The sequence below is a fragment of the Triturus cristatus genome, chromosome 2_2 (genome assembly GCF_964204655.1).
Source record: "Triturus cristatus chromosome 2_2, aTriCri1.1, whole genome shotgun sequence".
Classification (NCBI taxonomy): domain Eukaryota; kingdom Metazoa; phylum Chordata; class Amphibia; order Caudata; family Salamandridae; genus Triturus; species Triturus cristatus.
Window position 1 is genome coordinate 45013330 of NC_140582.1, and position 288358 is coordinate 45301687.

The 288358-nt window shown below is 44.0% G+C and overlaps 1 long non-coding RNA gene across 1 annotated transcript; it reads right to left on the reverse strand.

The window, feature by feature from the left end:
• Positions 1-26641: 26641 nt before the first annotated feature.
• LOC146861808 (uncharacterized) lies at positions 26642-172189 on the reverse strand. Its single transcript, XR_014978342.1, has 3 exons — positions 170097-172189; positions 108961-109036; positions 26642-26797 (listed from the first exon to the last, which is right to left on the reverse strand). It is a non-coding gene; the product is annotated as an uncharacterized LOC146861808 (long non-coding RNA).
• Between the last annotated feature and the right edge of the window lie 116169 nt (positions 172190-288358).

Below are 288358 nucleotides of genomic sequence, written 5' to 3' on the forward strand. Positions count from 1 at the left end.
AAAAAAAAAATACAATACAAAAAAGACCAAAAAAACAGTTCTTTTCAGAACTCACTTCACTTCTCCAAGAAGAGCTATATTCCTAATATACTGTGTTGTAATTTTATTGAATGAATGTGTAGTGTATACATGAATGATTGAAATGATTGAAATGACTGAGTGAAGAGGAGGAAAGGACAGACAGAATGAGTGAGAAAAGAAAAGTATGATCAGTCATGAAAGGGAAGTGAAAGACTGACTGCAACAAAAGGACTAAGGGTAGAGGATACAGGTAAGGAGAGTGAATGAGTAAGGGAATGGCAGTGAGTAATGGAGAGTGATGGAGGGGGAGTGAGAAAAGGGAAGTAAGGGACGGAGATTGGAAAAGGGAGTAACAGATGAAGCGGATGAAGTACAGCAGGGTAAAGGGATTGAAAGTAAGAGAAGTGGAGTGATGGTGAGATAAGGGGTATGAGGATTAGAAAAGGGGGTAAGGGAAAGTGACAGATGGGGAGTGAGGGGATGGAGGGATTTAGGAAACTGGAGTGAGAGAAAGGGAGTCAGGATTTCAATGAGCAAAGGAGAGTGAGGGAGAGTGAAGGAAAGAATGCGAAAAGATGAAGGGGTGTGAGATACAGACAGGAGGAAGTGAAGTAGGAGAATAGGCGTGACTATGAGTAAAGGATAGTGACAGTTAGGGAAGGTGAGGGAAGGAGAATGACGGAGAAGGTTAAAAAATTAATATAGATGGAAAATCAGTGATGGTAGAAACAGAGATGTTAAGGAATTTAAGGGTAAGACAGACAAAGGGAGAGAGACAGAAACAGAGACAGAGAGCAAGGAACTGAGAAGGAGTAAGGCAGTTAGAATGACTGAGACATATGGAGACAGGGAGAGAAACATGGTTGAAAAAATAGTGATGGAGGCAGTAAACCTAGGGGAGTAGTAGAGAAGGAGTGAGGGAGTTACGAAAGAGCAGTAAAGGAAGAAGAGAGAGGGAAGGGGAATGAGAAAAGCAGAATGAGGAGAAGTGAAGAAAAGGGAGCATGAAAGTGAAGGGGTGAGAAATACAGATATTTTAAACTTACCTGACCAACAAAATAACTTAATTAGAAATAAATGTTTTTTTTAATTACAAGAAAAATGGATTCAATTTCCTAAATTTTCTTTCTAGATCTGAAAAAAAAGAAAAAAAGTAGTAATATTTAACAATACATTTCAGAATACAGTACACATATCTTCATATTTAACAAAGTAATTGTTTGCCCTTTTTTGCTGTTTTCAGAATATATTGAATTTCACTGAAAATAGTGATATCAATTGCATTCATCACTTAATAGCGGGCAAAAAAATAAACAATCTGAAAGATTGTTTAAAAAAGCCCTGAATCTATCCTCAGTAAAACATACCTTGATAGAAATGTAACATATATATTAAAAATATCTTCTAAGAACAATAACTATTTGCAATAAATAACTTCTGTAAATCTTGTTGCTTAAGCACATACACCAAAATAATATCTGTCAAAGAAGTCCACAATAGAACCATTTACCTTTCCATGAGGCCAAATGGTAATTTTTAAATCCTTTTTAGGTGAAATATCCAATGGTAATCCTATAAAATCGAAATATTGGTTTCTTCAGATGCTGCAATTTGTATCTAAAATTTTGGTTTTAGAAAAATTAAGTAGGAATTTGGTAATTCTGCAGGCAAACGTTGCTTGAAAATCAATTGAGAATCATTACACAGTGTCCAGCCTTTTTCACATTTTTGATAAACTGTGTAATGACCAGAAGTTATAGAAGGTCCATCATGGAAAATTATTGCAACTGCAACTAAAGTCTTTCCTGATATTGATAATTGATTTCCTACAAACTTCTTTATTAAAGTCTCCAATTTTGTTCCATCAGCTCTACAACGTTGCATCATTAAAATTATATACTGTCCATATTTCTTTAAAAATAACGTTGATAACATTTCTGATTTACATTGAGAACATTCCATGTTGTGATTTACATCTTTAACTAATTTACTAAAAGTCACTGATTTACTCTCTGGTAATGTTAAATGTATGAACCTTTCAGAATCAACATTAGTGCTGCATGTGTTCATACAGTTTTCACAACAATGTTCCCATTTATAAGAGAGACCAAACATATTTTCTATTTCTACCCCTTCATCTTCCAGTACCATAAGCATATACATTAAGAATTCCTGTGCATCTTGCTGGACATTTTGTGTAAACTGTGTACATCCAGAACATACATCTAAAAGATTTCTAACATCAGAAGCACTTTCTATTTTAGTTTTATTATTACTCAACTTCTCATAAAGGAAACTCAGCAGAGAACAAAATCTTTTTTCATGATTTAGTATTATCTGCTCTTGCAAACTTTCAAGATAAAATACAACATTTAGCACTACATTAGAATAACAGTTGACACCAGAGCTATTTTCAAAATGACAACCAACAACCTCTTCAACATTGTCCTTTTTCATTTTGCTTGCAATCACATCACTCTCCTTTTGTTTTCTCTTCTGTACATCCTCATTACAGATATTCTCAATTCTCCTTTTCCGACAAACAACACGTTTTTCAAACACAGGATACTGACCTAAATGAGGAGCATAGCTTCTTCCTAATCTATTATACTCTTTTACACAATTTGCATCAGCACTAACTTTTGAGTCATCAAAGTCTATCATGAATAAACCAGATAATTTTTTCACTCGTGACAAAGCAACATATGCCATACCTTCTTTAAACACACTAGATCCAATGTTTACAGAAGCACTATCTACAGTTAATCCTTGAGATTTGTGAATCGTTACAGCATATGCTAGAGAAAACGGAAACTGCTTCCAACGTACATATAAGTCTTTCACAAGCAAAAAACGAACTGAACAACGACTAATGTCTTTAACCTCTTCAATCTGATCAAATTTTATTTTTAAAAATTCAATTCCATATTTTTTCTGGTAATTAACAAAACCCACAACTTTTCCCATAGCTCAATTCACTAAACCTTTTTCTACATTCAAATTACGTCTTAAAATTACTCGACAGTTTATACATAGATAAAGATTCTTTTCTAAACCAGCTGTTTTCGATATGTTTTTCTCTAGAGAATCCAATTTAGTTTTCAATTTGCCTGTCAATATAATAGCTATTCCTTCATGCTGTATTTTATCCACGGCTTCCATTTTCATAATCTCTTCATTTTCCAATTTCAAAAGTTCTTCATTGAATATAGAGCATTCATGTAGTGTTGGCATTAACCCTTTCCGTGCTCATGACGGAACCACTCCGTCACGAGCCACGGGTGGCGTGTGCTCATGACGGAGTGGTTCCGTCATGCTGCGGTCGCTGGCGGCCGCTCCGCCCACGCGGCGCTAATTCCCCGCCTGTGCGGGCGATTAGCGCAATGGGCGGAGATGTGACGGAACCACTCCGTCATGAGCACAGCTCACCCGTGACTCGTGACGGAGTGGTTCCGTCATGAGCACAGCGGCACCGCAACTGCCCCCAAACCCCCCCAGCGCCGCGGCGGAATTCCTGCCGCGGCGAACGGGTTAAGCAGATTACAGTATTTTTTTCTGCAATTTCCTTGTATATTTTCTCTGGAACTAATTGTTCTGTTGGAAACAAATTACATAGCAATCGACTCTGTAAAGCTTTTCTGCCATGTTCTGTGAGTAGTCCAATTCTGATATCATTGAGAATACTTGCATAATCATCATCATTTGCTTGCCGCATATTGGTAATGAGTTCTTTGTACTCAAAGTATGACCAAATATTCACATTACCTATACTTCCTAATGACTTTTTCGTGTCTTCATGTGCAAGAGTATTAAATACTGGTTGTCCTTTTACTGGAGTGAGCTGCAGTAGATCCCCAAAAACTATAACAAGTTTTCCTCCAAATAACACGTCATAGTCTGTCTTTAGAATTTGCTGCATTCTTAAATGCACAAAGGCAAGCATTAAGTTTGATACCATGCTTACCTCATCAATAATGAGAACTTTCATTTTTTTCAAAACTCTTAAAACTTCAAAACATGCTTCTCCTGTTAGCTTGTGGTATTCTATTTTGTTCTCATGCTCTACTGGTAACATTAGAAAACGATGTAAGGTAATTCCTTTTATGTTATATGCTGCTAACCCAGTTGGAGCAGTAACAACACAAGACAAAGTTGAATCCGTTTTTTTCTGTAGGTAGCTTCTAATTACTTTAATTAAGAAACTTTTTCCAGTTCCAGCTTGTCCACTCACATACATTCTGATTGGTTCAAATTATGTGCATGAGCACTCTTTATTTTCATGTAGTAATCCATGATCAATTTGTTTTGTGACTTCTTCACAAATTTGTTGTTGTTCATCATTCAGTTGTTGTTCCAAATTTGGTAAGTCTATTAAATCTTCCTGAGCTTGATTCATAGCTGTTTCCACTTCAGTCATGGCTATTGCAGCTTCATTTTCTACGATTGGTTGTCCTAGGGGATCTTGACTGAGCGTACCAGAACTTTGACTGTCTTGAGAACTGTCTCTAGCTTCTTCAGCTGCAATTGTAGCTTCTTGTTCAATTTCATCATTTAACATTTGTAAGTAATTTGTGAAAGTACAGCATTCTATGCTATCTTTACATGCATTAAAGGAATCTTCATAGCTCTGAAAATCTCCAAGTAATTCATCCTCTGAACGCCATGGTTTAAACAGCTATAAAAGTGCTAAGTAGTAAAATTCCTTTTTGTCAGAAGTGTCGTAACTCAGCTTCCTGTGATTAATCATACTTCCTTTTGTTTGTTTCACCAAACATCCTTCCTCACCAATGACTTTATATTTTCCATTGTTGATGTCTTCTGTGGCATTCCGTGTAAAAATGTAGTTCTGCAGCACTTCATAGAGACACATGTTCTCAAGATGATGACTTCTGTTTGGGTAATATGTGTCCAACATATTTGTTTTCAAAATGTCTGTACTTTCTGGTTCGTTCTCTGCTAAATATTCAATTTCTCGAATAGATTTCAGTACCCGATTTCGCATTCCTGCAAGGCCTAAACTTACCCAAATTATTCTTCTGGATTTGGAGTACAGACTTGCAGATGATAACCTATCTGAGCATTCGTATGACCCAATTTCTCGATGCGATAACATCTTTAAACTGAAACTGTATAACTTTTTACTGACAGTCTTCTCGTGAGAAATCTCTTCCCACATTTCTTTCAATTCCGTTTTCTCAGATTTAGTGATGTAAGATGTGACATACCGAGCAACAGCAATAGAATTGTCAGCTACATTCTGAATATCCATGTTAGCATTCCACATGGATAAAATGACTGGGTTGTAGTCATTTACATATTTTGACTCTTCTTTTCTTCTTAGGGTGTAGGTATTTTTCAGAGATTTTCTTGTAATGGCATGTCGCACAGCTGACATTAAACTGTTTACTCTTCCTTTTGAAAGAACAGGTCGTGGAAATCCAAATCGACATTTTGTGTAGAATTTATCTTTACTCTTGTACTTTCGTCGACAGTATTTTCCACACCGATGACTTTGGAAACGTAAAACTTGCTCTTTTAAGTTTTTTTCTTCTGTGCTTTTAGGTATAGCACATGTTGCATATTCTTCAATGAAAGATAAAACTGCATCATCAGAATCTGTTCCAAATTTTGGGGCATCCTTGATCCACAACAGCATATGAATATGAGGAGCACTTCTTGCTTGGTACTCTTTTCTCCAAAAGAAATCCACAACTTCTCCAAGAGGTGGATTTTTTTTATTGCAGATGAAGGATATCATAGCCTCAAATCTATGATTGAAATATCTGCAAACATTAACCGGATCCAATGAGCACAATTCTCCTGCTGTCTTGTATTGGATGTTTTCAATATTTGAATTTGCCTCTCGAAGAAAATCCAGTAAATCATCCCAAGCGTACTCAGCATAGCTTAGCGTTAGGAACCATGTAGGAGTTCCTAAATTCCGTAACATACATTTCAATTCTCCATGGCGTCAGTACCCATATTCATTAGTTCCACGCTGACAAGCCATCAGATTAATCAATTGAGATTTCAAATGATCATCTCGCTGTTGCACTTTGTTCATAAAATCCTTTGCAGACACATTATGTAGATGTACTCCAGTTTTTAAAATGTGATTTACTGCATAAGATAGTGCAGACAAGTCACTTTCAAATAAAAGATGGAACAAATAAGGAATACTTTGACGAAATCTTGGATCTTCTGCATATAATCTTGTAGTCCGATACTCAGAAGCAGGAATCTGTACTGGACGTTCATCATATCGTCCACCTTTTCCTGTAGGAAACAGCTGGGGAAAACAACGAGCTTCCAAACTCTCCTCCCATACACTCACGGGAGTTCCTTTTGCTTTTTTCATCTGAAACAGATCAATAGTGTTTCCCATAACTTCTTTAGAATGAAGAGGATGTATGCTGAAATGTTCATAAATTTCTTCTTCTTTTGACTTATCCACTTTTTCAATTTGCCCAGTTGGTATTCCTGTGTCTACTAGTAAAACTTCTTCATCTTCATCCATATAAATTGATTCATAGTACTTATTATTTCTTTTCAAATATAAATTTCCTCTTTGTACTTTTCGTACATCTACTAGCTCCTGCCAAATTTTCTTATTCTTTGTAGGTACACCATTAACCAGAAAAACTAATGGTTCAGTTTCCAAACTATCTGCATCAATTGTTTCAATATTTTGTTTCAAATCTAATGGCAAATAGACTTCCTTTTAAACCTCTTTGTAAATCTGAAGGAGGTAATTTACCTGTTTTGGGCTCCATACGAACTATAGTCTGAAACGGATGGACACATTGAATGAGTATAGACTCATACGTATTTAAATCACTAAGTTCTGCAGGAATATCAACCAATTCTAAATTATTATGTACAGCTCTAGCTGCCATTTTATTTTCTTCTAACTTGTTATAACAGTATTTACAAATACGCTGATCTCAACCAAATCAAAACAATTTTCCAGAAACAAATATGTAGCAAAATCCTTCCACTCATAATTATTTTCTTTTTCACTTTTTTTATAGAAATCAACATTCCTTGTTTGAGTTTTATAATGGCTTCTCCGGCAACAAATACAAGTAATATTTGGTCTTTCATTAGAGATGATAGTAAATTTTGTCATTTGATCTTCAAAATTTTTACTAACAGTGGGTTCTACATTCTCTTCCACATTTTCTTCAATAACTGTGTCATTTCCTGCACTTTCTTGTTCTGGACCAAAGTAACAAAACTGAATATCATCAGTAACCTTCTCTACATCTGATACAGATCCACGCAACAGAGCACTATTCAACTTATTTAACTTTAGTGCTGGACTTTTAGCAAAATACAATCTTCTCACAAACTTTCTCATTTCAGTATGATGTACTGCCTGCATTCTAAAATGGTGAAACACACTTTGACAAACTTTCCTAGAAAGACAAGCCAGAGAAGGGCCTTGCAAACCAGTATTCTTTCTCACTCTGCATGGATCTAGTCTTTGAAGCACCTTAATCTTCTGTTTAACACTTTTTTACTATATTCTCTTAGAAAGTCATGTAATTTATCAATAGATTCTTGTCGTAGAGTACAAATACTACTACAATTCCAAGTGTACACTGGGGCTTTAGGATGTTTCCCCATAACCTCATCAGCTAACACTTCTTCCTCATTTCTTGGAACCATTTTCTCCTTTTCCATTACACAACCATCTTTAAGTTCATAACTTCGACCACTGGTGTCAACTGCATGCAGCAAACTATTACTTTGAAGATAACTCTCTTCATTAAAAAATGGTTCAGTACTTGAGCTATGCTTCCATTCTCCTAAGAACACATTACAAAAGGTATTTTTTTTCATTACTCTTTTCCTTTTGCTTTTTGACTTCATTACATTGACTATTTTATCTAATGTACGGATCCTGTTCAAAATTAAAATGAACAGTTTTCTTTTTAATTCCAAAGCCTTTGCAACAATTGATTCAATATGTTTCTTTTTTTTTATAAAATATTACTTTCTTCCTATATTTTTACACATTCTTTAGCAAATTGAACACCACTCTTCTCTGAAACATTTTTTTACGAATGTTTTGAAATTCTGTTTTTCTTTTTAAGTCATTCTTTCTTGCTTCTAATTGTACATTAGCATTTAGTAATTTCTTTCTATTTTCTTCTTGAAACACTATTTGTAGTGGATATACTTTCTTCATTTTTTCTATGTTAGAGGATATTTTTTTAAAAATCCTTAGTCTGCTTACCAGAAGACTTTTTCTTTTTTCCAACATGAGGTTCTTCAACTAATTTCTGTTGTCCAGTTGTCTTCAAATATAGATGATTTTGCTGTTCTTTTCTCTTTCTTGATTTTATAGGCATGTTTAATTTATTTCTGTGTTGTTCAGCAATACCTAAAGGAAACTAAAAAAAAATACCTTTATGTATTTTAAGTATATTACTATATTTTTTTTGAGCTTTTCAAATCCTATTATATGAGCTGCCCCTATCCTACGAGTGCAAGTCTTACAGAACAAGAGCAACACGAATTAAATCTCTGACAACATTTCCTGTGTGCAGACAGACTCATGGTGTGATTCTAGGCAGAAAACGATATTTGATTGGCAATTTCAAAGCACATTTACTACTGTGATAGAGCAAGTGATAATTACAGTAACAGCCTGACAGATTTTCCTTATAGTTTAGAGAGGCAGAAAAGAGCACATGTCCTAACAGCTACTTGAGACCATGAGCATGTGGAACCTGGGTGAGTGATTAGACTAGAGCAAAGGAAATGAGCCTTGGTGATGTTGAATGTGTTAGCGTTACACACTGCTATCTGAAATAGCACACAGTGCTGAATAGTAAACATGGGAGTGCAGGAGAAAAAGCTGCCAGTATGCTAAGAGTGTGTTTCTGGAGAATGTGTATTGTCAGGTGCAAGAGAGATCTGCATGGACGCTTACACAACTGCATGAAGACTACGGAGATGTATGTAAGATCACCTGTGGTAAGGGTTAATTGGGCTTATGAACATGTAGGAACTACCTCCCCCATTGCAGGAGTGGAAGGAAAATCTACCCTGTTGTTTTCAAATGTGTTACTATTTGCCTCTCATCTGTGAGATAGTGATTTGTGCTGAATGCTAACCATCACAGCTCAAGAAAACAAGCTGCCCCTTTCCTATGAGTGCACGTCTTACAGAACAAGAGCAACACAAATTAAATCTCTGACAACAATTCCTGTGTGCACACAGACTCATGGTGTGATTCTAGACAGAAAACGATATTTGATTGGCAATTTCAAAGCACATTTACTACTGTGGTAGAACAAGTGATAATTACTGTAACAGCCTGACACATTTTCCTTATAGTTTAGAGAGGCAGAAAAGAGCACATGTCCTAACAGCTACTTGAGACCACGAGCATGTGGAACGTGGGTGAGTGATTAGACTAGAGCAAAGGAAATGAGCCTTGGTGATGTTGAATGTGTTAGCGTTACACACTGCTATCGGAAATACCACACAGTGCTGAATAGTAAGCATGGGAGTGCAGGAGAAGCAGCTGCCTGTGTGCTAAGAGTGTGTTTCTGGAGACTGTGTATTGTCAGGTGCAAGAGAGATCTGCATGGACGCTTGCAAAACTGCATGAAGACTGCAGAGATGTATTTAAGATCACCTGTGGTAAGGGTTAATTGGAGTTTTGAACATGTAGGAACTACCTCACTCATTGCAGGAGTGGAAAGAAAATCTACCCTGTTGTTTTCAAATGTGTTAGCATTTGTCTCTCATCTGTGAGATAGTGATTTGTGCTGTATGCTAACCATCAAAGTTCAAGAAAACAAGCTGCCCCTTTCCTACGAGTGCAAGTCTTACAGAACAAAAGCAACACAAATTAAATCTCTCACAACAATTCCTGTGTGCACACAGACTCATGGTGTGATTCTAGGCAGAAAACGATATTTGATTGGCAATTTCAAAGCACATTTACTACTGTGGTAGAGCAAGTGATAATTACTGTAACAGCCAGACACATTTTCCTTATAGTTTAGAGAGGCAGAAAAGAGCACATGTCCTAACAGCTACTTGAGACCATGAGCATGTGGAACCTGGGTGAGTGATTAGACTAGAGCAAAGGAAATGAGCCTTGGTGATGTTGAATGTGTTAGTGTTAAACACAGCTATCTGAAATACCGCACAGTGCTGAATAGAAAGCATGGGAGTGCAGGAGAAGCAGCTGCCTGTGTGCTAAGAGTGTGTTTCTGGAGACTGTGTATTGTCAGGTGCAAGGGAGATCTGCATGGACGCTTGCAAAACTGCATGAAGACTGCAGAGATGTATGTAGGATCACCTGTGGTAAGGGTTAATTGGAGTTTTGAACATGTAGTAACTACCTCACCCATTGCAGGAGTGGAAGGAAAATCTACCCTGTTGTTTTCAAATGTGTTAGCATTTGTCTCTCATCTGTGAGATAGTGATTTGTGCTGAATGCTAACCATCACAGTTCAAGAAAACAAGCTGCCCCTTTCCTTTAAGTGCAAGTCTTACAGAACAAGAGCAACACAAATTAAATCTCTGACAACAATTCCTGTGTGCACACAGACTCATGGCGTGATTCTAGGCAGAAAACGATATTTGATTGTCAATTTCAAAGCACATTTACTACTGTGGTAGAGCAAGTGATAATTACTGTAACAGCCTGACACATTTTCCTTATAGTTTAGAGAGGCAGAAAAGAGCACATGTCCTAACAGCTACTTGAGACCATGAGCATGTTGAACCTAGGTGAGTGATTAGACTAGAGCAAAGGAAATGAGCCTTGGTGATGTTGAATGTTTTAGTGTTACACACTGCTATCTGAAATACCACAGAGTGCTGAATAGTAAGCATGGGAATGGTGGAGAAACAGCTGCCTGTGTGCTAAGAGTGTGTTTCTGGAGACTGTGTATTGTCAAGTGCAAGAGAGATCTGCATGGACGCTTACACAACTGCATGAAGACTGCAGAGATGTATGAAAGATCACCTGTGGTAAGGGTTAAATGGAGTTTTGAACATGTAGGAACTACCTCACCCATTGCAGGAGTGGAAGGAAAATCTACCCTGTTGTTTTCAAATGTATTACCATTTACCTCTCATCTGTAAGATAGTGATTTGTGCTGAGTGCTAACCATCACAGTTCAAGAAAACAAGCTGCCCCTTTCCTTTGCGTGCAAGTCTTACAGAACAAGAGCAACACAAATTAAATCTCTGACAACAATTTCTGTGTGCACACAGACTCATGGTGTGATTCTAGGCAGAAAACAATATTTGATTGGCAATTTCAAAGCACATTTACTACTGTGGTAGAACAAGTGATAATTACTGTAACAGCCTGACACATTTTCCTTATAGTTTAGAGAGGCAGAAAAGAGCATATGTCCTAACAGCTACTTGAGACCACGAGCATGTGGAACCTGGGTGAGTGATTAGACTAGAGCAAAGGAAATTAGCCTTGGTGATGTTGAATGTGTCGCGTTACACACTGCTATCTGAAATACCACACAGTGCTGAATAGTAAGCATGGGAGTGAAAGAGAAGCAGCTGGCTGTGTGCTAAGAGTGTGTTTCTGGAGACTGTGTATTGTCAGGAGCAAGAGAGATCCGCATGGACGCTTGCACAACTGCATGAAGACTGCAGAGATGTATGTAAGATCACCTGTGGTAAGGGTTAATTGGGCTTATGAACATGTAGGAACTACCTCACCCATTGCAGGAGTGGAAGGAAAATCTACCCTGTTGTTTTCACATGTGTTAGCATTTGCCTCTCATCTGTGAGATGGTGATGTGTGCTGTATGCTAACCATCACAGTTCAAGAAAACAAGCTGCCCCTTTCCTACGAGTGCAAGTCTTACAGAACAAGAGCAACACAAATTAAATCTCTGACAACAATTCCTGTGTGCACACAGACTCATGGTGTGATTCTAGGCAGAAAACGATATTTGAATGGCAATTTCAAAGCACATTTACTACTGTGATAGAGCAAGTGATAATTACAGTAACAGCCTGACAGATTTTCCTTATAGTTTAGAGAGGCAGAAAAGAGCACATGTCCTAACAGCTACTTTAGACCATGAGCATGTGGAACCTGGGTGAGTGATTAGACTAGAGCAAAGGAAATGAGCCTTGGTGATGTTGAATGTGTTAGCGTTACACACTGCTATCTTAAATACCACACAGTGCTGAATAGTAAGCATGGGAGTGCAGGAGAAGCAGCTGGCTGTGTGCTAAGAGTGTGTTTCTGGAGACTGTGTATTGTCAGGTGCAAGAGAGATCTGCATGGACGCTTGCACAACTGCATGAAGACTGCAGAGATGTATGTAAGATCACCTGTGGTAAGGGTTAATTGGGCTTATGAACATGTAGGAACTACCTCACCCATTGCAGGAGTGGAAGGAAAATCTACCCTGTTGTTTTCTCATGTGTTAGCATTTGCCTCTCATCTGTGAGATGGTGATGTGTGCTGTATGCTAACCATCACAGTTCAAGAAAACAAGCTGCCCCTTTCCTACGAGTGCAAGTCTTACAGAACAAGAGCAACACAAATTAAATCTCTGACAACAATTCCTGTGTGCACACAGACTCATGGTGTGATTCTAGGCAGAAAACGATATTTGATTGGCAATTTCAAAGCACATTTACTACTGTGATAGAGCAAGTGATAATTACAGTAACAGCCTGACAGATTTTCCTTATAGTTTAGAGAGGCAGAAAAGAGCACATGTCCTAACAGCTACTTGAGACCATGAGCATGTGGAACCTGGGTGAGTGATTAGACTAGAGCAAAGGAAATGAGCCTTGGTGATGTTGAATGTGTTAGCGTTACACACTGCTATCATAAATACCACTCAGTGCTGAATAGTAAGCATGGGAGTGCAGGAGAAGCAGCTGGCTGTGTGCTAAGAGTGTGTTTCTGGAGACTGTGTATTGTCAGGTGCAAGAGAGATCTGCATGGACGCTTGCACAACTGCATGCAGACTGCAGAGATGTATGTAAGATCACCTGTGGTAAGGGTTAATTGTAGTTTTGAACATGTAGGAACTACCTCACCCATTGCAGGAGTGGAAGGAAAATCTACCCTGTTGTTTTCAAATGTGTTACCATTTACCTCTCATCTGTGAGATAGTGATTTGTTCTGAATGCTAACCATCACAGTTCAAGAAAACAAGCTCCCCCTTTCCTACGAGTGCAAGTCTTACAGAACAAGAGCAACACAAATTAAATCTCTGACAACAATTCCTGTGTGCACACAGACTCATGGTGTGATTCTAGGCAGAAAACGATATTTGATTGGCAATTTCAAAGCACATTTACTACTGTGGTAGAGCAAGTGATAATTACTGTAACATCCTGACACATTTTCCTTATACTTTAGAGAGGCAGAAAAGAGCACATGTCCTAACAGCTACTTGAGACCATGAGCATGTGGAACCTGGGTGAGTGATTAGACTAGATCAAAGGAAATTAGCCTTGGTGATGTTGAATGTGTTAGCGTTACACACTGCTATCTGAAATACCACACAGTGCTGAATAGTAAGCATGGGAGTGCAGGAGAAGCAGCTGGCTGTGTGCTAAGAGTGTGTTTCTGGAGACTGTGTGTTGTCAGGTGCAAGAGAGATCTGCATGGACGCTTGCACAACTGCATGAAGACTGCTGAGATGTATGTAAGATCACCTGTGGTAAGGGTTAATTGGAGTTTTGAACATGTAGGAACTACCTCACCCATTGCAGGAGTGGAAGGAAAATCTACCCTGTTGTTTTCAATTATGTTAGCATTTGCCTCTCATCTATGAGATAGTGATTTCTGCTGAATGCTAACCATCACAGTTCAAGAAAACAAGCTGCCCCTTTTCTACGAGTGCAAGTCTTACAGAACAAGAGCAACACAAATTAAATCTCTGACAACAATTCCTGTGTGCACACAGACTCATGATGTTATTCTAGGCACAAAACAGTATTCCTGGGTGATACTATTACACCTTAACTTATGGTGAAGACATACTCCATAATATCTTACAAGTTCAAGGCAGTTAAATATCTTCCAAAACATAAAATGTAAAACACAACTTTAAAAGAAGAAACACATTTCTATTATTTATATCAAAATACACCACATACATCCCCTCTCAAATTCATAACTCACCTTTAAAAGTAGTTAGTTGAGAAAGAAATGTGCCACTCACACAGCAGATTATCAGAGCCAGAATCTCTGAGCTGTACTCCTCTCACCAAAACCACTAAATGGCAAAATTTCCCTCTCTTTTTTCACACATATACATGTTAACTTCAAATCACATTGCTTCCCACATTTTTTTTTAAATGGAAACACACATTTCTATTGGTTGCAAATTTCAACCCTTTCCAAATGATTCCTACCCCCAACATGACTTCTGCCTGCTACCATAGCAACAGATCATGGAACACTGGTGTGAGCAGAGAGGTCAGAAGTTCAGCACACATTGTTTCTAATCCAAAGAGCAAGAGTGCTTGACATTTTTTAAACCTAACAGCATATCCAAAGTAATCTTCTGTGGGAACACATATTTCTGAACCAATACAAAACATGCTTTTAAAAATGTAAACATACAGTCTTGTTTTTAGTTTTGAATGGTCTGAAACAGCCAATGAGCTCTTTTTATTAAAAAAAAGTATGTAAGCCTCCATTTTACAACTATCTTTCTTTTCATATTGCCATTCTACTGAAAGACACCTTCTGAGTGCATCCAGAACTCCTTGAAAGATGTTCACAGTGTAGATTGAAGGTCATAGCTATGTCTACTGGAGTGAAAAGTATGCAGAAAAAAGAGGTATTGTGAAAGACCTTGCTTTGCCAAATGTAGACATTAAATGGAGAGGGTTAAAGTGGCACCAATTAATGCCTTTGGTGAAATCCTTTCTACATCTCCCACAGCCTGACCTTATAATTGTGCACTGTGGTGGAAATGACCTAGGCACTTTAACTGGGGTAGGTCTGAAATTGCTTGTTAAGGACACCTTTGTGCAATTGATGTCACTTTTTCCACAAATTACCTTTGTATATTCTAATATATGTCAAAGGCAAAAGTGGAACTGGTCCAACCAAAATTGTCCGCAGTTTGAGAAATAAAAAAGCACGTCAATAAGTCTGTTTCTGCTTTCCTCAGAGACTATGGTATGGGTTCTATATACCACAACAACTTGCGTTACAACATGCAAGGCATTTATAGAGGAGACGGTGTTCATTTCACAGATGAAGGGAACAGAGTCTTCCTCTTGAACTTTAGACTCTGCATCGGTACTACTTGTAGGTACAAAAAAACACTCAATGAACACAACGGCTCTTTTTAGAGCCAACCAACATCTAAACACTTAAACTTGATTTTTAATTCTATTTTTTGTATGAATTTTTTTTTTTGGGGTCTTAGGGATCTTTCATGGTCCCCCTGCGAAGGCCTAGGGGGTCAGGGACTCTCTACCCTGCCCCCTATTCACGTTCTCCACTTGTGTTTTTAGCTCTCTTCTGCCTCTAAAACTCAAAATGGCGGCTGGGTGGTGCGCGCACCGTGCGCGCACCCCGCAATTTTTTGAAAAAAAAATAAAATGTTTTTTTCACCCTTCGGGGTCCTTCAGGGGCCCCCGACAAAGACTAGTGGGTCAGGAACTCTCTACCCTGCCCCCTTTTCACGTTCTCCACCTTTCTTTTTCACTGCCACACACAAAATGGCGTCCGACACTTCCTGATTTCTACCGACTCGAATGTTGACTGACATCTAACCACCAATCAGAATTACGCTCGCGCACAGCACCGTGCGCGCACGGTGCGCGCATATAGATATTTATGTACTTTTACCTGCAATTTTCTCAGGAACTAGTGAACAGATTGACACCATATATGCAAAAGGCACATGCCTGACCTGAGGACTACCTCTTTGCCAAATTTCAAGTAATTCTGTTCAGCCGTTCGGGCTGTACCTTCGACTAAAGGTCCTATGGGAAAACGCATGGGGAAAACGTGTTTTGGGACCCCCTTTTTTTCTCAGCCCCCGCTTTACGAATCACCCCCAGACTTTCAGGGTAGGAGCTGAGCAGAGCGCCCCATTAGTTTTGAAAATTTCACGAAGATAAGTCAACCTGTGTCAAAGTTATTCAAAATAGAATTTTCAGATTTCCTATGGGATCTCGGTCCTAACTATGACTATCTACTGCCGACCGCCAGTAGATAATGTGTATATATATATATATATATATATATATATATATATATATATATATTGAAAATAAAAAGATTGTGGGTTACAGGTCAATTGCCCGGCGCTTAAAACAGTCTCAGACACTGGTCCCCACCAGTGTAGTACAGTATATTGAACACAGATTCTTCTGAGATCAATGTAAGTCTAACATTCAAAAACAGTAACAGATGATAGGTCTTCTTATTCATTTGTTTTTATTCTTGTTCCATCAGAAGTCAAAGTTCACAAAAATAACACACAAAGTGCCAACACGTGTTTCGCGCCAACTGCGCTTCTTCAGGGTTGTCACATAAACAGAAAATAGTATACTTTAGAACTCATAAGGACATACTTTTTCATTTACAAACTACATACATTTTGAAAAAAATCAATATTCAAATAAAGAGAAACTCCATCATTGTATTATTCATATATACATACTTGTTTGTATACAAATTACACATACATTGTATAGATCAATATATTCAAATTAAATTGAAGAGGAACTCCATCATTATACATTATAACAGTACCCCGTAACTCAATACAGAAAGGAGTTGAAAAAAGGAGTGAAAAGAGAAAGAAAGAGAAAAGTGATAATTGGGTAATTCAGTAATTCAGGGGATTCATGGAGGACTGGCCTAAGCTCGAAATTTTGTAAATGTGAGTATTTAATGGCTATGTCATCTAATAATCGGTTTAATGTACGAAAAAATTGTACCTTTTAATTCCTTATGTAATCTCTGTTAGAGTGGCTCCAATGTTGTTCCAAATTATATCAGGCTCCTATTTTAAAACCAGTTCCTAAGGGATAAATCTATTATTTAATATAATGTTCAATGACTTGTCTGATTAGACCCACGTTTATTTATACCAAACTAAAATAAAATAATCTCACCTTATTTATGTTCAAATTCCACTAATCAATATTAGTCAATTGGAATCCGGTCAAATTGAAGATTTATATATTTAGCGCTCCATGATAAGATCTAAAAAACAAATTTAGAGCAAACTTTTAGATCACCCTGGACTTGCAGATATAATTCCTGTATTACAAAAGTAATACCAAGCTGTCTACTGGGTTCCACTCTACTATCAATGTTCACTACAAACCATCTATGCACAATTAATACGGCGTTATGATCGCAGTGTTCATCTAGATAGAACAATACTGCAAATAATGAAGATAGTACTGAAAGTAGATCACCACAGGTCAAATACCTTTCTATTTACTATCAGATAAGTTCTGAGAGTAGCAAGCAAAAGTACAGCTTCATCTAAGCAAGCAATATTTAAATCCCCACAGTTAGACTCAAATGTGGGTACGCATGGATTCCTTCTTACCGCTCAGTCGATTAGCATCCAGAACTCGATCCGTCTGTTCAGCAAGTGAACCAAACGGTGTTACCCTACTTCGATTTATACTCCTCCTCTAATTGGTAGATAGGAAAAACGGCGGGAAAATATTTAAAGTGCCACCTCACTTCAATACATTATCAGGATTGCCGGTAAACACGTAAAATAATTTTAATTGTGAAACATTTATCAGTCGAACCCATATATGCCTCATTTTTATCAATACAAAATAAATGGTAACATAATATTTTTGAGAAAAATAAAATAATATAAAACAATACCTAGCATCTAAAATATATATATATATATATACACACTGAAAAAACTGTAGGTTTCAGGGGCGTTATAGTTAGTTGGACATATCACTGGTACAAAACCTGTGAAATTCCCCCATTATAGTTAGTTCAGCTAACTATAACTCGCGTGACCGCAATGCACCGCTGATGATGTCACATATTAAATCACTCATGACATGGTCAGTGACATCAATCATGACATCACTGATGACATCTCAAATGACAACACTGATGACATCACTGGTGACATCATCCACTGAATGTGTGCTTTTCTGAAAATTAAATATGTTTTATATATGTATATCTCAAGGTCGATGGAAGAATAAATGGGCATATACGTGTCTAAATGGATGATGTTTTTTGTAAAATTTGATTGTATAACTGACTGATTAAGTGTATCTTAGTGAATACATGGGTTAGTGAGTAATGTTTAAATATGTAAATATCTGTATCAGTCTCTCACTTTGCGTATAAGTGGCTGCATGGGTTGGTGAGTAGCTACATGAGTGTCTATATAGGTTATTAGTTGTTTTTTTGAGTATCAGTATGAGTGTCTGAGTGTCTGTATGGTTCATGGGGGTATTACGTAGCGCATAGATGCATGAATGAGTGACTCACTGTTTGTATGTGTTGAAGACAGCATGTGTGCAGGACTGTATGGGTGGATGAGTGTGTGTATGGGTGTGTTAGTGAGTAAATGACTGTCTCAATTGTGTCTTTATGAGTAACTACGTATGTTTTAAACTAGTATATGTGGGTATTGTTGTATATAAGTGAGTATATGTGAGAGTGAGAGATTGGAAGTGTTCCCTTATTAATTAGTATATGTTTCTATAAGTGATTGCTTAAGAGAGTAAGTATGTGTAAGTTTCTGTAGAAGTAAGTGTGGTGGTGTGTGTACAACTGTATATGCAAATAAAAGGATGTTTTATACTTTGTTTGCATGTGTGACTATGTGTGTGAGTAACTCTATGGATGAGTGTCGGTGTGTAACAGGATGTATAGGTGTATGAGTACATATGATGAGTGACTACATGTATGAGTGACTGTATAGGACTATTGCTGAATGAGTAGATGTGTGTGTAGATCTTGGAATTACTGAATAGGTGTGTTGTAATTGGTATTGGTGTGTCCATTGTTTTGAAAATGTTAGTTTCTATTTTTGAGTGTGTGTATCAAAGGTTATATTAGGGTGAGAGGAGGTCTGCCACTCTAGCACAAGGATGATGTCATCAGTGATGTAATTTGAGATGTCATCACTGATGTCATGAGTGATGTCACTGACCATGCCATGAGTGATGTAATATGTGATGTCATCAGCAGTGCATTGTGGGCACATGAGTTATAGTTAGCTGAATTAACTATAATGGGGTAATTTTTATGGTTTTGTACGAGTGAAATGTCCAGCTAACTATAACGCCCCTGAAACCTATGGTTTTTTCAGTGAATTTCAAAGGTTGTTTAAATGCTAATTTGTAACTATAACGTGCCTGAAACCGATGTTTTTTTAAGTGAATTTCTAAGGCTTTTTAAATGCTAGTATCTAACTATGCCTACAGAGGTAGGACATGTGAAGAAAGAAGAAAAAACGCACAGAATCAATCAATCAATCAATCAATCCATCAAAGCATTTGTATAGCGCGCTACTCACCCGGAGGGTCTCAAGGCGCTTGGGGGGGGGGGGTCCGCTACTGCTCGAACAGACAGGTCTTGAGTTGCTTCCTGAAGGAGAGGTGGTCTTGGGTCAGGTGGAGGTGGATGGGGAGGGAGTTCCACGTCTTGGCTGTCAGGTAGGAGAAGGATCTTCCTCCCGTTGTGGCTCTTCGGATGCGGGGAACGGCAGCGAGGGCATGGCTGGTCGATCGTAGCTGGCAGGCGGTCGTTGAGGTATCTGGGGCCTTGGTTGTGGAGAGCTTTTTGTGCATGGGTGAGGAGTTGGAATGTGATTCTCTTGCTGATGGGGAGCCAGTGCAGGTCTCTTAGGTGATCGGAGATGTGGCTGTGTCGGGGGATGTCCAGGATGAGTCGTGCTGAGGCGTTCTGAATGCGCTGGAGTCTTTTCTGAAGTTTTCCTGTGGTTACGGCGTAGAGGGAGTTGCCGTAGTCCAGTCGGCTGGTGACGAGCGCCTGGGTGACCGTCTTCCTGGTTTCGGTGGGGATCCACCGGAAGATCTTCCGTAGCATGCGTAGGATGTTGAAGCATGATGAGGAGACGGCGTTGACTTGTCTGGTCATCGAGAGGGAGGAGTCCAGGATGACGCCCAGGTTGCGTGCGTGATCCGTTGGTTTGGGTGCGCTGCCCAGGGCAGGAGGCCACCAGGAGTCGTCCCAGGCGGCGGGCGATGATCCCAGGATGAGGACTTTCGTCTTATCTGAGTTCAGTTTCAGGCGGCTGTTCATCATCCACTCGGCTACGTCTTTCATCCCTTCGTGTAGGTTGGTTCTGGCGGTTGCGGGGTCGTTGGTGAGGGAGAGGATCAGCTGGGTGTCGTCGGCGTAGGAGATGATGTTGAGGTTGTGTTGGCGTGCGATGGCCGCGAGGGGGCTCATGTAGATGTTGAACAGAGTGGGGCTGAGCGATGATCCTTGTGGTACGCCGCAGATGACTTTGGTGGCTTCTGATCTGAACGGGGGGAGGCGTACTCTCTGGGTTATTCCAGCGAGGAAGGAGATGATCCACTCCAGTGCCTTCTCATGGATTCCGATGTTGCTGAGGCGCTGCACTAGGGTGCGGTGGCAGACCGTGTTGAACGCTGCGGAGAGGTCCAGGAGGATGAGTGCCGCTGTTTCCCCGTTGTCGAGCAGGGCTCGGATGTTGTCGGTGGCTGCGATGAGGGCGATCTCGGTGCTGTGGTTGGCTCTGAAACCGGACTGCGAGTGGTCGAGGGATCCATTCGTCTCGAGGAAGGTGGCCAGCTGTTTGTTGACGGTCTTTTCGATGACTTTGGCCGGAAAAGGAAGGAGCGAGATGGGGCGGTAGTTTTTGAGGTCGGTGGGGTCCGCTGATGGTTTCTTCAGTAGGGCACTGAGTTCGGCGTGCTTCCAGCTCTCTGGGAAGGTGGCGGTGTCGAAGGAGGCGTTGATGATGTCCCGGAGATGGGGTGCGATGATGGAGTTGGCCTTGTTGAAGACGTGGTGAGGGCAGGGGTCGGTTGGTGATCCGGAGTGCATGGAGTTCATCGTGGGGATGGTGTCTTCGGTGTTGATCGGGGTCCAGGCGCGGAGGGTGGTGGTGGGGGGCATTGGTGCGGTCGTAGGGTGCGTTGGCTGTGTGCAGAAACTGATGTGTATATCTGCGATCTTGCTGTGGAAGAGCGAGGCGAGCGAGTTGCAGAGGTCTTGCGATGGGGTGATGTCGTTGTTTCCGGTGCTAGGGTTCGAGAGCTCTTTGACGATGTTGAAGAGTTCCCTGCTGTTGTGGGCGTTGTTCCTTGAATGCGGTTTTCTTGGTGGTGTGGATCAGTTGGTGGTGTTTTCGGGTGGTCATGTTGTCTGTTGTCGGGTCTCTGCGCCAGGCTTTCTCGAGGGCTCGGCAGTTCTTCTTAGAGCTCTTGAGTTCGTCGGTGAACCAGGATGCTTTTCTTGTTGCCGGGTCTGACGGGGGGGGTCTTCAGTGGAGCGAGGTCGTCTGCACAGTTGCTGATCCACCTTGTGAGGTTGTTGGCGGCTTGGTTGGGGTTCGCTGAGCTGGCGGGAGGGTTCTGGCTCCGGGATGTGGTGAGCTGGTCGGTGGTGATTTTGTTCCAGCTTCTGCGGGGAACCTGTGGTGGTGGAGCGTGGTCCTTCTGAAGCTGAAGTGGATGCAGCTGTGGTCTGTCCAGTGGAGTCCGGTGGCGTGGCTGAAGGAGATGTCCTTGCTGGAGGAGAAGACGGGGTCAAGCGTGTGGCCGGCGTAGTGGGTGGGGGTGGTCACCAGTTGCTTGTGTCCGAGGTTGTCCAGCAGGGTGGTGGTGTTGTGGTCGTTGTTGTTCTCCAGATGGAAGTTGAGGTCACCTAGGAGGATGTAGTCAGCAGAGGGGAGGGCGTGCGGGCTGATGAAGTCGGCGATGTCTTCGCTGAATTGTGTGCGTGGTCCCGGGTGTCTGTAGATGAGGGTGCCTCTGAGGGTGGTCTTGGGGTCGGTGTGTATCTGGAAGTGCAGATGTTCGGCGGTTGTGAGGGTGTCGTCGGAGTTGGTCGTGATGCGGATGGTGTTCTTGTGGATGATGGCGATGCCTCCTCCTGTCTGGTTGACACGGTCCCTCCGGGTGATCTTGTATCCGTCCGGGATGGCGATGTCGGGCGCTGAGGAGGCGTTCATCCAAGTTTCCGTGAGGAAGGCGACGTCTGGAGATGTGGAGTTGAGGAGGTTCCAGAGTTCTACGGCGTGTCTGTGGACGGAGCGGGTGTTGAGCAGGATGCAGAAAAAAGCAAAAGAAATGCAGAAAGAAGCAACAGAAGTCCTCAAAGACGAAGAAAGGTGCAGGAAGAAGTAAGACATGTGCAGAAAGAACCAACAGAGGAGCAGAAAGAGGCCTTATTACAAAATCATCCTGTGCCCACAACTTTTTCAGATGGGTACTGGTGTTAACTGACTCTGACTAACCAGGCCTAGAGCCAGTGATATCCTAAAAGACACTTAGAATACAGTGAAAACATCTACGTACACTAGGGAACACTATGCGTTGGGGTACCCCTGTGATTAACATGACCTCCTCTGTAAGCCCCAGTACTTAATATGGCAGAGGGATTAAAACTAGCTTTTAAAATGCGCCACGGGGTGCGTTTGCACACCAGTAAAGGGAGGGTGGAGCCTGAGGTGACATGTGTGCAAACACACCCTGTGGGTGTTTTAAGTTGGGATAAAGTCCCCTTGAATCCTGAGGGTCCCTAGGGTCCAACTACCCACTAGGTACCTACAGTAAGCGCCACTGAGCTGCGTTGCAGAGAGGTGTAAAAAGGGGCACGGCGTAGACCACCTCTCTGTAACACAGCGCAGTGGCGCTTACTTGATGCACGTGGTGGGCTAGTTGGTCCCCAGGAGCCCTCAGGATTAAAGGGCATTATTTCCCCAACATAAAACGCATCACAGAGCATGTTTGCACACGTCACCTCAGGCCCCGTCCCCTCCCTTCCCCACTGTGTAAACGTCCCCTTGAATCCTGAGGGTCCCTAGGGTGCATGTAGCCCACTATGTACCTCCAGTAAGCGCCACTGAGGTGCGTTGCAGAGAGGTGTAAAAAGGGCATGGCCTCTGAACACCTCCCTGCAACGCAGCTCCCTGGCGCATACTGGAGGTACCTGGTAGGCTAGTTGGCCTCCAGGGACCCTCAGTATTCAAGGGGAATTAATTCCCCAACTTAACAATTCACCAGGGGGCGCGTTTGCAAAGTGATGAAGGAAGGGGGCAGGGCCTGAGGTGACATGTGTGCAACACACCCAGTGGCGCTTTTTAAGTTGGTGAATTAATTCCTCTTTCTCTGCTCTCGCTTCCAAAAACCAAAGCACAGTTTGCTATGGCAAGGCGAGAGCTGCAAGGCTCCCGCCCTGCCATAGCAAACAGCAGTGTCCCAGGAGTGGGCACCCCAGGACACTGCAGAAGCCGGCCCTGGGGGGTGGCGGTCTCCAGGGCCATCACAGGGCTCCAGGAGGGGGGTCACGCGGCCTCCCTCCCAACATTGTTAAACCCCCGTGGAGGTGGTGGTCCCCGGGGCTTGGGGTCCGTAATGGACCCCCAAATTTGCATATTTGGAGCCCCGGGAAGGTGGCGGTCCCCGGGGGTGTGGGGGGTTTTGAGCCCCACCACACAGATAGTTTATTTTTTTTCTGAACAAGCCCCCGGGGAGGCGGTCCCTGGGGCTGCGGGGATGCCATGTGCCCCCGCCAATATTTTACAAAAGCCCTGGGGGGTGGCTGTCCCTGGGGCTTGGGGGGGCCTTTGAGCCCCACAACTCATTTATTTTACAAGCCCCAGGGGTGGTGGTCCCCGGGGCTTGGGGGACTTGGATGCCCCCCAATGTTAAAAATCAAAGCCCCGGGGGTGGCAGTTCCTGGGGTTGTGGGGAGCCGCGTGCCCCCCACAAGTCTTTGAGCAAAGCCACGCAGTCCCCGGGGCAGTGGTGGGGGATTCTCCACACATCCTCCGCGCATCCCGCGATTTAAAAAAAAAAAGCAGGCCTAGGGGGTCAGGGTGTTTCTACCCTGCCCCCTTTTCGTGTTTTGCGTGTTTGTTTTTCTCTTTTCTTCTGCCTCGGTTCTTGTACCTCGGTTCTACCAGGCACAAGATGGCTGCCAACACCTCCTGGTTTGGAGTGTTGACTGATAATTAGCATGAAGCTTGTGATCGGGAGGGTGCGCGGAACCCCCGTGCCTCTGGATATCACTATCTTTATTTCTTAATTTCTCAAAAACTACTTAACGGATATACACCATTTTTTAAAAGGTTGCTTTCTGAGCCAAGCAGTACCTTTCTGCCAAATTTGGTGTAATTCCGTTTCACAGTTTTTGCTATAACCGTGTCTAAAGTTTCCTATGGGAGAATGATTTTTTGACCACTATTTTTTGAATTTCTCAGGAACTACTAAACGGATTTACACCATTAAAAAAAAGGGGGTGCTTTCTGAACCAAGGGTACCTTTTTGCAAAGGTTGCTGTAATTCCGTTCAGCAGTTCAGGCTGTAGTCGTGTCTAAATTTTCCTATGGGAAATAACATGGGGAAAATGCGTTTTGGGACCTCCCTTCTTTCTTGGCCCCTGCTTGATGAATCACCCCCAAACTTTCAGGATAGGAGCTGACCAGAACGGGCCATTAGTTTTGAAAATGTCGCGAAGATTCGTGAACCGGTGCCAAAGTTATTGGGAATAGAATGTTCCGATTTTCCTATGGATAATAGGCCCTAACTATAACTAACTACTGGCGACCGCCAGTAGGTAATACATATATATATATAGATATATATATATTCACTGAAAAAACCATAGGTTTCACACATGTTATAGTTAGCGGAAATTTTACTGATAAAAAACCAATGAAATTCCCCCGTTATAGTTAGTGCAGGCAACTATAACTCACGCAACCGCAATCCTCTGCTGATGCTAATACTGTATTTAAACACTTATTTGCCCATGTCTTCTTCCATACATTTTTAGCTATACATATATTACAAATATTTTTTTTTCATAAAGACACATATGTCATCAGCAGAAGATTGCGGTCGCGTGAGTTATAGTTGCCTGCACTAACTATAACGGGGGAATTTCATTGGTTTTTTATCAGTAAAATTTCCGCTAACTATAACATGTGTGAAACCTATGGTTTTTTCAGTGAATTTGCAAGGTTTTTTAAATGCTAATTCCTAACTATAACGTGTGTGAAACCTATGGTTTTTTCAGTGAATTTGTACGGTTTTTTAAATGCTAAGTTACTTTACGCCATTCGTGGCGTGCGCGCCCACTTTACGCTAGATGGGCCATGTACTTACTTGTAGGTACCAAAAAACAAACAATAAACACAAGGGCTCTTTTTAGAGCCACCTTATATCTAAACACTTAAATGCGTTTTTTTTTTAATTTGTTTTATTAAGTTTTTTTCCGGGTGCGCGCTGGGTGCGCGCTGGGTGCGCGCACTCGGCGATATTTTTTAACAAAATATTAATCTTTTTTTTTGCCCTACAAGGTCCTACTTTGACCCCCTTACAATGCCTACTGGGTCTATTTCTACCCACTCTGCCCCCTTTTCAAGTTCTCCCCCTTTGTTTATCACCCCCTCTTTATGCGATAGACAAAATGGCGGCCGCCGCTTCCTGATTTCCACCGATTCGAATGTTTACTAAGATCTAACAACCAATCAGAATTGCGCTCGCGCACGGCGAGGTGCGCGCACCCAGCGCGCACGGAGCGCGCTTAGATATATATATATTGATTTAAAGGCTATTTTCTCAGAATCTACTGAACAGATTTACATCAAACCTACAAAAGGCACTTCCTTGACCTGGGGACTACCTCTCTGCCAAATTTCAAGTAACTCTGTTCAGCCGTTCGGGCTGTAGCCCTGTCTAAAGGTCCTATGGAAAAATGCATGGGGAAAACGCGTTTTGGGACCCCCCTTTTTTCTCAGCCCCCGCTTGACGAATCCCCTCGAGACTTTCAGGGTAGGAGCGGAGCGTAGCGCCCCACCTATTTTGAAAAATTCGCGAGGATTCGTCGACCGGCGCCAAAGTTATTCAAAATAGAATGTTGAGGTTTTCCTATGGAAAAGGGGTCCTAACTATAACTACCTACTGGCGACCGCCAGTAGGTAATATATATATATATATATATATTCACAAGATATATATTAAATATATTTGCCTTGCTTGGTAAAGGCTTGTGTATTAGTAAAGGATGCATGTTACAGAAGGTTGCTTCCCATAGAAGATGGAGGAGGGGGTAAATGCAAGATGAGTCAATTTCTAAGTGAATAGATGCATTAATAAACTAATGAGTAGCTGAGTACATGGATGGTAAATGATTGCATGCACTGACTGATGGGTGAGTAACTACAAAAATAGAAACATCCTAGCACTTTAGTTACAAGCCTTACCTATTGGCAATGTCAATGTGCGCTACAGTTCACAAAGAACACTCACCTTTTCTTTCTCTATCAGTTGAACTGAATTGATGCTATATTGTCAAACTAACTAACATTAAAATCCTTCCTTCAGGAAACTCACAAAGAGAGGACCATTAAATTGTCACATGTAACCCTTAGTAAAGATAATAACAATTCTGGTTGTCAGCACAAAGAACAGTGTTTAATAAATGGGCACAGCTTAGGGTATTTCAGGGCATATGATGTCCATATTGAGTTGGTAGATCTTCTCATAGGTGCTGATTTCATTTTTTTCTGAAGTTTTGCATTATATTCAGCTTCCACCACTGGCTCCTTGTCTGCAAAGAAAATATAACAGGATCATATATAAGAACCACCTAGCAGCTTTCATAACAACAAAGAAAATGTTGACATTAACGTTTTGGAAACTTTTCTAGCTTCTAATAAATTTTATGATGATTGCTAAATACATTAGAAACCAGCTGCCTAATTTCTTAGATGTTTGGCCCTTTAGACCCTTACTAGGCAGAATGAAGCCTTACACTCTTACTGGCACAGAAAGACTTGTCACTCCCCATGTAGTCCTCCTATTTACTGCAGGAGGCTTCCTCTGTGTCCAACAGAATCTACTTAATCTTTATTCCATGTCAACACAAACAATATGACATAGTACTAAAGGTATCAACAAAGGGGGAGGGACTGAGGGCGTTTAGAGGTCCGGAATACGTACCCCAGCAAAACAATTGTATTTAATAGAGTATGCAGTTCCTGAATGAAGGAGGCAGGGAAAAGGGAAGAGGCTAGGAGGGTTGGTTCCCTGGTCCAATGGTGGAGACGGGTGTCTCCCAATTCGGGAAATAGGGTCCTCACACACCCAAGGTTGGGTGTCATGCTTCATCAGAGGGCATGCTCCTCATCAGGCCAGCGTTCTGATGCTTATTGGGCACCCTATGAAGGGCTCTTTATCATAGATCTTTTTATCACAAGCCGTTTTGTGCAGTGTAAAGGGCCTAGAGGTGTAGATGCGTATGCGCACATATGTGCTGAAAGTGTGGAGGAGAGTATTGAAAGGGGGTAGCCTGTAGTGCTCAAGAAAAACAGTTTTAACCAGGCAAGCCCACTGGTTCCAGTTAAAACCAGATAGTGTCTGCCACTTCAGGATAATGTCCAACAGTGGCTATGGATTTAAGGTCAACATGTTTCCTTCCTGGTGTGTCAAAATGATCATGTGGCAATTCTTCAGGACCAATTCTCTATATTCTATCTACACTGTGGTTAATCACCGATTTTGGACCCAACAAGGGAAACCTAACAAGGAGGTACCTTAATTATGCAGACTAATCTAAAAGAAAAGAAGCAAAATGGATATTAATTAATATAGCATCATCAACTAATTTTTTGTGATAGCCGATAAAGAGCCCATCATAGGGTGCCCGTCAGGCATTGCTGTGCCAGCCTGACAAGGAGCATGCCCTATGATGAGGCATGACACCCAGACTGGGTGTGTGAGGGGCCGATCTCCACCATAGGACCAGGGAACCAACCCTCCTAGTCTCCTCCCTCTTCTCTGCTTCCTTCATTCAGGAAATGCAAACTCTATTCAATACAATAGTACTAAAGGTCCCTCCACCCTCCTGCACTTCCTTTTTTTTCTTCTTTCCAAGATGGCTCTACAAATCTCCAGCTGGACGGTGACAAGGAGCGATTGGCTTATGAAATCTAGGTGACATTTTTCATTTAAGTTAGTCTCTTTCTTCATTTTACATTTTAACTTATAGCGGGCTCTACACCAAGCGGCGGCTGGGAGATTGCTGCAGCGATACATGCATCCTGTTCAAGTGATGCAGCTGGGGCGGGGGCTGTCAAGTATGTACTGCTGTACAGGGAATGGATTTGGCTGAATCCTGTCTCCCTTCCTCACAGTGCCCACGGGATAGTGCACAGGGAAGAAGTTATGTACAGGAAATTTGGCTCTCATTCTCACTAGACAAAGATGATTTGTTAGGTTGCCTGGTATAAACCGTAAGTTGCTGCTAAGCGTGATGATTCTACAATCAAGGATGAGCAACGAGGCACGTCAGCGGTGGGTGTAGCTGCTGAGGAGATTATTTCAGTCTCTAAGACTGATCTTCAGCCGATATTTGACGCCATTGACTAAGCTTTATCACAACCTGCAGAATGCCAGCAAATCGTGTTAAGGGACAACGAGGATGACCCTGAATCCACACAGATGGGGAGAAATGTGCAGGGCGTACATTTTCAGAATATGTTTCAAAATGTCAGGGCTATGACGGGTTTTGAGCAAAAGTAGGTGTGGAATGAGGAGTTTTTTGCAAAACATAAAGCTCCAGAGGTAGGGGATATGCCAGTATATGAATTTATTGACATAGATAAAAGTAGCTTTCCGCATTTTCTGGCAAACATATATCCATTACATTAATTTTAAGAGAAGTTTCCTCAAAATCCTAAAATCAATACAGTATCAGCAAGTATGGAAAACCCCTCTTCCTTGGCATCTGAAGAAGCATCATTGTCTGATCCATTGGATAAGAAAGTAGAGGCTACGCTCAAAAGGTCATACACAGCATCCAGTTAAGCCCTATGGGCCGCCACTAATGTGGCATATTTCTCACAGACAATGCTCAAAGACTTCCAGCACATACATGAATGTGTGCAGGAACAGAAGTGGGATAATGGCAAATATGGAGGTTTTGGCACAATTTTTATCGGCTGTCTCCTTTGATTTCCAGTGATCTGCTATTTCTGTGGATGATTCAATTGAAGGTCATCACCATTTGTGGTTTAAATGATGGAAGTTGGAGCAAGCGCAGAAGGTGCCGATTCTTTGTTTGCCTTTCACAGGGGGCAGATGTTGTTTCTCTCAACTGGGTGAGTTAGTTAAAAAAAACTGCAGAGGAGAAAAAGGTCTTCCAATCTTTCCATCCTTTTAATGTTGAAAAATCCTTTATTCAGAAGCATTATGCGCAGGCACTATATTTAAACAACCCTTTCGAGGCTGGGCTCAAGGATGGGGAGCTGCCACAGGTGCAAAATCCCGACGCCAGTTGTTGCAGTAACAGCAATCCCATCAGCAGCATAAATGACAGTTAATTGTTTATGGTGGTCAGAAGAATCAGCCATGTTTTCCTCTATGGAAGCTCTATGTCACAGACAAATGGGTTATGCACATTGTACAACAAGGATACAAAATAGAATCTCATTCACATCCCTCAATGATACATTTCCAGTCAACCCCGGTACCAAAGGACATGTGGAAGAAAGCAGCTCCCTTGGAAGGGGTTTCAAACCTCCTTCATAAGGGTGCCATTGTGCCATTTCCTCCAGCAGAACAACATCTTTGCTTTTATTTCATACTACATCTTGTACTGAAAACAGGGGAAAGGTTTTGGCCAGTGTTGGAGCTGGAAGATCTCAACAGAAATGTTATGTTATGCTAATTTAACGTATAACATGCACAAGCCACGCCATGTGGGGTATCTCGGTGCAGCATAGGACTTAGGCAAAGTTGGATCACTTAGACCAGAAACAGCTCAGTCTTCAGATGTTTTCTGAAGTCAAGGTGATCAGTACATTTCTATATGTGTGTGGGTAGCTGGTTCCAATACAAGGGGGCAAGGTATGAGAAGGATCAACCTCCTGAATGGGATTTCCTGATCCGAGGGCCTGTAAGGAGAGATTTGTCAGTAGATCTTATGGTACTACCTGGCCGGTAAGGTGTAAGCTTCATGGAAAGATAACTTGGTCCTTTGAGATTTGTGTGTTAAACAGCAGATTTTAAAAGTTATTCTTTTGTGGACATTCTCAAGATCTCCTTCAAGATGTTAACACTTCAGCAGATAATCTCTTTTATTTCCTAAGAAGATTACTTAATGCCATTTGATTTGCAGGATGCTGGGGAGCGAAGATGGCATCTGACTAATCTGGCGCTCCGCTCACCGCTCCTTCCATGCCTCGGTATTGCGGAGCTATACCCGGACTGAGCTTTGCAGCTTGGTTTCGGTGGACCCACACCCCTCCTCCTCAAGTGGAAGCTGTTGTGGTTTTAGCCATTTAATTATCCCATTGGATTGCTACTGACGCTGCGTGGCTGCTTTAGCTGTTTGTTTGAGGCAAATTCTCTCTGACCACGGTCTTTGAGAGCTTGTGTCCCTGAGGTAATAAAGGGCCATTGGTTGAAGAATTCGAAGATGCGTGCCGTGGGTTTTCTGGCCTCTGGTGTTATGGCCGCTGTAGCAATGTCTTTTGTGGTGCTACCCGAACTCGCCAAGGAAATCTAAGCCCAAGAGGGTCCTAGCAAGGGCAAGTGGGAAACCAGGGGAAGAAAACATCCCCGCGGATGACTCATGGCACGGTGCAGTTAAAAGGTGGGTCTTTGCAGCCCTCTAATGCAAGTTTGTTTGCGCCCTTCCACGTAGTGGGCCCTCAAGGTGATGGCCCGGAGGATGTGGTTTGTAGTGAGATTACGGACTCTTTGAGCAGGACTCTGGAAGTTGCCAGGGAATAATTGTAACAGCTTTGTTCAAAAGGCAAATCCTGAGTTTCTTCCGCCCCGGAACTGGAAGTCTCTCCGAGGCAAGGGCCTTTGAGTGTGGTGCAGGATGGTCCTAAAATAACTACAGAATCTATACTCAGTATACCACAGGAATCTTTTCAGGGAGCGGAGGTGGGCAAAAAATGAATATATACACTAAAAATTTGATTACCCCTGCTGTCAGTTCCAGGCTTCTTTCTGAGGGTCGGCAGCAAGGAGGGTTTTTTCTCCTGGGATGCCTGGGGAGACATTTTTTCACTAACAGACAGGTCTGATTCTTCTAATCAAGGCAATATTTGTTTAAGTGATGATGAGGTGTCTGATATAAACAGCAGTATTTCAACTGCTGATCTGCTGCTGATACAATTAAAAAAAGCCTCACAAAGAAAGAAAAAGGAGACCAGGAGGAGGAATAGCCGGCAACTGAAATGAGACTATTCGGCCAATCAGCTTACTTATCCCGACGGAGATCATCATTATCATGACCAAGATGATGTTGGAACTCTGAATATTGGACCCTATGCTTTACCTGGTGAGCCTGAGGAACCCTCCCTCACCACCATTTTTATTCTATTACAGAAATGCAGGAGGAAACCCAAAATGAAAGCTGTTGGGCGAGAGTTGCCTCTAAAAATTGAGCAGAGATCGCAGACTGAGTAACAATGGTGGAAGGCCAGACTGAGAACCTTGAGACTGAGGTCAGCTCTCTGAAAACTCAAAGCACCTCTCAAGGGGCCCTCATGTCCAATGTCATGTCAAAGCTGGAAGATCAAGAGAATCGGCAATGGAGAAATAATTTGTGATTTCTTGGGATCCTAGACTATTCATGGTAAATCTTTTAAAAGGCGCATTCCATGATTAAATTAAATGGGACTGGGACCTGGAAATTCAACAGGCTTTACCGGTTCCCCCTAATGTTGTAGAAGCGCCCAACGAATAAAGCTGAGAGACCTAGAGCAATGCTGGTGTATTTTGGCAATTTTTTGATGAGGCAATTTGTTAATGACCAAGCTCATCCAAATACTAAGAAATCTCATGAGGGGGTATCTTTTTTTTTGTCAAACCCAATTTTGCACATGCACTGTTGAGCGAAGATGGTGCCTTCGGAAATTGTTTGCACCCTTTCAGAAAGTTGGCACTGAGGTTTACCTACAGAACCCTGCTAGACTAAAAATTGTTGTTAACGGGCAAACTGTAGCTTCATTTCTGAAATTCGAAATTTTTAAAGGATCTAAATCAGGAGGGATGTAGTAATAGTGTACCGAAGCTAAGTACCCCTAAGTACCGGCATTTTTGACAATGGGATATAATGGTGTCAGTTAAATAGAAATTAAACTGTGGCAGTTGGAAGTTATTTACTTTTTTTCTTTTCTTTTGCATGGGTAGAATGTGTGGTGGGGTAGTTGGTCAAGTGTTCATCATTCAGGCTTTGCCTTATTGCTCGGTTGTTGGGGGGGTGGGAAGGCAGAATGATTCTCGATTGCGGATTAATTTATTTTTTGCTGTTTAGAGATGAAGGGAACATGGCTGTTCTGATGTAAGGAACAGGGAAAATGTGGATTGCTATGCTGAATATCTGTGGGCTTAACGAATGCAGGGAAAGGCAAAGAGCTTCTCAGGGGCTATAACTGTTATACGCAGACTTTGCTTGTCTACAAGAAACCAACATAGGAGGGCACAGAAGGGTTGGCTTATTAATTTAGGCTACAGACTAATCGGGGGGACAACATAAGAGGTACATACTCGTGGGTTGTGATTTTAGCTGCTCATAATATGCTGCAATTCAATCAACTATGGGAGGACCCGCATGTACGATGGGTTATTGTGGGATGTTGGTCGTCACTTGGAACTACTTTTACGTTATGTTCAGTCAACGGCAGTATAATCAATGACCCTGAGGTATTTGATTGGTTATCCAATGATTTAACACATTGGTGCTTCCCAATAACATTGTGTGGAGATTTGAATATTAATTTACCCCGAGTCATGAGCCAGAGATACACAGGTAGAAAACTGCAAGTATTCCAATCCTTAGAGAACTTATGCTGGACACATGGGCTTAGGGATGTTTGGTCTAGATTAAAGCCGACACCACTTAGCAATGAGAACCAGACAGAAATGTATACATGATAAAGTTTGTGTAATTAGGGTCCCAGTACATGGATTGGTATCAGATCCAACTAAAATTCGGGTTTCCTTACAGAATTACTACCAAGAATTATACTTTGAGGGACCTGAGAAGGAGGCACACCTGATACAGGATTCAACTTTTAAATATTTAGATTCTACCCCGCTGATACAACTAACCAGGGAAGAGCAAGAGCAAGAGCTGCTTGACAGTCCTCTGTCCTGGGATGAGATCCTCCTAGCTATGTCTAGCTTACCAGATGGGAAGGCTGCTGGTGCAGATTCAATACCCAATGAATTCTATAAAATATTCTCAGATCAACTCAAGGACACTATCACAATCTTGTTCAAGCAAATTTTGAAAGGGGACGATTCCCCTAGGTCATGGGCCCTGGCTAAGCTTACAGTTTTCCCTAAGAAAAACAAACTCATTCAAGAGCTTGGTTCCTACCAGCCAATCACTTTAATTAACAGGTACTTGAAAATGTATTCAAAAGTCTTACTTAAAGTCGCTTATCTGAAGTAATCCACCGGATAGTTTCCCAATTGCAACATAGATTCACCGCTGTGAGAGGTATGATAGATCATATTAGAAGGATTTTTTCTCTTTTTTGATATTGGGCAAGTGTCAGGGGACTCTATGGCATGATCATGCTTGATGCTGAAAAAGCATTCAATATGGTCTCCAGGCATTTTCTTTGGCCTTCCATGTAAAGAAAGGGGATAGGGCCAGATTTGATCCAGGCAGTTAAAGCACTGTATGTTGACCCAGCTGCCAGCATATACATTAATGGGTAAAGGAATTTAAGAACTTGAGGGGGACACTGCAAGGCTGTCCATGTTCCCCTCTGTTATTCACGCTGTATATTGACCCCTTTATAAGGAGATTGGAAAGGAATATAATTATCCCCCCTGTTTATATGCAAGGGAATGAAACTAAAGTCTTAGCCTATGCCGATGACATCGCTCTGGTTACCCCTGATCCGGAACTGTCTATTAAAGCAGTTGAGGAAGAGGCTTGGAACTTTGGAATTATTTCAGGGTATTCTTTAAACAAGGAAAACATTAAAATTATTATCAACAAGTATAGCTCCCTGGCAGACATTAGAGTGGTTAAAAGTGCAGAGTATCTGGGTGTTACGGCTAACTTACATGAGAATATTACTGAAAAAATATGTATCTCCTCTGGCAGATAAAACTAAAAAACCATTGGGTAGGCTGAACAATTTACATCTATCCCTGTTGGGTTGATGTAATATAATCAAGATGCTATTCTTCCCTAAAAGTTTGTATTCAATGAAAGCTATCCCACAAGAATTTTATAATCAGTGATTAAAGAAATTCAATGGCATCTATTTCCAATTTCTATGGGCTTACTCGCGGCCAAGAAGATCTTTAAAATTTTCATCACTCCCTAAGGAGCCGGCGGGGTGGAGTTTTCCTAATCTTAAATTATATTACTGGGCTATCGCCCTACTACACAGCGTGGTTCTCTTACAGGAACACCCTAGCAGATATGTGTCAGGTCCTCCCTCAACCTTTCAATTGCTAATTGGTACAGGAGCTTGAGGTTGTCTATGGCGGCAGTTTGACTTTGGGTACTATAAAAAGGTGCGTTTTCAAGAATTTTCAAACTGCCTTTGAGGTTTGGACTTCAGCACATCGATTGTTGGGCTTTGGCAGATTGAATTTTATATGCACCTTCAGGGAAATAAGAATTTACCAGAGATCTTTGGAGACTCTTATATGACTACATGGTTTAATGCCAGGCTCAACAAACTATAGAGTTTTTTTTTTTGTCTTCGGGTCTTATTTCATACAATCATCTTAGATTAGATTTCGATCTTACCCAAAAGGAATTTTTCAAAGTATCTCCAAATTAGAAATATTTTACAGCGTGAGAGGAGTGGGCCTGCGGTGTTTTTTTAAAAGTGATCTTAGAGGAGAAATTGATCGCTCTGAAACCCACCGAATCGGTATCATATATAATCTATTGAAAAGTTTTATGAAAGGTGACTTAGAAAAATACACCGTAAAGTGGCAAATGAAATTAAGCATTTCGTACGCAGTTTTTCATCAAGCTTTGCAATCTGTGTTAATGTCCGCAAATCTACAGGTCCAGTTTTACAAGGCTTGCTTTTGTTGCCCTAGATCAAAATATAAAATTAATATTCTATTGTTATAACTGACAAAGAATGGTCAAAAGCATGGTAGAAAATCACCAAACCCTGAAGTAATGGGAGTTTCAAATTAATCCAATTCAACACATTGAGCTGTTCATGTATGACCCTGATAGTTACGTCATATTGTAATTGTAATTGCATTTATGTAGCCCTTACTACCCCTTATGAGGTGTTGAAGAGCTTTTCGCTGAGTAGCACTCTACTCCGGAACCCAAAAAGGATTAGTGGTGAGTTAGTATAGGAAAATATGAAATTTATTTGAGATGTGAACATGTGAATCCGTTATTTGGTTTGAAAAGGATAGTGGAGAGATAGAAGATGGGGGGGGTTGCATTTCTTTAGCACTCGGTACAACTGATGAGGCATCAAAGCACTTTTTGAGGAGTAGCAGGCTACTTCGGAACCCATACAAGATTAGTGGTGAATTAGTATAGGGAAGTATGAAATAAAATTTGAGCGGTGGACATGTGAGTCTGTTAGTTGGATAGAAAAGGATAGTGGAGGGAAAGAAGAGGGAAGGGTCTGGACAGTGTTTATTTGGAGATCATAGCAGCAGGAGCAGGTTTGGGATGAGAAGCGGGGAGAGTTAGAGGGAATGGTTTAGAAAAGTTTGTTTGAGAGATCTGAATATCAACAGAGGTTTGAGGTGATGTAAGGGAGGGATAGAGGAGAGAAGAGTCTAGAAACGGTTATTTTGGGATTTATGGTAAGAGTAGATTAGGGAAGAGTCTACTTTATACTATATCCCATACAGGATTGCTAAATGAGGGGCAAGGCCAGACTCGTCATAGCGGGCACCGGGCGTTTCCCCGTTCGGCCACTAGGGTGGGGGCCGGTTTTGCTCCCCTGGGGGCCATTTTTGTTACCGGGGGCGGCAATACCGGCCCCCTGTAACAAAATCAGACAAAACCGGCACTTGCAAACTGCTCGGCTGCACTCCCTCTCACCCCAGTAGGGCTGCATCTGAGCAGTTTGCCCGGGCCGGTTTCTGTTTCCAGTCCGGCCCTGATGAGAGGAAGGTAAAGTAACACATTGTCCATGGTGCGCTCTGTATGGGACAGATATAGTGCAGATTTTTGCTACCTGTGGCTCTCTTTCCCTCTGTGATTGAACAAATTAATAACTTTTTTAAAGAGAAGCTGTCTCTGAATGTAATCCTAACTCTCCCTTTAATATTACAGGGAATACAAAACAGTGTGGGATCAGATGAGGGAGGGGCTCTGCTTTGTATTTCATGACTATTTTCAAGCTATGTGTCACCTCATCCTGGCTGGATGTTAATCCTCCCTCTTCTCAGCAATGACTGGCTCAACTTTTAACAGTGTATAACCTGGAAAAGGCGGTTTATGCAAGAAAGGGCCATCGAGCCAGGAAGAAGGGACTGAGAATTTGGAAGCACTTGACTAAGTGGGTTAATCAATCGGCGTTATAAAAGAATTTATCAAAAATAGTTTGGGCTGTTACGGCCTGTTCTCGGTTGTAAATGTCACTTTGAGGAGTAACCTGGGACAATATTCTGGTTTGTGTGGTCTGTTACTGGAATGATCGCTGCAATATTCTACTTTTCCCCGTTACTCTAGATATATGTGGTATCTTTAATGCGATGAATAATCTTGTACTTTTATTAAATGGATGTAATTTTTGTGTTAAAATAGGATTTCAAAAGCAATTTGTTTCATTTTGAACATATTTATATGTGATTGATTCTTTCTCTGTAAAAAAGTTAATTTTGTGTGGCAGGGGGTGGGGGGAGGGTTGAGGCTGTGTGGTATCAAATTAAAACTGCAAATAAAAAAAAAATAAAAAAGGATTTGCAGGATGCTTATTTTCACATCTTGGTGCATTTTGAATGCCAACTGTTTCTTTATTTTGCGGTGGATAATGTCCATTATCAATTCACGGCTCTAACTTTTCTTTTTATCAAGAGTCTTCACAAAAGTGCTTGTTCCAATTGTGGCCTATTTTCATTTACATGGTATACATATCTATCCAAATCTTGATGACTGGTTGATTGTGGCATCGTCTCTTTCTTAGACTCACTGCAGTACCCTGGAAATATGCACAACACTGCTCTCCTTGGGGTTTATCTTGAACGTGGAAAATTTCCACCTGATACCAACTTGCAAGACATAATTCACAGGTCTTCTGTTCAACAAGGAACTGACAATGGTATTTCTCCCTAAGGTCAGAAACATGTGCCTTTAAATCATCCTTTGTCATTTGTTACAACGACTATCTGCATCACTCTTTGATTGGGTGAGGGTACATGATTTTGATGGCTTTCTGCTCAGCAGAGGCTCCGTGTCCAGATTCATCTGAAACCCTTGGGTCATTATATCCTTCACCATTGGTCTCTGGACTTTATTGACTACGACCAGTTGACATAGGTCTTGCCTCTCATAGTCCAATAACTTCAGTGGTCCCCTCCAATCTTGGATTGGGGTACACATGTTGGATACCATTCAAATGGTCCTCACAATTGATGTCAGTCAGTGGGGATGGGGTGAAACTCTGGTGAACCAGAAGGAGCAGGGCAGTTGGTCAGGCACAGAGTGAATCCATTCTTTGAATTTGAGGGAGGTGGCTATGATAGGGAGATCACTTTGCCATTTGACACTATTTAGCAGGAAAAGTGATTTTGATCAAAACTGGCAATCAGGTTGTGAATTAGTATATCAACAGGCAGGGGGCACACAGTCCCAGTTCTTAGTTCTGCTAGCGTCAGAAGTTCTGGAATGGCCAGAGAAGATCCTATTCTCTCTAAATGCAATGTACATCCTGAGGTGGTCAATGTTCAGGAAGACAGTCTAAGTCTGAATATTCCATCCTCCATAGACTTCCATCTCAGTTTGCAGGCATTTACTGTTTGTTCAAGCCAAGATGAGTCGTCCATCAGTGGATTTGTTTGCATCCCTGATCAATGCTCTTCTGCTTTATGTCTCGCATGGAGACCTATTGTTCAGAGGCTTGGGCTGGATGTCTTACAATCTCATGGCCTCAGGAAACACTCTATGCCTTCCCTCCATTTCCCTCCTCCAGAAAGATCTTTTGTGTATTTGGAGGGAATTATTGACAGTGATCCCAATTCCTCCATTCTGACTAAGATGTTTGGTTTCTGTTATTGATGGGGTTGGCCATTCTTCCTTCTTTGACTCCTCTTTACAATCTGAGCCCTCTTCACTTTCCCATCCTCTTGTTCAGGCAGATTTGCCAATTGAATCGATGATCTGGAAATCAAAAGGGTGGGGGTTGCAAAGACTAGGCTGCTCTAGCACTGTGGCAGCAGATATCCAGTCTTTGAAAAGGAAATCTACTCATCATGCTTATCCTAAGCATTGGAAGAATGTTTTCCCTTGGTGTTTAATTTTTGGATCGGGCCCAATTTCCTGTGATTCCTTTAAGAGTCTAGACTTTCTTCAAGTTTGGTTTGCTAAGGGGTTAGCTCATTCTACTTCATCATCTCCATGGGCATCCTTTAACTATAGTAGGGAGGCTTTGGGAATTTGCATTGTATTCTTACTTTGGTGTGGAAACTTCTTAAGAGTTTCAGATGGGCTTATTTACAGGCCCTTTGCATACATGTGCATCACTTTTTATGATGCTCCGGTGGTGCAGAGTGCAGACCTTGAGCAACAAGGCCATGCAAAGCCACTTTGCAAGACTTTTTATGGCCTTATAGATATTGTGCAATGTAACACAGTGCGACTCATTGTATTGCTTTACACTGCATCAGAAGGCATTCCATGGCATTGCGATGGGTATGGGTTTTGATGCATTCCAAGATTTACAAGGATCTGTAAACCTGGGAATACGTCAAAACTCTACACCACCTCAGGGCCAGAAATATCTTTAGTTCTCCTCATTTCATCCTCCTTCAATGTGTGCTGCATACTGCAGCACACATAGAAATAGGAAAACACCTCCATGGATGGTTTTTATGCAAGAGGGTGCCCCTTCGTCCACAATAAAAATCCACCCAACAAAGCAGGCACCCTTTCCCCATGATACAAATGTGCCTGTGTTGGTGCTAGGCACCAAATTGTGCATTGCCGCTGGCTGAAAGAACAGGAATGCGCCGTATCTCACAAATACGGTGCATTCCTGCCCCTTCAATTTGGAGTAGAGCAGCGCAGCAAAATGACTTGCAGCGCTGCCCTATGCCAAATCATTGTAAATGAGACCCAGAGTTCGTAAACTGGTGGTCACTCTTCCAAAACCCTCTTGGGATCTTCTCATGGTTTTGGATTCAATGAAACCCCATTTGAACCTTTAGGAGACTCTGACATTTCTTGGGTTTGGCAAACACGTCTTTCCTTATTGTCATCACTTCTCCTAAGAGAATAGGGGAACTGACTTCTCTGTTAGTCTCTTTTCCCTATTTGAAGTTTTTTCTAGATTGGGTTATTCTTAGGCCTGAACCAAAATTTCGGGCCAAAATACAGTCTGTTTTCCATTTCTTGCAGGAAATCAGTTTACCAGTCTTTGAGACAGCTGATGATGTTACTTCTCCTTTAAACATCTAGAGTGCCTTTTTGATATACCCAGTCAGAACTAATGAGTCTTGAGTTTCTCAATCTGTTTGTGTAATACTGATCAGCCTGTAAGGGTAAGAAAGTCTCAATTCCAACACATAGCCAATGGGTCAGGAAAGGGATTTCCCAAGCTTATGAGTCAGTGGGCAAGGTGGTTCTAGGACATGTAATGACTCGATCCACCAAAACAGTGGCACTTCATGAGTTCAGGCTAGGGTTGTCCCTGTAGGAAAGTGGGTTTCTGTTGCAGTAACCCCCCAACTTTTTGGCAGATTTCTGGTGCACTTTCAGTGACTATGCCCTAGGTCCCTGCCAATCAGGTACCCAGGGCCTGTGTTCTTTCCTTAAACCCGTACCATTGTTTCCACAATTTGTACAACTCTGGCCTACTTGTGAATCTATTGTAAAGGGTACCTATCGTACCAAGGGCATGGTATCCAGGGGAAGGCCTCTGATGGCTGCAGCATGTATTATGCCACCATCAGAGACTTCTCACCACCAACATGCACCACTGCCATTGCAGCCTGCTTGTTGTGGTGCAGCTAAAAGTAAAGAGTGGACATGGCACACATCCCTGGGTGCATGCCTGCCCTGCACTGGATGAGGCTTGGGTACGTCACCCTTAAGGCTAGGTGCCCTACACGTCATGTGAGGACCTATCTGCATCAGCAGACAGGTCCCTATAATATCTAAGGCCATTCTTAGCTATCATAAGTGCCCAGTAAAGCCATCCTGAGTAAATGGTTAAGAAACTGGCCATTACAAGTTTCCAAGCACCATAATGGCTTTACTGAATCATAGGATGTTTGTTATCAAACATCTAAGAATAATAAAACTTCACTAATTCCGGTGTCAGATTTATTATTCTATGTACTCAGGGGTCCCTTCTAGAGGGGACCCCTGAACCAAACCAACCACTGTTGTGTTCCTGACTGGTGAACACCAGCCTGCCACCACCAGACACATTTCTGGACCCCTGGGGTGGAAGCCTTCGCCCTCATGACCCATGTCCCGAGGGTCCATCCATCCTTAAGTAGTTCTGACATCCAAACTATTGAGGGGTGTCAACTCCAAGGTTCTGTGTCGACACCTGCAGCCTTTTCACAATGACACTCTTCCAGCATGGCCAGACCGATAAGCAAATTCTAAAATTCGAAAGGCACCCCAGAAGTTTCCAACCCTGCATCCTGGTGACTCTATCCCTTATTGTCATCACATCGAGGGACCTCTCTACTTACCTGCCCATATGATGGTTTCTCCCGAAAGACTTCCTGGACTGAGCCTGCAGTTGAAATCCAAAGACAACAACCCACATAGGATTGCATTGGGCTCCCAACACCGTCTGAGCACCCTGCAGCCAGCCACCCCTGTACCACTGGTGGTGTAGACTTAGTGCTGACTTGGGGTCCCTTTTGCCGTCACCTTAACCCCAGGAGCTTGCCTCCCAAGACCGAGTGGCCAGTCCGTAAGCCTTCCCCAACCAAGGTGCCCCCTAACCCCATTGGCTAACATTGGCACCCTGTACCTGGTCCCCTATTGCCAATGGTGAGGCACCTTGTGTGCTAACCTGAACTTTGGACCTTTGTTCTACCCCCCAAAACTCAGTTACCAAAACCATTTACTTACCTGTAAACCTAACACTTTGTGTTTCTCCAAAGGATTGTATGGTGGGGTTTTCTCTGAAAAGTGTTGTATTGATCCTGTCTTGTACTGCAACAAAAATAACTTAATCTTCAAATGTACTACAATGTCCAAACTGTGTGATTAGTTTGTTTTGTGCAAACATAGACAAGTAACTGAAATATAACTACAAAGTAACCTTAAGAATTATAAGCATTCTGAAGAGCTTACCACCAATTATCTTCACTACAAAGTAATTTGTATGCTCCTACAAAACAGCTACACACTGTATTTTGAAAAGTGGCATCATACTGAAAGTATTAATTACCTGCTACTGAGCAACTCTTGGTTCTAGTAATAAAAATAGCAAAGTAACAACTTTTCATAGAAACAATTGGCCTGGATTCAGTCTTTGAGTGTGTGACATAATTTCTTGCCTGAGTGTGTACAACAAATGCATAGCACTACCCTCTGATATTCCTGTCTGCTCAACCACACTACCACAAAAGAGAGTAAGGTATTACCTACTTTAGCGTCTGCTATACCTCTCAGAACCAATGGACTCTGTGCACACAATACCTTACTTTGTTATAGTATATGCAGAGACAGCTTTCTAAAGTCTCCCTTCAGGAAATATGATGTGCTGCAACTTGCACGAACTCCCCAACATTTCTCACTCTTTATAAATTTGACTTGTTTTCTAATGTGACCGATAATTTAGGGTTTTCTGTTAAAAAGACTGCACTGCAATGAAGGTGCAAAAAAGATTTCAGCAGCATATAACTGTGTCTATTCAAATGTTGCTTGGGTATATCCTCATGTAGTGAAGACTATAACAAGGAGGACTACGTGGGGGTAAAAATCTTTTCCTTACCAGTAATCTTTAACTATTAACTATTCTCTGCATGAGACTTTCTTCTGCCTCTGACAGACACTACTTAATCTTTCTTCTATGTCTACACAAACAGTGTGACATAGTACTAAAGGACATTCCTTCCTCTCACACTTCCTGTTAGTCAGAGGGAGTGCGTCCATTGGGGCGCTGGGGCGTTGCCCCACCTGGCCAAGTCGCACCGCACGCAAGCAAAATACTAGCAAACATTTAAATATTCGCGAGTCGCTCCGCTCAGGCAGGCATTCAATCGGCACTGAAGAGGGGAGGGGGCGGGGCTGGCTGCGGCAGCAAGGAGGGTGACTGACAGCAGCGCTTACTAAAGCGCAGCTGCAATAGTGCGCATGCTCGATTTTGGGCTGGTCATTTTTATGACCAGCCCTAACATGCGCACAACAGCCACCTCCTAAGGATCAGGAGAGAGCGAGGGGGAAGTCAGGACCCGAGAGGCCGATGGTTGCTTCATGCAGCACTCCCGGTATCTAATGGGTGGGGCATCTCCGTGCCCTAGCCAATCCTGGTGCTGCTAATGCAGTACCAGGATTGGCTGCCTGAGACACCGCGCAGCCTGAGGGCTGTTGTTCGGAAGGCGCGGTACCAGCCCAGGACAGAGCAGAACAGATGGCACCAAGCAGCCCTCAATGTGGGGCCCCGGCCCAGGATTAAACAGAGGCGTGGACCAGGTAAGTTGTGTTTTTTTATTTTAAACTCCCCGCGTGACCCCAACCCGACTCCCCCCCTGAGTATGGTGAGCCGCGACTGCCGCATCTTAAAAAAGAGATTTCACTCCTCCAGTGCATGTCACTCCGGCATCTAATATCTTTTAGGTCACTTCAGTGTGTGAGAATGTCTCATTGGAGTGTGAGAGTGTGGGTCACTGGAATGTGAGACCACGAGTTACTGCAATGAGATAGCACAGGTCATTGGAGTGTGAAAGGCAGGTTACTGGTAAGCTGGGAGACTGGGTCACTGGACTGTGCGAGCCCAGGTCACTAGAATGAAAAAGCATGGGTCATTGCAGTGAGAGGCCATGGGTCATTGGAGTATGAAAGGCAGGTCACTGGAGTGTGCAAGCCCGGGTCCCTGGAGATTGTGAGCCAAGTCACTGGAGTTTGAGAGCACGGGTCATTGGAAAGTGAGAGTAGGTCTCATTGGAGTGTGAGAGCACGGGTCACTGGAGTGTGACAGCACATCTCATTGGAGTGTAAAAGTATAGGTCACAGGAATGTGGGAGCATGGGTCACTGGATTGCGAGAGCACGTGTCACTGAGGTGTGAGAGCATTTCTCATTGGAGTGTGAAAGCGTGGGTTACTGAAATGTAAGAGCCCGGGTAACTGCAGTGAGAGAGCCCAGGTCACTGGAGTGTGAGAGCACATCTCATCGGAGTGTAAGAGCCCGGGTAACTGCAGTGAGAGACCACGGGTCATTGGAGTGTGAGAGCCCAGATCACTGCAGTGAGAAAGCATGGGTCATTGGAGTGTAAGAACATGACTCATTGGCGTGTGAGAGTATGGGTCACTGGAGTCAGAGAGCCTGGTCACTGGAGTGTGATAGTGTGGGTCACTGGAGTGAGAGAGCAGGTCTCATTGGAGTGTGAGCGCGCAAGTCATTGAAGTGAGAGACCCAGCTCACTGCAGTGAGAGAGCACGGGTCATTGGAGAAGTAGATAACCAGTGAAACCCGCTTCCACTTTTTGGCTACTTTCTGTTCATTCCTTAAGCAAATGAAAGGTTGGTTAAATACTCGATGTTTTCTTCTGGCAGGAACGTTTCCACTCGTAAAAAGTTTTCAGTCTGCAATCATTGTTGTGACAAGTTAACTATGTTCAGGAGTGCTTACCTCAAGCTGTAAAATACTTGCAAGATGCATACATATCGTAGCTTGCACTGCTGTGCATTTTTGTGTTCTTTGTGGGACAAATTACTCACTAGTTAGGAAGAGAGATCTGTGAAATAATTGCCAAAACACAAGTAAAGCAGCTTTTTAAACAAGAAAATATTCTGCCACTCAGAAATGCAGATGAAGCTTGTAGTATTTGCATTTATAATATATTTAATTTGATTTTCTTTCTGTTCTCTAATCTTCTACAAATAGATGGCCATGGAAATTCTTTATTTTCAAAGTAAGCTTTCAAACACCTCATGTGTATAAAGTAGGCTGTGTATTGTGTAACCATTGAAGTACTTGGTCTTGTGTGTGTGTCCATCATAAAAGGCACACCGTTGAGCAGCAGAAATGTAAACTGGAGGTTTTTTTTAATGACCGAGGATGTGGTAAATAAATGAGGGACTGTGTATTACAAGAGGCTGATTCTTGATGCGTGCTCGATAATTAGTAAGTCATCTCCTCCCTAGTGTAATTTTGATAGGAATTATAAAAACATTTATAGAATGAAAGCATGTTACAGCATTTGATGATTTAAATGTTCATTAGTCATTCGCAGTAATGTTTTATGCATCCCAGTTATATTCTGTGCATTCAAACCATGTACGAAACTTTCTTTGCCCTTTAAGTATTCTGCAACCCTGTCGTATGCTATGCATTCAAGATACTTACAGCGCTTTGATTCTGCACCCCTGTCATAACGTTTGTTTACAAGTCATTTACAGCGCTTTCTAGTAAAGTATTGTGTATTTCTGTCATATGCGATGCATCCAAGTCATTTATACTCCGAAGCTACAGGCCCTGCCACGCGTGATGCACCTCTGAGAAGCATACACACCGAGTGCCAGCACTGGACCTAGCTTCAAAAACATAATGATAGAAATGTTTCTGACGCTAAGCCCTACTGGCACACAGCGTGTATATTGCTCAGAGGTGCGTGGCACTGGCAGGGCCTAGCTTCAAAAACATTTCTATCTACATGTTATCTAACATCCCTTTATTAATGTAATAACTGCACTTTTACAATTGCTTTATTAACCTTCTTGCTTCTCAAATTTACTTGAAAATGTACCGTTTACCCACTCTTTTTTCAAAATTTTCTTGGGGGAGAATCCCCCTTAAGATGTCCAGGGTCGCTCACTATGCTCGCTCGCCACAGTGCACTCCAAACAGAAAGTTTACGCCCACCATTTTTAAATATCACCAGCCACCACTGCTGTTAGTGTGAAGGAAATACAATTATGTACGGAGAAGGGATGGTATGATAACAAGGAGGACTCCTAAGGATAATAGAGATTATCTGTAAGTAAAATGTTCATTACCCTTTATAACTTTATGAAACTAAACACATCTGATCGCCTTAAGGAAACAGTTACTCTAACATGCACAGAATAAATTAATCATGACGAATTCATGTTAGGTACCTATAGCATGCTTTTGGCAGGAGAGGGGTAATTAGCTGGTGCAGTCATCGTTACTTACCAGTAATTTTCATAAAATAAAGTGCATTAATATGGACGTAGCAACCTGGTAGGAAGAGGTTTTCAGAATAGCAATGAGGAAGCCTTGCATTCAGGGACGTGAACATCATCAGTAACTATGGGGAGTGAGTGTTTAATTTGTAAAATAAACAGTGCAGGTACCCCAAACTGTTCTGAAGGAGCTGCTGCACACATTCCCCAGTGGCACTTCCCGTAGTTGGCATGGGAAATGCCCAAACCTGGATTGAAGTGAACGAGTGAAGCTAATGAGTTTGCTCTTCTCATGAGACTTCTGGTTGGGTCTAATCCATTAATATTTTGAAAATGTGGGGCAGAATAGCACATTTTGTGGCCCATTCTTCACGTACATTTGCAAAAAAGCCATAGGATCTAGAAGGGTATTCATGAAATAATGCAGTACTTTTATTGTTCAGTTTGGTGGAAGCGCAATGACTGGGACATGTGACCCTCATCTTTATACTAAGCTGAACCATTTATTAAAGTATGTGAAACTAAATTGAATCACCCTCACTCTGTGGAAGAAAGAGTTTTCCATTTAAGACATCGAGCCTGATTTAGATCTTGGCAGGCATGTTGCTTCGTCACAACGGTGACGGATATCCCATCCACCAAAATATGAACATCATTAGATATTAAGGGATTTATATTTCGGAGGACAGCATGTCCGTCACCATTGGCTGGTCAGTACTAGGGAGTTCGCTGCTGTAACAGTGAAGTAATCTGCGCACTCTGAAATCCACTGGCTTGCTTGCAGGTACAGTGGGTTGGGCGCTCTACAGTTTTGAGCAGGTGTACTTCAGTGGATGGGCATTTGGGAGAGACGTTCAAAATGTGACTGCAGAAGGCATTGATAAAAGCCCTGTCTCACCGTAAAGGTCTCCACAAGTCTATTCTAATCAATGGAGAAAGTATGGCAGCACTAAGGTTTCTAAGTGCTATAAATGACAGAACATGTCCAACATGGAGAAATTGGAAAAGGGGGTTAAAACTGTGTTGATTCTGCTGGACCTCTCTGTGGCTTTTGACACTGTGCCATATGACCAAATCCTGCAGAGATTGCAGGAGTGTGGCCTGGGTGGCACGGTTCTTAAGTGGTTCTCCTCAATTTTGGAGGATAGATACCAAGAGGTTTGGTCTCCCCCTTTTTCTGGTCCCATTTCTTCCATGAAGGTGGTTGTCCCTCAGGGCTCAATTTTGAGCCCAACACTTTTCAACCTTTATATGTTTCCCCGTGCTCCCCTGGCAGAAGCTTGCGGTGTGACAATAATCTCCTATGCGGATGATATGTAACTTCTGTTCACCTGTGACAAGGGTGAGGACTTAGCAGAGGAGAAGATCAATCAATGTCTGACTGGGGTTTTCGCATGGCTCAGAGTGAACCAGCTTAAATGCAACCCAGTGAAGTCGGAGGTAATTTTCTTCAGCTCTCCATCTTTGGATGAGTGGAAACAATGGTGGCCATCAAACATGTCGCCTCCCCTCACCTCGGTTAGTATGGCTAAGAACCTGGGTGTCAAACTGGATGATACTCTGTCCATGAAAGCCCAAATTCAGTCAGTCACATGATCCTGTTTCAGCCTCCTGCGGATGCTCCAGAAGTTTCTTCCCCTCCTGCCTCTTGACCACAGGAAGACAGTTGTCCAAGCTCTTATCGTCTCAAGGCTGGACTATGTTAATGTCCTCTATCTAGGCCTCCTGGAGTACTTATTGAATAGATTACAGGTGGTCCAGAATGTGGCCAACATTGCGGTCCTCCTGTTTAAACCTAGGACTCAGATCTCTCCTCACCTGAAAGCTTTGCACTTGCTTCCCATGAGGAAAGCAATTTGCTTTAAAGCCTTGGTCTTGGCCTTTAAGGCACTACAGGGTACGTGCGCACACTATCTCAGAAGAAGAGTCACACACTATCCCCCACAGAACCTTGATGTCATCCTCATTGCAGTTGACTGTTGTCCCTTAGTTTTCCCATACCCGTATAGGAGGTCGCTCCTTCCAAGTGCAGTTCGCCCGAGTCTGGAACCTCCTGCCGGTGACACTCAGACAGATGACTGACCTACTTACTTTTAGAAAGTTGCCTAAAACCTGACACCTACCTTAAGTTTCCCCTCCTCTAGGGACAGCAGCAGTCTAATTCTGAGGTTATCTAGTGCCAGGACATTCTGTGACAGCTTTGCACTTTATATATACCCCTCATATTATATTATATCATGAAGTCAAAGTTACCAATATTAACAGAGCAGCGAATAAGCATCCATTCCAGCTCTGGTGGAATAGAAGGGTACACGGGTCGTAGTCAGAGCCTGCAGCAAGAGGACTGCTTAAGAAAAGGTGAAGAAATTGACTCCAATTAAAATTAGTGCTGAAGCCAATGGATCCCTCAAACTAAATGGATTGATGGTTATAACTACCTGATATGTTGGTATCAGATACTTCCCTTTTAAGGGACTATAAATTATTTTTTATCGAGCCATAAAGTTAAGGCTTTCCTCACCTAAGCCTAAAAAAGAAAAGATATAGTAGTACAGATAGAGAACAATACATTAAGACCAGCAAACAAGGAACTATACACAGAGGAGTATGATGGGGGAGAGAGGCCGAGCCAAGGAGAGAAAGCTGTGTGGGTGTATGCATGAGCAAGAGAGAGAGAAGAGAAAGGGGTAACTAGATATTGTCTTCTTCCTTTCCTGCCTGATGGGTCACATTATGGATCTTGAGCGTTGTGGTACCAAGACCCAGGAAAACAATATATCAAGATGTGAAAAATGGTCTATAGATAAGGGGCTGATTTTTCTAGAGAGCACGTGTTTAACTCATCTCTGCATGTCTTTTGCATAATTGCACTCCATATATATTGCATATTTGTGGATCCTCTATCAAACATGGTCAACATATATACGAATCTCAAAGTTTTATAGCAAGCAAATCGGCGTGCCTACCACACATATCTAGAGAAGTTGTGAACGATATCCAAGTAGGGTGAGTTTTGACCACAATCGACAGAGTGTGTTGGATTTTCAATTATATGTGTCACATCTTCTGTGCGGTGTTTGTCACATCCATGATTTTAATATATGAGATGCACTTGAGATTGAGCATGAACAGCAATGCGATGCATGCACTTGTGTCTCATGTTCTGAGTATCTTTAAAGCAAGATGCATTTGATGATGATGTTTTTTCTATGCTAAAGGTCATTACCAAGAGAACCTTTTTAAATAAAACCTAGTGAGGTATGTGTAATTGGGAGAAGATAGACAACTTCACCTTTTGAAATGCCAATCCCTATATAGATTAGGTGACTCTTGTACAGAAGAAAAGCTACTACCTCATTTGTATGACTAATTGAAGCTTGAAGTATTTCGACCTAACAGCTGTCTTAGATAATTATCTCTAGTAGATAGCGTCACAATTTTAAGAACAGGCAGGAAGGCTCTCTCATTAAAATTTGTTCTGCAGAGTACCCCCTGTCCTATTTTTAACATCACATCCACACCTACACACTTACTACACCAATCTAAACCTAGACTCACACACCTACACTTCACAAACGGTTTATGAAAAGACCTCCAATAAAAATGCCCCCAATGAGGATTCCCGTCCGGCATTGAGGGCCAGCCAGATGTGGAACAAAAGTCTAATGATGAAGCATGACACCTATCTAGGTGTGTGAGGACATGTGTTCCTTAAGAGTTGCGCTCCCAGCTGACTCTTTAAAACTGTAATGACCTGAGCAGATTAACACATCTTATTAGGAATTGTATACCCTTCCAACTACTATAAGTACCACACTACCAACAATTAGTCTGGTACTTATTTCATGTCGAATAAACAAGGAACTGGGAGCGTGGAGAATACTTGCCAGTCCTGGAGGGTGGAGAGGTCCTTTCTAACTTAAGAAAGGAGAGAGGGGATATGTCCTCCCGAAGTTAATACCTATAGAGTATCCCTCCTAACTTTACGGCACTGTGTGCAATGAAAGGAAGTGCTCGCCACACCTAGACTCAAGTCTACTTGGAGTGGGGGAGAAAAAAATCCTTTTTTATATATAACCCTCACACACTCTAATAGTGTCATGCTTCTTCATCGGGTTCACCCTGACTCTTCATGGTCAGGGTAGGCTCAACCATTTTTCAGGGAGCTCTCAAGAGAAAGAGACTATGGCGCGTAACCATTAGATAAAAATCCCTCAACCACTCCAAGGTATCCTTTTATTTACGGAGCAGATGGAGACAATTAAAAACAGAAATATGGAAGGGGACTATATGATTTATTGGTCCTATGACCCTTACTTGACAAACTTGTTTCAGCCCTACTCTGGCAGGCCTAAAAAGGTCCAGTCCTTCTGTCAGGGTAAATTCAACTACGGAACTCTTCCCCAATGATGCAGCTATTTGCACAATTAAATAATCATGTGTAGCATGCAATTAAAAATTGCATGTCCTTGCAGGTATATGCTTGCTGCTCTTGATACGACCTGAAGAAGACAGATCGCATATACATTTCTTAGCTGCATATTTCATGCTGTATTTTGATCATGCGCCATTGTATAGCTGTCTGAAGTGCGGCATGCCCAACGTCTCATGCACGTTTATTTTTTATAGTGATTAGTGACCGTACCATGTTTCTACTATGCAAACTTTATGTAGGCAATCAATTGCAGAACATAGCAAAGTGTGTCCTACTGCTGCATTGTCATGCACCCTCTAAGATTTGAGTGGTAAATACATATGTGATAGCATAATATACTTCATTTTAACTTTTTGCATTTCATGCCCAAGGTGTATATTGCTTTAGACATCAGCCATTCATACGCTTATGGCCCCAAGGGGGCAGGAGGTCAAATGGGTGGCCCTGTAGTCAAATTTCACAGTAGTTAAGGTAGTAAAATATAGGTAAACAGGAAACAAATCTCATTAGTGTCTGCGGCTTACTGCCCGTGGCCCTTAAAGCTAAGGCACTACCTACTTTGTCAAGGGTCCCTCCCCGCGCCTACACCTACTTGGCTCCTGCTCTTTCCAGCATGTGGCATTGTAATTGGATGGAGAGCGGGTTCTTATCTCCAAGGGCTTTGACGTCGTAGTTCAATGGAACAAAAGGACTACAAAATGCCAATGGGGTGATGGGAAAGGTAGTTTCCTCTGGGTTTTCTTGCCTTTCTCTTAAAAAATGTTTTTGGGTTGACTTAGTGATAATATTTGTAGTAGGAATATGTTTTTAAAACCACAAAATGCATTTCAAAATCTAAATTTGCAGTTTAAGTCGCATTCAGAACTAGTTATGAACATATTTTACACCCTGATTTACTTTTCTCCGTAAATGTTAAGGGTGTCGTTTTTAGTAGTACTATTCTCAACAGTACTGCTGTGAATGCTATTAAGTGAAAGGAGTCGGTCTTATTAGTAGTTTTTTTAATCATCACATCCAATTTGTACATGCAGGCATGATGGACTTGGTCTTGTATCATGCTGTCATGCTATTGATAGCTGTTGGTCTACTTATCTTGGTTTTGCAAGAGAGCTTCACGATAAAGGATGATGATACTCAAGTCTGTAACATTCACATGAAGGGTTAACGTAGACTCAGCTGGTTCCACGGAATGTTTTTGTTAAGTCCATTTTGTCAGTTTCCAATTGTTTCACCCACCTTTGAACATCTTCTAGTTTGTCTGTTTGATACCCTAAATTCAGGTTCCAGTTCTTTCAATGATGGACCATTTCATGTTGCAGTCAGTATGTGTCTTCTCCAAGTAATGTACAGTTAGCCTGGTTGATGCTTTTTTGCATCTGAGTGTGCTCCTGTGCTTGCCTATTTGGATCTTGACCTTTCTCGTTGTCATCTCTATGTAGTAGAGACCAGAGTGGCAGGTGATGACATATATCACATTACTGCTATTTCGGTTTCTATGGAATCTTTTTTCCCAAAGTGTAGGGAGACCCAGATCAATCTGTTTGGTTTGTGTCATAAGGTGGAAGACTGAATAGTTACCACAAGGGAAATGCCCTAAAGCATGAGGAAAATACCAAAGGCTGGTCTGTCATTCTGATGAATGTTTCCATGTATTGCTGTTTACTAATCTGTCCCTTATACTCCGGTTCCATTTAAATGAGAAGAGCGGTTTCTTGAATGTCAGTTGATTTAATATTAGGATGCGCCAATGTTTCATTCAAAGATGTGTTTTATGTGCTAACGCAGATGAGGGCGTTAGCATCTTCTTTTGTGTTTGCTTCAAGAAGTGCTTCTCGAGGAATGCTGCATGCCCTTTTCTGAGCTCTATCAATAATGTTGATCCGATATTCATTTTCCTTGAGTTTTCTTGGGAGGTTAACTGCTTCTTTTTTTAAACCACGTAGATCCAAACTGTGCCATCAGATCCTAACTGATAGGTTTTTTCTAAGGGCTCGTGGATAGGTGCGATTAAAGATGAGCAGACTGTTGAGGTCTTTTTTACATAACGTAAGGTGCACTCAAAAAACAAAGTCCAGATTGATATGTATTTTTCCCAAAAATTTCTTAGTCTTCTCTTATTGTTAAAGATAGCAGACAGCCAACGCGTTTCGTTCCTTTAGCACAGGAACTTCTTCAGGGCGTATGGTTAGTTGCGTGAATATATACTCATTCCAAAATGTTTGATTCAAATTATTCACAACACAGTGTGACATGTCACACGTTCAGTAATCGAAAAAGCATCTTCAAATACGAAGGTCTTGAGAGAGTATTATTGAAATATTTAGAAAGAGTAGTCCCTCAGAATAATAAGAAGTCCTCTGTTGGACCAAAAAATCTCCGAGATCAGCATATGCCGAGCGGCATGATAACCGGCAATGAAACGACAAAGCAAGTTGAGGTCTGTTGAGTTGTATAGATGGAGCTTACTAGCTTACCCTCTGTTGCTGTGATGGTAATGTCAGGAAAATACATACTATTCCTATTTGTGATCATGGCAATGCACAGAAATGGGTTTCTTTCATTCAGCCTTATCCTAAAGGGTTCTGTAGCTTTATTGTCCCTATGCCAAATGACCAAAATATCGTCGATGTAGCGCCGCTATGAACATATCTGGTTTTGGAATGGGTTGTTCATCCTGATGCTCTCTTCCTCAAACCAACCCATATAGATGCTGGCGATCTCCCCATCGAAGTACCGTGGATTTGTAGGTAGATTTGGTCTTCGAAAATGAAGAAATTCTCCATCAGGGCAAATCTGGATTGTTCCATTATTCACCTTATTGGTGCAGACTAGGGCCATTCTTGGTTGGGCAGTATGTCAGTACTTGAACCACTGTAAAAATATATGGACTCACTATAATCGGGCGCTTTATTCTAGCTCGCTCGACGCACGTCTGACGGGCCCCACGCAGGTCATGGTGCGAGTGTGGCACGCGGCTAACTTGGCGATGGGGTGGAAGGATCGTTTGACCCGGGCGACGCCACTATACGCATCTGAGCGGCTGGGCTCCCTGTGGACCTCGAAGGGCTTTGAGAAGTGGGACATGATAGGCATCAGCAGGGTGGGCGATCTCTGGACGAGGGGGGGATTCAAAACGTTCGATGTGCTGCAGACGGAATTCCAGTTGCAGGACAGGGAGTACTTTCGATATATGCAGATCCGTCCTGCGTTGTGCTCCGTATTCCCGGACGTTGCCTCCATCCCGGAGTACTCCCCTCTGGAAGATAGAGTGCTAGATGGGCATGTACCGGACGGCACGATTTCATTGATTTACAAAAAACTCATCAATGATCGCTCGGGACTGCTGACTGGCCTTCGTGAGGCGTGGGGGGCTGATGGATTGGAGCTGGATGACGAGGACTGGGTGTCTGCGGTGGCCTCCCCGAAAGAGGTGGCCATACCGGCTCGCCTTTGCTTCGTCCAGCTCAAGATACTCCATAGGGTCTATGTTACGGGGCCGAGTCTGATGCGTATGGGCTATGCTGTGGACGGGTTGTGTAAGCGTGGGTGTGGTTCTTTGGGGACCTTTCTCCATATATTGTGGGAATGCCCGGAGGTGGCGCGATTCTGGCGTGGTGTGCACAAGGTTTTGCAGGCAGTTACGCATGTGCCGCTGCTGCCCGAGGCGAGGAGATGTCTCCTGAATGTGTGGGAGCCAACCGACTACTCAGTGCCGCAGACGTGGTGGGTGACTCTGGGATATATGGTGGCCAAGCGTGATATTGCGCAATTGTGGGGTTCCCGGAGGTCACCGACTGTCTCGGCGTGGAAGGACAACATGGATTGGTGTATGTTTCGGGAAAAGGTGGTGTATGTTGCGAGAGGTAAGCCTGGGAAATGGGTGAAAGTGTGGGGCCCCTGGAACGCCTACCATGGGGGAATCTGTACCCCGCCGCTGATGCCTGATCCGTCACCGGCCCTGTCTCCTTAGCCTGCTTGTCTTCCTGGTTCTGGGCATTGAGTTCACTTTGTCTCCGTCCCGACCTATCCCCCCCCTTGATATTCCTGTGGATCGGTAGGGTCCCCCCCAGGGGAGCACATGCTATTGTTTCCGATTGTGGGTTGCCTTGTGGACTTGTTTCTTCGTTATTTATATAAAAATGAAACCGTTGTGTGGGGTCCGGATGGTGTGGCTGCCAGCGCTTCTTTCAACTCCTGTGATCTCTCTTCTGCCGCAGCGTGTGTTCTACTTTTTGTATTATATGCTCTTTCCGTTTGCTAGCGGCCGGTCTGAAGGTTGTAGGCCCATCTTTGTATATCTTTTGGATTCTGTAATAAACGGTTTAAAAAAAAAATATATATATATGGACTCGTTCCTCTGATCACAGGTATCAAATCACACATCAAAGATACCAAACACCTACTGAATCTTTTGAAAGAAATGGAATATGATCCTTCCAAAGAGATCCTCATATGCCTCGATCTAGAGACATTATACATCCGCATTCCGAAGGAAAAGAGCCTACGGGTAATCACAGACATACTGGGCTGTCAAAGCAGTGTGTCACTTGATACGTGCACCCCTAAGGAACTCAGAAGTTAGCATGCTGCTCTAACGCGCCTCTCCCAGCTGGCCGGAATTAATGACACCGCAATTAGCGATGATGTGAAACAGCCAGCCCTTGGAGGTGAAAACTGTCTCTCCACCTGATTACGATGCCACATGCCGGGAGGTGCAGAAACCAGGTAGGTGTAGGTGTTGGGAGGGGCCATTGACAAAGTAAGTAGTGTCTCAGCTTTTAGGAACTGTGAATTACAGCACCACAGGCAGTAAGAAGAAGACACAAATGAGATTTTTTTCCTGTTTACCTTTATTTTACCACCTTAACTACTGCAGGGTTTGACTACAGAGCAACCCCTTTGACCTCCTGCCCCCATGGGGCCATAAGCTCCCAGATTGTGGGCGAGTCAATATGAGACACAAAACCGATTGTGATTTTAAAAAAAGAGTAACACCATTTGTCTGTATGCCTGTATTTGTGTATGGAAGTAAGAGTCATGCCTCCCGTATGAATGATTGATGTCTAAAGCAATATACACCTTGGGCATGAAATGCAAAAAGATAAAATGTAGCATAGCATGATATAATGTATGAATTTATCTCTTGAATCTGATGAGGTGTCTGACCAGTAGGGCACACGTTCTGGTGTTCTGTAATTGATTGCCTACATGGAGTTTTCATGGTAGAAATGTGACAAAATCACTAAACACAATAGTAAAATGTGCATTAGAAGTTGGCCATGCTACACCTCTAACAGCTACAGAGTGGCACATGATCAAAATACAGCACAAAATATGCAGATAAGAAATGTATGTGCGATCTTTCTTTTTAAGGTTGTACCAAGAGCGGCAAGTATATACACGCCAGGACATGCGATTTGTAACGGCATGCTACAAATTATTATTTCATTGTGCAAATAGCTGAAAGATTGGGAGAGAGTTCCACAGTTGAATTTACCCTGACAGAAGGGCTGGACCTTTTTAGGCCTGTAGGAGTAGGGCTGAAACAAGTATGTTGAGTAAGGGTCATAGGACCATTAAATTCTATAGTCCTCTTCCATAATTCTGTTTATAATTGTCTCCATTGGCTCCGTAAATAAAAGGATACCTTGGATAAGATGAGGGATTTTTATCTAATAACTATGACCCATAAACTCTTTCTCGTAAGAGCTCCTTGAAAAATGGTTGAGCCCACCCTGACCATAAAGCGTCAGGGTGAACCCGATGATGAAGCATGACACTAATAGAGTGGGGGAGGGTTATGTATAAAAAAAGTTTTTTTTCCTTCCCCATTCTGAGTAGAGTGGAGTCTAGGTGTGGTGAGCAAATCATCTCATTGTTCCCAGTGCCCTAAAGTTTGGATGTTTATTTCACGTCTCCAGAGCAGTGCTTGTGTGTATCCATAATTACCCTAACAGTTACCACTGGAGACATCCGCGGTGTTGGGGATGGATTCCTTACAGTGTTTAGGAAGCACCAAATTCTGTGCTTTTTCAAGCTTGGAATTTTAAAAGGATAACTAATTTTTATGTTGGACTTTGTATCCATTTCTGTTTTACTTATGGCTGCACACCAGTCGCCATTCTAGTTAATTGCAGACATGCTGTCAATGCACATGTAACACATCATTGAGTTACTAATGCAAGTGGTGCTATTAACTTTGGTTGAGCCCAACGATGCTTACCGCTTTGAAGTATTTTGTTATTGGTCGATTTTCCAGCTGTGGATGCTATCGCAAGCACATTTCATATAGATACAACTCCTTACCCTCCAGCACAATATGGAGCATATGCGCTCATGGAAAAACCTTTATCTTATTGGGAACATCAGACTTGGTTCCTAGGCACCCTTCCACATGTACCACTTACACTGTACACTCAGATCCCCTTGGTAAGGATGAGGCAACCTGGCCAGCTTTCGCTGGGTACACCCAATAACCTGACATGATGAATCTTAATCTTTTGCAAACATGAGCCTTGTACAATGCTCTAGTTACACTATATAGACGCTTGATTCAATATGTTTCGCTCACATTATTGGCTGTACCAGTGCAGCCTGGCTTGCTAGGGCAAGCTCAGTTGCCTGCAGTGCTGACTTTAATTTATGTATTTGTTCATTCTGTTATGGGCAAGGTTCCCTCTAAATGTGAAGAAATTTAATTTTGAATCACACAAAAGATCGACCAAATTGAAGCTGTATTTACCAATAGGGGACCACAAGACAAGCACAGAAGAACAAGTTACTTAGTTTCAGTAATGCTTTTTCTGGTGGATACAGTACCTGCCTGTGGAAGACGTCTAAATTACCAAGCTCTCGGGAGATGGATGAGCTGATGAAAAAGCCAGAACCCCAGGTTCAACTGTCTTGCCACCGATCTGCACACAGCAGGGGCGGACATAGGCTTTGGCCATACTTCCAATATGGGCGCCATTAAAGCCTCATTAAATGGGAGCAAAGGCTCTGCCACAGATGAAGTAGAGTGAAGAACCTCTATCAGGATGTTTGTTTAATATCCATATTGGGAAACTGCAAGTCCAAAAGATCAGCCGCCTTCCTGATAATTGAGTGGTAAGAAGAGACCTCCTGTGAAGGAAGACCCTTAGGAGAAGAGAGTTCCCACTCTTGCAATGTATCTAGCCCATTAGCTTCCTGAAACCCCTCAAACCTACAACCTCTGATTGCATCATTGGCCAGCAAGGGCTGTAGAGTCTTTAATTATGCGGACGACACGCAGCTGCTGCTGAGTGTCGACAATACAAGGACCGCACAACTTAACGCCCAGAACATCTTGAGGTACACTGTACAATGGATGACCGAAAATCTGTTGAAGATTAATCCAGATAAGACTGAGGTACTGGTGATTCCATCTACCGCCTCACCTTGGAATGACCTCTACTGGCCAGCGGAGTTAGGCCTTGCTCCAAAACCAAGTCTGAATGTAAAGAGTTTGGGGATTAAACTGGATTGTGATCTTTCAATGTCCAGTCAAATTTCTTCCGTGGTGGGAAGCTGTACAAATGTGATCCGACAACTGCGGAAGCTAGCCCCTGTCCTCTCTCAATCGATGATGCGCTCAATCGTAGCAGCAACTGTCATTTCAAGGTTAGACTATGGAAATGCTCTCTATCTTGGCCTCTCTAAAACTCTGACCAACAGACTACAGGTCGTGTTGAATGATGCTGCGCGACTTATTTTTAGACTCCCAAGGAGAACTAAGGCCTCCCCCCTGCTACATAGCCTGCATTGGCTCCCCATTAAAGAGCGAGTGGAATTTAAGAGCCTATGCACGGCTCATAAGGCAATCTATGGCCAGGCTCCAGCCTACATTGCAGATCGCTTGGATGTGTACAGTCCAGTGAGAACACTTAGATCTTCAGATTCTCAGCTACTGGTCTGCCCCCGCTACAAATTAGTAACTAAGGGAGGTAGAGCCTTTTCTGTGTTAGTCCCTCAGCTATGGAATACGCTGCCTGAGATGCTGCGCAGGGAAGGGAACCTCCTGCGGTTTAGGAAGATGCTAAAAACATTGTTGTTTAGAAGGATTCTGAGTGTTAGCTAGACCAGGGAGTGTCTTTCATGTTGTGTCTGCCAAGTCTATTGTTGTGACTAGCGATTTCGAGCGCCTAGAGACCTGCAGGTGATTGGGCGCGATATAAATCCAATATAACAATAATAAACCCATGCATGGGATCAACAATCTCCCCTTCCTCAGCCTCTTCCTGTTGCTTCTGGAATTCTTCCTCCTTCCGGAGACTCTCTGCCTCCCTTCTTGAGGTCTTCGTATGGCTCCAATGACGTTGTGCATGGGCATTGAGCAGAACCGTTTCATAGTGACATCCTCACCGATGTGGGAGAGCTATGGAGAACATTTTCCGTGGAATGCTGCGCAAGGGGTAATTCAAAAAGATGAGGAATCCACAGGCAGATGTATCCATCAGAATATTCACTATGTGCTTACCCCACAGAATGGTTGTTTGTCATAATAGGTGATTGCAACACATGGGGGACAGTCTGTGTCACTGTCTATACCATCAGTCATGGCACTCTATCAATGTCAGTTTTCCCAGACGTGTTGAAACGAATACAGAATGAACATGAGGCAGCTGGTGCTCTGGATTTGAGGATGAAGGTAATGGGAAACTTTCGCATGGTGTCCTCAATGATTCTGTCTAACATTAACTCGTTCCGTGCTCATGACGGACCCATGCCGTCATGAGCCACGGTTGCCGTGTGCTCATGACGGAGTGGTTCCGTCATGCTGCGGCCGTTGGTGGCGGAGTCGTGACGGAACCACTCCGTCATGAGCACAGCCCAACCGTGGCTCATGACGGAGTGGCTCCGTCATGAGCACCCCCCAGCTTCCCCCCTGCACCCCCCAGCGCTGCGGCGGAATTTCCGCCGCAGCGAAGGGGTTAATGGCATTGCAGCATCGCCGACCAAACGCCAGAGGCTCACAGCGGTCGCGCAAGTCGACCATGAATATAAGCAACCTGTAATTATTGCTGATGTGTGCATATCTTTAGGACTCAATAATTTAGGAACCAGACCTTCTAACCAACCTCTTGGCAAACCTAGTACTGACAAGGAAGCCAAGCAAAATGATGAGTTTGTTAAAAAAAACATGGGATAAATTCAAACAAAGACAAGGTTTGCGGAGGTTTTAAAACACTGGAGCTCTCTGAGAAGCGCTACGATTTTGGTGATCGCACTTAAATCAAGACTCCAGATGAGTATCAGGTTTTTTATGCAGATTCTCCTCATTAAACAAAAATTACAAGTTATAAAAACATCTAGTATTTACTACGAATCTTAAAAACAGTAAAAATCTAAATTGAAATGCAAAATATGATCGCATTTGTTCCTAGGGAGAGTAGATATTCCATTGCCACTTTATAATTTCTAATCCCTGCTGCAAGCAATAATTGATAAATGAACTGCTTCCTCTGGTGCGTACAAAAGCTACAGAATAAAATAAAGTGCATAGTGCTTTGGCATGAGCAACTGTCACAAGGACAGACAGGGAGTGATGCAAACCATGAGCCTTGAATAGGGAAAGCAACTAAGAAATGTACAGTTTTTAGACCCAGCCTAGTCAGCAGAAATGTCGGCCTTTCATTTAAAGCAATTTGCAGATAAAGGGCGGGTTCTCTTTGAGGCTGAGAGAAAGGCTCTGGGTGACCAGTTAAATTAGATATAAGGCCTGTCTGCTCACGGCTTTGTTAAAAAAGTGACTTAATAGTGTCAGATAATACATTTTTTAGGGTGTCAGGATTTATATCATATTCTGTGACAACCAACTTAGCAAAACTTGTTTTGACATACTTTAACCAAGGTATATCTAGGCTATTATCCAGCTTCATACAATCTGCCAATATTATCCTATAGGGGGTGGCCTCTAGATTCTTCCAGGTTTTAATCCAGAGCAACAATGGTTGTAATGCAATGTGGTCTTCCAAATACCTCGAACCTTCTTCTTTATGACAGAAAGAGACAGAGGAGCTCTGGGGCACTAAAAGAAGTCTTCTTAAAAAGATATTTTCTATTATTTGAAGTGATTGCAATTCACGTGTCCTCAAACCCCGGCCCCAAATGTTACCACTGAAAGGCATTTACTCTTGTAAATACATAAAATCTCTTTAGTTGGCTTATGACCCAATCTTTTGGCAAATTTAAAAAACGCATCAATCGACTTCTGAAATTGCATAGTTTTAATATTTAAAGCATGTTTCCTTTTTTTTGTTTTTTGACTTTTTTTATTGAATTTTCATGTTTATGTAAAACAAGACAGTCATGGCTTGCAGTACTAAAGTACAAGTACATTGGATATTGCATCTCATATTCAATGGCAGTAAAAGAAAAGAGAAAGAGAAAAAGAAAAAACATAATAAAAAAAGAAAACAAAGCAAGAAAAGGGTTTTACAAAATGTGAAGGAAAAAATACATCGAAGCAAGGTATTGCAGCATAAGAAAAAAGAGAAAAAATACACAGCAACATAGTCAGAGCTATGGTGGGGCAGGAAAAGAATAAGAAAAGGGATAAAGGGAGGAGCACATTATAGAGCCTTATCCTAACATTTCATAATACCGCCACCGGTCACAGTGGGGAAGTAAAAAAGACATTTTAAGCATAGCCACTATTTAATCCATTCCTCCACCGGAGGCCATATCTTAGAGGCAAGCTTCCGCCTCCGCCTATCCTTTATTGAATATACTGAGGATTCCATCTTATGAATGGCAAGCAGTCTAGTTCTCCAATTCACAAAAGTCGGAGCCTCGGGGGAGAGCCATTGTGAGGTTATACACAACCGAATCATAGACATTGCGATAAACAAAAACGATGAAGTGTACCATGAATTACCCGTTGTCGCTACACAGTCATAGCCCATTATCTCCATCTCAGGTGTCAAGGTACACTGAATCTTAAGCGTAGAATTGATAAAACGCTCTATGTCTGATACAAAATCAGTCAAGTTCGGACAAAAATAAAACATATGGCTTGTATTTGCTACGTATAACCCACACCTTGCACAATGGTCCCCCTTTCTGCTACCCCATTTTGCAATTCTTGCTGGCGTGTAATACGAATCGAACATCGACACATAGCTTTGGGTCCGGAGACTACCAGAAACCAAGACTTCGCTAGCAAACTCCAGGGCCGGATTAAGATCCACATCAGTCTTCCCCAATTTATCTGCCCACCTTAATCCTTGTGCACTCAAATCATCCGGTAGACTGTATAGTAGATACCGATATACCATTCCTATTCTAGCTTTCTTTTGAATACGTTCGAATAAAGCTAATTTATCAAATAATGAGGGAACTCCGTCAAGATGTTTAAACAAAGCACTTCTGACCTGAAGATATTTTAAAAAATCGTGAGTATGCAGTTGAAATTTATCCTTCAAAGATAGAAAAGATAATAGTTGGCCATCCCCCACCAAGTCTCCTATAACCCGCAAACCTTGTGCTTGCCATCTATACATTGTCTGATCTTGGAAAATAAGGGGAAAAAGAAGTCGGGATGCTTTAAATGGGGTATATACGTTGAGCTGGTAAATGGACAATTTCCGCCGAATTTTCTGCCAAATTAGGAACATAGCATTGATTACCTTAAATCTGGTCCTTTTGAAATAACTCGGCTCTAAGATTTCGACCAAAATACCCTTAGCCGCAGTACCTAAGCCGATCTCATAAATAGTAGGACGATTGCATAACGGAGCTTCAATGCTGTCACCTAGAAGCGGCACTCCCAAAGCCTGTACGATTGCAGCCCAATAATATAACACCAGATTGGGTACCGCCCACCCACCTCGATACCGAGGGAGGCACATCCACTTGGCAGCCCTACGAGAACGCCGATACCCCCACAAAAACCTATAGCAGATCCTGTCTGCCTTTGCCAGACTACTTTGCGACAGTACTAGAGGTATTGTCCTAAAGAGATATAGGAACTTTGGCAGTATAAGCATTTTAAGAACGCTGCAACAAATGAGATGATCCAACCGTTCTAATTTAGTGTTTACTGCATCTATTACCGGAAGGATATTTAAATCCGGAATAGTGTCCACTGCCGCTGTGATTCTTACCCCAAGGTACGTTGCTTCACTGACCACTGGGGCCCCCGAATGTGGCATATCTGGTGTTTGAACAATCTGGGTCTTAGCCACATTTAACTTATAACCAGACACTAGCCCAAACTGCGCAGCAGACACCTTAAGTACCCGGAGTTCAGTAGAAACATCCGATGTTAACGCAATGATATCGTCTGCATAGGCCAGGGCCCGATACTCTGTGCCCCCAACTCTTATAGGTACTATACTCCGATCCCCATCAATTTTGCTAAAAAACGGATCGATATATAAGGCAAACAGTAGGGGTGAGCACGGACACCCCTGCCGAGTGCCCCTACTAATATTAAAATAGCCGGTCTCCTGACCCTAAATACGAAGTGCTGCCTCCGGAGAGGCATACAATGCCCGAATTGCTTGGATGACTTCAGTGCTAAAACCCTTCCACCTAAGTACGGCCCACAGAAACCCCCAGGAGACCCGGTCGAACGCCTTCTCAGCGTCCAACAGGATCACCCCGAGGGGAGAGGCCGTGACCTGGGCCCAATCAAGTAGGGCAATAACACGCCGAACATGGTCTGCTGTGTCACGGCCTGGAATAAATCCATGTTGACGCAGAGAAACTAATGGAACTATTACCTCAGCTAATCTGGAGGCTAATATTTTAGAAAATATTTTAGAGTCACTATTATTAAGAGAGATTGGGCGAAAGATGACAGGCTCAACTCCGGCTTTCCTTTTTTTTTTAACAAAACAATCGTAGTCCGCCGCCATGAGTCAGGAACCATACCTTTCTGAGCAGCCCTAAAAACAATAAGGAGATCGTGCTGAATCTCTACTAGAAAAAGTCTTGTAAAACTCAAAGGGCACCGCGTCTGGGCCTCTGGCCTTGCCATTGGCCAGGGCTTTAACCGCTGGAACCACCTCCTCCCATGAGATAGGGGCTGATAATATTTCATTCTGTTCTGATGATATCTTCATAGTGTCTTGGCCCAATAGAAAGGCCTCAATCTCTGACTCTCCCTGAGCACTCTCAATATCCTCCGAATAGAGCTCTGCGTAATATTTTTGAAATACTCCATTCACTCCTTCCTGGGTATACTGAACCATACCATTTTCATCCTGAATTCTCGTGACACGGCTCTGTACACTTTTCTGATGGAGCCTCTTCGCCAGTACCCTTCCAGAATTTTCCCCATATTCAAACATCATCGTACGATATTGAAGGTACTTAACGGCCAGGTCTAGACCAAAAGACTCCAAAAGTTTAGATTTTATTATAGCGACAGCCTGCTGAGAGTGTTCTACATCGCAAGCGTTCTTAACTTTGGAGGCTAATTCTAATTCTGCTAATTTAAGCTCCTCCATACAGCCCTTCAATTGCTCTTGCCCTTGCTTCCACCGAAATGAAGAAAAACTTTTAGTCTCTCCACGCACTGCGGCCTTTAGAGCGTCCCAGACCACCTGATCGGGGGCGGTACCCCTATTGATGTCAAGAAATTTGGTTACCCATTTTCTTATATGTGCCTGGTAAGCCTCGTCAAGCAAAAGCTTCCTTTCAAAAGACCACTGCCTGGGAGGCTTCCTAATACGGGGCCAAGGACACTCAACAATTAATGAATTATGGCTTCGGCAAGCTGATCTGAGACGAGAAAATAGTCAAGCCTGACCAATTTATTATGGGGGGCTGAGTAATACGTATACCCATCATCCATTTTATTATGTCGATGCCACAAATCCGTCAACCCATGCTCTTGTGCTAAGGCCTGAAGTGCCTTGAACACTTTAGGTTTCCTACAACTATAATTACGATCGGCTGCCAAATTAAAGTCACTTAGTAAATTAATATTCAGATCCCCACAAATAAAAAGTGGATAAGGCCAAGTAGCTAATTCTACATTTAGATATTTAAGTACTTCCGGATCATCGCTATTGGAACCATAGATTGTACAGATGGTTAGCAACGTTTGGCCAACTAAAATCTCAACTATAATCCATCTGCCCATTTTGTCCTCTCGAGATTTTTTACAGACCCCTACTCCACGCTTCAAAAGAATGGCCACTCCTCTGATCATAGAGGTCTGTTTGGAACACGCTATTAAGTCGTAACCTGGCAACTTCAAACAATCACGCCTCCCCCATGGTATGTGTGTCTCCTGTATACATAATACGTCAACATACATGGTATGCACAATTTTAGAAAATAACGCTCCCAATTTTAGGATCGTTGAGACCACATATATTCCAAGAACTAAGTTTATCCTGCCCCATAGAATCTAAAAAAAAGTTTCCTCCTGAGCTGCACTTTTCCCAAATTTGCAAACGAAATAACCAACATGCAAAAACATATATCAAAAACTAAATCCATCACTACAGCATCTTTCCAGTACCAGTGTGCCCAAAACCCCTCTCGAACCCCCCTGCCATTCCCACCCCCCCAGAACAACCTTCCCCCTTAACCCACCCAACCCTTACAACACCCTTATGTGGCAACAGGACCTGAGTCCTTGTGATGGGAAGAGCTGGTTGAGCATTCTCCTCTAACTTCCCTCACCCCTCAATAGTAATAAGAGGTCGGGACTGGAGACGATTACCCTCACATATGTTCCTGACCCATGAGAAAATAAAAGATATTAATATTTCTTTCCCCCTTTAAAAAAAAAAAAAAAGACCTATAGTATAAGCCCATACTAGTCACACTTGCCTATCATCGTTCCAGCCCCCAAACCCTCATAAACCTATTGGGTTAAGACACCGCCCACAAAAAAAAAGAATCCCCCCCCCAGAGGTGAACCTTAACTATATGGTGCCCAGTATTCCTTAGCCTGAATCTCAGATAAGAAAAATGTTATCTGTCCCTGATAAATAATTTTCAATTTGGACGGGAAGAGCAAAAAGGCTTGTGCACCCTTTGCCTGGAAAAGAGATATCAGCTGTCGGAGCTGCCACCTCCGCTCTACTGTGGCAGGACAAAAGTCCGGCCGCACAAAAAAATCACAGTCTTTGCCCCTCCTCTTTCTATCAGGCCTTGCTAAGTCATATATCTTCTCCCTTGCCAGAAAGTTATTGAGGCATATCAATATTGCACGAGGTTTGTCCCCAGAGTTTCCGGGCTTTTGCCGCTGCATTAGCGGAGATCGATGGGCTCGCAGCACCTCCAGCTGCCAATCCCACATATAGGGGCAAGATGGCGGCCGAGGGTTCGACGTGTTAGCTGGCGCTTCTCCTCTGGCTTAATCACCCCTCTAAATGAGCTTTCTGAAAAGACTAAGATACCGCTTACCTTCCCAGAAATCGGTGAAAGCAGTGGCATGCTAAGGGTGATCCTCCACCTGACGCCGGAGCCCGGACCACGCAGCGACTTCTGGTGTCCTGCTGATTTGTGCTTGGCTGTGTGTTGGTACTCTGCTCCCGCTCCCGGTGTGTCTATTCACGGGAGGCATCGGCCTGGAAGTATGGCCCCGAAGGCGAAGACGGCCGCAGCGGCTGCTGCAAGGGCACGCTCTGCGGCGGCGGTTGCTGTCACTGCTTCTGGTAATAATTTCCGGGGCCCAGATCAGCGCGGGAGGTCTGCCATACGCGGCGCGGGGCAGTGGTAATGCCGCTATGGAAGGGGGCGCTACCCGCAATGGTTCTAACTTCAAAGGAGCCCACAAGGGTAAACACACAGTGCCGGCTCTCTTTAAAAATTTAACAGCAAAGATTAAGCCTTCTTCCGAGCATGGAGCAGTCGAGGTAGCCGGGGCAGCTGAACAAGCATCGGCAGAACTGCAAGCAGAGGGGCATTCATCCTCAGCTGTATCTGGCTCCCTATCGGCGGATAATTCTCTCTTAGGTCAAGAAGATTCAGTGGCTGAGCAACAGGGGTCAAATGTCAATGCTACAGATAAAATTTCAATAGGAAATGGTCATCCTTTATCTGGCTTAAACATTTCAGTGAATGGAATTATGGGTGATGTAGTTCAGAGCACTGAGAACCTTGCAAGCTCTGGGCTTTTTCTCCCTACTTCCAATGTTTTGGTCTCAAAGGCAATTAACCCTCCAACTCGTTATGTTGTTGACGGTAATGAATCCTCTAAGGAACCTGATGGTGATAAATTCTTTTCTTTGTGGGAACATACAGGCTCTTCTCTGGAGGAAGAGGATGAGCCTGATCTTGAATGGACTGATGATGGCAGTGAAGCTGGAGATTGGCGATTGAATGAGGTTCTCAGTGAGGAGCTAACTTCTCGTCACCCCGGCACGGTACGCAAAATAAATGGGCCAAGCTTTCGGGATCCTGTGAGAGAGGGTCCCTTAGCTTCGGGACTATTGCTCTGCGACAACACTTTTACCCTGCATGGTCCAGGAGGTGTCATAGTGGCTGGCTCTTCAATCTCATTTAATCAGTCTGATCTGCCGCCGGGAGAAATTACACTTGCACTAATTTACCAGACGATGATGGTGCATCGGGAGGAGGCAAGGCAGGAAAATGCCCGCACCCAGGCGGCTTGCCGAAGAGTTCAGAACTCTATTCGCAGAGTTGCCAAAACCTGTCCCGATATTGCTGCTAGAATTGGAGTGGCCGAGGAGAGGATTTCAAATATAGAGGATGCCTTAGCAGCACAGAAGTGCGTAACTGATTTAATTGGTGCTCAGAAGGATGACATTCACTGGAAATTGACTGACTTGGAAAATAGAGCCAGAAGAAATAACCTCAGGATCCTAGGGGTACCTGAGGGTCATGAAGGTGGAGATATTAGGCAATTCGTTGTTGAATTGTTTTCCGGGGCTTTCCAAGAGGTAAAGGAGTGGGATTAAAGCATGTTTCCAATTAAAATTAACATCAAATGGACCCCCAGATAAGTAAAATGCAGGACTTTCTTAATTTCTTCACCCCCCAATAAATATTATCTAATTTTTGATTTTTTCTGACCACATTTTATTATAAATGATTTAGTATGATTAACTTTTAACCCCAAATCATTCATAAAAGCAGTAAAAGAAGCAAGCTTTATTTGTAGGCCATTTGCTGTCCTAGCTATAAAGACAGCGTCGTCAGCATATGGTAGTATGGAGATTTGGCACAAGTTATATCTTGAGGTGTCCTTCCCCACCTTACATAGTTGGTCTCCCAACCCATAAATATATAGTAAAAAGAGGAATGGGGCCAGGACACAACACAGCCTAACCCCTATATCAGAGGGGAATTTTTCAGTCAAATCTCCATTTTTACTATAGCGTACTGAGGCTGAGGTATGCTCATGGAGCCCGCTAAGCAAGCTGATAATTGCTCCATCAATCCCCATTTGTAACAATATGGACCATCATTTAGTGTGATTCATTGTGTCAAAAGCACATGTTAGGTCCATAAAGGCTAGATGAACACAACCCTTTTGTGCTTTGGTATACCTTTGTACAGTTAGTGCCAGATTAATGTTTGTACTACAGTTCCAAATTCTGACCAAAATCCGAACTGATAGATCGAGAGGGCCTGATGTTCAAATGCCCAAAGTTCAAATTTGGCCAAGATTACCCTGCCCAAAGTTTTAACTGAACTATCGAGCAGGGAAATCGGACGGTAGCAGTGAGGTTGGGTTGTATCCCCCTTTTTAGAAATCTGAACTATATAGGCTTGTAGGAAGGTGGAGTCTGACTATATGGTTGCCCCCATTTTTCTCCTGGTGTTTGAATGGTTTTTGACTAGTCTGGCTGTGATCCTGCTATCCAGGACCCCAGCCTATCTGCTTCCTCTCTAAACTGATGTGAGTACTATAGGTACATACCAATTGGATACTGAGGACAACCTGTGAGCCCCTTGTAGATGGTACCCTAGGTACTCAGGCCATGGGTCCCTCAGAGGCCTACCAGGGGCTGCAGCACTTATTGTGCCACCTCTGGGACAGCCATACAAACTGACACCACCATACCACTACTGTAGTCTGGGTAAGGTGGTGCTTGCACCCCTTACAGGGATATAGGTATCCTGCATCCCACTTAAATACAACACATATATCCTCATAGGTCACCCCTAAGGCAGGCCTTGCTAATCCTACAAGGCAGGGTGCTGAGATATGTGTGAGGGGGAACCCCTACCTGAGTAGGGCCCCTCTGCAACCTTCTTTAAAAAAATTGCGAGGCTGTTTGTAGTGCAGCCATACCATATACTCTTAACCGCATTATAAGTAATCGCGATAGCCTGATAACTTGAGAGTGGCTGCACAGAACCATGTCATGTTTGGTGTCAAACATCGTGGAATCATACCCCCAATCCAGCCGTGGGAATGAGGGCATGATTCCCCCTGCTAGAAAGGTGATATGGTAAAAGCGGCAGATTTTAGACACCAATTTAAAAGAGTACATATAGTACAAAATGGATGCTACCCGCCACCCACACGATTCTGTCTGCCTGTTGCTGGGCAGAACTCCAACCACGGCAGCTGTCCCCACCTCCCCAGACAGACTATGTAGATTGGAACTGGGTGGGTGCACCTTAGGATGTCTTTCAAACTTGCACGTAGGCTTCTCTATTGCCTACTTCTGCATACACCGCCTCAAACCGGTTCAGGGGCATCCTGTCCCCTGCCCAGGTGGGAAAAACACAAAGGGGAGAGGGTGTAGACACCCTTTCCCGCCTGAACTCCCATTGGTGGGCTCTGATTTAGACACTCCCCTAATCCCTAGATAAAGGTGGGTGCAGGGTCCCCAGAGCCTCAGATTAATCTTGGACTTCAAAGACTTGAACCTTCGATGAGCTGCCGCACAGCTGAATGAAGAAATCTCCCTTGGGGTAAAGGAGTTACCCCCCTGAAATCTCCACCCCCCTGCTTGGCAGGCAGTGAAACACTGCAAGCGACCCGGTTTGAACTCCGCTGCTCCTATGGACATCAAAGACTTCTACCTACACTGAGGTGGGTTTCCAAGCATCCCAGAGGCCAGTGAGTGTGCACAGCAAAGCTCAGCACCATGGACCCCATGGGTGCTGAGATCCCCAATACCCCAGGACACCGGCCACCTCTTGCACAGCACATGACCCCAACCAGTGGGGAAGTTGTGCTTTGGCCTATCATTGAGCAAACCTCTCAGCATTACTTGTGCCAAAGGACGATGCTCCAGCCCGCTCCGGCGACCCGTGGGCTCATCTTTACGCACTCCAAATTGCCGCCTCCCACGGTCCCTTGTCTCTCAACTGGTGGGCCATAGCTGAGGTCAATCTTTACTTTAAAGGGCTCCCCTGGTTGCTCCAGGCCTGCTCTACAGTCTCTTCGCTGGAGACCTCGCTCAGACCACGTGGGTCTGCACCGTAGCTGTTTTCTGATTCTTGTGTGGGTTGCGGTTGCCAAGGCTTAGTGGATCCAATCTGGACACTAACACCGCAGCGGCCATCATCCTTTGTGGGACAGTCGCCCTCCAGAAGCTGGCCTTCCTTGAAGCCTCCTGGACCCTGTGGCTGCTGATCTAAGCTACCTGTCTTCAACCTGAAAACACCCAACATTGAAGGGCTCTTTCTCCTGAGCTCCCTGGTCACTGGCTAGTGACCCAGACTCTGTCCCCTCTGCTTCCAGGTCCTTTCCTTCAAGAACTACATCTTCAATCTGCACGACATCGACGACGCTTCACGCAAGCAGCAGTTCTTCACCTTTTTCCATTGAAAACGAGATCACGACCCGACATCGAAAACGACCTATGCAACCGGCTTCCCTGGGGCAGGTAACAGTGGTACCTCGCTACTGTCATGGGTGTGGGCCCTCCAAGAGCTTAACTCTAAGCTCCTGAACTTGAACTCCTGCTAGAAGTGTCCAGATTCTTGTAATGTCCAACCGCGACATTTCCCATAGGGTTTAATAGAGATTCCGATTGTAATTTAAACACTGCACCCGTCTCCCGTTCCCCTTCCTCACTACCTGGGTTGTTTCGTAAGGGGCCAGCGACCCTAAGTGCCCTAGGCACTGTCTGCAGAACTGTCGTGGTTCTTATACCACTTTTTAAATATATGGTTTGGTCCCCCCCTGGGGCCCTGTGATTCCAGTGCTATTTATTGTTGTTTAAATGCTTTATTGAATTGTATCTTTACCTCCAGCCTCACAAGAGACTAGTGGGATTTGTTCTTAGAATAAATACATATATTTTGAATATATACCTGTGTATACTACTCTTTCATTTGGTCATTCAATAGGTTATCCATGGTAAAACAATAAGCTTAACACTCCTTCAAGACTTAGCCTGAAGGCTGCTCTTCACAGCTACCACTAGGATAGCTTTCTTTAAAGGTTGTCTTTTAACCTATCAACTTAAGAGTCGTATTGGACTGGTGCAAGGTGTCCCCTATAACTAGTGGACAGCATATTCCAGGCCAACTTCTCACATTGGTGTGCAGCGGTTGGATTCAAGCTTGCCATTGTTTTACCAGATAACAAATAGAATTTCTAAAGTGAAAGCCACTTTGGTACTAAAGGTACATAAAAAATTCAGCTTAGAATACAATAAGTTCTACTGAACTTAGGAGTTGTGTGTAAAGGGCTTAGCACACCTTGACTACAACTCAAGAAAGGGTTCAGTAGGCCACACCTAGTGTAGGTAGATGCAACAATCCACTATACTAGAGATGTCTTCAGGATCAGGCCCTTGAAGGACCCCAAAAGGTCCCAGTCGACAGGTATGAAAATCTCACTTTTGCTGAGATTAGGGAGATGTGCACTGCTAGACATTTGAAGACAACCAAAGGTGCCAACACACAACGTCTCAGAGAAATTCTGCTCATTGCAGACTTCAGGCAGACTCTAGTGTCTGATGGGGTAGACAGGTTGGGTGGGCATCCCACAGAAGAGGACACCCAGGTGGTGGACTCTGATGAGAACCAGGAAGAGGATAATGAACTTGACCTGGAAGAAACAGACCACTCTATACATGGAGGTGGAGGCCCAAGGGGTACCCCCTCCATCCCTAATGGAAGAGTGGTGGATCCAAACAGAAGGAACAGATCCCCCTCAGAGGAGTCTGCCCATTCTGGGAGATCCAAAAGGTCCTCTGCCTCTTCTCAGAGAAGAGACTCCTCCCAAAAGAGGAAATGCAGACTGATCCAGTTTGAGCAAGCTAAGCTTCAGCTCAGGAGAGAACAGCTAGCATTAGACAGGGAGTCCCTGGAGCTTCAGAAAGCTCCAAGAAAGTGGGGTTTTGAAACCCCTGGTGGCAATAATAATACCCCTAGAGTTAGACAGAAAGCTCCTGACCATAGGAACCTGCATAAGATTGTGCCCCCCTATCAGACAGGGGATGACATCCATAAATGGATCACTGCACTTGAGAGGGCCTGTAAAGTTCAAAGGGTCCCAGTAGATCAGTGGGCAGCAATCTTATGGATCTCCTTTGCTGACAAAGGAAGAGACAAGCTCCTCTCTGTTAGAGAAGAGGATGCTGATGATTATTATATCTTGAGAAATGCTTTAATAGATGGGTTTGGTCTAACCACTGATCAATACAGGTTAAAGTTCAGAGATACACAGAAAGCACAGAATCCAGATTGGGTAGACTTTGTAGATTGTGCTACCAAGGCTCTGGAGGGTTGGTTAAATGGCATTAGAACATTGGAATGTGGAGCACTCCATTGTAGACAATGGAGTGCTCCATGCTTCTATGGGCCAGTAAAGGCCCGCAGAGCAACATTCCAATGTTTTACAGAAGCCTTTGTTTAATTTGTTAGAACATTCTGCCCTCTAGTGGCAGAATGTTCTAATAGCCTTATAGCCCTTCGTAGCAGGGCTTTACCGCTATTAAAGTCCTGCTGTTTTTGTTAAAGTCCCTCGCCTTCGGCACGGGCCTTTAACGCTGCAGCGGGCCTTTAATAGCCGGTATAGCCCGCTACGGCGGGCTATAAGGCTATATTAGAACATTGGAATGTTGGAAGCTCCATTGAAAACAATGGAGCGCTCCAGGCTTATAATGGCTGGTATAAGCCCGGAGCACCAACATTCCAATGTGTCTTTGTTCACAGCTCTGGCTGTGAACAAAGACTTCAGGGAGCCTGAGGGGATTTCAATCCCCTCGCGCTCCCTGAAGGATTTGTTTTGTTAGAACATTCTGCCCTCTAGTGGCAGAATGTTCTAATAGCCTTATAGCCCTTCGTAGCAGGGCTATACCGGCTTTTAAAGTCCCTCTGCTTCGGCTCGGGCCTTTAACGCTGCAGCGGGCCTTTAACAGCCGGTATAGCCCGCTACGGCGGGCTATAAGGCTGTAGTAAACTAAATGATTATCAAGGATTATACAATCTCATCAAGAGGGTGCAGATCCTTATTAATTGTCAAAACCAACTCTTACACCAGTACCTGGTGGACTCTGATCTGACCTCTCCCCAAGAATTGGGAAAGAAGGCAGCAAAGAATGTGAGGCATCCCTGAGAGGGTGGATGGGACCCTGAGGGCCTCACCTCCACCCCAGGAGAAATTAGGCCTGAAACAATGGATCACTCCACACAAACAGAGAGCATAGGGGGTGAGGAACAGTCCTCCCCCACCAGACTAAAGGTAAGGGTCAGCTTTCTAAGGGAACTGCCCCTGCCCCTTGTGAAGTAACTACCCCAGAAGTGGTCATGCCTGTCCTGGCCACAGCTCTGATGGCAGGGGATCCTGTCCCTCTCTACCCTGCCTCACTCAGCCCAGGGCTGCAGAGATCAGGGAGGTCAGTAGACCCTTAGTGGGCCCCTGTCCAGAGGAACTCCCTCAACAGCAGATTGGGGACACCCAGCAGAGTAGCTCTAGCCAGGTGAATATTCTTCTACAAACTAAGGGATCCCCCTTATCCCTAGGTACAGGTAACCCCAGATGGACTTTGTTGGGCACCGCGAAATCTGGGGCATAGTTGCCCCAAACCTTCCAGTGTCCTCCACAATTCCAATCAGAGGGACCCAACCCCCAGCTGTAGGCAGCCAGAGGTTGACCCTTAGGGCCAGATATGACACAGTCATGGACAGAAAGGCTTCCATGGTGACCAGTGACCTGAGGAGGTTGAGACCACCCCACATAGGGCCTCAATTCCAGACTCAGACATCCCACCAGCCTGCTTCTGTACCAAAACCCAGTACAGGTAATTCCCCTAGACTTTGGAGAAACTTTAAAACCCCTTGGTGTAGGATTTCCCAAGTGGACCATGAGACAGGGAGCAACCATGCTAGTGCAGGTTCTTCCTTATATGGCCACTCAGGAAATAAAGGCTTATCTGGACAAGGTTAGCATTATCTCCTTTCGTTTGGGGGGGTTATGTAGGAAGGTGGAATCTGACTATATGGTTTCCCCCATTTTTTTCTTGGTGTTTGAATGGTTTTTGACTAGTCTGGCTGGTATCCTGCTATCCAGGAACCCAGCCTATCTGCTTCCTCTCTAAACTGATGTGAGTACTATAGGTACATACCAATTGGGTCCTGAGGACACCCTGTGAGCCCCTTGTAGATGGTACCCTAGGTACCTAGGGCATGGGTCCCTCAGAGGCCTACCAGGGGCTGCAGCACTTATTGTGCCACCCCTGGGACAGCCATACAAACTGACACCACCAGACCACTACTGTAGTCTGTGTAAGGTGGTGCTTGCACCCCTTACAGGGATATAGGTATCCTGTATCCCACTTAAATACAACACATATATCCTCATAGGTCACCCCTAAGGCAGGCCTTGCTAATCCTACAAGGCAGGGTGCTGAGATATGTGTGAGGGGGAACCCCTACCTGAGTAGGGCCCCTTTGCAACCTTCATTAAAACTATTGCGATGTTGTAGTGCAGCCATACCATATACTCTTAACCGCATTATAAGTAATCGCGATAGCGTGATAACTTGAGAGTGGCTGCACAGAACCATGTCATGTTTGGTGTCAAACATTGTGGAATCGTACCCCCAATCCAGCCATGGGAATGAGGGCATGATCCCCTCCTGCTAGAAGGGTGATATGGTAAAAGCAGCAGATTTTAGACACCAATTTAAAAGAGCACACGTAGTACAAAATGGATGCTACCCAGTCATCGGTCACACAGTCATCTAGTGACTGTGTGTTTCTGTAAAGTTTAAATATGTTTAATATATATAGGGAAAGGCATATTGAAGAATGAGTGCGTGTATAAGTGTCTGAATAGAGGATTTAGTAGGTGCGTGACTGACTCTATAAGTGAGTGATTAAATGTATTGTGAGAAGTTGGCCTGGTATATGCTGTCCACCAGTTATAGTGGGCACCCTGTATCAGTCCAAACAATCCCTTATTGGATATAGGTTAAAGATAACCCTTATTGAAAGCTATCCTAGTGGTAGCTATGGAGAGCAGCCTTCAGGCTAAATCTTGAAGGAATGTAAAGCAGCATGTTTTACCAGTCTATAATCTCTTGAGTCACTAAATGAAAGATATCCACACCAGGTATATATATAAAATATATGTATGTATTCGTAAATACACCCTCCTAGTCTCTTTATGACACTAGAGGTCAAAACACATAAGTTACACTTCAATAATCACAGTAAAATAGCACAAATACACGTCGTCAGGCCCTAGGGGCGAGCAAAGCCATATACTAAAATAGTGGTATAAGAACCACGACTTAACTAGACACAAGGCCTAGAGCCTGTAGAATTGGTGGGACCCCAAGGAACCACCCAAAGTAGTGACACAGGGGACCCACGGGGGCCATGTGCAGTCTGTGAACACAGCCGTGAGCTCCCATTAGCTTCTATGGTGAAAGTCACGGTTAGATTTTTAAAGATTAGGCACACTTAGAAATGAGTAAGGACCAAACCCTTTTGGACATAGGAAGTTCTAGGGCTAGCACCCATGGGAGCACCGGAGTACTCATGTTACCTCCTCCAGGGAAGCCGGGTGCATAGGTGTCTTTTGGTGTCAGGTCGCGTAGGCGATTTCAATAGGAGCTGGTGAAGAAGTGCTGCTGCTTTGAAGATGTGAAGTGTCCGAAGAGATCCAAGCCTGGATCGAGGATGAGAAGAACCTGAAAGCAGAGGGGACAGAGTCAGATGCCCACCGATGTCGGGTGATTTCAGGTGAAAGACGTGAAGCTTGACACTTCAGCCACGAGGTCCAGGAAGCGTTGAGGACAACCAGGAGCTGGATTCCATCTGTCCCATAAAGGATGTCAAGTGCTGCACCGTCGGTGCCCGGACTGGATACAAAAATCCTTGGCAACAGCAACCCATGCAGAAACGAGAAAGATGCTTCGTGCAGACCAGCAAGGTCTGTGGGACTCACCACCTGGGTGGGAGTCAGGGCACATCTGGAGCAACCAGGAAACCCCAAGGAAATGCAAAGTTACCCCATCAGGGACGCACCATTCAATGGACCAGGGATCGCAAAGGGACCTCAAGGCGAAACACGAAATGGCGGCCCACGGGTCACTCGGAATGACCAGGCCAACAATCTTCAGTGGATTCAGTGCACGAGGTGGGGGCTAAAAGTTTGCCCAAGCACTACTTCAAGAGACGTCAAGAAGTCAATGCACTTGTAGAAATGCACGGTGACCAGGAGTTCTTGTTCCACGCTACTCACAAGGGCTGCTGGTCTCAGCTTTGCTGGGTACTTGGCTTTGCCTCTGAGATGTCTGGAAATCCTCTTCCTGGGCTGCAAATACTTCGGAGTCTGGAATGAGCTTCGATAATGCAGACCAGCAAATTGCTTTGTTGGTGCCTGCCAAGCAGGGGAGTCACTCCTTGACCCCAAAGGATATTTCTTCAGTCCTCTGGTCTTGAGCAGAGCATCGAAGGTCCAGGATTCAGCTTCAGATTTTCACCCAGGGTAATCAAAAGTCCTAAGGACTGGAGTCCCATACTGATACTAAGGTAGGGGGTTGGACATACTCTGGGGGACCCACCTATGGGAGGTTTTGGAAAGAGGGGTGGCTACACCCATTTCCTTTGTCCATTTTCATGCCAGAGCAGGGGCTAGAAGTCCATGAACCGGTTTGAGCTGGACTATGCACAGGGACACTGAATGCGCCCCCAGTGCAGGACTTGAAAGCACTCAGAGAGTGCTCCCACCCAGCCCCAATACACATAAGCATGTCTGGGAGGTGGTTCACCTCCCTGTGACAGGAAACCCATTGTCCAGGCCTCCCCTGCCAGAGTTTTGGTCAGCAGCAGGAGACCAGACTCGTGTCTGTGGCTGAAGCATCCATTTTGTGATGCCAGGGCTCTATTAAGTTTCTACCGGGTATACCAGTGCTGTCATGTCTCTCCCTCTAGAAGGGTGGGATCATACTCCCACACCAGTTACTGGTGTGGGGGCATAATTCCAAGTTGTTTGACACCAAACATGACATGTTTCCGTGCAGCCAGTCCAAAGTTAGCATTTACCGTTTGGTTAAAATGCACTTAAGAGTATATTGTTAGGCTGCACCACAAACAGCATCAGAGAAGGGTCTATGAACGCTGCAGATGGGCTCTGCTCATGCAGGGGCACACTCTCACATAAGAACCAAGCACTCTGCCTTCAGGATTGATAAGGCCTGCCATAGGAGTGACTTATAGGTTTATATGTGTGTATATGGTGAGATATTGTGAACCTATATCTCAGTAAGGGGTGCATGCACCACCTTACCCAGGCTGCAGTAGCAGACCTTAGGTGTCATTTTGGGTGGCTTTCCAGGGGTGGCATAATACATGCTTCAGCCCCTGGTAGGCCTCTGGGGTACCTATACCCTGATGCACAGGGTACATAGTATACCATATACTAGGGACTTACAAGGGCACCTCAGATCCAATCTGTAATGTACCTAAAGTACATGGAATCATTTTAGAGAGGAAGCAGCTAGGCTGGGGCCCTGAATAGCAGGGTCCCAGCCAGACTAAAGTCGAAAAACAGTGAAACACCAGCAATAAGTGGGGGTAAACATGTGAAGCAGATCCTACTCTCCTACACGTATCTTAATGAATGCATGGGTTAGTGACTAAACTGTGTGAATGTCTGTATCCATCTGTCTGTTGGTGTGTAAGTGGCTGCATGGGTTTGCGAATAGCTACATGAGTGTCTATATGGGTTATTGATTGGTTGTCTGAGTAACTGCATGGGTGCCTGAGTGTTTGTGTGGGTGGGGTGTATGTGACTCTGTGCATAGATGTGTGAGTGGATGATTCACTGGGTGCATGGTTTCAAGACTCCATCTGCGATGAACTGTATGGGTGGGTGAGTGTGTGTATGTGTGTGTTTGTGAGTGAGTTTATATCTTAGTGGTACATGTGTGAGTAACTACATATGTGAAAGGCAGTATATATGTATGTTGGAGTATATAAATGGCTATAAGTGAGAGTGTGTGATTGTGAGAGTGGCTGTATGGATGAGTGTGTGCTTGTATCAGTGATTGTATGAGTAATTAAGCTGGTGTGTGTATAACTGTATAGGTGAGTAAATGGCAGTGTGATTCATTATTTGACTAGGTGTGTGAGTACCTCAATGGATGAGTGGTGATGTGTGAGTATCTATATAGGTGTATGATTGCATATGAAAGTCCTGTACTGACTGACCATAAGTATGAGTGACTTTACGGGTGAGTGAGTGGATGTGTGTGTAAACCTAAGAATCAGTGAGTGGGTATGTAGTTATTGGTGTTGGAGTGTCTATGGTTTTGAGAATGGCAGTCTGTAATTTAGAGTGGGTGTATCAAAGGTTATATTAGGGTGTGAGAAGATGCATCAATTTATCACATGGATGATGTCATCACTGATGTCATCAGTGATGTCATTTGAGATGTCATCAGTGATGTCATCAGTGATGTCACTGACCATGTCATGAGTGATGTAATATGTGACGTCATCAGCATTGCATTGCGGGGACGTGAGTTATAGTTAGCTGAACTAACTATGAGGGGGGAATTTCTCTGGTTTTGTACGAGTGAAATGTCCAACTAACTATAACTTTCCATAAAACCTATGGTTTTTTCAGTGAATTTCTAAGGTTTTTTAAATGCTAATTTCTAACTATAACGTGCCTGAAACCTATGTTTTTTTTAAGTGAATTCCAAAGGTTTTTTAAATGCTAGTTTCTAACTATGCCTACAGAGTAGGGGTGGGCGGAATTTGCGTAGTCGCGCTACGCAAAGCTCCACGAAACTGTAAAAAACTCCGCGAACATGCAGAACTTCCGTGAACACGCGGAATTGCTTGTTCACGATGCTTTTGCCTGTTCGCGAACACGTATTTTGAGAACGCGAACAAACAAAAAAATTCCGCGAAGCTGCGGAACGCAGAATTTTGGGCAATTCCGCGTTCTCCGCGGAACGCGAAATTAACCAAATTCCACAAATTCCGCGAGCGGAACGAAATTTACCACCCAGGCCTACTACAGAGGTAGGACATGTGAAGAAGCAACAGAAGTCCACAAAGATGAAGAAAAGTGCAGGAAGAAGCAAGACATGTGCAGAAAGAAGCAACAGAGAAGCAGAAAGAGGCCTTGTTGCAAAATCATCCTGTGCCCACAACTTTTTCAGACGGGTACTGGTGGTAACTGACTCTGACTAACCAGGCCTAGAGCCAGTGCTATGCTAAAAGACACTTAGAATACAGTGAAAACACCTACATACACTAGAGAACACTATGCGTTGGGGTACCCCTGTGATTAGCATGACCTCCTCTGTAAGGCCCTAGTACATAATAGGGCAGGGGGATCAAAACTACCTCTAAGTCAGAGGTGCAGAAATATGCTACTTTAACTAGTAGTGGCATTTGCAGAGTGGTGGAGAAAGAGTGCTGGGCCTCCAACCAACGCTCAGGAATTTTGCTGCGTAGGATTTACAGGAGGTACCAGGAGGGATTCTTGGCCCCCTAACTGCCTCAAGACTAAATTGGACTTCATCCCCCATCCCGTAGTCTGCCACGAGTCACGTTTGCAGAGTGGTAGAGAAAGGGGGCCATGGCCTTCGAAGATGTCTTAGCAATCCCACTGTGTGGGACTCACTGGAGGAAACAAGAGGGGTAGTTGGCCCCAAGGACATCCTTGGGGGCCAACTTCCTAAGCTATTACCTCCAGGCAGTCCAACACAGCAGCACTGGTAAGTACTCGTACCAGGCCACACCCACTTTGCCCACCACTCTACAAACGCGCTCCCTGGCATGCTATTGGATGAGGAAGTCCCCTTCACTGCTGTGGGTCCTTTAGGCACCAACTAGCCTACCTTTTACTTCCAGTAAGTGGTAAGAGGAAGACAAAGGCCATGCCCCCTTTCTCCACCAGCCTGCAAACACGCCCCCTGGCACAGTGTAAGTTGGGGGATTAAGTCCTCTTGAATCTTGAGGGTCCCTGGGGTCCAACTAGCCCACCAGGTACCTCCAGTAAGCACCACAGAGCTGCATTGCAGAGAGGTGTGAAAAGGGGCGTGGCCTGGCCCACCTCTCTGCAACGCAGCGCAGTGGCACTTACTGGAGGTCTCTGGTGGGGGTGATGGCCCCCAGGGACCCTCAGCATTGAAGAGGAAATTATTCCCAAACTTAAAATGCGCCACAGGGCATGTTTGCACACATGTCACCTCAGGTCCCACCCCTCCCTTCACCACTGTGCAAATGCGCCCCATGGCACGTTTTATGTTGGGGGATTAAGTCTCCTTGAATCCTGAGGCCCCCTGGAGTCCAACTAGCCCACCAGGTACCTCCAGTAAGCGCCGCAAGGCCTGCGTTGCAGAGAGGTGGTCCAGGCCACGCCCTTTTTTACACCTCTCTGCAACGCAGCTCTGTGGTGCCTGCTGGAGGTACCTCGTGGGCTAGTTGGACCCCAGGGACCCCCAGGTTTCAAGGGGACTTTATGCCCCAACTTAAAATGCGCCACGGGGTGTATTTGCACAGTGGTGAAGGAAGGGGCGGGGCTTGAGGTGACATGTGTGCAATCTCGCCCTGTGGCACGTTTAAAGTCAGGGAATTCATTCCCTTTCAATCCTGAGGGCCCCTGTGATGTCATCAGCAGTGCAATGCGGGGGCGTGAGTTATAGTTAGCTCAATTAACTATAACGGATGAATTTTTATGGTTTTGTATGAGTGAAATGTGCAACTAACTATAACGTACCTGCAACCTATGGGGGTCCCAGAACTTGTTTTCTCAATGCATTTTCCATAGGAAATTTTAGACAAGGCTGCAAGTCAAACTGCTGAATGGAATTACGCTAAATTTGTCAGGGAGAAAGGTCTTGGTCCAGAAAGCACATGTTTGTTGAAATGGTGTACATCCATTCAGTAGTTTTTGAGAAATATCAAATTTTACAGATATTGATATCTGGGAATTCTGACATCTGATTGGCTGAGGGGTTACGTGCATGACCTTGCGGCTGATGGTTGAAACTAGAAAGTGTTGGCAGCCATTTTGTGATTCAGTCCGTCAGCTCGCATCTCTCCGTCTACAAGCCATCGGGTCCGTAGTTCTACCTCTGCGAGGCAACACAGAAAATATACCGCAGCTCTGTCTCTGCGAGATACCTCTTTCATGGTCCCTCTCCCCAAATCACAGACTTGCGGCTCGTTCCCCACATCACGGCTCACGGCTATGCCTTTAGAAGCCAGTGCATCGGCTTGCAGCTCAGCATCTGCGAGACGTCGGGCCCACATCTCTACCTCTGCGAGCCACCCCATTAGCTTGTCGGTGTGTCTCTGCTAGCAGGCCTGTCGACCTGTTATTCTCCCTCTGCGAGTCAGCCCTTCGAGTCGCAGCTCGGGCTCGCAGCAGTACGTCTGCGATCCAGCCCGTTAGCTCGTAGCTGTGTCTCTGCTAGCAGGCCTGTTGGCCCGTTGGTCTCCCTGTGAAAGTGAGACCACAGGCCTCCCTCTGTGAGCCAGTACGCTGCTGTGCTTTTATGAGCTGACGGCCCGTAGCTCTACCTCTGCGAGCCGAGCCAATGGGTCACAGCTCTTCCTCTGCGAGCCTTCCCGACGGGCTGTAGGTCTCCCTCTGCTAGCCGGACTGCAGCCGTCACTCTGCGAGCCGATATTGGGAATATAAAGCGGCTCTAAAAAGAGCCCTTGTGTTTATTAGTTGTACCTACATGTAAGTGCGGATGCACAGCTTCAGGTTATTCAGAAAAACTTGGTTTCCCTCATCTGTGAAGTGTACTCCATCACTTCTGTAGATATCAGCCATATCAAAACGTATGTTGTTGTTGTAGATCGACCCCATTCCATGGTCTCTGAGGTATTCAGACACAGCTTTGTTGACATTCTTCCTAGATTTTTCAATCTTATGCCAAAATTGGTTTAACCATTTCCACTTCTGTCTTTGGCATATATTGGAATATACAAAGACAGTTTGAGGCAAAAGTAACATCAATTGTCTAAAGCTGTCCTTGTAAGCATTTCCAAACCTACCCCAGTCAATGGGCCTAGGTCGTTACCACCACAGCGCAAAATCATGAGGTCAGGGTGTTGGAGATGCAAACAGGTTTTAACCAAAGGCAGCAAGTGGTGCCACTTCAATCCTCTCTGTGCAAACCATTTAATGTGCACATTTTGTAAACATAGGTCTAAGTCAATACGTCTCTGTTCTGCATACCTCTTGCACCAGAAAACATAGCTATGCCCTACAATCCACAGTAGCATTTTGAAGGTATGGCTGGATGATATGGATAGATGTCTGTAGCTCATGCAGTCCGTTCATAGAATAAGAGATATGTTTAAAGATGGGGAACCACTTTTTTTTAACATACAAAACGTTAACCCATTGGGAGATGAAATGCTTTGTTTCCTAAAAAGTAGGGTGCATATTAGTTTTGATGGAAAGTATCTTTGTCATTGGTTAATAAAAAAGCAGTTTATACATGAAGTAAATATTATAGGATAAAATGTGCTCAGCTCAACCACACATGCTAATTGTATTTGGAAGGTGCAGTTCGAATTTGAAGGAATGGTGAACTTTTGACCTGCACGTGCCGTTAAATGTTGGAGAAAATGTTGCAAAAAAATATCGCTAGGTTTAAAAAAATGATGTACTTTTAACCTGCACGTGTCATAGAATGTTCTAGAAAGTGCTGATACAATACGTTGAACTTTTCACCTGTATGTGTCCTTAAAAAAGTGTTTATATGGAAAGTTCAGAAATAACCAATAGAGAGAAGTTTTGCAATGCAAAAAAATCAAGGAACCATTCTGATTTGTTCTTTACATGTATTTATGTGTGGAGCAACAGGGAAATTGTGCCATTACTGGTTTCATCCTTGATGAAAGTGGTGCAGTACATGTACTGTGTGACAAAGAAAGAATTGCATCTGTTTGTGACATTTGAAATCTGCATACCAACTACGAAGGTAATCTAGAAACTGAGAAGGTGTGTTATGTGTTCTGTAGTAGTAGTTAAGTATTTGAGAGGATATTTATAACTTTTAAAGTATTTTTTATTTCTAAATAACATAGTGCTAGTAAAGTCTGGTGTTTTATTGGTTCTAAAATATGTAAAAGGTGCGACTAGTTGTTAAACAAGTACTTTATATATGTTTAGGAGTGTTTCTCAAAGAAAAGGTGTAAGTTGTCATCTGTAAAAGACTGTATGGTTTTGAAAATTTGCTGTAGCATTATTTTGGATTTGTATATCTATTCCGGCGAGATAAACAGACTGGTCGTATGTTTGCAAATTATGCTTAGTCTGGAAATAGTGGGGAAGGGGTGAGAGTAGAAAATTACATGTTATTAACTTAACAGAGATGGAACAAAAACCAGAAATGTTATGTGCACAGTTTGTGGTCTCATTTTTTACACTGAGATGTAGATTTCAATATTAGTCAAGGCTGGTGTGGTACTGCGAGGCTTTGGATTTGGGTGTAAATGTGATTATTAGTGATAGTAATTGTCAGGGTGTGTTCCTCTGTTGAATATACGCAGGCCTTTAAGTGGTGCTGGTCTTATCGGTATTGAACTCCGCCACCCCTTCAAGAAACAGCCAATTTTTTCATCCCACTTAAAGCTGTTAATATACGTATAGTAAAGGGACGATACATAAAGTTGGAATTACACCTTCATTTAATGTATCCACCTTCCACCACCATTTTGTGCCCCCAGCAGCACTGTTTATAAAAATAATCTAATACAGCTTTTGGTATTTTAAAATTAGAACTTATGGATTTATTGGCATATTCGTAGGATTTGTACTATATAGAGAATGCTGCAGTCAGTTTAATGGCATAAAACTTCACTCTATTATGTTGGAAATATTACATATGCATAGGTTGGGATGTCATTTTTTTCACTGTGAGGTAAATTTGAGTACAAGTGAAGACATTTGATATACTGCAAACCCGTTCAGAATGTGCACAGATTATATGGACAGTTAATGGGCAAAGAAAACGTGCACGTTGCTTTGTGTATATATACATGGTTTGAATCATTTGATGATACTTTAATATTTAATCTAAACACTGTTTCTGCTTTACAGTTGGGTACAGTGCACAGTGTTAGTAGTCAGTAAATGCTGGTAAAAGGGTTATTTATTGCTCGTTCTTACGAAATAAAGGTGGAGGGGGCGTTTCTTTACAAGAGATATTTTATAAATGTTTGAGAGATAAAAAAGAAATAAAAATGTTCTTATTAAATTTTCTGTGCGATTTTTCCACACTAGTAAATTAACTGTGATTATAAGTGATAAATATTGTTACGGTGTGTCTCTGTGCTGAATGTACGCATCACTTTAACCCCTTCCATGCGGGGCGGATTCCCCCGCTGTGCTGACTGCTGCTTGCGCGGGCGTGGTCATGACGGAACGGTTCCGTCATGAGCACAGCTCAACCGACGCTCATGACGGAACCGTTCCGTCATGAGCGTCGAAGGGGTTAAGTGGGCCGGGTCTTACCGGTGCTGAACACTGGTATCCCTCTTAGACACCCACAATTTTTTTCATCCCACTTAAAGCCCTCACTATACGTATTTTAAAGGAACGGTAGAATAAAAGTTTAGAAATTACACCTCCATTTATTCTCATGGGTCACCCCCATCTTGGTTTTAAAAATTTGATCATAGTGTTAAATATAATGCCCGGTAATGCGGGACAAGAGAGGGTGAAGGAGGTATTTCGGAGAGAGACAGCTGTGGTATATTCTCACTATTAGTTTGCAGAGAGATAGCTGTGGGCTGTTGATGTGGGCCTATGGAGGGTGAAGGGGTATCTGGTAGAGGGAGAGCTGTGTTATATTCGCAGTGTTGGCTAGTAGATGTATAGTTACGGACCTGATGGATTCTACAGATAAACTTGCGGGCCCGATGGCTCACAGATGAAGAGCTGCGAGTGGACCGATGGTTCGCAAAGGAAGAGCGGTGAGCTGACTGGCTGGCTCGTAGAGAGAAGGCTGCCTCTGCAAGCCAACACTGGAAATATACTGCAGTTCTACCTCTACGAGCCAGCCGTCGGCTCACAGCTCTCCCTCTGCGAGTCATCGGGCCTGCAGCTGTAACTCTCCAAGCCAACACTGAAAATATACTGCAGGTTTCCCTCTGCCTGATACTCCCTTCACTCTTCCTCACCTCACATCGGTGGTCGCAGGTATCCTTTTGCAAGCTGACGGCTCTCAAGCGAGTCGGCCCGCAGCTGTCCCTATGCAAGCCAGCCCGTAGCTCTCTCTCTGCGAGCCAGCCCGTCAGCTCGCAGCTCTGCCTGGATGAGGCCGCCCGTCGGCTTGCAGTTCTTGCTCTGTGAGCCGTCGGGTCCACAGCTGTAACTCTGCAAGCCAACACTGAAAATATACCACAGCTGTCCCTCTGCCAGATACCCCTTTCACCCTCATTTGACCCACATCACCAGCCTGTAACAGACCGCAGCTGCTGCTGTGCGATCCGGGCCGCAGCTCTCCCTCTGTGAACTGGCATGCAACTGTTCTTCTGCAAGCCAAAGGCTCCCAGTTCTCCCTCTAAAAGCCGTTGGACCCGCAGGTCCATCTCTGCAAGTCAATACTGGAAATATACCGCAGCTTTCCCTCTGCCAGATACTCCCTTCACCCTCCCTCACCCCACATTAGCGGTCGCAGATATTCTTTTGCAAGCCGAGAGGCTGCAGCTCTCCCTATGAGACTCGGTCTGTAGCAGTCCCTCTGCGAGGCAGCCCTCATCTCTTCGTCTGCAAGCGGGAAGGCAGCTGTCCCTCTAGGAGCCGGTGGCACGCAGCTCTCCCTGTACGAGCCAGGTCGTGTGGTGGCGGAGGCGATGTCTCACTCCACTGTGTGCTATTTCTATACTAGATAAAGCTCTGTTTGTTTATTTTTCAAGACAGTAGTCTCAGGGGTACAAAGTGTTGGTTGCAGTGGTAAAGCACACGTGAATGTAAATTAACGTACTTACGAGGTTTTCTGCTGGTGTTACAGCTCCGTACAGGAATGGGCTGGCACATTACCAAATTGGGAATAACACCTTACTTAATGGTTCCCCCCCTCTCCATCGCCATGTTGGTTGTTTTTGTTGCTCTCTAACAATTGATCTGCATTTGTTTATGTACATCCACAATGAAATATAAGTCTGTACGATATCTTTGCTAATATGGTGCAGTGTTATGCTTGCTAAGTTGCCGATATAAGTCTTAAACTAATAAGGGCAACGTTTACATGTGCCATTTAGTTGAAAATATTACTCTAAGTATACAGATCACAATTTTACAAAAATAGTATCTACAAAGTCATCTGTAGTGGGTTGCAGAGGAAGTGCTGTGGGATGGTGGGGTGCATGGGACGGTCGGGTGGGGCGGGGGGGCGAGGGGAAAGTAGGGTAGGGGAGTCACATAAAACGGGAAGGTGAATCTAAATAAATCAATAAATACATGCTGTATGTCCGGTGACACTACCTGCCACCCTACTGTTCCCCTATTCTGCTCTAGTACCATATAGCATTTCCTCTGCAAACTGCCAGTGGAACTTATGTAATTGTATGTGATTATTTTGACATATTGAACAGATATAACAAACAATTGAAACTTTTTTTTCTTTATCAGTAAATTATTTTGATTGGATTCAAAATTAAAAATGCCTAGAAGAACTGAGAAGAAAAGAAGAAAAAAAAGGCAATCTACTTAAAGAAAAGTGAAAAATGTGGATCACAAGTAAATGAGAGTACTACAAAAAGAGTTTCTTCTGGTAAAAACACTAGACATTTTTTTTATAAGTATTACGAACATTTAAAGAAAATAACATCACAAAAAGGAAAAAGAAGGATTCGTCAAGTAAGGAGAAGCAAACTTCGACTTCAAATTGCAAGAAACAAAATCATGATAAGGAAAGAGTATTTGTTACCCATAGACAAAAACAATTTTAAGAAATTCGTCAAAGATTTTTTCGAAATAGAGTAATTCAGAATTTAATAAAAGGATGCCGCAAATATAAAAAGAAAGTGATGCAAGTGGAAGAGAAACAGTGTGTTGAAAGCATAGTGGATACTGCTTTTAAGTTAAAACAAAAAATATTAATTTTGATTTTGAAGAGGATGAAAGTGTTGGATAAAACAATGACGATTCTGAAAGACAAAAGTAAAAAAAAAAGATGTGTAAACAGAAGCAACTTTTGTAAAATCTTCAGGGGACAATGGAAACATACATCTAATAGTGAACCTTTTTTTAATGAAGAGAGTTACTTCCAAGAAAATAGTTTACCATTTGCAGTTGATACTGGAGGTCATTGCTACGAAGTTCAGAATGGTTGTCCTGTTCCAAAAGAGGAAATGGTTGCCATTAGTGCAGAACAGATAATAGCTGAAGAAGTGCAAGGGAAACGCACACAAGCTCCTAGTATAAGTGGGGTTGTAGCGGTATTTATAGTATTCGACAGGAATCTATTGATATAATCCGAAATTTGTTACGAGAATATGCACAGGAAAGTGTAAAACAGAAGATTAGGTTGTTACAAGGACTAGATCCATGTAATGTAATCAAATATACTGAGAAACATGGGCATTCTCTGGCTTGTCTTTCAAGAAAAGTGTGTAAAAGTGTTTTTCATCACTTGAGGATGTTAGCAGTACACCATTCAGAAATGTGGAAGTTTGTAAGGCAAGTGTACTATGTAAAAAGTCCTACATTATGTTTGAGTGAACTAAATACAGCTCTTTTATGCGGTTCTTTATCAGATGTACAAACAAATTGTGAAGATATTCAGTTCCAATATTTTGGTGCAGAAGAGCAGTGTACAGAAAGTGAAAGATTGACAATACAAATGTTGAAGAAGATGGGAAAGTGATTAGCATTGATCAGTTTGACGAAAAAATTGAAAAGTTTAACATACTGTGCTCTGAAATTCCAAACTATGTTTGTGTTTGTTGTCGACGTACTAATTATAAAATTCAAACTAGGAATGTTGATTTGTATTTCAAATCTGAAAAGAAAAAAAATGATAAATGGAAGGAATTTGCAACTTACTTTTTAGTGAAAGATCAATTTGAATTAGGCAATGATCAACGTGTTTGTAAATATTGTTATAACAAATTACAAGAGAACAAAAAGCCTGCTAGAGCAGTACATATTAAGTTAGAATTAGTAGCTATTCAAGAGGAACTGGCAGATTTGAATAAATATGAGTCAGTTCTAATTCATTCTCTTCATCCATTTCAAATTATAATTCGCATGGAGCCAAAAACAGGTAAACTGCCACCAACAGACTTACAAAGAGGGCTGAAAGGAAGAGTGGTTTTTAAGAAAAATATTTAAATTGTTGGTGGAGACAAATATGAAAATGAAGCAGTAGCCATTCTAGTAAATGGAGTACCAACAAAGAGTCGAAAAATATGGCAAGAATTTGTTGATGTTAAAAAACTTCAAAAGGCTTCTTTATATCTTTTGGAGAATAATATTTTTTATAAAAATGTAAATGTGGAAGAACAGGTAATAAGTTTGGAAGATGAATCTGACATTTCAAGTGGTCAAATAGAGAAAGTGGACAAGTCAAGGAGTGAAGAGATTTATGAACATTACACAATGTGTCCTCTACATTCAAAAGAAGTACTAGAAAACAGCATTGAGTTATTTCAAATGAAAAAAGCAAAGGGAACTCCAATGAGTATGGGAGAAAAGCTTAGAAGCTCGTTGTTTTCCACAGCTGTTTCCTGCTGGAGAATGTGGACCATATGATGACCGAACTGACTGAACTGTAAGAATTCCAGCTACAGAATATCGCTCAACAAGATTATACTCTGAAGATCCTAGATTCCAGCAGTGTATTCCATATATATTTCACCTTTTATTTGAAAGTGATCTGTCTTCTCTGTACTATGCAGTAAACCACATACTGAAAACTGGAGTTCATCAATCACTTCAGCTAAATAATTTGTGGAGAAAGTTCAAGAAACAGATGAAATTTTAGAAGCACAGTTAATTAATTTGATGGCATGTCAATGAGGAACAAATGATTATTGGTATCGTCATCATGGAGAACAGAAGTGTATGTTATGGAACATAGGTACACCAACATGGTTTGTGACACTCAGCTGTGCAGAGTATGCATGGGAAGAGTTGCTTGAATTTCTACGAGAAGCAAATTCCAATATAAAGAATGTTGAAATGAAGACACTTGGAGAACTGTGTTCTTTGGATCCTGTAAATGTCTTTCATCTGCAAAAAAAAGAATCCACCTCTTGGAGAAGTTACCGATTTCTTTTAGAGAAAGGAGTACCAAGCAAGAGGTGCTCCTCATATATATATGTTATTATTGATCAAGGATGCACCTAAATTTGGAAGTGAATCAGATGAAATAGTATTGGCTTTCATTGAACAGTATGTGACATGTGAGGTTCCAAGAGAAGGAGGAGATAGAAGCTTGAGACAGCAAGTTTTACATTTCCTAAGTCACTGTTGTGGAAAGTACTGCCGACGAAAATACAGGTCTAAAGGAAAATCTTATACCAAGTGTCGGTTTGGATTTCCACGTCCAGTAATTTCTAAAGGAAGAGTAAATTCTTTTTCTTTCTGTAAGGCACACAATAACTCGCACATCTCCAAAGAATACCTACAACTTAAAAAGAACAGAACTGTCAAAGTATCTTAATGACTGCAATCCGGTTATTTTAAAAATTTGGAATGCAAACATGGACATCCAGTATGTTGCAGACAACTCAATTGCTGTGGCACACTATGGGGTCCATTAGGATGGAGGGCGGATGTTTTCCGCCGGGCGGGCAGTAACAACTGCCGGACCGGCGGCGGTCCTCCACCCACCATCAAAGCCCTGAACACCGCCGGTCCGATTAGCATTGCGGTCATGACCGCAGCGGTGTGATTTCCCACCCAACACTTTTGCGCTGGTTGCAGTCCGCCCACTTGCCTGGCGTGCGGAGCTGGATCGCTACAATTGTGGCGATCAGGGCCAAGCACCGCCGGCACGATTATGATGTCGGCGGTAGCCAGCTTTCTGCAGCGGTGGAACCGCCATGTAGAGGCATGCGGAAATGTCTCCGGGGATCCATTGCAGACCCCCAATGTGTTGGGGGGTGTGTGGGTGCACTGGGAGGTACCCATGGTACCCTCTACATGTCCCTACACCAGGTGGCAGGCACTGTGCAGTGCTTGCAACACAGTGCAGGAACATGCAGGGCATGCTTGTTTGGACATCGCGGCGGTGCTGCTGGCAGCACCACCTGCCACAATGTTAACCTCCGCTATCCGACCCCCGTGGTTGGATTTCCACTGCGGAGCATAATAATTGGACCGTCGGTTTTCACGCGATCCTGGCGGGTGGTGTTTTCCTGCTATCATTGCGGTCGGGGTGCTTTTCCGCCCGTCATCCTAATGGACCTCTAAGTAACATCATACATACCGAAATCAGAAAAAACCGAGAAGAAACAAATGTGGGAGGAAATTGCACAAGAGAAGAGCATTGGCAAAAAATTGTACAGCTTTACTTTAAAAATGCTTTCCCACAGAGAAATTTAATCCTATGAATGTTCATACTGCTTGTCCTCTACCAGTTTATATTCAAAATCACGAGGGATCGTTTGGGTAAGTTTAGGTCTTGCCTGCTCACGGAATAGAATGTTGAAATCATTAGAAGAAATTGAATACTTAACAGCAAATGAACCAGGAAGGAAGGAGTCGACATCTGGAACAGCTATATCTGTATGAAGTACTTCAACATTACAGCTTCAAAAGAAATGTTAAACAGAATTTAAAAGAAGGAAAATATGCAGTGGTTGGATGTCATGGATTTTTTAGTAAAACACACAAAAGGGAACCTTATCAACCACAAGAAACTCAGCTGTGAAACTCAAGATAAGCGAGAATTTTACTATTTAGCACTTCTCCAACTGTTCAAACCATGGCGTTGCGAAAGTGAATTACTTGGAGATTTTGACTGCTTCGAAGATTCTTTTAATGCATGTAAAGATAGCATTGCATGTTCAATTTTCCCTACATATTTGTATGATGAAGTTGAACAGAAAAAGACTATTAAAGCTGAAGTTGCTAATGAAAGTTGTCAATATAGTCAAAGTTCTGGTCCATGTAGTCAAGATCCACTTGGGCATCCAATAGTGGAAAATGAAGCAGCAATTGCTATGCATGAAGTCAAAATTGTAATGCAACAAGCACAGGAGGAGAATATTACATTGGAAAAGTTAGAACAAGTAAATATTGAACTAAAAAGAATATATGTACAAGTGAGAGAACAAATAGAACTTGGTTTGTTACATGAAAAAAAAGAATGTGTATGTTCATCATTTAAACCGATTCTGATGTATATTAGTGGTCAAGCTGGAATGGGTAAAAGTTTTTTAATTAAAGCTTTGACCTGTTATCTTCAAAAAACTACTGGTTCACATTTATCTTGTATGGTAACACCTCCAACTGGATTTGCTGAACACAATGTTAAAGGAATAACTTTGCATAGATTACTGATGTTACCAGTCGACCATGATAACAAATTAGAATATCAGAAGTTGTCTGGAGAAGCTTCCTATGAAATGTCAAGAGTGCTGAAGAAGATGAAACTTTTAATTATTGATGAGGTGAGCATGGTCTCAAACGTAATGCTTGCTTTCGTGCATTTAAGAATGGAACAGGTATTAAAAACAGATTAAAATGTTCTCTATGGAGGAAAACATTTAATTGTAATTGGAGATCTGCTACTACTAACTCCTGTAAAAGGAGAACCAGCCTTTAAAACTCTTCTGCATGAAGACAATAGGAAATCTTTGGGAAGTATTGGAAATGTGAATCTCTGGTTAAATTTTGAATATAAAGAACAAGCAAGACAAGTAAGTGATGAAGAGTATGGAAGAGTATGGAAATATTCTAAAAGATGTAAGAATTGGTGTTCTAAGGAAACATGATAAACAAGCTTTACAAAGTAGCCTAATAAAGAACTTGTTTACAACTGGAAACACACCAGCAGCAGTACTGTACAAGAACATTACAGAAAAAAGTCTATAGTTCGCCTAATGCCTACAGTGGAAGAGTGCTATACATTTATTCAAGAGCTTCTGAAATTGGAAAATCAAGAAATGGTTCACATTGAAGCTATTGATAAAATCGGGCATCAAGGAATAGCAATTCTTCTTTCAAATAAACTACAGACTAAATTGGATTCTTTGGAAAAGTCTGTATCAAAAACTTCTGGCTTAGAAAAAAATGTAGATGTATGTATAAACTGCTGAGTCATTTTGAGGCGTAACTTGAATATAGAAGTAGGTTTAGTGAATAGAACAATGTGGAAAGTTGTTGAAATTGTAAAATATCAAAACAGAAATGCAGTTTAATTTTTGAAAATTAAATTTGATCAGATTACAAAGGTAAGACAGATTGGGCGTTGTACTGTACGTTTTTTGCTGGTAAAAGACTTGCATGTTCGTAGTAAACAGTTTCCTTTCTCTTTAGCATATGCAATAACCATTCATAAATCTCAAGGTTTAAGTGTAGATAATGCTTTAGTGTATGTTGGAAGAACTGTGTTTAAAGAGGGAATGGCATATGTTGCATTATCTCGAGTTAGAACATTGTCTGGTTTGTATTTAATTGTCTTCGATGAAAACAAGGTTAGTGCTGATGTAAATTGTGTAAGCGAATATAATCGTTTAAGAGGACTTTATGCACCAACTTTAGGTGAATATCCCATTTATGAAAAACGTGTTATGTGTTCAAAATGGAAACATATTGATGAATCAAATCTGGTTGAAAAGCAGAACAAAATTCAAGAGAAAAGGAAAGATGCAAAGAAGCAGAAAATACAAGCAAGTGATGATGTTGTGGGATACCAATTAGAAAATGCTTCTGGTGTCAACTGCTATGGTAATGTTATTCTAAACGTTATATTTTATCTAGAATATCTTTATAGTGAAATTATGGAATGTCAGGAAAAAAGATTATGTTTTGCTCTTTATACTTTATTTGACCAATTAAGAACTGACAGAAGTAAGATCCATACTGCTTCTGGTATTCGCCAACTCTTGGATACATGTACTGGATCTTTAACGTTCAGCCCTAATATTCAACAAGATGCACAAGAGTTTCTGATGGTTATGCTTGTAGTATTAGAAGATTAAGGAATCCAGATTGAGAGTTTATTTAGACTCAGTTATAAATGGGATCACAATGTGAACAGTGTTCATTAACTTCCAGCACTATAGTTGACAGAGAACGATTTCTATATTTAACAATATCTGACTGCAAATCTGTACCTTTTCCAAAATTAATAAAAGAAGCAAATCATGATATGAAATGTTCTCGTTGTCAATGTAATGATACACACTTGGAAATAAAACCGAGATTGCCTTATGAATTACCCAGATCTTATTTAATATTTCTAAAACAAAAATGTTAGATACATTAATCGGCCTAGAGGGAAAATGGTAAGATGCTTTAAGGAATTCGTACTGGATAATTAAAAAAAAAAAAATTGTTGACACATTATTTGGCCTTGAGGAAAAGTGTGAATGGAAACTACAGAGTAAAAGTAAGATTTAAAAATTGGAAATAGTACTGGATTTGTTATTTGTGTTGATTTCGTATTGTGCTTGCAAGAATTAGTCATTTGTTTTTTTTTCACAATCTAATTGATTTTTTTTTTCCCAGGTGCTTATGATGATACTACACTGACATCACTGTGAATAGTAAAGTTAAGTAGAATCTGATAACGGGAGAAAAATATGTTTTCAAAATATAAAATTATGTTTTATTATTTGATAAGTAACACTGTAATTTATGAAATTCTTTACATTACACAACAGTTTTACATTTTCTTTTCTTTTATGTTGTGGAAAAGTTAGAAAAAAGAGTTCTAAAGACAAAAGCAGAATAGTAGTTTCATATTTAAAAAACCTTTGAAATTCACTGAAAATACCATAGGTTTCCGGGACGTTATGGTTAGAAATAAGCATTTAAAAAAACCTTTGAAATTCACTGAAAAAACCATAGGTTTCAGGGACATTATAGTTAGTTGGACATTTCACTCATAAAAAACTAGAGAAATTCCACCGTTATAGTTAGTTCAGCTAACTATAACTCACGTCCCCACAATGCACTGCTGATGATGTCACATATTACATCATTCATGACATGGTCAGTGACATCACTGATGATATCACTGATGACATCTTAGCTGAACTATCTATAACAGTGAAAATTCTCTGGTTTTGTATGAGTGAAATGTCCAGCTAACTATAACATCCCTGAAACCTATGGTTTTTCAGTGAATATATATATATATATATATATGTGTGGAGAGACCCATCACTGAATGGGTTACCCCATTGCACTACAATTACCAGCATACAACAAGCCTCAGGCCACCGCGAGGATCAATGCAGCACACCTGTTAACATTCTGACCTTGGGAGTGGCTACAGCACCACCTTGTGATTATAAACAGCCCCTGGTGTAAGAACTGGCGTAGAAACGAGGCACTGAGGAAAGCCTAAGCTGAAACACGTTTGCCACGGCATTTCTACATACATGCATGCCACGCGCTGTAATGAATTTTTGAAATAAAACCAGTTGTTAAATTCCTGGCGTGTCAGACTCATTGGTGTTATATATATATATATGTATATACATATACATATATTACCTACTGGCAGTCGCCAGTAGGTAGTTATAGTTAGGACCTATTATCCATAGGTAATCCACAACATTCTATTTGGAATAACTTTGGCGCCGGTTGACGAATCTTCGTGAAATTTTCAAAACTCGTGGCCCGCTCCGGTCCGCTCCTATCCTGAAAGTCTCGGGTGATTCATCAAGCGGGGGCCGAGAAAAAAGGGGGGTCCCGAAATGTGTTTTCCCCAAGCAATTTTCCATAGGGACCGTTAGTCGCAGCTACAGCCCGAACTGCTGAACGGAATTACACCAAATTTGGCAAAAAGGTAGCCCTTGGTTCACACTCGTGCCTTTTGCTTAAATGGTGTAAATACGTTCAGTAGTTCCTGAGAGAATCAAAAGTAAAATCATAGATATATCTATGGGCGCGGTGGATCCGCGCACCATACCGAGCATGAGCTGTATGCTAATTGGCTGTCAACACTCCAAACCAGGAAGTGTTGTCGGTTGTACCGAGGCACAAGAAAAGAGAAGAAAAAACATGCAGAACGCAAAAAGGGGGCAGGTTAGAAACACCCTGACCCCCTAGGCCTGCTTAGGGGGTCCCACAAGGACCCCCAGGCCCCCCCAATTTTTTTTTTTAAATCGGCAAAATCCGCGCTGGGTGCACAGATCCTGCTGATTCAAAAAAAATGAAGTGTGGGCTCCCGCGCTTCATTGAATATTAGCCCCTGGGGGGCCAAATCCCGGGGGCATGTTATAAATAAAGTTTTGGGGGGGCCCAATCCTCCCACACTGCCCAGGGGACCGCCACCCCAGGGCAAAGTATGAATAAATGCAGGGGCACACAGCCCCCCCGCAGCCCCGGGGACCGCCACCCCCCGGGGCTTAATAGTTTATTGTGGGGGGACTCTAAGGCCCCCCTGAGCACCGGGAACCACCACCCCCCGGGGCTCTACTTTATTAACATTGTGGGGGGGCACACAGCCCCCCATGCGCCCCGGGGACCACCACCTCCCAGGGGCACTAAAGATTCAAAATGAGGGGTCCGTGACGGACCCCCCAGCCCCGGGGGGCCACCACTCCCGGGGCTTTGTAAAATATGGGACGGGGGCCACGCGGCCCCCCTCCTGGAGCCTTGTTGTGGCCCTGGGGACCGCCAACCCCCAGGGCCGGCTCCTGCAGTGTCCCGGGGTGCCCACCCCAGGGACACTGTAGTTTGCTATGGCAGGGCGGGACCCTCGCGGCACCCACCCTGTCTTAGCAAACTGCTTTGGTATTTGGAAGATAGAGCAGGAAACCTGCTCTCTCTTGCAAATAGCAAAGCAAAATGCTTTTCCACAAGTGGAGCAGCATGATAGCTGCTCCCCCTGTGGAAAAGCAATGCCGGCTCCCGCAGGACGCAGGGAGCTGGCTGGGACCGTGGGGGTATTGGGGACCCCTCCATGGTTCCAAACGAGAGGCCAGGTCCCGGGGGATGGTGTCCCCGGGGCTACAAGTGGCCCGGCAGGGGGGCCATGCGCCCCTCTCCCCAATATGTAATTTTGTTTACAATAAAAAAAGGCTGGCCCCGGGGGATGGGCAAGGCAGCCCCTCTCCTGTATGCAATATATATATATTTTTTTTAAAGGGCCATGCCCGGGGGATGGGTTCCCGGGCCGATTATGGCCTTGGGAGGGGGGCCACACGGCCCCCTTCCTGAATTTTTTATTTAAAAAAAAAATAATTAGGGGGCAGACCTTGGGGGATGGGGTCCCCAGGGCCAAAATATTAGGAAAAGAAGGGGGGCTACACAGTCCCCCTTCTTAAACACAAAAAAAGAAAAAGACCGGCATTGCGCCAGAGGCCACGCCCCATTCTTGTAGCACTCTGCAAACGCGCCCCCTGGCGCATTTGCAGAGGGGCGCTTTTGCAGAGGGGGACCGAATTCCCCTTGAATACTGGGGGTCCCTGGGGCCAACTAGTCCACCAGAAACCTCGAGTATGCGCCAGGGGGCTGCGTTGCAGAGAGGTGGTCTGAGGGCACGCCCCTTTTTACACCTCTCTGCAACGCAGCCCTGTGGCACTTACTGGAGGTAGCTGGTGGGCTAGTTGCACCCCAGGGACCCTCAAGGGGAGTTAATCCCCCAACTTAAAACGCGCCACAGGGTGCGTTTGCACAGTGGTGAAGGGAGGGGTCGGGGCCTTAGTTCACATGTGTGCAAACACATCCTGTGGCGCGGTTTAAGTTGGGGAATTATTTCCTTGTCAATCCTGAGGGTCCCTGGGGGCCAACTAGCCCACCAGGTACCTCGAGTAAGCCCCAAGGAGCTGCATTGCAGAGTGTTGTAAAAAGGGGCGTGGCCTCTGAACACCTCTCTGCAACGCAGCCCCCTGGTGCATACTGGAGGTACCTGGTGAGCTAGTTGGCCCCCAGGGACCCACAGGATTGAGGAGGAATTAATTCTCTAACTTTAAATGCGCCACATGGCGTGTTTGCAGACATGTCACCTCAGAACACGCCCCCTTCCTTTACCACTGTGGCGCATTTTAAGTTGGGGAATGGATTCTCTTTCAAAACTGAAGGTCCCTGAGGGCCAAATAGCCCAACAGGTATTTCCAGTATGCGCCAGGGAGCTGCGCTGCAGACAGGTGTTCAGAGGCCACGCCCCTTTTTACACCTCTCTGCAACGCAGCTCTGTGGCGCTTACTGGATGTACCTAGTGTGCTAATTGGTCTCTAGGGACACCCAGGATTGAAAGGGAATAATTTCCCCAACTTAAAACGCGCCACAGGGCGTGTTTGCACAGTGGTGAAGGGAGGGGATGGTGTAGGAAAGTGGCTCTATATATACTGGACCGAAGTAAAATCAGCCGAACTACTAATTCCGATTTACTCACCTGTTATCAGGAGAGACCTCAGTGCAGCATCTTTGAGACCAGTACTGATCCTGAAAAGTAATTCTAACTGTACTTACCAGTAACTTGAATTTCCTTCCATAGGCTAAGATTGACTGATTTCACTTGGAAATTCTTCTAAGTGTGGAGTTTTTGAACTTTAAAATATTCACCTAAAATCATCCGAACAACAAATTCTGATTTACTGACATGTTATCAGGAGAGACCTCTGTGCTGCATCTTTGAGCCCAGTACTGATCCTGAAAAGTAATTCTAACCGTACTTACCAGTAACTTGAATTTCCTTCCATAGGCTAACATTGCCTGATTTTACTTGGAAATTCTTCTAAGTGTGGAGTTTTTGAACTTTAAAATATTCACCTAATATCATCCGAACAACGAATTCCGATTTACTCACCTGCTATCAGGAGAGAACCCAGTTCTGCATCTTTTAGTCCAGCACTGACCCTGCAAAGTAATTCTAACCATACTTACCAGTAACTTGTATTTCCTTCCATAGGAATCCATTGTTTGGTTTTCACCAGAAAAGTTTCTAAGTGTCAACTTTTAAAATACAATAATATTCCTTAAAAATCACTAGTGTAACCAAAAAGCTTTTACTCAGCTGTTTACAGGAGATGTCCCATGACTGAATCTAGAATCCAGTCCTGTGGCTAGAAAAGTAATCCATAAAGTAACTAATTGCATTTAACTAGAAATTCCCATTGAGCTCAATGTTGCATTGGGTTTGAAATTGTGTTACCCATTACAACAACTGTAACTACTGTACTTAAAAGTCCATTGCCTATTTTCAAAGTATTTAAACTAAAGTAATTCATTCTGGGAAAGTATATTTTGTAATGTAATTTATAATGTAATTATAATGTAATTTAAAAAATAAAATATCTAAAAATAAATAGTTTAAAAAAATGTAGTAAATCAGTATCAAAAAATAAATATAATAATTAATACATTTAAAAATTGTCATTTACAAAACCTTTGAAATTCACTGAAAAAACCATAGGTTTCAGACATGTTATAGTTAGGAATTAGCATTTAAAAAACCTTAGAAATTCACTTAAAAAACCATAGGTATTAGGGAAAGTTATAGTTAGTTGGACATTTCACTCGTACAAAACCATAGAAATTCCCCTGTTAAAGTTAGTTCAGTTAACTATAACTCGTGCGCCCGCAATGCACTGCTGCTGACGTCACATATTACATCACTCATGACATGGTCAGTGACATCACTCATGACATCTCAAATTACATCACTGATGACATCATACTCGTGATAGAGTGGCAGACCTCCTCTCACCCTAATATAACCTTTGATACACACACTCAAAAATAGAAACTAACATTTTCTAAACAATGGTCATGCCAATACCAGTTACAACAACCTACTCAGTAATTCTAAGATCTACATACACATCCAGTCATACACCAACAGTCCTTTATATTCACTCATACATGTACTCACTCATCATATGTACTCATACACCTATACATCCTGTTACACACTGCCACTCATCCATAGAGTTACTCACACACATAGTCACTCATGCTAATAAAGAATCAAACATCCATTTACTTGCATATACAGTTATACACACACCAGCACACTTACTTCTACATAAAGATACACATACTTACTCTTTTAAAAAATCACTTAAAGAAACACATAATTATTCATACAGGAACTCCTCCAATCTCTCACTCTCACATATACTCACTTATATACAGCAATACTCACATATACTAGTTTAAAACATATGTAGTTACTTATAAAGACACTATTGAGACACTCATTCACTCACTAACACACCCATACACACACTCATCCACCCATACAGTCCTGCACACATACTGTCTTCAACACATACAAACAGTGACGTACTCATTCATGCATCTATGCACTAGTAATACCCTCCACTGAACCATACAGACACTCAGACACTCATACTGATACTCGATAAACCAAGCAATAACCCATATAGACACTCCTGTAGCTACTCACCAACCCATGCAGTCATTTATACACAAAGTGAGAGACTGATACAGATATTTACATATTTAAACATTACTCAGTAACCCATGTATTCACTAAGATACACTTAATCAGTCCGTTATACAATCAATTTTACAAAATAGAATCATCCATTTAGACACTTATATACCCATTTATTCTTCCATCGACCTTGAGATCTACATATATAAACAATATTTAATTTTCAGAAAGACACACATTCATTGGATGATGTCATCAGTGATGTCATGAGTGATGTCACTGACCATGTCATGAGTGATGTATTATGTGACGTCATCAGCAGTGCATTGCGGGCGAATGAGTTATAGTTAGCTGAACTAACTATAACGGGGTAATTTATATGGTTTTGTACGAGTGAAATGTCCAACTAACTATAACTTTCCCTAAAACCTATGGTTTTTCAGTGAATTTCTAAAGTTTTTTAAATGCTAATTCCTAATTATAACATGTCTGAAACCTATGTTTTTTTCAGTGAATATATCTATATATATCTATATATCTATATATATATTCACTGAAAAAACCATAGGTTTCACACATGTTATAGTTAGCGGAAATTTTACTGATAAAAAACCAATGAAATTGCCCCGTTATAGTTAGTGCTGGCAACTATAACTCACGCGACCGCAATCCTCTGCTGATGCTAATACTGTATTTAGACACTTATTTGCCCATGTCTTCTTCCATACATTTTTAGCTATACATATATTACAAATATTTTTTTTTCATAAAGACACATATGTCATCAGCAGAAGATTGCGGTCGCGTGAGTTATAGTTGCCAGCACTAACTATAACGGGGCAATTTCATTGGTTTTTTATCAGTAAAATTTCCGCTAACTATAACATGTGTGAAACCTATGGTTTTTTCAGTGAATTTGCAAGGTTTTTTAAATGCTAATTCCTAACTATAACGTGTGTGAAACCTATGGTTTTTTCAGTGAATTTGTACGGTTTTTTAAATGCTAAGTTACTTTACGCCATTCGTGGCGTGCGCGCCCACTTAACGCAGTTCGTTCCGTGCGCGCACGGTGCGCTTCGCGCACCGTGCGCGCACAGTGAGCACGCGGTGCGCTTCGCGCACCGCGCACCCACTTTACGCAGTTAGTGCCGTGCCCACGTTACGCTAGATGGGCCATGTACGCACGATGCGCTTCGCGCACCGTGCGCACATGGAGGACATATTATGCGCTTCCTTGTGATAGGTAATCTGTTGAAATTTTTTTGGGAATTTCTGTGCTCTGATAAGCCATGTACAAATGGTGGCCTTCGGCCACCATTTGCACACGGGGTGGAGAAAGTGTGGATTTTTTTTTTTTATAATTTTTTACCGTACGCTTACGGTAAGCGTACGGTAAGCGTACCCCGCGAAATTGCCGAAAAAAAAATAATGCCGTTTTTGCTCTTGGGGGATGTTTGGGGACTCCCTCAACATGACTATGTGAGAGGGAGTTGTCAAAACATCCCCGTAACATGTTTTTGGCCATCATGTTTGATACATAACACTCAGTGCGAGAGACAAAATGGCGGACGCCGCTTCCTGGTTTCTGCCGATTCGAATGTTTACTAAGATCTAAGAGCCAATCAGAATCGCGCTCGCGCACGCCACCGTACGCTTACGGTAAGCGTACGGTAAGCGTACCGTAAGCGGGCTCAGATATATATATTGATTTAAAGGCTATTTTCTCAGAATCTACTGAACAGATTTACACCAAACCTACAAAAGGCACTTCCTTGACCTAGGGACTACCTCTCTGCCAAATTTCTAGTAATTCTGTTCAGCCGTTCGGGCTGTAGCTCGTTCTAAAGGTCCTATGGAAAAATGCATGGGAAAAACGCGTTTTGGGACCCCCCTTTTATCTCAGCCCCCGCTTGACGAATCCCCCCGAGACTTTCAGGGTAGGAGCGGAGCGTAGCGCCCCACCTATTTTGAGGAATTCGCGAGGATTCGTCGACCGGCGCCAAAGTTATTCAAAATAGAATGTTGAGGTTTTCCTATGGAAACGTGGTCCTAACTATAACTACCTACTGGCGACCGCCAGTAGGTAATATCTATATATCTATGTATATATATATATATCCAACAAAGAAATGCCAAGCCCGGTTTAAAAGTGCACAGGTATTTATTGCGTTTCTGCTGCAAACTTAGCCCTACGCATTTCAGCTTACGCCTTGATCACAGGTGGGTGACATCACAGTCATTAGCAAGTGCTTGTTTGCCAATAGTCATGTGACTTTCCCTCATGGCACTGCAAGTTCCAGGATGCATTGGTATAGCTTTTAGACATACACCGGCAGTCTAGTGTTAATGTTAGACCCCAATAGCCTTCAATACTGCCCTGTGCTGACATGTCCTTCTTGGAAAGCAAAGTAAGTACAATGTCTCCGGTGCACAATGTCACTGTTGCAGTGTAGTTATTTTTATATATATACTCTACTCGTCACCACTCTACTCTATGCCCTTCTATGCTACTCCAGTCTCTGCCACTCAACTATACTGTATGCCACTTTAAGCCACTCTACTCTACACCAGTTTAATAGAAGCCACTACCCTATATGCCATGCTGTAACTTTTAACCATGCTGCCCAGCAGCCACGCTGCTGTATAACATGACTGAAAGACATTGACAAAACCAAGAGCTCACACATAGGCGAGACAATTGGATTTGCCAATGCTTCTAAATTGGTGCAGTAGTACTATCAATCCACATGGTTCCACTCTTCTCCATGCCACTCTAAGTCACTTCACTCTTTGCTGCTCCACGCTATAGAACTCTTTGCAACTCTAATCTTTGCCAGTCTCTGGCACTCTACACTGTTGTATGCCACTTTATGCCTCTCCACTTTTAGCCAGTTCCATCTAAGCCACTGTCCTATATGACTTGCACTAACTTTCAACCATGCTGACCAGCAGCCATGCTGCTGTAAATCATGGCTGAAATACATTGAAAATTAGTACAGGCTACATGTACTATTTACTGCTCGCAAAACACTGGCCGCAAATTGTAACCAATATTGCAATATCACTTGCTTTCATCACCCTTTCACTGACACCTCACAGTACACAATCAGTTGCACGCAACACCAGTCATTTCTGCAGAACACCACTATGATATATGATGACAGCACCACTTACTGCATCACTCACTCACTCCATTCACTTGCCTTAGGCAGTTGCAAAAGAACTTACTTTCAGCACCAACCACTTAAACTATTACTTAAATACAGGATAACTTGCCCACACAACTATTTCACATCTCAACCACTAGCTTTACCCTTTGCCACATTATTATGGCATTTGTAGCACTTGGCCAGTTCTAAATGATTTTCACTACACGCCTTTGCAGTGGCCACTGACTGTCATTTTCCGACTTAGCAACTACACCACCACCCAGAAGAATTATTTTTATCAATTTATTGCAACCTCAAATGGAACAGCTGTGAACACCTTTTATTCAAATCACTTACCTTCATGTAGCATCCATTCACAGCTGTTCAGCAACACCAGTCAGCCACACCACACCTTAGATCAGCAACACTAGCCACAACTACATCCTTCACTCACACCAGCAATGAGCTGCAGTCACCTGCACACTGTCAAACTTGCTCCCACAATTCAGTAATCTCAGCTATATGAAACACCACTCACCTATGTAATAATTTGCACAAGACATTTATTCATGTCACACTCACAGCTACGAAAAACCCTACCCTGTGTCTCACAGCATGACCAAGCCACTCGCAACTTTTCTTTTACATTTCACATCCCAGCTTGCAATCACTCACAACTCTGCGACTTGCAACACTCATTCACAACTTCACAGCAATTGCGTTCCACACCACTCATTTCTCATCGAAGTCCTTCACAACATGACTCATAACTCATCCCCAGCATTGCTTCTCTGCCCCATATCCACTCACACAATTCCAGCAATGTTTTTCAGTAGCCATTACTCTTTCTACATTCCTGCAACCATTCACAGCACACTCCAAACCTTCTACACCACACTCACGGCACTGTTCATCCGTATTTGTAATGTGATCCAGTTTCACAATTCACCTGAAGTCACTCACAGCATCCACTCAAAACATCACTGACTGGCCAAAAAGTCTCACCTTTTCTGACATAGACCAGTTTGAACCACCACTCTCATGCACATACATGCAGCACCTCCTCAGGTTTCAGGCCTCTCTGATGTTTCATACTAAAATTACTCAAAATACCCCAGAGCCCCACAAAACATTCTTTCTTTATTCTCTCCAAGATCCGTAGCCCCTCCCACCATTTGATTAACCCACACTCAGTCAACTACGTATACAACTCAAACCCACAAGACCAATCACCCACTATAGTTACTTTCCGTTGCTAACATCCCACAGTCACACTTCCACTAAACGGCAGCACCAATGTGACCACTCACAAAACCACTTGAAGGGTTACTTACACTCAGCCACAGTATCTTGAGATGTCTCATGCATGCACAATGACTCAGTCAACAAAAATCCTGAACTGATGGTGCAAACCCCTAAACATTCAATTTAACATCTGCCATCAACAAAATTACTTGATTGGAGTGACAAAGATCAAAATGAAAAAATAAAGGTGGCAGGATTAAAATGAGTACAATAATGTTATTCATGCTTCCCTGCTGTGTATAATAACTTAACAAACCCATGCCATTAAGTTGTAATAGTAGAAGTGATGGTCATAGAAAACCTGCAATGTAGTAATCATGGGACTGGCCTGGAGCAACCTGAACATATCCTAAAGTCCTCAATGGTAAGACTTGGTAAATGTTTCTGATAAGCTGAATTGAACTCAAAGCCACATCTACCTTTTCAGGTTTAATCTTCTCTGTGCACACATAAAACAGTAAACAGCTAAAAGTATCATATACTGATCATTGAATTGCTAAGGGAATACCTGCCCATCCCTCTAGTCACAATCTGTGACAGGTCGACCAAGGACAGTGCTAGGATGAATGAGTTCTAACAAGGCAATAAGAAGGGTCTAAGCACAGCCTTCATAGACATTAATTCTGAATAGCTGCTTTTAGACAATCAGAATAGCTCCCTACGGTTGGTCCCTTCTAATTGTATGCTGTATACTCATACAGAGTAACAAAGGACAGGTCACACCTCCATAGATCAGTTTGTGAGTGTTTTTCTTCTGTTCAGAAATAAATCCACTCTTCTTTGGAGACATCCCATTAGGCAGTTGTCATGTGTTTTTGTAGCTGTGATCTGCCATGCAGAAAAAAATTAAAAAGAGGAATTCTTAACTTCCACAGTATGTCAAATAAGATTTACCCATTGCTACTCAAGATCATCTTAGAGTAATACATCTCCATACTGAAATCATCAAGCAGTAACATAACCAGATACCGTCTTGGAGTTGTACACCACCATCATGACATCATCATCATCTTGTACAGCCTCGTACTAAAGTTATTCTGGGATCATCCCTGAGTAACAGCATCATTCTGTAGTCATCACGTGATTATTCCGTAGTAATGCAGCCCCATCCTGAAATACTCCCAAGGATGATCCTGGCGTAATACAACTAAATCATAAAATCATTATGAGATCATCCTGTAGTACTAAATTATCATCATATGTTTTCCACCAAAGTAATCTGAAACCCATCCTGGAGTAATCCCGCCTAATCCTGAAATCATCATGGGATCATCCTCCAGTAGTAAATTATCATCACATGTTTTCCACTGAAGTAATCAGGAACTAATCCTGGAGTAGTTTCATTGATGATTCTATAGTCATAATTTTTAAATATTTTGCTTAAATCACATACTTTAGGATGGCTTGGGATGACTTCCCCAGACAATTACAGGAGTAGTTTAGCTGAAATCATCCGATAACTTCAGAATGACTCCAGGATGATCTTTCTTTTTGACTTGGGTAGATAACATATCCTGCCTTTGTTAACTCAATTAAAATTTGGAATAGCAGAAAAAAAGAAATGCTTCACAATTTATTAAAGAGGGCAGTGTTATAGGATTTGTATAACTCATAGTTCACAAAATCAGATTGCCTATCTCTTATTCTAAATTTTACAGCAATAACGTTTTTTTTCGGAAGCCTTATCAGGGGCTTTCTTTATTTGGATACTTTTGAAAAGGTTTTGCCTCTCAATTCAATAATAGCTTTATTCGACAGTTTTGTCATAAAAGCAGAACACATACATTACAACATATATATTAAGATAATAAATATTCTGGATCTAAAACATTTAAAAACGAATTAAACAATAAATACTGCAGAGTAAATTGATTCTGGAGAATAAAAATACATATACACTCAAATTATCCCAAACAATTCATACCATCGTTCAACCTCTCCTCGGAATTGAGAGCATTAAAATCAGTTAACCTGGAGCAACACCCTAGATCTGATGAACCAGGCCCAACCTAGAAACTTAGCCATTGCAATTGCTATTGGCTGCGAAGAATCCGTTGTGAGGATTCTTAGGGCATCATCATGCTTCCTGAAGCCTAGAAGCTTACAAATAGGTATGACCCACATGGCCCGAGGTTTTTTATACAGTGGGCAAAAAAACAACAAATGACTAACCGTTTCTTCTTTATCTGAGCATTTTGGGCAGACTTTCATAGTAACCCCAACCCAGTTGCCAGTGAATGATCTAATGGGTAGGGTACCAATCCTCATTTGGAAATATAACTTCCTGTCTAAAGGTTTCTCAATAGAGTCCCAATAATGTTCTAGTGCAGGCTTTATCTTCAGTTCAAGGAACCGGCCTGACAGGTGTTTTACTGCACCCTTCGCTCGTGTTCTTGCCATTATCATGCCCCAATACTTCTCCTTCAATATCTTCTTTGATGAAAAAGGAGCATTTTGGGAATCATCCCAAAGTTCTCTCAGACCTAGGTTCATCAACAACAACCTTATCTCCCCTAGCCATTTGATCCTATGGAAACAATCTGTGTCCATTACATCTTTTAACCCTCTTGCGTAATGTGAAAGTTCAACCGTACACCACAATCTTCGCCAATATAAAAGAGGGCGAAGTTTAGCCAGATCCCTCACTGTTTTCCTTCCCAAGTCAAACAATAATGGGCACATGGGAGTACTTTTTGGGACGCCGGTGACCTTGCGCAAAAACGAGTTTTCAGCAACAGTTATGGTAGATAGGTTCTGGAACCCCCATAGCTCCGCACCATACAGAGTGGAGCTTAGGACTTTCAAATCATAAATCTCCATCAATGGGCTAATTGGTTTGGAGAAAGAGGTGTTAAAATTAACTGCGAGAATCCCAGCCTGTTGTTTATGCTTTAGGGTAGCTATATTAATTTGTTTAGACCAGCTCATGTCTGACTGAAGCGTAACCCCCAGAAACGTGAAGGTGTCTACTCTATCAAGAGGTACATTATTCATAAATACCTTGCCCCGGAAGGATTTGTGCTCATTAAATGTCATAAATTTGGTCTTTTCTGTGTTAATTACAAGGCCCCGGGTTGAACAAAAGTCCTCAAACCTACTAAGGGCTTTTTGTAAGCCACTAGGGGTCTTGGAAACTATCAGAGTATCGTCCGCGAACATGAGGATAGGTATGTGTTCTTTCGCCAGAACAGGGGCATTGGTGGGGGTCTCCAAGAGGAAATCAGCCACCCCGTTCACGAAGAGCGAAAACAGGGTAGGCGCAAGCATGCAACCCTGGCGCACTCCCCTGTCAACGGGGAATGATTCAGTGACCTCACCCTTTGCCCCCCACCGGACCCGTGTATGATTTTCCTCATGTAGGCAGACGACCAAAGACAGCAATTCAGCAGGCATCGCCATTTCACTTAAGACACCCCACAGCCTACGTCGTGGCACCAGATCGAAGGCTGCTTTCAGATCAACGAATACAGCGTACAGGGCTCCTTTCCCCAATACGACTGTCTTCCAATAGATGTTAATAAAACGGAAGACCTGGTCGATGGTACTTGTAAGGGGGCGAAAACCTGCTTGTAGTGGGGTAAGGATTTGTTCATCATCCATCCATGACTACAGCTTTTGTAAAATCAGTCTACCCATGATCTTTTGGATGGAGTCTAAAAGACTTACTGGTCTATAGTTGGCAGGAACAGATTTGTCCCCCTTTTTAAAAACCGGTATTATCTCAGCCCCTTTCCAAGAAGCCGGGATTGGAGCCCCACAAGCAATAGCATTTGCTAAATATCTTATATACAGGCGCCATGAGGTTTTGTAATTCAAAAACACATCTCCAGGAATATTATCCATTCCGGGAGCACCACTAGGGATAATGGTATCCAGAGCCCTATCTACTTCCCCTAACGTGAACACCTCGCCAGAGAAAAAGGTTAGATCAATAGGACCCATAGAAGAAGCGTACTGGGGTTTAAAATATTCCACCCATAAGTGGTGGGCAACATTGTTCTGCGGAGGGTCCGGGATCCCCCCCCATCCCACTTAAGACTCATTTAACATAGCTCGAGTGGGGGATACATTTCCATAAAGGTCCATTTATATATTCAGCTACTGTAGTGAGGATTGGATGGCTCCTGCAGAAATACAGCAATCCTCTTTCCGCCTAATGTATGGCTTCTAGAACAAAGTACAAATGTACCTAAAATAGCTCAGTCCTGTTTGCTCTTCCAATTTTTGTTTATTTGCCCTACGGAAAGGCTAAATACTTTAAGTGTAAAGGAATTAGCAAAATGGCAAGCCAGCAAATGAACAGCTCAAAGAGCACAGAAATGGCCCATGCCTGGGACCAGACAGGTGGGAGTAAATTAGGAGCTCAGTTCAAAGTTGGGAAGGGGAAAAGAGAAATGGATATGGCCTAGGGTATGTCACAATCATCCAGGGGTGAAAAAGGATATAATAACCAGAATCAGAATAAAAATCAGTGCTCAACCAAAGATAGGGTTTTAACATTGAGAGAAGCTACATCTGAAGTCCAATCCCTCTCAAGATAGGCCAGGCCTTGGGCTTTTGTTAGGCACAAGTATGACCAGATATGACTGACATGTCATGATCCAGGAACTGACAAAATTAAAATATACTCTTTGTCCTTGCACTGACAAGTAAAACTGAACACCAACAAAGCAACAATGTCCAATAGGAATTAGAAATATAATCTGTAGTTACCGAGTATTGTAATTGAGTGTTGGCAAGACCAAATAAATCTGTATGTGATTAAAAACCCTGTATTTTTTTGTATGTGTTTATACATTTAGTGTGTTTTAGATAGCGATTACATGTTTTCTATTGCTTACCTTCACTTTTATAGAAGAAGAAATACACCTGTATTCCCTCATAATCCTTGAAGAGGGCAGCGGAAGCCCCTTCGCTATGGCGGAGGAGCCTCATCCCCAAAACTGGCAGGAAAGGAAAAATTAAACGATAATAAACACTTGCTTTATTTTTCATTTCCTGCTGAGTTTTGTGGGCAGGGTTTTGGGGATGACAGGCACTGAGGGGAGTGGTAGGTGCACTCTCTTCACTGCGTGTGACGGTTTAGCCGGCCCAAAGCAGCTGGGTTGGAGAGAGCAGGAACAGACTCGCAGTCTGTCCTAGAGCACAAAATGAGTGCGCTCAGGCCAATCCTGAAGCTGCTGTCATGCATGAGAACAGCATCAGGCTTGGCCGCAGGGCATTCTGGGAGCCAGTGCCACCTGTAGAAGAGGAGCAGAAGAGCATGAACCCCCGCCTGCCCTGTTGCTCTCCCAGCACACCGGCCGCACCTGGAAGAGAGCATTTAGGGTATGACTAGGTAAATGAAAGCACGTGTACAATATCACTCAAATATGCACACAAGTAAATGCAACAATTTTAAAAAATGAAAATGTATTTACTGGACAGTAGATATTCATCTTCTAAAGATATCTCACCTGTCATTATCATCCACACATCTACGGTTGGCTCTAAGCTTTGCCATGTATGCACGCAAGTTCTCGGCAGTGTAATCTGTAAGAGAGCAATCCGAAGAGGCAAGTATTATTCACCACATGGCTTTAAACCCCTTTATTTAACATTATGAAAGGCAAATTACAGAAAGGGGGGTATGAATATTGCAGACAAAAGTAGACCATAAACTGGAGTTGTAAAAGCCCTGACTTCAAAATATTAATCTCACGCAATTCTATGTCAGGACCGGAGGCTTCGGATTATGCCATCTCTCTTCGCTTTATTAGAAATAACAAACACACAGCAGCCAGAGAGATACGTAAATATCAGTGTAAAACCATAAAAAACTACAACTCCCTACAACCAGGGATAAGTAGAGTACATTAGTCCATCAACTATTTCCATAACATCCTGTAAAGTCCTCTGTCCACTCTCATTCCTCCTCTTTCTTCGCTGCTTCGCAGCCAGTTAAGTGCTCTTACTCTGTTTTTTATCTGTTGACACTTTGTGCCTGCTATTTGACTAAGATCTGCATGTTGGTTGCATTGCGCGCGTTTGTATTTCTCTCTTCCCTTACAGAGTCCCGACCGGCCGCGGGAACGTTCTCGCTCCTCACGCGGCCGGCTTCCCTGCTGTGCGGCTCCTCCGTATGCCGCTTGGGGCGCTCGTTCGCCTTGTAACACTCGCGTCGCGTCTCCTCAGATGAGGAGCGCGCCGCAAGCTCAACGGACGACAGAGCCTGCCCCTGCTGCCTCTCCCTTAACATCCGCATCGCGGATTGTATTTATCCCTCTTATTATTGACGCCCCGCTGGGGTCTGTATTGCGGTTCGATCCGCGGCGAACGCGCTGCTTATACAGCGTGTATGCACTATTAAACACCACGCATCTCGCGGGCGGTGTCAGTTTCATTTGGGCATATTATCCGCTTTCAGAGCACATTAACAACGTGAATTTCAATGCGTTTTGGAAGGCAGCTGCCCTGTCAGGTGAATCCTGAGGGCGTATACGCGTTGAGGGCCTGGTGCAGCCCCATTGTAACCCTCTGGGCTACCCAAATTGCGGCCTCAGGCCTGATAAAGTTATACCACCTGCTGATTGTGTGACCCCCTTGCCCTTCTCTAAAATACTTACCTTTGCTAAAGATATGGCTGGGCAATCTGAATATTATGAGGAGGAAGTCCAGGAATACTTACCTTTTAGCGATGAGTTCTTTGACGCAGTCGACGACTCAATATATCGAGTAGTTACTGAGGTAGTGGGTCCGATGGAGCAGCGTCTTTCGGATAGAATTGTGCAGGAATGCAACCGATTGGCGGCGGCTCGCGGCAGCGCGACGCCGGCCCCAGGGGATCTCGCTGAGGCGGTTCCTCCCCCCCCTAAAAAACAGCGACCGGACGGGGTGGATGCAGACGCCTTTGCGCGCCTTAAAACGGCGTTTTTAGCAAAGACGGCCCCGTGCGCCCCCATCCCAGCGGGTGACCAACCTCTAGATTTGCCAGATCCCCCTTCCCCGGCGACTGACAATGATACCCAGGGTGATACCGATGATGACACGAGTTCTTCCCGTCCTTGGCGCCCGACCCCGGCGGCCGCTTCTGAGGCGCCGGAGGAGGATGCTGATATGCTAAACCCAGATGATATAATGCATCCCCGGTCTTCCGCTTGGGTCCCAGGGGATAAGGTCGTTAGATTCCTGTCCAACCGGCTGCGTAAGCCTCTGGAGAAGGAGGCGCGGAGTTGTTTGAGGGCAGAATGTGCGCGTCCCTCCTTGCCGGACAAAATCGCGCTTACTCCAGAACTGGACTCTAAAATGGCCACCTTCTTGGCGAAATTTGTAAAAGATCCCCGTAAAGGCATTGATAGATCTTGGCGGTCCTGTCAAGATAAACTCCTCGATGCCGTCGGTCCCATGGCAAAGATATTAGACATGGCAGAGGAGGCTAAGGTGACTGGTTCAACGATTTCCCCTGAGGTGTTATCTAATTGGGCCCAGCGGGCCCTTATTTTTATGGGAAACGCAAATTGCGCCCTGTCAACGGAGCGTCGTCGTTCCTTGTTGATTAAATTGGACCCCAAACTAGGAGATTTGGCTTCTTCTGAGGCCGGGGCGGTTGCGCAGGGGGGCCTTTTTGGCGAACCCTTTGTGGAGGAATTGGGGAAGTTTGTGTCTACTTTTACTTCCTTAGACAAGGCCCAGTCTGGTATTAAGAAGGTGTTTACCCAGCGGGTTTTCCGCGGGGCCGGCCGAGGCAGGGGCCGCTCGTCCGGCCGTGGGTTCCAGCAAAACCCTCATAAGGGACAAGGCTCTGGTCGTGGTCAATACAATTCCACCGCAAATTACACCAACTTCTACCCAACGCGAGGACAGCGTTTCAGAGGTCGTGGAGGCTACAAGTCCAACTCTGGAGGCGGGAGCTCTAGCGGTAAGTGTCCTTCCCGCATGTCAAATACAGTTAGGGGGGCGACTGGCGTGCTTCAGAGAGGCTTGGGTGGCGTTAACGTCCGATGCATGGGTCCTTCAGACGATTCAGGGCTTTCATGTAGAATTTCGAGACAATCCCCGCCAGCTGGCGCGGCCAACTCCATTACAATTCAGACTTCAGGACGCACGGTTGATCGACGAAGAGGTCGCCGACTTGCTTCGCAAAGGCGCCATTTGTCGCACATCCCTGCATCCTCATGGTTTCCTCAGCAATATTTTCCTCGTGGACAAAGCCGATGGAGGTCGTCGTCCGGTAATCAATCTCAAGGAATTCAACACGTGGTTAGTGTACCGCCATTTCAAAATGGAGGGAATTCATCACTTGCGCGATCTCCTGCGCCCTTCCGACTGGTTGGCGCGTTTGGATTTGAAAGACGCCTACCTCGTGATTCCGGTGCACCCGCCCCACAGACGATTCCTACAGTTTTGTTGGGGGGGCCTGATATACGAATTCACGGCCCTTCCGTTCGGGCTTTCCTCGGCACCATGGTGTTTCACCAAGGTGCTTCATCCCGCGGTAGAGTTTCTCCGGGCACGGGGTATTCGCATGATCGTCTATCTAGACGACCTTCTTCTAATGGCTCAATCTCCCCAACTCTTGTTGGTTCAACTCCAGCAAACTGTTTCTCTTCTGCTGAACCTAGGGTTCGTTATCAACACGGCGAAATCAGTACTTCAGCCTTCGCAGTCAGTGACCTTCCTGGGCTTTGTGGTAGACTCCGTTCAGGCGACGTTGAGCCTTCCCTCTCGCAAGTTGGCAAAAATTCGGCACGAATTACGCCAGACGGTATCCAGGCCCTCCATTTCCCTCCGTCGCTTGGCCAGGATTGTGGGCCTCCTGTCATCCTCGATTCAGGCGATTTTCCCGGGCCCTTTACACTATCGGGCATTGCAACGATTAAAGGCCTACCACCTCAGACGGGGTCGGTCGTACGATCACGTGGTACCACTTTCGGCAGAAGCCAAAGAGGAAGTTCAGTGGTGGCTCACTCATATGGAGGCATGGAACGGTCGAGCGATTTTTGGCTCCGTTCCGGACTTGGTCATCGAGTCCGACGCTAGCAAACTGGGTTGGGGTGCTCGATGCGGGGATTTCTCCACCGGAGGTGTTTGGTCAGCAGACGAGCGGGCCTTTCACATCAATTGTTTGGAACTGTTGGCCGGTTCTTTCGCAGTGCGCTGCTGGACCAAGGACAGGGTGCAATCTTGTGTCCTGAAGATGGAAAACGTCTCTGCGGTCCGTTACGTCAATCGGTTGGGAGGGCCTCGTTCTCGGGCTTTGGCCAACCTAGCGAAAGACTTTTGGGGATACTGCCTGGACCATCATATATCGGTGACAGCGGAGTATCTCCCGGGCCAGCACAATCAAGTAGCGGACTGGCACTCTCGTCATCTCTACGACTCCAGCTTATGGAAGCTGGATCCTCCGGTCTTCCTATGGTTGAACGATCTCTGGGGTCCCTTCTCAGCGGACCTTTTTGCCTCCCGTTTGGACAACCAAGTGCCCAGATTCTTCAGTTGGCGACCGGATCCGATGGCTCTAGCCACGGATGCCTTCCTCCAGGACTGGAGGACGGAAACCGGTTACGCGTTTCCGCCATTCTCCATGATAATGAGAACAACGGCCCAGATCCGACGACAGTGCGCGGAGCTGACCTTGATAACCCCCCTATGGAGGTCTCAAGTTTGGTTTCCAGTTCTTCTGGAACTTTCCTGGGATTCTCCAATCCTACTCCCCCTGTATCCTCAACTTCTTCGGAACCCAGAAGGGAACCTTCATCCCCTGATTACTCAGGAGACGCTCAGACTCATGGCGTGGCGTCTTTCAGGCGCAGATGGTCGCTGCCGGGACTTTCGGGACAGGCTGAGGCCCTCCTGTCAAAGGCATGGGCAGACAGCACCACGAAACGTTATAGATCCGCGTGGTCACGATGGGTTCGTTGGTGTCTTCGACGGGATCTGGATCCCGTGGTTGCAGGAATCGTTCCCCTCTTGAATTTTTTCGCCGATTTGGCGTCGGACGGCTTGGCATATCGCTCCATTAATGCTATCAGATCGGCGATTTCTGCCGGTCACGAGCCTCTAGACGGAGCGCCTGTTGGGGAACATCCGATGGTCTGCAGACTTTTACGGGGCGTGCGCTTATCGTTACCCCCAGAACCTCGTTACTCTGTTCTTTGGGACGTCAACAGAGTCTTGAATCTGTTTCTTTCCTGGCAATCTAATCGATACCTCTCTCTGAAAGAATTGTCTTCCAAGCTTGCTATGCTTCTATGCTTGGTCTCCTGCAGACGGGTTTCCGATGTTCGCACACTAGATGTCTCGGCGCGGGTTTTCTCCCCGGAAGGGGTTGTTTTTACGATCGGACGCAGAACCAAGTCGCATTCACGTACAATAACGTACCCGGCTTTCCGGGACTCTCCCAAACTGTGGTAGATTGTTTAAAGTCATATGAAGATTTAACGCAGGAACTCCGCCCGCCGGGCGAGCGACAACTCTTGATAGCTCTCAAGAAACCACACAAAGCAGTCTCTTCTCCCACCATTGCCAGGTGGGTGCGATGGGTTATGCAAGAGGCTGGCATTGACACAAAACTATTTGGTGCCCATTCTGCCAGAGGTGCTATGGCCTCAAAGGCTTTCGCGCTAGGTGCGCGTTTGGAGGATTTAATTCGAGCAGCGGACTGGTCGTCCGACTCTACCTTCAAGAGGTTTTATTTTAAGCCAGTCCTTAATGTTGCACAATTAGTGGTAAGTAAGCTTTGAACTAGCATAATCCGAAGCCTCCGGTCCTGACATAGAATCGGAATTTGCCTAGTAACATGACGGTAAGTTCCAATTCTATTAAGGACACGGAGGCGAGGATTATCCCGCCCGGGGCACCTTTGGTGCAAACCCCCCCGTATGGCAGTAAGTACTTATTTTCTCGACCTTGATTGGCGGGACATGCTTGTTTCGTTTGATGTGTTTTCTACTGTGACCTTGCGTAATATGCACGGTTTGGTTCGCACGGTTCTCACCTCCCTGCTTGGTTTCTTTTAGGCAATGATGGATCCAAGCAAGACCAATAAGGAAATGGCGTGACTTGCGTGAAGAAAGAGGAGGAATGAGAGCGGACAGAGGACTTTACAGGATGTTATGGAAATAGTTGATGGACTAATGTACTCTACTTATCCCTGGTTGTAGGGAGTTGTAGTTTTTTATGGTTTTACACTGATATTTACGTATCTCTCTGGCTGCTGTGTGTTTGTTATTTCTAATAAAGCGAAGAGAGATGGCATAATCCTCGCCTCCGTGTCCTTAATAGAATTGGAACTTACCGTCATGTTACTAGGCAAATTCCGATTCTCTTATCCATGAATTTTCTATGCTTTAACCATATTGCTGATAGTCAACTGTGAAGGAAAAACATTCCTGGATCCTGTCTCCACTTACAAATCAGTCTCTTCACAAGCTAAATCTATTCCACAATATAACTCACTGCTCATCTTAGTGCTCACTCTCCATTCCCCAAATTCTTTAACTGAAAAAAATAGTCTTTTAACAACCAGGGGCTGTATGACATACAGAGCCCATGAGGTTTAATGGAGGTGTATGCCCATTTTCTGTGCCCCCTGGCTCACAGTAGTATTACACAAGGGGCCACAGATGTTTCTGCAAACCCTTCTGTAATACAGATAGTGCTGGAGCATATATTCGCCAGTGCTACCTAAAGGGGGCATTCTCTCATTTAAAAGCGGTTGTGGCCTCATTCAAATGAGGGAAATCCTTTGCTTCTGCACTCACGCCATATTATGGACATGAGCACAGAGGCAAAGAGGGCTTTAAAAGGTCCACAAAAAGGTGGTGCACAGTCAGTGTGCCCACTGAGTTAAGCCCTCTGGAGAGGTGTTAGGAGAACTTATAGACCTCCACCAGACAACTTCCTGCAGGCGGATGCAGTCACTCACTGCAAAAACCTGGAGGGAGGTCTCTGACCCCTTTGAAGTGCCGATGGGTTCCACCTGCACATTGAAAGACAGACTGGCTGAATGTGATGGCCCAGGGCAGCCATGATTTTCCAGCTTCCCTTGGGGCTGTGCGCTTATTGTAATAGGGTGTATTGTCCCTGTTTGTCTCTGGTGCACCTCTTTAAAGGTATACTGGGCACAAACAGGGAACTGACGACTATCCCAAAAAAAAACATCTAGGTGGTTTCAGTTTGAAGGACTCTTTCACTCGCCCCTTGACCAGGTGAGCTATTCCTTATGTGCATAATCAAAGTGGGTTAACTAATGGACTTATTAAATCAAAATATACAATTTACATCACACAGTGTTCCTCCACTACCCTAGCAAACCCCACAATTATGAGCCTTTTAAGAACAAGTGGGTTGTACAAGAATTATTTTTCCTCAGGGATCTAGTGCAGAAGAGAAAGGAAGGTAAACTCTGGAAGTCACGAAGACAAAGATCTGCAAAACAGATGTGAAAGTGTCTAACAAAATCCTGCGCTGTATCTAGATAAATTAACAGACTATTAAGTATCATTAGAATTATTTAAAATCCTATCTTTTACAGGTTCCAGAGCAAATTCTGGAACCAAAAGCCTTTCATCATCTCTGGACTAGTATACTAAATCAGAATAACTTCAAAATAGAGATGCTTTTGAAGATTTCCAAACTTTATAATCTGTTTTATGGCAAATAAAAAACTAAATATGAACAACTTTTTCTATGGGCTAGAGAATCCAGTTTCATTATTACTAATATCAAGTAACCATAACAGTAGATATTTTTTCAGTTGCAGAGTATCAATTCAAACAGTTTGGGTAACATACTCCAGAATCTTAGTGCACCTCCGCAATCTCAAAATAAACAAGCATTTGCAACACAATAGGTCTCCCCTTTTGTGAATGTTTGAGCTATTGGTACCGTAAAGGAGAATTTTTATACCTACGTGTTTTGGTTTGGAGTGTAGTGGATGTATGTGGTGTGGAGTGGAATTATGAGGGTTGTATTGGATGGGTTTATTGTGGAATTGTGTCGGGTGAAATTGTGTGGTGGAATTATGTGGCATGGGAAATAGATATGGGTGAGAGATGCACAGAATAGATAGAAAGGAGATAGTGATGAATGGGTAGTTTGTGCAGGAAGTGGTGAATGAACTTGAGACAGAGGAGCAGAAAGAGTGTGTGAGGAAAAGGGAAAGAAGGGGAGAGCAGGCCACAGATGCATAAAGAGGGAGGACCTGTGTACACAGAAGACACCCTAGGAAGAGGAGGAGAGCTTGGTTTTGAGGGATGGAAACCTTTAAAAGGCACAACAAAAAAACTGAGCTTAGTATGTGTGAGCAGACAGTATAGAGAGGGGATAGGGTGTGTGAGGGAGGGATGAGAGCGGGCAGTGGGATTGCGAGATGAGAAGATAGTGTGAGGGAGGGATACAGTGTGCACCAAGGGAGAACACGCCCAAAGAATGCGCACATTGATCAAATGCAACTTGATGAGACACCCGCAGAGAGACTAATAAGTGAATGCATAGTACAATTGGGGAGGCTGCATCAGGAGAGAGACCCCACCCACAGAGCAGAGGTTGAACCAGCTGACAGATTTCACCAGTGAAATTAGCAATATAGTTTTAAAAAAAAAAAACAATAGCAAAATCTTGCAATTCATGCCCTAGCAATTCCATGTTTGACCATATGCGGAAGTGAAAACATGTATAATCGCCAACAACTGTAATATGGCACTATGCAATCACACAAAAACAAACTACTAGGAACAATGAAGTTTGTCATTTTACACCGTAGACTTCAGCAGGAGTAAATAATTTTGAGTACATCTATATGAAGATTAGTTACTTACCTCAAATTGCATTTCTCCAGTATTGGTATCTTTCATAGATTCACATGCTTGAATAATTTCCAGTCATCAAAGTGGGACTCCACGTTACCATAGTAAAGTAGTATGTTATAGAATTATAGCCTATAATGGCAATGCAAATTAATTTTACTAGCCTGGATATGGCCTTTTTTTTAAAAGGGCCAAACTTGAAATATAACCAATCAGGCAATCGCATCCTCTAGAATACTCCAAACAGTGGTAATAAACAAACGCAATCTGAGAGAATCAAAAAGTAGCTGCACACTTCTGTATATATGTATTTATACATATGTATGTGGTGTTTGTATAGCACACGCATAGGCAAAAGGAAGCGGAGAGCTGTACATTGTCAAAGACAAACATACAGTCAATAGGAGAGGTAGCTGTGTTCTGGGAGCAAAGGTTGCATTATGGTATTGTAGTCTTTTAAGAGGTATACATTAGGTCACATAACCATTGATAATTTCATATGATAATTTCCAATGATAATCTACATTGATATATATGTGTATGGCTCTGGTAGAGAGCCTCTAGTGTGAATAACTGGATCCCAAGTACAGAAGCTCACTGCTATGACATGGCAACAACAGTTAACAACTGGCTGGACTCTCTGGGAGTCTCTCAGAGCAGGACTGGAAACCAAGGAGCATGGATTTTGGAAGAGAGAGAAGGCATAGAGAGTGGTGGGGTGGGTAGCAGGAGGCAATGCCTTATTTTTATTTGGCAGAGGAACGGGAGGCCATGTTAGACATGGCTCCCCATTACTCCTTTGTCCCTGCACAGCTGTTGAAAGTAGAGGCTGATGATTTGGAGGGCCATACTTAACATAAAATTACAGATGAGTGAAAAGTGAATTGCATGGTTGTGGTTCTGAGCAATATAATGGAAAACTCAAGCTATGCTTTTGTTGTCTAATCGATGTCACTCAGATCCCTCTGTGAGTTCACTGTTATCTACTGATAATTCTATATATTATTAACAATTTAGTAATTAATTCATAGCATCTCTAATTGATAAGGCGACATCATATAAAGCTCATTTTAAAAAAATCAATATTTTATTATTATTCATTTAAGTCATGTGTCCATTTGCTCTAATGTCAGTACAAATAGCATTGCGCAAATGTTTAGGAACAAGACAGTGAAAAAGAGATTAAGAAAAACAGACAGAATTCATTGCTATATACAAAAAACTCTGCCTGACAAATAAACCAAAAGTATCAAAATGAATTTAAAAATAACTGTCATGCCAGCTTACATTACATGATGGAGTTTTAGCATCTTTTTCTAATTATAGCTTCAGTACTGCCATCAAGGTGACAAAAATACATAGGACCATTGTCTGTACACGACGGGCCCGATTCACATAATGAACTTACGACTAAGTCCTAAACTTACTACTTTGTGGTATTCACAGAATGCACTTAATCAATCAATCAATCAAACAGTCTTTATTTCGACTTCAAGTCATAAAAGACAATTTAAAAACAAAACTCATCAATATTTACAAAAACACGTTTAAAAAAACATTTCATCATTAGACAGTTCTAATTTTTTGGACTGTACATATAGAATTCATGGTACTAATGCTAAGAGCAACATGATTTGTTTTACTGCATAAGTGGTATTCCTAATCGACCAGTTAAAAAAATAAATATCTGCTTTCCATAAAAAAACAATACTAAAAGAGTATAAAAAAATTCCATCATTATACTGGTTTACATTTAGGGCGGCTGAAGGGCTTTCAGTTTCCCGGCTCTAATTAACCACATCCATTTCAAAAATTTAGCTATGGCAATCACTATTATTTCAGAGCTATCGGATTGAAATAGTCTTAGTGCAGAGATCCCCGTCTTGATACCCTTCTGAATGCAAACTGCTCTGATCCATCTTAGGCGGGGGGCCTTATATACTGGGCAAATAAACAAGATATGTGCTATGGTTTCTCGAAATATCTTGCAGAAAGGGCACATTTGATCATTTTTATTAGATGCCCATTTGCAGGTAATCGTGTTCAATGGAAGAGTACCTACCCTGAACTGGTGATATAATTTCCTATCTTGAGGCAGTGTGATCAGATCCCAGTACTCCTCATACCTGATCGAATGTTTCAACTCCAAAAAAACCTTGGTATGTGAAGGATTTGTATGTGACTGGAATTCCACCAAAGATATATATGTCCAGTAGGCCTCTTTCAACTCCTGTTTGGTGGGGATTATTGTTCCCTGTGGATTGTCCCATAGATCCCCCATTCCTAAGGACTTTAAAAGGATTTTTACCTTTCTGAACCAGGGAATTCTTTCCCCTGTATCCATATTACGCGTCTCCAAAAGTGCCAACGCATAGTGGTTCAGTTCAGGGGTGACCCACAGTCTTCTCCAATAAGCAATTGGTCTAAATCTACAAATATTTTCTAGACTCTGACACCCCAAATCCATGCGAAGAGGTATTAATGGTGTAGATTGTGGGAGGCCTGTGATACAGCGAAGGAACCTATTATGTGCTTTTTGTAAGCCTGCTATATCAGACATCCCCCACAATTCAGCTCCATACAGCATGGAAGATCTTACTCTCGAGTCGTAGATTTTTAATACTGGGGCTATGGGTTTGGTGGCTGACAGCTTAAATTCTCTGAGCAATGCGCCTGAAAGTTGCGCATGTTTGGAGATTAGATGGGCCACATGTGGCTTCCACTGTAACCTGGAGCCCAATGTGATGCCCAGATAGTTAAAGCTGTCAGTCTGCTCTAGTAGTTCCCCATTCATAAAAACTCTGCCCTTGATAATCCGGTGCCTATGCATTGTCATAAATTTAGTTTTGGAGACATTAACAGAAAGGCCGAAATCATTGCAAAACTTTTCAAAGCAGACTATTGCCTTCTGTAACCCTTCCTGTGTTTTAGACAATAAGAGGGTGTCATCGGCAAACATCAGAAGGGGGACGGGGATGCCATTCTGTTTAGGTGGATCGGTTGTAGAGTCTTGGTAGTATTCAATAACTTTATTTATATACAATGTAAATAATGTGGGTGCCAGCACACATCCTTGCCGGACACCCCTTTCAGTTGGGAAGCTGTCGGTCACTTGGCTCTGGTTACCCCACCTAACCTGCGCGTAATTATTTTCATGTAATGTAATCAGAATTGCAAGTAATTCGGGTGGGATGCCCTGGTCACGGAGCGCTCTCCACAGCCTGTCTCTCGGTACTAAATCAAAGGCAGCCTTTAAATCAACAAAGGCTGCATACAATGTGCCTCCCCCCAGAATCACCCATTTCCAGTATATTGTGGAAAATCTAAAAACTTGGTCCACCGTGCTGGTCAGGGGTCGAAAACCAGCCTGTAAAGTGGACATAATTCCTGATTCCTCAATCCAGGTCTGTACCCTGAGAAGGACCATTCTGGCCACCACTTTTTGAATACAGGCTATTAAGCTAATTGGCCTGTAGTTTCCCGGGTCAGCTCGGTCACCCTTCTTAAAAATTGGTACGATTTCAGCTCCCCGCCATAGATCTGGCACCATGGTGCCTTTAGCCAGAGTGTTCGCCAATAATTCGATATAAGGGACCCAGACTGATCTACTATGCAAGAACACGTCTGCAGGAATTTTGTCTAGGCCCGGAGCCCTACCTTTAGGAATTAAATTGAGGGCACATTCGACATCTTTTTTGGTGAACACTAATGTAGTAACTGGCAGAAGGGGGCTAAGAGAAGCCAATACGGGTGGCGGGACATTATTCGTATTTGCAAACTGGGATTTGAAGTGCTTTACCCATTTTTCTGGTGGGACATGGTTAACCGGGGCTGGTTTTTGGTTTCCCATGCCCCACCTCACAAGATGCCAGAAGTCCGTTGAATCTCTGGACTGACTGGCTACCAATAATTCGTCCCAGTATTTAGTGTCCCAGGTTTTTTTCGCCACATTTTGCGTCTTTTTGTAGTGGATCCTTGCCACCCTTATAACTTCCCTATCGGTGGATCGCACAGCATCAACTAAGGATTTGTAAGCGAGCCTACAATTTTTATCATACCATGATGCTTGTTTTTTGTTCCCCTTACCAGGGTGCTTTTTCCTGGGAATATTAAAAAAAGAGCTAAGTTTAAGAAAAAGGGTCGAATGAGTGTGAATTACCTTACTGCAGCAGTCCTCAAAGTCCAGCTGCCCCAGCATTTCAATGGTAGCTTCATTTACCATTTCATTCATTTTATTAATCAATTCAGGCTTGCACAGACACTCTGCCCATCTAAGCCGCCGAGTATCATTAGTCAAGATGATATCGCCTATCGAATCTACATGTATTGACCCCTGCCCTTTGTATAACTGCAGCTCAAGGCTTAAAGGGTTATGGTCACTTTCAATACGTTCTATAACTATCATGTCAAGTATGTTGGACCAAAATTCAAGATTAGCCAGTATATAATCTATTCTACTGGTACACAATCCATTATTAAAAGTAGGGTTGCCCTGCTTGTCACCTCGGGTCCTGCCATTCACTGCTCTCAAACCATACTCAAGACTAAAAGTCTTGAGTTGTAGGGCGGCCTGGGTCCACCGTTTGATAGGGGCGAGGCTAAGACTGGGAATCTGCCAGCAGACATCCTCTGCCTCCGTAAGCTCCAGGTCAGTTTGATCCAGGGGCTCATAGGAGCAGTTGAAATCACCACAAATTAGCATATTAGCCCGTCCCTTCCAAATATTAACATAGTGTCCCAGTGTCGTTACAACTTCTGAAGGCTTCCCTCCTGGCTTTCCTCTGGCATATACATTAAAAATAATGAGCTCGCCAAACAGTGAAGATTTCAGCTTAACCGCCAGGATATCCCTTGAATCAATTTCAAGTTGTGAAATAATAAAACCATCATCCTGTTTAACCCAGGTAGTCAGTCCCCCCTTGGGTCTCCCTCTGTTTGTTTTCGTTGCAGGTATTGCAAAGTGGAGATACCCAGTTCTATGTTGGGGTTCTAAGGCCCAAGTTTCTTGCATGTTTACTATCATGAAATTATCAATAAAAATAGCCCAGTCACTGGAGGTCAACTTGTTTTTTAAACCAGCCACATTCCATGAAACTAGAAACTGACTCTCCACATTACAAATTGTGTCATTTGGGACAGTTACAGAAACTCCTGTGCCGTTGATATTCCACTTTTCACAGGACTTATTTCCGTTACCCTCTCCCGAATGATCAGCATAGCATAATTTATCTTGGGGGTTGCTTAGCATGGAAGAGCCTGTAGCCCCAGCATAAATCTCGTGATTATTTAGACCATAATTAAGTGTGTCATTTAAGCGGTCTCCTTGAGTAGTTAGTTTTATGCTACGAGCAAGGTTAATTGATACATTGGTAGTAACACCAGCCGGAATGAAACCTCTATCGGGTATACTTAAATCAGTGGGTGAAACCCTATCCAAAGTCTCAGCCATACCCACTGGCTCCTCCCCGGGTGGCTGTAAACTTCAATCACAAGTATCCAAACCACTAAGAATGTTAAACCGGTTAGAAACCTCCAGTGGGGTGAAAGGTACTGAGTGATCCCAGCTCCTATGTACAAGGAAACCTGGCCTAGTAGGTACCATATTCCACTCAAGGTCTTCTGACGTTATAGCTGAGTTCCTGAAATTAGACACATCGGGAAATTTAATATTAGGTAGTATGTTGGCCCTAGTCTGGTGGGAAAATACAGCAGATCGTGGATAGAAATAGGTCAGGGGACGTGGAGTAATGCAGCTACCTGGGTTGGCCCCTGGCCAGCTCAGGACATGACGTACTGCATTTCGGTCTCTAAAGTTTATCACAACCACATCCCCCCTAATATCTTTAGGTCTACCCCCCAACCATTGAAGCCGGCGTACATGAATTATTTCGCCATTAATGTTGCTAGTGATCGGCCTATGTAATGCCAGCCAATGTACTGTTTTATTCTTTAATTGGGAGAAACCTTCTATCTTATTTACTGAAAGCTCAGGAACCCCCGTTAAAATCACTACATAGGGGACAGCCTCAGGTGGGAGATCCGGTAGGGGACCCCTAGGCTGATTTCCTTGGATCTGCCTCCGGCCTCCCTCCTCAAGTCTCTGTAACCCATCTGAACAATTACCCGTGTCATTAGTGATATTGTTTTCAGGGATTGTGAGATGGGAAGTTGTAGTAACTGACGCGTTACACACAGGAACATTTGGCTGGTAGGTAATACTGTTACTCGCAGTAGGATTAGAAATCGGGACTGGCACTTTTATTAAGTTACTACCAGGGGACAGGTCGCCTAGTGACGGATTAGTGGAAACTATGTTTACGGCTAACCCGTTATCGCTTGATGGTGGACGAACTGTAACAACAGGATTTCCCCTGGATGAGTGTGCTTGGGCCTGATTGGGTTCTGATTGAGCTTTTAATTGTAAAGGACAAGACTTCCTATCAAGGTCTGCTTCAATTTTCCCTAATCGGTTCTCAATTTTTTCCAACCTTTCTACAATTGCTAAGGTATAAGAACGCAATATCAGTTCGAAAGTGTCCACAAGATTACTAGTGATTTCGATATTGGACCCATTATCTTTAGGGCAATGTTCGATGCTGTGTGCCACCTCTATATGTGCAGAGGTCGGCGCTAGTATGGGAACAGTGTCTGATCCTGGCACGTCCTTAGTAGTTACAGTAGATATAACTTTAGAACTGGAGGGGGTCGCCTTCTTCCCAAAGACGGTGTGGCTCATCCTTTGTTTTATAAGTTCCATCCCTTTACGTCTCCTCTTAGCAGGTGGTGGAAATCGCCTTACTGGTTGGACAGCTTTCTTAAGTTTCTTAGACTTATGGGAGATAGGTGACACAATATTCGAAGTTCCTGGAGAGCTGGGTAGGTCAAGTGACGATTCAATAGTAGCTGTTCCAGTAGAGGAAGTACAGGATGCTACACATTCTCTCAACAGGAAAGGTACACCTTCTGTACTTAGAGTATCATCGACAAGGACAGGTACAGGAGTACAATCATTTGCAGGGGTAGCTGTGGAATTGTGCTCAAGCAATGCCCTGCTTTTAATAATTTCAATAGAGCGTCTTTGTTCAAGCCTTCGCTCTACTAGGGAAGACTCGATTGTCCCTGTAAATGGAGTCTTGATTAGATAATTATCCAAGGTACCATTCTTTACAGTTCCCAGTCTATCAGCCATGGCAGGAAATGGACTCGGCATGCTTGTAGTCATAGTGATAAATATATCAAATGCTCGATTTGCCGCAATATAAAAGAAAGAAGAGTAATTTCAACTTACAATGGGATGTATTCCTAGTTCTCAGCGTCTATGCAGGGTGCTGTGCCGGGGCCGGTCTCGTCGGTCCACGGAGGGCCACAGAGGGCCCGCCCTTTGCCCGGGCTTAGCCCGGCGCGTCCCGTTCGCGTCCCGCGAAGCGAGTCTCCCAGTAATTTATGGCGCCTCCTGGCGTCACTACGTCGCGCCGCCGCTGAGGAAGCCGGGAAATGCAGTCCCGGGGCGGCGACGCGGAAGATGGCGTGTACTTCGTTGATCGCTTTGACTCTTGGCGGTGTCGGCGGTAATGGCGTGGCGTGGCCCAGCAGGTTTCAGGTGAGTTTTGGCAGCCCCCCCGCTCCGCTGGTCTCCCAGTAATTTATGGCGCCTCCTGGCGTCACTACGTCGCGCCGCCGCTGAGGCAGCCGGGAAATGCAGTCCCGGGGCGGCGACGCGGAAGATGGCGTGTACTTCGTTGATCGCTTTGACTCTTGGCGGTGTCGGCGGTAATGGCGTGGCGTGGCCCAGCAGGTTTCAGGTGAGTTTTGGCAGCCCCCCCGCTCCGCCGGTCTCCCAGTAATTTATGGCGCCTCCTGGCGTCACTACGTCGCGCCGCCGCTGAGGCAGCCGGGAAATGCAGTCCCGGGGCGGCGACGCGGAAGATGGCGTGTACTTCGTTGATCGCTTTGACTCTTGGCGGTGTCGGCGGTAATGGCGTGGCGTGGCCCAGCAGGTTTCAGGTGAGTTTTGGCAGCCCCCCCGCTCCGCCGGTCTCCCAGTAATTTATGGCGCCTCCTGGCGTCACTACGTCGCGCCGCCGCTGAGGCAGCCGGGAAATGCAGTCCCGGGGCGGCGACGCGGAAGATGGCGTGTACTTCGTTGATCGCTTTGACTCTTGGCGGTGTCGGCGGTAATGGCGTGGCGTGGCCCAGCAGGTTTCAGGTGAGTTTTGGCAGCCTTTCAGGTGAGTTTTGGCAGCCCTTAATACTTTTGGTATTCACAGACTGCACCTTCTACTTTTGGTATTCACAGAATGGATTTACGACTACTAACTTTATGTCTGCACTCGGGCCGGAAATTCCGGCCCGGAGGCGGAGCTTCTGGCCTGGAGGTGGAGCTTCTGGCCCGGAGGCGGAGCTTCTGGGCCGGAGGCGGAGCTTCCGGGCCGGAGGTGGGGATTCCGGCCGGTGGCAGAGATTTAGCCATGGCTGAATTCTCCACCTCCAAACCGGAAGCTCCGCCTCCGGGCCAGAAGCTCTGCCTCCGGGCCGGAAGCCCCGCCTCCGGGCCGTAAGCTGCGCCTCCGGGCCAGAATTTCCGGCCCGAGTGCGGACGTAAAGTTAGTAGTCGTAAATCAATTCTGTGAATACCAAAAGTAGTATGTGCAGTCTGTGAATACCAAAAGTAGTAAGTGTATTCTGTGGATACCACAAAGTAGTAAGTTTAGGATTTAGTCTTAAGTTAATTCTGTGAATCGGGCCCATTGTGTTTTCAAGAATTGTGCCTGTATGATCTACAACTCACATTGGATTGTAAATAACTTCAGTGATGGTCATTTACCGGAAAGTATAGTTGAGTCGAACATGGCCTACCTCTTTAGATTTCTTTATGCTTTATGAATGACCATCTAGACTATTAAACTGTGAGAAATGCCTTAACAAATGTTCGGTGAGCAGCAAAGCCTTGGGGCTGAATTGATCAAATTCTCCCGCAATGCAACACAGCAAAACAACTTGCTTCTCTGCATGACATGGAAAGAGAGCAGGAATGTGCCATATTTACTAATTTATGACATATTCCTGCTCTCTCCTGCGCTGGCCTATTGAGTACTGCCTAGCCCCAGTGCAGACGCCCTTGCACCATGGTGCATGGATGCCTGCATTACATACAGGATTGTTTTTATGCAGGAAGGGACACCTTTCTAAATGAAAAAAAATCCTAAGATGCATTTTCCTCTTTCTGCTTGTGCTACAGAATGCAGCACACATTCAAAGAAGAAATAATGAGAAGAAATAAAGATATTTCTCCTTGTTGCACAGCTGTCGGGAAGGCATATCATTTTGACTCAATCCTATGTTTACTGACCTTATTAAATCTGAGACTGTGTCAAAATACATGTTCGGATGCATTAGAATGCCCATGCTCCACCCATAGAATGCCTTCCCACCGAGAGTAACACACGGCAGTGATTAGCTTTACCTTGCGTTATTCTAGATTTACTAAGCCACAAAGCCCATAATATTCACTGTTGGGCAACGTCTCCCTCTCAATGAGCATGCCACATCTGCTTGACACAGCCTGTCCCTGACGAGGACGAAAATTGTGGGGTTGCGACAAGCAGTGGAACCTATATAATAGAGACTCTATTCTTCTGAACAAGATAGAAAAATGTAAGAAGGACCTGGCACGGTTCTCGCTCGAGAAAGTTTATCCCTATACTAAAGAGGGATATGTGGCACCAGAATTCAACAAAAAGGGCAGAAAAACTGGTTCCAATTATTCCTCTTCAGGGTCAGATACGTTTTCAAGTGATTCAAAATCTTCGAGCCTTGATGTACAGTACAATCAAGGCTTGAGCACTCATTCAAGGCCTAACCGAAGAAGAGGGAGACATGGCCCTTTTCAACAGCAAGGCTCTTGGTGGCCCCCGATACCTTGGGGTTATCCACAATATCACTCCCCTATGACACCCTTTCCTCCTCCAACACAACTTTTTGGTAACCAGGCTTTTTTAGAACAGAGCCATGGAAGAAACAGAACCCGAAACAGAGGCAGGAGAAGAGGACAACAGCTTGTCCACTGGGAAGACGAACCGCCTCCTCCGAACACACGGAGCAGGAAGGGCTTACAACAGCCGAGCATCAGCTCGAACCTGACAGTTTAGTTGTGAATTTGAGCTCACGCAATCTCACAAAAGATGAGAATGTGGTCCTGGATAGAGGTCTAGGATTTGTACCAACTAATCCTGGTGATCCCTTTCTTATGAGATGTGAATTGGTGCGTTTTTTCAGAAAGATTCGCCTACATTTCTTCTTCAAAAATATAGAAAATGGTATTGTGATGATCGATGATGTTTCCTCTAACACAGCGTTAAAATTACCTTCCAAATTCAATCCACCACATCACCTAGTAACGGAGCAAGTGCTGACGTTTGAAAAAGCTGTTATCTATGACATGAGGGCAATCTGTGATTCACAAGATAGACCCTATCACAATTTACCTGGCAATGAGAAATTGGCCTTACAGACTTTATCCAATGACACTGAAATCACAATCAAACCCGCAGACAAAGGGGGAGCGATTGTGATCCAGGATACTGTATCCTATCGTCAAGAATGTCTACGCCAATTGGGCGATTCGCGTTCTTATCGTCTCTTGAAGACAGACCCTACTCCTAGATTGACTAGAGAGATTGGGATTTTGATTGAGGAAGCTAAAACTTCCTCAGGGATGGATCACACCAAATGAGGCCGATTTTCTGTTATCCAAATACCCAATCATGCCTCAGTTTTATACATTACCTAAAATTCATAAACCACAAAGACCTCCACCTGGTCGCCCAATAATTTCAGGGATAGGGTCCCTTTTGGAGCCGTTATCCACCTTTGTCGACTTTTTTCTAAAACCAATGGTAAAATTGATGCCAACATTTTTGCAAGATACACAAGATATCTTGAGATTGTTACCAGAGACACCATTTGATATAGATTATCTCGTCTCATTTGATATAGAATCATTGTACACCTCGATTCCACAAACAGAAACTCTAGATACCATTAGAGATCTTCTAGAATCAAGAATACAGGATTTAGATACAATTACACCAGTATCATTTATTCTTGAATGTGCAAGGTTGGCTATGACTGAGAATTTTTTCAGGTTTGAAGACAATATCTATCTCCAAATCTCAGGCACTTCTATGGGCAGTATTTTTGCACCATCGTTAGCCAATTTGTATGTCCATAAGTTTGAAGAAGACCACATTTTGACCTCGAACAATCCTTTCCGCGATAAAATACTATTGTGGAAAAGATATATAGATGATATTTTTGTCATCTATAGAGGTACGGCTTCTGACATTCAAGTTTTTCATCAATGGCTGAACCATCAAAATGCCTTTCTGAAATTCACAGTAGAGTTTACAAAAGAACGTCTACCCTTTCTTGACATTTTTATATATCCTCATGTTGGATACCTTGGCAGTGAACTATACAAGAAGCCGATGGCAAGAAATTCATTGCTCACTTTCGAAAGCCAGCATTGAGAGAAAACTTGCCAGTGGGCCAGTTCCTGCGAATCAAGAGGAATTGTTCTGACCCTGTCAAGTTTCACAAACATGCTAAAAACCTATCAGTACAATTAAAACAGCGCCGCTACCCCATGCGACTGGTCAAGAAAGCATGGAAGAGAGCCTCTAATAACAATCGGGAGGCACTTCTAGAACCCCCAGTGATCAAACAACCTTTGAACAGACTGACGTTTGTGCATACTTTCAGTACCATGACGAACAGGGTACAGAAAAGTGTACGCAAACACTGGCGGATTCTAAATATAGGGCCTGATACTGTACCTAGCCCACTGTTTTCATACAAGAGAGGTTCTAACTTGAGGGATGTTTTGGTCCACACAAGGCCTAAAAATGTTACACTGACCCAAACTAATACTTTGTGGAACCTTTCTCCGGTACAAGGCCTCTTTCCTTGTGGCTCTTGTTCTGTTTGCCCTCAGACACAACATGTGAAACAGATAGACATAGGAACCCCTAGACCCTGGGTTCTGAAAAAGCATATGAACTGTAATTCCGAAAGGGTAATCTACATCATTACCTGCCCATGTTCACTGAGGTACGTTGGAATGACGGTACACAAAGTAAAGTTACGTATCAGTGAACATAAAAGCACAATTCGGTGCAAAAAACAGGCCACTCGCTTGACTAATCATTTTTTGATGCTCTATCATAAAGCTGAAGATCTGAAGTGGTCTGTACTTGAACAGCCATTTATCCCTGCTCATGTGAGTGACATTTCACAATTTTTGTTTAAAAGGGAACAGAAATGGATTTACAGACTTCAGACCGATGTACAGGGATTGAATGATGATATTCCCTGGACAGCACTTTGAATGATGATGTTCTCTAGACAGTACTCTGATTGTGTTTTACAATAAGAATACATTACATTATCGATCATGGCCATTGTAAGTCGAATGTGTCTACTGAAAAAGTGGACCACTTTTATTCTTTCAATTTGTGCCTGGCGAATTTACAGAAAATACAGAAAATACTTTTTTGTCCTTTTGTCTGGGGTTTCTTAATCTATATAGATAATCATCAGACAGTTCGTATAGGTTCCCCCAATATATATGGCCTGTCACCTCCATTAATTTTGGCTCTGAAAATACTTCTCTCTCTCCTTTTATGAAGCGAGACAATTGTCTTGTACTGAGTTGGTAATATAAGACTTTATCCTTATGGGGGCTACGTATATCACAACGTCTGGTGGCGCTGGGGTGCGGTCATGATAGATTACACTGTACCAAACTGAAATATAAACAAGCAACACGGGACTATGTTACCCATGTTGCCGATGCATGTCACGAAAGAATACGTTGCACCACATTACAATTAAACAAGCTACATGGAACTACATTACCCATGTTGCCGGGACGCACTATGTACATGCAATCAATGGATGTGTGGTTCCGCGGACATTCTATATTAAGCTATATGGGAACTACAAATCCCATGATGCCTGGTCACGTTAGAATTGCGTCATGCTTTAACGCGTTGTGCTATACCGCATTTACACAAACAACACTGGCGCACTTGCACCTCCCCGTCCTACTCTGTAATGCTCCGTGGTACCGACGGACAGGTTTGTGAATCGTCTGTGTGGATTGTTATATTCGTTTGGGTTTGGCGGCTTTAGTGTGATTTCCTGATATAACATACGAGAACCGCTACACTTACGAGATCTTATTATTAGAGGTGCGTGTCACTATTTGAACAAGTATGGCTGTATGGACCACACGATCTTCATGCAACAACGTGTTTTTTTTCACATGTTAAGATACTCCATACCACGTAGAATAGTAGTGCTAATATGGACACCAGTCTGTAGAGTCTGATTGTAGGAACTGAATGCTTCTACTACGTTCTGTACAAGGCTGTCTCAGATATAACATAGTTATGACATGGAGTTTGATGTCGATTTGGAGATCTGTTTTTTTAAATAATAGACAAGAGGTTTAATAAAGTTTTGCACCACATGTCTCTCCACATAGAGCGGGGCCACTTTTATCTGAGCAGGATGCCTGGTGAGGTGAGGCGGTCCCCTGTACTATAGACGGGTAAGCATTTGTTTCCCTCTTTTTAGAGCATTATTTAGCTGGTGACACTAACATGTATTTGTAGTGTAGCATTGGATTATTAAGTTCAAGAGTGATCAAGCAATTTGTCTATGCATGTATGGTTATCCTTACCCCTATTTTTGTTATTTTTCAGGATTATATAAAGATGCTCCCCTAACAAATCGTAAGGAGAGGTTTGAAAATCTTACAGATTTTTTGCACTGGGGTTTGATTTGTTTTCACACCATTATACAGCAGTAGCAAAGGTTCTGTTTGGTCCTGGACTTGAGCGGTTATTCTGTCAAAACTGCGTCTACACTGTTTTTAGATTTTGCCATATGGACAGACATTATTAAAAAGTTTTTTCTGTCCAATTTGACAATTTTAACATCACTTATCTTATATTTTTGGTTTTTGCACTGCTTTTATCACCACCATTTTTTGTCAGCCACACTAAGATTGGATAGATACCTCATCTCAAGATGTATAGAGAGGTATAAGTTGCCCGTACTATCTGCAGCCTTGATCAATCTGATAGCTCAGACAGGGCTATCGGATCCCAAATGATGTGGGCTGCTATTCTGGTGGCTGATGGGATTCACATTTCATGTTTAGACTACCAATATGTTTGAATTGCTTGATCCATTGTTGAGTGGACCCTAGATTTCTTTGTTGTGTTATTAGTCTTCAGAAATTAAAGGGATTAGTTTTCTAGTGGTCAATAAATATTTTCCCTTTGACCCTCCTTTGATATATTCATATATCTTGTAATATAACTGTTGTAATTAATCAATACTGTTATCTATACTGTAAGTGTGTAGTTCGTTCTCATTATCACACTTGTTGTTATCTTTGGTATGCCCCGCCCCACCCCTACATCCCCTGTAAGTGGTCCCCTCCACTGGAGTTCATTTAGAATGTTGGGGAATCTCCCCTGTCAGATGGAGAGTGGATGATCAGTAATAAACGACTTGAACTTACCAGCCTTGGAGTCTGTAGAAGTTTACTTACAACACTGGCGACGAGTTGCAGAACTGCGTGGGGGGCAGCTGATCATCTCCCCTTTGATTCTCTCCATCGAATTAATTATTATTGCTATTTTGGGAAGCAGAGGAGGTCATGACTCATCCTGTCTGAGGAAACATCCGTCGATCTACGGTCAGGCGTGCTGGTTGGTGGCTCCTCACCTGTCGAGAGACTCGGCTTTGTGCTCTGCGGTCCCTTGAGTTAGCGAACTTAAGGAGCGGATTGAATTCACTCATCATCTTTCCTTGCCCGGTTAGAGAGTGGCAATCTGAGCTTCTTCGCCCTTCTGTGACAGGCTGGTTTTGTCAGGTTCTTGATTGCCGCTGTGTCCGGAGGTGCCCACAGCGTCCCTGAGCCCTTCGCTTATTATCTCTGGGAAGCGTACAGTTTGTCTTCTCAGCACCCTGGCGAGAGGGTGATTCTGTGTGGATGACAGGATTTCCACTCGACTACTCAGCGAACAGCTAACGGAGGCCGTGGATCCCGCCAGGAGACTGAGGTTGTGTTTCTTTTACCTCAGCTTTCACCTTCCGGCGCCTCAGTCTCCCGAGAACCATCCGATTCCGTGTGGAAGGCAGAATTTCCACAAGTCTTCGTCAGTGTGCAGCAAGCGGAGGACGGGGATTTCGATTTAAAGGTTGGTCCACCCGGGAGGCTGAGGGTGTGTTCCTCTTCACCTCAGCTTTCGCCTTCCGGCGCTTCAGTCGCCCGAGAACCTTCCGACGGCATCGCCCCACCCCTGGTGTCCGGGGGTGTGTCGGGGGCGGTTCCGCCGTCTTTTGATCGGCGTTTTTTTGGAGCTCCTGCCTTCAAGAATCGGCAACGTGATTCTTTCGTCAGTGTCCACTTTCAGAGCCAGAGAGTTGTGCGAGCCCGTGGTCCTGCAGTCACGGTGAGTCGGGGAGAGGAGTTTTTGTTCCGCTTCCTTCAGTCTCCGATGCACCAAGTTTCTACGGCTGTGTGGGGGTGAGTCAGGTGTTTCTGTGGCACTTTTGAGAATCGCGCTCCGTCAAGTAAGGCTAGGTTTGCTTCCTGAACCTTGTCCTGGAGCCAGGGCTCACAGTGAGTGGCGTCGGCCCCACGCTTGGGGGGGGGAGCATTGGTGGTTTCTCACGGGCTTTCCATACCTGCATTGCGGGGGCTACTTGATTAACTCCAACTCACCGGGGATACAGCAACCAACCTTACAGTGTGTAGATTTTACTGTGTGGAGGGTTTTCTTTTGCGCGCATTTTCAAATGGGTACCCCAGGAATCAGCCAGCCACCCACATTCCTCAATGAGTGTGGGGACCCGGAGATACATTGGAAGGATTGGACAAAACTTTTTGAATCCTACCTAATCGCAATGGGGGGGGAAAGATTCTCTGCCCTCAGGAAACAACACATTCTATTGCACAATTTGGGGGTACATGGTCGCAAAGTGTATGAAACTCTACCGGAACCTGAGGTGGAGGCTGATGATGAATGTGATATCTACGATATCACTTTAATGAAGTTGGAAATACACTTTGGGGACAAGGTAAATGTAGTTCTGGAGCGTCACAAATTTTTCACCAGAGCTCAAGGGAAAAATGAGTCCATTAACAATTACATTGCAGCCTTAAGAGGTCTTACGCAACTGTGCGAGTTTGGGGACCTAAATGATTCGCTCATTAGAGATCAACTGGTCAGATGCACGAACAATAGCAGGGTACAAGAGAAACTGCTAGCTAAGAATCCCGTTTTAAGGGAGGCCATCTCAATTGCGCAATCTGTTGAGCACACAGCTAAATGTGTAAAGGAGATGAAAGTCAAGGAGGAGATTGTTGCGGTGGTACAAGCCGAGTCTGGTGAAAATAGTGTTCATAAGATTCAAGAAAAAAAAAGTAGTAAGGAGAATGCCATAGTGAGACATAATACTGAGGGGCATGTTTTAAAGTGTTTTAGATGTGGTAGCAGCAACCATTTGGCAAACAATCCTGTATGTACTGCACGAGGGGTTCTGTGTAAGAAATGTAACAGGAGGGGGCATTTGGCAAGGGTGTGTAGAGAGGGCATAAGTAACACAGTCAGTGTGGTCAGCACTCAAGAAGAGCCACAGGCTAGATATGTGTTCCAAGTCAAGGACAGTGATACAAGTACAGAGATTAACTATCCAAAGTGTATTGTGTTATTTGATAACAAACCTCTTGAAGTATTTGCTGATTCATGCTCTCCATTTACGTTGATAAATGTTAAGGATTTTGAGGGTTCGCTAAAAGGTTGTACAATGAAGTTATGCATGCCAGATATATCTCCAGAAGGTTACACTAAAGAGCCCATTCCCTTAGTGGGCATGACAAACAGCCATTTGAACTTTATGGGAAGGACCACAGTAGGTAAAGTGTATGTGGTAGAGAGCGGGGCCAACTTGCTAGGGTGGCAGCATCAGAGGGAGTTGGGGATAATTTTGGATCCCAATAACAAGAACCAAGTTCTGCAGGTCAAGGAGCTGGTTAGCAATAGGCACCTGCAAGAGACTTTTCCGAAGTTGTTCACAGATAGGCTGGGCAAATTAAGGGACTTCCAACACAAGAGTAAGGTCAGGCAAGGTGCAAACCCTGTGGTGCATAAGACACGCCCTGTCCCTTTTCGCCTCAGAGACATGCTTAAAGAAGAGCTGGACAAACTCAATGAGATGGGTGTCATCCAACCAGTGGAGGCCACAGAATGGCTCGCACCTTTGGTTCTAGCATCTAAAGGCAATGGGCAAGGCATCCGCCTTTGTGTGGATCTCCGCTCTCTTAATGACAACATATGGGTGGAAAGGTTCCCTCTCCCCAATATAAATGAAATGTTGAGTACCATGGGGAGGGCCAGTTTCTTTTCGGTCATTGACTTGTCCATGGCTTATCACCAGGTGGAACTGCACCCTGATTCTAGACCGTTAACGGCCTTCAGCTCACCGTTTGGTGTATATATGTTCAAGAGGATGCCGTTCGGCCTAGCTTCGGCGGCGTCCGTTTTTCAGAAAATAATGCAACAGGTGCTGCAGGGAGTCAGGAACACGCTCTGCTTCCAAGATGACATACTGATGTATGGGGCCACAGAGGAGGAGCATGATGACACGCTCAACAGGGTGTGTTGTAAACTCTCAGAAGCGGGGCTAACAGTGCGGTTGGACAAATGCAAGATTAAGGTTACTTCCGTTGACTATCTAGGCCACACTATATCCAGGGAAGGTTTTAGACCTAAATACAGCCTTATTCAAGCAGTTGAGGATGCCCCACACCCAACCAACAAAGAGGAGCTCAAATCGTTCCTGGGTCTGGTGGAGTATATGTCGAAATTTGTGAGGAACTTTTCAGAGTTATGTGAAGGGTTGCGGGAGCTCCTCAAGAAAAATGCAGAATTTGTGTGGGAAAGTAGACATGAGGAGATGTTTGGAAGAATAAAACAGAAAATTGTCGAGTCCCCAGCCCTTGGCACTTTTGACCCTAAAAAGAAAACCATTTTAACGACAGATGCATCCAATAAAGGACTGGGGGCCATGCTGTCACAGAAAGGAGACGGAGAAGAAACGGTCATCGCTTTTGCGTCCCGTGTGTTGACTTCATCTGAGCGTAACTACTCAGTTATTGAGAGGGAAGCATTGGCCTGTTTTTGGGCAGTGCTACATTTTAAGTTTTTTCTGTGGGGAACGAAGTTTGTAATACACACTGACCACAAACCTCTCACCTTCATGTTTTCCCCCAAACAGGCTCAGAGTGTATCGCCTCGCATAAGTAAATGGGTCCTAGGGTTAGAAAACTATTGTTTCAAGGTAGAGTACTTGCCGGGCCCGGAAAATGTCATAGCAGACTACCTTTCGAGGGCACCCGTGGAAGGAGGTCCTAATGATGAAGTGCTAGATGTTCCCATATTCCCTATCCATCTCACGTCCATTACTAATGGTGAGTGGGAAAAAGGAATGAAGGAGGACACAGCCATGGAAACGTTAAAGAATTTCATTATCAAAGGATGGCCAGAGAAAATATCGGAAGTTCCTGACAGTATCAAAGACGTTTGGGAAGTGAGGCTAGAATTGTTCATCCTCGAGGGTCGCATACACCGTGGGGATAAGATCATTCCGCCAAGGGAGATGAGAAGCAAAATAATTGACTTGGCCCACGAGGGGCATCTGGGCAGAAGCCTTACGAAGAACAAGGTCAGGAGCTGTTATTGGTTTCCGAAGATGGATTCCATGATCGAGGTAAAAGTGAAGGAGTGTATTAGCTGTGCTAGGAGTGACAAAAGTAAGATCCCCCACAGAACTCCTCTGTCACCTGTCAGTGTCCCTACGATCCCATGGACAAAGTTAGCTGTAGACATCGTAGGGCCCATGGACAAGTTAGGCCCACAGAAGCGGTTCATGTTTGTCCTGGTGGATTATACCTCCCATTGGGTCAATTTCAAGTTCACGACATCTACAACAACCAACAACCTCATCACATTTTTGAGGAACATTTTTGTATATGAAGGTATCCCTAGCACTTTGGTCACGGACAATGGGGTGCAATTCGTCTCGGAGTCTATGAAGGATTTTTTGGAGGAGCTCAATATAAGACACGAGAGAACTGCACTTTATTGTCCAAAGGCGAATGGCCTAGTGGAAAGGGTGAACAGGATGGTGAAGGAACACATCCAACTAGCTCTCACCAATGGGTTCAATGTGGAAGACTCGTTACGAGAATGGTTGTGGGCATACCATACTGCACCTAATATGGTTACAGGAATGTCTCCCTTTGTATTCCTAAGAGGGAGGGAGCCGGGTACTAAGATGCATCCCAGGTGGTTGGGCAGTGGTAAAAGTGTTGGTCATGATCTAGAACAGAGCAGAAGGAAAGTTGAAGTTCATCAACAAAAGTATAAAGCATGGTATGATGGAAAACATGGGGTGAAGGATGTGGAGTTTGAGCAAGGTACGCTCGTAAGGGTTAAGAAACCAACTCATGTAACACCAGGGGCGAGTAAGTACGGGGACTCCACGAAAGTAGAAAAGACAGGAAAAAATGTAGTGCGTCTGGAAAGCGGACAGACATGGAGTAAGGATAGATTGGTGAAGGCAACATAACCCTGAGGGGTTTGCAGCTCTGAAATGTTACAGATGTCAAGCTTGTTTTCCCCACAGAGGGAGATGTGTTGTAATTAATCAATACTGTTATCTATACTGTAAGTGTGTAGTTCGTTCTCATTATCACACTTGTTGTTATCTTTGGTATGCCCCGCCCCACCCCTACATCCCCTGTAAGTGGTCCCCTCCACTGGAGTTCATTTAGAATGTTGGGGAATCTCCCCTGTCAGATGGAGAGTGGATGATCAGTAATAAACGACTTGAACTTACCAGCCTTGGAGTCTGTAGAAGTTTACTTACAACAATAACCTATATAATGGTCCCCTCGGTGGGCCACATGACTCGGCTTCAGAGGCCTGCAGGGACAGGCCCTGTAGGTGAGCCTGAGGGTGGAGCCGCGGCATTCTTGGCGCCCCGAGGCTGGAGATTGCTGTGGGGAGGCACCGGACGAGACCCTATCTGCTGAAGAAAGCCAGGTTGGATCCCGACTGCTGCATAATGGACTGGGGCACTGTGGGTGCACTCCCGGTTAGTGGCGTGGTGAGGCTGGGCCCGTGGTTGCTCTTTGGGCTGCTCCGAACCTGCTGTGCCATGCGAGATTCCAGCCGGAAAATATTGATGTAGTAGACCATTAGAGTTCTCTAGGACCCCCCGGGTAATATTTACATCAACCGTTTGCAGGGCATTGACCTCACATATCACCGGGGACCAACCTAGTAAACAGGTGTGGTGGCGAGAACATTCTCAGGAGCACCACCATGACAGATTATTGCCAGACTCTTCAGTTTTAGAGACTATGACATCGCTCTCCGAATGGCTCAAAATAATGGTCCGCTTCAATACCGGGGTTCTCAAATTTCGCTATATGCCGACTACACCCCATTGGTCCAAGAGGAACAACACAAATTTACGGACGTTAAGCACACCCTCCAAAAGATGGGACTACAAGATGAGATGCTCTACCCTGCATCCCTCCAGGTGATAATTGATGGCTGTCATCTCATCTTTACCACCCTTGCAGAGATAGAATTTGTTTTGCAAGAAGCACCCTTCCTATGACTCTCCATCTAGCACGAGTTCGGGTGCTGTGGCTGCTGCGGACCAAGCACCAGCCTCCCCCAGAACTCGGGCTATGGTAAATTGCTTTATGCACTTTGATACTTTTTGAGTGTAGTCAACTGCGGTTTGTTGTATGTTGTGTGATGCCTCTGCAGGACCATGCTTACTGTTTTATATAGTGAGTTGCATTGTGCCATGTTATCCTTATCCTTCTACTCAATTACTCAATGACCTTTACCAATTTACAATTAGTGTTCCTTCCGGGTTTTGCTTATTCAGGCGTAGTCACAATGGTGTACACTGCTAGGTTTATGTTATTTTTCTCTTTTAGGGCTACTTGGGCTCTCCAGCCCTTATTCCGGGAAGAGTGGGAGGGGGGTTATTATTTGTTTGTTTGAATTGTCTTTTTTTCAAGCTTTGTTATTGCTGTATTACGCATCAAATCTACCCATATTAGTTCCTTTCATGTGTAATCCTGCTTCTCAATATTATGTCTTCCACCACTAGTAGAGACAGTGACATCACCCTCTTGCATGATATGGAATATTAGAGGTTTGAACTATCTCAGAAAAGTAAAGCAGGTCCTTGCTTATTTACAATGGGATGGTGTTCAGGTAGCCTTCCTTCAAGAGATGCATTTGGCTCCTGGACTAGACTGTAGGTTTGCCTCCTCCTGGGGCATGCATTGTTATTTCTCTCACTATAGTTCCTATTCGCGAGGGGTATGCATTTTGATACATAGTGGTGTTCCCTTCCAATTAATGCAGTCTATCTTGGACCCTACCGGTTAGTACTTATTTGTGATGGAGCTGTTGGTGAGTCGAACAGCGCTACTAGTTAACATATATGCAACGACGCTGACTCCCCGGACTTCTTTCCTGATTTATCTTTCCAAATTGGCAGGTATCCGATTGATACTATTATACTGGGAGGAGATCTGTTCCCTATTCGACAGCCAGAGCTTGATTCTACTGGCTCTACTTCTATTTGTAAACCCCACTCTTCACAGGCCTTTATCGACCTTCTTAATACATCTCATCTGACAGATGCGTGGCATCATAAATACTCAAGGCATCACAAATATAATTTTATTCTACCCTGCATAATGTGTGAACTCACAGTGACCATTGGTATATGACTCAGGGTGCTCTCCTGTGGCTGCATGCTATTATGCACTTCCCCCGCATGCTATTGGATCATGCTCCATTGTCACACTGCACATACCAGCCCAGGCTCCTGTGGCTCATCAGTGGCGATGACCTCTAATGCTTTATTTGACACTGTCTTTCACTCTGAAGTTAGAGAGGCCATTCTTTAATTTTTTCCATCAATGTTGGTTCTGTTGAAAACCCCTCTACTTTATGGGAGGCCTTTAAGGCCTTTGCAAGGGAGTGTGTATCTCAAAACACGTAGGGGTGCTTTGTGCTATTAGGGTTGATTTATCTAAGATTGTGGACAAGCTAAAGGCGCTGGACACTACTGACAGGGGAGTCGCACAGGACCATCAGATCAGATTCACAATAGATCTATATTAATGCTTGATTTTTATGACCTCGCCCAATGAGAAGTAGCTTTTCTGCAAAAATATGCAAGAGCACGTCAGTGTGGTAAGGATGATCACCCCATCCGAACGCTGGCCCGCTTGCTTCTCCCCCGATATCAAGCAGTCTGTGTCACTTGTTTGCGGCGACCAGATGGCGCTGATGTTACCGATGATGCCTCCATTCTAGCAAACTTTACTGACTGATATCAAACATTTTATACGTCTTTCCGTGGCGGGAAACAGCCATCACAATGTGGCTGTTTCCCAGCATGCCATTACATCGCAAGCGTTACAACAGATGCGATGTAACAATGCATAGCCATCACTACGCATGTTTTTACATCGCATACACTTTTACAACGCATGCGATGTAATGGCGATCCACCTCATTGTGAGGAAACAGACGCTCTTCCATTTCTTCACAGATGCTCTTCCGTTTCCTCACAATGCACCGTTCCTCAGCTGACGTGAAGCAGGAACCAGGAGAGAAGAACCAGAGGAGAGAGAGATAAGGGGGATTGGGCCTGGGGTGGGGGTTACTTTTTTAGGGTCTACGGTAGTGTCTGGCGGTCGTGCAGAGTAGGGTTTAAGTGTAGGGACTGGACTGGGGGTCGGGGGGTCATGCTGGGGATAGTGCTTTAGGGTTTAGGGTAGGGTTGTGGTGTTTGTGTAGTGTAGGGTAGTGTTTTAGGGTACTTTCAGAGGGTTGTGCAAGGTAGTGTTTGAGTGTAGGACTGGGGGTTTTAAAGTTTAGGGTAGTGTTGGGGGGTCGTGCTTGGTAGTGTAAATGTAGGGAGAGGACGGGGTCGCAAAAGGGGTTGTGCAGGGGTACTTCATTATGGTTTAGGGTAGGGCAGGGTAGAGTCACTTACCTTTCAAACTTTTAACATGAGTATACCTTTACCACGCATGCCTTTGCGTTGTAATGGCATGCATGGTAAAAGTTTTCGATGTAAATGCATGTCGTTGTCATTGACATTGCGTAGTAATACCCGCGTTGTAACTGCACTTGTGGTATTGGTACGCAATGTAATGAGTCCTATTTCTCCCAGGGCCCGGTGAAGAGGCTTTATCCAACTATCTGTTTAACATTGTCATTGTGTGGCTTGAGGCCAGCCAGCAGCTATTCCTTGCCACCCCAATTACAGGTGAGGACGTCTCCCAAGCCATAGGTTTTCTGGTGACTTCTATAAACCTGATAAACCCCTCAGGTCCCGCATTTATTAGACATGCACACCAAATCCCTTGACTGTGGCTCTCTCCCCTCTTCAGTACGAGATGCTGTCATAAAGGTTTTACATAAGCCCAATGAGCCTTCATTTCATTGTGGCTCGTACAGTACAATATCTCTAATAAATGTTGACACTAAAATGCTGCCAAGTTGTCAACTACCCATCTTTCTCTATTGATGGACAATAAAATTTCCTCTATGCAATCTGGCTTCACACCACACCGATCCACTTCAATTAATCATAGCACTTTATTTGGTGTTATCAACCAAATCCCCCCACTGTCCCCTCGGTTGTTGCGCTGAGAAAAGCCAAAAAGGCTCCATGCCGCGCTGACAAAACTGGGCACGCCTAACGGCTTCCGTAAGTAAATTAGTTTACTACCAAAACCCATTAGCCTGCCTACGCCTCACTGGTACACTCACAGAACCTTTCCCTTTATCGCATGATACCCGGCAGGGTTGCCCACTCTCTCTTCTCTTATTTAAAATTACCATGGACCCTTTAGTTCGCCATCTGCAAGAAAACCTCTTCATGGGGGCCTTAGATTCCCACATGGAACTCTTGTAGCTTCTCATTATGCAGACAATATCATATTGTTTATCCGCGACCCGCTGTCAATTTATCTCCGCATTTACGTGAGACACATCGATTTCGGGTTTTCTCTGGTCTACATATCAACTGGGGAAAGTCTGAGATATTTCTGCTCATGGAATCCACTGTGCCCTGCAACCTTGATTTCATGTATTGCGCATATTCTGTGAAGTATTTGGGAATTAATATATACAGGGATCACTCTGAGACTATCCATTGCAACTGTTGGCCTGCATTACCGAAACTTGATACGCAGGTAGAAAAGTGGATTAAACTCCCACTGGCTATGGCTGGGTGTATAGCAATCATTTAAATCGTTTGGCTGCCCTGCTTTCTTTATTTGTTTTAAAATATTATATTTGCCCTTATAAAGGTTTTTACTTCTTTGCGAGGGTTGCTCATTTGGCTTGTATGGTTCTAGGCCTCGCATACGCTGGGTAGTCCTTACACTCCCCTATGATCGTGAAGGGTTTGGTGTCCCTGACCTTCAGCTTTATCTTTCACATAGCCCAAGCACAACACACTTACTACTGGTGACACCAAGATGCCCGGTTGCCATTCCTTAAACCGGAAAGGGCACAACTACCGCACCTTTCACTCGCTACCATATTCTCTCAAGGGCAAGCCCGCGATTCCAATACAGTGCAGACCCTTGCTCTTACTAGCTGGGCATGGCTTAACCCTTTACGCTCCCTCAGTGGAGATGCTCTTGATTCACCACAAATTCCATTTATAAACAACCCTTGGCTTCCACTTACTTGTGAGCAAATTTTACAGCGTGCCCTTGGTGCCCATGACTTGCAGGTTGCGGGTGACTTGTTTGTAGATGGAGTACTCAAGGCCAGTTACACAATGGCCAAGGAAGGACAGTTGTCAAGTATGGACATGTCCACGTTTCATTGCTAGCATAGAACACTGTGTGCTGCACTGCCCACTTACCTGACTGCACCTAAAGATTTCCCACCTCTTGCAATAATTATTACATCCCCAGACAGTGGTCACTTGGTCTCTAAATTATATCATACTTTCCTACATCTGAAACCTTCTTGATCTGAGAGAGCCAGGGCAGCATGGGAACATGATCTGGGTGCCCCTATTTCAGAGAAAATCTGGTATTATTGGTGTATGCAGACCAAACGCGTTTCCGATATACACCGGCATGTGGTTTTGCATTACAAATACCTCCATAGAGCTTACGCAGCCGCCGATGAGCTGGCGAAATTTGATCCCACTAAATCCATAAGTGCTCGAAATGTCAGGCAGATCATGCAGATTTCTACCACCTGGTATGTACGTGTGTGATGATAGCATCCTTTTGGAAAGAGATCTTCTCCACACTGTCTCGCATGCTTGCATGACCTCTTTCTGCTAACCCTCTTGTAGCTTTATTGGGGTATGTTAAGCCACGACCACTGAGCCTATGCCATTCTACTGGTATTGCTCTGCTGATAGCCAAGTGACAACTCTCCCTACACTGGGGAGTTTGTACCCTCCCCACGGCAGAAGCCTGGCTGAAAGACTTGTCTTATTGTGATACTATTTCAGAAATGTATGCTTCCCTACAGCCGGTCACATCTAGGCCTAAAGATATTGGGAAACCATTGGGAAATTATTTGTAATCTATAGTCGATTCCACAGTTGATGAAACAACAGACTAACTGCACGCCCCCCTATTTTTTTTTTCTATTTTTTTGTTTGTTAATTATGGTACTGGTCATCTTGTTGTATTAACCCATGACCCTCTAATGTTTTCCTTTTACTTTTATTATCTATTTAAAGATATGTCCTTTTTCTTTTTTTACAGTTTTTTCTTGTTTGGTCGTATGTGTCTCTTGCTTCTCATACATATCTTTTTTTCCCTTTGCTGGGCAATTTGCTGTACCACGTATGAAAACATTATTTGATAAAATCTGCTAATAGTCTTCATTGTATGTGTTTGTTGAAAAAACGATAAATAAAATACTTTTTTTTAAAGTCTCTGCTCTGCCTTAAATCACTGTTAGAAATGGGATTTCTGGTTGGCTAGGGCTGGCACCAAAGCCAGGCAGAAACCACCACTCTAGTCAGGGTTGGGGAGTTACACGCCAAAGATAACCCCTGCTCACCCCCTTGGTAGCTTGGCACGAGCAGTCAGGCTTATCCCGGAGGCCATGTGTAAAGCATTTGCGCACACACCCAGCAACAACATCCCAGGCCCACCACAAAAGAAACTCCACACAGGGTTCTATATAAAAAAATAGCCTTTGTATTATTATAACACATTAGAATGGTAATCACACAATATACACTGTGCCAACTGGCACTGGGCAATATTTACAAGGGATTATGTACACATGACAGGGCCACATGGACCACTGTCCAAACCATCACAAAGTGAACTTAGTAAATGTAGAATTTGGCATAAACATAGAACACAACCAGTACTACTGGCACTTACTGCACTTAGCATCAGCCTGTAACATCAACTACATTAGGCTTAGTCTCATATCAGGCGCCAACGCATTGTATGCCCGCTTCAGCATAACCACATTACCTAATTCTCTCACAAGTCTACCCACATGCAACTCTAACCTCCTAAGCATAACTCATCTTCGGGAATAAAACTCACTAGCCTAACCCATTATATGCAAACCAACCTCATAATCATAACACACCTTTAGAGGTATCAACACAGGGTGCGTAACCAAACTACATACATTACATTTCCTAGAACCACATCAAATTTAGCACAAAAGTCACATTAGAAGTCTAACGCATTGGACACCAACATCCTAAGCATTACTCACAGTAGGCATAATCACCTGAACATAAATCCCATTAGGGCCTGGCGCCCTATAAATCTAACCATCCCTCCCTAGCCAACTGGCCATCTCAGAAAGGGGCTCAAATGCCCTATGTCCCCTAGGTCAGGGTTGCTGCCTAGGCAGCGAAGGTCAAGGGTGCGTCACTGCGCAAAACCTAAACGTTGCAGCTGGCACTAAGTGCTGCGCAGCTGTGAATGTCAGGGGTAAAGGAGTGCATCTCACTCCTAACTCCGGTATGTCCCCCCAAAGCAAAAGGAAGACCTAAACAGCACAGCTGCCCACTACTTGCTGGGCAGCTGGAGAAGTTAAAATGCGGCGTGGGCTCTCCTTGGCCCTTGAAACAAAGGTGTCAAACGTTGGAGCCATCTGGCTCGGGGACCAACCGTGTCCCCCATGGAGCGCACGGGCTCCTGCAATCAATATGCACCACCAGCTGAAGAAGGACTGGCCCTGAGCACGGAGGCGCGCACTGGTGGTTTAAATAACTGAAATGTGCCCCCAAAACGTTGGAGCCACACGGGGCTCTTTAAAATAAATAGGTCCCCTTTGGAGTCCCTCTGGACTCTAGACAAATTGTCCCCTCTTCGTTGGAGCGCACGAGCGCTCTAAAACAAATATGCCCTACAACGTTGGAGTCCTTCTGGACTCTCAACAAAGAATGCCCAGAATAGCGTTGGAGCCACACAGGCTCTATAACGAATGTGCCCCGTGTTGGAGCAGCCCTCTGTCAAGCGGGACTGCTCGGGAAATAGGCACCGGCGTGGTGCCTCGACTCTGCTCCCCCCAGCCATCCCACTCACCGGGCTCTCTCTCGACTGGGGAGGGGGATCTCTTCTTCTCTCTCTCCCCTCTTCACCTGGGCCCCTTCCAGGGACCCGGGACTTGTTTACCGGCACTCGAGGAGGCGGGGTAGGCTCCTGTCCTCCTCATCACGCAGTCACGCTTCTCGGGACCGGGACTTGGTAGATGAAGCCTGCGAGGCTCCGGGACTTCCTCCCCCGGAAAGGGCGGCACTTCCGCTTCCGTCCCGTGGCCCCGCCCACAACCAGGCGGGCCGCGGACTCAGCGGCAATTTTCGAAGGCGGCTCGGGCCGCGGCGGTGAAATGCGGGGTGGGCTCCCGCTGAATTAAAAATAGAAATAAGCGGCCATGGGGCCATAATGCAGGGTGGGCACCTGCAATTAAAATTTGCATGACGGGGGAATCCCTACGCTGAGGGTTCCCTTAAAGACGATTGCAGCCCAGCGCTGCCAAGGCAAGGCACCGAGGTTCCTCCTACAAATAAAGGGCAAATTAAGATAAAGCGCTCCCAGGCCCTAGGGATAAACGCACCAAGTCCAAGAAGCCCTGGAGTCCCAGCAAGGCAGAAGGATCCCAAGAAGCAGTCCTCCAGGCATCCAGGGGCAGGGCAGGGCCCAGGGAGGCAAGCCTTCCCCTGGACCCCAGCAGCAGCACGCCCCTGGTAGATTCAAGTCCACAAACAAGAAAATTTTCATGGGGTCACAGCCCCTCTTTTATACACCAAATCCCTTTGTCTCAAGGTGCAGGGAAGGGGCAAACCAGATACAACTGGTTCTTGAGCACTTTGTTTTGCTCAGCCCCTCTCCCTATTCAGAGAACAGGCCAGGGTCATCAGTCGCACCACAGGGGGCAGAGCCAGCATTGTGTGGGGAAAGCCCAGCCCTATTCAGGACCCAGGTGTACTCCTCCCACCCATCTAGCTGCTGATCTCCCTATTCACCACTGGGTGACTCCTCCTGACTCTGGAGATTCCCTAGCCCATCACCTGACCTCAGCCAGCCAATCACGCGACAGGCAGTCACTGCACATTTATGCCAGCGTCTAGAAGTGGCACTTCCACACTAGACACAGCCACGCCGCACACATCATCGCGCAGCATTTAATCACACGAGTCCGCACATACCAAACTCGCACCTGCACTCCCCACGCATCAGGAACTACCAGGGACACATACATTCCCCCATGCATTCCTATGGGAGGGCAGGTCGGTCTCACTAAATCCTACACAGAGCGCAGGCGCTTTCCACTGGGACACAGTGTGAAAGCGCCTAGAGGCCTAAATCCACTAATACACCATAGGGAAAAAGCTAATATACTCGCAAAAAGTTTAGGGGTGAACCTGCCAGAAGGGCCAAGTCCAACAGTCACCTTGTGTGACGCAAGGGCAATGCATGGGCTTAATAAATCTGGCCCTTTGTGTGTAAGGAGAGAGCAATGACTGATTATAGGAATGAATGCATGCATGTACAGAAGTGAATGAGTGCAGAAACAAATAAGTGAGTGTAAAAGGTAAGTGAGTATATGAACAAAAAGGTAAGTGTACTAGAGTAAATAAGTTCAGCAATATTCAATAGTATGCAGTGAATAAGTAGGTGAATAAGTAAGTATAGGTCTAAATGCATGAACACATTCCCATGTTCTATACCGATGGCATACAATTAGTGCAACCAGTGCATGAACATAGATAGAACGGGGGTATGGTTAAAAATGTAATTACATTTGGCTGCCATGTTAGGGCAACTGGCGGAGATTTCTCTCATGCACGTGGGTATTGATTTATTTTCCCGTATGTGGTTCATGGCAGATATCCTTCATTCACCAATCCCTAACTGCCTCCCCTTATGTTTTCCTCAGAAGCACATAATAACCATTAACATGCTTTTTCTGAGGTAGTTGAAAAATCGCTTCAGTCTTCGCTCCTACCGTGGTATTGCTTCTTATGGCCAGTGTTCTTCCACTTGCCACAGGCTCCTTCAGGTGCTCTTTTTATCAGTTTTTCGCCCCCCTCACCCATCTATCATTCTCCTTAACTCACTCAACCCGCCACCTTTGTTCCCTACCCTCTTCCATCTTGTTGCTTTTTACCATGCAGGGTTATATAGCGCAAACTCGACCCAAAGGTATTGGAGTGCTTTACAGGAGCACCAGCTACATTACACAAGGACATCTTCATTTTTGTTTTTTAGACATGGGGTGATTCACTGATTTGCCCAGAATCACAGGAAGTTGACCCGACAGAGAGACTTGAACCTGGTTAAGAGTCAGCAGCTCTGGCCGTAACGCCACATCATCTCCCCAAAGGAGAGGGTTGCTTGCCAACCCCCAACTCAAAGTTGGTTTTCCCACCTGACTTGTTACAATTGCACATACTCCATTGTATCCATTGCAATGCTTCATTCCTCTCTTCTTTCCCTGGGCCTCATACAAACCGAACAACGATGAACTGGTGCATGCTAAGCTTTTGAGCTTTCTCTACCCCTTAAAGTCACTGACTGCTTGTATACCCCGAGGCTAAGCAAGCATTGGCTAAGCCAATAGGTTTCGCCTATGCAAGACCTATTGATGTTGCCAATGTTTTCTTTTAGATGTTCCACAGCAGTGCTGATGTTAAAATGTGGTCAGCAGTGGCCGGGCCATAGCGATTTGTTTCTATTTAGTTTAATGTTTTTCAACATCTTTAAAAACATTAACATCGCCAGTAGGTCTCACATACTCGAAAGCTAATGTTTTTGCCAATGCCTGTTTCTATGTGTGCGGCATAGCACATGGAAAGAGGAAGTATCGAGGAGAAATAAAGATATTTCTGCTGGTTATGCCTCACTCAGGGAGAAGCCCTATTCTGGTGCAAACCCAGGTTTATAAGTCTTTATAAATCTGGGTGTACATGAAAACAAATGGGTGGATGCATGGGAACACCCATGCTCCTCCCATGTAATGCTTCAGTGATTTTATTTTGAGAAGCTGCAACTTCCAGCTGGCTATAATTCCACCTCTCTTAGTCAACTCCATAGTCTGTGAGGACAGTTGGATTTTGGAAAATCCCTCTAACATTGGATTGCACATCCATTATTCGTGGGTAGTTGACATAGATTCTTTGGATTTGGAAATTGGAAGCAGTGCCTTCCAGTGAAGATGAACGCCCTTCACACCTGCATAGGCTCTCTAGACGATCAATAAATGTACATGCTTGTATTCGGACAATATATCCTGTGGAGAGTTGCATCTTTGTCCCTCTTAGGTGCCCTCCACAGACTCCTTATACTTAGATATCTTAGGGAGCAGTGTCTTCCAGTTGAGTTACACCTCTTTTGTGACTGGGTTGGCTCCAAAGACTTTCAATAAACTTCTTATTTTGTTAAACTCTTTCAATAGGTGGATCGCACCTCCACTGCTCTGGTGTACTCATCAGACTATTAAAACACTTGGGATCCTATCTTGAGTAAGGCATTCAGGATTCCGCTATTCAGAATTCTTCTTCACCCAATCACAAGTGGGTTGGTGTTCCTATCTAAGAACTTGTCAATAAAATTGCATGAGGCTTTAGCTGCAACAGCTGCCAAGGCTCTGGGTCACCTTCAAAGACTGTCAACACACTGGGGGTTATCTGTAGTTTGCAGAATGGCGACATCAGCTAACAAGATTAGATACCCCTCCCTCAAAGTTGAGATTTCCCCACCACATCTAGAGATTGAGGAAATGCATGGTTGCCAATGGGAAGGTCTCAACTGGCTCAGCCATAAGAATTATTGTATATGATGGTCTGATCATGTGACTGTTAAGTTATACTGACCAGTCAACCCCTACTGTTTAGGACGGGTCAACTATCACTTGATGTAACTACCTGGGACCATCACGCAAGGCATGGTGATCCTAAGCACAGAAATCAATTTATTTCCTCTGCGTGTGGGGAGATGTCTTCCTGTGCCTTAAGTCCCCTGAGTTTTGTTTTGAAAACAAACTTCCACTTTAGGAGTTTGCCTTTGAAAAGAAAACATTTGCGAAGTGCACATAACAAAAATGGCACCCACTTGGAAGACTTTTCATCGTTCAGTCATATCGCTACCGCAGCAGGTAGGTCTGAAGGCTTAGCGATCACAACCAGGCATGTTGGGATCTCTAGGTAGGGCAAAACGTGTTCTGCCTGAGCAGCAGAAGATATATCCTCCACTGACTTGAGGAGGTGTAATGGCTGCCCACCAGCTTCTAATTGGCTGAGTTATTCGTTTTTTAAATTTGTGTCTTCCTCTGGGTCATATCTCCATCACTCCATAGACATAGGATAGTATGCTAAATACTATGGATGCCATAACTACGGCCCTCAACTACCATTCGGATACATTAAACATGCAGGTGGGGTTGCTTAATACCCTTGTCATAGATGTAGCCGGGCTTGATTCAAAATTACTTTACCTGACAAGCCTAGTTACAAGAGCACAATCTGAAAAAGTCAATCAAAAGATTACCTGTACATGTGCCCATAATATAGACAAAATTACAGAATTTCCAGGTTTAGTGAGATAGCTAGTTGATTTGGTTAAGCATACGCCTTAACATCAAAATATGGAGCTAGAGTGTACAATAGAAAATGGTCAAAGTTGCTGTTTTGATGTAAATAAATATGTAGTCCAACTATGTAACCAAATAGTGACTGAGCTATATGAAATATCTGGCCTATGTAAAGAAAATCCAGATCCCACTATGACTGAATAAAAAAAGGGCGAAGCGGAAATAACTCAATATCCCACTCTCCTCGCTGTAAACGATAAAATACCTATATCTAAACATTGAGCTCTCTCTTCGCAAGAGTCTGATTTTATTCAAAAACTATAAGTTGGTGGAGTCAACCAAACAACAAACCATTCAAATACATATTTTACTACAAAAAAAGTCTTTACAAAAAGAGCAAGGAAAAGGCAAAGAAAAGCGCACAATAAAATAAACAAAATTAAAAGCACAGTCAGGTCAAGTACGATTGATGGACCAAAAGAAAGCTATCCAATCTTCAAACCTATCATAAAATCTACTGACTTGGAAAGACTAGTAAACAAAGAGGCAACAGGGAACAGAATCGATCAAAACTCGCCTAATATTTTGGAGATTAAGGAGGAGCAGCCGATGAGAAGAAAAACTCAATGTGGAACTAACGCAAACTGTCACCCTCCAGTTGTAAGGAATGTACAAAGGCAATGTGAAGACAGCAGAGACACACATGTCATTGGGAGCGGATGAGATGGGGCCTGGCAACCTTAAAATCTGCGGCTGGTAAATTCACTATGCCCAGTGATGCCTCCCTCTACTTCATCGGCAAAAAGTCTCCAACAACAGCAAGGCTACCCCGGCGTTAACCAGAGCAGTCAGGTCCTACCACACCAAGTAGAAGGTTGCCCCAGGCAACAGAGGTCACACAGCCCAATAACAAATCAATTTCCGCCCAATATGAAAATTCAATCTGAAAATCCGGAAATATGTCCGCCCACTACCACAAAACTCTAGTTTATCCTACGATACAATTCAAGGGGTACACATGATATTTTAAACCATTGTGATATAATAAAACTACTAACAGCTATCCCAGCTTCAAGCTGTCATACAATTGATGCTTTAGACTCTGCTCAAATTAAAAATGATCCCATATCTCCCCTCCAGAAACAACATGCACTATTTGGCATAATGAGGAGATGGTCAATAAAATCGTTGAAAATTCATCCCTTTTCTAAGAATGGGGGCTAGAGATCAGGAAATGCTCTCACAGCAACTGTCGGATCAATTTGATCCCAATGCCATCTGCAAAAAAATGGAATGCTCAGACAAATGATATATCACCAGGAAATTATGGAGGGCAAGTCAATGTCCTAAAAGGGGCCATCGGTCCATTATTTAATCTAGCAACAACAACAGGTATTACTGTTACAAGTGGTATTACAGGCTCTCGTATTTGCAATTCACTACAGAAGAAGCCAGGTATAGACAGGGACTGGGCTTGACTACCAACTATTCTTAATAAAAGAACATCCATAGAGAGTAATTGAAGGTTAAAGACCCCAGATAAATTACAAAAATCCACCATCATTATTTGTTCCTGGAATGTAGATGGCCTCTCGAGACTGCTACAAGACCAAGAAACAATAAACTTCTTACAGAATTTTTTCATTCGTATGTTCCATGAAACATGGAAAATGGACAAGGAAGTGATTATCGGCTTCTGGAATATTTTGTCACCGCAACAAGCTCATCCACCTTTGATCGATCAAAAGGCGGGTTGTCTACATACATCTCATTGGAACTGTGCACAAAGCATGATGAAATTGACTTTGAAATCACATTGCTAAAATGTATCAAAATACTCCTTAAGTCACCAATAATCTAACTAAATGTGTATCTAAGCACAAAAAGCTGATCAAAATAATGCAGCTTAGTAACGTTTGGGAAGTGATTGATACTTTGACCCATCAATACCCTAATGTGGGCCTAATATTTTCAGGTGACACATGGTCAACAGGTCCTTTTTCGGATAAGTTAAAGAATGAAATAATTCAGAGTTGTTCTTAACATCTTCAAAAATATGAGTTACCTTGCTGCAGGAGGAACATCAATCAAATAAAGTAGGTGTAAAGCAGCTAACCAATCAGAGATGTTGGCCTTTGCAACCCAATTGGACCAAGAAAGAACAGGTGGTACACGCATAAATTATACCTTCAAAAGAAGGCCCGTAATAAAGCAACATGGAAAATATATATACAACAGAACTGTGTCCATATACAACCATTAGCAAACTTGAGGAACACATATAAGGATGAGATCTGGAAACCAAAATGTGGCTACCTTGAACAAATATGGATAAAGTTGCACTATGCCAGTAAAACTAACAACTCAAAAGCTTTTTGGAGAACAATTTAATCAGTTTAGAACATGGTAATATGTGAGCTATTAACGGGAATGTCTCAGAATCAAACTGGCATTCTTACCCATCCAAATTGTATGGGAACTCACTAGTAAAGAATATTGGAAAAAGTGTCTAACAAAAAATGTTAAATGAAAAATCACAGGGAAAACCCCATGTTGAATACCAGCTTCTGTTGGACTCTATACAAGAGAAGGAGACTATGGAAATGATAGGCAGGATTAAATTAAATAGCACTCCAGGTCTAAATAGAATGTCAAATGCAGTGTTCAAGAGCAAATCAGACCTGTCGGCAAAAATCCTCACACCCCTGTTTAAAGAAACGGTCATGCTTGAAGTAATCCCAGACTCTCAACAGGGCAGTAGTATCCAACCCATCTACAAGAATGGTCCCCCTGACTATCCTGCTAACTATCACCTCATATGTCTAACTGATGTGGAGGGGAAAATCTTTGCAATGTGTTAACTTAAGGAATTGAGAGATTGGGCTGACTCACTAAAGGTAATTTCGATCTTTCAAAGCGGGTTTAGAAGAGGCCAGTCAATGATTACCAATCTAATATCCGTCACACTGCTAGCAGAGAAAGCTAAACAAAAAAAACAAAGGTTACAAATTTGCTTCATAGACTTGAAAGCTGCTTTTAACTCTGTCCCCCGTAACATACTTTGTAAAAAGCTGGCAGCTTGGGGTATACCAAAAAACTACTGAGCATGATTGTTCTGTTATATTCAAACATGTGGTCACAAGAGAAAATGTGGGATGGCCTTTGTACTACACTTGGTGGTTTGAAGCAAGGTTGTATTCTAGCTCCTTGCTTCTTCAATCTTTTTATGGCGGATTTGCCTTTCTATTTACAGAATGCCCATTCACCAAATCTTTCTGAGCAAACATAAAATACTTGCAGTATGCCTATGATACAGTATTGCTTAGCCACACCCCAATAGGTCTACAGCGGCTAATAAGTTCTTTTAACAATTATATTTTAGCAAATGGCTTACAATTGAATATTTAAAAAAACTAAATTATGACAATAAGGTCAAACAATCAATCAATTCGTCTTTATTCGATCATATTAAAAAAGATCATAAAAGCACATATAAATAGATCACATTTAAAACTAATTTCATAATTCTGTTTTAAAAAAGATACAAATAATTCATCACAATTTCTGCAATAAAGACGAAAATGCATAAAATATTAAAAGGAAGAAATAAGCCTTTTCATGTACTAACTCTTGGTACTTAGGTTATAATTTTTACATACTCAGTAGCCTGCATGCTGACCCTTTCCTCTTCTTCATGCAAGCCCACAGGAATGACGCGACTAAATATCATACCAGAGGGTCGGGAAGTGTTTTCAGGAAGTATAATGCTACCCGACACTGCTTAAAATTCATTTTCTTTAAAATTAGTTTAAGGTAGACAGTTCTTTCCCTCTCGTATAGGCTGCAGAATAGGAATATATGCAATTCTGTTTGAGGTGATAAATTATCACAGGGACACAAACATAAGTCAGCGTGGTTATATGTTTTTTCCGGATAGCCTATCATTAAAGGTATCAGGTTAGTATGAAACCTTAATAATATAAATCTGTGTTGCATCCTGTTTACATTAGTTAAATAGAAAAAGTCTCCTCCATTTGGTGGTGGGTTGAGGCTATATACCCGAGCTGCATATCTTTCATTTTGTTGTACTCTTCGTTTGTAGTTGGTCTTCGACATAAACATATCACTCACTCTCTGTTTGGAAACCTTCTTACAGGCTAAGGGGTCTTTAAAAAGTTTGTGGAGACCAATCTCCATTAGCCGTGACTCTACATAGTTGAGCCACCTAGACCTCTTTCATTTGTCCATTGCTAAACAACTCCTTAGTATTGACTGATTCAATGGAACTGTATCTCGCCTCCAAATTGAGTGCCAGAGGAGGAGTGGGGCTAGCTGGATACAGTCTGAAATATAAGGTATGTCCAGTTCCAAGTGTAAGATACCATTTGAAAAGGAGGAGAGTAAACCCACTACAGATTTAAAGAATGTATTTTCAATAGTTTGTAGTGGTGTCGTTGCTACCATACCCCACACCCCAGCTCCATAGGTCGCTGCTGCTTCAACTCTAGCCTGATATATATTTTTTATCGGTGTTAGTGGTGTAGCCCCCAATTTTCTAGCAAAACTTTTTAAGGCAACGATACCCCTCTCCATCACCATCTTTCTACCCTCCATTAGTTTTGCCCACAGCAAATCTTTGTCAAAAAGGATACCCAGATAGGGAATCGAGTTGACTATCTCGATTTTTTGCGCCCCTGCACAAAAGTGCAGTACCTTTTCTTTCTTTGTGGCCCTTGCTATTAGTACAAACGACCTGGATTGGTTCACTTTTAGCTTAAGTGAATCCATAAAGGAGACATATTCAGTAATCAGCCTTTGTAGCCCAATCCCTGTTCTGGCGATTAAAACCGCATCATCTGCGTAGGCCAATAAAGGTAGCATTTGATCATCGAAAAGTGGAACATCCCTAGTAGCCACTGTCAATGCCTTTTCTACTCCATTTGTATATAGGGAAAAAGAAAAGGGGCCAGTACACACCCTTGCCTTACACCCCAGGAGATTCTGAAAAAACGCGTGCAATCTCCATTTTTGGTGTAACGCACTGAAGCTGTTGCATTTGCATATGATTGCCTAATAAAATTTAATATGGCAGGTTCAACCCCCCCATCGTTTCCATTATGGACCATAGCTTATCATGGGCCACGCAATCAAATGCTGCGCTAAGGTCCATGAAGGCCATGTACAATTTGCCGTCCTTCATTCTGGTGTACTTTTCTATTGTCAATGCTAAATTTTGACACCGATCTACAGTCCCCCTTCCCTGCTGGAAGCCATACTGGGCCTGTATCAAGATCTTATTTTCTCTTCCCCAGTCCTCTAAACGAATAAGGAGAAGGCGGCCCATAAGCTTTGATGTTGTATCCAGTACAATAAGGTCAATTACACAAGCTAGGTATGTATGGAAAGTAAATGGACTAGAGATTGAAACAGTAAAAACCTACCAATACTTGGGAGACACATTTGATGATAGGGTTACCTTTAAATACCATTTTACAAATTTAAAGGCCAAAGCTACATCTCTTGCCTTCGGGGAACAACCTTTACAACGCAACTTTTACAACGCACTACACTTACAACGCATTTTTTACAACGCAAAATCCATTACAACGCATGACATTACAACGCATGACACTACAACGCATTTTTAAAAACTACCTTTACAACGCATTCCATTACAACGCATACTACCATTACAACGCATACCATTACAATGCATAATATAGTAATTTTTACCCCTATACTATCCAACACTTACCCTACTGTTGCACCCCCTGGAGTTAGAATAGTAATTTTTACCCCTACACTATCCAACATTTACCCTACTGTTGCACCCCCTGGAGTTAGAATAGTAATTTTTAACCCTATACTATCCAACACTTACCCTACTGTTGCACCCCCTGGAGTTAGAATAGTAATTTTTACCCCTATACTATCCAACACTTACCCTACTGTTGCACCCCCTGGAGTTAGAATAGTAATTTTTACCCCTATACTATCCAACACTTACCCTACTGTTGCACCCCCTGGAGTTAGAATAGTAATTTTTACCCCTATACTATCTAATACTTACCTTAAATGCAATTTAATATTATGCGTTGTAATGGTATGCGTTGTAAAGGTAGTATGCGTTGTAATGGAAATGCGTTGTAAAGGTAGTTTTTAAAAATGCGTTGTAGTGTCCTGCGTTGTAATGTCATGCGTTGTAATGGATTGTGCGTTGTAAAAAAAGCGTTGTAAGTGCATGCGTTGTAAAAGTGTGCGTTGTAACGTACATCCCTTGCCTTCGCTTTTAGAGTCCTTCGAGACAAACTCCCATGCCCCAGTCACAAGCATTTAGTTAGATGCCCGCCTTGGCCTACGGGTCTGTAATTTTTGAGGCAAGGATTCTAACATTTTAGATAATTTACAAATTAAGGTTATAAAATCAAATTTTAGAAATTCCAAAAATATTGGGCATGCAAATATCTGATCACTGGTAAGGCAATCGGCATTCCTAAAAAGCTTATATTTCTTTTTTTAATCTGATTCTGGTAGCCTTGCAAAACGGTTTTGGTAAGAATTGACTAAATCCGACCATGCAACTGGGTGGAGGTCTTACATTTAATCTTCAACCATATGATGATTGGAGCAGAAATAGAATTATTTTTAAAAATCTTTTAAATCGATCTACCATCATCTTATCTCTGATACTGGATAAGGATAAGGAGGCTGTCTCAGCAAAAAAACATGCCTGGTCGATGATTTATTCTTTTAATAAAAAGAAGCCCCAACCTTATCTACTGCTCCATCTTCAGCCATTTATTGAGGAAAATTCTTTAAAAATAAGATTTGGTCAATATCCGACAAAGTATGGAACCTCAAGATGGATTTGCAACTGGCCAATGCCAATACGTGTGTTTTCCGGCCGACTAGTACAGCTGTATGAGCGAGCAAGTACGATGCAAGCTACATGAGATTCACCTACCGAGTCGTTTCCGGGTCCGAACCGCTCCGTACGTCTCGGTCAGAAGCTAACCGTGGCATGCAATGGATGTGATTTACAACCGAGCCAGTACGATGCACGTGTCGGAAACCTGTGCGAGCCGGAGTGTCCAGCTCGCAAAAGTTCCTGGAGTCGGACTTCGGGGGTTCCCGTCGGACCCCCTGACACCCGCAGCCCTACAACTCGGACACAGGGGGAGACCTATGGGTCTCCCCAACACAGGCATGTACAGCGCGGATGGCACCGACTCGTACCCACTGTAGGGGGCGCACTTGTTCGAGACATACCCATTCAGTCAATGGGAGCGCATGTGCGCGTCGTACGACCGGCTCCCATTGACTTCTATGGGAGTCCGACCGATCCGAGTCCGACAGCATACGGCCGCATCGTACTCGCTCGGTCGGACTGTAGGGGTCCGGCTCGGTCAGAAAACACTCCGGATCCGACTCGGTCGGAGTGCTTTCCGACCCGGATCAGAATCGGCCCCATATTGTGTGTATATGCACTTGCCTATTAAAGGAAAGGGAAGCATTGTTGAAACCCATTTTTAAGGAACAAGGGGTGAGAACTTGTCGTTAAGCAATAATCTTATGCCTTGCTGGAAAATTAATCCATTTAAATAGACCATTTTTCAATAAGATTCTTATAGCAGAAACAAAACTAAAGTCTGTATTAAAAATAAAGGGCATTGAGTAATTTTATCCATTTATTTTAATACTGTTTATAGCACAGTGGAATAAGCATGTATGTACTTTATAGTTGTGGAGTTAAGATAAAAGGATAAGATACTGAGCGTTTAGAAGCATGGAGATATTTTATTAGTAAAAAAATGACCATGGAAACCTATGATAATTAAAGACAACAGTATCAATGTTCTAGTGCAGCATGCTATCCTTAATATCTGTTGAAAATGATGAAATTTAAGAGGTCTTTCCTTATTTCATCTATTTATACATTTGATTATAATTGATTCTTTGTACTACTGTGATTACAGCTGTTAATGATCTAAATATTGTAATGATTTTTATTAATCAATCAATAAAGATTTTACACATAGACATGTGAGCATAGAATGGATTGGGAGCAATGTCTTCCAGTTGAGCTGTGCATTCATCACATAGATCCATAGATTGTTTAGACCCTTGGGGACTTATTTGAGTTTTGGTAGATAGAGTACTCCACCAAACACATGGAAGAGTACTCTGTCCATCAAAGTGCCTATTTCTCAGCCTCTGTAGGGATGGGGAAAGTGCCATGATTCAGACAGCAAAGCCTACAGTGGCTAGGCCAATAGAAGCTATTAACCAACGGCCTGATTGACAATAGATGTCAGACCATCCACCCTATTTTGCTCAGACATTCTAATTCCATTTTTCCTGCTTGAGGAAACATGACCCCTACCCCCCGGGAGAAAGCTCTGAGCATGTCGGGCATATTAGTTTTTTTATTTTCACATAACAAAATTACACTTCAGCAGTTTGTTTTTCGAAACAAAAACATTTTTGCATTGAACTTGGCATTTAAATAGCAAAGAATCAGTGCTTTCAGAAAATCCAGACAAAGATCTGTAAATATGATATCTGTACTCGACCAGGCCAGCAAAGTATATATCTCAGATGACCTGGCAGAATAGAATACAACCCGACAAACAAGAAATAATCCCCTTTGGTACTGGCAGCTGTGTCTTCCAGTGGGCTACACCTTTGTGTCTCAGGGTCAACTTCAAAGACAGTCAAGTCACTTGGTTTGAAGAAACTGTCTTCCATATTTTGCACCTTTGTTGCTCCTGGGCAAACTTTAACGGTTTATGAAGTCAATCAGTATTTTCTGCAAGCTGTATGTTACAGAGGGTTTTATCTGATTCAATCCTTATGAACTCCATTGACACCTAATACCACATTGGTGAGGAACCTCTCCCTGGACTTCACAGACTTGTATAACCTAGGAAGTAGCACCTTTTGGTTGAGTTGTACCTCTACCACTCCTGGTTTGGCCATTTACAGTGATATTGGCTAGCAAACATAGTTTACTTGAATTATCCAGTTAAAGATGTAACTGTGAAAAAAGAAGCTCTCAAAAACTACATGAAAGATCAAAGTTCCACCTTCATTTCACTGATTGAATCTTTACCCTATACTCAATTTCTCCATTCCAGCACTCGTCCCCTGTTCCCCTTCTATCTACCAACTTTTGCCTCACCATTACTCCCACTGCCTCCTCTCTGTATTTTTCTTGACTATCATCCTGCCTACCGCACCTTTAATGCTGCAGTTTTAGTATTCCCCCATTCTCCTTCTATCTTCTCCTCCTTCAGTAAGATCCTTGCTCTCTTTCATGCCTATAGTATATGCTATTCTCACACCTCACTTCACTCACATCTATTCAATATCTTACTCTCCAGAACCACCCTGGTTGATCTTCCTGGGACTTTCAATCCTTCTCCCATGCAGGCTCCACTGCTATCCAGATACGAGGGAGCACCAAAATTTCCTCTTACCCCTTGGAATACGTCCCCTTCCTGTCCTCACTATAACTATTTAGTCTGAATTGTAGTCATTGCTAGACTGTCAAACAAGAACAGCACTTACATCTATTAACCTATGTTGGGTTGCACACTCGAACTCTTCATTATTCTCTTTATCACTGAAACCTTGCTAATGGGATGATACATCACCCGCACTGCAGGCATAAGATAATATCACCAGGCTACATAACACGGACATCATCCAAGAAGAAAGGTGATGCATTAGTGATGATGTTCAAGAACCCCTTACCAGTCTTAAGGATCACGACATCACAGAATCAAACTGTGAATCCTTCTTCACTGCTCAAATTTACTAACCCCAGGCTCATTCTTATTGTTCTACCAAACTCCACTCTGTATTCCTCACAGATGCTCAATTTGAGATGTTTGCTGGCACCGTGATTGGTCACCATAATGTATGTGTTCTTGGAAACCATAGAGCCTATGTGAACAAGGCAACCTCCACCAGTCCTCTTCTTTCCTTTATAACCAAGAAAATCTTGAGTTGCAAATACATTTTGCGAACCCTGTGCACACTGCTTAGCATTCTCGTAACCATAAAAGGTGATGAGAGGATGCTTGCAATAAGTCTAACCACTGGAAGTCGCTTAGGGTAGCATTCCAAACTATCATTCTTTATCCCACCATGCCATCTCGGTTTGGGCTCAGACATATGTAAATCAGTCTTGACCCTAATAGAAACAGAATAGCCTGAACTGCCAGGACAGGTCCTCCCTAAACTAGAACATAAGCAACACTGTTGATGCTTTAGGTTCCTCACCATTATGTATTACACTAAGAGGAATGTATTGCATCTCCTGGAGCAACTACCACATCCTCATTTCAGCCTGAACCTGCAAAGGACATCAGCTGCAAAATTCACTTTAGATCCAAGCTTGACTTTAGATCCTGGATGATGTCTTATGTCAATGTCTTATAGTCTTTATTTTCTACCTATTTGTCTTTGGACCTCTTCATGACAGCTCAGAAAACTCCAGCTACATCTTCAGGCTGCCTTTGAAACTGTGTTTCTTCTCCGTCTATCTAAGAATCAGTAATAATGCCAGAATGCAAGTTAGATTAACTCTGATGTGAAACTATTAAACCTGAATCTGGGGGGGCGTGGCCAGGCTACCAATGGTGTAAGACACACCTCAGGTTTTCCACTCCCCCACAACCGGCCAACACTGATCCTGTAGCAACAGGAGGACCCGGAAAATGCCCATAGAAGACTGCTTCAACCATCTACCCACTGTTTACTACTATCTGACTGTGCTGGGGGGGTCGCTGTGATAGATTGACGGACCGGCTGGCCTCTACCCAAGGAGCAATTGTGGCTCGAGTCCCCATCCTAAAGCCCATGGGGAGCTCACCTGCTACTCCTGGGTGTCCTCGGCCGACCTTCTGCCTGTCTCCTGGATCCTTGGAGACGTCCAGTCTCTTGTCACCGCTGGAGAGGTGGACAGGTTCCCTTCTGGCTCCTCCTCTATGCCCCAGGGGACAGCCTGCCCACGGACCCAATTTGACCCGCTCTGCCATTTTGTCACTTCAGGGCCTGCTTGCGGGCCCTGCCTGAGGAGCGACTGGGAGCTTGAGCCTGAGTTCCTCCTGAGCTCCCCATCCATGATCATACCTAGGGCACTGTCACGCCAAAATGACCCCCCCCCGCCTCCAAGGAAACAGAGAGGGCCCGAATGAACCATGGAGCGGTGAGACCGAAGGGCCTGAACTGTTTGCCTCCTGACCCCGGGCCCACCGAGGTGGTGCGCGTTGCACCCAGGAGTCCATCTCCTACCATTGCCTGTGGACTATGCAGACATCCCCCTCACCGAGCCCAGCCCTGGGTGGCTGGCAACCTCCCTGTGGAGTATCTGTCTGTGCTGCGCCTGAGGCCTCAATAGTGTTGGCTGCCTGATACGGAGTGTTGGGGCCCCAACGATCCTCTGAGGCCGCCCCATTTCTAGCAGTGTTGTCCCATGGCACCTTCCTGGCAGTGGCAGTATGCATACAGGGTTGCAGCTTTCTACATTCCTCGAAACATCACTGGGAGCCATAACCTTATCTCTGTCCCACTCAGATGACCCACACTGGTGGACACTGACTTGACCAGGGACTGCGCCACTAAGGTAAGGGGTGATTGGCTGCAATATCAAGCAGCAGCCCTCTTTCCCCTGCCACTGCATCAGGGCCTGGACCTAGCCCTACTTATGTGCCCTTGCTGCAACCCTTGTCACCTTGGGCCTTGACTCCCAGCTGCCTGGGGGCCTCACCTCTGGTCTCCAACCCCCTCTCTGCTGCCAGGGCCCCTGCTTGGCTAATCTCCTTGGAATACCTCAAGGACATACTGAACCCGCACGTTGACCTGACCTTGATTTCCCTTTGGGGTCTCTTGCATGCCCTGCCCCCACCTCTACACACCAGCCAGCACAGAGGACACTCTGCTGGGCATCTCTTTGTACACCTTGTTCCTGCAATCCAGTTTGGGGGGGCCCATGTGCCAATTGGCCTCCCTGGATGGCTTCTGCCCTCAGGTCTAGCTAAGGCGCTCTTCGAACTTCCACGAGTGCTGCAGAGGCTGGGGGCACCATACTGATAGGAGCCAGTGCGCCTTCCTCTTCTCACACCTGAGACCTCCCAATCCTATGCCCAACCAGGAGAGACGACCTCGGATCTGAGCAGGCTCCAACCCATACAGGGCGCCTGTCATGAGTGGGCCAGTCCACAGCGAAGTAACATCTACCCTGACCATTGTCTTCTGTCAAGGCAAACCTACGGCCTTTGCCGGAGGGTCACACTTGGCTGGGGCCTCTAGCAGACCATGTCCCACATAAAAACTGGCAAGGAGGTGACAGTCGCTTCATCCATAGATAATATGGTTGCCTTCATGTGGCTTTAGTCGGACTCTTCGACCTCAGTCCTCACGAACCTCCCACAAGCAACAGCCCCTGGCGAACCTGTAACGAGCCCTCTTACACAGGCTTTCATGAATAACTTTCTGCAAGAGATAAAAACGAAGATTGGCTTCATCAAATCCAAATTCCAGGCCTGCCTCCATGACCTCAGGCGGGACGTTGCAGAAATTGGGGGACGGGTTGATGACCTGAAGTGCACAATAGATACAAGCTCGGAAGACCAAGAGAACTTGTGGCATAAAATGGCTGCTCTCAAAGAGCAACACATTAACCTCCAACTAAAGTAGGAGCAGGAGGAACAATCTCATCAGGGGGATTCCCAGAGGGGCGGAGAGGGCAAACATCATGGCATTCACGGACGATCTCCTCCAGATGATATGGGGTGATGATGATGCCTCCCCGCCGTCCCTGGATAGAGCTTATTGAGTTGCTGCTGTGCGGGGTCACTCAGACTTTTTTCCTGACATTCTCACACCGGTACACTTCTTCGCGGAAAAGTAGGCCATCTTACAGGCTGCAAGGGGCAAGGCAGAGCTGGTCTATAAAGGACACCATTTCCAAATCTTCCAGGACATCGCCCCTGTGATGCTGCGGCACTGTAGAGACTTCAAGCCCATCACAGATGAGCTGCGTGACCTCAACATCGAATGCCAGTGGGGCCATCCCTTTGTTCTAATCTTTACTTGGCAAGGTAAATGCCCAGTGTTCTGCTCTTTACGAGCTGCAAAACAACTCCTGCACATTCCACTAACCTCCTGAGGTGCCAGCTCAGCCCCATCTCATGCTTCATCCAGAAGAACCATTAGAACGGCCGGCTAGACAAGTGCTGCTGATCAGTCTAAAATGGTGGGTTGGGTGCAGCAGACATTGAGCTTTACTACCGAGCCTCACATCTCCTAGTTATCAATGACTGGCTGAGTTGGGGTTGGTATGACCTAGCGTATCAACAGGAACTGGCAGCACCAGGGCTCAACAATGTACTACACCTGCTATATGGAGGGCCCATCGTGACTAATATTTCGAAAGTCATGTGGACAGTATTCTTAATCTGGGTGGCTGCAAATAAACGGGACAAGACCCTGAAGCAGCAAACCTCCCTCCCCCATGGCAAGACTGCTGGCTAAGCAAAACTGCCCAGCTGGAGGGTTTTCGGAAGTGGGATGAATTGGGATCATCACCTTAGGGGATGTTTGGAGTGGGTCATATATTCAATCTTTTAAGGACCTACAACATCACTCATACATACCCAAGTTCACAAATACGTGCAACTCAGCAAGCCTTGATAAATCTATCAGGCTGAGCGCCTTGATTTAACAGAATTTAGCCTGCGCGTAAATCGCAGCAGACTTTTACAGGTTTACCGTTCACTGATCTGTAATGCCCCCAATACACTTGAGTACCTTATATAGAGGTGGGAAGGATGGGTTGAGATCCTGGACGAGATAGAATGGAGAGAGGAGTGCATGACCTCCTGAGAACTAGCCATCTCCTTTCGCCTTCAATTGATCCAGTTTAGTACCTACACATGACTTATCTCACTTCACAATGTCTCTGGCATGCTGGTAAACTCACCAAAAACAGGTGTGCCAATTGTCTACATCGAGGGGCCAAATACAAACTGTCAGCTAACAGTGTCCTACTAGGTCTCCTAGGAGACTTGTGAGGTACCCAGGGCGGCGGGGGGAGGGTGCAAGCAAGTGGGCATGGTGAAAATCATAACCAGTAGAGACATTACATGCAAATGGTAGTCTTCAACCCCATCTACCTTGAATAAATGGAGAGCAGTAATGGACTGGAATGCGTACCTAGAAGAACCTATATACAAAGCCAAAGGCTATCCCAAGAAATATCATAAGATCTGGGGGCAACCAGGGGGGAACATCATGGTCTATCAAACTCTAAAGACTATTGACTCCTATTAGGGGTAGGTACAATGGCTTATGCAATAGAGATTCAATTTTGAATCCGCAATTCTGCAATTCTGACATGCTTTCTCATTATAAATGTTGGAAATAAAATCAATAAAATGTGGTTATTAAAAAAAAGCAAACCACTAGTATTGCATTACCGAAGGAACACAAGCAAACAAAGGATGTCTTTAAATAATAAATGAATTCTGTAATTCTGACAGCCCATCCTCCAGCCTCACCAATATCCTGAAAAGTTTATGATTAATCTCAGTGACCGCATTTTCAAAAAGCAATTAATCTTAAGTCCCATTTTCTTAGAAAGCTGGTTGGTGATCTCAATTCTCTCCTGTCATCTTTCAACCCTACTAACACTGACCTCTACATGCTTTCATTCTGAATTAATGACAAAGCGCACCTAACCAAGGCCAGTCATATTCCAATCTCACCTACAAATACGTGCCCTTACAAAATCTTCAAAAACATGTTCCCCAGAGTCTCAGTTCCTGACAGGCAGCCATATAACTCATACATTTCTATTTATCACTTTCATCTAGGAAGTTCGCCACTGACCTAAAACCTCACACAGACCTTTCCTAAAGAAATGTAGACTTGACCTGATGGATTCAAAAAATTAAAAGCTCAGAGCCAATTGACCATTAATGGTTGAACTTATTGAAAATACTGTATTTACTCAAATCTAAGCCTTTCTAGAAGAAAATGTCCTCTAAGACATACAAATATGATTCTGGCCTGACTGAGAAAGAGATTCAACCTTGACTGCTATAAGGAATGATCACATGAATATTGTTAACTCTAAAGGAGTTGCTACCATCCTCCTTCTGAACCACTCTTCTGCATTTGACAAGATGGATCACAAAGTATTCTTCCACAGAACAAAGAACATGAGAATTCAGGGAATGAATCAAGACTGGATCACATCTGATTATGCTGAGAGAGTCCAAGGTTTCAGCACCTTGCACATCTTGTGTAGGCATCCCCCAGAATTGGCAGCTCAGGCTGGACTGTTCCCATGATGCACAGGGTCAAGACTGGTTTGCATATAGCTGTGTCTGAACTGGGGTGGCGAAGAGAGCTAGAGAACGATGATGGATTCAACCCAGAGCTGTGACTGGGGGTGAGTATCTGAAAAGTTTCAGCGCTCCGTCCATCATCTCCTTGTGTTTGCTTTGTTCGCCCTAAGTTAGCAGGGTATGCCCAGATGTGGGTCCCTTGCTCACTTTGCCAATGGATTCAAGTTAGCCTGGCTGATGAGGCTCTTAGCCCAGAACCATTCCCAGGATGCTTGTTTCTGGTCCAGGGAAGACATGGCTTGGCAGTTTGGGCTGGACGGTTCCCATGAGGCAAAGGGTCAAGACTGATTTGCATATAGCTGTGTCTGAACTGGGGTGGCGAAGTGAGCTAGAGAACGATGATAGATTCAACCCAGAGCTGTGACTGGGGGTGAATGCCTAAAAAGTTTCAGCACTCCGTCCATCATCTCCTTGTGTTTGCTTTGTTTGCCCTAAGTTGGCAGGGTATGCCCAGACGTGGGTTCCTTGCTCACTTTGCCACTGGATTGAAAGTAGCCTGGCTGATGAGGGCTGTTAGCCTGAAACTGGTTCCAGGTTGCTTGTTTCTGGTCCAGGGAAGACATGGCTTGGCAGTTTGAGCTAGACTGTTCCCATGAGGAACAGGGTCAAGACTGATTTGCATATAGCTGTGTCTGAACTGGGGTGGCGAAGTGAGTTAGAGAACGATGATGGATTCAACCCAGATCTGTGACTGGGGGTGGGTGCCTGACAAGTTTCAGCGCTCCGTCCATCATCTCCTGTGTTTTCTTTGTTCGCCCCAAGTTGGCAGGTTATGCCCAGACGTCGGTCCCTTGCTCACTTTGCCACTGGATTTTCAAGCTAGCCTGGCTGATGAGGGCTGTTAGCCCGAAACCAGTCCCAGGATTCTTGTTTCCGTTCCAGGGAAGACATGGCTTGGCAGTTTGGGCTGGACTGTTCCCATGAGGCACAGGGTCAAGACCGATTTGTATATACCTGTGTCTGAACTGGGGTGGCGAAGTGAGCTAGAGAACGATGATGAATTCAACCCAGATCTGTGACTTGGGGTGAGTGTCTGAAAAGTCTCAGCACTCCGTCCATCATGTCCTTGTGTTTGCATCCTCCAGGGATCTACCATCATCCTTCTATCTACTCTTCAGCTTACAGCTTAGCCTTTTTTAAGAGCACATCAACTGATTGAACTTGACTTTCTATAACTACCTCAATGTCACTTAAATTTCTCCAAAGTAAGAGAAACTCTTTGAACTGGACTCCCTTGTCCGCAGCCAGTGCAAAACAGTAGTCATCTGCTAAATGTTGTAGAACCACCTCAAGTTGAACTCCCCAAAGTCAGAATTTCTTTATTGAGCATGCTGGTTGAGATATGAATGCACAAATACAACAGCCACAGGACCTTTGATCTAGGACAACCCAATGACTAAAGTTTAAAATAAGGGAGTAATCAGGGCCCTTACCTTTCCTTCTCAATGCAGTTTAACTATGTGACAAAAGACAGCTTTAGTTTCATAAGAACAGTAAACAGAACGTTTTCAAAACTACTTTCCGATCATAGAGTGCACACCACGATTGCATGAGTGCTGTCATGCCTAGACTAGACAAATGATGTCTTACTTTGGGATACCATAATACCTGCTCACAAGACTGCAACAAAACGAGATGCAGCAGGTGGAAAAGTTCTGGACTTTTGACCATGAGACATTATCCACGGTGTCAAAATTCTAATTTATCTTCCAACTTCAATAAAGATTTCCTTCAAGGTAATTAGTTCTGCTCAAGGGGAGATTCATGGCTCATAACCAATTAACCAGCAGAGAAGGAAGCACCTTTCCAAAATGGCTCAGCTCTTGCTCATCCTTATGTTCAGAGAACTGGGCATTGCTGGTAGCTAATTTGTTACCGAATGTCTCCTACATGAATAAGAATACTCAATAGCCATGTAGAAATATGGAAATCAATAAAAGCCTAGCTCGTCCACAAGCTCACAAAATTGCAGGTATACAGAATAAAATGGTTTGGCAGTTATTCAAAAACAACTATCCTGCGTGTCTCAATCTGTTCTAAGTCCAGCAACAATCTGACTGTGACATGAGTGCACATCTGAATCTCGCATGCAACATCTAACATTTTATATAGGTTATATATTAAACCCACACTCCTTCAGCCATACATAAGAAATTACACAGCTACTCAACTATCTAGAAATGAAGTTGGGGCAATGGTAGGTGTATACAGAAGTTTACAAATGCCCCAGTAAAATTCAATACAGCTCCATCACTACCTTGCAACTTCTTGATGTCTGTAGGTCGACTGGATCTCTCCTATCACTGCAATACAGCACAATCTAGAGCCCGGTGTCCAGTCCTTGCAGTTCAGCCTGTAGATCCCTTCCAAACAAGAGTCAAGCTGCTACCTTTCGAAGCCATGTAACGCAGCCTGGAGTCCTTGCCCTAGATTATAGCTTGAAGTCCTGGAGCCATATCTTAGCCTTGAACACTTGCCATGCAACAAGTTCACAATGCCCATTCAGCATGGTGGAGTGACGTTGTCAAGCAGCTCATCTAAAGCACTAGTTCTGCCCACACCCTTTAGTCTCACATGGATGCTGACCATGCCATATAACTTGCATCCCTTGCATGGCAGCACAGCTTGGAACCCTTGTCCTTAAGCAAAGCCTCGAATTATGGGTCTGCAGCACAGCCTTGAGCCATCCCCCTGCACTACAGCTTTGAGCTGCTGCATCCAATTATTAATTTATCTTCATATAGCAAAAGCTGGACTTCTATCCAGCAACACACCCTGGAGCCATAGCTTGTAGCATGGCATGAAGTATAGGTCAAAGAGCAGCATGGAGGCTTTGCCCTGCAGCAGAGCCTGAAGCCCTTGTCCTGCAGCACACCTGGTAGCCATTGTCCTGTAAATCAGCATGAATCCCTCTCCATGCCTCACAGCCTGGGTCAATGGCTCATTAGCACTTCGTGAAAACCTTGACAGCAGCACAGTTAGATGCATAAATTAGGGGTGGGTCATGGAATTTGACTCCGCTGAGTTATTTTAAAAACTCCAGTGAGCTGAAACAGGCACGTCACGCTGTGGGATTTAGCGCCAGTAGTGCGTTTGGCACTGAAAACTAAGCGTGAACTGCTCCACATGGTGTGGGGGCACAGCTATCAAGATTTTTTTTGCTGATGCTAGAGTAGATTTTCTACTTGAGTGGCAGCCTTCTGACCACGAACAGTAACAACCGCCCGCGTCAGGAAAATCTCACTGGATGTCCTCTTAGCGACCAGAATTGTGCTAGGAGATACCAAATCTCACAAGCTCTCGCTAATGTACCAATATGGAGCTGCGCATAAGAAACACAATTTCACCCTGCTGAGATAGGTGGGATTTGACCGTCGCCAACATTCCACCAATTCTACAGGTGGAAGAGAATATTCTTCCAATCCTGCATAAAATTATGGTTCTCCTAGGCCGTGCAGCCTGATACAATGCATTACATCACATCACCAGAGCAGTGAGTGGGATCCTGTTAGCTATGCTTAGCACGTCCAGGGTTCACATGTGTGATGGGAAACAGACTTAAGGTGCAGGAAGTTAGCCCTAAGGGTAGGGGTGCCCTGCTGTTAAGGAGTCAGTGACGTAAACACACTACATCACAATAGGGAACAAGACGTAGGATGCAATGCAGTCAATACCATGAAGCACGCTGAACAGTCACACACGGACAAGGACAATTGCGGGCTAAGTGAAGGGCTACATCAGGGGGCAGATTTATGAGGCCCTTGCGCCTCATTTACGCCGCCGTTGCATCACTTTTGTGACGCAGCGGCGGCGCAAATCCTGCGCCATGCTGCGGGGCATTTACAACGTGACGCATCTGGGAGATGCGCCACGTTGTAAAGCCCTGCGCCAGCAGTAGGCGTACCTGTGCAGGGGGGGCGTTCCGTCGCAGGAACGCCTCCTAAAAGTGGCTGAGTGAAATCTACAAGATTTCAAAACCCTGCGCCTGCTTGAAGCAGGCGTAAGGATTGACGCAGCATTGTGAAGATAGGTCCCCCAAAGCATTGCTGGAGCTGCGTCGCGCTTGCGACGCAACTCCAGCAATGCGCCACTTTTACGGCACAGATGCGTCACGCATCTGTGCCGTTTTTGCCCCAATGCGGCGCATCCATGGTGGCGGAGCTGTGGCGCACAATAAATGGAGCATCCCTGCTGATATGCAGGGATGCGCCAGTTATTATAAATCTGCCCCCAGGTGTTTATACGGGACATTGAGCAGTATACAAGCAACGTGGGACTGGTGTCTCAAAATGCACTGAGTAGCGAGCTGAGCTGTGAGGTGCAGGGGATGGCACGCAGGACAGGAGCCAGAGGCGAAACTAGAGCCAAACTTCTGGGGCGGGGGGGTGTGTTTTTATGGGGCTACTAAAGATTTCGGGGGGGGGGCTAATTCTTCAAGCAATAGGGAGAGTGGAGATGTGGGGGCTCTAAGAAGGGGTGAAAACACAACAAAGCCTTGTTAGCAAGTAAATGGTCTTCTAAGACCTGTGAAGTACTCAGGTGCGGCCACAATAAGACGGTCCCCAGCCCGGGAAGCTGTCTGACACACACGACGGGGGTGGGTGGGGGTGTCTGAGGCCCTTTGAGCCCAATGGGCGTTGCACGCCTGACAGGTGCAGGAGATGGGTGTGTCCAGGCAGAATATAGTTAGCAGATGAGTGATACAGGTGATACAGGTGATGGTTGAGGGGGCTCCCGATGAAGCACGCAGGCAGTAACTGCGAGGTGGAGTACTGAGGCACACTGCCTGGAAAGGCAATCCCAAGGCCTGCAGCGCCAGCTAGCAGTTGAACCTGTGTATTGGTTCTTCGCCTCGATGATTCCTAGTTCGGAGAGCCACCCTAGAGTGACTCTAAATCAGACACCCTTGAAGTGCAGAACAATGTGTGGGCCCATGTGGCGATATCTTGTTTGCCCCAGAGGATGACAGGGGCTGGAATCTTAATTTTTTCAAATCCTGTGACATTATGCAGGAAGTAGCTGATCGCAAAATCCTTCAGCATTTTGCTTTTGCAGGGCTGTCAAATCTTGCAAGAGCAACAAGATTACTTGAGAGAGAGATGCAAAAATAACAATATGCCTATTGATCTATGCAGCTTACCGTTACGTTCCTCTTCTCTCGATTTGAAATAAGGTGATTGACCTGGATGGAAGCAAGAATACAGAATTAGAAGGTTGATGAGTGGCCTTGGCAAAAGACACAAGAACACCAACTCTGACAGGCCCAGAGGCGGAGGGCAAAGGACACAAATAGCGCGACTTGAAAGGGTTTAATGACTGCTCAAACAGGGGACTAGTTGTAAAGAAATTTCATTAGAGCATGTTAGATACACCATATAAAAAATAGATTTTTAAGAAAGGAATTTCACCTTGTGGGGACACATTTTTGGGGTTGTATCCAGGAAAATGCACAATTTTTTAATTGTCCCATTGAGTGTATGCACAGCGTACAAGCCTGGGCTGTTAGTGGTTATAGCTGCTTTATCATAGCAGTTCTCATACCAGAAAGATACATTATTTATTTGGTAGGAAGACCATTATGTTGGGACATGGAGTCAGAGCAGAATCTGGGAGAAAAGAAACAGATTGCATATGATAGCAAACTATGGGGTATAGTCACAAAGAATTGGCACAGGGCAGCGCTACAGGTCATTTTGATGCGCTGCCCTACGCCAATTCAAAGGACAGAAATGCACCGTACTTACAAGATGTGGTGCATTGCTGTCCTTTCAGCCAACACCCGCACACAAATGGCAGCAGTGCGCCAATGCAGGCCCCCTTGCCCCATAGTTCAAGGGTGTCTGTGTTGTTGGCATGATCATTTTTGTGCAGGTAGGAGTGCCTTCCTGCACAAAAACAATCATGTGAGGTGTTCTCCTCATTCTATGTGTGCTGCAGAATGCATCACACATGGTGAGAGGAAAAAAATGAGGAGAAATGTAAACAGTTTTTGGCACTGACCCATATTCACGATATGTTGTAAATCTAGAGCAGTGTCAAAATCCATGGTTGTTGCGTGGGAACACCCACAGCAAAATCCATGGCACGCCTCCCTGCTGTAATGTAAGGCAACACAGCGACTTGTGCTACATGGCCCTTCACCTTATATACAAGGCCATGAAAAGCCAAGGCTTTGCGTGCCCTTGTACATATGGGCCTGCATTGAGCAGCATCAGAGCATCAAAAAGTGACGCCCCAGTGGTGCTTGGGGCTTGTAAATATGTCCCTTAGGGGCCTATTTACAAGGAATTGGCATAGGGCAGCTCCAAAAATCATCTTGCTGCACTGCCCTATACCAATTCGAAAGGACAGGAATGAACCATATTTACAAGATACAGTGCATTTCTGCCCGTTCAGCCAGCGCAGGTGCATATTTTGCAGACGTGCACCGATGCCGACACCCTTGCACCATGGTACAAGGGTGTCCCTGTTGTTGTCACAGTTGTTTTTCTGCAGGTAGAGGCACCTTCCTGCACAAAAACAATCACAAGAGGTATTTTCCTCTTTCCATGTGGGCTGCAGAATACAGAAGACGTGGCAAGAGGAAAAAACAAGGGGAAATGTAAACATTTCTCCTCGTCATGCCTGCTCTAGTGAGGCACAAGGTTTTGGCACTGCCCCAGGGTTACCTGATGCTGTAAATCTTGGGCAGCACGCAGAGTAATACAAGGCAGCAACTTGAGCTGCCTTGCCTTACTCCATATCTACAAGGTCATGAAAAGCCACGCAGGGTGTCTTTAAGTGGCCTTGTATATATGGCTAAGGCCTGTGCGCCACCAGAATGTCACCAAAAGTGAGGTTCTGGGGTCGCATAGGACTTGAAAATATGCCTCTTAGGGGAATATGTACAAAGAATTGACATAGGGCAGTGCCACTAGTCATTTTGCTGTGCTGCCCTACGCCAATTCGAAAGGACAGGTAAGCACTGTATTTACAAAATAACATGTATTCCTGTCCATTCAGCCAGTGCCTGCGCAAAAATTGCAGCCTGGCACCAATGCAGGCACCCATGTGAAATGGTGCAAGGGTGTCTGTGTTGTTGGCATGACTGTTTTTGTGCAGGTAGGAGTACCCTCCTGCACTAAAACAATCACAAGAGGCCCTCACTTCCGGGACACTGAGATTGCACACGCCGACAGCTTGACCTCAGGCAGGAACTGTTTAAGGCCTCCGCCTGATCCCTTTGACTGATACTCACAGATTGAAAGAGTGCACACTTTCCATGGTCATATGGGTACAATCTAACTCATGATCAACTACCAATCTTATATATCTGTATATAAACTGCAGTGACTTTTCAGATTACGATTTAATCTTAGGCTCATCAACAGGTTTGCATGGTCCACAGGTTCAGTCTGACAACCAGTTTCTGGATCTCCAAATTTTTCTAAAATTGTTTCTACTTGTTAACTCCATACCAAGATATTATCTAACCTTAAAGAAGTCACTTTGTCTTTAATAAATCATAAATTTGAAAAGAATCCTTGTTTTATGGACTGACTTTGCTTGGACTTCCATTTAGTTATTTGGTATCTAGGTCAATCACAAGAGGTATTTTCCTTCTTCTATGGGTACTGCAGAATATAGCACATGTGGAAAGAGGAAAAAATTAGGAAAAATGTAAATATTGCTCCTCGCTGCTTCTGCTCTGAGGAGGTGTAATTTTTTGGAGCTGTTAAAATTCACGCTATGTTGTAAATCAGGAGCAGTGTCAAAATCCATGGGTGTTGCGTGGGAACACGCACAGCAGTACCCATGGCAAGCCTCCCTGCTACAATGTAAGGCAACACAGTGACTTGCGCTACGTGGCCTTACACCTTATCTACCAGGCCATGAAAAACCATGCAGGGTTGCTATGCATCACCTTGTAGATATGGGCTTGCACTGTGCACCACGGGAATGTCACAAAATGTGTCCTTCCGGTGGTGCACAGGGCTTGTAACTATGACAATTAATTTGTAACTGGGTCTCCCTCCTTAGACATCTGTTCCAGGGCAAGAATCATTTGCCTAGAGGTCTTTTTTCTCTGGAAGCCTGTATCATTTAAGGCAGGCAGAAAGTTCTAGGGTTGTGGGCGATGCACATGGCGGATTCTAACATTTAGCTGGACACACACAAGGTGGCAGACACAAGGAAGTGATGTTAAGAGTGTAAGAGTAGAAAACAGTCAAAGATTAGGGGCAAACCAGTGCTTAATTTGTGCCGGTGCTTGCCGGTGCTTAGCACCGGCACTTATCTGACAGGGCCGGGTCTACATTGCCAACTTGAACTCACATCAAAGACACAACTGCACTCGCTGCACGTGCCATCATATTTCATTGTAAAATAATTGACTGACTTACTGCGGTGTTGTTCAAACTAGTACGGTCTCCCGAGTCCCCCTGGTGAAGATAAGTGTTGCTAATATGCTCATCCTGAGGCTACAGCCAACACGCAATAGACCCTCCATAATATCCATGCATATTTTCCCTTGGTTCAGTGTTTGCAGTCCCCTGATTGGGCTGTAGGGGTAGGAGCTGCGGCAGCCTGTGTAACCTTTTTTTCCAAATTAAATTCCGACCACGCCCCGCTGAACCAGTTCAGACATCAAGGCAGAGGCGGGCATTGTTACCTGCAGAAGCAGCAGGCTGCAGGCTTCTTAAAATTGGCAGTGCAGTGCCACCAGTAAAGTAAAGCAGACAGTAAGTAAAATTGAAACTATCCATCCAATGCTGCTTTTTTTCGGTGACCTGGTATGGTTATGATGAACCGGGTAGTCTGAGTCCGCCACCCGAGCATTCATGTGACCGATGCAGGGCGGGGCACAGGCACCGTGTGCAGCCTGAGTGAGCAGCATGAGCACTAGCCAGGTCAAGAGGCTGGAAGGGCAGGGCTGTGGCCTCTTAACCCCTGATACAGTTGTAAAGTAAATCAGTAAGTAAAATACAAACCATCTAACGCTGCTTTTTATCGAGCGTGGTGACTTGGATGGTTTGGATTTTCCTTACTGGTTTAGTGTACAACTGTATCAGGAGTTAAGGGCATGGCCCTGCCCTTCCAGCCTCCTGACCTGACTAGTGCTCAGGCTCACATGGTGCCCTGCCCGTCGGCGATTGCTCGGGCCTCGGACTCGGTTCATTATAATCCGGGCGGGGCACCATGTGCAGCCTGAGCACTAATCAGGTCAGGAGGCTGGAAGGGCAGGGTCTTGCCCTGGCCTTAACCCCTGATACAGTTGTAAAGACTCTGCCCACCACATGTCAGAACGTCTGGTTTTACACCACATATTTCTCACAGGTTTTTCTCCCACTTGTATTCACATAATTTGTAAAAAGTCCCATTGTTTACCCCCTCGCTGTCGCGTTACACCCACTTTCTTAACATAGCCTTCCAGTCCGATTTTTGCTTTTCACTCCTCTATCTTTGTATCTGTGCTGTCTGTGTTTTCACCATTGCAGTGCTCCATTTGGTTGTAGGATTGTATCATGTAAGGGTATTGGAAATACATTTTTCCCTACGTATAGTATTTACTGTACTGTTGACTACAGAGCATGGAACACGTTGTGGGTAACATAATTATTGTTTGTATGAAACAAAAGCTAGAGGAGGAGAGCAGTTATCTCACAGGGAAAGAAATCCAAGAAGGAGGTGGGTATGCAGTGCAAAGGTGGTAAAGGGGCTCGAGGGTGAAAAGATAGAGCTAAAAGCAGGAAGAGGGGCACATGTCAAATTTGATGGAAAAAGGCAGTGGATGGTGACTGTTGAGTGGGAAAAGTTGAGATCGACTCCAAGTAGATCACGAGACAAAAATACTTGATAGCCAAGGGCTCACCAGAAAATAACGAGACACCTAGGGTTTGGTTGGTGCAGTTTAAAATCAAGGATGCCACTAACATGTGAAATGTCTGGGGGCATACATGACACACTGACTGTGCTGGGTTTCCGTAGCTCTCGTTCTTTGAAAATAATCTTAATATAGGGCAGAATTCCGTTACACAGAATGTGTACTCTCAAGAAGGTGTTCTTCCATCACCAAATTACCTACATAGAAGTACTTGTAAAATCCATACTCATGACCTGAACATTCGCAGATGTCAACAGAGAGCTTTAAACTTGTGGACTCCTTCTGACAGTATTTGTTAAACACCACTGTGTCCTATGTCATTTTAAAAAGAAAGGTTTCTCCCACACATTGCAAATCAGTTTTTGTGCTCAAATACATCCTGCATTGGTGACAGATTGGGAGGTAATCTTGCCTAAAACAGTATTAAAAACAAAGTACAATTTGAGCCGAATGCAATAGGTTAGCTCCGCAGTTTGTGAATGATAAACGTGCCACAAATCACAGGTGTAAAGTGAGGTTTGTGCACTCCCATGTGTAAATTGCACATAATTATAATTTCAGGGAGGTGCAACTCGAAATTGGATGCAATTTACACGTATGCTAAATAACTACGGGCTAGTGGTGATTAGCAGGCGCAAAATGTTCAGCCTGCAATTTTCAGGTCATGTATATATATTTATGCATTATTCATTTTCTTTCATTTTATTGTTGTTTGTTTCATTTTCAGTACTTTAAAATGTAATGTATGCTTGACAGAAATGTATAACTGCCCTATCATTTTGCCGCTTGATAACATCCCACCATGTAGCATTGCACCCTCATACGGCTCTCCTCGTCCCAATCATAAAGTAGTGTGTGAGGGGGTAATGATTGAGAGTCAAAGGACGGATACATGCAAGGGAGAAGGATAGATCTAATGGTAATAGTAGGAAGAGACTGGAATCGAGTTTACCAGGGACAAAAGCAAGGTCAAGGTAAGGACAGGGTATCTTTTGTTGACATGGAAGGCAGTGATAGTGAAGGCCGGAGGGAATGTGTTTGAGAGAAGTAGATAGAGATGAGAAAGAAGAGAAGAGAATAACATACACAGATGTGATTAGTAAGTGGGAGGGGAGGGAGGGCGATAGGGAAATAGTACGCGCACAACGAAACACTCACTCCCCTTCACTTCTGGCACCCCTCATCGCCCACTGGGCCCAAGAATATCCAAACATCGGTTATGTTGTCCAAGGCGTAGATTTTTATTCACATCAAATCATATAAATCTACACACCCACTGGGGGAGTAAAGTACTACTTGGAATATATCAACAGATTTTTGCGACATCCACATGCCAAAGGCAGTAAGTCATTAGGCATAGCATTATAATTGATTTCAGCTTCGCAGTACACTTGTACTTAAATTTGTTGGCCGACTCGGCCGACCCACTCAGCTGAGCACATTGCGCCGGCAGGCACCAATGCGCTACAGCAAACATTGTCACATGTCAAAGGCAGAAAGGAAATTAGTCATAACATTATAATTGATTTTGCTTCGCCATACACATGTACTTAAATTTGTTGGCCGACCCACTCAGCTGCGCACATTGTGCCGGCAGGCCCCAACGCGCTACAGCAAACATTGAATTGCTTGAAATACTGGGCACCGCATAGCGCACTGGCCCACCGAGGTACCTGAACACAGGCCGCTTCCCAAAGAGTCCACACAATCCATACGTTGCGGGATAAGGCAGTAGAGACAGGTCCACCAGCAGGTCAGTCCCCTCCCCGCCTATCCACTGCACAGTTCCATCGTACCCCCTCTTGGGATTCATCCAGTCGCTGAACCACCATTGCTGGGCATGCCCCCTTTGGCGTTAACTGCCAGCTCTCCGCCCTTCTCTTCTGCCGGGTGGGTGGGTGGTTTCCGACGTTCTTGCGGCTTCCCTGGGTCCAAAGAGACAAAGAGGAGGAGACTCCAGGGATGCCGCCTTATATACCCCAAGGAAATTAGTTTCGGTTTCCAACCGCATAACACACGTCATCACGAAATCTGACCACCAGAACCATCCCCTCAAACTGCAGCTCGGTTTCATGGCGCGACTAAGGGCGCCCCTCCTCTAGGCGAGGGGGCCGCCTGGTCATAGTACGCGCACAACAAAACACTCACTCCCCTTCACTTCTGACACCCCTCATCGCCCACTGGGCCCAAGAATATCCAAACATCGGTTATGTTGTCCAAGGCGTAGATTTTTATTCACATCAAATCATATAAATCTACACACCCACTAGGGGAGTAAAGTACTACTTGGAATATATCAACAGATTTTTGCGACATCCACATGTCAAAGGCAGTAAGTCATTAGGCATAGCATTATAATTGATTTCAGCTTCGCAGTACACTTGTACTTAAATTTGTTGGCCGACTCGGCCGACCCACTCAGCTGCGCACATTGTGCCGGCAGGCCCCAACGCGCTACAGCAAACATTGAATTGCTTGAAATTCTGGGCACCGCATAGCGCACCGGCCCACCGAGGTACCTGAACACAGGCCACCTCCCAAAAAGTCCACACAATCCATACGTTGCGGGATAAGGCAGTAGAGACAGGTCCACCAGCAGGTCAGTCCCCTCCCCGCCTATCCACTGCACAGTTCCATCGTACCCCCTCTTGGGATTCATCCAGTCGCTGAACCACCATTGCTGGGCATGCCCCCTTTGGCGTTAACTGCCAGCGCTGCGCCACAGGGCGAGAAGGTCCCTGGCGCACTCGCCCTCCCCCCTCTACCTGGCGCTGGCTGTGCTCAGGAATAGCCCCCAGCACAGTGTGGACAAAGATCGCCATCCCCTAGGCAGACAGATGCACCCCATCCTCCTGGAACAAATCCTTCATTCCGGGATATAGCAATTCGTGTCTAATAGTACCCATGAAGGGCTTTACTAAAATGCTTTTATGCAATGGTTCAACTTTTCACCGATTCGTTCATGCCATTACCGGAACCCCACCAGCCCATTCGTATAATCACTTCCGACCACAATATTGTTGCCTTTGAAGGGAATGCACTTGAAAATGCTCGTGAAAACTTCACTGCATGTCCGGTAAGAAATTAACATTGGCATTACCAGTCGGCATTGCGTCAAGTAGCCCATACACTTGAACGCCCAGCTATGCCCATTGCGCCGGCAGGCCCCAATGCGCTACAGCCAACAGATAACCCTTAGCTGCACACGTTGCGCCGGCAGGCCCCAACGCACTACAGCAACAGATAAACATCCCGCTGGTCGTCCCATTGCGCCGACAGGCCCCCGCGTGCCCCAGCAAACAGATACATAACTTCGGTGGGGAGGGGGGGGGACGGGGGAGCACCGCACACCACATCGGCCCACTGGGCAGTGTTTACTCTGAGCCAGTGGAAGCCCGTGCTGACCACTTAAGTTATCAATGGGCGACCGGCACTTATATGTTATAGTGCGCTTCTTAGCAGCAGAAATCTGGGCACCTGCCATCCCTTTTTTTTTTTTTTTTTTATGTAATTACCGCCACTAGGATACCCATCCCAGGTGTAACCCCCCACACCTGGCCAGCTTGTACCGGAGGTGAAAGTGTACCGCACCCCCCTACCTACTCTTGAGTGTGACCTGCTTCCCAGCCAACGACCACGACCTTCGTAATAGACCATAGGGGCTCCACTTCCCACTGCGTTCTTATTGGCTCCATTTATCAGGAATGCTAACTTGCTAGTAAACCAAGTACTCCGAAAACTGAGCACGTGCATGTTAACAGCACCGAAATAGCAAGACGGGTGCACTGGAAATGAAGCGAGATATGTATAGACAGCCTCTATTATCCTGGCAGCAAGCCGCACAATCCCCCCGCTGTTGAGTATTGCTATGCTTTTGCAAAGGGTAAAGAGTGATACTATACCATGAACCTACTCTTATTCCTGGAGCCGAGCATATGGAATATATTAAGGTACTCCTATCCATTGTATTAAGGTACTCTCACACCTTGCACCGACAGTGCGCCACGCTCCTGGGGGTGCACTCCGCTTTACTTTTAGCTGTAAGACAAGCCACCTAACTAGAGCGCCATAAACATATGACATATGCAATGAAGCATCCGGTATGCCGTTATTGGTAGCAGGCGTTCTAGCCACCCCACCTGCACAGCTCCGTGAACCCAGTAAAGCACGCCAAAAGCCCCAACAGAAAAATTAGGAATATACGAGAATTGTTGAAATTCAAACAACCCTTATCCCAGGGTTGCAAGAATAGCCACTGCTCGGAGCACTAACTCCGCCCTTGGCTTAACAGCAGACCCATTGCTAATTAAGAATGTGAATGAGCCAATCAATTATCTAAACGGATAGCAGAAAAATTAGGAAAATACGAGAATTGTTGAAATTCAAACAACCGTTATCCCAGGGTTGCAAGAATAGCCACTGCTTGGCGCACTAACTCAGCCCTTGGCTTAACAGCATACCCATTGCTAATTAAGAATGTGAATGAGCCAATCAAATATCTAAACGGATAGTTGCTGATATATAGTTACTCGCCACCAATTTTCCATGGCAGTCCCTGGCTATGAATACAGGTTGCAATATAACCAGTATATGTCCACTGCAGTCCCCATAACATGGCCACGATAGGATACCGATATACTAATCCCAAGTGCACTGGTGATATGGTGCGGTCCCGGTTTATCTCTTGTCACGCCCCCAGGGTGTTACCGGGAGCCCCAGTGTAACCCAGGAGATAGAGTTAAGATGAACAAAACTTCCGCAGATGTAATAGTAAAATACCTTGTGATATCCGGCTGGGGAACATGCCAAATAATGATATTACGCTGAGCCATCTAGGCCCCTGGCCTAAGATAAGTGTAGCTGCAGGTGACGAGCTGCTGCAAAGACTCCTTCCTGCTCGTGATGCACGGCTGGGGAACATGCAAAATAATGATAGTAAGCTGAGCAATCTAGGCCCCTGGCCTAAGATAAGCGTAGCTGCAGGTGACGAACTGCTGCAAAGACTCCTTCCTGCTCTACAATAAGCTAGTGAGACCACCACATACCCCACTACTGACCCTTACTGTCCTTTACAACTAGGGGAGAGAAACCGCACCTGGTTGTGATGTAATTTTTAAGTGATACGTACGTTCATATAGAGTGCCAACTTGTTGCATTATACAAGATCACCATTTACATTACTCATGATATATTTATTTGTAAGTCACAGGCTCGAAAGCTGGTAGCTTTCGCCGATAGGTAAAATCTGCTCCCTTTTCACTGAGTAGCGCCCTCATTGGCCTGAAACCATCCTAGGAGATTATATTGCCTGTGCTGCTGCCGCCCCTTCCCTAATGTAGCGCTGTTTGGGAATCACCTGTTTAAAAGCTGGAAGCTTACCACAGCGAGCTGGCTATATGTACCTTGAGCCCATTTGCATTTAGCATACAAACCAGTTACCACCGGGGACACGGAATCCTTCCCTTGGATGCTGGAACCGATATGCCGACCCTCCAGAAGTTGCTGCTAGTCGCTTTTTGAAAACATGTTGCTGCCATGTCCACGTGATGTGCCTCCCACGACCATATCAGGGAAGAAAATAAATAAATACAGTCGTCAATGTTTGGTGTGCTTCCATCTTTCATACACAAAACTTAGATGCATTCCTTTCCCCGCGACTGAGGAGGCTTGCCCTTATGACTGCCCGAATACAATATATACAGTACGCTTCATACATGACGTGCAGATCTCGCGCCAATACTTGCCGTACCTCTTTTTTTAATTTTTTTTTTTTATATATATCCCCACTATTTAACTCAGCCGGACTGGATGTAACGCCACCTATTATAAATTGAGGCTATGGAACATTGACAGTTATTTGCTCGTCAAATACTTTCTGACTGAGGCCCAGTCTTCTATGCCTGCCGAGACGATTGTGTATCCTTCTGCCTGCATTAGGTCTGTCCAAAGTCAGCAAGACTATCTGTAACACCACCTATTCCTCATTTATAAGGAATCAAGTAAAGACCCGAGTGACATTATAGCCCTCCCTAGGTGTGGGACATTGACATAAATAAATTATATTGCTGGTTATGGAGCCATTAAGCTATTGCCCGGTCGAGGGTGATATGGCGCAAAGCCATAACCCGGTACTCCTGCGCCTGCTACACTAAGACGCTACTGCCTGGGCCCCGTTTCCCGATGGCCTCCCTTGCCTCTCCACTGAAAGCCGCCACAATGCCCCAAGAAGTCCTTCAATTCACCTGAACTGAAGCCCTGCCTAGCAGAGATGGTAGCGCTTGCTTTATCTAATTTATTGTAACGATCAAGGCGCACTCGTGCAGAAAAGAGAGTGCAATTACCTACTCCGTCCTTCATAACTATGCCTCGTTATACCCCCAGTGAAAACACATGACAGCCAAAACCGTAAAATAATATACATAATATGACAGAACATATTAATTTGATGCATTGCATTTCTCCCACTTAAATATGGCGAGAATGAAAACCCCTCAGTGCAGCCGCCAGAGCCGCCGATCTGAACCGCTGCACCATCGGTCCCTTTATAACCAGGCCGAGTTATATACCCAATTAAAAACACATGAAAGCCCAAGCGATAAAATGAGATACCTAAGAATACCAGAAAATTATCTGCTTTATGCATTGCGTTTCTTCCCATTAAATATGGCCAGCTTCGAACTCTCAGTGCAGCCTCCGGAGCTGCCGATCGAACCACTGCACTATAGGCACCCCAAAGTGCCGCATGTCACTTCTGGACACCTGTATCCAGCCGCCGGTCTAAACCACTGCCTTTTTTTTTTTTGAACCAGTTCCCCCTAGTGGTGCGCCAAACTCCTCATAAAGGCTCCCACCAATGTAATTTCCCAAGCCTACTGATGCAGGCCAAGCCCCGTCAATCGGGCCAAATACCGAACCCTGGTGGCGGACTGCCGTAATGCCAAAAGCGGCCCCCGCATGACGACCGGCCATGCTGCACTGCGTATCCAGACGAGACAGTTCTCCGATCGCAAGACCAGAACGGCGTGCATAATGCACCCTTTTTTTTTGCACATTTATATAGCGCGAACTCGACCCGAAGGTAATAGAGCGCTTTACATAGCACCGTATTTACATAAAACCGTCAGGCACGGGAAGATTAAGTGATTTGCCCAGAATCACAGGATGTGGACTGCAGACACGACCTCGCGGGTCGAACCCTGGTTTCCTGCACCAGAGGCGGCAGCGAAGCCGACGAACCCCTTCTTTAATGAGGTTTCCTGAATTCGTTTCCCCGGGCAGACCACTTCCAATATGTTGCCTGAAGAGATAGCGGAGGGGTTCGCATGCTGGGTTCCCTTTTCTGTTCATGATTTATGGCGCCGTTAATCCCATCACCATTCCGAATTAAACAGGCAAGCGACTGATGCAGCCCTATGCAAATGTTACCCCTCCACACGAACACGCATAAAGGAGTATGTCACTTTCACTCTCATGCGGATAGTATTACAGTAATAATGATGCTCCACTTCTCCAATCATGCCCGTCCTTCAGCCTATGCACACCATGCCCTCAGGCACTCCCACGGTGCTCAGCTTCGGACATGCACTGCTCGCCTTACCGAGGATCGTAAGCCCCGCCCCCGTGGGCAAAATGCCGCCATCGGGTAACCGCCGGCCATGCCAGCGATCCCAATGACCGCCGCGGCCCCTCGCGACCCGGATCCTAGCACTTGCCAACCTAACACTTACCGCAACAGCCCCCAGCATCGCCGAGCCCAAGACCTTCCCCCGAAAGCTGTTACGGGACGGGCACACTGAGGCGTTCGCCCGAGCCCAACGCCCACCCGCGATACCTAGCGCTGAAAGCTTTAGCAAAGGAGAAAATTGTACCCCACTGATGCACCCTCTACCAAACGTATGGAAGTTATTGGAGCGCTTTACATAGCACCGTATAACGTAACTTATCTATTATTCATTTCTTTATTTATTGTTTTATTTATTTATTTTGTTTATTTATTTTTATTTATTTATTTATTTTTTTAAACAAGAGGATTGAACCCCCCCACCACTGCAGAGACTAGTACACCAAGACTAACGCTCACCGCGGTGAGCTAACAGCTCCTAGCAAAGCTCCGCCAGGCCTCCCTAGACCCACCGTGCTACACGCCTCGCTGCTTCAGATGACGAACAACGCCAGAGAGCTCGGGGCCACCGGAAAAGACGCTTCTCGTTTCCGCGCGATATCAGCTCGAGAGCAGTGGGCCAAGCAACGCTCTTCATAAATGTAGTGCATGATACACAACAAAAACACATTTTTCAACTTGCGCAGAGCATTTACCACGCAGACTAAAGCGCTGCTAAACGACCGACCACGATGCTCCATCACCGGACAATCCAAATGAAAATTGCAAAGAGACCAAAAGAAGTCAATTACAAACGACAATTAAACCCAATCCAATCGTTTCCCGAAAAATCGAACCCGTGAACTAGGGTCCTGATCACCACAACAATACTTATCTGAGCTAGTAGCTCGATGTTTAACCACACTACGCCAGGCCGCCTTGAACCCGCCTCGCCTCGTTTCCGACGTTCTTGCGGCTTCCCTGGGTCCAAAGAGACAAAGAGGAGGAGACTCCAGGGATGCCGCCTTATATACCCCAAGGAAATTAGTTTCGGTTTCCAACCGCATAACACACGTCATCACGAAATCTGACCACCAGAACCATCCCGTCAAACTGCAGCTCGGTTTCATGGCGCGACTAAGGGCGCCCCTCCTCTAGGCGAGGGGGCCGCCTGGTCAGGAGCGAAAGCTGGAAAGGAAAGCAATGCGATAAGGATCAGTGTAGGGTGACATATAGAGATGGGGGCAAATATTAATTGAAATACCCTTTTAAAACAGACTGAAAAACTGGAATGTACTAAAACACTTCAATCAGAAACTTTGGCAATATACCATAACTCAGCCTTCATGGGAAGTTCACAGGCTTCTTCTAATAACTTGTTTCAGGATGATTACCTCCAGGAGGGATACAGTATTGTATAGTTAGTCTGATTTGTGATACTGGTGACTCCGATTGCCATTTTTTATGTTCTCCGAAACGCAGTGGGTAAATAGGTTTCACTGCTCTTAAAAGGGTTTATTTATCCCTGGAACAATCTAGTCTAAGTAAAAAACATCAGTGAATACTAATGAAGACTGACTGTCAAAGAATGAAAAATAGAGTGCTAGTTTAAAACATGACACATAAATATTCTCTTATATATCTGTTAATCAATCTATTTTATTTCTGTCTTTATATCTCGATCTATTTGTCAGTCTTTCTGTTTATTTCTTGATCAACTGCCTGATGTACATCTGTGTATGTCTGTTACCTAGCTACTACAGTTTTAGTGTGTGGGCTGAGATGTTAGCAGTTGATTACCTCCTGTTTAAGGTAAATACCTGTAGAAATGCAAAATGATCGTTTTTAAGTCATTAGCATGCAGCACACTTTCACCGCTACCTGCTGGATTTTCTGACCTGTAGAGGGATGATTAAGGAAAGAGACATGTAGAAGCTGTATGGAGAAGGCACCTCACGGTAGCTATAGAAGAGGAAGAGACCGACTGTTCAGTGTTTATCTACAAAATGCCTTGCTGAATATTTAACCAACGCATCGTATGATTGATGGGGGTGGGATAGAGATTAGGCACAGGAGGCCTGATTCACAGCGGTAAACTTACACTTCTGTGTAAGTTTACTTTTTTTTGGCATTCACAAACTAGGCGTTAATACTATGCTTACGAATGAGGAGAATCCACCGTTGGGACGGAGAACTCTACACATAAAAAGATAGGACAGACTCCCAGTCTGGGGGACAGAGGGTACGAAACCCTGCCAGACACCAAATAATAAAAAAAGAGTAGGGTTTGGGGTGTCCCGCCCAGGTATCGGCTGAGACTCCACCCCAGAATGGGGCAAACAGTCTTTCTGCACCTGAGATTTGATTGTGGGTTTTACCCAGGGCTGGGCCGGACCAGCTCAGCTAGTGCTCTTATGAAGAGTTTTTATGGACTAGTACCATTAAACATAAGCAAAATGAGTCGGTGATGAGGTCTGAGAAAGGTGTACCTATATTGTGCTTAACTCGCTTGAGTAGATGTTCTATATAGGCCAACGTGCACATGGGCTGGTCTTCTCTCCTGTGGGGGTTAGTCAGTGGACCTGTCCTGCAACACACATCTCGAAAACGGGGATGAAGCGAACGCAGGATTAATCACCCACCCAAACCCAACAGCAGATGCAATGGAAAAATAGGGGCAGGCAGTGATAATTAAATGCTCAGACTGTTGCACCCTCTCCACAGATTTACATTGACTATAAATTGAGCGTGAGCCAGCCCCAGTTTCATCTGACCCCCCTTCTGCATTTTATGATTGGTGTAAACTGAACTTGTGCCCATGCCGGTGCACCTGCACTGTTAAAGAGTTCTGCTTTGACAATAAAGTGAGCTTGATCACCTGGACCCTCGGTGTATTACATCTGACTTAAGCAGGGCCAGTTGAGGATGTGGGTGGAGCCAATAGAGGAAGTGGGTGGAGCTAGTGGAGGAAGTGGGTGGAGCTGGGGAAAGTGGGTGTGGCCTCCAACAAACATTTGAGCACCTGGACTTCATATTTTACAAATTAAGCACTGGGGCAAAAAACTGTCTTACAGGGATGCTGATGGAAAGGGTTAAGAAACTGCAGCACAATGAAAAGTCACTGACATGGAGGACAGCAGACTTCTGAACTACATGGATATGAAGAGAAGTGACAAAGGTCAAAAACAAAGTTGCAGCAAGATGGCACTTTTGTGTATGGCTTGTGGAAGACACCATTCATTCGAATTAATACCTGGTCGCAATTCCCATGAGTGCAGTGCGAGACTGCAAGATCACGTGAATTTACCTGAGTTTCGTATTCACATTGCCAAAATCAAGAAATGCACCTATATGAATGTTTGTAAATATATGCCGTCACCTAGTGCTTCACAAAAGAAAATCATTTCCTTGCAAGTGTATAGTGCTGTTGCTGCTACTTTGCCTGAGACATACATCATCATTAAAGCTACTTCAAACCATCTCAAAGGAAAAATACAACGATTCTCTGAGTGAACTCATGCACCATTTGCAACCAATACAATGTTGTCAACTTCAGATATATCATTTCTGACACTTTCACCATGGAATGAGGGTTCTATGGGCTATTCAATAAAAAAAAAATCACACTAACAATAAACAAGCATTGTCAAAGCTAATAGGTCTGGTATTAGCCTCCAACCTTCTGGCAATGTATTACTTTGTTGTGGTTTTTGCAAACATTTACTGTTTGGGAATATTCTGGGCCCTCATCAGTTTAAAAGAAAATCATTTGCTACAAGCAAGGAAGTTTTTTGGTCTCAGAAAAACACAAATTACTATATTTCTCTCTGAAACTGAAGGAAACTACATTGTGTGTGGATGTGGTCCTTGGGAAATGATGGCATACAGTAACTTGTAGTGAATCAGCAAATGGCTTAAGTGGACTGATACATTGCCCCTTTATGTATGCTGGAGTGCGTGGAATAAAAATACGAATGATGCCAGTCACAGACCACATCCATTAAATGCAGTCTAGTTGAAACTCCTATAGGTAACTATGATATACCCATAATTTTAGTAAAAATCAGAATGTCCTGCCTACCACAGACTTAAAACTGTCAATGGTATTGGCTGCAAGCCTCGTGATTTTAGGACAGAAACAATGAAAGAAAGAAAAGAAGACAGGTAAGAAAGAAGGGAAGAAAAAAAGGCACAAAAGAATAGAGAAGGAAAGAAGGATGGAGAAAGAATGAAGCAATAAAAGAGAGAAGGAAAGAGAGAAAAGGAAAGAAAGAGATAAGGAAAAAAGAAAAAAGGAAGAAAAACGAAGGAGAGAGTGAGGAAAAGAGAGAAGGAAAGACAAAGAAAAGAAAGAAGGGAGGGAGGAAGGAAAGTAAGAAAGGTGGAGAACAGGAAAGAAAGAAGGTAAGAAAGAAGAAAGGAGAAGGAATTGAAAAAGGAAAGAAAGAGAAATAAGAGAAAAAGAAAGATAGAAAGCAAGAAAGAAAAGAAAGAGAATTAAAGAGAGAGAGAGAAAAGAAAGACGGGTAGAGATAGATAAAAAAGAAAGGGAAGAAAAAAAGAGAAAGAAAGAATCAAAGAAGAAAAGGAAAGGCACAGAAAGAGAAAACAAATGAAGAGAGAAATAAAGGATAGACACAAAGTAAGAAATAGAGCAAATAAAGAAGGAAAGAGATGAAAAGAAAGAAAAAAGGAAAGAAGGTAAGAGGAAACAAAAGAAAGAGAGAAGGAAAGAAGTGGAGAAAGAATGAAGGAAATGGCAGAAGAAAGAGAAAGAGAAGAAAAGAGAAGAAAGAGAGAAGGAAGGACACAATAGAAGAAAAGACAAAGAAAGAAGGAAAGAATGAATACAAGTAGGCAATAATGAAAGATGGAATGAATAAAGGCAACAATACAAGCAGGCAAGAGAAAGAAGGGAAGAACATGAAAGAAAGAAGGAAATAAGTATATAACAAAAAAGGAAAGTTAGAGAGAAGGCAAGAAAAGGGAAAGAAAGAAAGGAAAAAAGAAAAAAACAAAAAAAACAGGAATGAAAGAATGAAAAAGAAAGAAGCAGAAATGACACAACAACAGGCAAATTGATGAAGAAAGGTGGCTGCAAGTCCCTATGTGTAAAAATATTATACATATTTTAGTCAAATCAAAAGGTTTTGGCTACTGACAGACCTAAAAATGGGTGAAGGAATTTAACATTCAAATCACAATAGGGAATTAGGAGCTGAATATGTATAGAGGTCCTACACCAATGCTCCTCCTAGACATACGCTCAATAGTAATCAAAGGTAGGAGTAGTTCCTCGTCAGCCAGATGGTCTCCAAGGTGGGACCACATAGCTAGTGCTTCTGTCGCTGGGAGATCTGAAACTCAGATCTAAATGCCCTCACACACGTCAGGTAAAGAAGGAATGTACCTCCAGTGTGTGCTGTTGGCAATAGCTAGGGCATTATATTAAGAGACACACTCAGCACATTGCCTTGTTTAATTTTATTTTCAAACACTACGTTTAACTCAAAAGGTCCTCCGACAAATCTTTTCTCTCAAGTAGAGGGCAGAGAGTAATCATAAGCAGAGATACGCCAATTTTATTGTGTGAAAGTCAAAGATGGCATGGCAAACGGAGCTTGGGGATGTGTCTTATTTAAAATATTTCATGCTTAAGACATCCTACATCTTCAAGTAAATGGGAAAATTAGATTTACCGGATCAGTTTTCTACCATCTATTTGGTCCCCTATGTCAGTGAATGGAGACATTTAATTCCCTTGATTTGGTTTTCTACCTTCTATGTGGTCCCTAATGTCGGCGTGGGCCTTCAGTCACTTCATGCATGAAGGACCTTGCAATGGATTCAAGACAAGAATAGCAAATCATTTTCATACTAAAAGAACAGATAGCCTCTAACAGAAGCCCAGTCCTCAATACAAAACAGAAAAGACACACACAATGCTACTAGCCACTCACTTTACATCCCAAGGAACTTCAGTGTCAAAGTTTAAGATCAATACCTAAAGCCCTCAGCAACGTACATGTTACATCAGCACTGGAAGTAGGGGTGCTGCGGGTGCTGCAGCACCACCAGAAATAATCATGCTGGAGTTCAGAAGGTGCATGAGCAATAAAAATGCCATTTTGAGTTATCTTGTCACATTTGCTGGGTATTCAAAGACAAAGGTCACATTTCCGGCTATGTCTTCTAACAAATTCCTGCTTATGTAGAAACTGGAGTGTATTTTTATTTCTCTGACTGCAAAGTGAGAGGATTTTGTAAAAGTGATCTAGGTGACAATCCTGCTCTGGTACACAAAACGAATGGAAAGACTGTAGGATGTCAGTTTCTTTTTAACACACATTTAAACATCACTAAATAAAATAAACACATATTTCAAATTATATCAACAATTAGAAAAACACAAAGGAAGCACTTTTTTGTCATTTTAAAGTGTACAGGAAACAAAGATATTAGTATGATCAAAACATATCAAGACACTTTATTTAGAGTTGTGCAAATGATAGATATTTGCTGAAACACGATATCCAAACTTTTAGAACTGTCAGCCTTAGGGTGGTCTTACCCCACACTTTAGCCTTCCTCCCCTTGGTTTGCTTGTCTCGTTTTTGCCTTAGAACTCTGCTCACCTTACCATTGCTAACCAGTGCTAAAGCGTATATGCTAATTCCTTAAAACATCGTACCGTTGGCTTATCTTCAGTTGGTGCACTTCATTTACTTGTAAATCACCAGGACAGTGGTACTCGATGTTCCCAGGGCCTGTAAATTAAATGCTGCCTGTGCCACCCACTTAAGTATCTTAGGTCTGCCATTGGCCCTGGACAGCCCAGAGGGAAGAGTGCAATGTAGTTAAATACTAGTGCATGCACTTTTACTTCGTACTGAAAAACTCTTAAATGTGTTTTTTCACTACTGGAATACCTAAGTGTCCCATAGAATAACATTGGAATTACCTGATTGCATTTAATAAACTGTAAATTGTGAATGGGAGCAGGTAACCAATTCATGTTTGTTGTTTTTGGAACTGTAATGAACAATCCTAACTTATGGTGAAGTCAGATTTTAAAATTACAGTTTTGAAAAGGCCACTTTTAGAAAGCTGCTGTTTACCTGCCTTAGCAATTTAGTGCTTGGTCACATGGCTTGGTGTAGTTGACAGTTGGGCTTTGTGTATTCCTCCTTGACAACCATACACAATAGACAGCTTAGATGTGCCTAGATGGGCCTTCACTGGCAAGATGCTAGGGAGAAGCTGGGCACAGCCACGCTTACAGTTGAATAAGCTGTGTCATGCCTCCACACAAGGGTCTACATACACCCTATAGTTAATCTGGAATGAGAACAGGAAAGGCAAGATGTCTGGGGGTTTCAGAGCGACTTTCTGGCAGCTTCTTCCACTTTCCAGAAGTAGGGCAGCATGTATAAATATTGTGCATCAGATGCCTCCTCTTCAGCACTCATGTGGACCTGTGGATACTCCCCCAGGAAGAAGAACTGCTGTGTTGTTTGAAGGACTGCTACTCTTTTGTACTGCTGCTCTGAAGGGCATCTGACCTGCTGTGCTGACTTGCTGCCATCTTGCGTGGGTGAGAAGGACTGGACCTGCATCTGTTGAATCTAGGACCCCAGAGTGACTCCAAGGGGTAGTTGGCTGGTCTCTGGACTTGGGACTCAGAGACAGAAGGATGCAACAACTGTGAACCCAGTAAACCTGGATTCTGCCATCTGTAAGTCTACCCTGCCAAGTGATGGCACACCAGTCCTGGACCCCTGGAAGTGCGCCTAGGGTACACTTCAGCCTCCATGGACCCAGAGGAACTGACACATTCCCTCTACTGCACGCAACCCCAAGCAGATCTGACACATTGCCGCTGCTGCGTGGATCAGGCCTGTCACAAAGACCCACATTGGCTTCAAAGCCAGTGGCCACTTCAGAACTGCCACTGCATGACGTATCTTCTGTATATCCATTGTTGACACCAGGCTCGACGATGACGCCGGGTTCCGCATCACTGCCTTGCAACTCCTCAGACCCAAGCATAGCCCTGACTGCGCGATGCATCCTCAAGGCCGGAATTCACATCGCAAGCCCTCATCAACAGGATCCTCGATGACAACGAGGCACTTCGTACTGCAGCCTCGCTGCATCTTGGAACCGACATATTGCTGAAGCTGCATGACACATCTTCGACGCGGATCCTCACCATGCTTCCCATACCAAGATTTAAGGTAATTTGTTCAGCTGGCCTAACTGGGTCCCTATAGTTGGCCTGAGCTGCATCACAGTCGGCCTGAATCTGTAACTTTGTCCCAGTCCGGCACAACCAGATATCCACAGTTGTCACTTTGCACTTTTTGGCACTATTTTCACTAAAATATTTAAACCCTGCATATCCTGGATTCTGCTGATTGGATTTTTATCGGCTTGGTCTTTTTTTATTTATTAAAAATTACTTCTAAACTGGTGTGGGATCCTATAATGGTGTGTTTTCACTGTGCTAGTGTTTGAAGTGTTGCACAAATACTTTGCACATTGCCTCTATCTTAATCCTGACTGTTCTCTGCCAAGCTACCAGAGGGATGAGCACAGATTAATTTAGGGTTTGTTTGTGTCTCATCCTGACAAGAATTGAGGTTACTCCTTGACCAGGGCTCACAGCTTAGTCAACCAACAACCCAATTTCTTACACACACATCATTGTTTTAATCTATATAGTTTTACCAGTAAAACTGCATGATTATGCAAATGTAGTGGCTATTTCAAAGGGCAATGTACTGTCTGTAAATAACAGTGTGCTACCTCACCAGTGCTCTAAAATGCCCCACCAGCTACATACTACACACTTACCACTCTCTTGCTGCATGGGCATGGCATATCCGCTACACTTGTATTGTTTTATGATGCTTGGAATTTTCACAGTCGCTTTGACTTTGGTGATATCATTAATGCCAGTGCCTCCACTCTGAAATGTAATTATACATTTCACCTTAATATGATGTTTTGAGTGTCCCTTGTCAATGTGGCCCTGTGTTTTTTTGGGCTTGGTGTCCAGTAAGCCTGTTACTCGCTTCAAGATTTCTGCAGATTCTGGAAGATCATCAATCACTTTCTGATCATCTTGTGTTGTTTCTTTTTACTTGCTGTTCCTTCAATTATTGTCCATTCAGACATAGCTCAAATATTGGTAGCTGCTCTTCACTCAAATGTATTACTAGCTAACGTTTTGCTTACATTGGGGCATATCAACAACAACCGGCGATAATTATCGTTCAGCGCTCTTAGCGTGAGGATAATTATCGCCGGCTAGCGTGAATTTTTATCGCTGAGATAGCGTGCTATTAGCAACGCTTATCTCAATAGCGATAAAAATCTACACGCTAACAGGCTAACGTGAGATTATCGCTGGAAACCCACACGTTACCTTGTTGATAGGGACAGGCAAACTTAGCCATGATATCCTCCTTCCATAGGATATCATGGCTAAGTCTGAAAATTAGCAGACGTAAAAAAGCAGCGTTAACCGCGGTTAGCGCTGCTTTTTTTGTCTCTAACAGGGTTAGCGACATTCTTGATAATAGGAGAAATGCCGCTTAGCGACATTTCTCCTATTATTTTACTCTGGAACGCCCCCTTTGCATCTCATTAGAGATGCAAGGGGAAGCGTAGAGTAAAAGGGTGCTAACATGCAAATTTGCGTGTTAGCACCCTGTTGTTGATAGGGTGCTAGTTTTATCTCTGCTTTTTTGGCTTTTAAAGCCAAAAAAGCAGAGATAAAGCCGTTGTTGATATGCCCCATTGTTCCCAGTCCTAAAAACTTGTGTCTCATTTTATAGTCTTTTCTCTCTGGGAAAGCACCCAGTAAATGTTTTTCTCAGTATAAGTATACAAAACAGGAGTATACCCATAGACCAGGTTGAGATCTGGGTGAGAAAGTACAGACAAGCAACAATATCAATATTATTGAGAAAACTAGTTATAAAGCATGCACAAAACATTGCAAGTTGATGTTAAATGTTCCAGAGGCATCATATATTTGAAAAAGTACAGGGCATTAAAAAAACAATTGAAACAGGGGTTATAGAGAAATTGGGAACAGTTGTTTCAGCACTGTAAGCAATTATCGCATAAGTAACCCGAAAACTTTGTGTACGCAGGTGCTCGTGACACTCAAAGGTGGACGACGCAGGTGATAAGTCAAAAAACAGCGAGGGCCCAGAGTAGAGAAGTGAAAAATATATACAAGGGGACTTGTGGTTCACAGTTAAATATTAACAACAATTTAAAAAAGTTTAACCATTTTTAGTGAACCATAGTGAAGAGGTGCCGGAGGTTACGCTGGTATGCCAACGGCGTTTCGATCATAGTGATTGAGGATCATCATCAAGACCAGGTTACTGAAAGAAGGTGCTGTACACAAGAGGGGGTAAAAGGGGGAAAAATGAGGCCTGGGAGAGGGGGAGGGGGATAGGGAGGGGTTAAGTGTGGCTATGGTAGAGGAATATCTGAAGGGTGTAGGGGGAAGTAGGGTAGCAGCTGCTCAGCCAGGCTTGAGCTACAGTGGGGGATGTCACTCGTGAGGTAGGGAGCTGTGAAGGAAAGGAAGGAGCGTCAGGTAGAACTAAATTGGCAAAGATACAAGAGCAGGTCCCAGGAACTGCACTAACCTGGGATGAAGCACAGCGAAGGGAGAGAAAGGCCGGGGAAGAACACGTGGGGACCAAGGGCGAGTCCTCGTGGTCAAGAGCCCCAGATGAGGCTGGACTGATCAGTAAATGTAGATCGGCATCGTGAGAGGAGAAGAAAACAATAGGCCCGGTTCAGTTGGAATCCAGAGGCGGCCGAGCCTGAAAAAGAAGGGGCCTGTAATAATGGATGTATGCCCACTAGTCAAGGCCTAAGCAACGTGAGGGTTGACCAGGAAGTGTGGCAGGGGGGCGGTCCGAACTAACTGATGCTAGTGTTGGGAAGCCAGGGGACTGGAGGCAGGTAAAAGACCTGGGTCAGAGCTCCTATTCACAGGTGGAGGTCATGGTGGACGGTTTGTAAGGGCAGGCTTGGAATGCCATAGCTGAAAAAAATGGGGTGCAGAGCCGGTATTAGACAGGATGGGAGGGAGGAGGGGAGTGCGATGGGTTGCTGATTAGGGGTTACCGGAAAGGTGAAGAAGCAGCCGGTGCCTGTGAAGGCCGGACTCCCAGAGTGCTAATCCTGGGTCGGGTTCCCGATCCTCAGGTGGCCATCACGTAGTGAGCGGCTCTGTAACACTCGGAAGGGTTGTGGTTGAGCTGGAGGGTATAAACGTAAGAAACGCACTGCCAGTAGTGTGTATTCGTCATGTCGCAGCGCAGGCGTGGCCTGACTACGTCATGTGGCAATGGGGCAGGGCCTGATGGTGGTGATCAGCTGGCAAAGGGTCAGGCTGATCCAGGGTATGATTGGCATACCAGAAGGAGGGAGAGGGGTGGGGGAAGAGATGGGAGAGAGGGAGCAGTTTCAGAAGAAAGCATTTGAACAGTACAGAAATAATCCGAGAGGTCTACACATACATAAAAGGAAAACTGAATTTCAATGCGACATATCGGGCCATAGTGACATTATAGAAACATTACAAGTGAATCTAAGAAAACAATTATAGGAGACATGACAGTGGGGCCATATCTATGACCCCTAGTTGGACATGACTGAGGTTGCATATGAGAGGAATCAAAGAGACTAAATGAAGAGGTCAAGTTAGAGTCAAGTGGCCCAACGTGGCGGTCAATGATTCCCAGATATACATATCTGGAGGTCACAGTTGTATAGTCATATTCTATTCATCAATAGTGTTCAACCCATGGTTAACACAGTTGCATCAGGTGATCCACTTGCATTCACTTCTATTGAGTAGAAGTTGAAGATTGTCACCCCTGGTTGGTAGTGTGGGTTGATCGATGACCTGCCACTTCATGTCCAGTTCACTGTGTTGTTTCTCAATGTCATCCAGGGCCTTCTGGAAACCAGACCCAAACCCACTCTGATTCCCATGGAATTTGTCATGGACTTACTAAGGATTGCCCTAGAAAACAACTATTTACTTCATCAAGACATCTTCTACCTACAAGTCAAGGGCTTATTTATGGGCGCTTGCTTCACCCAAAACTTTGCAATTCTTTTCATTCACATCCTTGAGAAGACTCACATCCTGACTCTCAACAATCCCTTCCAGGACCATATATTGTTGTGGTGACGATACATAGATGATATTCTCCTATTATGGAAGGGTCCAACAGACTCTCTGGATGCCTTCATGATCTGGCTTAATCAACTACATCTGAAATTCACCTCCGACCTGTGAATTTCATAAAAAAAGACTGCCCTGCTGTTTATAAGCTCTGAAGGGAGACTGGACCTGAACGCTTTGAAAGCAGGACCCCAGAAGTGATTCCAGGGGTTAGTTGTTTGACCTCTTGTTTAATCTACAGGGATATAACAAGCTTCCAGAGGTCTTTCCTGCATACCAGCTGACCAGAACGACTGGACTTGACCTGGTCCCCTCTGCTGACCTCTGTAAGAGTGAGTCCTGACTCCAAGTGTTGTACTATAGGTCCTGGACTTTTGGCTGGAGTCAGAGTGCACTTCTCCCTGACTAATTGAAAGTTTGACCTGATCTGACATAGAGTAAGGCAGATCCATGCAGTTCCTCACTGAAGGCATCACCGGATCCAAGGCGGCAAGCCCTGCAGAGCTCTGCGGAGAGGTGCTGAGCAGATCCTCACTGAAGGCTTCATCAGATTTGACGCAGAGCTGCGTAGAGTCCTGCAAAGACACACAGCACCATCCTTGCATCGAAGTCAGAAGATAAAACTTCCAGCAGGACAAACCTGGCCCTGTACCTGACCCATGCTCTGTTGTGGCCAGCCTGATGTTCTGACTTAGTCCCTGTCCAGCGCAACAAGATAACCACAGATGGTGCTTCACTCCTACTGGTGCCATTTTGAAACATAGATCTTAAAAATTCATTACTAGGGTTCTAATAATTTGATTCATGTCATTTTGGGATCATTTTATTCATTGACATTCTCTATTGCATTAAGTTGGTTTGGAATATTTTTTCTGTTGTGTTCACTTTATTACTGTTTGAGTACTGCTTAGATACTTTACACATAGCTTCTAATTTAAGCCTGACTACTTTGTGCCAGCTACCAGAGGGTTAAGCAGTTTATTTAGTGACTTTAATCATTCACAATGACAAGGGCTATGATTATTACTTGAAGTGGGTTTCTTACCCTTCAAAAAATAATCCAACTTATTTCAGCTTTCGAGCTCTGATCATTTCAGCCTGGTTGTCTTTTCTTATGGAGGAGTTCAAATTTGCCACCAGTTTCTTTCACCTTGTTAAGCTTAAGATTGATGCCATCATACCTGTAGTGGATGGGACTCCGGTTAATGTTGTCGAAATTTCTCGTATGGTCCATGTCAGTTACCCACACTGCAAAAAATGTGCCCACATACTCCAAAGTTCTCCCGCATTTCCCATAAAGTAATAAACCTGTCATTGATATACAGGTTGACCAGGGAGTCAACTCCTCCCCTTAATCCTCTACTGACTTTTCTCTACTCATTTTCTAAATAAGGCTTAAGTCTCCAGAGCGGCATATCAATTGAGAAAGCTGGCCTCCATTCTAATGTTGGAAATATCTTTTCCTATACAATAGCTACATGGTGCACAAAATAGGGGTAATCATTGGTAATCTTGCTTCCTCTCACAATCTGTAGAGAGTCATGCCATAAAACAGAAACAAATCTAAGAGTCTCAAATACCCCCTGACCCCTCAACTTCCAGGGTAGTTTCAAAACATCAAGGTTTACCAAGCTACATTTGCCTGCCCATACCAATAGGCTCATAAGTGAGTCTACCTCTTTGAATATCTTCTACGGCATAGAATGCATGGAGATCTGTAAAACGGAAAGGCCCAGTAAAGAAAGGCCATACATTCTTCTATGTTTGGTGTTGGATGTAAAAAGCATTGGTTAACTTGTGTGAAGAAAAGCTAGCCACACGGATACAACAAGCTTCAAGAGGCCTTTTCCTGATTAGTTGCAACTGACTAGGAACTTCTAGCTGACTAGTTGCAACTGGATATGCCATGGACCCTGCTGTTAGCCTCTGCTGGAGTCTTGACCCCCCCACCCCCAAGTCTGTTCCCTAGGTCCTGTACCCTTGGCTGGGGTCAAAGTGCAGTCCTCATACTTAGAACATTTTTGCTAACTTTTTGCCTTAAGATCTGATAGGGGAAAGGGATTAACCTGCCCATCTGGTCTGACGAAGGTGCACTTCCGCTGCGCCAAAGATTCAGGCTGCTCCTGCTAATTCTTCTCCGCAGCACCAGATCCGATTCAGCAGGACCTCATGGAGAAGGTATTTGGCCTCATGGAGCCCTCTTCATCTACAGCCTGCAGCCTTGCCCAGCTGGAAGACTTCAAACCCCAATAAAGTGACTAAGTCAGAAGGTAGAAATCTTTCCTGGGTGAAGGAACGAAGAGTATCCGACTAGCAATGGACCTTCACTGGGAGAGAAATTAAACTTTCTCTCACTTGGAGCTTCTTTCCAAAAGTCAACAGCTTCATCAAGACCCGATCCAACAGCTATCCTATGACGTAGAGCCCTCTTTAGCCACAGCCTAATGCCTTGCCCCTGCTGAGGATTTTTCACTTACATTCCTGAGACTGTCTGATGGTAAAACTTCTCACCGATGCAAACCTGGTCCTAATATACGGTTCACGCTCCATTGCGGTTGGCCTTAAATCCTACCCTTGCCTCGGTAAAATGCAACCAGGTGACCGAGGTTGGTGTTTAATGCTTTTTGGCAGTATTTTGAACCTCAACATTTAAAAAGTCATAACTCCTGCTCACGTTTTGGGGTCTTGTCATTGTGGTGTAATTATATTTATTAAGATTTGCTCTATTTTCCTAAAAATGTTCTCCATCAATGGCATCTGACAAATGAAGTCGGTGTCCCGGTTTTGTGCCCTGCAGTCATTGATGTGTAGACTGGTTTTCCTTCAGGTAAAACAAAAAGTGTCCCAGGCTTTGGGTTCTGGTTGTGAAAGGACTTTACATTTGTGTATGCCAACTCTCCCTGTCCTTCATTCATAAAGGTTTTCCCAAGCTGAGAAAACACAATACCTAGACACTAATGCCCGAAGGTGAAAAACACTTTTTCTGACTCTGTTACCTATTGAAAGCAATCTGAAACCTGTGACACCTAAACAATTCGGAAGCAGAATGACCTTTTCCATAATCTCACTTACTGGTTTGGGCCATGCGCAGTATGGTGCTTCAGTGGTGGATGATTTTCCCTTGCATGATATCATAAAGGAGAACCTGGTGAAAGAATAGAAATATATTGATAAGAAGGATATTCCATGCTTTCTGGGCAAGAAGTATCAACTGGCGCAGCTTGATGACCAATTTAGACAAGTCCTTATGGCTTCTTCCTCTTTCATGTCTTCTGAGGAGGCTTTCCTTTCCAATCCTGTAGATTGGAAGGTGGAGGATGCCTTGAAGCAGGCATTTGCCTCCTCTAATTTGGGGATCAAATCAGCATTTATCCACATATGCCTCGCTAGACCTTACTAAAGGTTTCGAGAAATTGTTTGATGTATTCAGGATCACGGGAATCCCACTCCGATCTTGGCGCAGATGGAGGCGATGACCCAATTTCTATCTGACGTCACATTTGATGCCCTGTGGGTTTTCTCCTCCTTGGCATGGGCATCCGTGGCCGGTAGACAGTCTCTGTGGACAAACCCAGGGCAAATCCGGAAGTGGCACTGAAGGCCTTAATCCCTAACCTGCTCTTTAAAGGTCCCATACTATTTGGGGACAAGTTGAACATGATGGTGCAGCGTTATGAAGAGAACAAAATTGCAGACGCCTTTTCAATCTGTGCAAAAAAAAAAAAACAGAATATTCAGGGAGTACTATCCTCTTCTCAGCCGTTTCACGGGACGGGTCCAGGGTCAGGGGGTGGATTTATCAATAAGTTCCAACCCCAGAATCAGTAGTCCCAGAGGGCTGGTCAGAAGTGACTATGATGGGGTGGGAGCCCGGCTTAGTTTGTTTCACAATCGATGGTCCAGGTTGATTCCTGACCAGTAGGTTCTGCCAGTCATCAGTCAGGAGTATCGGATTCCGTTCCTGGGCACTCCCCCATTGTCAGGAAACATCAAGAAAAAGACTGCTATGCTATCAGGTGTGGAGAAATTGCTTTTAAGGGACACTACTGTCGAGGTACCAGAGGCAGAGAGGGGTCAGGGCGACTCTTTTCTTGGTACCCAAATAACATGGTTCTTACTGCCCAAATCTAAATCTAAAGGCTCTGAACAGAAAGGCAAAGCTGGATCCTTTTCCGATGACCACTTCAAAGTCCATCATTGAACTCATCAAACAGGGGGACTTTTTTGCAACCCTAGATTTGGAGGATGCATATTTTCATGTGCCTGTTGTAATATAGTTAGTACAATGGTGACCATTGACTCCATTTTGTGTGCACAACTTCATTTATTTTTTGTGCTTTCTTGCAACTACAGGTTGGTGATGTTTTCATTTCTCACAGTACTTCACAGAACACACCAGTTTCTGAAACGTGGTGTGGGATGTGTATTTGATACCTTTCACAAGCATGAGAGAGAAATGTACTGCTCTGCTTTGGAGCAAAAACTAGAGCCTGGCAAGCTCCTGTGGGTGACCTTGAGGCAGACTGGTGTGGCTTGCTAGACTAGACTGCATAACAAAAGGAAGGAAGAGAGGTTTTCAAAAATCTCCCCTTGAGTTGAGTAGAAGTATTGAAGATGCAGACTTTTGTCTCTCAGACAGGAGCTCACCTGGGGAACGGACACATTTGTCCAGGGACCTTTTTGTGATCCTGATCAAGACTTCTGCCTGACTGTGAGGGCTCCCCAGTCGTGCTGGCCAGAATGTTGAAAGATACTTTTCTTGCTTGGAATATATATTACCTACTGGCTGTCGCCAGTAGGTAGTTATAGTTAGGACCTATTATCCATGGAAAACTGCAAGATTCTATTTAGAATAACTTTAGTGCCGGGTGACGAATCTTTGCAAAATTTTCAAAACTCGTGGCCCGCTCCGGTCCGCTCCTATCCTGAAAGTCTCGGGGTGTTTGGTCAAGCGGGGGCCGAGAAAAAGGGGTGTCCCAAAACATGTTTTCCCCATGCAATTTTCCATGGGGACCTTTAGTCACAGCTACAGCCCGAACTGTGAACAGAATTACACCAAAATTGGCAGAAAGGTAGAGCTTGGTTCAGAGTTGTACCTTTTGCTGAAATGGTGTAAATCCGTTCAGTAGTTCCAGAGAAAATCAAAACTAAAATCACATATATATCTGGGTGGAGCCTAACCACACATCTCATCGTGAGATCTGATTGGCTGTCAGCACTTCATCCAAGCAGTGTTGGCAGCCATCTTGGGACCAATATACATGATAGCACCTCATTAAAAAGCATTGCAGTTAATAGAAGGTTTTAAGACTATAGTTACATTATAAATCATTTGTTGATGGTACCATACTCATTTTAGGAATTGTGGTATGTTCTAAGGTGATTTTACCATGTGAAAAAGCCTTCTTCTGGGATATCATGAATCATGTTTGAGAGAAAGCTGTTGCCTCATGCTTTTCCCACAGAGGTTTGGAAGGTGATCTATAAGCTAAACTGAGAGCATATTTTCTGTAAATTCACATTATCTTTCTCAGTCATGTGAGAATGCAGTCTGACATTCTCAGTAAAACATGTACATCCAACAAGGGCAGAGACTGTCAGTTGATTCTTTTGTGTTCTACTGCAGCTTCCCAGAGTGTTCCAAAGAACAACTATAGCGCTTATAGTCCTACTTATGATAAACGTATGGCACACCTGAAGCCATCTTCATTTGAATAAAGTGGTAACTCTTAAAACATTTAATTTAAAAAGGAACAAAATGAGGGGGTTCATTTTGCCATGGAAAGTATGATTAGTGCAGGAGAAAGAAAAATTAGGGCACATTTTGAGTGACTTCTCAAATCCTCTTCTATTTCATTAAAAAATTCTGATATGCAGACTGAAACATGCACTTTTAATACCAGCAGCAGACTTCCCTGGTGAGCAGTAGCTTTACTACAGGTGATCTAATGAGCAACTAGAGTGCTAACATTCTGAATTTATGGCAAATGTGTGACACATCTGAATGCCTTCTTGATGGAATCAAAGTAAAAAACTGAAAGTATTCCTACTGAGGAGACTGTAGTAAATGAGGAAATTAGGAAACTTCATAACAAATAAGTCTCCCAAGATGGCCACCAGAGACAAAAGAGCCGAAATGTAGCACAAATATCACCCAGATGTAGCCCAAGTATAGCCCAATGACAGAATGTCCCAGAGTGTTCTAAAGAACAACTAGATCGCTAACAGTCTTACTTATGACAAAAGTATGGCACACCTGAAGCCATCTTGATTGGAATAAAGTGGTAACACGTAAAACATTTAATTTGCAAAGGAACAAAATGAGGGGGTTCATTTTGCCATAGAATTTATGATTAGTGCTGCAGAAAGTAAAATTAGGGCACATTTTGACTTCTCAAATCCTCTTCTATTTCATGAAAAAATTCTGACATGCAGACGGAAACATGCACTTTGAATACCAGCAGCAGACTTCCCTGGTGAGCAGTAGCTTTACTACAGTGATCTAATGAGCAACTAGAGTGCTACCATTCAGAATTTATGGCAAATGTGTGAAACATCTGAATGCCTTCTTGATGGAACCAAAGTAAACATACATTGAAAATGCAACAGGTCTCACCCTCGTTTAAGTTAAAGCAATTCTGTTTGTAATTAGGTGGCTTTTTAGCTTTGCTTGTATTAGTGTATTTCAAACTTTCATGTACATAACATGCATATGTATTCATATATGTACATGTATATTTATGCATGCATTTATATTTGTATTTATATAGATATGCAGATTATATATATATTTATATATGTGTGTATATATACACATACATATATATATAAATGCATATATATGCATATATATATGTGCATATGTGTGCGTGCAGAGAGAGGTAGAGAGAGGGGTAGTGGTAGAGGTGTAGAGGTAGAGGTGTAGAGGTAGAGAGGTAGAGGTAGAGAGGTAGAGGTTGAGAGGTAGAGAGTAGTAGAAAAAGAGGTAGAGAGAGGTAGAGGGTAGAGAGTGAGTAATAGAGAGTAGAGAGTGAGTAGTAGAGATAGTAGCAGAGAGTGAGTAGTAGAGTGAGTAGTAGAGAGTGCGTAGTACAGAGTGAGTAGTAGAGAGTGAGTATTAGAGAGTGAGTAGTAGAGAGTGAGTAGTAGAGAGTAAAAGTCCAATTGGTCGCACACTGCTCTACCTACCAGCGTGTTGCCCCAAAGAATTGTGTTCCCTGAAGTCATCGTCGGCGGGTACGCCTATGCCCGAGTCTTTAGTGCAAGTAAGTGTAGCATTAGCCATCCCTGGACACGTGTTTTGAGGTAGTTGCCTCTCGTCAGCAGGGAGTAGGTGAGTGTGTAGGGTTGCTGTGTAGGCTGCTAAAATAAGTGTTCTCAGGTAAAGTACCTCTCGTAGCGCGGCGGTGCGTAACCATGAGCTCGTCAGCTCCACCGGCTCAAGGAGCCTGAATATTAACAAAAGTCCAATTGGTCGCACACTGCTCTACCTACCAGCGTGTTGCCCCAAAGAATTGTGGTCCCTGAAGTCAGCATCGGCGGGTACGCCTATTCCCGAGTCTTGAGTGCAAGTAAGTGTAGCGTTAGCCATCCCTGGACACGTGTTTTGAGGTAGTTGCCTCTCGTCAGCAGGGAGTAGGTGAGTGTGTAGGGTTGCTGTGTAGGCTGCTAAAATAAGGTTTCTCAGGTAAAGTACCTCTCGTAGCGCGCAGGTGCGTAACCATGAGCTCGTCAGCTCCACCGGCTCAAGGAGCCTGAATATTAACAAAAGTCCAATTGGTCGCACACTGCTCTACCTACCAGCGTGTTGCCCCAAAGAATTGTGGTCCCTGAAGTCAGCGTCGGCGGGTAGTAGAGAGTAGTAGAGAGTGAGTAGTAGAGAGTAGTAGAGAGTGCGTAGTAGAGAGTAGTAGACAGTGAATAGTAGAGAGAGAGTATTAGAGAGTGAGTAGTAGAGGGAGTAGTAGAGAGTAGTAAAGAGTGAGTAGTAAAGAGTAGTAGAGAGTGAGTAGTAGGGAGTGAGTACTAGAATGAGTAGTAGAGTGAGTAGTAGAGAGTGAGTAGTAGAGAGTGAGTAGTAGAGAGTAGTAGAGAGAGAGTAGTAGAGAGAGTGTAGTAGAGAGTAGTAGAGAGTGAGTAGTAGAGAGTGAGTAGTAGAGAGAGTAGTAGAGTGTAGTAGAGTAGTAGAGAGTGAGTAGTAGAGAGTAGTGGAGTAGTAGAGAGTGAGTAGTAGAGTGAGTAGTAGAGAGTAGTAGAGAGTGAGTAGTAGAGAGAGTAGTGGAGAGTAGTTGAGAGCGAGTAGTAGAGAGTGATTAGTGGAGAGTGAGCAGTAGAGAGTAGTAGAGAGTGAGTAGTAGAGAGTGAGTAGTAGAGAGCAGTAGAGAGTGAGTAGTAGAGAGAGTAGTAGAGAGTGAGTAGTAGATTAGGAGAGAGTGAGTGGTAGAGAGTAGTAGAGAGTAGTAGAGTGAGTAGTAGAGAATAGTAGAGAGTGAGTAGTAGAGAGTAATAGAGTAGTAGAGAGTGAGTAGTAGAGAGTGAGTAGTAGAGAGTGAGTAGTAGAGAGAGTAGTAGAGAGTAGTAGAGAGTGAGTAGTAGAGAGCGAGTAGTAGAGAGTGAGTAGTGGAGAGTGAGTAGTAGCGAGTGAGTAGTAGAGAGTAGTAGTGCGTGCGTAGTAGAGAGTGAGTAGTAGAGTAGTAGAGAGTGAGTAGTAGAGAGTGAGTAGTAGAGAGAGAGTAGAAGAGAGTAGTAGAGAGTGAGTAGTACAGTAGTAGATAGTGAGTGATAGTGAGTAGAAGAGAGTAGTAGAGAGTAGTAGAGAGTAGTAGAGAGTGAGTAGTAGAGAGCAGTAGAGTAGTACAGAGTGAGTAGTAGAGAGTAGTAGAAAGTGAGGAGTAGAGTAGCAGAGAGTAGCTAGTCAGTGTCAGTCAGTCAGTGTCAGTTAGTCAGTCAGTGTCAGTCAGTCAGTCAGTGTCAGTCAATCAGTGTCAGTCAATCAGTGTCAGTCAGTGTCAGTCAATCAGTGTCAGTCAGTATCAGTGAGTCAGTGTCAGTCAATCAGTGTCAGTCAGTGTCAGTCAGTCAGTCAGTGTCAGTCAGTCAGTGTCGGTCAATCAGTGTCAGTCAGTTTCAGTCAATCAGTGTCTGTCAGTGTCAGTCAATCAGTTTCAGTCAGTGTCAATCAGTCAGTGTCAATCAGTCAGTGTCAGTCACTCATTGTCAGTCACTCAGTGTCAGCTAGAGCAGCTCTGCTGACCGTGTTCTCTGGCTCTAAAGCAGCTCTGCTGACCTGGTTCTCACCATCTACAGCAGGTCTGCTGACCTGGTTTCTCTGGCTCTACAACAGCTCTGCTGACCTGAGTCTCTGGCTCTAAAGCAGCTCTGCTGACCCGGTTCTAAGTCTCTAAAGCAGTTCTGCTGACATGGTTCTCTGGCTCTAGAGCAGCTCTGCTGACCTGGTTCTCTCCCTCTAGAGCAGCTCTGCTGACCTGGTTCCATCCCTCTAGAGCAGCTCTACTGACCTTGTTTCTCTGGCTCTACAGCAGCTCTGCTGACCTGGTTCTCTGGCTCTAGAAGAGCTCTGCTGACCTGATTCTCTGGCTCTAAAGCAGCTCTGCTGACCTGGTTCTCTGGCTCTAAAGCAGCTCTGCTGGCCTGGTTCTCTGGCTCTAAATCAGCTCTACTGACCTGGTTCTCTGGCTCTAAAGCAGCTCTGCTGGCCTGGTTCTCTGGCTCTAAATCAGCTCTGCTGACCTGGTTCTCTCTCTCTAAAGCAGCTCTGCTGACCTGGTTTCTCTGTCTCTAAAGCAGCTTTGCTGACCTGGTTCTCTGGCTCTAGAGTAGCTCTGCTGACTTAGTTCTTAGACTCTAGAGTAGCTCTGCTGACCTGGTTCTCTGGCACTACAACAGCTCTGCTGACCTGGTTCTCTGGCTCTAAAGCAACTCTGCTGACCCGGTTCCATGGCTCTAAAGCAGTTCTGCTGACCTTGTTCTCTGGCTCTAGAGCAGCTCTGCTGACCTGGTCCCTTGGCTCTAAAGCAGCTCTGCTGACCTGGTTCTCTCCCTCTAAAGCAGCTCTGCTGACTTGGTTCTCTCGCTCTAAAGCAGCTCAACTGACCTCGTTTCTCTGGCTCTACAGCAGCTCTGCTGACCAGGCTCTCTGGCTCTAGAACAGCTTTGCTGACCCGGTTCTTAGGCTCTAGAGCAGCTCTACTGACCCGGTTCTCTGGCTCTAAAGCAACTCTGCTGACCTGGTTCTATGACTCTAAAGCAGCTCTGCTGACCTGGTTCTCTGGCTCTAGAGCAGCTCTGCTGACCTGGTTCTCTGGCTCTAAATCAGCTCTACTGACCTGGTTCTCTGCCTCTAGAGCAGCTCTGCTAACCTGGTTCTATGGCTCTAGAGCAGCAATGCTGACCTGGTTCTCTCGCTCTAAAGCAGCTCTTTTGACAATGTTCTCTCCCTCTAAAGCAGCTCTGCTGACCTGGTTTCTCTGGCTCTAGAGCAGCTCTGCTGAACTGGTTCTCTCCCTCTAAAGCAGCTCTGCTGACCTAGTTTCTCTGGCTCTACAGCTGCTCTGCTGACCTGGTTCTCTGGCTCTAGAGCAGCTCTGCTGACCTAGTTCTTAGACTCCAGAGCAGCTCTGCTGACCTGATTCTCTGGCTCTAAAACAGCTCTGCTGACCTGGTTCTCTGGCTCTAAAGCAGCCCTGCTGACCCGGTTCTATGGCTCTAAAGCAGTTCTGCTGACCTGGTTCTCTGGCTCTAGAGGAGCTCTGCTGACCTGGTCCATTGGCTCTAAAACAGCTCTGCTGACCTGGTTCTATGGCTCTAGAGCAGCTCTGCTGACCTGGTTCTCTGGCTCTAAAGCAGCTCTTTTGACCTGGTTCTCACCCTCTAAAGCAGCTCTTCTGACCTGGTTTCTCTGACTCTAGACCAGCTCTGCTGACCTGGTTCTCTGGCTCTAAAGCAGCTCTGCTGACCTCGTTCTCTCCCTCTAAATCAGCTCTGCTGACCTGGTTCTCTGCCTCTAGAGCACCTCTGCTGACCTGGTTCTCTGGCTCTAAAGCAGCTCTGCTGACCTGGTTCTATGGCTCTAAAGTAGCTTTGCTGACCTGCTTCTCAGGCTCTAGAGCAGCTCTGCTGACCTGGTTCTCTGGCTCTACAACGGCACTGTTGACCTGGTTTCTCTGGCTCTACAGCAGCTCTGCTGACCTGGTTCTCTGCGCTCACGATGCACGCACCCGACTTCGCAAAAATATATTTAAAAATAATATACGTTTATAATAAGTACAAATATATTATTTTTATGAATATCTTAGATAATCTCTTGCCCTAATATGTATATTAAAGACACAGACATATCATTTTGGAACATAACTTTTTTTAAATATATATAATATAATAATATAATAATATAATATATATATATATATATATATATATATATATATATATATATATATATATATATATATATATATATATATATATATATATATATATATATATTACCTACTGGCGGTCGCCAGTAGGTAGTTATAGTTAGAAACTATTATCCATTGGAAATCCGCAACATTCTATTTGGAATAACTTTGTCGCCGGTTGATGAATCTTCGTGAAATTAGCAACACTGGTGGGGTGCCCCGGTCTGCTCCTATCCTGAAAGTCTCAGGGTGATTCGTCAAGCGGGGCCAAGAAAAAAGGGGATCCCAAAACATGTTTTCCCATGCAATTTTCCATATGAACCATTAATCGCAGCTGCAGCCCGAACTGCTCAACGGAATTACACAAAATTTGGCAAAGAGGTAGCCCTTGGTTCACACTCGTGCCTTTTTGTTAAATGGTGTAAATCCGTTCAGTAGTTGCTGAGAAAATCAAAAGTAAAATCATAGATATATCTGGGCGGAGCCTAACCACACATCTTATTGTGAGATCTGATTGGCTTTCAGCAGTTTATCCAAGAAGTGTTGGCAGCCATCTTGGGACCAATATGCATGATTGCACCTCATTAAAATGCATTGCAGTTGAGAGAAGGTTTTAAGACTTTAGTTACATTATAAATCATTTGTTGATGGTACCATGCTCATTTTAGGAATTGTGGTGTGTTCCAAGGTGAATTTACCATGTGAAAAAGCCTTCTGCTGGGATATCATGAATCCTGTTTGAGAGAAAACTATTTTCTCATGCTTTTCCCACAGAGGTTTGGAAGGTGATCGATAAGCTAAACTGAGAGCATATTTTCTGTAAATTCACATTATCTTTCTCAGTCATGCGAGAATGAAGTCTGACATTCTCAGTAAAACATGTACATCCAACAAGGGCAGAGACTGTCAGTTGATTCATTTGTGTTCTACTGCAGCTTCCCAGAGTGTTCTAAAGAAGAACTAGTGCGCTAGCAGTCCTACTCATGACAAACATATGGCACACCTGAAGCCATCTTGATTGGAATAAAGTGGTAACTCTTAAAATATTTAATTTAAAAGGAACAAAATGAGGGGGTTCATTTTGCCATAGAAAGTATGATTAGTGCTGCAGAAAGAAAAATTAGGGCACATTTTGAGTGACTTCTCAAATCCTCTTCTATTTCATTAAAACATTCTGACATGCAGACTGAAACATGCACTTTCAATACCAGCAGCAGACTTCCCTGGTGAGAAGTATATCTATATATATATATTCACTGAAAAAAACATAGGTTTCAGGCCTGATATAGTTAGAAATTAGCATTTAAAAAACTTTAGAAATTCAATGAAAAAACCATAGGTTTTAGGGGTGTTATAGTTAACTGGACATTTCACTCGTACAAAACCATTGAAATTCCTCTGATATAGTTAGTTGTACTAACTACATCTCGTGCACCCGCAATCCACAGCTGATGATGTCACATATTACATCATTAATGACATGGTCAGTGACATCACTGATGACATCTCAAATTACATCACTGATGACATCATCCAGTGAATGTGGTTTGGTTCGTTATTTAAAAATGTATTATATATATATAGCAATTTGCATTGAAGAATGAGTGGATATATAAATATAAATATCTGGATGGAGGATTTAGTAGCAGTGTGATTGACTGTTTACTTGACTAATTTATAGTGTCTCACAAAATATATTGGATAGTGACTAAACTGTGTGAATATCTGTATCACTTTGTCAGTTGTTATGTATACTGCTGCACCAGTTGGTTACTAGCTACGTGAAAGTCTATATTAGTTATTGATTAGTTAACTGAGTATTTGTATAGGAGAGTGCATGTGTGTGTGGTTCGGTGGGGGGGGGTGGTGACAGCCCAAAGATTTGTGAATAGTTGATTCAGTAGGTATATGAAGTTAAAACTACATGTTATAACAGTTGTTTGGGTGAGTGAATATCTTTATGGTTGTGATGATGAGCAAATATATGTCTCAATGGTACATATCCAACAAACTAGAAAAATAAAAGCCAGTGTATGTGTCAGTTGTTGTATATAAATAAGTATACATAAGACTCAGTGATTGTATGAGTGACAGTATGGATAACTGTATACTCGTAATAATGATTTTATAACACAATAAATATGAGTTACTATCTATATGAATAGATGAAGTGGTGTTTGTATTAGTGTGTAGCTAAGTAAAAGTAAGTATGATCCATTTTTTGCATAAGTGAGTAGGATGACATCATAAGTGATTAAGATGTGTGCTGGTGTTTAATGTCGATATAGGTGTATAAGTATATTTGATAGTGTTCTATTGATCATTGACAGCTTGTATGAGTGAATCTATAGGTAAGTGATTTGATGTGTGTATAGATCTAGGAATCCCTGAGTGGGTGTTTAGAAACTTGTATTGGTGTGTCAATGGTTTCAAATATGGCACTCTGTATTTTACAGTGAGTGATGAAACGTTATACTAGTGTATGATGAGGTGTATCTGATTGTCACGTGGATGATGTCATCAGTGATGTCATCAGTGATGTCATTTGAGATGTCATCAGTGATGTCACTGACCATGTCATGAATGATGTAATATATGACATCATCAGCAGTGGATTGTGGGCGCGCTAGATGTAGTTAGTAAAACTAACTATATCGGAGGAATTTCAATGGTTTTGTACGAGTGATATGTCCAGCTAACTATAACACCCCTAAAACCTATGTTTTTTTCAGTGAAAATATATATATATATATATATATATATATATATATATATATAGTTCGCGAAGATTCGTCAACCGGCGCCAGACTTATTGGGAATAGAATGTTGCGGATTTCCTATGGAATATTGGTCCTAACTATAACTATCTACTGGCGACCGCCAGTAGATAATATATATATATACTTCGAGGAGGTACTGCCTGCTAATGCAGTCCTTCCTTGCTGAAACTGCGAAGGAGGAGCCCCGTGAGGCTTAAAAGACATTGACAAGCCAAAGAACCCTTTTTTCACATCTATTAGTATTTGAAAAAGTCAGTGTTGACGAAACGTGTCATGCTAAGTGAAATAAAAGCTTGCAGAACCAGAGTGCTCCTCGTATGTTCCTTGAAGTAGGGGCATTTTTCTTGGCTTATTTTACACGTGCATGCTACCTGCACGTAAGGAGGCACCCGTCACGGAAGGAGTTCAGCAGCACAGGTGGCATTTGGGGAAAGTTTGGAATGGTGCTGCCGGAACCGCCGCAATTGAGAGAATAATGCATCTGACATGAAACTGGTTCATGACTACATGAAAGTGCACAGATTACTATAATTTGTGCCCTCAGACACAGAAATCTCCAGTAACACGCACAGCGGTTGACGAATGGGCTGATACAAAGAACAATGGGACTCCCGGATGTAACTTGCAGTGGCTAAGCGCGATCTTTGATGCATCCTTCATTTCCCATCATTAGATGGAAGTTTATAAAAAAACAATTACCCTGATAATATTATTACGGGGGTACAATGACAACGATATTTACATTCAAAGATGGTGGCCAAGAACTTCGAGGAGGTACTGTCTGCTAATGCAGTCCTTCCTTGCTGAAACTGCGAAGGAGGAGCCCCGTGAGGCTTAAAAGACATTGACAAGCCAAAGAACCCTTTTTTCACATCTATTAGCATTTTAAAAAGTCAGTGTTGACGAAACGCGTCATGCTAAGTGAAATAAAAGCTTGCAGAACCAGAGTGCTCCTCGTATGTTCCTTGAAGTAGAGGCATTTTTCTTGGCTTATTTTACACGTGCATGCTACCTGCACGTAAGGAGGCACCCGTCACGGAAGGAGTTCAGCAGCACAGGTGGCATTTGGGGAAAGTTTGGAATGGTGCTGCCGGAACCGCCGCAATTGAGAGAATAATGCATCTGACATGAAACTGGTTCATGACTACATGAAAGTGCACAGATTACTATAATTTGTGCCCTCAGACACAGAAATCTCCAGTAACACGCACAGCGGTTGACGAATGGGCTGATACAAAGAACAATGGGACTCCCGGATGTAACTTGCAGTGGCTAAGCGCGATCTTTGATGCATCCTTCATTTCCCATCATTAGATGGAAGTTTATAAAAAAACAATTACCCTGATAATATTATTACGGGGGTACAATGACAACGATATTTACATTCAAAGATGGTGGCCAAGAACTTCGAGGAGGTACTGTCTGCTAATGCAGTCCTTCCTTGCTGAAACTGCGAAGGAGGAGCCCCGTGAGGCTTAAAAGACATTGACAAGCCAAAGAACCCTTTTTTCACATCTATTAGCATTTTAAAAAGTCAGTGTTGACGAAACGCGTCATGCTAAGTGAAATAAAAGCTTGCAGAACCAGAGTGCTCCTCGTATGTTCCTTGAAGTAGGGGCATTTTTCTTGGCTTATTTTACACGTGCATGCTACCTGCACGTAAGGAGGCACCCGTCACGGAAGGAGTTCAGCAGCACAGGTGGCATTTGGGGAAAGTTTGGAATGGTGCTGCCGGAACCGCCGCAATTGAGAGAATAATGCATCTGACATGAAACTGGTTCATGACTACATGAAAGTGCACAGATTACTATAATTTGTGCCCTCAGACAAAGAAATCTCCAGTAACACGCACAGCGGTTGACGAATGGGCTGATACAAAGAACAATGGGACTCCCGGATGTAACTTGCAGTGGCTAAGCGCGATCTTTGATGCATCCTTCATTTCCCATCATTAGATGGAAGTTTATAAAAAAACAATTACCCTGATAATATTATTACGGGGGTACAATGACAACGATATTTACATTCAAAGATGGCGGCCAAGAACTTCGAGGAGGTACTGCCTGCTAATGCAGTCCTTCCTTGCTGAAACTGCGAAGGAGGAGCCCCGTGAGGCTTAAAAGACATTGACAAGCCAAAGAACCCTTTTTTCACATCTATTAGCATTTGAAAAAGTCAGTGTTGACGAAACGCGTCATGCTAAGTGAAATAAAAGCTTGCAGAACCAGAGTGCTCCTCGTATGTTCCTTGAAGTAGGGGCATTTTTGTTGGCTTATTTTACACGTGCATGCTACCTGCACGTAAGGAGGCACCCGTCACGGAAGGAGTTCAGCAGCACAGGTGGCATTTGGGGAAAGTTTGAAATGGTGCTGCCGGAACTGCCGCAATTGAGAGAATAATGCATCTGCCATGAAACTGGTTCATGACTACATGAAAGTGCACAGATTACTTAAATTTGTGCCCTCAGACACAGAAATCTCCAGTAACACGCACAGCGGTTGACGAATGGGCTGATACGAAGAACAATGGGACTCCCGGATGTAACTTGCAGTGGCTAAGCGCGATCTTTGATGCATCCTTCCTTTCCCATCATTAGATGGAAGTTTACAAAAAAACAATTACCCTGATAATATTATTACAGGGGTACAATGACAACGATATTTACATTCAAAGATGGCGGCCAAGAACTTCGAGGAGGTACTGCCTGCCAATGCAGTCCTTCCTTGCTGAAACTGCGAAGGAGGAGCCCCGTGAGGCTTAAAAGACATTGACAAGCCAAAGAACCCTTTTTTCACATCTATTAGCATTTGAAAAAGTCAGTGTTGACGAAACACGTCATGCAAAGTGAAATAAAAGCTTGCAGAACCAGAGTGCTCCTCGTATGTTCCTTGAAGTAGGGGCATTTTTGTTGGCTTATATATATATATATATATATATATATATATATATCGCCAGTAGATAGTTATAGTTAGGACCGAGTTTTCATAGGAAATCTCAAAATTCTATTTTGAATAACTTTGGCGCCGATTGACGAATCTTCGCGAAATTTTCAAAACTAATGGGGCGCTCCGCTCCGCTCCTACCCTGAAAGTCTCGGGGTGATTCGTCAAGCGGGGGCCGAGAAAAAAGGGGGGTCCCAAAACACGTTTTCTCCATGGATTTTCCCATAGGGACTTTAGTCGCAGCTACAGCCCGAACGGCTGAACAGAATTACGTGAAATTTGGCAGAGAGGTAGCCATAAGGTCCGTTTGGTGCCTTTTGCAGGTTTGGTGTAAATCTGTTCAGTATTTTCTGAGAAAATAGCATTTAAATCAATATATATATATGTACGCGTGCAGCGTGCGCGCAGAGTGCGCGCACTCGGCCGTCCGCGAGCGCACTTCTGATTGGTTGTTACATCTTAGTAAACATTCGAATCGGTCGAAACCAGGAAGTGTCGGCCGCCATTTTGTCTCTCGCACTGAGAGGGTGTTCAAACATAAAGGAGAAAAACATGTAAAGGGGGCAAGCTGAACAGTTCATGACCCCCTAGTAGGGGTCAAGGGGTCCCAGGAGGTCCCCCTAGAGCAATTTAATTATTTATTTTTTTTCGGAAAATCGCCGAGTGCGCGAAGCGTGCGCGCACTATCGAAATAAAAAAAATTCCCCGAGGTTCGCGCAGCGTGCGAGCACGGTATATATGCATAAAAATACAATTGCAATATCAACCCCCCCGTGTGCACATGATGTGCGCAGCACAGCATGTGTGCCTGGCGTATAACACAAGTAACAAAGTATTCCACAACCCTTAACAACAAAGCGTATCATGTGTCCTCCTTGTACGGACGGAGCGCGAAGTGCACCGTGCGTACATGGCCCATTAAGCGTAACGTGGGCGCGCGGTGCGCGTAGCGCACTGCGTGCCCACCGTGCATGCACAGTGCGCAAACTGCACCGTGCGTGCACGGCACTAACTGCGTAAAGTGGGCGCGAGGTGCGCAAAGCGCACCGCGTGCTCACCGTGCGCGCACGGAACGAACTGCGTGAAGTGGGCGCACCGCGTGCCCACCGTGCGCGCACGGTGCGCGAAGCGCACCGTGCGCGCACGGCACGAATGGCGTAAAGTAACTTAGCATTTAAAAAAACGTACAAATTCACTGAAAAAAACCATAGGTTTCACACACGTTATAGTTAGGAATTAGCATTTAAAAAACCTTGCAAATTCACTTAAAAAACCATAGGTTTCACACATGTTATAGTTAGCTTGGCATTTTCCTCATGAAAAACCAATGAAATTCCCCCGTTATAGTTAGTGCGGGCAACTATAACTCACGCGACCGTAATCCGCTGCTGATGACGTCAGATATTACATCACTGATGACATATGTGTCTTTCTGAAAAAAAAAAAATATATATATATGTATAGCTAAAAAAAAAAGGAAGAAGACATGGGTATATAAATGTGTAAATACAGTGATGTAATATCTGACGTCATCAGCAGCGGATTACGGTCGCGTGAGTTATAGTTGCCTGCACTAACTATAACGGGGGAATTTCATTGGTTTTTCATGAGGAAAATGCCCAGCTAACTATAACATGTGTGAAACCTATGGTTTTTTAAGTGAATATATATATATATATATATTACCTACTGGCGGTCGCCAGTAGGTAGTTATAGTTAGGACCACGTTTCCATAGGAAATCCGCAACATTCTATTTTGAATAACTTTGGCGCCGGTCGACGAATCCTCGCGAAGTTTTCAAAATAGGTGGGGCGCTACGCTCCGCTCCTTCCCTGAAAGTCTCGGGGGGATTCGTCAAGCGCGGGCTGAGATAAAAGGGGGGTCCCAAAACGCGTTTTTCCCATGCATTTTTCCATAGGACCTTTAGACAGGGCTACAGCCCGAACGGCTGAACAGAATTACTAGAAATTTGGCAGAGAGGTAGTCCTCAGGTCAAGGAAGTGCCTTTTGTAGGTTTGGTGTAAATATGTTCAGTAGATTCTGAGAAAATAGCCTTTAAATCAATATATATATCTGAGCCAGCTTACGGTGCGCTTACGGTACGCTTACCGTACGCGTACGGTGGCGTGCGCGAGCACGATTCTGATTGGCTCTTAGATCTTAGTAAACATTTGAATCGGCCGAAACCAGGAAGAGGCGGCCGCCATTTCGTGTGTTTCACTCAGAAAAAAAAGAGTGATAACAAGAAAAGGGGGCAAGGAGGAGAGTTACAGACCCCCTAACATTTGTAAGGGGGTCAAAGAAGGACAGAAAAGTACAAAGAAAACATTTATTGATTTTAAAAAAAATCGCAGGGGTACGCGTACGGTAAGCGTACGGTAAAAAAAAAAATAAAAAAAAAATGAAATGCAGATTTAAGTGTTTAGATATTAGGGGGCTCTAAAAAGAGCCGTTGTGTTTATGAAGTGATTTTTAAGTGGTACCTACAAGTAAGTACCGATGCAGAGTCTAAGGTTCAAGAGGAAGACCCTGTTCCCTTCATCATTGAAGTGCACACCATCTCCTCTATAAATGTCTTGCATGTCGTAACGCAAGTTGTTGTGGTAAATGGAACCCATACCATAGTCACGGAGGAAAGCAGAAACAGATTTGTTGACGTGCTTTCTTGCTTTGTCAATCTGTGGACAGAAATGATTGGACCAGTTCCATTTTTGCCTTTGGCATATGTTAGAAAACACAAAGGCAGTTTTAGGGAAAAGTGAAAACAGTTGTGCAAAGGTGTCCTTCATAAGCATTTCCAGACCTACCCCAGTCAAAGTGCCTAGGTCATTGCCACCGCAGTGCACTATTATGAGGTCAGGGTGTTGGTTTTGCATGAAGGATTTCACCAATGGCATCAATTGGTGCCACTTTAACCCTCTCTGACCAATCCATTTAATGTCTACATTTGGCAAAGCAAGGTCTCTCACCATACCTGTTTTCTCTGCAAACTTTTCACTCCAGAAGACATAGCTGTGTCCTACAATCCACACTGTGAACATCTTCAAAGGAGATCTGGATGCACTCAGGAGGTGTATTTCAGTAGAATGGTAAAAAGAAATGAAAGATAGTTTGGAAATGGAGGCATACATATTTTTTTTTTTAAAAAAGAACTGATTGGCTGTTTCATACCATTCTACACTAAAAACTAGGCTGTATGTGTAAATTTATAGAAGCATGTTTTGTATTGGTACAGAAAAATGTGTTACCAAAGAACAGTACTATGGATTTGCTGTTAGGTTAGAAAAGTCAAGCACTCTTGCTCTGTGGAATTGAAACATTGTTTGGCGAACTTCTGACCTGACTCCACACAGCAGTGTTCCATGAGCTGTTGCTATGGTAGCAGGCAGAAGTCAAGTTGGGGGAAGGGTACTAGGCAGAAGTCAAGTTGGGGGAAGGGTACTTTTGGAAAAGGGTTGGTTTTCAACCAATAGAAATGTGTGATTACATTTGAAAAAAAGGGGGAAGCACTGAGATTTGAAATTAACATGTATATATGTGGAAAAAGAGAGGGAAAGTTTGCCATTATCTGGTTCTGCTGAGAGGAGAGAGGTGTAAAGAACAGAGATCCTGGCTCTGATAATCTGCTGTTTGAGTGCCACATTTCTTTCACAACTAACTAATTTTAAAGGTGAGTTTAGAGTTTGAGAGGGGATGTATATGGTAAATTAAGAAATGAATAATAGAAATGCAATTCTTTTTGTTGAAGTTGTGTTTATTATTTTCTGTTTTGGGAGAAATTTAAATGTGAGGAACATGTAAAATAATATGGACTATGTTTTCACAATAAATTAAGGTGTACTGGTATAAAAAAAGAATAGTTTAAGGGTTTGAGGTTGGACTCAGTAATGCAAATACATTCAGCATCACTAAGGCTGGTTGCCCTTGCTGGAGTGTAGGCAGTCACCCAGGTTACAAATGGTGCTGGTCTGAAAAAGCAATTTGGACATGTGCTTTTTAAAAAATCTGAAAAGTGGATTCATAATGTGTCAGTCTGTAAAAGTGATTATCACTTGCCAATAAAAAGAGCAGTAAGTGTGCTTTCAAATTGGCAAAGAAATTTCGTTTTGTGACTAAGGTGAAAACATGACTCTGTGTGCAAAGAGGAATTATAGACAGAGATTTATTGCGTATTGCTCTGGTGATTTCACAGTTGCATTAGATGGAAAGGGGGAGCCATTTTTTGGTGCAGAAGCAGACTCTTAGCACACACCCAGCTGCTTACCATGTGGAATCATGCACAGTATTCACAAGCGAGTGGGGTTTGAGGTTTCAGTCAGTAATGCAAATACATTCAGCATCACTAAGGCTGGTTGCCCTTGCTGGAGTGTAGGCAGTCACCCAGGTTACAAATGGTGCTGGTCTGAAAAAGCAGTTTGGACATGTGCTTTTTAAAAAATCTGAAAAGTGGATTCATAATGTGTCAGTCTGTAAAAGTGTTTATCACTTGCCAAAAAAAAGAGTAGTAAGTGTGCCTTCAAATGGGCAAAGAAATTTCGTTTCAGGGCCTAATGTGAAAACATGACTCTGTGTGCAAATAGGAATTACAGGCAGAGATTTATTGCGTATTGCTCTGGTGATTTCACAGTTGCATTAGATGGAAAGGGGGAGCCATTTTTTGGTGCAGAAGCAGACTCTTAGCACACACCCAGCTGCTTACCATGTGGAATCATGCACAGTATTCACAAGCGAGTGGGGTTTGAGGTTTCAGTCAGTAATGCAAATACATTCAGCATCACTAAGGCTGGTTGCCCTTGCTGGAGTGTAGGCAGTCACCCAGGTTACAAATGGTGCTGGTCTGAAAAAGCAGTTTGGACATGTGCTTTTTAAAAAATCTGAAAAGTGGATTCATAATGTGTCGGTCTGTAAAAGTGATTATCACTTGCCAAAAAAAAGATTAGTAAGTGTGCTTTCAAATTGGCAAAGAAATTTTGTTTAAGGGCCTAATGTGAAAACATGACTCTGTGTGCAAATAGGAATTACAGGCAAAGATTTATTGCGTATTGCTCTGGTGATTTCACAGTTGCATTAGATGGAAAGGGGGAGCCATTTTTTGGTGCAGAAGCAGACTCTTAGCACACACCCAGCTGCTTACCATGTGGAATCATGCACAGTATTCACAAGCGAGTGGGGTTTGAGGTTTCAGTCAGTAATGCAAATACATTCAGCATCACTAAGGCTGGTTGCCCTTGCTGGAGTGTAGGCAGTCACCCAGGTTACAAATGGTGCTGGTCTGAAAAAGCAGTTTGGACATGTGCTTTTTAAAAAATCTGAAAAGTGGATTCATAATATGTCAGTCTGTAAAAGAGTTTATCACTTGCCAAAAAAAGAGCAGTAAGTGTGCTTTCAAATTGGCAAAGAAATTTTGTTTTGTGACTAATGTGAAAACATGACTCTGTGTGCAAAGAGGAATTATAGACAGAGATTTATTGCGTATTGCTCTGGTGATTTCACAGTTGCATTAGATGGAAAGGGGGAGCCATTTTTTGGTGCAGAAGCAGACTCTTAGCACACACCCAGCTGCTTACCATGTGGAATCATGCACAGTATTCACAAGCGAGTGGGGTTTGAGGTTTCAGTCAGTAATGCAAATACATTCAGCATCACTAAGGCTGGTTGCCCTTGCTGGAGTGTAGGCAGTCACCCAGGTTACAAATGGTGCTGGTCTGAAAAAGCAGTTTGGACATGTGCTTTTTAAAAAATCTGAAAAGTGGATTCATAATGTGTCAGTCTGTAAAAGTGATTATCACTTGCCAAAAAAAAGAGTAGTAAGTGTGCTTTCATATTGGCAAAGAAATTTCGTTTAAGGGCCTAATGTGAAAACATGACTCGGTGTGCAAATAGGAATTACAGGCTGAGATTTATTGCGTATAGCTCTGGTGATTTTACAGTTGCATTAGATGGAAAGGGGGAGCCATTTTTTGGTGCAGAAGCAGAGTCTTAGCACACACCCAGCTGCTTACCATGTGGAATCATGCACAGTATTCACAAGCGAGTGGGGTTTGAGGTTTCAGTCAGTAATGCAAATACATTCAGCATCACCAAGGCTGGTTGCCCTTGCTGGAGTGTAGGCAGTCACCCAGGTTACAAATGGTGCTGGTCTGAAAAAGCAGTTTGGACATGTGCTTTTTAAAAAATCTGAAAAGTGGATTCATAATGTGTCAGTCTGTAAAAGTGATTATCACTTGCCAAAAAAAAGAGTAGTAAGTGTGCTTTCAAATTGGCAAAGAAATTTCGTTTTGTGACTAATGTGAAAACATGACTCTGTGTGCAAAGAGAAATTACAGGCAGAGATTTATTGCGTATTGGTCTGGTGATTTCACAGTTGCATTAGAAGGAAAGGGGGAGCCATTTTTTGGTGCAGAAGCAGACTCTTAGCACACACCCAGCTGCTTACCATGTGGAATCATGCACAGTATTCACAAGCGAGTGGGGTTTGAGGTTTCAGTCAGTAATGCAAATACATTCAGCATCACTAAGGCTGGTTGCCCTTGCTGGAGTGTAGGCAGTCACCCAGGTTACAAATGGTGCTGGTCTGAAAAAGCAGTTTGGACATGTGCTTTTTAACAAATCTGAAAAGTGGATTCATAATGTGTCAGTCTGTAAAAGTGTTTATCACTTGCCAAAAAAAAGAGTAGTAAGTGTGCTTTCAAATTGGCAAAGAAATTTCGTTTTGTGACTAATGTGAAAACATGACTCTGTGTGCAAAGAGAAATTACAGGCAGAGATTTATTGCGTATTGCTCTGGTGATTTCACAGTTGCATTAGAAGGAAAGGGGGAGCCATTTTTTGGTGCAGAAGCAGACTCTTAGCACACACCCAGCTGCTTACCATGTGGAATCATGCACAGTATTCACAAGCGAGTGGGGTTTGAGGTTTCAGTCAGTAATGCAAATACATTCAGCATCACTAAGGCTGGTTGCCCTTGCTGGAGTGTAGGCAGTCACCCAGGTTACAAATGGTGCTGGTCTGAAAAAGCAGTTTGGACATGTGCTTTTTAAAAAATCTGAAAAGTGGATTCATAATGTGTCAGTCTGTTAAAGTGATTATCACTTGCCAAAAAAAAGAGTAGTAAGTGTGCTTTCAAATTGGCAAAGAAATTTCGTTTTGTGACTAATGTGAAAACAAATGTAGTAATATATTTAAATAAAATAAAGGAATTTTTTTTTAGTTTTTTTCAGGTATTGCTGAAGAGCAGTGAACAAAATTTAAGATGCCTACAAAATCCAGAGTAAAAAAAGACCACAAAAAAAACCTATATTTGAAGACAACTGGAGGACCTAAGTTAGTTGAAGATGCTCATGTTGGGAAAAAGAAAAAATCTTCTGGTAAGCAGACAAAAAATTTTGTAAAGAACATATTCAAAAAAAGGAAAAATGTACAAAATGTCTGTACTGGAAAGAATGATTTCAATCGAAAAGGACAGGAAAAAATTGAGAATTTAGTTAATGCAAATATACCTTCTGCAACTAAAAAGATTAACTTAAACAGAAAAACAGTGTTTAAAGAGATACGTAGAAAAATGTTTCAGAGAAGAGTTATGTCCAATTTGATAAAGGATGTGAAGAAATATAAGCAAAAGGCTAAGTTTTATAAGAGAAAAAAAGAAATTGAAGCCATTGCAGCAAAGGCATTAGAATTAAAAATGAAACTATTCATTTTAATTTTGAATAGGATGCGTACATTAGACAAAATGGTTAATGTACTGAAATCACATAGCAAAAGGAAAAGAGTAGTGAACAGAACAAACTTTTCTAAAGTGTTTTTAGGAAAATGGATGCATAGTTCAAGTAGTGAACCTTTTTTTAATGAAGAGAGTTATTTTCAAAGTAATAGTTTGCTGCATGCAGTTGACACCAGAGGTCGTGCTTATGAAGTGAAAAATGGTTGCATAATGGAGAAGGAGATAATGGTTCCAAGAGATGAGGTACAAGTGATGGCGGATGAGGCTATGGGGAGACGTCCTAAAGCCCCAGTGTACACTTGGAATTGTAGTAGTATTTGCACTGTGCGTCAGGAATCTATTGATAAATTTCGTGAGTTTCTAAGAGAATATAGTAAAAAAAAGTGTAAAACAGAAGATTAAGGTGCTTCAAAGTCTGGATCCATGCAGAGTGAGAGAGAATACTGGTTTGCAGGGTCATTCTCTGGCTTGTCTATCTAGAAAAGTGTGTAATAGTGTTTTCCATCATTTTAGGATGCTGGCTGTTCATCATACTGAAATGAGAAAGTTTGTGAGACGGTTGTATTTTGCTAAAAGTCCAGCAATAAAGTTAGATGAATTGAATAGGGCTCTGTTCCGTGGAACGGTATCAGATGTAGAGAAGGTTGTTGATGAAATTCAGTTTTGTTACTTTGGTCCTGAACAAAACAGTGCAGAGAAGGACACAGTAAATGAGGAAGAAGTGGAAGAGAATGTAGAACCCTCTGTAAGTAAGACATTTAATGATCACATAACAAAATTTGCAATAATCTCTAATGAAAGACCAAATATTACTTGTATTTGTTGCCGCAGAACTCATTATAGAAAACAAACTAGGAATGTTGATCTCTACAGAAAGAGTGAAAATGAAGATAATTATAAGTGGAAGGATTTTGCCACATATATATTTCTTGAAAATTGTTTTGAATTGGGTGAAGATCAGCGTATTTGTAAATACTGTTACAACAAGTTAGAGGAAAATAGAATGCCGACCAGAGCTGTACATAATAATTTAGAATTGGATGCTATTCCTGCTGAACTTTCTGAATTAAATACATATGAGTCTATACTCATTCAATGTGTTCATCCGTTCCAGACCATAGTACGTATGGAGCCCAAAACTGGTAAATTACCTCCTTCAGATTTACTGAGAGGTTTAAAAGGTAGAGTGGTGTATTTGCCCTTGGATTTGAAAAAAAATATGGAAACTATTGATGCGGATACTTTGGAAACTGAACCATTAATTATTCTGGTTAATGGTGTACCTACAAAGAATAAGAAGATTTGGCAGGAGCTGGTAGATGTACGGAAAGTACAAAGAGCAAATTTGTATTTGAAAAGGAATAACAAATGGTATGAATCAATTTATATAGAAGAAGAAGAAGAAGAAGATTTACAAGAAGACACAGAAACACCAACTGGACAAATTGAAAAAGTGGACAAGTCAAAGGACGAAGAAATTTATGAACATTTTAGCATACATCCTCTTCATTCAAAAGAAGTTATGGGAGACAATATTGATCTATTTCAGATGAAGAAAGCAAAAGGAACTCCCGTGAGTGTATGGGAGGAGAGCTTGGAAGCTCGATGTTTTCCCCAGCTGTTTCCTAAAGGAAAAGGAGGACGATACGATGAACGTCCGGAACAGATTCCAGCTTCTGAGTATCGGACTACAAGACTATATGCTGAAGATCCCAGATTTCGACAAAGTATTCCTTATTTGTTCCATCTTTTATTTGAAAGCGACTTGTCTGCATTGTCTTATGCAGTAAATCACATTTTAAAAAGTGGAGTACATTTGCAAAATGTGTCTGCTAAGGATTTTATGGAGAAAGTGCAGCACCGAGATGATCATTTGGAAACACAACTGATCAATCTGATGGCTTGTCAGCGTGGGACAAATGAATATTGGTACCGACGCCATGGTGAATTAAAATGCATGTTACGGAATTTAGGAACACCAACATGGTTCGTTACCCTAAGCTGTGCCGAGTACGCTTGGGATGATTTACTGGATTTTCTACGAGAGGCAAATTCAAACATTAAAAACATCGAATACAAGACAGCAGGAGAACTGTGCTCATTGGATCCGGTTAATGTTTGCAGATATTTCAATCATAGATTTGAGGCTATGATGTCCTTCATCTGCAATAAAAAAAATCCACCTCTAGTAGAAGTAGTGGATTTCTTTTGGAGAAAAGAGTACCAGGCAAGAGGTGCTCCTCATATTCATATGCTGTTGTGGATCAAGGATGCCCCAAAGTTTGGAACAGATACTGATGAAGCAGTGTTATCTTACATTGAAGAATATGCAACATGTGCTATACCAAAAAGCACAGAAGAGAAAAAGTTAAAGAAGCAAGTTTTACTTTTCCAAAGTCATCGGTGTGGAAAATACTGTCGACGGAAATACAAGAGCAAAGATAAATACTACACTAAATGTCGATTTGGATTTCCTAGACCTGTTCTTTCAAATGGAAGAGTTAACAGTTTTATGTCATCTGTGAGACATACTATCACAAGAAAATCACCTAAGAATACCTACAACCTTAAAAGAAAAGAAGAATCAAAAAATATAAATGACTACAACCCAGTGATTTTATCCATGTGGAACGCTAACATGGATATACAGTATGTAGCTGACAATTCCATTGCTGTTGCTCGATATGTAACGTCTTACATTACAAAATCAGAAAAAACAGAATTGAAGGAAATGTGGGAAGAGATTTCTCACGAGAAAACTGTCAGTAAGAAGCTGTACAGTTTCAGTTTGAAGATGTTATCGCATCGAGAAATTTGATCCTACGAATGTTCAGATAGGTTATCTTCTGCACGTCTCTACTCGAAATCAAGAAGAATATTTTGGGCAAGTTTAGGCCTTGCAGCAATGAGAAATCGGGTACTGAAATCTGTTGGAGAAATTGAATATTTGGCCGAGAATGACCCAGAAAGTACAGATATTTTGAAATCAAACATGTTGGACACATATTATCCCAAGAGAAGTCATCATCTGGAGAACATGTGTCTCTATGAAGTGCTGCAAAACTACATTTATTCACGGAAAGCCACAGAAGACATCAACAATGGAAAATATAAAGTCATTGGTGAGGAAGGATGTTTGGTGAAGCAAACAAAAGGAAGTTTGATAAATCACAGGAAGCTGAGTTGCGACACTACTGACAAAAAGGAATTTTACTACTTGGCTCTTTTACAGCTGTTTAAACCATGGCGTACAGAGGATGAACTACTGGGAGAATTTCAAAGCTATGAAGATTCTTTTAATGCTTGCAAAGACAGCATACATTGCAGTACATTCTCAACTTATCTGCAAATGTTAAATGAAGAAATTGAACAGGAAACTACAATTGCAGCAGAAATAGCTAGAGACAGTTCTCAGGACAGCCAAAGTTCAGGAACACTCAGTCAAGATCCCCTAGGACAACCAATCGTTGAAAATGAAGCATCAATAGCCATGAATGAAGTGGAAACGGCTATGAATCAAGCTCAAGAAGAATTTATAGACTTACAAAATTTGGAAAGACAACTGAACGAAGAGCAGCAACAAATTTATGAAGAGATCAGAAACAAAATTGATCACGGATTTCTACATGAAAAAAAAGAGTGCTCATGCACATCATTTCATCCAATCAGGATGTATGTAAGCGGACAAGCTGGAACTGGAAAAATTTTCCTAATAAAAGTCATCAGAAGCTACCTACAGCAAAAAACGGATTCTACTTTGTCTTGTGTGGTTACTGCTCCAACTGGGTTAGCAGCATATAACATAAAAGGAATCACTTTACATCATTTGCTAATGTTACCAGTGGAGCATGAGAACAAAATACAATACAACAAGCTAACTGGAGAAGCATGCTTGGAAGTTTCAAGAGTATTGAAGAAGATGCAAGTTCTCATTATTGATGAGGTGAGCATGGTATCAAACTTAATGCTTGCCTTTGTGCATTTAAGAATGCAGCAAATTCTGAAGACAGACTATGACGTGTTAATTGGAGGAAAACACGTCATAGTTTTTGGAGATCTTTTGCAACTTACTCCAGTTCAATCAATCAATAGTTCTTTATTCGGATGTTAAAAACACCATAAAAGCACATATGCACAATACAAATCTCATTCATTATCCATTTTAAAAAACAATTAAATCAATCAGAAAGAACATTTGATGAAGATAATACAAGATAAAACAATCGTGTCACCTGACAGGTACACTACTTCTAGGCGGACGCTATTTAGACTTGACCTTTGGTTAATCTTAGTCTCCAAGACACTTTGAGAAAGTTCAGAATACAACACAGAGTCAGTGGGTCAGCTGCCCTTTGTAAGAACAGTATTGCTGAATGTGCCTGGGTCAGTTTAGCCCTTTTCAAGATATCAATTAAAAAACCTCGCCTGGGAGTGGAATAATAAGAACAAAATAGTACAAAATGAAGGGTGTCCTGCGGAGACCGATTGTCGCAGCCGCAGGCACCCTTCTGCTCAATCGGTACTGAATACCCTTGTGGGTCCGCCAATAAATAAGGTAAAAGATTGAGCCTAAAACGGGTTATTAAAAATCTGTCTTGGGCATTATGCAATAAACAAAGATAGGGTTCCATAGCCACTGTGGTCTCAGTGTGAGTATACAAGTTCACAGACCTTTTGGACCCTTCTTCCGTAAGTCTGGTTGTGTTCCTTTGGGCCATAAACAGGCTTTTTACCATTAGTTTATCCTGGGCTCTAATCTCTGAAGGGTTAGTAAAGAGTACTATATGACCCAGCTTCTCTAGAGTGTCCATGACATATTTGAACCAGGGTATCTTCATACATTTCTCTCTGCCTAGACAGTCGCTCAAAATTAGTCTGCTTAACTAAGCTTCTGTATTTAACCAAATATTGAGCCACGCCAGGATCGGCCTGAGCTTGGCCGTGTCTTCAATGTATGGCCTCCCTAGCTCTCTATGGGCAATAATAGCTGGGGTGCTCTGCGGGATTTTAAGTAAAGACCGCAATATTTTATTTTCCTCCCGCTGTAGTTGTGTGGTGTTTACAAAGCCCCATACTTCGGCTCCATACAGAGCTTTAGAACAGCAGATGGAATTGTACATATGCAGTACTTGTTCAGGGGACCATCTACCTAGTCTACGCCCATAGTTCATCACTGCACCATTTGAGGATATCAGTTTCCCACATCTTTCTTCTACCAGGGAAATAAATTTTAATCTCTCATCAAACAGTATCCCTAGGTAGGAAAAAAGTTGTACTCTTTCCAGTTTATGAGACCCAATTCTGTGTGTGGATGTGGGCCATGATTTTTTCCCTGCCCTCATCACAAATGATTTGCCCAGATTTACAGAGAGGTCTAGAGATCCCATGAACTTCACAAAGCCGTCAATTAAAACCTGTAAACTTTTCGGGGTGCGGGCTAACAATACCGCATCATCGGCGTAAAGTAAGACTGGGATCTGGCGCGTTCCAATTTTCGGACAATCAGTATTTAAATCGACCAGGGTCTGCTCAAGTTTGTTAATATAGAGGGAAAATAAAAAGGGCGCAAGGATGCACCCTTGTCTTACCCCGCTTGAACACCCAAAAGCTTCAGTAAGGCCCCCAGCATTGTTGTAGCGTACCCTAGCTGTGGTATCTCTGTGCAACTCCCTGAGAATGATGATCAATCCCTGGTCAATACCAAGTTGAGTCATCATTAGCCACAATTTCTCCCTATTTACATGATCAAAGGCAGCCGTCAAGTCCATGAATCCTAAGTAAATAGATTTGTTACTTGTTATGGTGTACTTGGCGACTAGCATATATAAATTGAGACATTGATCACAAGTAGATCTCCCAGATCTAAAACCATATTGGATGTCCGAGATTATATTGTTCTCCTCGGTCCATTCAGTTAGTCGGTTAAGGATTACCCTTCCCAAGATCTTAGCAGAGACATCAATCAGAGAAATGGGCCGGTAGCACTGGGGGTTATCCCTATTACCCTTCTTGAAGATGGTGATAATGGTAGCCATTGACCATGACCTTGGCAGACCAAACATAATTGCTGCATTTATTACCCTGGTCATTAGGGGAGCCCACAATTCCACATTGCTGATGAACAAGTCGGGGGGAACCCCATCGGGGCCAGGCGCTTTGTTTTTTGATAGTCCCTCAATTCCTATGGTGATTTCTGCTAAAGTGAACTCTAACCTCTCGGTCTGTAATGTGATATCTTCCACGGTGACAGGGGCCGTCTTTTCATGATTGTACAGACTCTTAAAATGTGCGACCCACTGCTCCGGTAGGATATTTGCGCTGATTTCTGGTGTATTGCTTTCGTGAAAGCAAGGTTTATTAATAATACTCCAGAATTTAGAAAGATCCCTGGATTCGGCCGCTTCCCTTAGGTCAGCCCACACTTCCCCCTGTAGAGCTGATTTCCTTCTTTTAATAACAGCCTTGTATTTTGCTCTACACTTAGTGACCCTATCTTTATTCCTGGGCTTTTGTTTTAAACAGCTTTTTAGCTCTCTGAGTGCACGAGAGCAATCGCTATCGAACCATTTTGGTTGAGTTATGGTTCTTTTGACAGATCGTGTAGTTAAAAGTTTGTCCACCAAACTTGTAATCTTCCCAAAGGCACACAATAATTGGGGACCCTCAGTTGCTAGATCGAGACAATCTTCAATAGGTTGTTTCCCTTTGTCTATCAGATCTCTGTAGAATACTGCCCCCTCAATCTTGGCCCACCTAATCCGCCTTCCTTGATCTGTTGCCCTCTCAAGAACCCCGTCCATAGTGCCTATCTTGGCTACTACCTGGTACTGTAATTTCAGTGTTAGGGGGTTATGATCACTGAATGGGTTCCACTCTATTCCGACCGCTATAACCATGCGCTTGAGGGATCTAGACACCAAAAAGTAATCAATAATTGACGAACACCCTCTGCCTTTAAAAGTCGGAGGGAGGGAGCCATCACTTCCCATGGCCATCATATCCAAGGTATGTTCCATGTTGTGGCTATTCAAGAGGTTACTCAATTCTCTGCCTACTATCGTGTGGGCAAAATGGGGCCCCTTAACCAACGGGCAGCGTGACCATTCAAAGTTTATGGGGAACAAGGAAGAGCATAAATGGGTGTTTAAATCACCCATGATTATATAGTGTGGGTGAATTACTCCATTTGCTTGTGTGTAGTTCTTGCTCAAAAGGGTATCCAGTGTTCTCACAAAATCCTCTTCCTCTTTAGCTTCACCCGGGTTATATATGTTAAGCAGTAACAGACCTAGACCCTGCCCCTCGAACCTTACGGCCTGTATATTACGCGATGGGCTTGATATGTTCGTCCACTTGCCTTTTATCCTTAGATCCACATATAGGGATAAGCCCCCCATGGCTCTCCCCGATCTTGATTTCAGGGCTGGGATAAAAAAACATTTAAAACCCTGTATGTGATAGGGGCTATTTTCTGTTACCCAGGTTTCCTGGAGGCCTATTATCTCGAATTCGGTAATATATTCTCTCCACTCCTGGATGTGGAACTTACTTGCCAGGCCAGCCGTGTTCCAGGAGATGACATTTAGACCACCCTCTGTCTTCCTTGACTGGTCCGTTTGTTGGGAAATTACTTGTGACCCGTCAAAATCCCCTGTCACACTTGACTCCTCGCTTGTACCCTCCAAACCCTGGGGTGTCCCGCCTTCATCTGATGCCATTACCGCATTGTTAATTCCTGGCAATTCGTCACAGGTGGCATATGGTTGATCGACTAAATCAGCCTCTCTTGTTTCTTGGGGCAATACCAACGAATCTGAATAGATCGTTTGGCAGTTACCTTCTGTGGGGGCAACCTGTGCAATGGTCGGTTCGTTCACCCTGTCTCCCAGCTTATTGACCTTGCCCTCCATGCATCTATGTTCCATTATCGAGACAGCGTGGGTTAGTCAGTCATTAGCTTCTAAGGACATAAGGGGTGCGTACCTATTTTCCCACATAGCCTGCTCGGCATCCCACGACCTCGGCCTTTCTCCCCGACATTCCCGAGGTTCGTGGGGTTTTATGCGGGATAACTCCCATTGCCCATCCTCGTGTTGACTTCCCTTATATGGGACATTTTGGCAGGGATAAAAATAGTCTAGGGGTAACGGTTTTATAATTTTACTGTTCACCCCTATGTCCTCTCTGAGAATGTGGTTGACTACACTGCTATCCCTAAAATTAATAATTATGCAATTTCCCGGGATGTCTTTGTGCCTGTTTCCGAGCCAGTTCACCCTTCTCACTAAAAGAATCTCGCCATCTTTCCCGTGTGGTAAAGGTTTATGGCTGCCCAACCAGTGTATGACCTTGTTCTTTAATTCCTGGTGGGACTCCTTCTGATCGCCATTAAGTTCCAGTGCCCCAGCCAGGATAACAACTAGTGGGCATGCCTGTAGCGGTAAATTTACTGTCGGGAGGGAGACTGTAACAGCTGGCTTAGAGATGCTCATTGGTTGTTGGGTGATCTGATTCCTGTAAGCTGTGCGCGGAGGATTTCGGTGGTTCCCAGATGTCACATGTAAAGCTTGCCCTAGCATTTCCTTTTGTTGAGTTTTCCCCTTTAGATTTGTGGGTTTAGATTGCAACAATGTGTGAGTCTCACATTCTGGGGTCTGCATAACTTGTGCTTGATTAACCTCTAAGTTAATAAGTTGTCCCTCATTCATGTGGACACTGTTGATTCCACTTACATTAGGGATGGGGACTGTTTCTGGGGTTGACCTTACTACCCTTTCCCTACTTTTTATTTCATTAATTATCTTATCCAATCTACTGGTGAGTGGTCTAATCTGATTGACTATAAAAGTTTCTAATTGAGATTGGAAATCTGCCATTATTTGAGCTAACCATAATGGTGGGATTGAGTATTGTTTTGGTTCATCGTCCCTCCCTGACTCTATAGTGGTCTCCATTGTTGGGGGGGCATTACGACTTTTTGATTTAGTCCTACCTTTTGCAGGGCCGACTTTTCGTTTCCTGCCTGCCCCTAGTGGTGGACCCCTAGTGTGGGCCTCACTATCCCTCTCCGCAGTCCGCTGGGCACAAGGAAGATCCGAGACATTCATTGCTGTGGTTGGGGGGGGGGGGGAGAATCCGGATTGTCACTCACTATTATTTGGACCGGGGATGGTGTGTCTAGTAGTGGTGTGAGTGATAAGCGTCTCTCCGTACGTTCGATTTCGCTAGAAACCGCCCCTATAGCTTTTTGCAACATTCGATCGATTGCCGTTGGTTGAATCTGTAATGGCAAAAGACCCTGTTCCGTGGGGGGCGGGTTTAGCTGCGTAGTTTGCCTCAACTTTGATTTAGTAGAGCGGGTTCTAGCTGTACCTGCCATACTTCCGCTGTCTTTTGGTGAGGCTACCAGGCAATCTAGTCAGCTTAACACCCACCACTTACTTCACCCTACCCCTCACCTGCGCCAACCCTTTAAAGCCTTCTATACCCCTGGTTATCCCCTGCTCCTCTGCTTAGTAGCTTTAATCCCTTCAAATCACACCCACAGTACTAGAAAGGGCAGCTGTGGCCTCTGGGACTTGAGGTGTTCGTAATGTCAGTCCAGCCACCTTGCCTCTGGGTTACGCTGCCAGCACATTAACTCCAATAAACAATATTGAGTCTCCAATCAGGTGATATCCCAACTGAGTCTGTTCTGCCGCCGCAGTACTTACAGTTCTCAGCTACGCACTGTGCGGGAATCAGGCTTTGGTTGTCAGTTTTCCTTGTTACGGGAGTGATGTTAGGGGGGCGGCCCAGCCCTGCCTCTTCCTGGCGATGACGGGCAAGGACGGGCCCGCCCTTGGCCCGGGCTTCGCCCGGGCACTGCCCGCGCGCGTCCCGCGCTGCGGGAGGCGTGCAGCGTAGATGTAGGCAGGTGACGCCTGCCACTGACGTCACCTGCTGCGCCGCTCCGGGAGACCTGGGAAATGTAGTTTCTTGCTACGCCGTTGCCCTCACGGCGGACCTGGAGGTCTGTTGGCAGGTAGGTTTCCCTGCGTGCGTGGCCCTCTCTGCGACCAAGTGTGAGCAGCCGTTGCCCTCACGGCGTCGGGAATGTGATCAGGCTCGCGCCCCCGTCCAAAGCGTCCCGCGCTGCGGGAGGCGTGCAGCGTAGATGTAGGCAGGTGACGCCTGCCACTGACGTCACCTGCTGCGCCGCTCCGGGAGACCTGGGAAATGTAGTTTCTTGCTACGCCGTTGCCCTCACGGCGGACCTGGAGGTCTGTTGGCAGGTAGGTTTCCCTGCGTGCGTGGCCCTCTCTGCGACCAAGTGTGAGCAGCCGTTGCCCTCACGGCGTCGGGAATGTGATCAGGCTCGCGCCCCCGTCCAAAGCGTCCCGCGCTGCGGGAGGCGTGCAGCGTAGATGTAGGCAGGTGACGCCTGCCACTGACGTCACCTGCTGCGCCGCTCCGGGAGACCTGGGAAATGTAGTTTCTTGCTACGCCGTTGCCCTCACGGCGGACCTGGAGGTCTGTTGGCAGGTAGGTTTCCCTGCGTGCGTGGCCCTCTCTGCGACCAAGTGTGAGCAGCCGTTGCCCTCACGGCGTCGGGAATGTGATCAGGCTCGCGCCCCCGTCCAAAGCGTCCCCTGAGTCAACAAATGTGCAGTCCAGGATCACAGCGGCCATCTGTTTGTCTCTATTCCAACTTCACGATCTATACTCCGTGTTCTCTTATTAGGTAGTGTAGTGGAGCGCTGTATTTTCTCGTTATTATATGTAAATATATTCAGGCTGATATTCCTGATAGGTTTTTCATAAAAGTGACGGGGGTCCGTAGTGTTTCTCCCTCAATGCTCGTCACCTGAGGGAGACAAAAAACAGATAGTGGGGCAGGGACAACGCACTACAAGATGAACCACCCGAACCTGGGAAGTCCAACAGCACCGGGACGAGGGAGAAAGAAGAGGGACCAAACGAGTTGAGGAGACAGAAACAAATCGGTCCGCGCCGCCTCTGCTATGAATCAAGCTCAAGAAGAATTTATAGACTTACAAAATTTGGAAAGACAACTGAACGAAGAGCAGCAACAAATTTATGAAGAGATCAGAAACAAAATTGATCACGGATTTCTACATGAAAAAAAAGAGTGCTCATGCACATCATTTCATCCAATCAGGATGTATGTAAGCGGACAAGCTGGAACTGGAAAAATTTTCCTAAAAAAAGTCATCAGAAGCTACCTACAGCAAAAAACGGATTCTACTTTGTCTTGTGTGGTTACTGCTCCAACTGGGTTAGCAGCATATAACATAAAAGGAATCACTTTACATCATTTGCTAATGTTACCAGTGGAGCATGAGAACAAAATACAATACAACAAGCTAACTGGAGAAGCATGCTTGGAAGTTTCAAGAGTATTGAAGAAGATGCAAGTTCTCATTATTGATGAGGTGAGCATGGTATCAAACTTAATGCTTGCCTTTGTGCATTTAAGAATGCAGCAAATTCTGAAGACAGACTATGACGTGTTAATTGGAGGAAAACACGTCATAGTTTTTGGAGATCTTTTGCAACTTACTCCAGTTAAAGGACAACCAGTGTTTAATACTGTGACACATGAAGACACGAAGAAGTCATTGGGAAGCATCGGTAATACAAATATTTGGTCCTTCTTTGAGTACAAGGAACTTACTACTAATATGAGGCAAGCAAACAATGAAGAATATGGAAGTATTCTGAAAGATATCAGAATTGGACTACTCACTGAAGCTGGCAAAAAAGCATTACAGAGTCGGCTGCTACATAATTTATTTCCAAAGGAAGAAATAGTTGCAGAGAAGATATACAAGAACATTGCAGAAAACAAAAGTGTCATCTGCTTAATGCCAACTCTACGTGAATGCTCAATATTCAATGAGGAGCTTTTGAAATTGGAAAAGGAAGATATCAGGAAATTGGAAGCAGTGGACAAAATTGAGGATGGAAGAATTACTGTCACATTAACAGGCACACTGAAAAATAAATTGGATTCACTAGAGAAGAACATTTCCAAAACAGCTGGATTAGAAAAAAATCTATATGTTTGCACGAACTGTAGAGTATTTTTAAGGAGAAATTTGGATGTTGAAAAAGGTTTAGTTAATGGAGCTATGGGAAGAGTTGTGGGTTTTATTAATTATCAGAAAAAAGATGGAATTGAATGTTTAAAAATAAAATTTGATCAGATAGAAGAAGTTAAAGACATTTGTCGTTGTTCAGTTCGTTTCATGCTTGTGAAAGACTTATATGTACGTAGGAAGCAGTTTCCGTTTTCGCTAGCATATGCTGTAACTATTCACAAGTCTCAAGGATTGACTGTAGATTGTGCATTTGTGAACATTGGTTCAACTGTGTTCAAAGAAGGTATGGCATATGTTGCTTTGTCACGAGTGAAAACATTATCAGGTTTATTCATGATAGACTTTGATGATTCAAAAGTTAGTGCTGATACAAATTGTGTAAAGGAGTATAATAGATTAAGAAGAAGCTATGCTCCTCATTTAGGTCAGTATCCTGTGTTGGAGAAACGTGTAGTTTCTCGTAAAAGGAGAAATGAGAATATCTGTAATGAAGATGTAGAGAGGAGGAAAAAAAAGAGGAGTGATGTAATTGCAAGCAAAAAGAATAAGGAAAATGAAGAACAGGTTGTAGGATGTCATTTTGAAAATAGCTCTGGTGTCAACTGCTACGCTAATGTAGTGCTGAATGTTGCATTTTATCTGGAAAGTTTGCAAGAGCAGATAATAGTAAATCAGGGAAAAAGATTCTGTTCTGTGCTGAGTCTCCTTTTTGAAAAGCTGAGTAATGATAAAACTCAAATAGAAAGTGCTACTGAAATTAGAAAACTTTTAGATGTATGTTCAGGACGAACACAGTTTTCTCAAAATGTACAGCAAGACGCACAGGAATTCTTGATGTATTTTCTTCAGGTACTGGAAGAAGAAGGGGTTCCCATTGAAAATTTATTTGGTCTCTCTTATAAATGGGAACATAGTTGTGAAAACTGTTATAATATATGTGGCTCTTATGTTGATAATGAAAGGTTTATTTATTTAACATTGCCAGAGAGTAAAACAGTCACTTTTGCTAAATTAGTTAAAGATGCTAATCATAGCATGCAATGCGGTGAGTGTAAATCTGACATGTTTTCAACGTTAATTTTAAAGGAATACGGACAGTATGTACTTTTAATGATGCAACGATGTAGAGCTGATGGTTCAAAATTGGATACTTTAATAAAGAAGTTTACAGGACAGCAATTATCAATTTCAGGAAAAACTTTTGTAACAGTTGCAATAATTTTCCATGATGGACCTACTGTAACTTCTGGTCATTACACAGTTTATCTTAAATGTGAAAAAGGCTGGACACTGTGTAATGATTCCCAATTGATTTTTAAGCAACGTTTGCCTTTTGATTTAGCAAATTCCTATCTAATCTTCCTGAAACCTAAATTTTAGAGAGATTTGGCAACATCTGGACAAAACATTGTTACCATTTTATTGGATTACCATTTGGAATTTACAAATAAAAAGATTTAACAAATTATCATTTGGCCTAATGGAAAGGTAACCAATTGTAATGTGGAATTTTTCCATTTTTTAAGGAAACTTTGGAAAACCAAAAATTTAGAAAAAATCGGTAACATCTGCACAATTTAAATTTTGGAATGTTATTGGATTGCCATTGGAAATTTTTTCAAAAAAGATTTTTAAAATTACTATTTGGCCATGCGGAAAGGTAAACAATTCTATTGTGGACTTATTTAATTATTAATAAATCTTTCGGAAACCAAAATGTTACAGAGAATTGGTGAGATCTGTACAATTTAAACTTTAGATTTTTATTGGATCACCATTGGAAATTTAACCAAAAAAGAATTTTAAAATTACTATTTGGCCTAAAGGAAATGGAACCCGATGTATTGTGGAGTTATTTGAGATATATTATTGTGATTATACTTCTGAAACAAAACTATCAGACGGTATTTTAAAGAAATAAGTATTGATATTAGATGATATTTTTTAAGAATATTATGCATTTCTATAAAGTTATGTTTATGCAAAAAGAGATTGTGGGCTTTTTTAAAACAATCTTTGAGATTGTTAATTTTTTTTTGCCTGCTGTTAAATGATGAATGCAATTGCTTTCACAATTTATAGTGAAATGCAATATATTCTGAAAACAGCAAAAAAAAGGCAAAAATATTTTTTGAAAAATATGTAAATATGTGTACTGTATTATAAAATGTTTTATTAAATATTAATACTTTTTTCTTTTTTTTCAGATTGAGATAGAAAATTTTCGAAAAATAGAAACATTTTTAAAGCAATTAAAAAAAAATTTAAATGAATAAATATTTTTTTGAGTGGGTATGGTAAGTCAATAATATCATGGTTCCTTTTTTCCACTTCTCTACAATCACATTTTCAGTTTTTAATTGTAGTCTCTCAAGGACCTTGTAATGTGATAATTGATTTTTAGTGTTTTTTAAAAAAAAAAAAAAAAAAATTACGCGTACCGTACGCGTACGGTAAAAAAAAAATTAAAAAAAGTTTTTAAAAACATATATAAAAAATAGATGAAAGGTAAGGTTGGCTCTTAAAAGAGCCGTTGTGTTCATGCAGGGACAGAGGAAAGAAATATTGGGAATATTAGATGGTACGACAAGTGTGCTGATCTATTTTATTGTTCACTAGGGAAATACTGGTCTCCCTATAACTAATTAGATCATGACAAGTGGCGCACCGTACTTCAACCCTCGCAAACCGAGGGTTAATTTCCAGAGGACCAGAAAAAGGAGATGCTCCCCCCACAGATGAAGGGCTCACCTGACCTGCAGAAGAAGGACTCGGCACTGCAGATGATGGTCCAGGCTGAGCTGCTGTGGATGTGCTTGGTTGATTTACTGAAGGGTTACCTTCAGTAAGTCGAGCATGTGTCCTTCTGTGTACATCCTTAAGGTATCTCATCATGGTGTGATTCCCAAAGGAATACTTCCTTTCAGGATTCCCTCTTGAAAGTACACGCTTACACAGCTTACAAGTCACTAAGGGTGCATTTACCTTTTGCTGGCCTTCTGGAAAAGAAAAATACTCCCATACGTAAGAGGTCTTTTGTTTCCTCGCTCTCTGCCTCAAGGTAGTGCTGCTAGCCTCACTCTCAGAAGAGCTCTGCTGTTCTGCCATCGTATCACAAAGACAACCCAGCTCCTTCTCCTAAGGGATCACAAGCAGAAATGAGGGGAATGGGAGTGGTGTAGGAGAGTTCTAGAACTGAAAGTAGTTTCAACCAATCAAAAGTTGTGTTTCATGATCACATGACCTACCGTACGCTTACGGTACGCTTACGGTGCGCTTACGGCAAAAGTACGCATGCGCGTAAAAAAGACACGCGCACGCGCGCATGCGCAAAACAGGCACGCCCCTTCACTTCCGCGTAACGTGCGCGTGCAGCGTACGCGTTACGCGCTATGCGCGCGTGACGTGCGTCTACGCAAATTGCGTAAATGAACGCAAACAGCGTAGAAATCTAACGTAATTACAGCAAGACGTGCGCGGTAAAAAAAAAAAAAAAATGTATTGCTAATAAATTTAAAAAAAAATGTAAAATAAAAACATATTGTAGAATTTTTAAAATTTAACCATAGTCTTTAAAAAAGAATAGAAAATTAAAATAAAAATATGTAAAAAAAAAAAGAAGAAAAAAAAAAAAATTAGCATTTAAAAAACCTTGCAAATTCACTGAAAAAACCATGGGTTTCACACACGTTATAGTTAGGAATTAGCATTTCAAAAACCTTTGAAATTCACTGAAAAAACCATGGGTTTCACACACGTTATAGTTAGGAATTAGCATTTAAAAAACCTTAGAAATTCAATGAAAAAAACCAAAGGTTTCACACATGTTATAGTTAGCTGGACATTTCGCTCGTAAAAAACCATTGAAATTCCCCCGTTATAGTTAGTTCAGCTAACTATAACTCGCGCGCCCGCAATGCACTACTGATGACGTCACATATTACATCACTCATGACATGGTCAGTGACATCACTCATGACATCACTGATGACATCTCAAATGACATCACTGATGACATCATCCTTGTGATAGAGTGGTAGACCTCCTCTCACCCTAATATAACCTTTGATACACACATTTAAAAATAGAGACTGAAATTTTCAAAAAAATGGACATACCAATAACAGTTACAACAACCTATTCAGTAATTCTAAGATCCACATACACATCCACTCATCCACCAACAATCCTATACAGTCACTCATACATGTACTCACACATCATATGTACTCATACACCTAAACATCCTGTAACACAATGCCACTCATTCATAGAGTTACTCACACATAGTCACTCATGCTAATAAAGAATCAAACATCCATTTACCTGCATATACAGTTATACACACACCACCACACTTACTTTTACAGAAACTTACACATACTTAGTCTTTTAAATAATCACTTATAGAAACACATACTTATTCCTACAGGCACTCTTCCAATCTCTCACTCGCACATATACTTACTTATATACACCAATAGTCATATATACTAGTTTAAAACATATGTAGTTACTCATAAAGACACTATTGAAGTCATTCACTCACTAACACACACTTATCCACCCATACGGTCCTACACACATGCTGTCTTCAACACATACAAACAGTGAGTCACTCATTCATACACCTATGCACTACATAATAACCCCCACCGAACCATGAAGACACTCAGACACTCATACTGATACTCAAAAAACCAACTAATAACCTATATAGACACTCATGTAGCTACTCACCAACCCATGCAGCCACTTATATACAAAGTGAGAGACTGATACAGGTATTTACACATTTAAACATTACTCACTTAGCCATGTATTCATAAAGATACACTTAATCAGTCAGTTACACAATCAATTTTTCAAAAACAAATCATCAATTTAGACACTTATATACTCATTTATTCTTCCATCGACCTTGAGATATACATATATTAAACATATTTAATTTTCAGAAAAACACACATTCACTGGATGATGTCATCAGTGATGTCATTTGAGATGTCATCAGTGATGTCATGAGTGATGTCACTGACCATGTCATGAGTGATGTAATATGTGACGTCATCAGTAGTGCATTGCGGGCGCGCGAGTTATAGTTAGCTGAACTAACTATAACGGGGGAATTTCAATGGTTTTTTACGAGTGAAATGTCCAGCTAACTATAACATGTGTGAAACCTTTGGTTTTTTCATTGAATTTCTAAGGTTTTTTAAATGCTAATTCCTAACTATAACGTGTGTGAAACCCATGGATTTTCAGTGAATATATATATATATGTATCCCAAAGAAGTGTCCGATGCACGCCTGCCCAAAGTGCCGGTGCATGCTGTGGTAATGGTGACCACAAATTGCGCATAACAGTTCAGACCCACAGGAATGAGGCGGCACACTGTCCTGGTTATACAAGTGTTTAATCGCTCACAAACAACAACGCGTTTCAGCAGTAAACGTCATTTGTCAAGTTCCTCTTAAGAGTGCTGCATCAATAAGGGTATTTGCTTTTTTCATTTGACATCGGGGAAAGTACAGTAATACATATATATTATCTTCCTCTTAAGAGTGCTGATTAAATTCCTCTTAAGAGGTCTCCATTAATAAAGGTATCTGGTTCATTTTGCCTCATTTTGAGAGTGCTGAGTTCCTTTCATAAGTCTGTCATTTGAAGGTCAGTGATACATGTATTTGCCTCATTTTGAGTGCTGAGTTCCTTTTTGTTTAAGTGTTTCCTATTGTTTCAAGTCTGAAGCTAGGTAACTGTTCATTAAGAAAGCCAGCGGTCTCTAAGGTTTGCTCTGGACGGGGCTCATTACCCGTTTCAGGTGTCACCTTTTAGACTCTCCACTTCTCCCAGGACGTTTACAAAGGTATTGACTCCGGCTATGTGTTTTTTTGCAGCTTTGAGGTTTTTCTGTGTTTCCCGATATTGATGATTGTTTGATTTATGCTACTTCTCTTCCTAAGGCTTTGCTGGCAGTGGAAGGGACATTGGACAAGTTTCACTTCTTGGGCTTCAAGTTGAATCTGGCGAAATCTTATGAGTTGCGCTTCTCTGAATCAGCTACCTTTCCTGACTTGTTCCTGGGCGGAGTCACACCTCAGAGCTTTGAGAGCTGTTTACATTCTGGGTCTGCTGAACTTTCATGGAGACAGTCTGAGCCACAGCCTGCCTTCTTCAGTTCTGTACCATCTGTCAGCACCCCTGTTCAAGGACCTTTGCCTCCAAATCGGGAAGCCATGGATAGACCTCTTTTCATCTCCTCACAATGCACTCCTTCCCCAGTTCTGTTCAAAAGTGGTGTGTCCTCAGGCTTGGGCAGTTGATGCCCTTTTGATCGCCTTGCCCTCGAGCTTTCTGTATGCACTTCCTCTCCTCCCGAGGGTGTTGCAGAAGATTCGGTCGGAGAGGGTGTTTGTTCTCCAGACTGCTCTTTTTTGGCCTGGCTGCCTTCGGTTCCCACTGTTGCTGAGGTTGTCAAGGGGCAGGTTATTGCGGCTTCAGTGATCCCATCCCCACTTTATTTACCCCTGCTGTCATTGTCTTTGTCAGCTGAAACTGATGGTCTGGCTCGTGAACTTTTGATGTAGGAGTCTTTGGGTTGTCCTTCCTTGATGGCGCTGGATATTCAACGTTCCCGCAGGGCTTTCACACTTACGTCTTACAATAAGGGCGGCCAAGCTGCCAACCACGATGGGCGCGCAGCTCTGAAGCTCCTCTGAGTAACCTGCACAAACAGCATGAAAACGCCACAATGATGCCCTGTTATCAGTGGTGACTGCCGGCAGGGATCTCCTGAATGTGTGGGCAGGGTATAGTCCCGTAGCCGTCGCCATCCGGAAAAGATCTCTGTCCCGACAGCGTCATGCGCACTTCCTGGGACCCATCCAATGGCGGAGGCAAGAAATAAGTCGAGGCCCTGGCTTGCAGCCTGGTCAACAGATAAGGTGGTGCCCTGAGGGAAGCCATGAATTTTGAGGCGCAAGACATCGGAGGACCTCCTGAGGTGAAAGAGGCTACAGCCATCTGCCCTCATCACTCCCCCCACCCCCACCCCCTCTCCAGCACCACCCGAGCGGCTATTGCGGCTGGATCCGCTTCTGGCCCACACTAAACCTGCCTGGCTGTTTATCCCGGAGGCTCTATGGTGACAGGCACTGTCTGGGTGGGCACCTGCCGGGGGGGCCACCATCGAAGATGCCTCCAGAGGCTTTCCCCACCGCAACTGAAGGTCCCAGCGCAGGGAGATTACGTGGGATAGCACGGGCCCCGGTGATAAATCAGAATTGGGAATCAGCCCAGGACGCCCTTGCGTAAATTGCTATTGGGAGCTGTACACAGAAGCGATCGATTAAACAGGGCGCGTACCGGTGGCCTACCGAATTGCCAAGTGGAGGCCCGTTGCTGGGCCAAGCCCTCGACTGTGCACGTTGCTGGTGCGGCTATTAAGGTGTCCTTCTGCACACAGATCTGGGAATCGAAACTCCAGACCCCCACCCGAGGCTCGGCCTGGCATCTGTGGCCCATCCACTCGGTTAACCAGGTGAGTGTGAGGGGTGATCTGGTGCTTCACATGCCCCCAGTGTGACTGTATACTGCGTTCTCTGGTTAGAGGTGAGGTGCATTAGACTGACAATTACAACAGTGATATCTTCAGTTGTCCGTGCAGCTGCGGCATTGCTGGCTGTTTGTCTCTGTGCCACCCCATCGCGTTTGGGGGGAACTGTTGGGGGGCTGGTGTTGGGCACACAAATTGGTGAAACACAAGAACTGCAGTGATCGGAGGTGGATGGTTGGAGGCTTATTGCTGGCATAGTTGCTTTGTTCCCCCGGCCCACAGGAATAGTTTTTAGCCGCCCCCCGCTATATACCCGGGAAGTCACCTGGCAAGCCATATAGAAGGCGCACATAGATACAGGTAAGAGGGCATGGGCCAGAAAGACCCGAAGCAGCGAACTCTGCCATTTTTAAAGGCTACTGAGAATAGTCCTGATACAGATTCAGCCATTTCCATTGGAGGGTCAGCTGAGGGCCCAGCGGAGGATCAACCAACAAGTTCTGATTCTTTGCTACAGGAACTACGGTGGGATTTAAAGCTTTGGACAGCCGTTTTGATACACTAGATAAGCGTTTGGACAATTTAGGTGCCAAAATCGATGTACATGATAAACGCCTGGACACCGTTGAGGGGAGGGCGTCCGACCTGGAAGATGGATCCGCGCAGTTGATCTGCAGGCTAGAGCGATTTGAAAAGATCCTAACAGACGTGGCTATTAAGAATGAGGACTTAGAATCATGCAGCAGGCTTAACAAGCTCCATATCCTAGACGTGCCAGAATCGTCCAACACCAGTCACATGGACCAGTTTGTAGAAAAGCTGCTAGCCGATCTATTTGGAAGAGAAGCCTTCACTTCATTTTTCATAGTGGAGCGCGCCCTCCGCTCGTTGGGCCCTAGGCCCAATCCAGGCTGTCCTCCTAGACCTATTTTTGCACGTCTTTTAAATGTTAGGAACAGAGACACAGAATTGCGACTAGCAAGGGAGAAAGGCGTTCTTAATTGGCAATGCGTAATACAATGGGGTAAGGCCACGCTACAAAACTTGGGAGTCCGCTATGGGCTGTTACATCTGGCGCGCCTTCGTGTTGACATTGATGGTCGGTATCGAATTTTCAAATCACCCTCAGCTGTTCAGGACTGTTGCAAAAGTTATAAAAGTGATAGTCACCAGAACAACAAAGATGCATCCAGATCCTCTCCTCCACACAGCAGCTCTGTCGCTATTGTAGATCTCTTTTCTTCGGAATAAGGTGGGAGAAGTTTTGTGATCCCTGGACTATCCTCCAAATGAAGCAGTGCTGCGTCCGTAAGCTGGACTGTCATTGGACGAGATAGATAAGCACAAAGATGGGTTTCAGGAGTGGAGTTGCCACATCCTATGTGTTTAGGACAGTAAGCCTGTACGTTGGGGATAATGTTGTTGTTTTCTCAATTTTTTGCAATGGTGAATTGTTTGCTTGGGGTAGATAATTGGTTTCTAAATGGGGTAATTCCCTGCACAATCTGAGGCAGGGGTTGGTGGTGGGTGGGGGGAGGGGAGGGTTGTTATTCATGGCTGCATTTTTACATAGTCCATTTTTCCAGCTGTACACTTTGCCACAGGTATGCCGATAACACTTGGAATACTTTGTTTACTAGAATACTATGTCAGCTGTAGATAAGCTGTCTACCGTCTCCAACCTAAGGCTTATTACTTGGAACGTTCAGGGGTTAGACAATGCCAACACAACGGAGAAATGTACTTCACTATTTACAACGCCACAGCAATGAAATTGCATTTTTGCAGGAGACCCACCTTTCCCGAATTGATGTCACCTCTTCGTTTCATCTTGGGGCCCACATAGGTATTTTGCGGAATACAGCACTTGTGCACCGCAATTTTAATACACAATCATCTGCCATTCCAACTCCATAAAGTGCATAATGATGCAGAAGGGCGACACACCATAGTGACAGGGCAATTAATGGGGCACCGCGTGACTTTGGTGAACATATATGTCCTAACGTCGACTGCCCAGAGTATTTTCATAATGTACACTCTCACATTCCACAGATGGAGTCTGACTTCACCTGCATGGGGGCGATTTCAATTTATTACTGGACCCACAATTAGACAGTTTAACTAACGCCTCAGACACTAAATCAAGATCATGCCAGGCCCTAGGGGATCTTTGCGAATCCATTGGGCTGTGTGATGCCTGGCGGAGTCGGCTTCCATCCAGTCCCGCATATACTCACTACGTGGCCCAATATGACATGTGGACTAGGTTAGATTATTGGTTAATCACCCCCAATCTGTTTACTTGGTACAAGTCTATTAACCTGCTCCCTAGAACGTATTCGGACCCTGCTCCAGTTGTGTTGGAGCTATTGGTTCCTAGGCCTGAGGGCGTTGAGAGGCAGTGGAGATTCCCGCGGTGGGCATTAGAGGACAACCTTTTTCACTCAGAGATTCATGAAGCTATTGTAGAATATTTCAAACTTAACATGGGCTCTGTCACCACTTGGGCAAAGCTTTTGGAGGCCTTCAAGGTCTATATCCGAGGCGTGTGCATCTCTAAGCATTCTGCATCTCTAAGCATGCTGGGGTACTGAAAGGCCTCATAGCCACGTTGGTGAGTTTTGAGCGTGGCTTGAAAGATCTGGACTGGGAGCAAGTGACATGCCCTACAGACTGAATTTCGGGAGGCCGCCGAAAGGGAGTCTCTCTTTTTGACTATGTACAATACAGCTCGCCGATACGGGGAGGGTTACATACCAGCACGGACACTGGCTAGACTTTTAAAACCCCAAACGGGCCGAGCCTACATCACTGAGATCCGGACTCCCGATGGTCGGGTTCTTACGAATACTCCGGATATCTGTGATGAATTCCTGTCATTTTATATCAATCTTTACACCTCCTGTAGTGACGGTAATTGCGCCGCTCAAGCTGACTAATTTCTATAAGGTTTCCAAGAATCTCTTAGCCCCGCATTTGCATGAAGTGTATAATGAGGCCTTAGAGCATGGCGAGCTGCCCCCCACAGTGTGTGAAGCGGTAATAATACTGATTCCCAAACCTGGCAAGGACCCGTTGTCATGTGGGTCCGACTGACCCCTTTCACTTCTCAACTTGGACTATAAGATCTTGGCCAAGATGATTGTGTTACGTCTCGCTCTCCTACTAGACCGTACAATCTCCCCGGCCCAGTCGGGATTCGTCCCTCCCAGATCAACTTGAGGACACAATTTGCTGTCTTTCATAAAATATCTCCAGATATTCTAGCGGCCGCTGTATTGCTAGACACTGAAAAGGCCTTTGACTCTCTGGAGTGGACTTTTTTCCTTGCAGTTATGCGCAAGATGGAAACGCCGAAAGGTTTTATCGCCCTCACAGGGCTATTATATAATAACCCCACTGCTAGACTTAGACTAAACGGTACTCTATCACTTTCTTTTTGTCTCTCACGTGGTGCCTGACAGGGGTGTCCTCTCTCTCCGTTGCTCTTCATTATCGCAATGGATCCTCTGGTCAGACATTTTCAAGAACGTCACCTGCACAGGGGACTGCAGTTCAAGAAATGACCCCTGCTTGTATCCCTCTATGCGGATGATAATATTTTATATGTGCGCACCCCAGAGGAGAGCCTTGAGCCCCTTATTAGAGAGATTATTACATTTGGAACACATTCTGTCTTGGGAATCAATTGGGGCAAGCAGGTGATTTTTCCCCTTACTTCCAGTACCAAGAGTTGGGGGAGCGAACTTCCTCTCACCTGGTGCACCGACATGACATGTTATCTGGGAATCCACATTCACTCAGACACCGACCAGATTATTAGATTGAATTATGGCCCTGCAATGCACTTCCTGGAGGAGCAAGTTGATTGATGGATACGCCTCTCCCTTTCACTGGCAGGGCTGGTGGCATTGATTAAAATGATTGTTCTGCCGAGATTTTTGTATTTATTTAATAATATCCCGATCCCTCTGCCCAACAGCTTTTTTTTACACTCAGTTCACATTTGATTAAACTCATACGGGGCAGTAAAAATCCCAGAGTGAGCTGGGACACAATGACATTACCTTACAATAGAGGAGGTTTGGGGTTCCCAATCTACAAGTGTACTATCTGGCAGCACAGTGCAGCTTTGCACATTCCTGGTATCACCCAGATGCTAGACTTCCATACTCCAGGCCCGAGGCAGACCTGGTCTTGCCCGTGCCCTTTCACACAATACTACCCCAGGGCCACCCAAGAGACCCTAGGGATTTCCATGCTGTCTCCACCACCAGTTGGGCGTGGCAGTAATTAGTGCGAGTCACATCAGTGTCAGCGTTGTATTCCCCGGACATTCCAATATTAAATAATCCTTGGATCTTCATCATGACAGAAAAAATAGTCCAGCGCATATTAACCAAATTTGCAATTAGCAAGGTGGGTGACCGTTTCCCTGACGGCCACGTCTTTGTTGACGTTGAAGACGAAAGATTCAGCGAGGCAGCATTTACGGATCGCTTTATCCTCAGACTGGGACGCAGTGCACTTAGATCAGAAATCGTCGAGTTTCCATTGGCACCGGTCTGGATCTGAGTTTGTCCTATTATCCACTGTTGTATTGGCCCCTGGAAGCAAGCGAATAGTTGCAAAATTGTATCGCGCATGCATGATACTTGTTCCCGGTAAAGACACCAAGATCAGAGAGGCATGGGGGAGGGACTTGGGAGAACCCATTTCGGTTTCACACTGGGATTGTTGCTGTGCACAAATTAAAGTAATTTCCCTAAACAGTAAGCACAGGTTAATTATATGGAGAGAGGCTACATGTCCCCAGAAAAAATGCATACTATTGACCCAAACAGACCACATTCTTGTTGTAAGTGTGGCTCCCCTCATGCAAACTTTGCCCATTTTGTCTGGAATTGTAGTAAGATTGGGTCTTATTGGAGGTCAATTTGCAAGGAAATCATCAAAATGCTGGCTGCGAAGTGTACTTGATGTTCCCGTCTCGCTTAAAAGTGATAGCTAATGGGCAGCATAGGGTGTTCTCTTCTGAAATACTTGCTCAGGAATACCTGGTGGAATTGAAGGATAAAAGGGGTCAGAAGAGTTAATTAACTATTTCAGATATAATTTGATCAGTAAGAGGAATATGATGAATAACAGGAATTCTCATAATATAATTTCGGTGGCGAGTATAAGTACAAGAGGGGAGTACTGAGGGAATGAATCGGTAGTGTATGGGATAAAAGTAGAAAAGGATAATGTAGTAGTTGGGTGGGGGAGGGAGGAGATGGTCATCTCAGGGTTAAGGTAGCCATACATAGGTCAAGTTTGACCTATTTGCCAGTAAGGGGGGGTGGGGTTGCAGGGGGGACACTGGGTGGGGGGGAGGTGGGGGGGGGAGCTGGGGGGAGGGGGGACAGGGCACAACAAACTAAGAATCGCATAATTGAAGATAAGCAATTAATAGGAGGATTAGTAGTAGTATTAGTATTGTTATGTATTTTAAATAAACAGGGAGAGCAGGTTGCACGAAAATCTGAAAATATTATTGGTAGCATGGTAGTGATACTTCAGAAGCAAAGTTCCCATGATTTCTGTTTTTCTTACTATTTTTTCTTTCAAGAATATTGTTTTCACTTGAGATACAATGGTGATTAGAATAGCGACGTGGAATGTTAGTGGTTTGAACGATCGCCAAAAAAGACAAAAAATTGCCATGTCACTAAAGCAAATGAATGCTGATTTTATATTTATCCAAGAAACGCATATTATGGTTTCACAGGTTTATCTTCTGGACCAGTTGGGTTTCCAAGTATTAGCATACTCAAAGCAAGGTTCTAAACATAGGGGGGTCGCAATACTATCAAAGTATAGAAACTTGAATATTAGAAGAAAATTGGAAGATCAATGGGGCAGGTGGGCACTAGTGGAATGTTTTATTGAGGGAGAGTGGTACACCCTCGGGGTCATCTATGGGTCAACGGAGGATGACCCAGAGAGCTTTAAATTCCTAGATGCAGAATTATCCTCTTGGTCACCTCAGATTATACTAGGAGGAGACTTTAACATAAATGGTGCAGATGGCTTAGGCGTAGAGACAGGCTCATACGGGAGGTATCAGGGAAGAAAGAAAAGAGTATATCGAGCGTTAGGAGAGCTTGTAAGGAATAATATGCTGTTTGATATTTGGGGGAAGTTAAAAAAAGGAGATAGCGGATTCACGTATTATTCTGCCCCTCACCAGATCTGTGTAAGATTAGACTACTTTTTTGCTTCTAACACAATGCTGCCCTACACAAAGATAGAAAGACTCCCCCGCATATTTAGTGATCATAACCCTTTGATTATGAGTTTAAATATCCCTACTCGATCTAGGAAAGTCAGAACATGGACATTTGAGCGTGGGCTTCTCCAAGACCAGAAATATATCCAGCATATGACTCTTTAGATAAAAGAGTTTTTTGAAAATAATAGAGACAGCGCAGAGATAGGGATAGTCTGGGATGCCTTTAAGGCAGGGGTACGCGGGGAAACTCTTAGTTTTAATACTTTTAAACGCAAGCAGGAACAATCTAGAATGGGAGAGTTAACTGGGGCAGTCTTGGAGGCGGAGGAAGAATTGCAACACTGCGTTTTAGCAGGGGCTCCCCTAGACCAGGCCCTTTTAAAACTAACAAAGGCAAAGATGGATGCTGAAGAGGTTATTGCAAATAAGGCTGCTAAGATATATCTTACTAATAGAGAGAGGGCCCACGAATTTAGCGAAGCAGTTGGGAGGACATTAGCTATTCGCACAAGACAAAGGATCGCTTCAGGTGAGGTTAAAGAAATTATAGATTCAGAAGGTAATTTGTGCACGAGTCAAGATGGAATAAGAGAGGTATTTAGGAAATTCTATGCTTCCCTCTATGAAGCTATAGCGCAGAGAAGCTATAGCGCAGGTTGAAACTGAGGCCACCAGATTTGGACAAATATCGGGTTACAAAATGAATGCCAATAAGACTCAGATAATTAAGAACAAGTACGTAGACTGCCCTGATCATCGGGTGGTGCAGGATGCGGTGTATTTGGGGGTAACTATTTCTTCTAATTTAGATACATTGGTAGAGAAAAATACAACTCCAGTTTTTCTTAAGGCAAAAAGGGATCTAGATAGGTTTGAGAATCTTCATCTTTCCCTTGTGGGGCGCACTAATATTATAAAGATGTTGATTTTACCGAAGTTTCTATATCTTTTTAGGGCAATACCATTATTATTCAAAACAAAATGGTTTAAGGAATGTGAACATATGATCAATAGATTTATCTGGGCAAAGGGAAAAACAAGGAGAGCACTTAGATTTATGGCACTGCCTCGTGATAGGGGAGGTTGGTCTCTTCCGGATTTAAAACTATATTATTGGGCAGCGGCCCTACAAAACATGCTGGGTCTGATAGGAGGGGCAGAGGTCGAAGGACAAGATAAGGCGGGTACATTGGCAATTTATGGCTTATGTTTGGGGGTTGAAGCTGAGAATATATTTTTAAAGCAAACCGATTTTTGTCACTTTAAAAGGACACGATTTAAGACGATTCTAGCAGCTTATAATATTTGGAAAGCATTCTCAAAAAGTTTTGGCTTAGGCAAATATAATGCATACACTAGAATGAGTATGAACCCTACTTTCCCAGTAGATATTTTTTCAGGTTGGGTTTTTGGAGAATGGGGAAGAAAGGGGATAAGGATGCTGGGAGACATCAGGACCGCACAAGGGGTCCTCCAATTTTCGGAGATACAGTCAAACTATGGAATTGAGACGAGACATTTTTTTAAGTTTCTGCAAATAAGAAGTTATTTTGAAACAAAGCGGGGAGGCCCAGCTGGGTTTTCTAGGATTCCAATTATGGATTTAGCACAAGCAGGGTCAGACTGCACGATTCGGAGGTTTTACTCAGAATTGATAAAGGCCAAACAAGACGATAAAGATAGAATGGCGCAGAAATGGGGGAGGAAGCTGGATATAATAGAAGAGTGTTTTCATGTGTCTTTAGAGTTGGGTCAGAATATTTTATGTTCGGCACCCCTACAGGCGCAACATTATAAAACTATTTATCATCTTTATCACACTCCAGCGAGAATTGCTCAGTGGGGAGGAATCTCGGGAATTAGATGCCCGAGATGTGGAAGCTTAGAGGCTGATTTGACTCACATGCTTGCAACATGTACCCATTTGCAGTCCATCCAAAAGAATATCGAGGAATTTCTATTTAGAGTATTAGCTGTAGAAATAACTTTATCTCCGTCGATAATTCTCCTTGGGGTTAATCATAGTGATATACACATGAAGGGGGGATACTTCTTATTTGTTGCAATGGCAGTATTAAGACTATGCATAACTTCAGCCTGGCTAGATCCTATATCCCCATCGTATCATCAATGGTTTGCTCGATTATTGGCAATATATAATCTAGAGAATGCTATATATGCTAGAAAAGGGAAAAGAGGGAGAATATTAGGAAGGAAAATTTGGGACCCATTAAAGAAATGGAAAGAGGATCCTACCTGACTCCCTACTGAAGTTTTCAAGTAGTGAGAGTATTTTATAAAGATATTGTGTATTGCAATAATATTTTTTTTCTCCTGTGTATTGCTTTGTATATTATTTCATTTCAAATGTGTTGTGCCCTGTGTATAACTTCATAAACTTATAAATAAAATTTAAAAAAAAAAAAAAAAAAAAAAAGGAAATCACCACAATGGTAGAACTGGATGTCCCCCCGTCTCCAGAATCGACGTTGCTGGGCTGTGTATTAGATTTCCCCAAAACTATTCGAAAATTCATGTCCATGGCTTTCCTGCTCGCTAAACGAGAGATAGCCCTAAAATGGGGCTGTAAGTCAATGCCCACAATTGAAGCCTGGCTGCACAGTTTGGCCTATTGCAACACAAACAGTGAATTGTATGCGGACACTCTACCTGCTACGTCTCACCCAAAAGATATTTGGGGCCCCCTTGAAGCTTATCTAAAAGACAAGACTGCACCCTCCACCTCTCATCCACCAGATGGTCTGGTCCCCACGGGGGTGGGGTGAGACATTTAATTTTTTTTAGAAATGTCTGTTGTACCTATTGTTATGTATTCTCTACGCGGGATTATAGGCAAGGGGTATGCCTATGTTTAAGGGCACTGTCAGGGAGGTGGATATCGCTTGCAACTGAAATGTTGGGAAGAAGGCAGGTTGGAGGTTGGCATTAGAATTACAGCAATGTAATGTATTGTTTCATATAAGTCTTGATTGGCAGAATAAGTGTGCGATGCGGCAGTAAATAATAAAAGTGTATGGTATTATTTTGTATTCTGGAAAAGGAAAATAAAGTTAAAAAAAAAAGTCTTACAATAAGCATTGCTGCTTTTTTGTCACTGGTGCACCTCTCATGGGGTGGATCCTGATGTTGGGGAGCTGACAAAAATTCTTGAGTTTCACAGGGATGTTTTTTGAAGTATCTTTAACCCTCTACTTTGGCTGCTCAATGGGCGGCTATCCATGCGTGTAGGGGTTCAGGAGTTGCGCTGGATTGTGTTGCTCCCTCATTGGTTCGGCTGTTGCAGATTTTTCAGCTTCGTCACCTGGTCACTCCAGTTATTGCACCTTGGAGGGATCTGCCAACTGTCCTGTAGGGACTCCAATTGTCCAATTTTGAGCCTTTATTGGAGGCTGCTTTGCTGTGGTTGTCTGCTAAATTGGTCTTCCAATCAACCACTACTTCAACTCGAATATTGGCTGAATTGGGGGCCTTGTTTATATCCTTTGCCTATTTATAGTTTCTCCCAGACAGGGTGGTTTTGCAGCTGGATCAAGATTTCACCCTAAGGTCTCCTCTAAATTCCATTTACAACAGGAGGTTGCTCTTCCTGATTTTCCAGGAGAAGAAGGTGTTCTGGTTCCTTCTATATTGGATTTTGGGAGGGCCCTTCAGATTTATCAGCAGCGTACCCAAGGCTTTCGTTTTCTTTCCCCTACACTGGTTGTGTCCTTTGGGGGAGTGACTAAGGGGAAGAAGGTCTGCTTCCACCACCAGTAGGTGGGTGTGCTTGGCAGTTTGCCAGTCTTATAAGTCTATGTGGCTGGTTCCTCCAGCTCATGTTCGGGGAACCTCCATTCGGTCTGTGTCCGCTTCCTGGGTGGAGGCGGCAGGAGTTTCTATCCTGGAGATTTGTAGGGCAGCTACCTGGCAGTCTCATCACACTTTTATCAAGCATTTGCATCTCAATGTATTGCATGCTTCTGTGGACAATTTTTCTATTGGGGTATGAACGCTGTAGGAAAGTAGGATCTACTTCTTATGGTTACCCCCAATTTTTACACTGTTTTGAGTAATCTGACTGGGATCCTGCTAATCAGGACCTCAATCTATCTGCTTTCTCTTTACAATGTTATGCCATATACTTTGGTACACTCCCGATTTAATACTGAGGTACCTTATAAGTCCCTAGTATATGGTACCCAGGGCATAGGTACCCCAGAGTCCTCCCATGGGCTGAAGCATGTATTATGCTACCCATGAGAGGCCATGCAAAATGGAAATACAAGTCTGCCATTGCAGCCTGTGATACCCTAGTACCCTAGTATATGGTACCCAGGGCATAGGTACCCCAGAGTCCTCCCATGGGCTGAAGCATGTATTATGCTACCCATGAGAGGCCATGCAAAATGGAAATACAAGTCTGCCATTGCAGCCTGTGATAGCTGGTACTTGCACCACTTACTTTAGATAAAGGTTCACTATATTTATAGGTCACTACACTTAAAACGTATAAGTCATCCCTATATCAGTCCTTCACAATCCTGAAGGCAGGGTGCTGGGTTTTATGTGAGAGGGTGCCCCTGCATGAGCAGAGCCCCCCTGCAGCCTTCAGAGACCATTCTCCTGGGTTATCTGTGACTCAGCAAGACATATAGGTAGAGGTGCATTATATCTTTACGGTAAATGCTATCTCGAAAACGGCAGAAACAAAAGATGGTGTGTTTGGTATCAAACACCTTAGAATCATACCTACACAAAGGTAACCGGTGTGGGAGGTATGATTCTACCCTTCTGAAGCGAGCTTCGTGGGGTCACTGGTCTTTACAGTGCCAGCTTTTTCGACAGGGTGAGCACAAAATGGATGCTGCCGACCAGAGACACATTTCTGCCCTCCTGTTGCTGAGCCAAGCTCGAACAGAGGAAGGCAGCACAATAGGCATCCTGTCACAGAGAGGTGTGACCAACTCCCAGACAGGATTTAGTATTATGGGGCTGGGTGGGTGCACTTCCAAAGTGCCTGAAAGCCTTCACCTGGGGCAGATTTGGTGTCCCTGTGCATAGTCCGGGTCAAACCAGTTCTGGGAACTCTTTTGTACTGCTCTGGTGCGAAACTGACATGGGAGTAACTTACCCTCTGTCCTGTCCCTCCCCTAGGAGGGTACCCTTAATCTGTCCAACCCTCTTCTGTGGCTACATAAGGGCTTACCTGGCTGTAAGACTTTAGATTTTATGTGGACAAGATTCTGCAACAAGAAACCACTGACCTTCGATCGTCTGGACACTCTGGACTTCGCTGGACTTCAACTGGGCCCGACTTTGTCTCCCTCTCCGTCCAAAGCTTTGTCTGTGCCCTTGCACCATGCAGGCTCCGGCAGGAGGTGTGGATCACTAAGGACGACTGAAGAATTTCCCTTTGGGCGAAGGAGTCACTCCCCTGCATTCACAGGCACCAAAACGCAACTGACCTGTCTGCTGATCCTGACCTCCTGTGGAATCCATAGGCTCCAGCAACACAGGAGGTGGGTTCTGAAGGTCCTTGAGGTTGATCTGCCCTCCCATCGAGTTTGAGGCAAGTATCCCGTGTGGGGACTGCATAACCCAAACACCTGTGCACTGCGTAATTTTGCAAGTGCATATGCTTGTTGGCGATTCCCGAGCTAGTGCTGTGGGCTCTGTGTAGTCCTGGCACTGAGCAGTATTTCCACCAAAGAATTCTGGCCTCCTCTTACAGAGTGTTCCGTGGGTTGGTACTTTGTGATCTTTCTTGAGGTCCCCTCGCAAATCATCTTGATTTCTATTGGGAACCAGGAAAGCCCAATAGAAATCAAGATGACCATAAAGAGGACCCACAGGTCGAATGACCAGGTGTCGAGAGGGGACCTCCAGCATGATCACAAAGTCCCAGCCCACGGAGCACTCGGTATGAGGAAGCCGGAGTTCTGTGGTGGAAATACTGCTCAGGCGTGCTCTGACTCCCCATTGCTTGGTGAGTCCCCTGGACCATGCTGGTCCACACGGTAACCTGCTTGACCTTCCTGCGTGGGTTGTTGTTGCCAAGGCTTGTTGGTGCTCCAGCCGAACACTGACCCCTCAGCATTTGACATCCTTTGTGGGACAGCTCGTATCCAGCTCCTGGTCATCCTCAACATTTCCTGGACATCGTGGCTGCAGAGTCAAGCGTCACTTCTTATACCGGAAGCACCCGTCATCGATGGGCATTCATCTACCGAGCCCCTGGTCACCCTGAAGGGACCCAGACTCTGTCCCCTCTGCTTTCAGGTACCTTCCATCACGAATCCACCCTTGGATTCCTGCGGACACTTTCTTCCTTCCCGACAGCAGCTCTTCTTAGAAGTCCTCCATTGAAAACAACGGCGTTTTCCGACACCACTCCAGACCTATGCACCGGCCTCCTCTGGGATAGGTAACTCGGGTACTCCGGTATCCACGGGTGGGGTGGCTCTCCAACCTCCTAAGTTCCAAAGGGTTTCTTCGAATTCCACCAAAAATGTTAAATTGTAATCACAACTTCCCCATAGAATTGTACGGAGCACATGATCGTGCTAGCACACTACACCCCTCCTCCATGGGGTCCCTTTCTACTCACCTTGGGTGGTTCCTTGGGGTCCCAGCAATTCTACGTCTTCTAGACACTGTCTCGACTCCAGCCGTGGTTCTTATACACTATTTTAGTATATGGTTTAGTCTCCCTTGGGAGCCCACTGTGTATTGTGCTACTTACAACTGTTTCTTTGCTAAAGAATTGTGTGCTTTGTGTTGTATCCTCATGTAGAGGATACTAGAGAGAGTTATATACATAAATACATATGTTTATAACTACTGTGTGGTTCTCCTTTCATTTAGTTCATACTAAAGGTGATATTCTGGTAAAACAAGCTGCTTTACATTTCTTCAAGGTTAAGCCCGAAGGCTGCTCTCCACAGCTACCACTAGGATAGCTTGCTAAAGGTTATATTTGACCTCATACATCATAAGGGTCATTTGGACTGGTGCAAGGTGCCCACTTTAATTAGTGGACAGCATGTACCAGACCAACTTCTCAAAAACGCTGCTTTTTCTTAAAGCTTGTTTTGATTAATCTTTGTTTTTAGCATGCATCTTTGATGTCATGTTTTGTCTTTGCGTTTTGGCTTCTGATAGCTTCACTGATGTAAGGAGTGGGACAAGGAGGTCCTATGAGGGGGTGATGTGTCTCTACCTACCGGCAATCTTTATTCCCCTTATTAAGGTCCTCCTCATACCTGTCCTGATGCCTCCTTTCTGCTGTTGTGTTTGGTCTAGTTACTAGCAGGCATGGTAGAGGGTAGTAGGGGTTTAATACTAAAAATAAAAAAGAGACTAGTGTTTTAGAGGCCTGTCGGGAGGCGGGATAGCCTCACTAACATAAGGACTGAGACGAAGAGGACCTTAATCGGGGTAATGAAAATTACCAGTAACAACACATTGACAGCTAGACTGTCCAGCACCTACTTTCCCAACTTAATGGGAAGAGCGAGAAATCAGCATCGCACCTTGCAGCAGGAGGGCACTAGGAAGACACAATGTCTTGTGTCAATTTGAAAACTGCACTCTCTCTGGCACCATTTGAACATCTTCCATTCCAGCCTCAAAGCACAAGAGTAAAATGCAATGTGGTAGAGGGAGATGTTACTGTAGCCCCCAACCCACAGCCTCCTATGCTCTAAATTTAAGGTGGCAGGAAGAAGGAATGTGTAGTGATCTATCCACCCGCGCCCGTGGTGCGCGGACTCTTTGAGTGCCGCTGCCTCGCGCGCCCCTTGGAGCGCACGCCCGGTGCTGGCTGACAGTTGGTCACCCGTTTGGTGACAGTTGTAAATAACCGTTCCTCCAGCTAGCGCAGTGCTTGCATGCACATTCCGTGCTATCTGTGGGATCTTCTTTCTACAATTAAACTTATCGCTCTTACTTTCATCTGAGTCGTCTCCTTCATTACCTCCTCGTCCAGTCTTCCTCGCCACAGTATTCACAAATGAGCCTCAGGCTCCACACAGAACTCCAAGTAAAATTAAAAGAGCAGCGCTCTAGTCTCCCCTCCCTCCTCCAATATGGCCCCCAGTGTCTTCAGCCAATCCCATAAAGGGATGCATATCAATCATCACGACCTGTTCTTTTTTTCTGCACTTCTCCGAGTGCTGTGTTGCCTGTTGATCAGGTGAGTGGGGCTGGGTTCCTGCTTCAGCAGACCCGTTATGCCCTGGGGTATCTAGTATTGTGGGTAGTAGTATAATTTTCAATGTTGTTTCGGTAGCTTAATGTCTTTTACCTCCTGCTACTGCCTTCGCGCCTCTGGTCCTGCTTCAGCGGACTTTCAGTGGCGTTCGTTTGTGTTGAGTCATGCTGTGACTCTGGATCACCTCCTGACAGTGGTTTATTTACTTTACCGGCCGCGCGTCCTGCTAAGCGGACGTAGCGCGGCCGGATACGTTTGATCTGGGGGCTGGAGGCTCCCGGTAGCGTTTTTTCCCTCCTGACAGGAACGCTTGTGTTTGAGGTGGGGGCGGGTGATTCCCGTTGTCGATTCTTGGACTGCAGGTTCGGTGCACGTTACTTACAGTGGTAGGGCGGGTTAGGTCTGTCTCCTTCCTCACTCGACAGTCTCTGTGTTACATCGTCTGTCTATGGGCTTGCGCGAGGCTGTTTCCTACGACATTTATGTTGATTTGTCTGATGCATGTATTGGCTTGTTAGGTTGCCTAGCAACCCCGGGGCCTTTTATGCCAGGCGTGTTGTCTTCTTACCTGCCTGTGTTTCCCTTCATGCGTTCACTGGTGTATAGCTATGATGGAGAGTGGTTCTGTGCCTGATTCTGCTCCTGTGGCTTCTGATTCTGGTGTACAAATCCCATCTATGGACGTATTGCAGCAAATGATCAATTCTGCTGTGGCTGCTGCTATGCAAGGTCAGATGCCTGTTCCTCCTGCGAAGCAGGCTAAGGTTGATGGCGCTGAGGCTGATGTTTCTGACATTGAGGAGGAGGTTGATGTCAGAGGTCGTTTTGTGCAAGGTGCCGACCTGAAGGAGGTGCTGGGTCACATTAGAGAGAACTTGGTGTTTCCTGCTTCTGTTGTTCCTCTGGAAGACGATCTCTTTGCGCAATACCAGCGTCCTGAACCTGATTCTTTGCCTCTGCACTCTTCAGTCTTAAGGGTCCTGGAGAATGAATGGAAAGATGTAGACAAGGGTTCCTTTCCGCGCTTTTTGAATAAAAGGTACCCGCTACTGGACTTTGATGTGAAATTTCCTTCCTCAGTGAAGGTTGATTCCTTGTTGGCCTGCATGGCGTCTCATGGAACTGTAGTGTCTGAGGATTCTTCTCCTGCAGACCCGGTTGACCGTAAAGTGGATGGTGCGGTGAAGCGCACTTTTGCGGCTGCAAATTTCTCTATCAGGGCGGCTGCCTATGCTTCTTACACTATACAATCCTTGCTTAAGGATTTTCAGTCTCTGTCTGAATTGTTGGACCAAGGGGAGGATGTTTCTTCTACCCTGGCTATGATGGAGCAACAAGTTCGGATGCTTTCGGATGTCTCCTTTGACTCTTTGGGTGCGGCGGCTTCCGCGGCTGGGTCTTCGGTGGCTGCGAGACGCCAGTTGTGGCTTCGTTCATGGAAGGCGGATGCTGCGCAGAAGAATCTACTGATGAAAATTCCTTTTTCTGGGGTTTTTTGGGTCGCCTCTGGATGACATGGTTAAGAAAACGGCGGAGGACCGTAAACTCCTGGCTCCTGAGAGGGCGGGTCACTTCCGTTCCTTTGGGTCTCAGAGGGCTTTTGGCCCTTCTCGGAGGGGTAGAGCTGGTCCGCCCTTTCGTGGGAGGGGGCGTGGCCGGGGTGCTCCTTCCTTTGGAAAAACCCGGTTCTCCGGTTCTTCTTCCTCCTCCAACCCTGCACCTAAATCGTGACTGGATCGCTCCTGGTATGGGTCCGGTTGGGGGTCGCCTCAGTTCCTTCCTGGAGTCTTGGAACCTGACTGTTTCGGACAAATGGGTGCTGCAGGTGGTTTCGGAGGGCTTGCGTATTGGATTTATCCAGACTCCCCCAGACTGTTTCAGGGCCACTCCTTATCCCAGAGATCCTGTACGGAGGTTGGCGCTTTTGGAAGGCATCGAATCCCTGATGGTCAAGGGTGCGGTGATTCCTGTTCCCATCGATCAATTGGGGTTGGGTGTGTATTCCATCCTATTCCTGGTGTCAAAGCGAACTGGGGATCTTCAACCTGTGATGGACCTGAAGTGGGTGAATACTTACATCCCTCACCAGAAGTTCAAGATGGTTTCCCTTCAGTTGATCCTTCCTCTGATATCTCAGGGCGACTTCCTTGCATCGATAGACTTGAGGGATGCTTATCTCCATATTCCTGTTCATTCAGACTCTCAGAAATTTCTCCGGTTTTGCGTGATGGGTCGGCATTACCAATTCCAGGTAATGCCCTTTGGCATCTGCTCTGCTCCCAGGGTCTTTACTAAGGTTCTGGCTCCTCTTATTGGCCTTTTGCATGGGGAGGGCATTAGTGTTTTTCCTTATCTGGACGACATTTTAATTTCTGCTTCTTCTCTTCCTAAGGCGGAGTTGCATGTCCAGAGGGTGTGCCATGTCCTGGAACATCATGGGTTCCTAGTGAATGTACCAAAGTCCTCCCTGGTTCCTGCACAGGAATTGACTTTCATTGGGGCTCTGTTCAGGACTCAGTTGGGTATGGTGTTCCTACCTCCTCCCAGGATTCTGTCCCTGATGTCTGCTGTTCGTGCCCTGTTGGTGGGACATTCTCATCCTGTGAGCCTACGCTCCTTGCAGTTGGCTCCCTTCGAGCCTTTGGAGTCGGTGGGGTTGAAGTTTTTAACACTCAAGGTGGTGTTTCTTGTGGCGATTGCTTCTGCCAGACGTATGGGTGAGTTGGGTGCCTTCCTTCGTTCTGCTCCTTTTTTGTTGGTTTTGGCGGACAGGGTGGTGTTGCGCCCTCATCCTACGTTCATTCCGAAAGTGGATTCTTATTTTCACAGGTCTTCTGAGGTGGTACTTCCATGTCTTTGTCCTGATCCTTCCTCGGATGAGGAATCCCAGTTGCACCTCTTAGATGTTCGTCGTGCTTTGTTGATATATTTGTCACGCACGTCTTCCTTTTGCAAAGTGGACAACTTGTTTGTCAATTATGGTTTGTCGCATCAGGGACTGAAACCCTCCCTCTCGACGATCAGTCGCTGGATTAAGGAGGCCATTTTGTTGGCGTATGCTTCAGTTTCTGACGTTCCCTCCCTTCCTGTTCAAGGGCGTTCCACCCGCTCTGTTGCTGTATCTTGGGCCTCCTTCAAAGGGGTGTCCATGGAGGATGTTTGCCGGGCTGCTACTTGGTCTTCGCCTCATACTTTCATGTCCCATTACCGCCTCCAGGTTGGGGGTGGTGGTTCTGTTTCATTTGCTTCTTCTGTTCTGACTACGGGGATACCTTGAGAGGTTGTCTTTGATTGCTGTACCTCTGTATATTAAATTTTGTTTTTCACTGCACTTGATGTGGTCTTTTCCTTACATGAAGCTGATTGCTTTGGTATCGGCTCATTTGTGAATACTGTGGCGAGGAAGACTGGACGAGGAGGTAATGCCCCGATTACTTACCGGTAATCTTCATTACTCCGAGTCCTAGTCTTCCTCGCCACAGTATAGTTTCCCTTCCCTCCCGGCCCTGGTGGTGGCTTCATGTCTGCGGCTTTGTGTATCAGGTCGTGATGATTGATATGTATCCCTTTATGGGATTGGCTGAAGACACTGGGGCCCATATTGGAGGAGGGAGGGGAGACTAGAGCGCTGCTCTTTTAATTTTACTTGGAGTTCTGTGTGGAGCCTGAGGCTCATTTGTGAATACTGTGGCGAGGAAGACTAGGACTCGGAGTAATGAAGATTACCGGTAAGTAATCGGGGCATTACTACATTTCACGTGGTGACGAGCGGAAAAGCTGAAGATCCCACACAGGAACCCACACAATTACGCTGAGGCAGATTCACAGCATCGCGCAACGTAACAGAAACCTGTACTTGAGTGGCAAACTTACTCAGCAGTATGATGGCCACATATTAATTCCAGGAATACAGCAGGTACGTCAAAAATGTCTCTCAGATCAGCCCCGCCTGCCCGAAGCCAGAATTGAAGCAGAATCTAAGGCGGAACATCATGTGAAACTCCTCCTCTCACGCCCCCTGCCTCCTTCGCTGTTTCCTGCTGGCTGCATTTGGAAGCGTCAGTCAGAGAGGCATCATGAAGAAAGAAATTTACCCCTGCATGACCGTACATTGTGTTATCTATGGGGAATACGTGCAGCAGTCAAGTTCTTCACAGGAATTAGTAGTGCCTGAAAATTCTGAATAACATTTCATGGTTGCGGTGGTTAACTTCTCTCATTGTCGACTCAACATCAGGTACTGAGTATATCTTATAATTTTGCCATAAGGAAACTACATCATGCGTGTCCCCTTATGGTGAGTCACACACCATTTCTTCTTGTCACATTTATGTCTACATAGTGGGAGCACAACTACACGGTGACTCGCACACCTTTGTTACAATTTATTATTCTCTTACACATCTTTGTCTCTTCACAGCGACACGCACACCTTTATAGAACAACTTCATTAGAGATAGCGTGCATCATTGTTCTATTGCCTTTGTGTAAATTTTACTATTCCATGTCTTTTTGCACTTATCGTTGTGTTCATTCTCTTAACTGCCCCTAGGGCATCGCAAGGCACGTTTTGGCTGTGAATCCATTGTATTTGTGTATTTGGCTGTGTACTTATTTATAGCACATTTTTGTGTGTTCTCACTAATAATTGTATTGGTAATACTTCTCCATCCCTACCATGCAAGCTGTTCATCCACCACCACCGTTCCTAGAGGCACCCGGTGAACCACCAATTAAGTGGCAGCACTGGTTTGATGCTTTTGAGACCTATCTGGGTTCAATACGTGCACACAGATTTAGACCTGAAAGGAAAAAGTTCCTGTTATTACACTCTCTAGGTTTTGAAGGCAGGGCTACTCTCAAGCACTTACCAGAGGTTGTATGGGAAGACAATGAAGAAGTGGATGAATATCAAATGACCATCAGAAAATTAGCCACTAGATACGATGTACAGCCCAGTGTTGCTGTTTTAAGACACACATTTTTCAAGAGGGTGCAAAAGATCGATGAAGATGTTGACACATACATCACTGCATTTTGAAAATTTTAGTGAACAATTGGTTCGTGATCAGTTCATAAGCCAGTGTTCTGACAAAACCATTAGACAAAAACTTCTCTCTCTATCTAACCCCTCGCTTGAGGAATCCATCCGCATTGCTAAAAGCATAGAAACATCTCAAGTTTTGATAAAGGAACTTGAAAACAAATCAGTTGAAGCTGTTGCCCCTGTAAGCAACCCCAGTTACAAAAAAAGAGGGAGAAGACACAGAACAGTTTTTTCAGGAGGACAGACATATGTTTTAGGTGCGGAAACTCTGTACATTCTAGGAATGGTAAACCTTGTCCTGCTAAAAATGTAGAGTGCAGGTCCTGTGGCAAAGTTGAGCATTTTGATAAAGTATGACAAAGCCAAAAGAGGGAAAACGTAAGAATAGGGCATGTAAAGGACAATAGTGACAGTGAAAATGAGCTTTTGAGTGATTTGAAAGACATAGTTCTTGTTGTCTCCGACAGTGAGATAAGAAGAGGGGATCCTTACGACTGTGTGGACCCCTATGCTAACATATTGGTTGGTTGGTGACAAGATGCTTTGCCTCCTCGTGGATTCAGGTGCGCGTATCACCATGATCTCTGATTCACTTTTTACTGCCAATTGGGGGGAGAGAAAATTATTTCCCCCTGACTGTGCCCCTGTGTCCTACGAGGGAAGCAAGATTGACCTACTTGGGTATTTTGTAGACATCATGGAATTTCAGGGCAGACGTATTGAGTGAAAAGTCTATGTTGCTGTACAAGGATTGAACAGTCTAGGGTGGTTTCACCAAGGGCTGTTCGACATGAGGTTGTGTCCAGGTGCTGAAGAACAGGTACTTCCCATCCGTGACTCTACCCAAGTAGAAGATCTCTTGAACAAATTCTCAAACGTTTTTTCTGGTGAATTGGGAAGAATAAAAGTCTTTAAACACAGGATAAAAGTTAGAGAGGGTGCCATTCCAACTAAACACAAACTCAGAAACGTACCGTTCAGCATCAGAGAAGATCTTGATAAAGAATTATTGTCCATGTGCAAAAGAGGTGTGATTGAGTCTGTCAAATCTTCCAATTGGTGTTCTCCTTTGGTCATATCTCACAAAAAGAACAAAAAACTCAGGATATGTATCGACTTGCACAGCCTCAATAGAGAAATTTGGATTGACTCACATCCTCTTCCCAACATCTCAGAAATATTAACCAGAGTGTCAGGTGCCAAGATCTTTTCAAAACTCGACCTCGCCTCCGCCTACCACCAGGTTGAACTTGATAAAGAATCCCGCCACCTCACCGTGTTCAACTGGCCTTCAGGCATGTACCAATTTTGCCGCATGTCTTTTAGTCTAGCCTCGGCGGCTTCAGTTTTCCAGTGCCTCATGGTAAATCTACTCAAAGGAATAAAGGATGTCACCATATTTCAAGATGATGTCCTCATTCATGGTATTGACCAGGCAACCCACGATGAAACCTTAAGTCGAGTCCTGGTTGTGTTCCAAGAGAGCGGTGTTGTCCTCAAGCAAGAGAAATGTGAGTTCTCCAAGGATTCTGTTGAGTACTTGGGTCACACCATCACAAGTGCGGGGCTCAAGCTATACTAGACGCCTCGCCTCCCAAAGACATGACGGGAGTGAAGTCACTACTGGGCCTTACAGAGTTTTATTCTAGGTTCATTCCCGACTACGCGGCGATTATACGTCTCATTTTCAACCCGTTGAAAAATCAATCTGTTTTTGTTTGGGACGACGAATGTAGACAGGCTTTTGAGTAGCTTAAAACCAAGCTCACCACCGTCAAAGCGCTTAAATCTTTTGATCACTCTTTGCATTGCACACTGACTGTCGAAGCTAGCTGTTTTGGGCTTGGTGCCGTCCTTACCCAACAAGCAAAGACTCAAGAACATACCATTGGCTTTGCATCTAGGGTGCTGAGAAGCACTTAGCGTCACTATTCAGTCATAGAAAAAGAACTATTTGCATGTTGGTGGGTGATCAAAAAGTTCAAAAGTTACCTTTGGGGCAGAAACTTCACTCTACAAACAGACCATAAACCCTTAGTGGCCATCTTAGGTAATACTAGCCCTTGCAATACCACACCACGTATTACTCGTCTTGCTTATAAACTGCTGCAATTCAACTTTCAAATTGTACACATCCCTGGTGGGAAGAATGTACGTGCTGACGCTCTTTCACGGTTGCCTCCCAAGCTGGACAGGGATGACGTAGGTGGTAAACCCAATTGCGAGGACAAACTAGAAGACTGTATAGTTGCTAATGTTGACCTTCAACATGTTCGCTCTGTCAATTAAAGTGATTGGTATGATGCCATGGATTGTGATGAAGTGCTAAAAAGTGTTAAGTGTTAAGTGATACATTACTGATGGCTGGCCCAAAGAGAAATGTTTAAATGTTGATTTGCAACCGTATTCTAAAATCTGAGAAGAATTAACTGTGGAAGATAGTCTCATTTTCAGGTTGCACAAGATTGTGCCTCCATTCAATCTACGGAAAACACTCCTCACAAATGCCCATGAGGGTCACTTGGGAGCTACATTCACAAAACGTAGAGTTCAAGAATACTTCTGGTGGCCTCAGATGGACCGCGACATTGATGCCTTGGTCCAAGAGTGCACCATTTGTGCTGGTAGTGACAAAACACTTTGCATTTCCAATCCCCCACTTACACCCATTCCTCTGTCTGAGAACCCCTGGGAGAAACTTGGTATTGATGTTTTGGGTCCGTTCCATACTTTACCTCATATGACCAGGTTCGCCATAGTCCTAGTGGACTATTACTTCAAATGGGCAGAAGTGAAATTTGTAGAAAAAGCTGACTCTAAGGAGATCCTCGACTTCATGAAAGAAGTTTTTATGCTGGGGGTTTTCCCAAGACTGTCATCTCTGACAATGGGGTGCAGTTTGTATCAGCTGAAGCAGAACAATTCTTTAAAGAATCCTCCATCTCCCACATCAAGAGCTCTCTTTATCTTCCCCAAACAAACGGGCTGGTAGAGAGACTCAACAGAGTCATCAGCGACTCTATACGGTGGGCCATAGTTCACCACAAAGCCATACCCATGGCTGTCAGAACAATGCTGTGGTTTTACAGCACTACGCCTCACTCGTCTACCGGTGTATCCCCCTTTGAACCACTTAGAGGCAGAAAAGCTTGCTCTGAATTCAGACCTGCGTGGATGTCCAAGTGGTTCAAACGTAGAATTCCACCACTGGAACTAGACAACATAGTTAGGAACAATAACAGAGAAGCTCAAGCCAAACAGAAGATATACTTTGACTCCAGAAAACATGTCTCCAACTGAAAAATCGTGGTGGGTGATATGGTGAGAATAAAGAAACATGGGTCTGTCAGAAAAGGTGACCCAAAGTTCAGCAATCCTGTTTGCATAGATAAAATATGTGGCAGTGCTGTACGGGTCAATAAGCGAAATTGGTGGAACTTCAACAAAATTGTAAAAGCTGATGTGTGGTAAGAGATTTGGCCATGGGTCTGACACTGGCTGTGCATTCATCTGTTCATAATCATAATGTGTTGGATGTTGTAAATGACCCTCTTGTCATCCCCAAGAGGAGTTGCAGAGACATCAGAGTTCCTATAAGGTACAGGTAATCTTATTGGTGGAGTTTTAGTGACTTCAGTGTTATCAGCATGTTCATGTAATTCCTCCTTTTCCCCCCGGCCCTTTCCCCTCTCCTCTGTTCCTTCTCTTTAGGGAAAGAGATATATGTAGTGATCTATCCACGCACACCCGTGGCACGTGGACTCTGAGTGCCGCTGCCTCGCGTGCCCCTTGGAGTGCGAGCCCAGTACTGGCTGACAGTTGGTCACCCGTTCGGTGACAGTTGTAAATGACAGTTCCTCCAGCTAGCGCAGTGCTTGCACGCACATTCAGCGCTGTCTGTGGGATCTTCTTTCTACAATTAAACTTATCGCTCTTACTTTAATCTGGGTCGTCTCCTTCATTACTACAGAATGATGTACAGTAACTGTTCTCACCAGAACTACGTATCTTACTTGATTAAATGATGTGCGAACCAAGTGATGTGGGGGATGGAGTGTTTGATCACAGGAGACCCAATGTGGATGAATAGGTTATGGCGCCTGGAGAACTGAAGCCATAGGCAGATGACAGCCCATTACAATAGGTGCCATGATGTGAGCCAGAACAATTGCTTTGACAGTAGAGAGGGGCATGTAAGCAGGTGTAAAAAAATGGAGATGGGGTTCAGAAGGAAGGCCAGAACAGGTGCCTATATGGGGAAGTGAGCAGGAAAACCAGTCTCATGGGGGAGAGAAGGCAAAGAGAACAGGTTCCATTGGGGAAAGGGACCAAGAGAAAAGGACACCAAGAGAAAAGGATGCCACATGGGGCAGTTGAAAAGGGTGCTACAGTGGGAAGGGCTGCAGGAGAACAGCTGCCTATCGAAACATTCACATTCCAGCTGAGTTCTGGTCCCAGCAGTCATTTCCTCCTGAGTGTGCTGGCAACATGTATGGATAGATCCAGAAGGTGTGAACCTCCTCCACAGAATATCATGGACTAAATATTGTGCAACAGAAATATTGTGTTCTGAAAATTGTCAACAGAAATATTGCCAAATTAGAGTTAATATTAGAAATTCTACCCCCAATGGGAAAAGATTTTTTATGAGCAGTACTCAGGACTCAATATTTATGGTAAATGACATATTTGTCAGAGAAATTTGGCCATGCAAATCCATACAATGAAGGAGAGATAGACAGAAGAACAGCTCTTTTGTATGCATCCTACTTTTACTGGCTGAAAGACAGTATTTTCGTATGTTTATATAGGCTTTTTCTTTTTTTTTTTAAATCACTGTGGGCCCGATTCACAGAACTAATCTGAGACATAATCCTAAACTTACTACTTTTTGTATTCACAGAAGGCACTTACTACTTTTGGTATTCACAGAATGCTCTTACTACTTTTGGTTAAACTTACTACTTTTGGTTAAACTTACTATTTTTGGTATTCACAGACAGCCACGGCCCATATAGGGCGTGCCACCGGGCAGTGACGTGGGGCGGGGGAGGGGCAGGGTGGGAGGTTGTAAAATTCGGCAAACGGACGATTTCTGGTAAGTAACGGAAAAAATAAATAAAACAAATTTTGTTGCGTGTGCTGCATCGCATTTGGCGATGCAGCGCACGCAGCCAAATTCATTTTATTTATTTTTTACGTTACTTATCTGAAATTGTCCCTTTGCCGAATTTTACAACCTCCCACCCTTCCCCGCCCCACGTCACCACCCCGTGGAATGCCCTATACGGGCCGCGGCTGTTCACAGAAGGCATTTAGTAGTAGTAAAGTTAGTTTACTACTACTAAATGCCTTCGGTGAATACCAAAAGTTGTAAGTTTAACCAAAAGTGTGAATACCAAAAGTAGTAAGTTTAGTATTTTGTCTCAGATTAGTTCTGTGAATCGGGCCTTGGTTTTCTACTACTGTCCACATTTCATGGGACCTTTATATTCATGATAACTACTTAGCTTTCTCTACCAACTCAGCGCCCACCCCAGCTCTCTTGCTAGATACCTTAACCTTTGGCGTAGGCAGAGAGAAGAGAAACTGGAAACTGAAGCGAATGGGCTTGTAAAAGTGCAAGTGTTAGTATTGTGGGCAGCCCGTTCAACACACTCAGTAGTCGCAGAGCAGAAAGTGCCTATCAGTGCAAGTGTTAGTATTGTGGGCAGCCCGTTCAACACACTCAGTAGTCGCAGAGCAGAAAGTGCCTATCAGTGCAAGTGTTAGTATTGTGGGCAGCCCGTTCAACACACTCAGTAGTCGCAGAGCAGAAAGTGCCTATCAGCGCAAGTTTTAGTATTGTGGGCAGCCCGTTCAACACACTCAGTAGTCGCAGAGCAGAAAGTGCCTATCAGCGCAAGTGTTAGTATTGTGGGCAGCCCGTTCAACACACTCAGTAGTCGCAGAGCAGAAAGTGCCTATCAGCGCAAGTGTTAGTATTGTGGGCAGCCCGTTCAAAACACTCAGTAGTCGCAGAGCAGAAAGTGCCTATCAGTGCAAGTGTTAGTATTGTGGGCAGCCCGTTCAACACACTCAGTAGTCGCAGAGCAGAAAGTGCCTATCAGTGCACGTGTTAGTATTGTGGGCAGCCCGTTCAACACACTCAGTAGTCGCAGAGCAGAAAGTGCCTATCAGTGCAAGTGTTAGTATTGTGGGCAGCCCGTTCAACCCACTCAGTAGTCGCAGAGCAGAAAGTGCCTATCAGTGCAAGTGTTAGTATTGTGGGCAGCCCGTTCAACACACTCAGTATTCGCAGAGCAGAAAGTGCCTATTAGACCAATTCGGCATGTAAGCTCGCTATTTCTTTTTCACGTGCAAAGAATAGTTCAAACAGGAATTTCTTTTCTGTGCCTTTGTCTCAGACTTCTCTCACGGTGGTAAGAGCTTCTTGAATGTGTCCTCACAGATGCCTCCGTCATAGCAATGCTTTGAACGAAGCTTACTGGTGATCATTGAAGTTTCCAACTATTGGGATCAGAAAACGTCTCCATTCAGTCCTAAACACTCCGTTATCCATGCTCATGTGCGTGTTCAAAAGATGGAGCCACGACATTAACTACACTATTTCAATAACTCGCATGGTAAGTGTAAAAATGCCAAGTGATTTAAAACATAAGAAATAAGTTGCTTTCATCGAGTATCACGACTTTTGTTGGTTAGCGAGGAAATTAATTTTTCTAATTTAATCAGAGTTGTAGCTTAATGAGACATGAAACCAATTACTCTCAAATTCGGCCCGTACACATTTCCGATTTTACCTGCTCGATAGGGAATCCTGGTTCCTCGAGTCATTCTTGAACGGTGCACTGGGTATTGATCCGCGGTCTCAAGGGGTTCAACGGGCACAGGGAGTTCAACGGGCACAGCGACAGGGAGTTCAACGGGCGTAGGGGGTATAGCGCGTGCTCTACTGGGTGAGCGACTGACAGCACCAGTTGCAGGGCCACAGGGTGGTGCCCTAAGTAGAGCGACGGCTTCAGGCATGGGTCGAAGCCTGGTCGGACTACCTGACATACTCCTGCAATGAAAAGAAATGAGCAAAAGATGTAAGTTTTTGAAAGTCGAGCGAGCTCAGGTGCATCGCTCACAGCAATTTTCAAACCGTATGCAGAGAAAGCACAATGTCCATAAAAAAATCAAAGCAAACGTCTTGCAAACGGCATAGCTCATTAGCAAACACGTCACAGCAATTATCATTATCCGGTAGCCAAAGATTTGCAGATTTTTTTTCTCCTCGTCTATATTACTGGTGTGTGCTTTCTTTCATGGAATGTAGGAACATGTGAATGTGAATAAATGAATCACTTAAGGCCAATTGCGTGTACTTTTGATTTGAACTTTCTTGCCTTATCTCTGAGTATGTCATACTAATTCAACATTTTTGGACATTTTAATCACTACCCATTTTTTAGCACGATCATTGCATTATTTCTGTACCAATGTGTCCTTTTAAATATTTGTTTTTTTTGTATACATGAATTACACGTTTTAAAAAAACTTGTTATGGTTTTAAGTAATCAAACAATCAAGATAAACTTGAACTTTGAATTTATTTCAAAATAGTTTTTGTTCAGACTCACCTGTAATTTTAGGATATGGAAATATTCGGGAGACTAGACATGTAATTCGCTCTGGAGTATTACAAACATTACTGGCAAGTAAGAGGAGTGTCATGGTAAGAGCACAGTGCACACTTCTCCAGCTAATTATTAGAAATATCTCTGGCACCCTTCTGGCTTGCAGAAAGTATGGCCCCAGTTATAAACGTGCCAGTAACCTGTAGTGTTGTAAGTAGGTGTGGGGAAGTTTATCCTACGTCTCTCTTGGATCTTATTAACTTGGTCCAGACTCTGCTTATGCTTTCTCTTTGTGAAGTGTAAATTGTGTGGTTACCCACTTGGGCCAATATTTAAAGGGAAGGAACCTGTTTACCAAAGTATGCTCTCCCCAGTAACTTACCCACAGAAGTGGCAGATGCAGTGGAGACTCTGGGCAACACCCACTTACTGCTCATATTTTGGAAATCAATCAGATTTGTAAGGTATTAACGTTATAACTACTGGTAAGTTTCATAATAGTTTGCAATCAGCAGAGGGGAAATAATTGCCGGTAGCCTGCATACCACACACTCTTTCCAGATTTGGGCACAATATGATCATTAAAATCACGTCAATCATTATTAATGCCAAGTTATTTCGATACTACTTTATTAACATATTCTGCATCAGGACCATATGCTTTAGTTCCATAGGAAAACCATGAAATGGTTGCAGCATTAGTTTCACCACAGGTGTACTATGATCCCCCAACTCGAGCATGAAAAGTGACAACTGGAAGTATATAATTAAAATAGAAAATACATTGTTCCTGCATACCCTATGTGTCTAAAAAATGTTTAACATTTTCTAGAAACAGAAATTATCTGCAGACATGCTCACTTAAGAAATTCTCAATCCTCGTTACCCGCAAATGTAGCTCAGTGGGTTAGAGCTATTACAGAAGCAATCCATATGCAACCTGCTTGCCAGTTCCCGTTTCTCAACTTCCTACCACCATTTAAAATGTTCACCCAATTGAGGTAGGGCAGGAAGTGACGTGCTGTTCATGTTTTTTCTCCCTCCTCTCTTGTCTGCCATGCCCCTGCTCTTCCTGTTGTTATAGTACCAATCCAGAGCGCAGAGACCTACCTTACCACGTCCAGTAGCATTTCACATCAGCCATCCACTGGGTGGCAGATGAGCTGGTCGATCTACTTTGTGCTTGATGCTGTACATACAGGAAGGCACAAATAAAATGAGACATCTGCTGCTGGATGAATGGTAGACAAACTCTTTGTTGCAACACAGGGTGTGTGTTGGGACTTGTTTTCAGTGTCCTCCCAGTTTTTGCCCCTTTTGAGACCCTTGGCTACCCTTTCTGCACTTGCATGTGTGCACTGCTGAGAGCCTGAGGTAATTTGGAAGCTACCCCGTGTTGCAGCGCTGCCTTTAAATGTAAATTGTGGCCAAACTCGACTTTGGTTGTAGGGGCACCTAAAAAGTGATAAACTTCAATATTATGGCATATTAGGTCCCCCCGGGGTCTTTCTAGGTGTCCCAGGGGTGGGGGTTATGTGCTTATAAAGAGGGCCTTATAAAATATGTTTTATATGCCCTTGGGAAAGAGAAACTGCACATTTCACTTCCCCCATTGTAGTAAAGTGCTTCCCAAAAACGACTTTTGTGCTAGGGGCAGTGTGGAGTGAGGATCTACACTATCGTTGCATATTCCACGCCCCTAAAGTCTCCCCCTTAGGTTTCCTGTGGGTGGGGTTCCTGTACCTATAAGCAAGAGCAATATAAAAGATGTTTTATTTGCCCTGATGTAGAAATTGCACATTACAGTTTCTCCATTGTAGATGCCTAGCCCCATAGGAGAACATTGCAATAGTTTATGAGCTCATAACCATTGCTAGGAATTCCTAAAAATATAATTCAAAGACTAAGGATAATGGTATTGATAACTTCAATAATATGCTATTGTTGATTTTCTCCTGAAATAAGTCTTGTCCCTAAGCCACAATTCAGCCTTTCCGAGGATTAGCCAGATTGCTTTAATGAAGTAATAAGTATCTCACCCAGGGACAGGATATCTCTTGGAAGAGAGCTCTGTCACACAGGAATGCCAGAGCAGGTAAGAGGAGTCATAAACCATGGAGCATTAAAAGGGGGCTAGGACAGGCAGGGAATACCAGGCCCATCTACCCATCAGCACCCTGGGCCCAGCTAGATGGCAGGCATAAGGAAGGAATTTGCCAATGGTAGGGGAAGGAGGGCTATAGAAATGAGTCATACTGGAGGCTGGTTTACTAGCTCTTACTCCTCTGCTGCAAGTTCAGCCATACTAGATTTTGGAAGAATAGTGCTTTCTGAGAGATTGTGCCACCTTTTGGAGAAAGTGGTTGTGCTCTGGGGTGTTGCCCTGCACCTCATTGGGCAGGAATGCTCTCCTGCCTAACCCCAGAGAATATTGAATACATATGTGAGAGGTGCAGAGCTTCTCAGATGTGCTGCTTGAAACTCAGAGGAGAAGAAGAAGACTTTCCAAGCTGGAAACTTGATTTGCACCACAAGGCTCTGCATTCTGACTGACTGCACCTACAGCATTATCTGGAATTATAGCTCTTTGGATGTACCGTGCTTCAAGGAGAAAAATAAGTGAACTCACTGCAAGCAGCAGGTTAACAAAGCTCACCTGGACAATCATCACCAAGAATTCCTAGCCTGGAGTGTGTCCAGTGGATTTGTAAGGGTTTTGTCCAAGTGGATTGTGGGAACAGAAGTCCCAAACTTTCAAGGGGCATCTTAGAGATTTCAGACTCCTGGATTATGTTTTGGACACTTTGATCCCCCAAGAGGGACTTCAGGAAGAAATTCTAGAAGTTTGGCGCAACTTTGAAACAAAGTTCCATAAGGGGACCAACTCAGCCACAAGATCCATGCTGGCAATATTCAACCGTGAGCCGGCTTGCATTGCTGGTTCGTACCGCTGAAAAGCTCCGGAGGTCCGACTTCCAGAGTTTGACGAGCAACTCCCTGGAAAGCAAGCCGGCAAACCCTCATTAACCCCTTCTATGCCTATGACGAGCTGGACTCGTCATGGAGCACAGTAGCCGTGTGCCCATGACGAGTCCAGCTCGTCATGACACCCACCCACGGGGGAAGCGCTGGCGCTCCTCCCGTGAGTGGTCGATCCGTTTTTGTTTTTACTGGGAAGGCAGGGGAAGGTCTTCCCCTGCCTCCCCCCGCCCCCCACCCCACGTCATCAATGACGTCAGCGCGCGAGCCGTGCTGACGTCATTGGATGTTTCCCCTTTGTTCTCCAACGCACAGGAAGCCATTTGCTTCCTGCGTGTCGGAGAAGAAAGAGGTAAGTTCTGGGGCTGGGGAGGGGGGATTTCACTCAAAGAGGCATCGAGGGAAAGGAAAGGGTTTTCCTTTCCCCCAATGTCTCTTTTATGCATTCCGGCTGCACGATCGTGCGATCGTGCAGCAGGAATGGCCACTAGTGCCAGGGATTTTTTTTGTTTTGGGTTGTTTGGGTGAGCGGCTCCTTAGGCAAGGGTCACTCCCCTTATGGCCACATTATTTTTTTTTATTGGAAATTCCCCAGACGTTACATGTGGCAATAGTGACGATTGTGCATGTATCAAGAGCAACCAAAATGCAAGAGGTAGCAGACGATACAAGAGGAAAAAGTGACATGTGTGCATGATACAAAAGCGTACAAAGTACAAATAGAGGTATAATGCTGCAATAGATGGCAGACGCATAAAACACAAGAACAAACGTTATGTTACATGAGGCAATGGTGGCAATTGTGCAGGTATCAAAAGCAAACAAAATACAAGAGGTAGCAAACAATACGTTACAAGAGGAAAAGTGACATGTGTGCATGTTACAAAAGAGTACAAAGTACAAGTAGAGGTATAAAACTGCAATAAATGGCAGACACTCAAAACACAGGAACACACTGGGAAGGCACGTCTATAGGCATGGAGAACAGAATTTCCTATAATGTAAAGACTTCCTTCAGATAATAGAGCGGGCGTGAATTAAGTTTGGAAGTGTCTTTGCAGGAGGAGAACTGTGAGGTCAGTTTTGAAGGACTGGGAAGAGGGGGTGGTCCGGAGCTGAGGCGGAAGTGAGTTCCAGATTCTCACCGCGTTGCCTGTAAAGGATTGGACCATCGATCTTTCCTTCTTGAAAGTGGGAGGTTCAAGCAATACATTTTGCGCATTACGCGATGGCCTAGAGCCTCCAGAGAGTTTCAGTTTATTCGCCAGGTAGCGAGGAGAGGAGGAGTGCAAGGTTTTGTGGGTGATACAGGCATTCTTGTGGATAGATCTTGCCTCGATGGGAAGCAAACAGAGGGTGGATAAAATGGGTGTGATGTGGTCGCTTCTTTGGGCCCCATATATGAAACGAGCTGCTGAATGGAGAACATATTTAAGAGGGGACAGGTGGGATTTGTGGAGGCCAGTAAGAAGAGAATTGCAGTAGTCCAATCTGGAGAGAATCAGCGATTGTACCAATGTTTGAAGGTCTTGCTCCGGTAGGAAGTGACAAATCCCCCAAAGAAGGCACAGGAATTGATGTGGGAGAGTAGATTACGTTTTTTGTCGAGTATGACACTAAGGGATTTTGCGCTGTCGACAATGATGGGTTGTTTGTTAAGTAGATTCTTCTGATCCATCCATGATACAACCGGGGGAGGAGAAAGTGAGGAGGAATTCAGTTTTGGAGGGATTCAGAATCAGTTGATGAGTTAACATCCAGTTTTGAATGGATTCGAGAGTAGAGCTTAGGATCGAGAGATCGTGAGTGCATGTGTCTGCCCCCACGGGGGGGCAGATTTTTATTTTACTATTGTATTTGTTGTTTGGGGGAGCAGCCCCTTGGACAAGGGTCGCTTCCCTTTATGGGAGAAGGATTGTGGCCATTTCTGCACCCTGTGGGTGGAAGGATAGCAGTATGTTTTTAGGCCCATCTGCCCCCAAGGGGAACAGAAGCCACTAGACACCAGTGTTTTTTAAATTTTTGTGTTGGGGAGTGGCCGCAAGGATTGCTCACCTTTTACGGGGGTGATATTTAATTTATACTCTTAGGTCCACCTACCCCTTATCTTTGTTGGTGGATTGTGTGTGGACTGGTGCATTATTTGCATATGTGATATTAATGTTTTTTTCTCCTTTTTATTCTAGTCTAAAGCTTTTGATTCCTGTTTCCGGTTTCGACAGTGGTTGTACTGCAGTTTTGTGTAGTTGCATTTTTTTGGTAAGAAATGTTTTTTGTTGTATTTACTCAAAATGAGTAATATTGTAATGTTTGAATGAATTTTTTTGTAAGTGGTGTCATATTGGCAGCATATTTAGTTAGTGTTTTGAGCATGAAATTCTTTGCGATGTGTTTTGCATGGTCTTATGTGTAATTTCTTTTCTCTTTCTTTTTTAGTGGGATATTGTTGATCCATAGTGCAGAGTATGTGGTGGTGAGTAGTTTAGCTGCCTCTGGCAAGTGAGTGGTATCGTTTTGGAGTATATATGTGTTTTTGATAAAGTTGCATTTTGTTTATTACTTATTTACAAAGTGTTTGTTGTTGTTGACTTGTTTGCCTAGTTACCTTTATTAGTAAGCATTATGGCTAGCCGTAGAATGACTGCTCAACAGGTGGCTGGTATGCTTCTTGAATCTTCCTCTAAGCATGATTATGAGACTAACAGTGCGTCTGAGGGAGAGGAGGGAGGGGAAGATTCTGGCAGTGAGTTTTCTCTCCACATGGAATCATCGGATGATGAAGGTACTCTCAGTGCAGATGAAGGTACTCTTGGTGTGGATGAAGCAACTCTCAGTGTGGATGAAGTGCCTGTTTTAGAGGAGGAAACTGCTGTGCCGATGGTGCAAGAGGCATCTGGATTGCAGTCCGAGGCTGCTAGACTTCCTACTGGAAGTGCTGGACTCTGGGTTGATCTAAACATGGTGCAGCCGGTGTTGCCTGCCTTTAGCGGTGATGCAGGGTGTAGAGTGGATTGTGAACATTTTTTGCCTGTACAGTTTTTTCAGTTGTTTATGGATGATGTATTTTTGGGTGAGATTGTTGACCAGACTAATTAGTATGCTGAACAGTTTTTGAGGGACAACAGTGACATACTTAGGCCCCAGTCTAGAGCTACCCGGTGCACTCCCACAAATCTGGAAGATATTAAGAAGTTTTTGGGTTTGACTTTATTGATGGGTGTGGTAAGGAAGCCGAATCTGGCTTCATATTGGTCTACTAGCCCCTTGTTGGCAACTGCCATATTTCCTGCAGCTATGACTCGTAATCGGTATTTACTTTTGCTACATATGCTGCATTTTGTTGATAATTCTATGGCGTTGCCACAAGATCACCCTGACTGTGACCGTCTTTTTAAGACTCGGCCCATTCTTGATCACTTTGTAGATCGATTTTCGGAGATCTATACTCCAGGGAAAGAAATATCTATTGATGAGTCTTTGGTCTTGTTCAAGGGCCGTTTGGTTTTTAGGCATTACATTCCTAGCAAGAGGGCACATTATGGAATTAAGCTGTATATGTTGTCTGAGAGTAGGAACAGGATATGTTTATAATTTCGTGTGTACACTGGTAGAGATTCTACTATTGACCCCCCAGGTTGTCCGTCCACATTTGGAGTTTCAGAGAAAATTGTGTGGGATCTTGCTAGAAGACTGTTTAACAGAGGCCACCATTTGTACCTTGATAACTTCTACACTGCTGTGCAAATATTTAAGGAATTGTTTAAAGTGGACACTTTTGCATGTGGCACAATCCGCTCTAACCGTAAAGGTTATACAAAAGAGCTTGTTTGCAAAAAAACTTCAGAGGGAACAGTGCAGTTCCTTGCATAGTGATGAACTACTAGCTGTACAATTTGTGGACAGGAGGGATGTGTACATGCTGACTACCATCCATGATGAGAGTACTTCACCTGTGGTTGTTTGGGGTCAGGTTGCTGAAGTGCGCAAACCTGTGTGCATTCTAGACTACAATAAGCACATGGGTGGTGTTGACAGAGTAGATCAGAGGTTGGAACCTTACACTGCTATTCAGAAGGCTTATGTTTGGTATAAGAAGTTGGCCATCCATTTCTTCGAATTAGCAAGTTTCAATGCTTTTATTGTGTTCAAGGAGTGTTCTCCTGCGTCAAAGTTGACATTTCTTCAGTTTCAGCACTCTGTGATAGCTAGCCTTGTTGTTGTGGAACAGGCAAGTGTTCCTAGATTTGGCGTGGTGGAGGATGTGGCTCGATTGAAAGATCGCCACTTTCCTGATTACATTCCTCCCACATCTTCAAAAGATTTTCCCACTAGGAGATGTAGAGTCTGTTGGCGAAGAGGTTTGCGGAAGGAGTCTCGTTTTTTATGCCCCGGGTGTCCTTCTAACCCTGGGCTGTGTGTGCCTGCTTGTTTTAGAGCGTACCACACGCAAAATAAATTTTGGGAGCTTCCATGAGTGGTAAAGTGAACTGCCTGGTCTGTATTGTTTAAAAAAATTATTCTGTTTCAAGGTTGGCATTAGTGCAATGCATCTAGTTTCAGATTTTGTGTTAGTAGATTTGTATCTATTTGCAATTGGTTTGTGTTTTTTTGTATATAAAATCCTAAATGTGATTGCGGTGTGTGTAGGCCGGTGCTTGGCTGGTGGTGTGCGTGGACTGGCGCTTGGCTGGCGGTGTGCGTGGACTGGCGCTTGGTTGGTGGTGTGCGTTGACTGGTGCTTGGCTGGCAGTGTGCGTGGAGTGGCGCTTGGCTGGCGGTGTGCGTGGAGTGGCGCTTGGCTGGCAGTGTGCGTGGACTGGCGCTTGGCTGGCGGTGTGCGTGTTCTGGCACTTGGCTGGCAGTGTGCGTGTTCTGGCGCTTGGCTGGTGGTGTGTGTGGACTGGCACTTGGCTGGCGGTGTGCGTGGAGTGGGGTTTGGCTGGTGGTGTGCGCGGACTGTCACTTGGCTGGCGGTGTGCGTGTTCTGGTGCTTGGCTGGTGGTGTGCGTGGACTGGCACTTGGCTGGCGGTGTGCGTGGAGTGGCACTTGGCTGGCGGTGTGCGTGGACTAGTGCTTGGCTGGCGTTGTGCGTGGACTGGCGCTTGGCTGAGGTGTGCGTGGACTGGCGCTTGGCTGGTGGTGTGCATGGACTGGTGCTTGGCTGGAGGTGTGCGTGGACTGGAGCTTGGCTGGCGGTGTGCGTGGACTGGCGCTTGGCTGGCGGTGTGCATGGACTGGTGCTTGGCTGGAGGTGTGCGTGGACTGGAGCTTGGCTGGCGGTGTGCGTGGACTGGCGCTTGGCTGGAGGTGTGCATGGACTGGCACTTGGCTGGAGGTGTGCGTGGACTGGCACTTGGTTGGTGGTGTGCGTTGACTGGTGCTTGGCTGGCAGTGTGCGTGGAGTGGCGCTTGGCTGGCGGTGTGCGTGGAGTGGCGCTTGGCTGGCAGTGTGCGTGGACTGGCGCTTGGCTGGCGGTGTGCGTGTTCTGGCACTTGGCTGGCAGTAAGCGTGTTCTGGCGCTTGGCTGGTGGTGTGTGTGGACTGGCACTTGGCTGGCGGTGTGCGTGGAGTGGCGTTTGGCTGGTGGTGTGCGCGGACTGTCACTTGGCTGGCGGTGTGCGTGTTCTGGTGCTTGGCTGGTGGTGTGCGTGGACTGGCACTTGGCTGGTGGTGTGCGTGGAGTGGCGCTTGGCTGGCGGTGTGCGTGGACTAGTGCTTGGCTGGCGTTGTGCGTGGACTGGCGCTTGGCTGAGGTGTGCGTGGACTGGCGCTTGGCTGGCGGTGTGCATGGACTGGTGCTTGGCTGGAGGTGTGCGTGGACTGGAGCTTGGCTGGTGGTGTGCGTGGACTGGCGCTTGGCTGGCGGTGTGCATGGACTGGTGCTTGGCTGGAGGTGTGCGTGGACTGGAGCTTGGCTGGCGGTGTGCGTGGACTGGCGCTTGGCTGGAGGTGTGCATGGACTGGCACTTGGCTGGAGGTGTGCGTGGACTGGCGCTTGGCTGGCGGTGTGCGTGGACTGGCGCTCGGCTGGCAGTGTGTGAGTAGTGACTTGCTGCTGGTCACTACACACACTGCTAGCTGAGCGCCACTCCACGCAATCCATCAGTTTGTGTTGTTGCTGTGTGAGGAATGTGGGCGTGTGGAAGTGATTGGCCCTTGAATGGCGCTGTTTGCTGGTGTGAGTGTTGTAAAGTGATGGGCCCACGGCTGGCGGCGTGAATGTTTTGTATGTGTCACACGTATGAAAGGTGTATGAATGGCCTGTAAAGAGGTTGGTGCCTTGTCGTGGCGTTACAGCTCACGAGCTGTGAGTCAATGGTTCAGTTTCTCGTCCTTTCATATTAACAGTGCATTTCATTTTTGTGAAATCACTTGCTAATACAATTGTATATACAGGACCATTACTCACCCTTGTGCCAAATCCAACCAGTATGTGTGTGTGCTTTAGGATTAGATGGCTGTGCAGTTATATTTGTCTTTTTTGTCTTTCTGAAGCAGGGTGTATTCTGTCCCTTTTTGTGAATGTTGTGATGTGTTGGTTTTGTGCCTGTTGGTGTGAATGGTCTTGTGTGTATCACGTATGAAAGGTGTGTGAATGGCCTGTAAAGCGGTTGGTGCCTTGCCATGGTTTACAGCTCACGAACTGCGAGTCACTGGTTCGGTTTTTAGCCAATTTAATTATTGACAGAGCATTTCATTTTTGTGAAATCTCTTGTTAATAAAATGTTATATACTGAACCACCACTCGCCCTCGTGCCAAATCCAACCAGTATGTGTGTGTGTTTGATGAATGTGCAGGAATTTTTGTCTTTTTAGCCTCTCTGCCAAGGTGTACATTCCATCTAAGAATAACCTACCAATTGTAGATATTGTTGTTACCCCATGGGAGTACATGGTGATGTCTCTCTTGTGAATCCCAACAAGTTATCTTATCCACAATGTCCTGCAAACTTAAAAATGTCTGTCTCTTTTTCCTTGCAATGTTGTGCCAAAACTCTCACGCTGCAGAAAAAAACAACTAATTGTGTCAAAACGATTTGGTTTTGCAAGGGGGTCACCTGGGTTTTTGGCCCCGCGCTTGGCGGCCATCTAGGGAAACCTACCAAACCCACACATTTCTGAAAACTAGACACCCAGGGGCTTCGAGGAAGGTATGGCTTGCGTGGATCCCCCAATGTTTCCTTACCCAGAATCCCCTGCAAACCTCAATTTTAGCTTTAAAAAATCACTTTTTTCACACAATTTGGTCTGGGAAAGTTGTGGCATCAGCAGGCTCTCGCAGTTTTCCCACCACCCAGCCTTCCCCCAGGTCTCCCGATAAAAATGGTGCCTCACTTGTGTGGGAGAACCAAGTACCCATGACAGGCAAGGGCCCAAAACGTAATATCGCCTCACTACGTTTGGGGCCCTTGCCCGTCGCGGGTACTTCGGTCTCCCACACGAGTGAGGAACCATTTTTATCGTGAGAGCTAGGGGAATGCTGGGTGGTGGGAAAATTGTATGAGCCCGGTGATACCACAACTTTCCCAGACCAAAATGTGTCAAAAAATTATTTTTGTTTCAGCAAAAATTGAGGTTTGCAGGGGATTCTGGGTAAGGAAATGTTGGGGGATCCACGCAAGCCATACCTCCCTGGAAGCCCCCGGGTGTCTATAGTTTTCAGAAATGTGTGGATTTGATAGGTTTCCCTAGATGGCCGCCGAGCACGGGGCCAAACACCCAGGTGACCCCCCTTGCAAAACCAGGTGGTTTTCAAATAGGTAATTTTGATCTTGCCGCACTAAGTTTTGGGCCCTTGCCTGTCACAGGTACTTGGGTCTCCCACACGAGTGAGGCACCATTTTTATCAGGAGACCTGGGGGAATGCTGGGTGGTGGGAAATTTGTGTGAGCCCGGTGATACCACAACTTTCCCAGACCAAAATGTGTGAAAAAAGTGATTTGTTTCAGCAAAAATTGAGGTTTGCAGGGGATTCTGGGTAAGGAAACTTTGGGGGATCCACGCAAGCCATACCTCCCTGGAATCCCCAGGGTGTCTAGTTTTCAGAAATGTGTGGGTTTGGTAAGTTTCCCTAGATGGCCGCCAACCACTGGTCCAAAAACCCAGGTGACCCCCCTTGCAAAACCAGGTGCTTTTCAAATAGCCAATTTTGATGTCGCCTCACTATGTTTTGGGCCCTTGCCTGTCGCGGGTACTTGGGTCTCCCACATGAGTGAGGCACCATTTTTATCGGGAGACCTGGGGGAACACTGGGTGGTGGGAAATTTGTGTGAGCCCAGTGATGCCACAACTTTCCCAGACCAAAATGTGTGAAAAAAGTGATTTTTTTCAGCTAAAGTTGAGGTTTGCAGGGGATTCTGGGTAAGGAAATGTTGGGGGATCCACACATGCCATACCTTCCTGGAAGCCCCCGGGTGTCTAGTTTTCAGAAATGTGTGGGTTTGGTAGGTTTCCTAAGGTGCCGGCAGAGCTAGGGATCACAAACTACAGCTAGGTACTTTGCCAAGAAAGGGTTGTTTTTCACTGCAAAATTGAGGTGTGACCACGTTGTGTTTTGCACCATTTCCTGTCGCGGGCACTAGGCCGACCCACACAAGTGAGGTACCATTTTTCTCGTAAGACTTTGGGAAATGCGGGGCGGGTGGAAATGTGTGGATCCACGCAGATTCCAGAACTTTCCACCACAGAAATGTGGGGGAAATGTAGTTTTTTTGACAATTCTTTAGGTTTGCAAGGGATTCTGGGAAACAGAACCTAGTGGGAGGCAGTCAAGTCACCCCATCCTGGATTCCACCGGGTGTCTAGTTTTCAAAAATGTATAGGTGTGCTAGGTTTCCCTAGGTGCCGGCAGAGCTAGGTTTCAAAAACTACAGCTAGGCAATTTGCCAAAAAGGGTCATTTTTCACAGGAAAACTGAGGTGTGACCACGTTGCGTTTTGCACCGTTTCCTGTCACGGGCACTATGCCGACCCACACAAGTGAGGTACCATTTTTCTCATAAGACCTTGGGGAACGCGGGGTGGGTGGAAAATTGTGGATCCAAGCAGATTCCAGAACTTTCCACCACAGAAATGTGGGGAAAATGTGTTTTTTTTGGACAATGTTTTAGGTTTGCAAGGGATTCTGGGTAACAGAACCTGGTGGGAGGCAGTCAAATCACCCCATCCTGGACTCCCCTGGGTGTCTAGTTTTAAAAAAAATGTATAGGTTTGCTAGGTTTCCCTAGGTGCGGGCAGAGCTAGTGTTCAAAAACTACAGCTAGACACTTCGCAAAAAAATTGTAAATTTTCATTGTGAAAATGTGGTGTGTTCACGTTGGGTTTTCAGCCATTTCCTGCAATGGGCACTATGCCTACCCACACAAGTGAGGTACCATTTTTATCTGGAGACTTAGGGTAATTCAGTTCTGTAAAGCAACAGTTATTACCTATTGTTTTTTGATGCATTTCTGCCTTCCAAATGAAAGACATTGTGTAAAAAAGAAGTCGTTTTGAAAAATGACCGATAATTCTCATGCTAGTATGAGTATTCCCAATTTCGAAAATGTGCAAATATGTACTGTTTCTAAAATCTATAATTTGTTCCCATTTTAGAAATACATAGGTGTCTTTCATACCGATTTTTCCATGTATACATTTTCCCACAATAATTGCTATATACCCGGAACATAATAAAAAACCATTGCAAATTGCTGCTCAGATTTAGACTCTGGGTTTGTCGGTTTCTTGGTGAACCTACAAGTCCTATATATCCTTACAACCAGTAAGGTCTAGCAGATGTAACGGTATATTGCTTTCAAACAGCTGTCATAATTAGAAGAAGTTACAGGTGAAAACGTTGATACAAAAGGGTGTTTTTTTCAACAAATTTTCAATTTTTCCTATATTTAACTGTTACTTTCAATAAAGAAACCTTGATGGATCTACACAAATGACCCCATGCTGAATTCAGAATTTTGTCTACTTTTCTAAAATGTATAGCTTTCCAGGATCCATTATTACGTTCACACCCATTTCTACCATTGACTGGAAGGTGGTTGAAAGCACAAAAAATAGCAAAAATAGACTATGTCCCAGAAAAATGCAAAAACTGTGTAAAAAATGTTGTGTTTCTGTCAAAAATCTGTCATTCCCTAAAAGCTGGGAAAATGGTGATTTCAGCCCCACAAACCCTTTTTTGATAACATTTGCAGGGGAAAACCCAGACGCTTTCATTTGCAGCCCATTTTCCCCCCAAAAAACACAATTTTGCTGTATTTTGGCACATTTCTGTGACCCCTCCAGGGGAATACACAAACCCTGAGAACCTTTAGATTCCCCATGATGTTGGAAGAAAAGGATGCAAATTTGGCATGGATACCTTATGTGGTCAAAAAGTTACAGGGGCCTCAGCGTGCACTACCCCAAAAAGCCCAAAAAAGGCTTGGCACAGGAGGGGGGAAAGGCCTGGCAGCGAAGGGGTTAAACCTGGACTGGTGAAGAGCATCGAGGGACCTTTGTAGAAAAAGATCCAGAAATGTTTCTAAGTCAGAAGGTAAAATTGTGACCGAGGCCTACCGCGAGGGATATCTGAGCAGGGCTCCATAGCGGTGAGCCCGAAACTTTGACTTTGTCCCAGACAAGCATGACCAGATGTCCCAAAGTGGCACTATAGGTTTCTAAGTGCTATATAGTGCTATATCTGTAAAAAATCATATCTCTAGTTACCTACATTGGATTTTTGTCCAGTTAGTGTCAGTTTAAATATATATATATATATATAGCTGGGCCCTATTGTATCTACAGTGCCCATGCTGGAGGGAAATAAGCTCTGCCTGCAGCCAAACTGACAAGTAGAGGTGAGGAGTGTGTGAACAGGCCCAGATACTTCCTGTTGCCATAACAATATTGGCCCTGGTGGAGTGTCATTGTGGAGCATAGGGCTGGCACAAAGGGGCTCGCTGGCCGGATGTCAGATGAACCTTTTACTGGGAAATAGGAGCCAGAAGTGACAAGTGGCACTGGCTAGGCGAGGGCCTGGATCGACTTTGGAGAGGAGTACAGACAAGTCCTACACTCATTACACATTACTAAGTGCTGGTTGACCTGTAATTGCAGAACTGAAATGGGCAAGGATAAGACCCAGAAGGCGGTTGGGCCCAATACTATCACTCAGTACACTACTTCCAGGCACCAGCCTCAGCGGTTGACATGACAGGCTGGGGGGATAGAACAAGAGCTAGAAGGAGAGTGTCAGGAACCCACCGGAGCAGAATTAATTGCGGCTATGCAGGGCTCCAGGAAAGTATTGGCGGACCGTATAGATACCGTCTCCATTGATGTCAACCTTCTCTGTGCGGACTTAAGGAAAGTAGCGGAAAAAGTCACAAATGCGGAAGCAGATATTGTGGAGCTCAGAGGGGACGTGCAACACTCAAACAGCAGGTGGCACAGATGACTATGGCCATAAGAGCGCTCGAGAGCCGCGCAAATGATGCAGAAGAGAGAGCCCTGCACAGTAATATACAGGTGGGGAGACAGCAGAACAGGGAGCAGCGGAAAAATTCTTGGAAATCTGCATACAAACTCAACTGCGACCTCTTGGCCTATCAGATATGTTTGCAATAGAAAGAGCACAGGGGGCCTTGGTCCTGCCCCTGCCGCCGGGGGCACCGCCCCGTGCAATGATCACAAAAATACTAAATTACTGTGGCAGAGACTGTATACTGCAGGCGGCTTGGGAACAGCGGGAACTCCATTATGAGAACAACAAGATTGCTGTGTATCCTGATTAGACGAAACACGTAAAAGACTTACGGAAATCCTTTGTAGAGGTTGAACGTAAGCTACGTGAACTGAGTCTCCAATATATGTTACTGTACCCAGCTAAACTGAAGGTAATATGGGAGGTCAGAGTGCACTTCTTTGATACCCCAGAGGACGTTTGGGAATGGTTAGAAATGCGAGGGGAAGGTCACCCGCCTGGTGAGCAGAGAGGACAGAAGAGATGCTGGGGAGCATGGCTTGATAAAGGCACTGGGCAATGGAAAGAGCCAGCAGGAGTAAAACCATTGGCTGATCCCGAACAGCAACTGGTCACGGTGAACAAGGATGGCTCACTGCAACTGGATGCGCTAGAGGATAAAAGCGAAATGACCCAGCCACAAGGAGCGATGAATGCAGATTCGGATGAGGAATTGCAGAGCCTGGGGCTGACAATAGACATTGTGCCCGAAATTCTGCTGGAGGAGCCTCCTGAGAGGGAGGAAGACTAAGAAGTGACTGGCTGACGGACCAGCTGGAGTATGAACTCTCGCTCTCATAGATGTATGGTAACATAATATGTAGTAATTACTGCTGGAGAATGTGGTAGCCAGCATGCGTGGCAGATCTAACACACCCATAATGATGCTTATTTGAGTGTGTGAGTGTGAAGTGAAGGGTTCTGGACAAACTCTGGGGGTCCTAAGTCTCTTTCTGCTATGAAGCTGCCGCTTAGTTAAAGGGGAGACAGGCTTGGGGCGGGAGTAGAAAGCTGTTGCCCCAGTTGGGCGGTTGGGGATGCGGTGCACATCCTGGCACGAGCAGAGGGTGGGCAGATTGGACTGTGATGGTTGCCAATGTTGTCCGTTGGTGCGGGGTGGGGCAGGTTTGATTTAAGTTTGGGAATTGATAACAGTTGTGTTACATTAGAAGGTCAGTTGACACACTGGAGTGACAGATGCAGTGATACAGTCAGTAAATGAGAGTCAATCATTATGGCGAGAGAGGTAGAGTTCCTTAGTTGGAATGTGCAAGGGTTGGGTACCAGTGCCAAGAGACCCAAAGTACTTTCGTTTTTAAAACGACAGACAGAAAGATTGCATGTCTGCAGGAAATGCACTTGGATGATGTGGGTGCCGTGAGATTGGCTAACAAATGGAGGGGTCAACTGTTTCATACTTCATATTCCACATATGCTAGGGGTACGCTGATCTGGGTGGCCCGGTACACCTTTTACACTTCAGTATATGGAAGCGGAAGTTGGGGGTCGGTATGTATTGCTACGGGGGAAACTTGATGGAAAAGATCTAACCATACTGAACACGTATGCCCCGAATATAGATGACCCGTCATTTTTCTTAACAATACAAGACTTGATCACTGAAGACCTAGATGCCCTGCTTATTTGGTTGGGAGATTTTAATTGTGTACTGGATCCTGATTTGGATAGGTATCACCCTAGACAGGGCACAAAACCACATATGACTAAGCAATTGGGAAACATAATTCACAAACTGGTTCTAAAGAATATCTGGAGGGTACGACACCCGGCACAGATGCTTTACACATGTTATACACAGACACATAACACATATAATAGACTGGATAGGGTCTTGGTGACTGAATCACCTGTATTAATGGATGCAGACATAATCCACCTTGCGCAATTTCTATCGGATCATGCGCCAGTACGCTGCGTGAAGCAATGGAATAGCTGGGATCAAGACTCTCGGGGATGGAGACTCTCAACTGATCTCCTGGACAATTAGGTAGGCAGGGAAGCGTTATCGGAGGCGCTAATAAACTATATATCGCTTAATTGGAATACTACTGACAATAGGGCCACCTACAGGCGGTGGTCCGAGGTGCAGGGATGGGCTTAACATATGGAGTGAGGAGACAATTGATTGGTGAGCTACGCAATAAGGAAGCCCTACTGGCGCATGAACAGGTGGTTGCGCAGGGACAGGAGGAGAGCGGGAATATGCACTGCACGAACAAATAACCGATATATGGGGCAGGCTGGACAAATATACACTTACTAAATATACGCAATTGCTACATGCATAGGGAGATAAATCTAGTTGGCTGTTAGCATGGATACTGCTTAGGGAGCAGGTGCCCCCGTTGATCACATGTATCAGTACGCAAGCGGGGGAGCTGGTACACGCAAGACTAGATATCTTGGAGCAATTTTCGACAACATATACATAGAGTGTATACAGCCGACCCAATGGTCAAGTGGGAACGCTATGCACCGTTTTTGGAGGGCCTCCAACTGACGAATCTCACGGCAGAAAACAGTCAGGACAGAATAGATCTATGCAATGGTGCCTAAAACAAAGTACACAACAGGGATGCCCCCTGTCCCCATTGCACTTTGCTTTGGCAATAGAGCCTATGGAGGTGTGGGACAGACGGGATCTGGCTGATTGGAGAATCCGACTGGGGAGCGTTTTGCATCTGGTATTGCTTTATGCTGAAGATGCGGAGAGCGATACCGGAGCTGTTGCAGTTGTTGAATCAATTTGCAGAATTTTCAGGCTTGCGACTCAATAGGGCTAAGTCATTGGTGTTCCTGATGGCTGGGCTGAAGGGATATGGAGTTGAGGAGCTGCCAACCATAAGACTACGGAGGGAAATAGCGCACTTCCGGTACCTGGGAGTACAAGTTGCACATGAAGGGCTCGGTGGCATTTTGGAACAAGCTACCGCTGTCATTAATGGGCAGCATTACAGTGGCAAAGGTGGTGCTATTGCCCCGATGCCTGTATACATTACAGAACTCTATGTGTAATATACCCATGTTGGTGTTTCGGCAATTGAGGTTGTTATTGGTGTCTTTGTATTGGACGGGAAAGCGTAGAAGGGTGTCATTTCAGGACCTTTCCAGACGTTATGAGGAGGGGGTTTAGAGGCACCCAGATTAGATTTACATTACTATGCATCGCACCTGCAGCATGCGGCTTGGTGGATGGACGAGGGAGACAACAGGGAGAAGCATTTGCTTGATGGACATGTCCAGCCAGAGAGTCTTCCTGTCGCACTGATGGAGGGAGCGGGCGTTGGCAAGGATACACCATATGTAGTTCAGCAAACGGCATTTCTATGGCAAAAGTTTGTGGAGCGTGTGCTGCAACACGCACCATTTCACAGGGCGTTCAGCATCTGGCACTTGGCTCCCATACGTCAAATGTTTGAGAGTATGTCATTCAGGGCATGGAGGGAGAGTGGATGCCAGCACTCGCGGATTTATATATCAATGATACCTTCCTAACATGTGAACAAGTGTGTGAGGGTTTTGAATTAGGATGCAGGCAGCATTTGCTGTACGCAGGGCTGATGGAGTTAGCCAAGGTCACATGGCTCACGTACCTGACCTTGTCCTCAAGAACCGAGACATTGGATGTGCTGCTCACTTGTGGTAGCGGACGTAGATTGGTATCACTGCTGTATTTATAGGGCTATGCAGATGGACTCGGTGTCTCGGGTACATAGGGCGGGGGAAGCATGGAATGAGGACCTGCAGGCCCCGTTGACAGAGAAGAATTGGGAGAATGCATGTGTGTTGACACGTAAAGTATCCTGTAATGCACGATTGAAATTGATACATTATAATTTACTGCAAAGAGTATATATAACCCCGGTGAGTCTTCACCGCATAGACCCAATCCGGATACATGAATGCCCAAGATGTCTCGGTGGGTGAGCAGGGATAATGCATTTGGCGTGGGATTGCCCGGAGGTACTGAAATTCTGGCAGGGTGCGGTGGTAAGGGTGTCGGGAATCCGCGTGGAGGCTAGCCCTGCGCAGTGTCTATTAGGACAGATACCGAAACATAGGAAAATTAAGATAGCTCATAAACTGCTGCAATTGTTATTGGTGCTTGCTAGAAGGCGGGTAGCGATATCCTGGATGAGCTCACGAGTGCTGACGCTGGTGGGGTGGATTAGAGATGTGGGTGAGGGGAAGCAACCTTTACAACGCATTCATTACATTGCACTACCTTTACAACGCAGTCATTACAACGCAACATCCTTTACATCGCTTGTCATTATAACGCAGCCATGACATTGCATGTCACTACAACGCATGTCATTACAATGCATGTCACTGCAACGCAGGCATTACATCGCATGTCATTAGAATGCATACCATTTCACCACGTATACCCCTACACTATCCAACACTTACCCTACTGTTGCACTCAGTGGAGTTAGAATAGTAGGGTTTACCCCTACACTATCCAACACTTACCCTACTGTCACACTCACTGGAGTTAGAAAAGTTATTTTTACCACTACACTATCTAACACTCACCTTAAATGCAATGTAATGGTATGCGGTGTAATGGTATGCTTTGTAATGGTATAATGCGTAGTGTTGGAATGCGTTGTAAATGTAGTTTCTAAAAATGTGTTGTACAGGCATGAGATGTAAAATAATGCGTTGTAATGGATGTTGCAATGTAAAAACTGCATTGTAAAGGAATGCGTTGTAAATGTTTGCGTTGTAACGTCATACATTCAACAGTGGAGAGAATTATGCAGGATTTTGCTCCATATACCGGGTCACGGAAGTGAGCAAGTGAACACATCTGAGAATGATGGTGCAGAGTAATGTAATACACTTTTTGTTTTGTCGATGCGTGATATGCTGATGGAGGTGTCCGCCCTCGTTATTAAGACATGTATAGCATCTATTTCCTGTTGCTATGTTTAATGTATTTGAAAGATGTATCGGTGGAGAACTGTAGTCATCCAAAATAAGAATATGGATAAGTGTATATCAAGCATGTGTACAACTGATCAGTTGAGCAATAAAACCTAATAAATAAAGTAGTTAAAAGATAAAAATTGTTCCCATTTTTATAAATTGGTGTGCTATTTTTATTGTGTTTTGTGCCTTAACTATTTAGTAAATTGTTTTTTTAAAATACTTTACATACCTGTCTCTTAAATTAAGCCTGTCTGCTCGCAGCTAAGCTACCAAGAGTTGAGCATGGGAATAATTTACTGAGACCTATTCTGAGCCCTAGACCGTGTTTGTGGCCTTACTGCCAGTGGAAGATGCTTATTTACCACTGCGGATAACCCACTTTCCAGCAGCGTGATTCGCCAGACAGCAGTGGATTATTTCTCTGTCAACACGTTTCATGCTTTTATGTGATGCAGACAGTTCTCTGCTGTGTCACCACAGCTAAGACTTCCCACTTTTCGCAATTCTCTGGGTGACTTGAGCACTTTTTTTCCTTCAGCTGCTTTCTAAAACTGGCGGCGTTAAACAGTGATTCATCCGTGGTAAGTTATCTGTATATAACCTGCATTAACAGGCTCGACTCACAGCACGGCTGACTCAGCCTTCCATCCTCTCCCAGTAAACAACAATGAATACTGCGAATAATGACACAAAGCACCGATGTACACATCATTTTGTGAAGTGCGTTGTATAAGCAATCACTATTGCAAAATACTTTCTCACCTTTATTTGCATAAGATCAGATTAATTAACCCCTTTCCTACAGTTTGAGTCCATTGATCTGTTACTTGTAAACACATTATTTAATATTGCCTGTAACATGAACAGCTGTCGAGAACAATGACATTATTATTTGCCTGCTGCTGCACAATGCAATATCCCATCTGTCTTATTTTTTCCAAGCCGTGTTGCACAGATTCGGGTATGCTCTTCGGCATGGCTGGTTTTTCTAAGTCGTTTTCATTAAGCCTGTGCGCAATTCGTTTTAATGTTTTCTATATATATTATGCTACCCTTGGTTTAGCAAGGCTCTCTTATGTCTACAGCGTTCATGGAATGTATGTGTTTTTTTCAAAAGGTTAATTATTTTCGACATTTTAAGGAGACAATATCTTGGCCTCCAGAGCAGAATGCAACGGAATTTCATTAGTCAACTCTTGCACTAAAACAGTTGCGTTTTTCTTTCCTATAAACCCCCTCCCCGGAGTGGAAGATAACCAGAGAGCCAGCAGGCCGGCTGCCTCCATGATAAGTCACGAACAGCCCCACCACTCCTTCCAACCAACTGGCTGGATCCTCGTCCTGGAACTCCGGTGTCGAACTTGGATCTGCTTGTTTTCTAGCTCCTTTCTTTAGTAAATCAACTGAGTCCACACTAGATGTACCTAGTTTAGTTGGGAGATGCGCCCAGAGGGACGCTTTCATCTCCCTTTCATAGCAGTTAGAGGTGGACCACGCGCCATCTTCTTTCAGGAAGCCTCCTGCAGAGTTCCCCAGGGCTGTCACTGAGTTTGTCATATGCACCCGCTTGCAACACCTGTATATCATCAGAGAAATCTAACGACCTAATTATAAATTCTGCCTCCCCCTGCTTTTAGCCGGAACCCCACTTTCAGGCTTGCCTTCTGTTTTCCTTGTGTGAGTGACGGGTGGATGTCTGTTTTAGGGGATAATGTTTTTTCCATGTGGAAAAAGTAATGCGGTGCCCAGTAGGGCTGGAGCAGAGTCATTCTGATCCACCAGTCTATGTTGGACACCTGCCATTTGAGAAGATTCCAAATGGTTCCATGCGGTCTCACTTTTTAATTGAACCTTTTTAAAGGAACCCTATTAAACGCACAACATCTAAATCTCATGCTACGCTATCAGGATCTCCGGATGCACTTATTTTGGATTGTGTGCACTGCATCAGAGATCAGCTCTTGGTCACTTCTTACCAAAGTATGGAGACCTGCTGGGCTAATTCCCCTTCCACCTGGCTCGCCGTTCTAGCTTGTTAATATTGTGTTGACGCCACTACCTACATGCTGTGCTGATGGGGCTTTTTGTGTACCAGGTGTTTTTGACTGTGAGTACATCCCCAGATCTTCCGAAGTTATCCCTGCGAGGCCTTAAAGTCGACTACTTTAAAAGCTCTGGAGTGAAGACATTTTGAGTGCTGTCATTCGCCAAGATGATGGCTTTGTTTTTATAGGTTGACCGTTTGGCCACTGCACCTCAGACACTTCTGCATGTAGTGTTTGGTTTCTTGACTGGATGGAATTTTTTTTGAGGTGATTATCAAAATGTATATTTTGTCTACATTGATAGTGTTTGTTCTAACATTAGGACTTGGCTGTTCAATACTCTTGCAGTCGCACACAGAATGTTATAGTGCTGTTGACACTACCTCGGCACCAGCGCACCATGTCAGCACTAGCACAGTGCCACCTCCGCCCCAGTGTGGCACCACATCACCACCAGTGCAGCACTACCTGAATATCAGTACAGATCCATTGCTTCAGCATCAGCGCAGCACAAGCACAGCATCACTCAACACCACC